Consider the following 288358-nt stretch of genomic DNA (forward strand, 5'->3'; position numbering starts at 1 on the left):
ATCGATTGTTGCGCGGTATGCTCGATAATCCTGTTAATTATGAAGAGCATTGGTTTGTATGTTCCTGATAATTACGTTAGACAGTTTCAGCATAGATTGTTTCATATTCTGATATACAGGACCAACTTGTCGATGATTATGCCTGTTCGAAGGGCTACCGCTATGCTGAACAACATCGTTCTGGATATTAATATGTTCCATGTATCCAAAGGGATTTTCCGGAGCAGGATTCTCCTAGTACTTTGACATGATGTACAAAATGATGTACAAAATAATGTACAAAATGTACGTATTAAATGTATGTTTGTAATGTATATGTTAAATCAGGTTTTGGTCCCGTGGCTAGTGTCTCGGACTCACGGACCAAAGGCCCGTCGTTCGAATCCCACTCTACCCCAACTTGATTCCATTTTCTAATAGTGAGTTATTTACAACTCGTTGAAAATGGCCCTCAAAATTAAATATTTGGGTAAATCATAAGAACGCAAATATTTCTTTTAAAAAAAAAAAAAAAAAAAATGAATTGAATTAAATTGAATTTAAATATATTAAATAAGGGAAAACAAAAGTCTAGGCATTTACAGGGGCTATGACTTGAGCCGGCCTAACGTGTGGGTGTTCGATGTCTTTATTTAGATTTGAGGCGGTTAACACGTGTACAGCACATATTTTTCTGTCCCAGGACTCGACAACTGTCCACGTGTAAACAGCAATTTGTAGTACAGGACATTGTTCCGAGACATGCCACGGAGATACAAAGTTAGGCTAGCTTCGCGGAACAATAATTACCCCCACTACTACACATGGCCCCATTGTTCTCATGTAAACGTGCACGGACAGGACCTCATAACATTAGAGATTTGCATGACGCGTGCTTATCGCTTCTCGTATTTTTTCTACCAATATCGACGTGGATGTGGACGATGTGGATGTCTAAACATAGTCAGAATGGTAAATGTTAGACAGTGTGTAAAGTGGTCACTTAAAGCAGCCAATGATAGGTCATAAGCCCACCTAGACTTCCATATTCCCTTCTCAAAAATGTTTTTCCCTCTGTGTTGAAATAAATTTAAATAGTATGTTCTTTAACAATTCCAGTTTCCAATGTTTTGTGAATTCTCATTTGTGAGCTCATTACAAATGCCTTCATGCATTTTTGCAGCGCTCACGTGTGAACTGCGGCCTAAGTTTGGTATTATCAAGACAATATCGTCATATTTATTGTAATGTCCGCGCGAAGACGATGATTTGGGTAAAACAATTATATTAACTGTCGCAAATTTTGTTGAAAAAAATTTAGTGAGTCATAAGAATTAATTAGTATTACAGTTCAGTTGAATTCCCATAAATATAATATTTACACTTCCAATCAGTTATGTATGTGTTAAATACATTATGTTAATTTACTGTTGTATTTTTTTTATTTAAAAAAAAGTAATTATTTATTTTATAATTACAATTATTATGTTAAACTTATAAAACGCCATTTTCTATCATCAAAATAATATCATTGATGTCATTAAAATTATAAAAACGCTTTTTTCGTGTTGCATAGCAAACGTATATTTAAAACCCATGCATGAAGAGTAGCCTTTGTTTTTAAAATGCAGGCATATAATAAGGCTTGAAAATGAAAATCATTCATGAATTAATAAAATAATTATTATTTGATTGCTCAATGCATTAAATAATCAAATTGTACGGTGCGAGTTGTTTATTTTATTGTCATGAAATAAAATATTCAACAATAGCGTATTAGAGATGTACTAAATATGGGATAGCTCTTATCGTAAAATTTAATTATCAAATTATATATATATCCATATTTATAAAATGTTCGTATATGTGTTTTCGATATACTGAATAACTACAGAACCGATTTGCGTGCGGTTTTCAGTGAAATGTAGATCTTTGCCCTAAGCATCTTTATAGATATTTAAATCTTCAATGTATTAAATTGAAAAAAAGTAAGAAGTGTTAATGTGTTTTTATCCGTTGTTACGCTTTGGCCCTTGCGTATGAAGATGCTCAGAAGATCACCCAGATGGCATGAATAGCCACTAAACAAAAATCAATTATCAAACCAAATAAATTTTTTTCACTTTTAAATGGGTAAATACAAAATACAAACTCATCCTAGACAATGGAGGGGTTGTTTAATCAACAAAGATAAGATAAATAAATTAATATAAATTTGAAGGTGAATCCTGGACGAAGTTCAAATCGACCTCAAGCAGAAAATACCCATAAATTTATATTCAATAAATGACAGAGGTAATAGGACATCATTGAAATAGATAATTAAATAAAAATTACCCATTTGTAAATGAAAAATAATTAAACAAATAAATCAAATCAATTCAATATTATATGGCCGAGTTTTAAGAACATTTAAGAGAAGGTAATATAGAATTACCTTCTCTTAAATGTTCTTCATCTCTGTTGTAAAATGTAAACATAAACAGCTCCCCAGGGAGTTGAATCAAGTCCTTGTCTACAAAAATTAGGAAAAACTCAAAATATTGTTGATACCTGGTCCATGAATAAGTATAGAAATTGAAAAAATAATATTTTCAGGCGTTGCCTAGTATGTGGGTGAAATAATTCAATTAGATGAATCTCACCCGCGTAAATAAAGGTTTCAGCTCTTTAACTTCATAAACATCAACAAATGAAAGAATTGAAGGAATAAAGATGTTCAAATATAGGCAGAATAGTGAATGTTACACAGTGTGTAAAGCGGCCTTTTAAACCAGCCATTGACAGGTAGATGTAGATGTTGCCCTGTAGATGCCTAGACTTCTATATTACCTTCTCTTAAATGTTCTTCATATCTGTTGTATATGTCAATGAAATAAAAGATTTTGTTCAGTCAATTGCATTTATATATAAAAAAGGTCTGAAAAATACATTTCCATCATAACCACAAAATAAAAGCATGTTTTAAAAATAAAATTTCAATAATAATAGTTTTAAATATTACATTCTCAGCAAATTTTCATGAATAATGCAACTACATGACATTTAATCGGATTGTGGTCCTGTGGCTAGTGTCTCTCGGATTCACGGACCAAAGGTCTGTGGTTCGAATCCCAATCTACCCCAACTCGATTTCCATTTTCTAATAGTGAGTTATTTACAACTCGTTAAAAATGGCCCTCAAAATGAAATATTTGGGTAAATCATAAGAACGCAAATATTTCCTTTTAAAAAATAATAACAATTACCACAAGAAGGAATTACTCGCAATAGATAGAAAAACAATACCAACAAGACTAATTCATCTCAAATAAATATAACCTACCTTCAGTTCTCTGACCTGTTTAAAAATATAAAAAAATTACCTTGAAATATCAAAATTCCATTGAATACTTTCAATTATATTAATTAGTTCAATAATGATTTGACCTATTGAAAATATCTTATTATTGGATCTAAAAAATATACTCTAGCTTTTTTTAATCAAGACTAAGACTACAAAATCATAAATGACGAGTTTATCAAATAAATGCTTATATAACATTAGAATCTCTACATAATTTTGAATTAATTTAAATTGAAAAAAAAAAGTAAATTCAGTATGAACAGTGAACAATAAAACACATGGTTGAAGATGGATGACTATCGTCCCTCGGTGATACTTTTTTATGGGGAATTCGTCCTGAATTCCTTCTCCAGATTTTAAAGTAAAAACATCTTAGAGATCTCTTTGCAACGTCATGGAGTGACCATGCTTTCAACTTCTCGAGCTTGGAATCAATTCATATTGAACGCTTCCAAACTTGTCATGCGCGTCATGTGACAATATCGACAGTCAGACAGACAGAAAGAGAGATCTAATAAAAAAGATTCAAAATTAGATAGAAAAAAATGATTTCGGATATCGCGCTATTACGAATAAAGATTAATACTTACGTCATATATCAGACGTCCCCTAGATCGGACCACATGTTTTTCTATCTTCTTGAACACTCAACCATGTGCCGGATAATTTCTTTTCGCTTCTATGCGCGTGATAGGCACCGGAAACCTCTTCAAAGTAATTTCGAGTTGCCACAATTCGAAATCGACAATTCCGGTATTCGGAAACAAAATTTAAAGTGTTGTCAGTAGCGGGGTTTATTGAACTGTAGTTTCTACGCGTCTGATTTGACTAGTTACACAATTAGGGTTGCGTTCGACGAAAATGCATATAGGTATAAAAAATATAAAAATAGTTTGTTTTTAATGTTTACAAACAACATTAGTTTTTTATGAATTCCAATCACATTTTTACCTCAAATTCCTAATGATTTTTTTATATATTTATTAATATGATTATTTTTTATTTATAAATCATATAACAAAAAGTATTTTACAAGTATAATACGTTGCGTTAAATTACATTTCCAAGAGCTACAACAACTCAATTCAGGACATAAATAATATTAACATTTAGAAAATAACGCATTTTGAGAACAACAAAGAAACAAAGAAAGTTAAGCACCTTTATAACTAAATATACTACAACAATATTAACTATTAAAATCTTTTTTTACACAAGCAGAATGAAAATATTTAAAAAAAACGCTTTTAAGGATAAAAAAAAGTAGTGAATCTACTAAGGGAGATAATTAACATCACATGCCATGCAGATGATGCTACCATAGTGATGATGAGAACATATCTATCTCAGTTAGTAAACATCTGGATGCCTTATAATACAATCAAGAAATGTCGTATAATACAATCAACACATGATTATTGCAAACATAATTTGGACATACAAAACGTGTGTCAGACTAAATCATGGTGTATACAACAAAGGCGAGAATAGATAGAGATAAAATAAGAAATACGAAAAACTATGTAGAAAAACTAAATAGAAAACCCATATTATTAAAACCATGTTATTTATTTGTACGTATTTATTTCGTTTAACGGGATTTTTCTAATATTAAAATAATATTGACTGATATTTATTACATTTTTGAAAATCGCATTCCTGAATACAGTACACCCCTGTTTGTGTGAAGAGCAAAGTTTAACATTTTCACACACATATAACAAAACATGTTTTTTTTTCATTTAACTTTTATTTTACATTTAGATTTAAATATTGGTTATATCTGCATCAAAATTATAAAGAAAACCGAAATCAAACCTTAGTTTTTTAGACGTTTATTAAGACAATATTTTAAAAAGTAAATGATGAAATAATGTCTTAATTATAAACTTTTATGTCTCAAAAAAATTATAAATCTATATAGAACCTTGTTTCCCCAACGCGGAGATAAGTTTTTTTAAATTTGTTATAGTATTCATGTAGCAATCATTTATGTCAATAAAATAACACGGAAGACTTTAAAAAAAAGAAAAAAGTACATGTACCTTATAATTTTATAAATGTCTGTTGGCTTTCCAATTAAAAAAAATGGAAACAAAAGACAGTTTTCATTAAAGTAAAATTTATTAATTAATTAGTAGGTATGAACAGTGCATAGATATTTTAGGCGCTCTGACAATTTTGCGATTCACAAAACCATTCATCTTGTGATGACGTGACTACTGACAAATATCAGTAATACAATTTTACGATCAGCAATCAACATCAGGTTCCTAAAACAACGTTAATCATATACCTTATTGAAAATCAGTGTTTCCAAAAAAGAAAAACAAGCGTAATGTGAAACAAATAAGACCGAGGATAATTGACGTGACAATAGTGACAATAAATACGCGTTGATCGTTAACAGTATCAAAGGCATGAGATATCTGTTTTAGGACGTTTCTCAAAAACACAAAAGAATGATAGGTTACGTAGTGCGTCACGGGGGTATATTATGTGATATAAAACAGGAGAGGTCTGAGGAGGGCGCCATCTTTCAGAATACCTCAAGAATGTATTCAAGATAATGAGCTGCGGATCATATGTTGACCTTTAAAGAGCAGCACAAAACAAACTCAAATGGCAGGGTTTTGCAGGAAATTAATCCAAAGGATTAAAACCAGAGAGATAGATAAGCAGAAGATGTGCGCGGCCATTTTTGTACGTGCGCAGATCTTGTTTTTGATATTTGTTAAAAACTAGGACGTGTTTTATTTTTTCAGAATTTACCCAAATATTTCACCCAATTTGTGTATTACACGACTAAGTATTTATTGGATCAAGTCTCGCAAAATACTGTCTCCTATTTTCTGACCCATGTTATACAAAACTAAGTTCCAAAAACTTCGAAACCGGTTGACGCAGGTATAACTGGAAATTAAGCGGTTGTACACATTCATACACAAATGATATATTTTATATTTTTTTAAACTTAATATATGCAAACCTTATCTCCCAATTAAAATACAGCTGTTATTTTCAATTAATTAGGTTTTTAATGTATGTTTTTCATATATATTTATGGTTATTATCGTAAAAAAATTTAACCAACTCTTCTTTTACATGTCTATTTTTTCTGGCAGAAAGATGCTGCTTTTAGCAATAAGACCGCCAAATTACTTTTTCATTGTAGTTGAAATTTTAAATAAATAGATAAAGAAAATATCATTTAACAAAGTGTCAATTGTTTTTTTTTATATTCAAAATATTTATTTGCAATAATTATATTTTTTTATTTCCAGGAGTGTAGTCATGTTTATTGGAGACGGGATGAGTCTTTCAACCGTCACAGCGGCTAGAGAGCTGAGAAGACAGAGAAACAGCATAAGGAAGGAAAATGAAAAGGACAGAGATAGAGATATTGATGGACTTATTTGGGATCATTTTCCTGCGGCGGGATTAGCACAGGTAACATTTTTGAAATAATATACTGTATTTACTAGTAGATCATTTTTTATTTTTCTTAGAAGTTTCTTTTTTGTATATTTTATCACACTATTATCTTGTTAAAATTTCTGGTAAAAATCTCCTTGCTTTCTTTTGTATAATAATTATTTACTCAATAAAAGAAAATAATGAAAATAAAAAATTAATATATAAAAAATAAAAAACTGTAAATTTGCCAATTTTCTTTATTTTTAATTTTTATTTTATTAAAAGTTTTATATTTTAAATCTATTATATGTAAATCCACAAACATTTTTAATGTTTTGGGAAATTGAGTGCACATTTTTTTTTATTAGTCAATTTGAACTAATGCATTTTTTCAAAACGTTGAATCAAAAAATCATCATTGAGGGAGAAAACCGGTCGCTGTAACAACACCTTAATGAACTATTGCAGTGTTCGTAAAAAATTGGTTACTGGGTTTAGGTAAAGAAAAATCGGAAAAATTACTTTTAAAAAGTTCTCAATCAATAAATGGTATTAATTTATATTGTACCATTGGAGAATGAATTAATTAGTATTGTTATTGTTTGTATTGTTTGTATTGTTTATTTTGCATAAAAATGTTTTCCTTAAAACAAGTTGTACCTAGTTAGGCAGACTAGGCATGATCCAGAGAAATCTTTCACCTAAGTGTGTAAGTAGTAGATAAATAAATTGTTATTTTTGTTAATAAACCATAACTATTATTTTTATTATGATTGTTAATATTAAACTTATTTCGTAAATATTTTTTTTTTCAGAAAAAAAAACATTTTTTTTTTTTTTAATTTTTACCTGAGAGTAGCCATTGAATTAAAAAACACTCGTCCGGTATTTAAGTTCTCTTTTACACACATGATTGTATTTTTAACTGCCCGGACACAGAAAGTTTTACAATTTAAAACACGGTTATTACTATTAAAAGTTTAGTATTGATAAAACATGAAACTTTTTAATATCGACGAAAAAAACTGTATTCATTTATAAAGTTCCGCTTTGACCAATTAAACTCTCGTAGAAACTTGGTAGAAAATTATAATTTCATCGGTTAAACTTTTGATTATATAATGTATTACTAACATAATCCTACCTAACTTTGTTGAACTTCATCTAAAACTTGTTCTATAGAGCTGACTGACAAATTAATGGTAATAATTGAGAAAATATTTGATATTTGTGAATTTTAAGTACCCTTTGTTAACAGTACTCCAACACTATATTAGAAAAGTCACTTGAAGAAACTAATTTAAATATTAAACGGGAAAAATTTGAATGGTCTCAAAATTGAACATTTTCTATTAAATCAACAAAAATGCGGAATTCCTTAAACTTTAACATGCTTTTTCAAAAAACTTTTTCGAGTCTGTATAGTAGCCTGTGCCTCGATTATGAACGCTATCTTCACCTGAATATATCGAGAAGGTATACTTAACTTTGTAGATACTATCTGTATCTTACCTCGGTATGTTCTACCTACTTGTCATATCGACATCATATAATCGAAACAAGCCAATGGAATGACCGCAAACAATTAGTCCACGTTCCTTACGTCATTAACTTTTAAAATAGTTCTCAATAACATTTAAAAAAAGCTCCTGTAGAAAAAAGTGCTCACTTCAAAGCGATTTTAATCACTAATAAATCCTAATTCAAACAAAAAATGCTCTCTTTAACTTAAATTTTGTAAGACTTTTGGAAATCATCTGGATAGTACGCTTAACGATCGTCTGTATGTGTCTACCAATTGACTACAAAGCCGGCTCCTTTAACGTCTCGATACATACACTCGAAAAGAAAATAAAACAGATGGAAAAAATATGATAAATAAATATTTTTTTAGAGTGGTAACTTTTTAACGCCTAGATACTCTTATTTGTTAATAGGACAGAACCAAGTGACATTATTTTCACATCTACGCGTTCGTTTTATTAAAGTGACAGTTATGTCGGAATTTAATTCGACTACAAAACTTACTTATTTCTATCTCATATTTTTAATAGGGTCTTAAGAAAAAAAGTTCCAAACTCAAAACGATTAAAATTTTAATAAATCATTACTAAAGCAAAAGTTGCTCGGTAGAACAAAATAAGATTGATATTAGTAGATAAACGTATCGAGGGGTTCTAGACCCGTCGGTATAAAACGATGTACTTACATCAAAACTTGATGGTGGGGGTATTGGTACTATACCTTTGTAGTCGGTCGGGAGACTTTTATCTTCAGCTATGACGTCATACTGAAGCTATGTCGTTTCAGAGCGTAGATATGTGTACCGTGACGTACGCTTCCCCTTAATTAATATCGTTGTACCAACCCAAAACTGGAAGCCGGGGGATTGTTAGTATATCTTTATAATCGCTAGAGGGAATTTATCTTTAACTATATCGTCTAGGTGAAGGTATGACGTCTTTATCTTCCCATCACATGGCGGCCTCCGTGGTGTAGTGGTCAAGACGCTTGACTCACAGACGGAAGGTTCCGGGTTCGATTCCCGGTGAGAACACAAAAATTAAATGTGATTTTTCTCAAGCCTGGGTGTTCTGTGATGTAATTCACCGCTGTAATTGGGCCTCCTGGCCTGTTGTGGTGCAAAAATAAAAATAAAATTAAATAAAATAATCAAGGCCATGAGGTTAGGAAATGATTGCCTTATAATCACTGTTTTTTTTCATATTATCGAAACTATGTATGTCTTTCCTGGTGGCCTAATTAGATTACATATCTTTCTCTCAAATAAATATTTTATTAAGAATGTTCGTCTCTAGGACATCGATATTTTGTCATTTTCAGAGATCCTGACTGAGAATATTTTTAATTTAACTTTATATAATGCACTTTTTTTTTGAAAAAGAAATGTTCGCGTTTTTATTTATTTATTATGGTTTGCCTTAACGGAATGTTATATATTTATTTTAACAAATTTTGACGTTAAAAATTAAAAAAATAACGTTTTCTTTTTATTAACATATTACAAAAGAGATGAAGAACATTTAAGGGAAGGTAATTTAGAAGTCCAGGCATCTACAGGGCTTATGACCTGTCAATGGCATAAATTAAGGTTTCAGCTCTTTAACTTCACAAACATCAACAGATGAAAGAATTGAAGGAATATAGATGTTCAAATATAGGCAGAATGGTAAATGTTACACAGTGTGTAAAGTGGCCGCTTAAACCAGCCATTGACAGGTCATAACCCCTGTAGATGCCTGGACTTCTATATTGCCTTCTCTTAAATGTTCTTCATCTCTGTTGTAATATGTTAATATAAACAGCTCTCCAGGGAGTTGAATCCAGTCCTTGTATACGAAAATTTGAACAAACTCAAAATTGTTTTCTTTTTAGTAAAATAAATACAAGAAAATATTTTATACTGCAATGAAAAGACGTTTCTGGCTTAAAACGCCCTTTTTATTTTATTATTAAGTCTTTCTTTCTTAGTGTTAATTTGCCAATAGATTCTACTCAACTCAATAAAATAAATGTTACAGGCCATTTAAGTAACGCCGACCTAATAATCAATTAACTTCGAAACTACCAGCAGATGCGCCCATCTAAAATTTAATTGAATCCAAGTAGGTACATTCATTTCAGATGTTTTTAAAAACAGAATAGAAGAAAAAATAATTCAATTACCTATCTTTTACAAAAACAAGTATTTTAATTGTATAATTATATAAATCAAAACAGCCTTTTATATTTAGTAATCTTCAAAACTTTTTGGAGTTAAGTCTAACTTGTTATTGGAAATAATAGGGTTGTGGTTATTTTAGTAAGATAATAAAGGAACCAAAAAATGCGAATTATTAGTATCTAGTATATTTAGTATCTTAACATATTACAACAGAGATGGAGAACATTTAAGAGAAGGTTATATATAAGTCTAGGCATCTACAGGGCTTATGACCTGTAAGTGGCCACTTTACACACTGTGTAACCATTCTGCCCATATTTCAACATCTATATTTCTTCAATTCTTTCATCTGTTGATGTTTGTGAAGTTAAACAGCTGAAACCTTTATTTATGCGGGTGAGATTCATCTAATTGAATTGTTTCACCTACATACTAGGCAAGGCTTAAAAATGTTATTTTTTCAATTTCTATACTTCTTCATGGACCAGGTAATTTATCAACAATATTTTGAGTTTGTCCAAATTTTTGTAGACAAGGACTGGATTCAACTCCCTGGGGAGCTGTTTATATTAACATATTACAACATAGATGAAGAACATTTAAGATAAGGTAATATATAAGTCTAGGCATCTATAGGGCTTATGACCTGTCAATGGCTGGTTTAAGTGGCCAATTTACACAATATGTAACATTCACCATTCTGCCCATATTCAAAAATCTATATTTCTTCAATTCTTTCATCTGTTGATGTTTGTGAAGTTAAACAGCTGAAACCTTTATTTATGCGGGTGAGATTCATCTAATTGAATTATTTCACCTACATACTAGGCAACGCCTGAAAATGTATCTGATAAAACTGAAAGTGGTATGGAAAATCTAGAATAAGAAAGCAAAATGATGGGGTCCTACAAGATGGACTGACCAAATAAAAGAACAAACTTATTCCTCATTTTTCATTCCCCTTGGCCTTAGTTAGAGAGGATTTCATGTACCTAGTTCATGGCATTTCTTAAGACCGCAACTGTCAGCATTGAGCAAGACGTTATTTTTATTAGATGGTGATTAAACTCGAATCGAGCCATAGCCTCCTTCAACTCCACGTGTCCTCAGCTTCCGTCTTCCAATTTACAACTAGTAGAAGCTGTGCTGCAAGTTTTTTTCGTCACCCTCTTGCTTCATTATAGGTCTTTCAAAAGTTCTTCTATCAAGACTTTAATGAAAAAGAAACGCCTAAAATATTACATTCTCAATTCAACTGGCCCGTTCCTGTGATGTAACTGGCGTTACAAATTGTGCTCAATCAATTTTTATATCGGCAATTACCATTATCACTCACATCTTTTGTTTGTAACCTTCAAACAAATCTTCACGCTTTAGAAAAAAAACATCACGTTTTTAAGTTTTAAGAATCGGATTGTGGTCCCCTGGCTAGTGTCTTGGACTCACGGCTCAAAGGTGTGTGGCTCTAATCCCACGATTTCACAACTTAATTCCCATTTTCTAATGGTGAGTTAATATGCTTTCATAAGAAATAAGGACACATCTACCATTTTTTTCGAAAAAAAATTTAATAATAAAATAAGTAATAAGATTTTCAAGCTTTGCCTAGTATGTAGGTGAATTAATTCAATTACATGAATCTCATCCGCATAAATAAAAGTTTTAGCTCTTCAACTTCACAAGCATTAACATATAAAATAATTGACTAATATAGATGTTTAAATCTAAATATTCTGGAATCAAACTAAAGATATGAACTCTTTTTTTCTATGATTTATTTTGTTGCCCTTTAATAATACGGAATATTTTTGTGTTTTTTTGAAAAAAAAATATTTCCTTTTTTAATTACTATTAAAAAAATACCATTTTACCTTTTACAGAATATTTTATTTTTTCTTTCTCATGTTACACAAAAATATTATAACTATTATTTATTATAGGAGCAAAAATTCATTGACATTTTCTTGTATACCCACGAACAGGCCATGCCTTTGCGGGATTTTTTGTTTACTATTTTTAACATTAATATGTATTTCATCGCTATGTAATTATGCTTTATTTTTTCAATACTCTGTTTTATCACTTATGTTTATTGTAAAAAAACAAAAAAAAAAAATATTGGTGGAATAGTGAATGTTACAAAGCGTCTAAAATGGCCACTTAAATCAGCCAATGACATGTCATAAGCCCTTTAGATGCCTAGACTTCTATGGTACCTTTTCTAAAATGTTCTTCGCCTCTCTTGTAATATGTTGATATTAACAGCTCTTCAGGGAGTTGATTCCAGTCCTTGTCTACAAAAAGTTGGACAAACTCAAAATATCATTTCAACCAGCTTTTACCTTCCTCTGTTACTTTTTTTATGTCTCACGTCCATACACAAACTCGGTTGTGCTTCAAATATCTTCGTGATTCAAACACATTTTTTAGTAATCCATATGTCTGATTTATGGAAAAGCGATTTTACTCCATAAGTTAGTTTTGACCCCAAGAAAAGTAGTTGGCACCATGCATTTATATGTAAGGTGATTCGGCATGGCATTCAATCAAAACTTTAGAAAACTTCAAATTTAACATATATTATCAATAATTAAACATACAATTTTCACTTACTTTTAAATAATTCCGATTTTTTAATATAATTAATTGGGATTTAAATATTTAACAGGTAATTAATATTTTAACGGAGATTTGTAGTCAATATTTTTTATTTAATTATATATTATCATTTGATTTATTTTTATACCATTAATATAAAAATTTAATAAGTTATGTCAGTAAACATATATGTATTTGTATATAACCACTTACCGATTACTACCTGCTGCTTTAAGCTTACACCGGTGCAAAAACTATACGCTATAATAGGAATCGCTCCACCTAACATCAGGAGAAATGTGGTAGCGGGCACCGAGAGACACAAACGGGTCCGCGGCCCTAAATACCTCCTTTATGACCATCGAATGGCTATCCGAAGCTGGGACCAAAAAAGAGTTTCCTCAAAGTCACAACTGACTTCGAGACCTCTGCAGAAAAACGCATAGAGGATTTTTGGAGAGTGGAATTCGGCGATAAGCTCTGGATAACGCCATCCAAAAGCACCAACACCGCCCACAGTTTGGATATCCTTACGTAAAAAGCTCTCATGGGCACTTGCAACGCCGGACGCTTGCAACTTCAGGTGCCAGGTCTATCAACACAGAAACGCAACACGTCTCCAACGACTGAAAAACTAAATTCAAACTCTTTCCGCCCAGCATTAATTTCGTTTGTCTTCGAAATAACTTTGTTAATTTCTTAAAACATGTAACGTTATTAAGAATCAATTATCACGTTTAGGTTTAGCCAGTATTGTTTGGTATTCATTTCATTTTATTTTATTTCAGAATAACACTCCAGATAAATATTTCAGTTGAAGTCTTTCATCAAAAAACCTTAATATTTAATACATCCTACCTTATGACAAGACTTCGCCAAGCCGAAATTCTATATAATTATTATTTTAAACAAAAACAGATTCTCTACACCCTCAACAGACTAAGGGTATGGGTGACTAAGTGCGAATACAATCAACAGAGGTGGGGTTTCCTGAAGGGAGATGACATGAACTGCGATTGTGGAGAGGTGCAGGATGAGCTTCATCTGCTGTGGTGTCTACAAATTCAGCTGACTAATGAAGATCGATTATTCTTTGTCTACTTGAACAGAGTAGATTTAATTAAATATTTCGGCATTTATATAGATGGGAATTTAAAATGGACTCATCAAATCGAATATATTAAAAATAAATTGTCAGAGCAATTTTCCTTTTTTAAAACTATAAGAAATATAATTAGCCTAAAAGAACTTGTAAAAATATATTACGCAATAACTCAATCCGTTTTGGAATAAAGAAAAATTGGATAGGGATGTGCTGATCAAACAAATAATAATTGCACAAAAAGCTTTAATAAAAATTATCTTAAGAGTCCCAATCAGAACTAACTCCGTTGGTATATTTGAAAATCTTGATGTTAAATCTATAAAACAACTTTATGTAAAATCTCTGTTACTATACGCACATTAACATTATTCTTTATCTTCCGTTACAAATACAAGAGTTACTAGATACTCCATCCCGATGCTGCAAAAAAAAATTAAAAAATACAACCTCCGGTCAAAGAGAATTGGTTGAAGTGTTTAATTTACTTATATTATCCATAAGGACAATTAATAAGAACTCACAATAGAAATTTGCTTTTAAGAAATGGATAGTGGAGATGAGTTGCACACGGATCGATGAGTGGATCAAGCCATATAGGTAAAATATGTGTACTGTAAATGAAATTTGGTCTATTAGTCTATATTAATTGGTTATGTTTTTTATGATTATTTTATTTTATGTTGTTCATTATGTTAATGATTATTAGGTTAGTTAGATTAAATATGGTTTATTATTATTATTATTATTATTATGTTTACTTTGTTAAATAACTAATATAAGGCATGTTTAACATTTTTTTAATGTTTTTCTCGGCACGAGACACCCCCCAGTGAGGGAACATTATTCTGTATAAAAAAAAGAATCCAAACAATGTTAAATTATAATTAAATAAACTGGTTTTGGAGTGGACCTTCATTATAGTAGTTGCACAAACATATATAAGGTCTATAGACAGAGTAATGTGGCGTTTTATCCTCTATGCCTACCCTTCTTAGGAAGTAGCAAGATGGTTTGTTTGTATGAAATCGATATATTTTGTTTTTCCATGTTTTGTCCGTGCCATTCGAAAAGAAATCGTAGTGGCTATTTGAAAATGTATTAATACAAAAAAAACTACGTTTAAAATAATATTAAAGCTTTTGACTTGTAATTGGCTCGTTAAAATGATTTATTTTATCATAGAAACAACAGATATTAAATTAAGCGTTCAATATTTTGCCTATAGGTAAGAGCGAATAAGAAATTAGAAATTTGCAAAATGTTTATTGAATTTATGTTAAATTTTAATCCTATGATTATAAAGTGGAATAAATCAGATCTGTCAAGTTTAAATATTTTGTTAGCTTATCAAATGTTAGTTCGATAAATATAGAACTGGCCTATTGAGAATAAACTTAAAGTTCCAGTGGATTCTTAAGAACAGACTGGTACTCAATTTTGTAATTCAAAATTTTTAAAAAGTATTTATATTCACTAAAATCATTTTATTTTGATGGACGGCTATATTAATGGCTAAAAGTGACAGGTTTTTCATTCGAAAATTTTCGTCAAAATTTTCATTACAATTTTTATGTAAAAATTTTGAGACTTACAAATACTTTGTTAACCATTTTATTCGTTTAAATAACTGACTTGTTTTGGCAACAATACAATTACCTCTTCAGGATAAATATACATATGTTTTGTGATTTTGAGTATTTTTCAATTAAAATCTTAAATTTACATCCACTATCTATAAAAACAATAAGTAACGAGAAAATGTTCAAAAAGGCTGCAAAAAATGGATGGTGGAGCTAGGTAGAAGTAAAATGGATTGTCTCATTCGCCCGAACCAATATTGAATCAACTGCTCCACAAGTGTATAGCTTATGTTAGGTTTTTGTTCTTTCATTGTGCGTTTTGTAATATAAATGATATAGATGTACATAAATTAGTTATAAACGTAAATATGTAGTGTTTAAAACTGTCTGAAAATTTTGTTAATTATTTTTATTTTTTAAGCTAGTCTTCTTTGTTTATTCTCAAATGTAAAAATATTCAAAGTATAAATAAAGTTTTAAAGTAAATATATTGTTAAGTGTCTTCGGCACGGGTCACCCCAGTGAGGTCACATATTTTTTATTATTAATTATAGTTTGTACGACAAAACATATGAATAAATAAATTAATAAAAAAATAAATATATTTTTACTATATTAGGGGTTCTTGTGATTAACCGAAAAATGTCCGTTTTGGGGACCATTTTCAACAGATTAGGAAATTCAGTGGTTTTTCAAAAAAAAAAAAGTTTTCAATAGACTTTAAACTAAGTCAATTTTTTTTTTTACAATTTTTATGTATCGTTATATCAGCGCTACGATTTTTTAAAGTTTTGTATGTATGGGAGCAAAGTATGGACTTGGAAAAATAGGGATGAAAGTAGGCTGAATGCTGTCGAAGTGCGATCTCTCAGGCGAATGTGTGGTAAAACTATGTACGATAGATGCACGAATGTTGAGATCAGTACATTATGTAAGGCTGAGACATGCATTATCGACACAATTAAGAAAGGAGCTCTGCGCTGGTTTGGACATGTAGAACGAATGGACAGCGAGAGAACGGCTAAGAATGTTTACAATGTTAATGTTGATGGATGCAGAAATAGAGGAAGATCGAGAAAGACATGGCATGACCAAATCTAACAAATACTTAAAGATGAACATGTCAAAAGTCGGAACAATCGGCGCGCGTGCATGAGAAGATGTATGAATGTAGAGGAAGCGAGATCTGTATGCAAAGATAGAGTGTTGTGGCGTTCTATCCTCTCTGCCTACCCTTACGAGGAAACCGCGTGATGGTTTGTTGTTGTTGTTGTTGTTATCTTTTGCCGACTTTAGCAAATAATCTCATAGGAATACATAAATGTTAATCAACAATATTTGTTATGGAATTATTTACAACAATGTGATGTTATCTCAAACCACCCCCAGTTAATATTATCTGAACCGCCTAAGTATTTCTAAAATCCGTCGAAATCAGAACAAGCGTTTCTTTCATGACGTTCCGTTTGGCATGGAAATTAATAGCATCGCGTAAACAACTCTCTCGAATTACTGCCGCCAATTGCTTCAATGATGTTCTTCATTATTCATGCCTAATTACTCATATTACTTTTTCTCATACCTCCCTAAAACTTGCTGAAAATTTGACTGTTCTTTTCACACAATTACAAATAAGATTAACAGCCTTACTTTAAATGTTATATGTTATATGTTATTACAAGGCCACGACTCTGGGCAGATTGCCCGGTGCGTTCACGCAAGTAACATCGTGTAAACCATCAGATTTGTCCTTTTTGGGAAACCAATGACATCTTATTATTCTTCATCCTCTCTATAGATCTTGTGGATGTGTATCTGCCACCGTTTCTTCTTGGAACGCTGACTGCCAGCTATCGCACCACCTCTCCGAGGGTCTGGCTAGGAGTCTTTTTTCTTCACGGTTTCCTTAAAGTACGATACGTGGAAGTCTGTCGTTCGCCGTTATGTTGACGTGTTCATTCCAGTAGCGCATTTGTTGGTTCCCCATCTTACAATGTCTTCTGCTGCGTCTACTGCGGTAAGCCGCACGTGCTCTACATATCAATGTTTTTCATGTGGTCTCGCAGCGTTTTTCCGGTTATGGATTGAATAGTTTGCATCTCAGAACTTCTAAACAATTCAGCTTTGGAAATATCATGAAGCAAGCCCATGCCTCCATTTCGTGAGTAACTATCACTCTAACACATGTTTTTGTTAACACACCAATGAAATATTATAGTTCAAAAGACACGTTACAAGCGCGTAGAAGATGTCGTTTTAATTCGAAGGGGATCGCTTTCATTTCCGCCATTCCCTAAAAGACCTTCATCGTAATAGGATGTCACATTAAACCCTTTGTATATATAACTGCAAAGACTATGCTTATCCCTTGGTTAAGGTTCATAAACCAATATCAAGTATAATATTGCGGAAACCGCACAATCATCCGAGTGAACAACTTTTCAAATCCCTAGAAGTCCTTGATTTGAGACACGTCTATATGACAACAGTTATACTTAATATACACAAATTTAGGAAGAAAAAGAGGAAGATTGTAAGTCATGCGCACTCAACCTGTAGTACAGCAAGAAACGATTTACTGATTCCAATAACAAGGCAGTATTCCAAAAATTATTTTAATATATCGGACCTTAACTATGTATATAACCTGATACCGTATGTTGTTTAAAAATCTGAAAAACCTATTTCATTGAAATTATGTGTTGGTTCACAGACATTGGAAGTAAGGAATCAGAAAATTTCTTGAAAATATAATACAATTCAATTGAATCATTAATTTTTATTTTAGCATATTTGCCGCAACAAATCAGTTTCTTAAAAAGGGCATTTGTCCTTGGATGTATCGATTGCAACATAAGGCTAACTAATATTTCTAACATGCAGAACTGTTCATATATCAATCGATTTTATTTAATTTTTTGGGTGAATTTTATTTATTTTGTTCATTATTTTAATTCTATTATTATATTTATTCTATGTATTCTATTTATTATATTAATTCTATTTATTATATTTATTCTATTAATTTTATTTATTATTTTTATTATAATAACCGTATTTATTCTATTTATTCTAGTTATTCTATTTATTTCATTTATCATAGTTATCTTATTGATCTTATTTTTTTTTTTTATTATTTTTTTTAAATTTATTTTCTTTATGTTACATTTAATTCAGACACAAATCCCAACTCCATGGAACCAAAGGCCTGTGTTGAGTTGGGACGAATCATATGTAAAACACGTTGACAATCAATTTTGAGCTTACTCCTAGCACAAACAATTTATCAGAGTGTTTTTGTGCCATTTTGTCTAATATTTATTCACACTCTTTATCAAAATACAATTCCATGTTCACTTTGCCCAGCTAACAAGGGTACATACCCCGTTCCAAGCTAGGCAATTACATTTTAATATATTATAATAGTTAACAGATTAATATAGAGTACAGACAAACAAAACATAAACTTATTCGGATACACATTTTGATTCATATACATACAGACATACATATATATACACACATATATATAAATATACACATATATACACATGTACATACACATGCACGTATATACACCCATGCGCATGCACATACATACATTCATAAAAACAAAGACAAGTTATTTATGCGAAACTTCATGGTTGTCATCTATAAATATTTTTTTTTTAAATTATTCCTTATTTTTTATATTTTATTTTTGACATCCAGTAAGGTTCTCCAATCCGTGGCATGCATCATTTTTTCTGACTCCCTACGACCAATGTCATGAAAGAGTGAGGTCAACACCTTCCGTAACTTTTTTTTTTTTTTTAAAAGAAATATTTGCGTTCTTATGATTTACCCAAATATTTAATTTTGAGGGCCATTCTCAACGAGTTGTAAATAACGCACTATTAGAAAATGGAATCAAGTTGGGGTAGAGTAGGATTCGAACGACGGACCTTTGGTCCGTGAGTCCGAGACACTAGCCACGGGACCACAACCCGATATAAACACTCTTGACAACACTCCCGTCTTTCCTCGATTCTGGCAAAAGGTTATGGACCTTTTTGCCTACGCAATAGTGTTGTCTCGATGCCAGAACAGTGTTGACCCCTTCACTTAGTATCAGATCCCTATTAGAGTATCTTGTATGGAATGCATGTCTAAATAAATAAATAAATTACTAAGTTTAAATTGCTGTAATATAAAATATGCAACCATTCATATTTTTTTTGTTTAATAAACTAAAAAAATATGTTCTCACACGGACGATTGCATTTAATCGTAATTTATTTACTCTTTTTTTCGAATTATTGAGGGCAATGCAATATTTATTATGTCCCTCAATCTAAATATACCTGGCAAATGAATACGTGATGGGCTTTGTCGATACATTTTTATCTTTCCCATCAATGGTGAGTTTTTGGATCCCTTCAATGTTGAAATATGCGTTTAAAAAACTCCATTAAAGACCGCGCCATTGATGTCAATTAAAGTTCGCAACTCGTTTCCAGTTTCGGAATCGATAGCTCATTGCAATTACTTTTCGAACTCTGAATTGGAGACTTGAATTGTGGAAAAACTTTGTGTTTTTATCAGGGAGATATAATATTCTGAACGAATCTTCTCATTATTCATGAATATTGGAGGAAACGAATCTAACAGCGGCCATCTTTAATGTTCTTTCAGTATAAACTTCACCCTAGTTAATTATATAAATTCATAGGATGCTTTTAACCCATACCAGACGTCGGCGTCAGCCTCGGTACGTTTTTCAATAATGATTTAGTTTTTTGGACTGAAATACTAAATTATTTTTTAAACCAATTCAACATTTTGTTATTTCGTCCAAATGTTTGTAGACGGAGACTGGATTTTATCTCCTAGGGAGTTTTCTAGATAAACTTATGATCTTTAGTTGGCAGGTTAAAGTAGCCATATCACACACTGTGTTCTATTCACTATTTTGCTTTTGTATGAATATCATTAGGATTTTATTTATTGATTTATTATTTACGATGTATTAACACGGCAAAAGTTTATTTTAAACGAAACTCAAATCATAGCGAAATGTGGAGAAATGTTTTCATGTATAAATTTTAAAAATATATTTTTTTAATACGTCGCTCTAAAAACGACATGTTTGGCAATGATAGTTGTGACGTCAAGATTTGTGACAAGTTTCTAAACAAATTTGAATTGTCGGGAACTAATAAACATGAATCGTGACGTATTAGGGGCGTGGTCAATGGAATGACCGTTTTTGCGGAAATTCAAAATTACAAATTTGAAAATATTTTTTATGCTAATTATAATTAGCAAAAGAAAAATGTTTTTACTGGACATTTTTTAGACCTTTATTACATTAAAAATGTAGAAAAACTTATATATCCCTATTATCAACTTTGTTAAAAACTTTGAAATGCAAGTGGACTTTTTTTTTCAGTAAAAGATTAGATTAGAAAACTTGGCGAAAATAATTTCAAAATTGACAAAAATTGACTTGGCATGTTGAAACATGCAATTGCATTGGCAAGTTGAAACATGCTGCCTCAAAAGAATTTTTGAAAATATTTTACAGTATGCAATTGCGATGAAAATAAAAATGTTTTTTTTTTTTTTGGTTTTGTTTGATAGTCTAACAGTCTAAATAACAAATAAAAACAAAAAAACACCGAATTTCCTTAGTTTACATGAATTATCAGATGTAATATAAAATGTAGCATTATTTTTCGTGGAAAATTTGGAACCCATGAAAAGTAAGCCGAGCTTTAATTTTGACCAAAAGCATAAGGCCGAGCAATTCCTTAAGGAATAATGACCAATGTTGTGTATATAAGGCAGTTTCCGTAAACCGTTTTGTAAAGATTTGAAAGATATTTTTTTTTTATCGTTCGTACCACGAGGGAGTTTGGTTTTCAGAGATCGGTTGAAATTATCTCCCTCTAAAGTAGTCACATAATACGAAACTGCTTAATTTTCCAATAAAATATGCCTGATAAAAACGAAAACTAATTTCAGCTATTTTTTATTGGCCAGGCCATTAACGATACACTCCATTGAGATGAAAATAAACTTACAGTAACGAACAGAAAAAGCACGCTCTTACAAGTAGAATTAAACATTATAACTATAATTAAGATAGTTATCAACATTAATGTAAAGATTTTATAGTACCTAGAAGTTTTTCAGAAACCAGGGGTAAGAGAAAAAGCTCCATCGATCGAGGGCATTCAAAAGCTGTAAAATCGTTTGCAGCTTAGATATTTTCCGTTTTCTTTCTATAAGCTCCCAGGTTTTAGTTCAAACAATATCAATTCTTGTTAGTAAACATACGTATATAACCATTTACCGACTTTTGATGTCTACCGGTTTCGAGACCTACCCTCCCCCAGGACCCTCACTACACTAACATACAAATACTAAAATCCACTTTCACGTTTACCGTCAGAATAGTACGCATAATATTTAAGAAAAAATACATAAATTACATGCCGAATTAAAGACAATGCAAACACTACCATGTCGGTGCAATTACACTACATTGTCTTTGGGTGAGGTTAGTTTTTGCAGCAGGGGTTACATAATTTTCAGCAAGAGCACATCTCGCGAATATATTTTGCTAAGTTCTTTGTTCACTAGTCTTAATTATGTGAAACAGTCAAAGAGCTGACTTTACAAAAAACTGCTTGGCACACAATACGTATTGTTCTGCAAAAAGATGAGAAGTTGGGTACAGAAGATGACGATGGTTCATTATTTTCAAAACGTATTTTTTACACCACAGTTAAAGCTTCTATTCTGATTTTAGAAGCTCCTACCCAGCTTAACATTTCATATGTAAATGTGGTGATAAAAATATGTTTATTTATATTAAATGATTTGCAGTGTAGTGACATTGGCAACTCAATTATTGTTGCACATTTTAAAATGTGGCTGTACCTCGTTTAATGCGTAGTTCATGAAGAACGCACGAGGATATTGTTGCAACACTATAGACGTCACACGCGACGTCGCGCGTCAGATCCGAGCGACGGACAAAAGAGAAGCGTTTTGGCTGTGTTCGGTGACACACGTTCTTTAGACAAAAACATGATTACATTTTAATTATTACGATTTCATACTGTTTCTTAACTGCTATATTTTACGTTTTACAAATTAGATTCTCTGAGTTATTTTTTAGTATTTTTTTTCCTTATTACATAAAGTTTAGTTAAGTTTATATATTGTATCTTTAGTATTAAAAAAAGATAGTAAAACTGTAAGTACAGTTTTTTACTCTATTTGTGCATTACACATACCATGTTAGTCTGAAAATTTATCCAAAAAGAGCGTGAAGTGAAAAACGTTCTTACGAGACGATTTTTACGGAACAATATCAACGCGGATAAATATTGAGCAATTTATGTGTAACCTACTAGGCAGTCGACCTTACCCGACGTTTAGTAGTTAACAAACAACAACTATAATATCTTTTTTTTCTATTTGAACTCCGAGGAGTCAACATCGCGCATGACTTTCGCAGCCCGACAACAACCCGTTGCATGTAGCAGAAGTATCATTTTAAGGAATAAAAGGAGATCAAAATAATACAACCTGTTTTCATTTTGAAGAAAATAACAACTTTAGAGTAATAATGCGCTACAGCCGTAGAGACGCTATTTCATTATATTACATAAAACTTAATCGTTGCAAATTTGTTATTTGGTTTTTGGTTTAACAACGGATGTGTACCGGACAGTTTTGTCGCTGTGCTTGTGATTCTCGACCCAAGTACCTATGGCCCATTATTTAGCTCTAAAATATAGCTCACTTCTTTATCCTAGAATGATTTCTTCTCACCACGGTTGTGTTTCGTATTCACGATCACAATTCAAAACCTGATATTAAATGTCAAAATATTTACGTTTCGCGACGTATAATCTTGGTGCACAGTCACATTTTTAAATTTGACCTGTGTAAATATGGAAAATATTCCAAAACTGCTATTTTTATTTATTTATTTATAATTTTTTGGTTGATGACAGTGATCAGGAACGCACGCGCGTAACATGACTGGCGTATTCATGATTTTCAATTTATTTTGTTATACCAGGGCTAAATTTTATGTTTGTTTGCATAAATTATGGAAGAAAAAAATTAAATAGTATGTCTCCATATTTTTCTTTTTTTTTAATGTGTGAACTTTAGAATATTCCGTCATTTACTAGTGGTAATACGATGTTACATCATCGCGCGCAAAGGAATTATTTACCACAGTCTTTCAAGAGTTAAAGCGTGTAATTATAATCTGACGTATGAGAGATATTCCTCACCTTCCTTTTTAGCTATGTCCGTACTAACTGCAATTTTATTTCACAGACCTATAACCTGAACGCTCAGACAGGAGAGTCATCCGCTTGCGCCACTGCCCTGCTGTGCGGGGTTAAGGCCAATTACGAGACTCTCGGGTTGGATGGACGAGCGACCTTCGATAACTGCTCCTCGTCACTGGGAGCCAAAGTCTCTTCTATCCTGGAGTGGGCACAAGAAGCAGGTAATTAACTTAATTAATTTTACAAGTTGTTGTTTTTTTCATAGAAAGATAATCATCACCATTTATTTCCACATTTAACCGTGAAAAGGACTGTTTATTTGAACACCAACCGACGGTAAGTTGAGCAGTCTTACATTTTAAGTATCGGTCCAGACATTATGAAATGTTCCATATAATTACACAAAATTCAAATTAATCAATAAACGTAAATATTTTTTTTTTTATACCTAACTCCGACACCTTTCATATAAGTCACAAAAATATTAATTTCATAATCAATCAAACAACACTGCTTGATTCAAAGTTATTCATTAACTAATTCAATTTCACCTTAACGCTTTTAACACGCTGTCTGAATAAACTCCCGTCAGTCACTATGTGGTAACCTGAGGCTAGTAAATGACTGCTTGATATGAACAATGTTTGAGTACGTCCAAATGCTTGCGAACTGGCTGGATTTCCTCCCTAGGGATTTGTTCAAATTAAAATTTATTTCAACGGAGAGGAAAAACGTTTTTGAGAAGGAAATATGGAAGTCTAGGCATTTACAGGACTTATGACCTGTCATTGGCTGGTTTAAGTGGCCAATTTATACACTGTGTAACATTAACCATTCTGCCTATGTTTGAACATCCACATTTCCTCAACTCTTCCATCTGTTGACTTCCATATTCCCTTCTCAAAAACGTTTTTCCTCTCTGTTGAAATAAATTAAGACTGCTTGATAATCATTGTCTCAAGCACCTACCTAACACTAGCAAAATAAGTGCTACAAAAAATAAAGAAAAAATATTTGTGGGTCCACAAATGCGATCATCAATGCATGATAAAAAGTTTGAAGAAGTATTTATTGCACTGGAGAATGCAACTTGGCAAGCATCAAAAATCATATTTGAATTTGAGAGAAAAAATACTATCAGAATCACATTTTTTTCTTTCTGTGACCTTTTTTAAATATTTTTTTGTTGACCAGTGATTTTTTTATTTATTTTAGAAACGAAACGATAATCCGCCTGAATAAAAAAATCATATGGTAAATCTATTTACTTCAATATAAAGATAAAAATTACACACTTTTAGAGGATTAATTAAATGTCACAGACATATAACTCGTTTATTTAATCAAATCTAAGACTTTCCTATGTCAAACACGGTGATACTTTCGGAAATGATTAACAGAGTCTTATTCCAAGAACAGTCCCACAGACGAGGGTCAAAGCACGTGTTCACGATAAATATATTACGGGGTTGTGATTGGATTGTCTTAATCCAACTTCGGGACGAATGACAGGACATTTCCCCAAAATAAATAAAAACTGTAGCCTTTTCATTATTTCGAAAGGTTTTTCTTTTCTAGATACAACAGAAATTAAGATCGTAGTAAAATTGTTGTTTTTATTCTTGTGAAGAATACTTTTTTTTAATGCAAAAATTTCCATTTCGAGGCCATTTTCAACGAGCTGTTAATGACTCACTACTAGAAAACGGGAATAAAGTTGGGGTAGAGTATAGTTTGAAACTGAATTAATGTGAGAATCCGCAACACTAGCCACATTGTAATGCTTGTTAAATAGCACCAGGCAAGTGTTCTTAATTCCACTATTGATATTAATTTATTTATTTAACACTTTATATACATATACAATTGGCAACATATAAGGGCTTGCATATTGTTTTAAGAAAATGTCTTCCTACCTACCCAAACCGTTCAGTTTGAGTAATGTACAACAACGTGGACATATTTTATAATTTTATATAAAAATGAAAACAAAAAATTACATTATACTATGAAGAGAGGAGACGTTATGAAATGGAAAGAAAAGGGTGAAAGGAACAATTCAAACATTTAGATGGTGATATATTTATCTTAATTTAAATGTAAATAAAGATTTCTCTTATAATAGTGGGTAGATTATTCGACAATCTAGCAGCTACTACTGTGAAAGAGGATGCAAGAACATTAAAGCCGTGAAAGAGTATTAAAAGGGTGCTCTCGTTACTAGAACAAAGAGATAGTTCATGTTCTGATAGAGGTTGGAAGAGCTCTCTCAAATGAGCAGGTGAGGTGGGAATATTCCAAATATTGTGAAAAAGTGATAAAAATGGATGATTCTTCTGTGCCTGATACTGAGAGCCAGTGTAGTAGCGTGCGGTATTTTGTTATGTGGTCAAACTTGCAACGATAAAATATATAACGTATAAAAACATTCTGCAATCGTTTTAACTTATCAAGCAGTTTAGAATATTAGCATCTGAGTAACAGACATCTGCATAATCAAGGAGTGGGAGAAGTAAGCTCTGGACTGATGTTTGCTTAACATTGATTGGCAAGAAATTTTGCGCTCTTTAAAATGAGTGCAAACTGCCATCAGGTTTACGTCTAACTTCGTTAACCTGATCGTGCAATTCTAAATGCTTATTTATGTTAATACCGTAGTTTTTTGACAAAAGTCGTGAAAGGAATTTCTGTGCCATTTATTTTGAAAGGGAGAGTGTAGGAACATCCACTTTAGAGTACATTTTATTACAACCAACAAGTACAATTTTGGGTTTCTGTTGGATTTATGAGAAGTCCATTACTTCTTGTTTATGTGAAGATATGCTTGAGTGCATGCGACGTTACTTTGTGAGCTTGATCAATATTGTTGGGTTTAAAATTAATATAAAATTGCATATCATTGGCAAAATGTTACTACATTATCTCTGTTTAAATCACGTCTGAAGAAACATCTTCTTTCTCTTTCTTAATCTCTCCTCTTTTCTTTTTTCCCCTCTCTTCCTTTTTCTTGTTGGGTAATAGTTGTGATTTAAGGTTTTTATAAACAAATACGTTTATTTATATTTTTATATATATCTTTAGCTTTTTAATCTTTATTTTCTATTGAATATGTTCTGTAACTTGATCTATAAAAATAAAACTATTATTTCATTGGTTGGTTGGAAAAATTGCCATTTGGCAATAAGCCCGCTAACGTACAAATAATATAATGTAAAAAAAGTTAAACAAATAAATAATAAATGGTTCGAACAGGGGAGGTTTTAGATTATTGGATTGATAAAAAGGGAAAATAAAAGTAAAGTAAGTCTCTTACAATATCTATCAGGTAAAAATCTATGTCAGGCACTTTTGTCAGCGATGCTTGAGGTTGCGGGTTCAATTTGTGGGACGGTGAATGAAAAATATTATTTGTTAAATACGTGATTTAAGTTAACTATATTCAACTATTGTATTAATTCTAATATTTTAACATTTCACTTTCCACACCCAATATTGCTTAGGACACTGCATTTATAAACAAAACGCAGTGTATTTTGATAATCTGTTACATGATGGTAAGATGATCAGTCTAACGTTTCAGGTGTCAGATCAGCACAATGAATACATCTAGTTTCAGCAACCTTTGAAATACATATTTCACGTTCACTCTGCTAGAAATCAAACGCAAGACCTCAAAAATGGTAGACAAATACGTCAAACACTACACAATTAGTCGGACTACTTTCCACTCGATTTCTTTTAGTTTTATTTAGTTTAGACCTAAGAACAGCCATCGAGTCGAAAACACTACTCTAGGGTTCCTTATTTTATTTTAAGAACATAATTGTATTCTTTATCCACCTGGGCACAGATAATACAATATTGAGCTGTAAAACTACATTTACGGGCTCTTTTTCACACTTACGGGCTTCCACGGTCTTAGAAAACCATAGATGACGATCTTTCGGCTTTGTTCTCCGGATCTAAGGGACGCAGGATTGACGTGGGAGAAGACGTGAGCTCTGGCTGGCGATAGGATCTTCTGGAGGCGTCGGGTGATGTCCACACGCTCCACTTATGAGCGGATGTGGAAAAGAAGAAGAAGAAAACCGTTGTATTCCAATAAATACGTTACAATAAAACACACATTATTTCCAACTTAACACCATTTGCGCTCTTATTTGCTAAATGCTAGATTTAAAAAATATATATTTCAATAATAAGCATGCCGATCGCTAAAATTGCCGTTTTCACCCGGCCTTAATATAGAAAGAGTGCTTTTGAATTCCATTGGTCCAATAAAAGACGACTTAAGATATTTTATTAAAATTTTATTCAAATCGTGGCAGTTATTGAACATGCATAAAAATTTAAATAAAACCATAACCAAAATATGAAAAATAACCTCTAATAAAAGTAACTGTCTTTTGATTGTAATCTGTCTTTTAGTGCCAATAAACATTTAACTTTATGGAATACTTGGCTCTTGAAATATATTTACACGTGAATCTCAATTCCCCATAGTACTTAGAATATTACATTTTTCCTGTGAAAAATCATTCATGAGCCCTAGGGGGGTTGTAAAATCATCTATTTCACCCCTCACTTATTGGAAATAAATTCAAAGGTACCTATTCATGGGTTGCCAAATGCTTTTTTGTAGATTATCTGATATTCATTTAAGTTCTATTGAATACACATATCTGTATTCTTCATTCGACAGATACGGAATTACGTAATAATTTTATTTATATATTTCTTTATTTACTTTACATAAACGGCATAAATTGCCTTTAACATATATTGAACATAAATTGCAATACTATAACAATAGTAACAAGTAGGTAAATACACATTAACAACCAAAAATATTAACAAAATAAATACATAAATATGAAAATACAAAAGAAGGAAAAACATTTTTAAATATAAAGAAAAGTTTAAGAATAATATTGCGAGAGAAAAAGAGAAATCAGACTCGTTTTATAACTATCAAGTCATGAATCAAATATATCAGCCTTGTCCTCATACTGATTGCCATATCTATGGAGCCTAGGGATAGGCGAGTGCATGTGATAGTTGGTTCTAGAACTTGCAGAACAAAAAGGAGATCTGTGGCGGGTATGTCAACCAGGTACACGGAAACACACCAACTCCAGCAAATCTGGACAGTCAATTAATGAATTGATCACCTTAAAAAGTAATATTAGGTCAGTTAGGATTCTTCTATCAGAAAGTCTTAAAAGATTTGCTGAAGACAACAATTGATTATAATTAAATAAAGCTGCTGGAATATGAAGTATTGAAAAAGAAACTAAATTATATCATATTAGTTTATAACAACGGAGATAGAGAACATTTCAGAGGAGAGAATATTGACATCTAGGCATTAACTCTTCTTTTTTTCTTTAAAAAGCTTGCTTCTTTTTGGTCACATGCATAGAGAATGATTAGGAAACATCAAAGTAGAGTTGAAAATCTCCTAACACGAAAATATCAATTTGCAAAAAATGACTTTTGGTAGCAATAAATGCCGACCGACGACATTTTTTATTTTTAAAAATTGGCAAAGTTAGTTTTATTATGACGTATGGAGAACTTTATGGACAATGTACTAAATAATAAATATAATGTAAAAATAAACAAGAGCAACATAACTGTGGCCCGTAATGAGCGGTAAATAAATGTAGTAATGTAAGAAGCAACTCTGAAAAACGCCAAAGAATGTGTGTACTTTGGAAGCAGGATCACCTGCCAAGCAAAATTTGTGATCAACAAAACATCAAAAATTTTTGAGTCAAACAACATAAACCTAAAATTCCGCAAGCAACTTGCACAAATACATTTGTTGAATGGAGCATATTGATGTTTAGTTGTGAAACATGGTTCCTTTTTGAAAAATATAAAAAAGACTCGAGGCTTTTGACATGTGGTGTTACAGAAGAATACTAAAAGTTTTGTGGAGAGCCCACATCACTAATGACAAGATTCTCAGTAGAGTCAAATAAGGAAGGAAACCAATCAAAACCAACTCAGATAGGCGGACAGAATGAATCTGCTACATTATGCGTCAAGAGGGTCTCCTGCCTGGTCAATACAACACACTGTGTCAATTTCTTCAAGAAATCAATAATTCAAAAAAAGGGCAACGTCGAGCGACACATGTACAGTTGTCATACGTCAAATATATATCATTTAAGAAAAATGGGCCTTAGGAAATCTTCTTCAAAATACTATTTTCCAAACAGACAATCTTCAAATAATATTTGTATCCTGCAAGCTTACTTAAAGATGAAATAACAGCAAATGGATTTTAAGAATTTTATAACTGTAAACGTATCTGTATTAATAAGTAAGCTGAAGTAGTCTACTAGATTCTTGGTTCACTGGGAATGAGCTGAGTGCCAGCTGCACGATCAATGTTTAAAATCAGGTTTGGAGGAACACATAAACGTTGATGGTTATTTAAAATGAATAATTTGTTTTCATTCTCTCATAAATATTACTCCAATAAAATATTATTATCGATAGTAAAATAGAATGGTTAGCTGCGCACAGAGATGAAGGAGCATATGAAGCGAGTGAGGCTGAGCCTCACTAAAAAATCATTGGTATTCACCAGTACTTAATATGTATTTTAGTTTGCATTAAATCAACACATTTAGGAGATAAAAAACTAGCAACTAATATAAAAATGCTCAAAGATGCCTACAAACATTGTCCGTACTGTGTTATTTACTGTAGGTACCTACTTAACATTTACGCATATTATACTTATCCTTAAAATCTGAGCTTCACTAGAAATTTGGTATCAAAGACGCCACTGGCTGCGCATAATCTCTTATATGGACGATTCGCCTCTGCTTTCGACGATTCGTCTACAAATATTACAACGTCTGAAATATTTTGCTTTATCCGTAATATTAATTTGGTCCAATAAAAAAAATGTGAAATGCATTTGAACATCACTGGGGTGAATAGAGGTAAATTCTTAAAATCCCATCAGACAACGACACTCGGCATTGTGTAGGATGATAATAAATATGTTAAAAAAATAAGAACACGAAAAACTTATTTTGTAGAAGTAGTATTCATTTTATCCCAGTAAAATATTCCACGAAAGAGCGGCGTTTGATTGCATTCCTGGAGGATTTACTCGTTAGTATAAGTTGTTTGCACAGAACTTTTCGTTCATTTTATTTTCTTTACGTGTATTTTTCTTTATTTCCTTAATGAAGGTATCAGGAAAATTCCATTGTAAAAATGATACGTCTGATATAACTTCTCTTTTGTAAATTATTAATAATATATATAAATATACATATATTTATATATTTATATTAACAATGACAAAGGAATGAGTTGTTGGTTTCCCAACCAAGTTGAAGGAATAATTAAGGAATTTTAGAAGGATCTGAACGCTTGTCATCTTTGATTGAAAAATCTCCAGATCGAATTTTTTTTGACCAAACCATTTTAAGGAAATAAAAAGGTAAAATACACCAAAAATATTTGTTTTAGTACTCCGTATTCAAATTGGCAAAATTGTTTAAAAAAAACAATTACACGTAAAATACAGCACTTAATTACATTTAAAGTAATGTCAAAACGTAAATGTAAAAAAAAAATCGTGAAAATTTTCTGTTTTCTATTTAAGAAAACCAAAATTACTTCGTTGTCAGCCCAATAATTAAATAAATGATAATATAACACCTACAATGATAATTTTTTTCTTTAAATAAAACATTTATCTCACACAAAATTTTTCTTTTCATAATAATTCTTAGCTCGGGGCATGTTTCTGTTAAATAAATAAATTAACAAATATTTTGCAACCTGAATAAGCATAAAAGTGATTGTTGTTAAGGCTGTGTTACAAAAATATGTTTTTAACATCAAAGTAAACAATTATTAATACACAACTTTTTTTAATACATTAATTATTTTCAACATTACACTGCTTCAATTTCGGTGTCCATTTTTTTTCACACTACAGGCCAGGAGGCCCAATTAAAATGGTAAATTACATCCTAGAGCACCCAGGCATGAGAAAAATCACATTTAATTTTTGTGTTCTTATCGGGAATCGAACCCTGAACCTTCCGTGCGTGAGTCAAGCGTCTTGACTTTAACACCACGGAGGCCGCCAATAATAATTGAAGTGTGGTCTTATGTAAAAACTTCAAGAATTTCAAAGCGAAAATGGCATTGTAATAACGAATCCTATCACCATTTTTCAATCACAAACATTCAAGCAACTGTCATTTGTGGTAGGCAAATATGTTCTATTTATATAGTTCTAGCTTTACTCGGGATCTATTTAATTGGGTTTTATACCGAAAATTGTAAAATTTTACTTGAACATAGCACGATTGGCTTTAAAATAGCATTTTAAATTATGTGTCGTTACTACTTACCGTCAGAGATAATGTAGAACTATAACTAATTACCGTTTAATTTTAAATATTAATTTTTAATCTTAGATTATCTACATCTGATTTAATATAATTTACTATAGAGATTATGGAGAAACCATATAAGACTATATTTTAGACACCATAGAATTAAGAATATTCCAGAAACCGCATACGAGCATCAAACAGAAGGCGACTAAACTACTCTTAAAATAGTAGTTTTACGTTTTTACCCATTAGTTTCTTTGTAGACGTCGCTCAGTACGCAACTCACGATTTGAATTCAATTATGCCATGTTGTGTCGTTTCAAAGTGTAGAAATACTGCTAGAATCTTGAGAAAACGGGATGGCATCACATTTCATGTGTAATTAGCAAATACATGTGTAAGTAGCAAATGCATTATTTAAAAATTTAATTATTTTTTAATCTTTCAGATTGTCAAAAAAAAAACAAAATGGACATTTTGTTAGTGTTGCTAAGAAAATTTGTTCACTAACCGTTTCTAAATCCGAAACTTTAAAATTTAATCCTTAAATTCTTATTTTAATCACTAAAGTATAATCAAATAGAGATGACGCTTCAAATAACGTGAATTTTAAATCGTGTTCTAAAAACTATCGAACAACATTTCGTTGATTTTAAGTAATTTTGTCAATGTATTAAATCGGCTCTTGTCTACAAAAATGTGTTTGTTCCCTAAATGTTACTGAAGTTATGCAGCTGGTTTTGCTCTGTAGAATACCGAATAATGGCGGCCGGAAGTTACGTAATAGTTATTCGCTGAAATTAGACTAATTATCAAGTTTCCGGTTCAGATAATCGACGTTTCCTTTGAATGTACCTGAACCGACTCTCAACACTCCAGAAGTAGCAAGAAGATCATAATGTGTTTAGTTATAGTTACTATAGCCGGGTCACTATTCAATATCTGGTCTACATACATAAGTTGATAATATATTGCCTTCTTGCGATATTACAATGCGTGATAATGTTAGCAACTTTGTTAAATACTGTTATAGAATTTAGATATGCTGGAACTCATATGCATGGGCTGAAGGGTGGCCTGAAGAAACATGCGCAGTCATGATGTTTATAGATTTAAGTTAAATATGTCAAGTTCTAGATATTTACAGTATGCACCTGTGTGTCTTATCAAAATATCTTAATTTACGCCCAATCATTGGCAAAACTTAACGACAGAAGAAACATTTTAGACCTTTTAAATTTATTCAAAATTATACGTAAACTCAATGTGGGATTACCCTGAACTATTATCTCTCATCAACTTCAGGGTGCCTGGAAGAATGACTAGACAAGTGCTACCGTTTTGTAGCAACAATTCACGTACAGTGTATACTTGTAATGCCGTATTAAACAGACTTCATGAACTCGGCAATAGTTAATCCCACGTATCTGATATATTTAGTGTAGGGTATTGTTCCCATAGAACAAACCTTTTGAACTTTTTCAAAGATGGTGAATGGTAATTATATTTATTTATTAATGCATTTCATAATATATACAGTTTTTCGTTCACTTTGCCCAGCTGTATGAAACAGCACTTATGATTTTCTTGTTGCATTACTGTAGAATGTTTTATTATTTAAAATTTCTACTGAATATGCTGTTTAGGTTTATTTTTTTTATATTAATCTTGGGTATAAGGAAAATTATGTTTTTAAAAAATATTAAGCCAAATATGTGAGTATTATAAATGTTTGGAAAATGCAGATTTGCCGTTTATGTTAATAAAATAAATAAATAAATAAAACGTATTTAAAATGTTGGGCAAAGCTGAAGAAACGCGAGCAGTCAGTATGATATGGAAAAGAAAGATTCGAAGTTCTCGCACAATTTTAAGAAACAAGCGTTGTCAGTCGCTTATCAGACGGATCTCAACAGTGGTTGTTGGAAAATGCGTATTGCTGTAATTCTGTTCGTGAGTTACACATTATCTGTGACTCAGCTGAAGGGCAAAATAATTACTTTACCATATTCAAATTCTGCTATTAATATTGTTCATACTGTCCATGCACCAAAAACTAACTCTAAACCCAAAATATTTTTTTTGGAGCGTGACTTAGTTTAAAATTACATTGATTTCGAAGGTTTCTTCCGCGTATAAAGCATACTAGAACGTTTATTTCCCCTACAATATGGTTTGTTTTTATATTAATATGTATAATACTTTGGTTTGCTAATAATTTTAATCACTTTTTATTTAGAGTAATTAAAAAATGTTAATTAATTACAAATATGCAAAAAAAACAATAAGCACTTCATTCATCGATAAAGTTTAAAACGGTTTTGAAACTAAAAAAAAGTTTTTCTTGAAATATTGGTTTCATGACTGCGCATGTTTCTTCCGCCAACCCTTCATATGAAAGCATACATGGGCAATAAAACAATAAAATAAAATAACTGGAACAATATTTTCAAGCTGTAATCACATAAAAAGTAAGGAAATCATACGATTAGGCTTCTTTTCTTTCCCTTCGCGGATGGAGGTTGGAAGTCATCACAGCAATTCTTACTTTAACGAATTACAACAGGTGTAAAGAGTACCTTAAATAAGGGAAGTCTAGGCATTCACAAGGTTTGTGACTTGTCGTTGGCTGGTTTAAGTGGCCACTTTACACACTGTGTAACATTCACCATTTCGCCTTAGTTTAAACATGCGTATTTATTCAATTATTCCATTTGTTGATTTAAATTTAATGTACATATATACCTAGTTTTTAAAACTGTGAATATTTTTAAATCATCTCTGTTTATTAAGTTAGTCTTCTTTTTTTATTCTTTAATGTAAAAACATTTATAAAAAAGTATATTGTTAAGTGTCCTCGGCACGGGTAACCCCAGTGAGGTCACATGATTTTTATCATTATTTTTTTTTTTTTTTTAACTTTTTGTACATATTGTTATTTGTACATTGGCGGGCTTATTGCCAAACGGCAATTTCATCCAACCAACCAATATAATAAAAGTTTTATTTTTATAATTCAAGTTACAGAACATATTTAATAGTAAAAAAAATGTTAAAAAGCTGAAGATATATAAAAATAGAAATAATCGTAATAAATTACCTTAAATCAAAACTATTACTCGAAAGAAAAAAAGGAAAAAGGAAAGGAGGAGAGATTAAGGAAGAGAAAGGAGATGTTTCTTCAGACGTGATTTAAACAGAGATAATGTAGTAACATTTTTGATGGTGGATGGGAAATGATTCCACAGTCGAGCCGCATGAACACTATATGGGTTAGAGAAGAAAGAGGAATTGTATAATGTTCTGTCATTCACAAGCTATACACATATTTCTTGTTTTGCAGCTTCGATTCGCAAATAACAATCAAAGCTAATTTATATAACAATGGCCAACAGTTCGAACCCAACCGACCGGTAATCCGTCAAAGAAAACTGAATACAACTGACCTGGGCAATCCCGAAGTCCTGGTCTGCATCCAATTCGTCTTCCTGGTCACTTCCTAGGAGATGGATTAACTGTTGACTCTTCTTTTGAATTGAATTTGAATTTTTACACCTTCGCGATTATTTCGAAGAAAGGAGATTACAAAACTCAGTGGCGTGCCCAATATGGCGAAATTTGCAACACAATTTTTTTTTACTGTATTTCCACCCGTGTGCAGTGACGGAAGACCAGGCGAGCCATCTATAGACGCCCATTAAAACTACGTATTTGATTAACTAATCAAATACGTTGTCTTTTTCGGTTGACTTCATATTTTCTCAACAGATGTCACTGCCGTGACGAATTCGAACCGATGGCCATTACAGGAATTGTGGATGGGTATTAAGAGAGTGCCTTGAGAATAAGAATGAAGAGGTTAACCATGAACTGATTAGCGTTGGAATTTTTCACGAAATCATATAGGAGCGTTATGACTATGAAGAACATTGAACAGAAGTAAGAGGGAGTGATAGTCTTTCCGCTGTCTTATTTTGAGCCATTTCAGTTGCCTACAATAACCAGAAATGTTTTCATATTTTCTAAGACCAAAAATGTACCTTATGCATGTATTCTGAAGTCGTTTAAGTCTATCTAGTTGCTCACAGCTTTAATTAGTCATGGAAACATCAGCGTAATCTAGAATGGGTGGTAGTAATGCTTGTACAAGGGTGTATTTAGTATTAATGGGTAAGAATTTTTGCAACCTTCTAAGTGAGTGTAGACTGAAAAATATTTTGGGGCTTAATTCATTAGTATGAGCTCGCCAGCAGATATGTTCATCCATTTGTTCTCCTAGATTTTTTACGGATTTTCTGTTTTGAATATTTGTACCATTGACATTAAGAGAATTAAGTGAAGGTATGTCTAGCTTACTAAGCAATCTTTGACTACCCGCAAACATAATTTGTGTTTTAAATGGGTTTTTTAGTAAACCATACTCTTTTGTCCATGTTGACATGCAATTTAGTGTATTAGACATCGATTAAATTGCTTCGCTGGTGTTCAGGTCTCCAATGAAGATATAATTGTAAATCATCTGCAAAGAGATGATATGAACAATTGAGACAATCTGCAATCGGATTTATAAATAGGGAAAATAGTAATGGTGATAAAACTCCACCTTGAGGTACTCCAGCGGCAATATCAACCCATTCCGATTGATGATCTGGTATTTTGACGCACTGTTGTCTAGCTTGTAAATACGATCCGAACCATTTTATATCGGTTGTGTCATATTCAGTGTTTTAGACTTAGCCAACAAAAGATCGAAATCCACAGAGTTGAAAAGAAAGCTCAAAGTTAATTATAGTTTGTAAGAGTAAAATATGAATATATATATAAATTTTTAAAAAATACCTTCAAATTGTATGTTTTCTAGAGTGTATCTTTGCTGAATTACCTTATAAAATAAAATAAATAAATAACATTTCAAACACCTTCTTAGCAGAAAAACGTATGTCTTATATTTCTTCAGTTCTACTGACATATTTTATTTACGTTTTTTTTCCTTTGAAGTCAAGATACGCTCTAAAGCGGCCAAGTAGTACTGGGTTGTTTGGTTGCAAAAAATATCTCCAGTCACTAAGGACATAGTCTCAAGTACGTAACAGCGACATTCAGTGTGATGTTAACTTGAATTTTTATTTGTTTTAGATGTGTGTTTTGTTTTTTGAACCGCAGCATGCCAAGAGGCCCAATTAAAATAGCAATAGACATGTCATATCTTGTAAATTTCTAGACATTTATCTTACATATTTTCTTTAAAACATTATCATTATCACGGGAATGGATTTCTGCGATCAAATGTGGGCTAACTGGTAAATGATTAATACGTATTTATAAATGTAAAATGTAATAATGTATAAAGTATCAATGATGTGTATAAACTTAATATATATGTATGTATATGGATGTATAAAATATAATATAAATATGTATGTGCGAAAAGATATGTATATATGTGTGTGAATGTGGTTATGAATGCATTACAAGTACCCCGACTCAACGTGGATTTTCTAGCGAGTCGGAGCAAGTTCACAGACATGGGTCGTTCCTGATTGTGTCGCTATAAACTGTGTCTCTGTCCTTAACTGTAGTATGTTTAGTGTAATTAATAAATAAATAAAAATAATAAATTATATCGTCAGCATTTAGCTTACTTTCAACCTTGTTTTTGCAATTCTATACACAACGTTCAATACTAATATTTACTTGTAAATTGATAATTTTACCTCAAAACCCGATTTCTAGTAAAAATCTCAGGATTTCAAAAGAAAATACAAATAAGATACTCACATATCAAACGCAAGTATTTATGTGAAAGTTCGTGTTTCTAATTTATGTAAAGCGGGTTCTCAAGAACAAGCATCATCTAGCATGAAGAACGAGCCTTGGTTAAATCTGTGAAATCATCGTCATTCCTTTTCCACACCTAACTGTGCATAGGGCTCTTCATTACTGCACTCTCTGCAGCGTATCTTGATCATTTTTGTTACATAAAGGTAAGATGATCAGTCTTACGCTTAAGGTGCCAGTCCAGGGATTATAAAGTATTCTAGTGTGAAAGCATCCTTTTCAATAAATATTTCAAAAAACCATGTCGGGAATCGAAATCAAAACCTCTTGAATAGTAGGCATTCGCGCTGACTATTACACCCCGCGGCGGACGCGAAATATAATAAATATTATTTAAATATTTGTAGTTGTGGGTGAGGAAATGTGGATGTTCAAAAGTAGGTAGAATGGTGAATGTTACACAGTGTGTAAAGTGGCCACTTAAACCAGTCAATGACACGTCATAAACTCTATAAATTCCTAGACTCCCATATTCCCTTCTCAATAATGTTTTCCTTCTCTTTTGCAACAAATTTAATTTATAAATGTATTTATTTAACACTTTATATATTTTATATACTTATAAATGCAGGCGTTTTAATTTAAAGCAATTTCTTTCGACCTATCCAAACCGTTCAGTTTGAGAAAAAAATAAGAAATGTATAGTGTATAAATACAGAATCTTCTAATTTATTACAAAATTAAAAATAACTATCAATTAAAAATCAACGCTTTACTATGAAGAGTGAAAGAAAGGGGGGGAATTAAAAAATGAGGAAGGAATAACTAAAATATTTAGATACGATAGTGATATTTTAATATAATTCAAATGTAAATAAAGAAAAAGTGTCTCTGACATTAGTGGGTAGATTATTCCACAATCGAGCAGCTACTTTTGCGAAAAAGAAAGCAATTAAATAAGAGCGATGAAAGGATATTAAAAAGGTTCTCTCGTTACTAGTATGAAGAGATAGTCCATGTTGTGATAGAGGTTGGAAGAGCTCACTCAGATAAATAGGTGAATTGGGATTATGTAAAATATTTTGAAGAAGTCATGTAACATGCGTACGGTATTCGGTTATTTATTTATTTACTAGCATATAACAGTCGGCGATAGCAGACTTGGTTCTTCGGGCCAACTTTTGCTGGATATTTATTCACTATCGCAACTAAATTGAATGTTTACTTAAAATCTCTACAAATACGTATACTACCATATTTTTTTTAAACAGGTACGATCGGTGAAGAAAATTCACTTGACTTCACCGGTGAAATTATTCCCAAACTTACCATACGTTTTAATTCCACCTCAACTTTATATTTTAATGCAAATGGCACTGGTCTTACATTAGCGCAAAGGATGTTGGATTATTTACTGCTATAATATTGACTTTATATTTATTAAATCTGCCCAACTTATCAGAAAAGACTTCCGGAAATTCCCAAAACAATTTTTTTCCATCTTATTCTTGTCGCCAGTTGTTATACCCTAAGGTGGTATATGAAGATCAGTAATAAGACTTTATGGAGTCAACGGTGGTTTATTTTAAATACTTATTATACTGTGGTTAGAGAGCGACTATTTACTAGGAGAGACAAATCTAGAATGACTTGCAAAGTTTTGTGAATGTGTGGTAGGGTGGGCCAATATTTATTTTTTTTGAATTTCGAAATGAAAGGGGTCTAAAAAGTTGCCTTTTGGATTAATCGGAATGCAAAACATATAAAAAAAAATCAACCAGAGCTTGAAGTTTTCGAAAAAGTCGATTTTTTGGAGTAACCCGGCTGTCGTTTCGTATTTAAGTAAGAAAATCATCCCAATTAAATTTTCTCATGTGCATTAAACCTAATTAAATAAGCGCCTAAGGGCGTGAGTTGCAGTTTAATTTCTAATAAATGAGTAACATTGTTTAAATAAGCCATTCAATATTAGCCAGGCGCTCAACGGAATCAGTTTCGCGGAGTGTAAACTTTTTGCATTTCGGTAGTTTTAAAGCGTGTTCCAATTTGTAATGTAATTAAGTTATTTATTAGCTAGCAAAAAATAATTTTATCAATATAGATAAATTAACAAAATGTTCAAACAGGGATAAACTTTAAACCTAGGAGGGCCAAAAGTAGTATGGTATATTTTTTCAAATAACTTTTACGTTCAATGTGATCTAAAATCAACTTTTTGACCCCTTTCACTTTGATGTCTAAAAAATTAAAAATTCATACATCATCGGCCCACTCTAATGTGTGGGTAGGCAGACGACTGTAGATATATTATTGTCACCAATAATATACCTTTTTTCCTTACAATCATGAACATAATAAGAAATATAAACTAAAATAATCATAAAAAACATAACCAATTTATATATCCCTATAGATATAGGTCAAATTCCTATCCGCCAATTAAGTGGATTGATGGGACGGCCTTAACAAATAACGAATAGTGGGTTCGTAAATTATTTTTTTTTAAATTATTTCATTTATCAATTGGCAGGTAAAACAAATAAAATAGTACAACATAAGGCGGACTAATCTCAACTCAATTTCTTTTAGAAAAATTTTTACCCGCGAGTAGAAACTAAATAAATAAAACCAAAAAAAAAAAAAAAACATCCACCCACCTTAATTTTACTGGACGGACTTGACTGGCGCAATACGTGTGAAACAGGCCCGTAAATGACAGACTTAATCAATCGTTTTAGGACTAGTAATATTATAGATTATAGGGCAGAAGTGACTCTTACTATATAAAATAAACATAATAGTGAGTTTAGTTATACAAAAATAAAAAACAATATCAAAACATGCATCTATAAAAAGACTAATAAAAACAAAAATAAAAATATTAAAAACATATAAGTATGCCAGCATGCAAAATATATGACAATGTCAGTATCTTATGTAGCCGAATTTGCGAAGACTTAAGATTAAACGTATGCAGATATTCTGCAATCGTTCCAACTTATTAAGCAGTTCAGAATTAGCATCTGGGTAAAATACGAGTACATCTGCATCAACAAAGACTGGGAGAAGTAAGCTCTGGACTAATGTTTGCTTAACATTAATTGGCAAGAAATTCTGCAATCTTTTGAGTGACTGCGAACTTTAATTAAGTTAACGACAAACTTTGTTAGATCTTGCCATCCTAAATGCTCATGTATGATTATACCTACGCTTTTGACGAAAGTCATAGATGGAATTTCTGTGGCATTTATTTTTACTCATAAAAGACTGTGGTAAATAATCCCTTTGCACACGGTAATATAACATCGTGTTATCACTAGTAAAATACGGAATATTCTAAAGTTCAGATATTTGAAAAAAAAAACATGAAGACATACTGTTTTATAATCAGAATCTTATGCAAATTTTGAAGGTTAAAGATCTTGGCATCACTTCTGTGAGTTTCCTGGCATTTCATGATCAGATCGAAACAGTTTGTAGTAGTTCATTGAAGATGTTAGTATTACTACCTACTTACTCACTACCAGGGTTTTTGGTAGTACACGAGCACTGAGAATTCTTGCGAAGTAGACTCGAGAGTGGCTCGATGATTTGGGGACCGTGTGAGTTGAATTACTCTATTAGGGTGGAGAGGGTTCAGAAGGAATTTCTTCGGTTTCTCTACATGAGGGAGTGCGGATATTATCCATGGCTTTATCCCACTGAGTTCCTCCAGGGTATGCTCGGTTACAGCAGTTTAAAGACGAGAAGGAATGTGTATTTAACTACGCACTTCTTTCGATTTTTGCGCAGTATTATAGACAACCCTGAAATTATGCGGAGCATTAACTTTCATGTTCCGGATAGTTATCTTAGACAGCGTCAGCATAGACTGTTTCACATTCCAATATGCAGGACCAACCTACCAATGGTTATGTCTGTTGGAAGGGCTATCTCTATGTTGAAAAATATTACTTTGGATATGGACATTTTTCACGTTTCTGAGGGAGTTTTTGGTTACAAGATTCTCTTACTTTTTTTGACATATTATTATCTGGATATTATAAATACTTATGTGTTATTTTTAAAAATACCTTATTTTACCTTATTATTTTTATGGTTTATTTATGTATGAATAAAGATATTCTATTTTGTAATGTACATATATATGAATAAATAAAATCGAGATAATTCCTTTTCCATAATTTATGCAAACAAACATATAATTTTGCCTGTTATAGCAGAATTAAAAATCATAAATACACCGCTCACATCACGCGCGTGCTTCTCCCATCACTGTCATTCACCCACTAAAGACTTAATCTGTTTTACACAACACCCACCACAGAACAGCGTCTCTGTCTTCTTTGTTATGAGTTCTATCTTAGTGCTCTCTCTTATGCAGATTGATGCTGAAGAAGCGTACATTTTTTCTTCGCATAGCAAGGATTAATATTTTTTGTATCAACATTCAGCAAAGTTAAACAAATTTTACTTTGCAAAACCGGTGTTAAAATGTCCATTAGAAGATTAAAAAAAATACGAGTTCATCATTTTAAAAAATGAGAGAGATATCATCGATATAAGTTTTGTGTCCTATGTCGACTAGTGTGATATCACAGCCACACAAGAGTTAAGAAGTAGGAGCGTGAAAACATCCACTTAAGAGTGCATTTTTTACTACCATTACGGTTTTTTGTTGGAATTATGAGAGTACATTTCATTTGTAAACTCCATCAATGCTACGGGTTAAAACTAAATATTTAATTGCATATAATCGACATATAATTGTCACGAACACAAAATAGAGCTAAAGACTCATCTTGCCTCCGAAATGATTTGAAGAATTTATGGCATTGGTCTGTAACTAACAAATTACCTTTTAGCATACCAAAATGCGGCGTTACCACGTATATTCGCTCTAAGGAAACATCTCTATTTCTTTATAACATAAATAATGTAGTCATACCACGCAATTACCGAATTAAAGATCTTGTTATTATTTTCGCTGTCCATTCGCTCTTCATGTCCAAACCAACGCAGCACCCCTTTATTGATTTTGTCAATAATGCATGTCTCAGCCTTACACACTTCACGGATCTCGACATTTGTGCACCTATCATACATCGTTTTACCACATATTCACCTGAGGGATCGCATTTCGACAGCATTCAACCTACTTTCATCATCATTTTTCCGATTCCATACTTCGCTCTCATACATAAAAGTTGGCACTAGAACTCCGCTGTGCTAGTTTAGCCTCCTGCGATAAAAATTTGTTTGCCAAAGTAGATTTTAGTGCACCGCACCGTTCACCCTGTTCCCGGCACTCACCCTCCTTTCAATATCTTTCTAGGCCTTTCCGTCCCTAGTAAAAATACTTCCCAGGTACACAAATTCTTTAACCTGATTCAGAATATCTCCGTTCACGCTGATCTCACATTAAGTTATATTTTTATCCCTTTTAAAAACCATCACTTTCAATTTATCAACATTCATAAGCAAATCTCTTTTCTTGCATACATCGTAGACTTTTGTTACCAAGAATTGAAGGTCTTCTTTGCTGCTAGCAAGAAGCACGGCATCATCAGCATACAGAAGACAGTTAACAGTTATACCACTCATTTTTGGTCCCATTCTTAAATCTTTCAGTTCTTTCATACAGTTATCGATGAATATGTTGAACAACCATGGTGACATTACACATCCTTGTTTGACTCCTTTCGGAATATTAAACCACGATGTGAATGTCCCATTCACCTTCACACATGCTGTGTTGTCCTTATACAGTGACGCAATACCCCTTGTCAGTCACTCCATACTTCGATAAAACCTTCCACAATTTCTCTCTGTCAACTCTTTCAAATGCCTTTTGCAAATGTAACACGTGATTATATAACCATGCGTTGTATCCCGGTCCCGTGTTTTCACGTGGTTCACCAGCTGTCTAAAAAAGTGTATTTTATTGACATCTAGTTTCTTTTATTAGTACTTTTTTGCTGCTGGTAAACCACGTGAAAACACGGGACCGGGACACAACGCATGGTTATTAAAATCACGTGTTTACACGGCTCTCGGATACAAAACACAAAAAAAGGAGTGAGGCCCTGTATATGTACGAACATTGCAATGCGCAATGTGGCTCTCCATGAAGGCCAATGTTGGCAAAACCGTCATACAAAAATTACTTATTTGATCATTTTAAATAAATTTTAGAAGTTTCAATTGATTTAACTTAGTATTCTCATATTTATGACACTTTTAAGAACCTCTTCACAAAGCATGAAATTTCACAAAAATGGGCAGGGCACAGGGTAAATTCTGTGTATTCGGCCGGTACTCAAAGTGTTAAGTCCCATTTTACTAGTGTTGTGGATAAATCTAATAAAATGCTTGGTTTTGTATTTCGAAAATCTAGATATTTCAATAATACAACCGTAATTCACACATTGTATTATACACAAGTCCACAGCACATTTGAATATTGTTCCATAATTTGCAACCCTTCTGAATCAAACCACATCCTTGAAATAGAGAAGGTTTAAAAGCAATTTTTACGTAACGTTCTAAAATATAAAATAATCATCCATACTCGTACCTATAATTATTTTTTTGAGGGATGCTGGATTACAACACCCTCTAATCTCGTCGTCAATTTTTTTATGAAAAACATTTCTATGAGCTGATTTCTGTTTTACCGATTTCTAAATGAACTGAAAGAGATCAGTTTGGATGTTCCCAAAAATTATACTAGAGCAAGATCTTATCCACTGTTTTACACACCCAAAAGCCATACAAATGCAAGTCAGATATCACCCATTCATAGGACTTTACGCATGCTGAATACGGCTTCTGCGAAAAACATGGATTTATTTTTATGTATATTTCGGCAGTTTAGCAGCTATCTGCTTTTTCTTATCAAGTTCTAACTTAAAATTACAGTCTGCATTAAGTAATGGGTCAAACAGCCCCTATAGTAATGCAGACTACAATTTGTCAAATAAATAAACAAATATTGTACGTATGTTAGTAAACATTAGTATTTGAATACTCTCCGACTTTTTATGACTACCGGTTTCGAGACGTACCCGTCTCTGAGTCCAGACACTCACAGCACCAACATGCAAATGCTTAAATACACCATATCACATTTACCGTCACCGTAGAATACTTAGTTTTTACGAAAAAATACAAAAATTACATGCATAGTTAAAAGGATTCAAACAAAACACCTCCCCTACAAATCCTTCGACATATCGATAAATATTATTGATCTAATTTTAGTGCATGTTCTGATATGGTGGTGTTTGCATTCCCTTTAACTCTGCTTGAAATTTATGATTTTTTTTGTAAATAACATTTATACTATGGGGACGGTTAAGATGATGGTGTAAAAACTTATAATATTGGAAATCAAACACTGATTTGAGTCTACTGAATACTTTATTTTATTTTTACATTTTTATATTTTTTATATTTGTAAAAATAGAATAAAAGGTTCAGTTGACTCATCAGTGTTTGATTTCTAATATAATAAGTTTAAATATAGAGTTCTAAAAAAAGACATTAAATCAATCAATTAAGTGATGGTGTTCTTTAGTATTTGCATGTTGGTGTAGTGTGTGCCCTGACGAAGAGACGGGTTTCTCTCAAAAACAGTAAACATACAAAGTCGGTAAATGTTTTTTTACTTATATTTACTAACATCATTTAAAATGTTTGACCACGCAGTTAATGATTTTTACATAAAAATACAATATTGTACGTTTTTATCGTAGAAGATTATTTGTTTTAATTTTATGTAAAATTCGAAATTCCATTCTATAAATTCTTTTGATGGCAATAAAATAACCATAGAATTAAGAATAGTCCAGAAGGAGCGTAGAATAATATTTGAATACATCGGATTGTGTCCAAAATCCCCCCACTTTGCCCCACTTTTGCCGCGCGCATGCTTGAAGTAGCCGCGTAATGTTGCCAGATCGCGAAAAATATAATAATCACACAATTGTCAATATTTTTTTTTAAAAAAAAGCAATTTATTGATTTCTCTAAAATTTTATTGTTCACAAAGAAATATTGATTGACTCAACAGAGTAGATAAGTAAAGGGTCATTTTATAAAAGTATTTTGATTAATGAATTTTGAACTTAATGTGGATATTTTCATGTCATGTTAATTAATATTTGATGTTTTAAAGATAATGTCGGTCAAATGTCCACCACGCGTTGTTTAATCCGAGAGGTTTAATTTTTATTAGTTCTCTCATTACATGAGAAAAGTAGCGTCATTAAATAGACTACCCTGGCAACACTTACAAAATCATCATTTTGTTTTCTTCGATTATCCGACAGATGGAAAAATAATTAAATTTTCAAGTAATGCATTTGCTACTTACACATGCATTTGCTACTTACACATGAAATGTGATCCCATCTTGTTTCTTTTTGATCTTAGCAGTAATTCTTCACTTTAAAACAACACAACATGGCATAGTTGAATTCAAATCGGGAGTTGCATACTGAGCGACGTCTACAAAGAAACTAATGTGTTAAGACGTAAAACTACTATTTTAAGATTAGTTTAGTCACCTTCTGTTTGATGAGCGTATGCGGTTTCTGGACCATTCTTAATTCTATAAAAAATAACTTTTAAAGAGCGAACTCAAAAATGAATATTTTATTCTAGTCTTCAAGTCTTTGGTGATATTTCACATTGCTTATGTACTCTACTATATTTAACAATAATTTTAATAATGTCTTAATTTTGCAATTATTTAAAGTTTACAAAAATTATTTCACGCACCCTAATTTTTCAAGACAGGATTAATCCCTTTACACACACCCACACTGTCACTTTCACACCCTAAAATAAACCCTCGTACAAAGATTCTGACCTTCATCCACCCACCCTTTCTCTCTCACCCACATACACAAATTCTTATTCCATACCTAAAATAAAAAAATAAAATAATATAAAACTTACAAAAATAATTTTCACTAACAAACTTAAATGTTTTACAATAGGTATTTTACAACAGAAATAAGACCAATTGGTATTCATATTTGTTTATTTGTATTTACTGTAATAATCCCTATTTATTTACAGTATTTCTTCTTTGTGATTTATTTTCATTCAATTTATTGTATAATTCCTACCCCTCATACTGTTATTACTAACCCTTTATAGAATACCTAGAACAAATTTGTTTATAAATATACAATAAAAATCACTGTATTTATTTCCTAATATTTCGTAATAATAATAAACCTTATGTCTCAAGAGTATCGCAAATACGTTGAGTGGTGGATCAGTTTTCCCCTATGCTTCAAAAGCCAAGGTTTATTTTCCCTTTGAAGAACTCATTATATAAGAATTATTGTAATATAACAACTTTGTTTTTAACCACTTTATTTTTCGATTGACCCATTTCAAACTTACACAAGCTTTTTCTTTATCAAGGTATAATTGACGAACGAATCTTATTCTGTTTTATTTTAACGGTGTCTACTTAATATTAAATTTACAGCGAACTGTAAAAGATTTTAATTCCATCACTACCTTCAAAGTGCTATTTACTGCCTTGGTTAGAAGTAATTTAGAATTCAATTCAACAATTTGGTCACCTTATTACAATGATCATATTTTAAAGTTTGAAAGAGTACAACGTAAATTCCTTAGATTCATCAATTACAAACTTAATATACCTACTGAAAATATTGATTACGATAATTTATTATGTACACTAAATATGTCAACTCTTTGTAAAAGAAGAATTATAAATGATTTATTAAATTTATATAAAATAGCAAATGGCGTATTGGACGTCCCAGAATTTACTAGTGGTATCAGCTTAAAAGTACCTGTTCGAAATACTTGGCAGCTAACGTTATTTTTTTAATCTCCTGGCAGTCATAATTATTATTACAATTCACCAATACCTAGACTACATCAGCTAGGTAACGAGTATGGTGAAGTTGATATATTTCGTCTGTCTTTATATAAATATAGGTTAAGTATTCAAAAAGTTATAAATTAATTTGTATAAAATTTCTTAATATTGTTCTTTATTAACTTTTTTTTTTTCATGTATCTCTATAATAATAATTATTATTATTATGTATAACTTATATAGCGCCATTTTCGTAACAAAATACCTCAAGGGCGCTTTACATAGTGATTCTTTTAAATTTGTAATTTAATTAAAATAATTTATTTTGTTGTCACATGCTACGGATTTATTCAAATGATTTAGAGAACAAGTGGGTTTTAAGTTTTTTCCGAAACATCACTTCACTTTCACAGCCTCGCAACTCTGCTGGGAGAGCATTCCATGCCATAGGGCCTGCGACCGCAAATGCGCGTTCACTAAATTTAGTGCGCTGTTTGCGTAGAGGTAAAATAACTTTTCCTCTCGCCGTAGACGTAGCTGATCTAAGCGTTAGACGCCTGTCAGCTAGTTCATCTGGAATGCATAGTTCCTTTAGATAATCTTATATGTATGTGTGTATGAACTTGTATAAACTTATATGTATGTGTGTATGTTTTCATATTTTTCTATGTACCCTATATCTATGTTTGTAAATATCCTTATTTTTACTTATTATTGTATCTTTTAGTTTTTCTTATGTTATCTTTAATTTTAACTTAATTTACATACTTATTTACATAATAAACATGTGGAACTTATAAATCATGTTTTTTGTGATGTTGTTGTAAATATATGTGGTAAAGTGAAGGTGATTCTATTTTTAAAACTAGACAGAAGCGGACTTAAGGAAATATTCTTATTATCGTTATTTTTTTGTTTTTAAATTATTTTTCGCTTTTTTAATGTCTTAGATTTATGTTTAAGTTGTATTATTTCAATATTTTATTTTCAACATTAAAAACTTTTAATATACTGTCTACTTAAAAATAATAATTCTTTTATATCAGATGGATGGAATTTAAAAAAATTAAATTGTTTGGGCACTTTAGGTGTTTTTTTACTCTAATATTAAAGTTTCTATTTGTTTTTATAATGTAGATTGAATCGCAATTGTTACAATTTGAATGGTAAATGCCAAATTTATAAAATAAACACTTTGAGTACCGGCCGAATACACATAGAATTTACCCTGTGCCCGGCCCATTTTTGTGAAATTTTATGTTTTGTGAAGGGTTTCTTTAAAGTGTCATAATTATGAGAATACTAGGTTTAATCAATTGAAACGTCTCATATATATTTGAAATAATTAAATAAGTCATTTTTGTATGATGGTTTTGCCAACATTGGCCTTTATGGAGAGCCACATTGCGCATTGCAATGTTCGTACATATACAGGGCTTCACTCCTTTTTTTGTGTTTTGTATCCGAGAGCCGTGTAAACACGTGATTATAATAACCATGCGTTGTGTCCCGGTCCCGTATTTTCACTAGGTTTACCAGCAGCAAAAAAATACGAATAAAAGTCACTAAATGTCAATTAAATGCACTTTTTTAGACAGCCGGTAATCCACGTGAAAACACGGGACCGGGACACAATGCATGGTTATATAATCACGTGTTTACACGGCTCCGGGATACAAAGTGTTAAGAGATGTTGTCATTGTGATTTTAAAAAAATGTTATTTTATTATTTGTTGGGTAAAATGCAGGTAAAATGTTTCTTTTTCTTCTTCCTCAGCCTTATTCTCTCCACTGCTGGATAAAGGCCTCTTCCAAACGTCTCCATTCCTTCCTATTACCCGCTTTCATCATCCACGTTTTACCGGCAATAGAGGCAATGCCGACAACCCATCTTTTCTGTGGCCTTCCAACACTTAGATTGTTTGCCTATGGTCTTCACTTTATTATTCTGGATGTCCACCTGCCATCATTTTGTCCCGCCAAGTGTCCTGCCCACTGCCATTTCAATTTCGCTGCACGATCCATGATATTCACAACTTCGGTTTGGTGCCTTATTTATTCATTTATTACTCTGTCTCTTAGACATACACCGAGCATATATATGTATAATGTTTGCTAGAAGAAAATAAGATAATTGGATATAAAAAAAATCATTTGTAAAAATAATCCGCCTCCATTGTTGTGGTGGGTCAGCTTCATTTATTGTGGGAGTAGATTATAAATATAAATTTACAAATTTACGTTTTTGTTTTTGATTTTAATATTAGTCAATGAAATTCTCATTATATCCATTTTTATGAGCAATCTGTTATTTTTTTTTAAGTTTCTTTTTTTAAATTAGTATCAAGTAGTGGAGCATTAATTAACTTATGTATCATATAACGAAATTTGGAATGTCTATCGGCAATTAGATGAATAATTGTGTCAGTATAATATATGTTGGTTTACGGTAGATACTAAATTCGTTTTTTTTAAATAAATTTTAATTTAAATTGTTTAGAACATGATTAAAAGGTTTATATTGATTTATTTGGTTTTCTAATTTATTTCTTAGTAAATTTTATGTCTCTATGCAATGAATTTAGGAAGTTAAGGAATGTCCGAAGTTCTCGGTCTGTCCGGGTTTACCAATGGGTCAGGCTTATAGTTTATTGTTTGCTGACATACTTAAGAACGAGTTAGAGAACCAAATATTTTCAAGTTGTTTACTACTTCTGAAACGTATCGTATTATGGAGACACTACGTAGACGACATTTTTTGCCTTTTTACAGGGATGGATAACATAATATTAAAATAAATGATATTAAAAGAGATTGTATAAGGCGGGAGGCGTTGCTGTGATTTCGACATGTAAAACGAATGGACCCAGAAGCAATGGCTCTAATTTGACTTTTAATGTTAATTTATTTAATTTAATCATATTGCAATTTAGCTTGGAAAGGTGCTCTTGTTCAATCCTTGGACCAGTGGAAATGGCACAAACATGGATCATGAAGATCATTCTTAAAAAACCTTCGAGGTTTCCAACGGAAGATCTATTCGCTGAGTTAAAGATATTGGATGTCAGACAATTGTTTGTGACGTGCTTTCTACTTAAATTTGATGGTAAATTAAGTGAGGTCAAAAGAACCCACCAAAATAAAAACACTCGTTCAGCAACACAAATTATCTGTATTATCCCATTTATATCAACCGCTTTTTGTAAAAAGAAATATAATGTAATTGCGTCCAAAATATTTAATGATTTTATGCCAAATATAAATTACTCAAAATGAAAAACAAATTTTAAAATAAAAAACTACTTATAGAAATATATTTTTTTTAAATAAATGTATTTTAATAAACACGTTACTTTTTATAATTGGTACATATATTTGTGTAAAACATTACTTTATTTTGGTTTTTCATTATTTATTTTACTTTATTATTAATGTTTAAGTAAGATGTATTTTTGGCACATATATATACTTTATATTTGTAAAATAACGATTATTAATTTTCTACATTTGATTAGCCGGGCATTCATAATAAAGAAGTTTTTTTTTGGTATTGTTAATTGAGTAAAGAATTATTTATACTTTAAAAGATAAAAAATCTCCATCTTAGAACAGGCTGAGCCATGTGAGATAAAGACTATCCTAAACAAAGCATCCCTGTTGTAATGTGTTAATCTTAATGACTCCCGGGGGGGTGAAATCCAGTCTTTTGTCTACAAACACTTGAACAAACTCAAATATTGTAAGAGAACACTTCGTTTTCATTTTCTATTCACAAGTTTCATAAAGATTCCTTGTTATTCAATACGTATACTTATTTTACGCAATAAATAAATAAAATAAAATAAAAATAATAATTAAAATGAATATTTATATATTTTTTTTAAATTAATGAATTTTTTTTTTGTGTATGAGCGTCACTACAAATCCATTATTTCAAAGGTAATCTTTCATATTCAGTTCAGTTTAAATCATGTACGGTCGTTTGAACTGAAAAATCGAGCCTTAAGAAACGCTATCTCAAACCTTTTCCATTCTTCGAGCGGATTTTTCTATATTTGTGACGTGTCAACGGAGATATAGAAGTGAAATATGCTTAGACATGAATATCAATAATGTGTTATATTATATATTAGTGCGTAAGTTACGATATTCGCAGTGGATTTGCTTGTGGGAAAATCAATAAACGAAAGGAAATCTGACAAACAGTTTATTCGCCATTTCACTTCCGCGTTTGTGGATTTGGTTCGAATAAAATATTGAGTTATTTTGTATTTTATTAGGTTATTCAAAAAAGATACAAAAAAAAAAAAAAATTATAAATATTCGTTGATAGAATTGAAGGATGATTTTTTAAACTTTCGCCAGTAAAAAAACATCATTTGGAGAAAAACAGTTTTTTCTGTTGTGTCCATTTTTTAAAATATGACGCGTCAAGGCAATTTTAGATTCGAGTTATGTAATTAAATTTATTTATTACTCGTTAGCAATTTACCATAAAGACAATGCTTATAAAAATAAAGGAAAGAGGGCAGTTTGAGAAAAAAAGTGAAATTGTAAAGCTTTTTTGAATCGGACGAGATACGCAAATTCTTGCTGGTCATGCACCTTATAATTGTGATAACAATGTCATTCTTACTTTGGAATTCATGATTTTTAACTTAGAACTTCTTTTTTTTATAACTCCTCATCGATGGACGTTGGAAATCATCGCTGCAATTCTTTATTTTTGACAGCTGCCCCTAACAATGATTAAATACCGCAATGGGACCAGTCACGCAAGTTTTTAAGCTAAAAGATGCACCTTCTACCTGCACTTCATCTTTCTTTGATCCTTTTCTGTAGAATGACTCGTAAAATTTTATTTTCCTCTAAAAACATGCCCAAAGTACTCAATTTTTCTTTTTTGCGTGGTCTTTAGTACCTCTTTATCTTTTTGTATCCATCGGAGAGCGTCATTATTTTGGACTCTGTCCACCAAGGGAGATTTTTAGTATCCTCCTCTAGCACCACATTTCAAAGGCTTCAATATTTTTTGAAGTGATTTGAATGAGCGTCTACGTTTCAACACCGTAAAAAAGTACTGAGAAGACGTAACATCGTATAATGCGCATTTGGAGGTCTAGATAAAAGTATTTTCTGTAAAGGTCACGCATCCTAAAAAAAAAGAGTCTCGCTCATCTTTATTCCAACTTTGAACTCTTATGAGTGATCTCACGTACCATTCAGCCAACGTCCTAAATATAAACTTTGTTGAATTTGCTCAATAACCTGTGCTCCAATTTTTATAGCATCCGGGAAAGCGACTTTTTCCGAATAACCGTTTATTTGGTCGTGAAATTTTTCATTTTTAACCCTATTTTAAAATGTTCTTCCAAATAAGGATTTTAGTGGCATTTTGAGTAAAAAAATAAAATTGATAAACTTTTTAAGGTTTTTATATATCGAACTTAGTGACAGTAAACAAAATTTCTTACTTACTTTTAAATTTATATTTTTTTAACTAATGTTAGTCTTATTCCAAATCGGTCCCTCAACGCTGAAGATCGTGATCACCATAACACTTCTGATTAGTCTGTTCCACTCCAGTCTGTCCTCAGCCCGACGAACTGACTCATCAAATTTTAGCCCAGTAGCCACCTTTATTTGGCCAGTCCATCTATATGGGATTCTACCCCGGCTTCAATTTGGCCAGACATTATCATGTATACAGCGGAACTACGCAAGCAGCATGGAATAAATTAAGGGTCACGTATAATAATTCATACAGACAATTATTTGGATTGCCTAGGTATTCAGTGCCTCTGAAATGTTTACAGCTGGACGAATAAACACCTTCGCTGCCCTACTTCGCCAAAGAGCCTGGAGCCTATGGGAACGCCTGAAAAGCTCTAATAACTAAATTTTCCAAGCCACTGCAGGGTGGATCCATTCACCGTTGTTCGAGCGATGGCGGGATATGCTAAGACCACCATAAGTGCAGCAAATATAAAAATTTATTTTATATTTATGTTTATTGTTACTTTATTTATTTGTTTTATTTTATTTTATTTTATTTATTTGGATAACCAACAGCTATAATTATCTTATATATATATAAAAAAAGACAAATAACAAATAAGCCAATTACAGGTTTTCACAGGAAAAAATGCTACGAATTATTTCGAAAGCAAACGCCGTACGTCATTAAGATTATTTGCAAATTAATCTATGTTAAATGATTTATTTATGACATTAAAATTATTAAAAGTTTGCCATAAATATGAATTCTGCCTATAATAAGATGAAACAAGAAGTATGTGAAGAAGAGGGTTATTTCTTAAAACTTTGAAAGGAACATTGATAAAAAGTTTTCAAAGTAGTTCAGGACAGTCAATTGAACCAGAGGCAATTTTAAGTAAATAAATTAAATTCGCTATTTCACGACGTTTTTGCAGAGGCAATAGGTGATGTTTTTTACATATATGAATATACTGGTCGGATTTAAAATCAAGTTTCAACCGGAAACACATGAATTATACGAATTTTTAAAAAATAATTTCAATGCGTGATATCTGCACATTGTACATAGGATTCCATATTTGTGATGCATATTCTAAGTTGCTTCGCACTAATGTACAGTAAGGATTTTAAGTGTATTTGCCATAGTGAACGACGTAGAGCAACGCATAACAAAGCCAAGCGCACGCGATGACTTATGTTATATTTATGTTTATATTTATGTTCATGGTTATGTTTAGAATTATGTTCATGTTTATATGGTAGAATTGGCTCTGCAGTTTGTTGCCATTTTACTGGAATAAAATAAAATAAAATAAATAAAAAAATACATATTATTACAAAAAAAATAATAACGTATCAAACGTACCTAAGTTTATGAGGCTAGCAACATTATTGAAAGTGTAAGCATGTATATTATTAAAGAATACTAAAAAAAAAATTTTTGCATAAACGTAAATTTCAGTAAAAATCTGGACAACACGCTTAATAGTACTATATATGTATAAATCTATGCAATGTTTCGCAGCTGTCTCCTGCAATGGTCTCGTCTTTTAGACTAAACCCAAGCTTGTACGCTTCTGCTGAAAATGGCTTTCGTTTTGGCAAACTTATTAAAAAAAAGAAAAAAAAAATTTTATGTGAAAAGAATAAATAATATATTCATACAAGACATTGAACACTCCTGGGGCACAAGCGATAAATTTATCTGAGCGAGAGTCGTACGTGTTTCAGGTATTAAATAATTCAAATTACAGGAAAACTTCTCACTAGCATTCTGCTGGGATCTGCTCTTGTAATCACATGACCAGAAATGTGTCAATGACTCTTTAAAAAAAAATTGTCCTTTATTCAGTACAATTACACGCAGAGTAATAGGAGGAGTAAAGGGATACAATCACCACCGCGTCTGCACATGGACTAAAACTAACCACAACCATCGGTGGCTTCAGCCAGACGCCAGAATTTGATCCAGGATACGGCCCCACCCAATGTAGGGAGTACCGCTTTACCCACCGTAAAACTACTGGAAGTTTTACTCAATTCTGGCCTTTTTCTTGACGCTCAAACTAGTAGAACGATAAATACATGCTTCTACCAGCTGAGACAAATTAAATGCATACGCAAAAATTACAATGGATGCCGTTCGTCAATTATCAAATGCGTTTGTAGTGTCTAGAGTCGATTATTGTAATGGTATCTATGCAGGTCTACCAATGAACAAAATGACTCGCCTACAATCTGTGTTGAATGCTACAGCAATATTCATTTTCGAAATCTCTAAGTTCAGTTATATCACTCCACTACTTCGGGAATTACATTGGCTACGTTTTCCACAGAGGGTCGAATACAAACGCTGTTGCCTTATGTATAAATCACTGCACAACTCTGCTCCGGAATATCTAAGGGAACAATGCATTCCAGATGAACTAGCTGACAGGCGTCTCACGCTTAAATCAGCTACGTCTATTTCATAAATTTGCGGTCGCGGGCCCTATGGCATGGAATGCTCTCCTAGCAAAGGTGCGAGGCTTTGAAAGTGAAGTGATGTCTCGGAAAAAACTTAAAACCCACTTGTTCTTTAAATCATTTGAATAAATCCGTAGCATGTGACAACAAAATAAATTATTTTAATTAAATTACAAATTTAAAAGAATCACTATGTAAAGCGCCCTTGAGGTATTTTGTTACGAAAATGGCGCTATATAAGTTATCCATAATAATAAAAATAACAAGGCCTGAGATGTATAGTTTATTTTATTACTTGAAAATGTAAGGCAGTGAAAGTTTTATCTTTATTAAAAATATATATAATAAATACAAAGAAATAAATTTACAATATTTTAAAACGCTATTATAACCGGTTTAAAACAAAACTCATATTCAAATAATAGACGTAAAGCGTACGATAAATAAAAACATAAATATAAGCTATATAAATAAAGATAATATTTTTTAATTAGTTTTGCAAAATGAGACATGTATCAACAATGTTTTGAGAATGTCCAAATTTTCGCAGACAGGCCGCATTTCCTCCCTAGGGAGTTGTTCAAATCTAAATTTGTTGCAACAGAGGGAAAACATTTTTGAGAAAGGAATATGGAAGTTGAGGCATTAACATGGCTTAGGACATTCACCGTTTTGCCAATATTTAAATATTCAAATTCACAGAGCTGAAACCTTTATCATGTAGGTTAAATTCAACAGGCTAAACTAATACACCTACTAAACAACACCTAAAAACACATTTCCAATTTTTATACTTCATCTTTTACCAGGAAATTAATTCAACAATGTTTTAAGTATGTCTGAATGTTTGCAGACAGGCTAGATTTCCTTGCTAAAGAGTTGTTAATGTTTAATCCCTGGTCTACACGTTTTTGTGTCTTTATGAAGAAAAATTAATTATGCGTACACGAAGCCAAAACTATTCTCCTATCTTCTTCAGAGATACAATAATATTTTATTTACGAGTCAATTAAGAGAAAATATAAGGGCATAGGTAGATATATAAACAGGTTAAGAAACTGTTATTGTAAAGATCAAGGAATATTTGACAAAAACTACTAGGGAATTTATTCCACTGGAAATTATCTTCCAATTTGAAGATTACAATTTTTTTATTTAAAATTTTAATACGTGTATATTGAATTTTCAACGTTTGATTTTATTTGGGAATTTTGATTTGCGTTACTTATTTTCTCAAGAAAAAATTGATTTTCCAGTGATATTATATATTGTTTCTGATGAAACCACGAAAAAAACATAATAAAGTTTATTCACAATAAAAATTCTTTCAATATCTTTAAATTTATTTATTTATTTTATTTATTTATTCATTCAAAATTACAACATTTAATATTTATGAACTTATTAAGGCCTATTAGGCTATGCCCGTGTCAAGCCACAATAAATAACAATAAAAATACATAATAAAATTAATTAGATCAAATTATAATGACATAGAATCACAATCTAGAAAAAAAGGTAAATGTAATAAATAATCAAATTCCAAAGAATACAATGCAAAAACGATATTCAGAAATAATTTTTAAAATGTAAATTATACAAATTAAGAATCACACATAATCAAATATACAAAATAGTGGTATCATTAAAATCAACAAAATAATAGTAAAATATAGTAGTATAAAAAAAAATATCACAAAATAAGAGCATGATTTAAATCAACAGAAAGAGAATATAAATATATATATAAGCATAATTGAAATGATAATTGAGTTATGTTTTCTAGAAATTCACTCAATTATAGTAAGAAATATAAGGAATAGGAGCATGTATCATATGCCAAATAATAGTACGTACTAAATTAAATTATACAAAATACTGATTCAATAATTATTCTTGTCTTGTACTCAATCTAAGGTCATAATAAAAATTATATCTTGGTGTAATAAGAACCTAGAAAACATCAACAGCACTAGGAAAATCTTACGGTATAAATGCTTTTTTTTTCAAAAACTCATTCATCATTATCATTCCCACTATGCACCTAATGGTGCAAAGGGCACTGCATTGGTACACGGATCGCAGTTTTGTGTACCAATTTTGCCTGTATTTGAACATCCATATCTCTTCAATTCTTCTATTTGTTGAATTTTGTGAAGAAAATGTGAAGATCTGAAACATTTATTGTTTATTTATTTATTTATTTACTTAAGTTAGTTAATATTACATTGTATATTCACTAATATATTTACAATTATAACAAATACTTATGAAATATTTCTTACATAACTACATTATTACAATAAACATAACATTTTTTTTTTAAATCCGTAAGTTTTCTTTCATTCTTCATACTTTCAGGCATCTCATCATACAGTTTTAACCCTTTATACATTAAGCTATTTTGTGATTTTGTTTTTTTCTTAAGTGGTAGTCTTATCCTATTTCTATTTCTTGTCCTATGTTTATGTACATTTCTATTTAATATAATTTCACTTATAAAATACTTTGGCATGAGATTATTAAACACTTTATATATAAATACAAATACATTATACAATAGTCTTTTTTTTATTCCTATCCAGTTCAATTGTTTTCTCATTTTTTCAACACTATTATATTTGCTTTTTTTCAGTATAATTCTCATTGCTCTATTTTGTAGTATTTCAAACTTGTTTATGTCTCCCTCGTTAGCTAAATATAATATAGTAGAGCAATAGTCCCAATGAGGGGCAATTATTGTTTTGTATATAAGTTCTGCACTCTTTTTATTTATTTTTTTTCGAATTCTTCCTAGGAAGAAAATCTTTTTTGAAATTTTCTTATGTATATATTCAAAGTGTGATGTTAAATTTAATCTGGAGTCAAGAATAATTCCTAAGTATTTCATTTCATCAACCATTTCAATAATATTGTTGTGAAGATACATTTTTTTAACATTTTTTTTTGCACCACAACAGGCCAGGAGGCCCAATTATAGTGGTGAATTACATCACAGAACACCTAGGCTTGAGAAAAATCAAATTATTTTTTTGCGTTCTTTCCGTGAATCGAACCCGGAATCTTCCGTGTGTGAGTAAAGCATCTTGACCACTACACCACGGAGGATATTCATCTGACTGAATTATTCACATACTAAGCAACGCCTGAAAACAATTTTCAATTTTTTAAACATTATTTTGAACCAGTTGGTTTTGTTACAATATTTGAGATTTACAAATATTTGCAGACAAAAAACTGGATTGGAACAACCTCTGGAGTCATTAAGATGAACATATTACAACAGGGGTGGAGAACACTTCAATGAAGGGCCACTTAAACCAACCAACTACAGGTCATAAGCCCTGTGAATGCCTAGACTTCCGTATTCCATTATTTAAGGTTTTCTTCATCCCTGTTGTAATTTGTTAATCTTAATGACTCCGAGGTGGTGAAATCTAGTCTTTTGTTTGCAAACATTTGCACAAACTTAAGTATTGTAATAAACAAAAGAGTTTGAATTGAAAAATGTTTTATTTGAATTAATGTAAAAATCTGTATCGGTTTCTAAACAAATTTCAATTAAAAAAAAAATGGAAATTTTCTACAAACAAAATGAGCGATTAAAAAGTTTTTTCTAATTTTTTGTATGGACGTGGCCATTTTTTACAGCCTTAAACGTGTTTGGCAATTTTTCTTGTCTAAAAACTTAAGAATGTTTATGGCTTAACGATAAATCAAAGTTTTTCTTTCTAAAGTTGTGGTACCTCAGGCGTTGAGTAAGATTCCCATTTATTGACAACCTTCGAGATAGTTTGACACGTTGCCAAACCCGTATGCGAGTTCTTCAAACACAAGCAACCACTCTTACAAACACCGTGATATACACAGAATAGTACACATACATATGTTGTCATTGAATAAAAACTACAAAAGAAAAGAGACAACGCAGTTTGAATGAAGTGTTCATTGTACTATACGACATTTCTTAGGAATCCAGATGTTTACTAACTGAGATGGATATTTTCTCATCATCACTATGGCAGCATCATCTGCATGGCATATGATGTTAATGACCTTATCTCCTTTAGTAGATTCACTATTTTTTTTATTCTTAAAAACGTTTTTTTATGTATATTTATTTTGCTTGTGTAGAAAAGGTTTTTGACGTATATATTGTTGTTGTATATTTAGTTATAAAGGTTCTAAACTTGCTTTGTTGTTCTCAATATTTGTTGTTTTCTAAATGCTAATATTATTTATGTCTCGAATTGAGTTGTTGTCACCCCTGGGATTGTAATTCAACGTAATATACTTGTAAAATACTTTGTGTTATATGATTTATAAATAATAAAATAAAAAAATTAAATTAAAAAAAGTCGATTTTTATACCATTTATTATTTATTTATTTATATATTAGCCCAATGGGCGTTTTTAAGGACATATTCATACAAAGAAAATAATTTTAAAGGAAAGTAGAAAGACACAATGGTATATAGTAGATTTGGTAGGAGTGGAAGCGGAAGAAAGGTGTTTGTAATTTAATATGATTCAGTAATCGTTTAAAAGAAGACAACTTATTATCAAAGAACTCAAGACTAGTATGTTTGTTGGCAGACCTAAGAATTCTGGGCCTAGAAGAATAAAAACCATAGTTAGTTTTATGGTTATAGGTATGAAAGAGTAAGTTTTGTCTGAGGTTTTTAGTTGGAATATTGAATTTAATTAAGCTGAGTAGTTCAAGCGCATCAAAAAGTGAGTTAAGGATTCCAAATAGGACTAGAAGTTTGAACTTATTTCGACGGTCTTGAAGAGAATATATATATTTAAGCAAATTCAAGTATATTGGTTTCTGGATAAGCCCAACCTCCAGCCTATCTTTCTTCAAAATATATTGAACTGATTTAATGTGTTTGATGTGAACATCATTAAATGGAGACCAGATAACAGATAAATATTCTAGGTTTGGGCAAACTAGCACACAAAAGAGAGTTTTAAGGGTATTGGTATCATAATAACAATATAATATTAAGCTTATACAAAAGCCATTTAAGTAAATCACCTTAAGGGCGCTTTCAAATTGTATACATAAACGTACATTCTAACTAAGCTTACATTACATGTTATATTTTCCAATTTTTAAATTGAGGGTATTATAAATGAAAAAAGTGAAATTTCTGTTGATATCTGAACTGATTAGGAAACTAATGTTTGGACAGCGCCGAATGTCGACAAATTTTTCTCTACCTGAATCTAATGCGTATGTTAAGAAAATTTTCTTGGACATGTATTTTCCGTAATATATAGCAGTCAAATCAGGACTCCCAAGTCAGGTTTGCGTCTCGTAATTCTGACATGAACTTCCAACGAACAGTCAGCAGTGGACGTCCAGGACATCGAGAACCTGATGCCTTGCATAGTAGGCAAGCGTGGTTAAAGCTCTCCGGAGGCATCCGTAGTACATGGCCAAGCCAACCGTATCGCCTCCGCTTGATGGCAGTTGTCACCGGAGTTTGCTGCGTCCGTTCTCCTATTACTTTATTCCGCACAAAGTCAAAAAGTCATCAGAAAGCTTTAGCTTAAACTCAAAAATCAAGTTTTCAGTAGCATCAAAAATATTTTTAAATTTGTAATTTTGAATTCCCGCAAAAACAGTCATTGCATTGCCCACGCTTTTAATACATCACGATTCATGTTTATTTTCAATTTTCAAATGAAACCATTTGAATGTTTGTAGAACATCGTCATGAATCTTGACGTCACAACTTTCAATGCCAAATATGTCGCGTTTTTCTAGTGACACATTTTTTATATTTTCTTTTTTGAAGTAATATATGAAAACATTTCTCCACCAAATTGATTTTGAAAATACAATTATTTATTCTTGATCCATTTCATATATTTTTATCGGTATTTGCAGTACGTGATATATTCCTATTGCCACTGACCTCACGCACGCGTGTTGTCCCTGTGAATTTTTATCATTTTGTTCGTCCTTCTACAATAATATAACAATACGCCTTGATATAAAAGATTTTTTTTTTTCGCAAATTCGCTCATAACGCACGTCTTCGTATATTCATTTTCTCAGCAATGACGATCGTGACATTGTTTTTTTGGTTTCGTGGTCACATTGTTTTTCTCCCTAAAAGCCTTCAAAAAATTTTTTTGGAGATATTTTTTTTTGATTTTTTTTTATTAATTAATCCCTTTTTATTAGTAAATCTTTAATTTCTCCGCCTAGCATCCTTTCCGCAAACTCGTACCTTCCCCCATACAACAAAAATAGAGATTAAAAACGTATTCGTGTTCGTGGCCAACAAAGCGATATGCACCGGATGCGGACAAGGGAAGTGGCTGGGTAGGGAAGGAGTAGGGGTTTGCGGAAGGGATGCTAGTCCGAGAAATTAAAAATATCCTCTTTTTTCAGATTATATTGAAAAAAAAAATTATTTCAATAAAAATTATTAAGATTTAAAAAAAAGTTTACGTTAAGAATTTTTTTCTGAAGTTTCGCGATCTTATTTAATTTATTTTTTTATCTCAGAGGGTTCTTAAATATGTGTATACACATGCATGTTGTGTATGGATATGTGTGTTTACATGTATAAACATTATGAAACCATGATGCATTTTTTTTCATAAATTCGTGCTCTCATGTTAAACTAGCAATGTCAAAGTGGGCTATGCCCAAGTGGGTTATGCCTATGCGGGCTATGCCAATGTGGGATTGTTTTTTCTTTTCATTTTGCTGTATTAAAATTCGTATGTACTGTAAATCTATGTAATTATAAAAGAAAAAGCTTATTAAAAAAAAAACTGACAAAAAAAGTCTTCTTATTTTCTCAAATTGAACGGTTTGGGGAGGGATAATATGCGGACTCGTTGTATGATGGTCAGCGCGTTTGCTTACTATTCAAGAGGTCTCGGGTTCGATTCCTGACATGGTTGATATGACATATTTATTGAAAAGAGTGCTTTCACACTAGAACATTTCATTATCCCTGTACTGGTACCTGAGGCGTAAGACTGAGCATCTTACCTTCTTAAAACAGAATTGATCAAGTTACGCTGCGATTGGTGTACCGATGCAGTGCCCTGTGCACCACTAGGTGCGTAAAGGGAATAATGATGATTATATGCTCATCCTTATTTGTATGTAGATAATTTTTTGGCAAAATATTTTTTTGCGGGCTACGTAGGGTATTGGTAAAAACGGTTGACTCATACACGGAAGGTTCCGGGCTCATTTTGTGGTGAAAACACAAAAATAAAACGTAGTTTTGCTCAAGCCTGGGAATACTACGCTTTAATTTACCACTGTAATTAGGCCTCCTGGTATGTTGTGATGAAAAAAAAAGGAAAATTTTACGAAATATCGTATATGAAGGGTTAACTCATCCTTTGAATTTTGTGACATGTACCTCTTTTCAAGTGCTATATAAATATTTTTAAGTACTCGGTGCGCTAAAAATGTTTCTTTTTCATTCACAAATAATTGTTTGCGTGTCATTCCGAAAAACGTCACTTCAATTATTTTTTGTTCAATGAAATAACCTTACACCTCCGTCGATTCGGCAGTGTAGGTTTGGAATTCTCAAGTAGGTAACGAATAACAAACGTACGTTCAAAGTGAATGCTTTTTTATGACTTAAATCCCATAAAACACTAGTTTTTTTCCCTTTCTCTTCCCTTCCGTGTGATCTAGATAAAATTGATTGAAATAAAGAGAACGACTTTCAAACTGCTATCCTTACTTATTTACGCAGGAAATAAAACCATTTTGAAATTACATACGTTTTACGTTTGTTTATTTTACATATTTCAAACTTGAAAACTTATCACCGGAAACATTCTACCACCCCCGTATTTGAGAAATATTCAACAAAAAAACAAAAAGTCAAGATTTATTTAACAATTCATGTAGTTGGAACAGAAGAGGTCTTGATTCAGAATAACGGATTTTTCTTGGTTGTACTAAACGTTTTTTTAAAATTTTTGTTAATTATTTTCAAATAAATACATATTTATTACAGCAATTTACAATGAATTATTAATACAACAAATTATTTAAGTAGTAAAAGTAAAAATAAATGTTTTTTTATTTTTGCTGGTGGTTCATCTAAACTGCCTAACTCGGGATAGCTTCCCCGTTCTAAGGCAGTAAATTTTTTAAAAATATTTAAAAATAATTACAGTTTTATTATAATGTGTGTTTTTTCAGTCTTAAAAATAAATAATAATAAACAATGAAAACATAAATAACACCAAAATCTCAATATCTTAAGTCCTAAGTCATTAATAGTAAAATGAGAAATCAGCTTACGTCCTTCTACATCGGAAAACAATTTCTCTGACTCCCTCCAACCAAAATAGATTAAAAATGCAGTCAGCATTTTCCTCAGCCTGGCAATCCCACCACATTTTCATAAATCTGGGATAAGGTTATATATTTTGGTGCCTATTTAATGTTGCTGCTTTAGAGCCAAAAAAATATTAACTCTTCTCTGTAGAATCAGATCCTTATTGGAGTGTCTAGTATTATGAACATGACAAACCGTTTCGTATTTTTCCCTTCTGAGATGCGCAATCGCTACTGACCTCAATATATCCTGTTGACGAATATCCAGCACTTGAAATTCTTTGAAGAGCGAATTTCTCGGGTATCGGTATGATTTTGTTAATATAACTCTTATCACTGATTTTTGAGCTATAGCTGCTGAAGCCATAGTCGTTTTAGTGCAGATTCCCCATCCAATCAGACCATATGTCAGTATTGAATTTACCGGTCCATAAAACAATTGTTGTAGTTCTTTTATCATTAGATAATTTATTCTAAATAAGTTTCAATTCGTATTTCAGTTTTTTGAGATTGTGCCGGGTTTGCAAGTAATACCCCCAAATACAAACAACGAATGTCTTGAACAAGTTCCGTCTGATATTTTTTTTATTCTTAACATCAAAACAAATTATCGGAAACATTCTATCAACCCTCGTAAATGTGAAACATTTAACACGAATTTTAATAGTCTAGATATATTTAACAGTCCATATAAAAGTTACAAAAGAGGACTTATATGTTTGATTTAGAATAACAGACAATAGACGTTCCGTTTTTTTATGGTCATTATTTCTCGTAATCAAATTAAATGCAAATTTTCCCCCTACTTTCCTTCATTCATCTTCCACCACTCATCAATTTTATTTTTCCTATTCCCACTATTTTCTTATTTTGTTCATGTTTCATTTATTTTTTTCTTTAATTTAAATAAACTGTTTTCTTATTAGTTATATAGTTCAAACCGTTGGTCGTCAGTTTATTTTAGTATAATTAAGTAAACACATGTTATCGGATAGCAGGCCGTACTATTTTTATGAATTTATTTTGTAGTTTCAATTTATAATAACTTAACCAGCTTGTATTCTAAATAAATAAATTAGTTGTGTATCTGAAAAACATGCTTTTAAGACATGAAAGGCATTTTAAAATGGAACCTTGTGCCCGTCAGAATACGCTAAAGTAAAAAAAACATGGCTACCCGGAAACCGGAAATCCACGGTAACGCTATAATTGATTGGTTATTGTTAACATATGTTCCCGTAACCCAGTGACGTTTCAAAGAAATGAACTTAAATCAGTTTTTGTTTCATACATTTTCGAGGAATTTTGCCGTACAATTAAATGCTCTAATTTTTTGGAGAAATTAATTTTTATATCATATTTCCCGTATTACAAAACTTCATCATTCTTTCCAAATGTTTTACTTTCAACTAGATTTACGTCTCGTCAAATGATAAAAAAGTATTAGGTAGCCAATTGCTTCATAAAAAGAAGTAAAAAAAGCCCCAGCTTAAAAATTTTGAATCAAAAAAGAAAAGAAAAAAATTCAGTATAAATATTATTCGGATAAAATGTTACAAATAAAAAGCCCCTATGATCGTATGTACAGATTTTGGCATTTCGAAAGAAATTTTCTTTTGAGTATATGTCTAAAGACTTTGTTGCAAAAACGTTGGTTACGAACCAAGCACCATATAAAAGGTTCTTCTAAATTTGCATTTTAATAAGGAAAAGATATACAATTTTCTGGAATATTTCATACACATTATCATACTATAATATAAAAACTTGTGAAAAAAAGGTGACCTTTTGAAAAGAAAAGGGTTGTGTTGATTTGATTTTATATTGTTGAAAACGGTATTGTATCTTTAAATGAAAATGATTTAAAGAAAATTTATTGAAATTAAAATAAAACTAAGATTAGATTAAGATATTAAAATCAATTTACATTGCATAAGTTCAATCTAGTACGAAATCATTGGTGGTGCTTTTGAAACAAATATTTTACCGGTAGATACAATAAAAAAAATTATCTTAAAAGTTATACTTAAACAAACCATCTACTTTACACACTGGCCAAATGGTCAAGAAATTCAGGGTTCTAGATTCAAAACAGTTATTTAAAAATATGTGTTTTGCTCAAATCCATAAAGATCATGTTTCTACGTCACAAAATGTAAATACGAAATTTAGAACAATTTTATATAGTTATGCGGAAAACAGCCAGTCCACAAACTTGAGAAAATTATATATTAGTGTTATCAATTGCAGTAAGGTGAATTCAATGTTCTGCTTAAAACAGCCAAGCCGCTTTTATACGAAAAACCGTTATAATCACCTTCTGAAAACATAAGTATTGATCACAAAAATGACATTTGTCAATTTACATAAAACACCCACGGAGCTAAAAAAAATCTTATGGTTGATATGCTGATGGGAAGATTAATGCGTCCAGAAATGTTATCTTATTAAATTGAATTGAATAAATCTGTAGGTGTATTAATTTTACAAATATTTGTAAAACAAAATATGTTGCTGGAATAAACCTGCAATCCGTGATCTGTGAATTTTTCCTTTTGAAAAATGGATTGTATTTATTTAAAATTAAACAACATACATAACATGCTATTTTTTCAGATATTTTAAAGGAAAATATCGTTTATGAGTGTAAAAATGATCATCTGAATTTCATTCCATTCGGATAAATTTTATTGAGCAGATATTTTAACAATGATCCTTGTTACGTTTTACCGTATTTTTAAACTTAAAAGATTTATTGTAATACATGTTGAAATTTATATTGAACCAATCGTGTAAACATTTTTACTAATGGCCTATTTAGGTTTATATTTTTTTGTTTTTATTACCAATGTTGATGCTAACTTCAATAATTTGTGAGTGATGTAATATCTAAGAATCGACTTTCTTCATTCAAGTCTCATAACGCCCAGAAAATATTTTTTATTTACAGCTTGTTCTTTTATAACAAATTTCACGTGTAAAACACCACAGTAATAAATTAATACATCGATAAATAAATATTATTATCGATTTCGATCAACTAAGATTTCGTTAGACGTTTGATATTTGTTTAGTTTATTTTGTTACTAAAATGGTTACCGAAACTAGTTAGTAAAAAAAAAGTGAGTGTATCAAAAAACAAAGTATGAGTTTTATTTCTCTAAATTTAAATTAAAACAAATAACGTTGTATTTGAAACTGCTCATACACACGCAGTTTGTTCATAATTGTAGGGAAAAATTATGCATGGTTAAAAAATAAATAATAAAATAGGCTGAAAAAAAAATAACCAATTTAAAGTAGAGATTTAAAATTATGTAAAAAAAATGTAAATAAAAAATATAACAATGTTAATATTATAATAAGTAGGTACGTAAAGTTGAATTGAGTTGTGGTCCCGCGGCTAGTGTCGCGGACTCACAGATAAAGGTCCAAGGTTCACACCTCGCTCTACCACACCCTAATTCGCATTTCCTAATAATGAGTTATTTACAACTCGGAAAAAATGACACACAAAATTGAAACAGTTTTTTCACTATAAAAACTGATTGAAAACGTAAAATGTAAATATTACATTAAAGAAAATTCATGAACAAAAAATAACAAATATAAAATAGGACCTACTTACCCTTTATAATATTTATATAACTACACATTTGCCAGCGTTGATTTTACAGCCCTATAGATGTATTAATAACCTTTAAATTGACTCACATTGCGTTCTGTATATTGCGTTATTTAATTAATCACGAAACATCATTTAATATTATTGAATTGAGAGGTTGAAATATCACAATATGATATTTAAACGGTGTGGTGTTTTATTACAAATTAGATAAAAATATTACAAAAAATACTAAAATTTGGTCATTTTTAAAACATGTTTTGACGTTTCAACGAACTATTTATTTATTAGCTTTAAGGCAGTTTATTACACAACGAATTTGTAAGCGAGAAATTGGGACTCTTTCTCCCTCATGCACATCGTTTCCATAAAACTGAGAGAGACAGTTCTAAACCGAATAATTTTAGCCGTCGGACAATTTTGCCCCAAGCTTTAGACGATGAATTTTAACATACGAAAATTTATCCGATTTACGTTAATAATATTCCTATCCGCCAATTTCGTTGGTTTATTCAACATAGCACGGCACCATAAAATTACATAGGGTGGATTAATCGATAATTATTTTTTTTAAATTATTTCATTTGTCAATGGACAGGTAAATACACAAAACAGTTCACCAGGAGGCCGACTAATCTCATTCGATTTCTGTTAGTAAGATTTTCTTTCACTTGCGAGTAGAAACTAAATAAATAAAACCAAAAAAGAAAATAATAAATAAGTATTCACCGCCCCTAATTTTAGCGGATTGAGTGAATTGGCACGATAAGTGTGAAACGGGCCTGTACATGACGGATACCATCAATCATTTTTAGAATTGGGTTTTCAAAATCAACATGGATATTGTGGAGAAATATTTTATTATACTTAACTTTAAAAAAGAAATATGAAATAAACATGTCCTTAGAAAAACGCGACATGTTTGGCATTTCAACTTTCAACTAGAATCATTAAAATTTATCCATAAATTGGCCACTAATGTAATTGTAGACGAAGAACTAAAACTAGTAAAAAATTGTAGTCAACATGGACATAATACGAGAATATCAGACAAATACCATATACAACTTTCTAAAACAAGACAAGGACAATCAAGACTTATGAACCAGGGACTGAAATTATACAATAAACTACCAGACAAAACTAAACAAAAGACTCAGACAAACTTTACAAAAGATGTAAAAAATATTATTTTGAACAACAGAGTATAAATGAAAAATGTATGTATTATTTTATGTAATATGAATCTAACAATCCGTAAGGGTTTATAAATAAATTTTCAAATAAAAAAAATAAAAAAAATTAAAAATAATTGTCACGTCAAGATTCGTGACGATGCTCTATAAAATTTGAAATGGTTACAAACAAAGTTCAAAATTAACATAAATTGTTACGTATTGCACTAGTGCACTGACCGTTTTCGCAGGAATTAAAAAATAATTTTTATGCTACTCATAAGAAGTAAATTTTTTTTTTTACTTGACAATATTTCAAAGATCCTTATAACTTCAAATTGCCAAGAAAAAAAATGTGATATTTCTCTATTACTGTGCTAAGTGCGCCGTTTATTTTGTTGCCCGCATTTACTTTTCTTTCAGCGTATTTTTCTACTCTTTCGCTTCTTGAAAACATTTTTCCCTGATACACAAATTCTTTAAGTTGTTTAAGACATTCATTGTTTACATTTATTATCTAATCAGGAACCTCACTTCTCCTTTTAAATACCATAACTTCTGACCAGGGGCAAATCACTCAAAAACGTCATTTTGCAAATCTTACCAATATGTTATAATAACATAATGTTTCCTAGTAACTTTGTTTATAGGATAATAAATAAATAATTGCTATTTATAATAAATCACCACCACCGTTGAAATCTTCCTGCAAAAAAATAAATCTATGAAGTACGTCCAACACCCAGCCCGTTCTTAGTGAACGATGAACATGCTGATTACCTCAGCTTATTACTCCATTAGAAAAATTCCCTTTATTTTACATCTTTACTTATTCAGGCTTGCATATTACAAATACTATTTTAAGATTCTCTATTTGGAAATTAATATTTCAAACATACTTGCCGAAGAACTATTTTTTTTGATAGGATACCGTTGCCATATAATTTATCACATAGGACATGTGGCGTTCGAAGTAACCATTGTTCGCGTTGTTAATTTTTTTCAAATCGGCCAGCAGTGCTCAGTGTTGAAATTAAAATCATAATCGAAATATCTACTAAATGTCTCATTGTGGTATTTTTTAATAAACTTATGTACATGCATTGAATCAAAATGGCGTAGAATAAAGCTACGTATATCGCGTGGTTGATAATAATTTTTGTTTGACTTGATTTTTACAGAAGCACAGAAAAAGTAGTCATTCATAGTTACAAAACTTGTATATTCTGTACGCATATGTAGGTAAAAATTTATGACCATTTTTTGTAGATTGCCTATAAAATAAATCACGGCTTGCCACTGCTTTTGATTTACTTTCGTTCATCACAATGTTGCTCTTCAGGCAAACGTCATACGTTTTGGAGACTTTGTTGCAAAATATTCTTCGTTGCTTGCTTAAAAAAATTGCACCATCAGAATAAAACAAACAGCATACTGCAAGCATTTCCATTTTTGCTCCAATACTCATACGATAGAGTTATCTTTCATACAGTTGTCCATGTATGAATTTAAAAAAAACATGGTGACGTCAATTCTACGCCCACCTATCTTATTGATCTTGGAGTGATCCTAGATAATAAACTAACTTTTCTGGAACACTTTGATAATATAGTAAACAGATCCTTAAAAATTTTAGGCTTTATTAATAGAACTACGTCTGATTTCCAAAGTATGCTTACACTTAAAACACTTTATTGCTCTTTAGTTCGCCCTATTCTTGAATATGCATCTGTAATCTGGTCCCCTCATTATGCTGTTCATATCAAGCGCCTTGAATCAGTTCAACATCGTTTTATAAGAAAAATTGCATGGAAGATGGGATTGGAAAGAGGAGACTATTCATATTCTGATATGGAGAGGTTTTTAAGCATATCAAGTCTTGAAAAACGCAGATGCATTGCAGATATAATCTGCATGTATAAAATTATGAACTGTCTCATTGATGCCCCTGAAATTTTGCAAAAGATTCTTTTTAACGTTCCCACCCGTAGACTAAGAAATAATGAAATGCTTTTCCTCGGTCACTACAGGACCAATTATGGTGCACAGTCGCCTTTGCCCAGAATGATCAGGCGGGTGAACGATCATCAAGATCTTGATTATTATGGTGTAAGGATGTCTTTCTTTACAAATCAGCTAAAGAATCTGTATAGTTAGCCTATGCTTTTTACTTAATCTAAAAAATCTATCATCTGTCTTTGCTGCTTATTTCTGTTCCTTATATTTTTTTATTCCTTTGTAAAAATTTCTTTTAATTGTAATGTTTATAATGGACTTTGTCCGTAAATAAATAAATAAATAAATAAATAAATAAATTTGGAAAAAAGAAGGACACAACTTTTGTTGACACTTAATATCTCTGCTATATCGGTCACCTTTGTGCGGTGTCCTAATAATAAAAAAATAAAAAATAAAAACATTCCTGTTTCACGCCTTTTGAGAATTACGATGTGAATGCCCTTTTAACTCTTTACATGCTGAATTTTCCTCATAGACATGATGACACTGCTCGTTTGAATGTAATAATTACTTAATATTTTCCCAACAAGCCCCATAATTTTAATCTTAAAATTTACCGTACGATTTTTGCAAATCAACAAATCCGCAAAACAGTAGCTTATGATAGTTAGTTAACGGAACGTAGTTATGCAGAAACAAGCCATTCCGCAATTTAGAAAAAATAGATTTTGCGGTTATCACGTTCAAAAAGGTAAACTCTATGTTCTGTTAAAAACAACCAAGCCATTTTCATACAAAAAACTGTAAATTCCATGACGTCAAAATGTCATGAAAACGAATGTCGTCTCATACATTCTGAGTTTGTATGCGGTTCCATTACTGGTCGTTTTCTGCAAAATGCATATTTAAGAACAAATAAGTTATAAAGCTAGAATTAAAAAAAAACATCAAAATTTCTTCAAAACATACTTAAATTATTTTTTAAGTTATTAAAAAAAATTAATTAATTCATTCTTCACGATGACATAAGTACACTAATGCAAACATAAAATAATGTTTACATATTACAACAGAGATAAAAAACATTTATGGAAGATAATTTAGAAGCCTAGGCTTCTACAGGGCTTACGACCTGTCATTGGGTGATTTAAGTGGCCACTTTACACAATGTGTAACATTTTCTTAACTTCTATATTACATTCTCTAAAATTATCTTCATCTCTGTTGTAATTTGTCAATATTAACAGCTCCCCTGGGAGTTGAATCCCGTCCATGTCCACGAAAATTTGGACAAACTCAAAATATGGTTGATAAATTAATATGATCAATACATAATGCCCTAACACACATCAGAGTTTTACAAGGGCTGGCTGTTTTCAGCAAAATGCACATTTTAGGTTGTGTGGTCAGCCAGACCATAAAAATCATTAAATCTTGTCAAATACGTGACTAAATTCTTTTTCATATTACAAAAAAGACAAATGCATGCATTATTTATTGGTCGCGCCAATATTATATAACTATATATTCTTATTTATAATTTTATACATATATTATATGTGAATCGTTTCTGTAGGTATGACTGCGAATGAAATGTTATAGAATATTATATTTTTGTATCTTTTATAATAAAATAAAATAAAATATTATGCGCGAAATAGATTTTTTTCAAGGTGATGGTTAATCCGGCTCAAAGAACCAAAAAGTATGGAGAGGCCATGTGGCCTTGCGGAGCTGTGCGGTGAGAGGAATTAAGGAGACGGGTTTGGATCCCAGTAGAAAGTTAATTGAATCTCCTACCTTTCGAATCTATCTTGATGCTTTGACTGGAGGCTGTAGATGGCTCTGGGACATTTCATATATCACTTAATTCGTTGGTTTTGCGAAATGCGGTGATTGCGGCGGTGGTGATCAAGGCTACTCGGTGGTCAATTTTTAACTTAACTAATACCGGGTGGTGAGGGACATGAGTGCGGTTGAGAATATTTTGTTAAATGTGGGTAACATAAAATATATAAAATAATAAGTAAAAATATACAAACAAACCATCGCGCCATTTCCCCGTAAGGTAGGCAGAGAGGATAGAACGCCACAACACTCTATCTTTGCATACATATCTCGCTTCCTCTACATTCATACATCTTCTCATGCACGCGCGCCGATTATTCCGACTTTTGACATGTCCATCTTTAAGTATTTTTTGGATTTGGTCATGCCATATCTTTCTCGGTCTTTCTCTATTTCTGCATCCATCAACATTCGCATTCTATCGTACATAGTTTTACCACACATTCGCCTGGGAGATCGCATTTTGACAGCATTCAGCCTACTTTCATCCCTGTTTTTCCAAGTCCATACATCGCTCTCATACATCAGGGACGGGAAGTAAAAATACATAAGTATATAATATCGGCGCAACCATTCATCGGTGATTTTCACAAAAATAACGCTATATTAATTATCCAAACATTATTATTATAATTATTATTATTGCCGAAGTAAAAAACATTCTAACTGTTGTGTAGATTCGATTACACACCTGTTTCACGAAAGTGCTATTACCTCAGTTTAACTTTTCTGTGGCTGGCTGTTTTCTGCATAACTACGTTTAGTTGTAGTTCAGTGTTATAATTTCTAGACTAATGTTTTCCCTTCACAAAAATGTTCTCAAGTTTTGTTGTAATATGTTCATTAAATATATTGTTACCTTTGAGAAAAGCAATGTCCGTAAACTTTCAAGATGTGAATTCTAGATTTGTATCCTTTGTTTCATCTTGTTTTCCCTTGTCAAAGTAGTTCATCAATCAGAATACAAGCCGAGACATAGAACATTGTTAGATCCTACGTAGGTAACCAGCATATTTTAATATTCTGTCTTAGTCCAAAATTATTTTTTATAATTTCATGTTTTTTCTGTGTCCAAACCGATGAAAAACTGTCGTTCTGTGTGAAAAATGCAAATAAATTATAGTTTGTACAAACAATATAGTTTTAATACAAACTAATACCACTTTCAGACAAAATAATTCTGAGTAATATTCAAATAAAATCTTTAACCTACTTCCACTATCTATTAAAAAAATAGGAACGAGATAATGTTTAAAAAACCTATAAAAAATGGATAGTGGAGCTAGGTGAAAGTAAAATGGATTGTTTCATTCGCCCAAACCAATATTGAATCAACTGCTCCACAATTGTTAAGCTTGTGTTATATTTTGGTTTTTTCATTGTGCATTTCATAATATAAACAATGTAAATAAACATAAATGAATTATGAACATAAATACAAAGTGTTTAAAACTGTCTCAACATTTTGTTAATTATCTCTCATTATGAAGTTAGCCTTCTTTGTTTCATTCTCAAATATAAAAATGCTAAAAAAAAGTTTATTGTTAAGTGTTCTCGGCACGGGTCACCCTAGTGAGGTCACATTATTTCATTATTATTTATAGGTTATAATGGAAAAAATATGAAAAAATAAATAAATTTAAATCAACTCCATTTAATCATTTCAAAGATGTGAGCGGTAATTTATATTTGTTAGATTTATTGGTTTCTATGTTTTCTTTGTGTTAGAACTATAAAAGCGTGAATACCTTTTTTTTTAAAAAAACATAATGTGACGTCAGGGGACTATGGAATTCGAAACAGGGCCACTGGGTTTCATAGGATAGAATAGTTTGAAACTTGAATTGACTACTACTACTACTACCATCACGCCATTTCCCCGTAGGGGTAGGCAGAGAGAATGGACCGCCACACACGTCTTTCCTGGCATACAATTCTAGCTTCTTCCATATTCATACATCTTGTCATACATGCCCTTCGGTTCGGTCTGCTTTTGACATGACCAGACTTAAGATTTTGGGTTTATCTGATCATGCACATTCCATCATTACTGGGACAAGTAAAATTCAATATTCCGACTCGTAGATTGAGAAACAATGAAGTACTGTTCATCGATCAGCATAGAACAAACTATAGCCTAAATTCTCCAATGACCCGCCTTTGTCGTATTGTTAACTCAAGACAGGATCTGGACTTTTTTGGTTTAAATTTACAACGATTTACACGAGCACTAAATAAATAGTCCAGATCTTGTCTCGATGTCCCTTATGTTTGTCTATGCTTCTTTCTTTTTTTAAAAATGTTTTAAACTATTCTTTTATTGTAATATTTAAACCTTATAAATTGTATACATGGACAATGTCCGTTAATAAATAAATAAATAAATAAATAAATAAATAAATAAATAAATAAATAAATAAATAAATAAATAAATAAATAAATAAATAAATAAATAAATAAATAAATAAATAAATAAATAAATAAATAAATAAATAAATAAATAAATAAATAAATAAATAAATAAATAAATAAATAAATAAATAAATAAATAAATAAATAAATAAATAAATAAATAAATAAATAAATAAATAAATAAATAAATAAATAAATAAATAAATAAATAAATAAATAAATAAATAAATAAATAAATAAATAAATAAATAAATAAATAAATAAATAAATAAATAAATAAATACATAAATTAATTAATTAATTAATTAATTAATAAATTAATAAATGCACGTCTTCCTTGGTCGTCCTCGTCTCACGTCACCGTTTATTTTCGCCATATATACTTGTTTTACCATTTTTTCACCGTTTATTCATTCTACGTGACCAAACCATCTCAGAGACCCTTTCTTAATCTTATCAATCAACCAACTTGAATTGGAATATAAACAAATCCGAAAAAACCATGATGATGATTTTTCGTCATATTTAAGAAAACAGTGACAAAAAAAACCCATAAAATTTATAGGAATCATCATAATAATTTTTTTTCTGCACCCTGTGGTGCACAACACAGGAGTCTTATTTAAAGAATTGTTCTCATCATCATCATGCTTGTTTCGGATTCGTGTATATTCCGATTCAAGTTTGAAACCATCCTATCCCAAGAAATTCGGTGGCCCTTGTTTTGATTTCCATAGTCCTCTGACGTCACATTCGACGTCACATTCCTAGCGGCGAGTCAAGAAAGCAACAGTACTTCATGTTATACTTTGTAAGGAACAACACGAAAATTTATATTTCAAAATTGATCGAAAAGAACGAAAGTGCTTAGACATAATCAGGAGTGGACGTCCAGGACGTCGAGAACCTTATGCATTGTAAAGTAAACAAACGTGATTAAGGCTTTCAGAAGACATCCGTAGTACGCGGGCATGCCAACCGCATCGCCTCCTATTTATGTTAGTTGTCACCGGAGTTGGCGGCGTCCATTTTCCTATTACTTTATTCCTTGCTATGTCAAACCACCGCACACGCAAGATTCTTTTGAGACATCTATTCTCGAAACTCTGTTTTGGGCCATAGTGAGAAGGATGATTCGCGTCCGTAGAGGAGAATAAGTGCAATACAGGCGTTATATCGGCGGCATTTGATTTTCGCTGAATAAACATCCGATCTCCAGATAGTATTCATACTGTTAAATGAAGCGCTTGCTATTTCTAGCCGCATCCCAATTATTTTTAAGAATTTTTTTCGTAACATATACTCCCAGTTATTTGAAACTCTTGACCGTTCCGATGACTTGGTTTGGTAGAGTCGGGGGATTTTGGGGATTAAGACATGAAGTGTTACACAATACATGCGTTTTCGCCATATTGATATTTTAACCCATGTATGCGGAGTTCCTATTTAGGCTATCGACAGCGGCCTGAAGACTCCTGACTAAATCTTCAATAATAACCGCATCATCGGCATTCTTTATTTACAATACGAGAGAGAAATAAGTCAATTATAAAGAATATTTAAGATGCCTAGACTTTTATATTTCCTTTTCTTAATTTTTTTTCATCTCTGTTGTAATATGTTAATATAAACAGCTCCCCAGGGAGTTGAATTCAGTTCTTGTCTACGGAAATTTGGACAAACTCAAAATATTGTTGAAAAATCCAAATGGTCCATGAAGAAGTATAGAAATTTCAGTGGCCACTTTACACACTGTGCAACATTCACTTAAACAAGCCGATGACAGGTCATAAGCCCTGTAAATGCCTAAACTTCCATATTCCATTCTCAAAAATGTTCCCTCTCTGTTGTTATAAATTTAAATATGAATAACTCCCTGGGGAGGAAATCCAGCCAGTCTGCAAGCATTTGAACATACTCAAACATTGTTGAATTACTACCTGGTAAAAGAAGAAGTACAATTTTTGGATAATTGTTTCCAGGCGTTGCCTAGTGAGTGATTTGGTTCAACTGGATAAGTCTCAACCACGTGATGAAGGTTTCAGCTCTTTTGCTTCACAAAGGTCAACAGATTGAAAAGTTGAGGATGTGTGGATGTTGAAACATGGTTAGAGTGGTGAATGTTTCACAGTGTGTAAAATGGCCACTTTAACCAGCCAATGACAGGTCATAAGCCCTGTAAATGCTTATACTTCCATATTCCCTTCTCAAAAGTGTTTTCCCTCTCTGCTGAAATATATATATTTTTTTAAATGTATGTATAATTGAATAGAAAAATACCACTATGTACTTTCATTTACTAACGTAATAGGAAAATGGCGCATACTAAGAATACCGATAAAAATATATGAAATCGATTAAGAATAATGAATTGTATTTTAAAAATCAATATGGATATTGTGGAAAAAAAATTTCATACATAAATGTGAAAAAGAAATTCATTAAAAATATGTTTGTAGAAAAACGCAACGTGTTTGGCCTTGGTTGTTGAGACGTCAAGAAGTTTTTGCGGGAATTCAATATTACAAATTTAATAACAAGTATTTTTTATCCTACTAATAATTAGCAAAAATTTTTTTTTACTGGACAGTATTTTTACTTTTTAAATGTTTAAAAAAAGTTATATTTCCCTATTGGACCTACTGGTACGTACATTAAGATTGATGTATGGAAAAACCCCAAAGCGGTGTTTACAAATAAACCCTTTGGCAAAAATAATAAGTAACTAATAAAATTGGGGTTAAACTAAGGGTACCGACAATGATAAGAATTATACACGTGCGTTCTGGTAAATTTTGAAAGCTTAAGCAAATTCCATGCAACCCCCCCACGGGTAAATACTTGGGTTTTCGCACTTATTAACAGAGGTCAATAAAACACGACTCCGTACGAATAAGTAAATCCCAAAATTCTTTCAAGGGACCGGACTTAATCCTACCCCATCATAAAAGGTAAAACTCCCGTCTCCGGAACGTGAGAAACTAAGCCCGGATTATCGGCGTACAGAAAAATGCATAGGGTACTAACGCGCTCGACATATATTCCGGTCGTTTCTATATGATGGCAAGATGATCCTTCCAACGCTTCGGTTCGGTCTAGGGACTAGCGTAAATAAAATGCATGTACTCTTACCACTTACATAAATTAATTACTGCTCTTCCGGTATCGGGAATCGAACCCGTATCTCATCTCGTAAATGACACAGCGGGCCGACCACTAGTAATTATTATTTTATATAATATCGTAAATATATAATTTATAAACTCATATATAATTATTAATTAGTTCCTAGTTCATTGTTAACAAAAATGCTTCTCAATTCATCCAATGTAAAATAATTTTTCTGCCTTACATAACATTCAGTTCAGTGACATTGCTTTGTTTTATCTGATATTATGATTCCATTTATGCTGACGTCAATTAATCATATTTTATCGAGATTCTGTATTTTACTGTTTAAAATGTGTATACACAAATATAATAATATTGTTAATATTATTGTCAATATAATTGTTAGAACTTACAATTATTATTTAGTTAACATCGATGTTATTTTTATAAATATTTTTCAAACTCGTTTGTTATATAATTAATTTGTTCAAATCATAAAAATATTAAAATAAAATTGTAATTAAGTACTTAGGATATTGTAAGTTATAATACCATGTCTTGATTATTTTAATGTTGTTAGTAGTAAAATTATAAAGTTAAGATTATAGATTAAGAAGATGATATAGAGTTTTAATATTATATAATTGAAATTAAACTTAGTAGAATTATGAAATCTCGTTCTGGAACCGACAACACTGCTGAAATGTGGGCGTCACCTTTACCAATAGGGTGGTACCTACCCTGGATCTTACATCCCTTATTGGCAGATCCAGACGAGCGCCACGCTGAAAGGCGTGGCCATAAAAAACATATATAATCTGTACACGCCGCCGAAGGAGACACTTGGCATCAAGCACTCAGCCGTTCGGCTTGCTCTCAGTCTCCGGACTTCCCTGGCCAGTCTGCCAGGACGAAATACGTGGCCGTCTGCCGCCACGTCTAAGTCATCTCGCCTACCAGCCGCGTAGAACTCAACACTGCCGCCGACGCAGTTCAGCACCCTCAAGTCAGAGGACGTGCCAATCTTAAGCCAAGAGCTTCCGCCTACCAGCAGCGTAGGACTCAATACTGCCACCGACGCAGTTCAGCATCCTCAAGTCAGAGGACGTGCCAATCAAGCCAGCAGCGCTCGCCCACCACCAGCGTCGGCCTCACCACTGCCACCTTCGCAGCCTAGCACCCCCGCCGTGCTAACCCTCAAGTCAGAAGACGCCACGTTTCCTCGAGAAGCCATCCAACCTCAGATCTCCGTCCGGATCTCAGCAGCCTCCAGATTGTGCAACACCCACTCTCCGCTGGTGCCCTAGCTGCTCGAGAACCCGAAGGGTCATTCCCTACGTCTTCGTCTTTGGGTAAATTTAAGTTAATTATTAAGTTGTAATATTAAGATTAAAGCTAATAAGTAGGTTAAATACTTTTTTGTACAATTCGTATGTTTTTTTAAAAATTATATTATACATGCAAATTTTTAAAGTAATTATTGTCTTCATTCAATCCTTCCTCTCAACGTTATAGTATATTGCAATCACCAAATACAATGATAAATGGAAATAATATTTAATTAAATAAACTCAACAGAAAATCCCATATTTCTATTGTGTTAAGTGGCGCCCAACACGGATCTACTTAGTACGAAAAGAACATTTAAATGGAATCCTCAAGCGCAGAACGCATTAGAACAAATCAAGAGAGTTTTTGCACAACCACTTCACCTGTCACGTCCTGATTTTACGAAGAAATTTATTCTCCAAACGGATGCGTCGAATCTTGGGTTAGGAGCGGTTTTATATCAACAAGATGAGACTGCAAATAAAAAAATTATATCATATGCGAGTGCGAGATTAAATAAGGCCGAACAACGTTATCATTCGAATGAACAAGAGGCTTTAGCAGCGGTATGGGGAATAAAACGATATAGAACGTACCTCGAAGGAAAACGGTTCACCTTACGGACAGATAACAAAGCTCTTACATGGTTACATTCTATGAAAGAGCGACACGCGAAAATTTCACGGTGGGCGCTATTGCTTCAGGAGTTTAATTTTGATATCGAACATTGTGCAGGCAGAGATAATGAACTTCCGGATATGCTCTCACGAAATCCAGAAAATGTTCCGGTCGGAGACGCACCATATAATAATGATAGAACTATGTACCCCCAAGCCTTACCGAGAGAGATTCGCGGAGTCGCTATGCCACTGATAGGTATAGAGAGTCAGGAGAGAAACGTCGGTCCGTCTGCGCCTCCAAATGAACAAAATAATACCGAAGTATCGGATCAATTAGCGTCACTACCTGAGGAAGTTAAGAGAGAACAACAAACCGATACTGAAGTGCAGTTGCGTATAAGAAAAATACTCGAGTTGGGAAATCGCGAACGGGCAAGTCGAGGAAGGGAGCAATACTTGAGTGCACATGAAATTAGAAATGACGTTTTATGGAAACGGACCCAAGACGGATTAGTAATTTTCGTTCCAAAGAAACTAGTACCGAAGGTGATTCATACCTATCATAATGACGTAATTGCATGCCACCCTGGCATTCAAGAGACGATGCGCGCGATAAAAAGGACTTACTTCTGGCCAAAGATGGAAGGAGACATCCGCGAGCACATACAAAATTGCATGATTTGTGCAATAACCAGAGCCTTACCGTCCCGACCTGCAGCTTCTCTGGGTAGTCATAAGCCGCAGAACCCATGGGAATGGATATCTATAGATTTGATGGGACCGTACCCTACATCTACACGTGGAAAGCGCGTATTATTAGTAATAACCGACATGTACACACGATGGGTAGAGGCGATACCTCTTTCCACGGCTAAGTCCCAGCTTATCGTTCGCGCGTTAGAAACAGAAATATTTCCTAGGTATGGTTATCCTGCTGCGATACTCACGGATAACGGATTACAGTTTAAGCATAGAAACTGGGTGCAGGCCATCGATCGTTGGCAAACGTCCCATTGGACAACTCCCACTCATCACCCACGAGCTAACCCCGTTGAGCGGCGTAATCAAGAAATAAAGAAATGTATGCGAATACATCTACACGGAAAGGCACATAAAGAATGGGATTTGCAAATACCGCTCATCATGGGAGCTCTTCGCGGTCGACGAAGCGACGCTACTGGGGAAACGCCCAGCAAGGCTCTATTGGGTTTTGAATTACGACGGCCGGGAGAATGGAGAGCAGGACTTCCAGTAGACACGACGCGCAATAACAGTAACTTTGATAGGTCATCAATGGACAATGCAATACGAATAAGGCAACGAGAATATCAGGAACGATATGCCCCCGAGGAAAATCGCGACCCCGTTACTTATAACCGAGGGCAGAAGGTCATGGTTCGAGAATATCCGCTCTCAAATCGTCAAAGAGGATTCCACGCGGGGTTTGCAGATAAATGGGCTGGTCCATTTACCGTTTTGATGCAAATCGGGACACGCGCAACGTTTTGGGTAGATAAGCGAGGAAAACCCGTAAAAATTCATGCGGACGATCTTCGTCCAGCACCCCTGAACGCAGAAGTACAGTTACCTGTTATTCGGAACGCCTCTAGGCAAGCTAATCCTACATTTTAAAAATATATCATTGCGTATTGTTAAGCTTGTTTTACAATTATTAATATAAACATCGGTGGAAGATAAATAGAAACGCGCCTAGTAGTAGTCACAAATATACATTTTTTTTGCCAATTCGGAATGGGGGGATTTGATGTATGGAAAAACCCCAAAGCGGTGTTTACAAATAAACCCTTTGGCAAAAATAATAAGTAACTAATAAAATTGGGGTTAAACTAAGGGTACCGACAATGATAAGAATTATACACGTGCGTTCTGGTAAATTTTGAAAGCTTAAGCAAATTCCATGCAACCCCCCCACGGGTAAATACTTGGGTTTTCGCACTTATTAACAGAGGTCAATAAAACACGACTCCGTACGAATAAGTAAATCCCAAAATTCTTTCAAGGGACCGGACTTAATCCTACCCCATCATAAAAGGTAAAACTCCCGTCTCCGGAACGTGAGAAACTAAGCCCGGATTATCGGCGTACAGAAAAATGCATAGGGTACTAACGCGCTCGACATATATTCCGGTCGTTTCTATATGATGGCAAGATGATCCTTCCAACGCTTCGGTTCGGTCTAGGGACTAGCGTAAATAAAATGCATGTACTCTTACCACTTACATAAATTAATTACTGCTCTTCCGGTATCGGGAATCGAACCCGTATCTCATCTCGTAAATGACACAGCGGGCCGACCACTAGTAATTATTATTTTATATAATATCGTAAATATATAATTTATAAACTCATATATAATTATTAATTAGTTCCTAGTTCATTGTTAACAAAAATGCTTCTCAATTCATCCAATGTAAAATAATTTTTCTGCCTTACATAACATTCAGTTCAGTGACATTGCTTTGTTTTATCTGATATTATGATTCCATTTATGCTGACGTCAATTAATCATATTTTATCGAGATTCTGTATTTTACTGTTTAAAATGTGTATACACAAATATAATAATATTGTTAATATTATTGTCAATATAATTGTTAGAACTTACAATTATTATTTAGTTAACATCGATGTTATTTTTATAAATATTTTTCAAACTCGTTTGTTATATAATTAATTTGTTCAAATCATAAAAATATTAAAATAAAATTGTAATTAAGTACTTAGGATATTGTAAGTTATAATACCATGTCTTGATTATTTTAATGTTGTTAGTAGTAAAATTATAAAGTTAAGATTATAGATTAAGAAGATGATATAGAGTTTTAATATTATATAATTGAAATTAAACTTAGTAGAATTATGAAATCTCGTTCTGGAACCGACAACACTGCTGAAATGTGGGCGTCACCTTTACCAATAGGGTGGTACCTACCCTGGATCTTACATCCCTTATTGGCAGATCCAGACGAGCGCCACGCTGAAAGGCGTGGCCATAAAAAACATATATAATCTGTACACGCCGCCGAAGGAGACACTTGGCATCAAGCACTCAGCCGTTCGGCTTGCTCTCAGTCTCCGGACTTCCCTGGCCAGTCTGCCAGGACGAAATACGTGGCCGTCTGCCGCCACGTCTAAGTCATCTCGCCTACCAGCCGCGTAGAACTCAACACTGCCGCCGACGCAGTTCAGCACCCTCAAGTCAGAGGACGTGCCAATCTTAAGCCAAGAGCTTCCGCCTACCAGCAGCGTAGGACTCAATACTGCCACCGACGCAGTTCAGCATCCTCAAGTCAGAGGACGTGCCAATCAAGCCAGCAGCGCTCGCCCACCACCAGCGTCGGCCTCACCACTGCCACCTTCGCAGCCTAGCACCCCCGCCGTGCTAACCCTCAAGTCAGAAGACGCCACGTTTCCTCGAGAAGCCATCCAACCTCAGATCTCCGTCCGGATCTCAGCAGCCTCCAGATTGTGCAACACCCACTCTCCGCTGGTGCCCTAGCTGCTCGAGAACCCGAAGGGTCATTCCCTACGTCTTCGTCTTTGGGTAAATTTAAGTTAATTATTAAGTTGTAATATTAAGATTAAAGCTAATAAGTAGGTTAAATACTTTTTTGTACAATTCGTATGTTTTTTTAAAAATTATATTATACATGCAAATTTTTAAAGTAATTATTGTCTTCATTCAATCCTTCCTCTCAACGTTATAGTATATTGCAATCACCAAATACAATGATAAATGGAAATAATATTTAATTAAATAAACTCAACAGAAAATCCCATATTTCTATTGTGTTAAGATTAATAACAGAAACGACTATTTTCTTACTACGATACTTTTAAAACAAAAAAAAACTAATAAATTATCTTCATTGTTCAAGGAGATATTTTTTTTACTGTACATTTATTATGAAAATTGCTACACGAAAGACACTTAAAAAGATGTCTGTTTTTTAGTGTTATAATCAATTAAGTGAGACTTTCTTAAGAACGATTAATTATTTAATCTTCAGTCATTAGAAAACGTTCCTGGAATTTACATTTTCGTTTCCAAACCACTTTGCAATTTTAATTACAGTCCCAGAAAAAGAAATTGAAATATTTCAGAATTTTCAAGGAATCCCGTATTGTTTCTTCAAAAATTCTTCCATCATCAAAAGAAATAAGTTTAAAAAATGTCTTTCTTCATACTTTCGCATAAATTTGTAACATTTTTTGTGCCGTAATTAAGCCAAATATTATTTTAATGTTCCCTTTCCTTTTAAATTGTGTTTCTCATTTCAATAATATACGAAGATTTTAGCTCCAAAAAATTAAGTGACTTTTGAATTATCTGTTTTTATTCCTTAATTGTAAAATCGCGATTAAAAATGTACGTGCAGATTATAAAATAATAATTATTAAATAATTTCTATTCGTGGGTCTCGTACATTGTTATCTTGGATACTCAAACTAACGGACGGTAAAGAGGAAGCTGATAAATTAGGGAGGCTGTGAGCTGAGTTAACCCCTATTCGCCCTACTGGGGGTTGCTCAAACGTGCTCCTCGTAATGAACTTAAGTTGTGGGCCTAAAAGTAAAAAAATGAAATGGATCAACCTTAAAAAAATCAAAACACACAATAATTTCCATAGTTTTTTTTTTGCATGAAAATATTTTACTGTACAATAATTACAAATTCAAATTTCGGGAAATAAATTGAATTTATGTAAATATTTTAGTCACGGGATGTTTGAATATATCCAGAATTGTGAATGTTGCACAGTGTGTAAAGGGGCCACGTTAACCCGCCACTGACCGATCATTAGTCTTGTAAATGCCAAAATTTTTATATACCCTTTTAAAAAATGTTTCTCCTCTCTGTTGCATCTAATGTAGACTAAATTTACTATAATTTTAATTTTAATTTAAGAAAAACAACAGCAATACAAAAAAATATACACAACATTATAAAAAAAACATAAAATAAAGCCAAATCAGTTTTCCACATAAATACAATTATAAAAATCCAGTTCAGTTAAATAGAAGTGCATGTGTGCGAGTTTTTTTTTGTGTGAGGATGCGTGTGTAAAAAAGTGGAGTGTGGTTTTGGTAGGTATGTGAATATGTGTGTGATTGTATATGGGTGTGAGGGTAGGTTTAAGGACAGGGTAAGTGTGTATTTGATATGAGTGAATAGAAACAATTTAAAATTATAATGTAAAAATATTTTTTTTTTTTTTATAACGAAACATATTTTTTTTCAAATAATAGTTTTTTAATTTTGGTTTTATAAGTGAGTTGACTGTAGTTAAATATGTCTGTTATTGAAAAATTAATTATAATTACGCGTCAAGCAAATCAGAGGAGAGTTCTGTGCATAGTTGGTGCGAATTGTGGGTACATGGAAAAGAGATAGATTCGTGTGACAGGTGCGGTAGCCAGGTACGTTAAGGGCCAACTCAGAAACCAGAACAGGACTATCAAGACGTACATTAAGAATGTCATGTGAAATCCCCATATCTAATGACAAACGACGATCCTCAAGACTAAGTATATTATGTTTATGACAAGAAGTTTTATAGTTAAGGTCCGTAAATCTGGATCTCCAATTGAGACGTCTCAAAAATGTTTTCTGAATATTTTCAAGCCTTATCTTGTGTATGAAATACTGGGGAGACCACACAGAGGAGGCATATTCAAGGAGACTACGAACGTAAGCGAAATAAATTAATTTGATACTACCAATATCATTAAAAACTTGGCAAGTGCGGATAACAAAACCTAAGTTTCTGTGTGCCGGTTCACTATATTTTCGATGTGGTTTTCATACGGAAGTTTTTTATCTAGAATCACACCAAGATCACGAACACTTTCAACTCGTTGAAGGTTATCACTTTTTTCTGAATTGCTGTATATTATTTATGTAACATTTATATTGTGGATTACATAAAACTGATGCATAATATGACCCTTTAACTAGGCGTTAAGATCATATAATTTTCACCGTGTCGCAGTCGGCATTTTTTAAAATATGTTTAAATTGTTCGACATTTACATTAAAATTCCTTGCATTTTTAAAACTTATTCACTTTTTTATTCATATTAGCGTTTAATGTTAGTTTGGAGTCGAGGGTAATTAGGAAATTACAATCCTCTCCCTATCTGCTATGACACTGATGTTAATGCCAGTGGCCACATTGCCTAGGGCTCGCGGGGCCAAAGAGACCATTCATGGACGCTAGGGAGTAGGACTATTGGTAGTGTTGCTGATGGAGTGCAACTGCGACATTACACGGCATTTTATATGTACATATTTTCCACCAAAATATGCACCACCGCGGCCCTACCAAAATTTGAACCCCATAAATATATAAATAAATCGTTTATACGTATTTATTATTTATTTACATGTGCATGTGTGCGAGTTTTTGTGTGAGAGGAAGGGTGGGTAAGGGAGTGGAGTGTTGTCTTAATAGATACGTGAATATGTCTGTGAGCGTGCGTTTGTGGAAAGGGAGAGTATGTGTTTGATACGAGTGAATATACACATCTTAAATTTATAATGTAAAAACAAATTATTTTAAAGAAACAGAATTTTGCAAGAATAATTGTTTGTTAATTCTTATTTTTAATATGGATTTACTTAATTTAAATATGTCTTTGCCATTAAAAAATACATTACAATTACGCGCTAAGCGAATCGAAAGCACAGTTTGTGCAAACTGTTGATATATGGAAAAAAAATGGTTCGTGTGACAGGTGCAGTAGCCAGCCATATATAACAAAATGTAAGTTGTTGTAATAAATATGTAAATCTTCTTCTTTTTCAGCCTTATTCTCTATTATATCCTACTGCTGGATGGCAGCCTCTTCCAAACGTCCCCATTCCTTCCTATCACCCGCTTTCATCATCCACGTTTTACCGGCAATAGAGGCAATGTCGTCGACCCATCTTTTCTGTGGCCTTCCAACACTTCTTTTGTTTGCCCATGGTCTCCACTTTATTATTCTGGGTGTCCACCTGCCCTCATTTTGTCTCGCCAAGTGTCCTGCCCACTGCCATTTTAATTTCGCTGCACGATCCATGATATCCACAACTCCGGTTCGGTGCTTTATTTCTTTATTTCTTTCTCTGTCTCTTAGACATACACCGATCATCTGTTTTTTTTATGGGTCGTTGCGTGCATTTTAACTTCTGACTAGTTTTTTGTGTTACAGACATGGTTTCTTGTCCGTATATGCATGGTCCGTATATACCGGTAATATGCACGATTCATATACTTGTCTTTTTAAGCATAAAGAGACTTCTTTATTTTCAAAAATATATTTTAGTTTGCCGAAATCAGCCTAACTTAGTCCAATTCTTCTTGGTAACTCCGCTGTCTAATTATCTTTACCAAATTTGACATTGTGTTCTAGATATATGTTTTCTAGTATATGTAAATAAGTTACAATAAATAAATAAAAAAAAATAAATAATTAAATAATTAAAAAAAACTTTTAAGGCTTCGATTGATTCATAAGAGATAGATATATATTTACGAGTTTATAATTTTCAGGCTAGTAAATAAATGTCAATTTACTATCTCAGTGTAGTTAGATAACACTAAAAATATCTCTTTAAATGTCCCAAGACATTTCGCTGATTGCTCGGCTATGTTTGACTTGGCTGTTTGTAGGCAGAGGGTTTTAATTAATTTTAATTTCACGAAACAATAAAGGTACAATGGTTTTCTTTTGTGCCAATATTGCCGAATTGTTTTCTCTGCGGTCTATAATAAACTTCCAAAGGAAAGTTTCTTTTGAAATTGTAGATTGATTGACAATTGTTCTAATTTAGAAACCAATTAAGTTTGTGCGGAAAAGTATAGTCAGTATAGAATTTCATTTTCAAAGGGAATACTTATCTGTTATAAGTAACAAAGAAAATCTATCAATTTAAATCGGCAGATATTGATCCTTTAATTTCATTTAATTTGTCTGGAAAATCGATGGGAGATAATTGTTGATATTCCTAATATCGATATTTGAAATTCTATCAAAGGCACAATAAAAATTGTCGATAAAAATTGATTTCCAATATTAATTTTGGTCTCATAACGATTTATCCTTTACATCATTTTTCATTTCCGAATATTATATATTATAAATAAATTGATACGTTTAAAAATACTGTAGACCTGAGTCTAACTAAACCATGCATGCATTTATGTTGTTTTCAATTCTCATTTTTACCTGTTGCTGGAATATTAACTTTTCTAGTAAATTGGATTAGAATATTTTGAAGCAAATATTTTTTTTAATCCAATGCACGAAAAAAATTACATGTTGTCGTTGAAATTTACTGGAGTTTACTTTTCAGTCAAATGGGCTGAAACAGTAAGCTTTTAACAGTTTAATGGAATGAAATATTATCTTTTTAAGTGAAATTTACATACTTGAATATATAAAAAAAATGGTTTTTTTACAAAGAATAGGACCGTTATATCTTTATATATTTGGATAATTAATAAAGCGCCATTTTTGTGAAAAATCATCTCAATGGGGCTTTACAATATCCCAACACGTCTTGCAGCTACATAGCGCATTGACGGTTGGGATTCAAGTTCCTCGTTCAAAATTATAATTTAATTCAGTAACAGATAACAGAAAAGACCCAGATTTCATCATGTCTTGTTGCTACAGATCGCATGGACGGTATGAAGCCTAGCCCCCATTTACATTATTTAAAATTAAATTTTGGTTTTTCTGATTATTTTTCAAAATTGTTTACAAATAAGATTTCGATTACAACAAATCCTGCAGCTACAGAGCGCAAAGACAACTGGAATTATAAACCGTATTTATTAACTCTTAAAAGACTGTGGTAAATAATCCCTTTGCGCGCGGTGATGTAACATCGTGTTACCACTAGTAAAAGACAGAATACTCAGACTAGTTCAGACATTAAAAAAAAAATTAAAAACATGGAGACATACTGTTTGATAATTGTTCTTCCATCATTTATGCGAATAAACATAGAATAAAGCCCTGTTTTAGTAAAATAATTTAAAATCACAAAGACTCTGCTCGTGTTACGCGCGTGCGTCCCCCATTTTTGTCATCAACCGACTGAAGACTGAATCTGTTTTAGACAACACCGGCCGTAGAATAGAGTCTCTGTCTTCCTTGTTTTGACTTCTATCTTCCTGCTCTCTATAAAAAACACACATTAGCAGAGTAGTAAGTTAGTCAAGTGTGCATAATAAAAAGTAAACAATAAAGAACTAAATGAATAAAGCACTGTTTTCACATATAATGTCCACTGTTCAGTAAAATGGACTGGAATATTCACAACCTTTTTTTTTTCTTCCAGGAAAATGGACTGGTATAGTAACAACTACCAGAATCACCCACGCTACTCCCGCAGCTTTATACGCTCATGCTGCTTCCAGATACTGGGAAGACGACAGCAAGATCCCTCCTGCCAGCAGGAAAACGTGCAAGGATATAGCCCTGCAGCTTGTGGATGGACATCCAGGAAAGAACATCAACGTAAGTTTATAATATTTAAATCGTTTTTGCAACGGAGAAAAAAAACATTTTTGAGAAGGAAATACAGGTAAACGTCGTTTTACGTCGGGGTTTCGTTCCGAGAGACACCGGCGTAAAAAAAGCTGCGTAAAATTAACACAAATATAATAGAAGATAAAAGGTTAGGTTCCGTGTCGAAATTCTAAGAACAATCTAACATGTTTATTCGCATATATATTTAAAATAAATTACAAGTGTATATAATAAATACACTTTAAATTCGTTTACAAAATAAATAATAATCTTTTGATATAAATAATTCTTTTTTTTTATAATAAATACTTGCTACCAATTTGTTTAAAATAATTTAAATTTTCACCCTTTTTTTAAAAAAGCATCCAATTTCATTTGCTTCTTAAACTACAAATATTTTTTTAATTTTAATAATAATAATTTAAAATCGGGTTGTGGTCCTGTGGCTAGTGTCTCGGACCCACGGACCAAAGGTCCGTGGTTCGAATCCCACTCTACCCCAACTCGATTCCATTTTCTAATAGTGAGTTTCTAACAACTCGTTAAAAATGGCCCTCAAAATTAAATATTTGGGTAAATCATAAGAACGCAAATATTTCTTTTTCTTTAAAAAAAAAAAAAATAAAACAAAAAATATAATCATACCTTTTTATTTTTCTTATCAACAAAACAAAAACTTACTTGAAAATAATATCACACACACAACAGGCTGCTTGTGTACACAGTAATAGAATAAAAAACGTGCAAAAGTGCATCTGCTATTAGAATCGCGGCGCCTACTGTCGTCTGGTGTCGGCCGAACCGGGGAATCCCACGCCGGTACCATTCGTCGTAGTTGTAAAAAGCAAGAACTTTGTTATTGTTCATAAAAATAAAGTCTTTTTATCATGTGAGTATATTACGAGTTACGATATTCGGACGAGAAACTATGTATGTGACAGAGAAAAGTAGGCAAAAACTAAAATGCACCCAACGATCCAAACAAAGATAGATGCTTGGGGTATGTATGTCTAGGAGACAGAATGAGAAATAAGACGCCGAACCAGAGACAAAGATTTAATGGATCGTACAGAAAAATTATAATGGCAGTAGGCAGGCACGAGACTAAATGATGACAGGTAGACACCCAGAATAAAAAAGTGGCGACCATGGCCAAACAAAAGAGGTGTTGCAAGGCCTCAAAGAAGATGGCACGACGACATTTTACTCTGTGGCCAGTAGAACATGGACGAAAAAAGCGATGCATTTTGTTTTCATACATAACTTCAAAAAATAAATTATAAAAAAATATGTCTTGATAACTGTGTAGTCAAAATTCGTGAAAATGTTTTATTTGAATTTAAACGGTCGCAATGTTCAAAATTTAACCAAATCATGACGTATAAGAACGTGGCCAATGCAATAAACCGTTTTTGCGTGAATTAAACATTATGATTTGAAAAATATATTGAATGCTACTAATTAGTTCATTTTTTTTTGTTTTACTTGATCGTATATTAAAGATTCTTATTAAGTTAAAGATATAAAAATTTGTGACATTTCCGTATTTTCATCGGAAATTAAACCTTCACTGTTAAAAAAACATTAAAAAAATTTATAACCATTTAATTTTCAACTATATTTTGAGTATGTCCAAATATTTGTAGACATCATACAGGTTTCAGCTCTTTTACTTCACAAAAGTCAACAGATGGAAGAGTTGAGGAAATTTGTAGGTATGTTTAAACATGAATGTTACACAGTGTGTAAAGTGGCCACTTAGACCAGCCAATAACAAGTCATAAGTTCGGTAAATGCTTATACTTCCATATTTCTAATGAGAAAATGTTTTCCTTCTGCATTTTAACAAATCTAGACCATTTTATTTTTGTTTTGGAATTATTGTTTTCCCCTAAAATACTTTTTTAAGTATTTATAGTATTGGTTCATTAAGAAAATACCTTGTTATTTTACTACTATCATTACTCTGTTTGTCTTTCCGTCAATTTCGAGAAAGTTTCTTGGGCGTACATGTGGATTTAACCAAATAAAATAAAATAACAAGACTAATTAGGAGACCTAATAAAAAATGAAGAGAACGGACACCGTACAAAGGTGACCGATATAGCAGAGATATTAAGTGTCAACAAAAGTTGTGTCCATCTTTTTTCCAAATTGTACAATAAGCACCAAAAGTAAAACAAATTAGCAAAGGTCGGGCATTAAAAATGTCTCTTAAATATACCGATGTCAAAATTGAATTTTCAAATTGAACTTAACACAGTAAAAACAGTTGCTATTAATAATAGTTACGATCCAAATATAAAAGATAATATTTTAAATAAAAAACAAATTATTCAAAATCAATGCCTGTTTTTAAACAACAGGAATTCAAATATTAATAAACGGTGGAGAATATTTTTATACATCAACAATTATTCAAATAAAATTTTAAAAGATTTACTGGATGACATTAAACCAGCATTTTACACAACCAATAATATAGGAAGTTTACTTAAAAACACTTAACAAAGAACTGATAAATCAGATCGATCAGGCATTTACAAGTTGATGTGCCATGACTGCAAGTCATTTTATACAGGAAAAACATCACGTATTTTTAAAACTCGAGTTAAAGAACATATGAGATGTCTTAAAAACAATATTTTTTCTGAGTTTGCTGACCATATCCAAACAAATAGTCACTCATTCAACTTTGAAGATGGCATCGAAATTCTACATACAAACAAAAAAGGATATGCATTTGATTTTTTTGAAATATTGGAGATTAGAAAGGCTGTAAATAAAATTTTTAATATGATTAATAATCAAATAAATCTTAGGAATAGTCCCATTTTATATATGTTCCCTCTCCCAAACCCCCTCTCTTCTCTACCCCCGTAACCACGCCCACTTGTTTTTCACTGTGAAAAATTTATATATGTTATGTGAGTTTGTAATAAACCCTGAAAAAGGCATAGTATTGCCGAAACAAGTTGGTTGTCAAATTATTAAAAATATAATTGGTAAATAAAAACAAAGTGATTTTATTTCAATTTAACATACTTAAATTTTTTTCTCTATGAGATATTGTGTTTGCTTTTAAGTTACATTTCTATGTTCCATTTGAACCAAGGTACGCGTATTGTTATCCCAACCATGTTTTTTTGTTGACATTACATCGTATTCACTGCACTTTGTGGTTACCTACCGTACTCGTATTATATGGGACTTGTTGCACATTATTCATTCAAGGTGTATCAATAAAATATAAAATAAAATGCTATTTTTCTCAGAATAAGGTTTTAAATTTACAATTTAAAAAATACAATTCTAACATTACTAGACTAAAATATTTTCAAAAAGGTATCAAAAGCAGGTATACACTCTTTTTTTTAGTAATCAAACTTCCTACCCTTTTTAATATAAATACAAGTCTTAAATTATTGTTTTTTTTTATACTAACGCACCCACACACATGTATCCTTTCATTTACACATACACACATGCACATACACACACATGCATATAAACGTCACACAAATACAATTACATAAACCGTTTTCTTATATATTCTTAGATTTACACTGGATTTTTTTTATTGGCTCTAGTATTGTTAATATATTTCTACCTTTTTTTATGTAATAGCTGTAAAAGTTTCTAATAAATTATTATTTTCTCTGATTACAAGCCTTTGAACTAGGATGTCAAGTAGACAATAGAAAGCATTTTCGACAGATCTTTTTGTTCAGCTAAAGCTGCGATCGATATTTGCGTAGTATATGGTGAAGATGCTTTAAATTATTGACAAGTTTATTTGTATTTTTTTTTGTTTCGTCCAATTGTTCTCTTTATTTGGATAAAAAACGGATAGAAAAATTTATTGAACAGGACACAACAAAAAGAAACAGTGTGAATTGGGTTGTGGTCCCGCGGATAGTGTCTCGGACTCACGGCTCAAGGTCCGTTTTTCGAATCCCATTCTACGCCAAACTTATTCCCATTTTTTAATATTGAATAATTAACTCGTTAAAAATGGCCCTCAAAATTAAATATTTTTGTGAATCATAAAAACGCAAAATTAAAAAAAAAAAAACAGTATTTTCAAATTACAACAGGGATGGAGAACATTTAAGAAAAGGGGATATGGAAGTCTAGATATTTGCGAGCCTTGTCATTGGCTAGTGGCTAAACTGAGTGAGTTTTATATCACCCGTCGATGGGAGGAGTGCTCTCCCGAAACTAAAGTTGTGTTCTTGTAAAATAATAAAATTGTGTAACACTGATAACAAAGTTTTATTTTTATAATAATTTAGCTCCAAATAACCTTCAAAAACCTAATCCTACACATCTTTTTCTCTCAAATAAATGGTTAATATATTTCTATTAGTGTACTCAATTTTATATCATTGTCAGAAATCCTGATGAACGAAATATTTCATTTAAAATTATCTAATATTCTTAAATATGAAATACCTATTTTTTATGCGTTAAAGTAAACTTGAATATAACAAACAATTTTGTTGTAATATTTGTGTTAGATGCTGAGACGGACGGGTTAAAAATACGAATTGTGGCTTTCTGCACTATTAAATCTTTTGTTTACAAACTTTCGTTTTAAATCGTGATTTAATGAAAAACTGTGAGGGGTTTTATCTTTAAAAAATGATGTTTTATACCTTTTCTACTTCAAGCGAGCACTCACGTTAAAACAGTTGTCTGCATGATTTATGATCCTAAAAACTTTCGTGAATTATTACGCAAATTTTTAGTAAAGCTTTTATTTACGAACCTCGAGTTTGCGAGGAAAATGCACTTGGTGTTACATGTCTAGCACATGCTTGTTTAAAAAATGAAATTAAACTCATGTTTTACGTAATCATAAGTAAATTGAGTCCTTTATTTATTTAAACACACAATACAGTACTTCAGCCGATTACGAAGTACAAAAATAAATTAATTAGTTAACAACAAAAACATGATAATTATAGATAAAAGCGCAATTAATTTATTTATTTGTGTTTAATATTATGCACTTAGTGCTATCTTTTATTTTTATTTATTAAGGTAAAACAACAATTGTTATATAAGAATACAAAATATAAAAAATAGTATATGCACCCAGTTAAAGTTTTTCTCGAATATAATGAGAGAACATGTTACACAGTAAAGAGAAAAATAATACATTATAAAAGACTTGAGAAAAAAAAGAGCCCTTGAGAAAGTTGAGGGATGGGGGATTCGAATCTCCCCCTTCAGTCCGGCTAGATTAAAAATGCATTTAGCCAACAAAGTGGGTAGGCACCGGATGCGGAGTATTGAAGCAACTGGGTAGGATAGGGTAGAAGTTTATGGAAGGGATGCTAGTCCGAGATATTAAGGATTGCCTCCATTTTCAATTTACATATTTTTTAATTAAATTATTACGATTATTTTTCGAAAGTTTAGTATGAGCAATATTCCTCGGAAGTTTTACGATGTGGCTCTGAAATAACGTGTTTAATAGTAATTTAATTTAATTGTAATTGTCTGACGGCCCATTGTACAAAATATTACGGGGTAAAAAAACCATAAATATTTTTTAAAAATTGAAGCATTTTGTGGTAACTATTAATCTTATTTTTATTGATTTATTCACAGAGATCACGCCACTCACCAGATAGCAAATGAACGCTCAAATTTAACTTGTTTTTCTGGTTCGCGGAATTTGGCGTTGCTATGCGTTATCTTTAGTTACTTTGCCAATGAACCCCAATACAAATTAATGAAATAACTTATCTTGTACTAGAATCCTTCCCACCTTAATGGTGGATATGGTGAGGTGGTCAGCGCATTTGCCTGCCTGTGAGGGGTCTCGGGTTTTATTCCTTACTTGTTTGACATGAAATATTTATTTAAAACGAGGCTCACACAGAGACATGCATATTTTATAGGCCCAAAAATGTTTAACTATTTTTTTTACTGTTAACATTTCCTAGACCTAGGGCTTTGCCCCCCGCAATTTTTCGCCCCGCATCCACGTCGAAATTTCCCACCACAATTGTTTTTTTTTCATTTTTTTTTCTAAATTTACATAAGTTTATATTTTTTTTGCTTCGTTTATTCAATTTCTTATGATTTTTCTATCTTGAATATTAAAACAGATAATTTATCCTTAAGATTTTGAAATTTTATTTTGATTAGGTCATTAGGTATTTATGATATGTTTTCAGATATATTCTCATTACATACCCTTTGACATGCGCCGTTCTTCAGGGCGATCTCAGTATTATCCTTGAACTGTTTTTATTGGCTATATTACACGGTTCGGAGAAAAGTAAACAAAAAATTAGCCCTAGATCTGAATGGAATTCAAAGCAAGACACATTTTGGGTAGATACGAGATATAAGACATTTTTACGAAAAAAAAATTAAGCAAGTACAGAAATCTGTAATCAATTTTAACTTTTTAAAACAAACAAACCATCACGGCGCCAAAATGTTCCCGTAAAATTATGCAGAAAGGATAGAACGCCATGTAATTTTATCTCTACATTTACACGTCTTATGCTCGTGACGAAAGTATTCTAATTTTTGACATGTCTTATCTTCAAGTATTTGTCGGGTTTGACCACGCCATGTCTTTCTTGGTCTTTCTTAATTTCTGCATCCACTCACACGAGAAATAGTATCATACATGGTCAATATAGTAGAGGCAATCGGTAAAAAAAATCAATTTAGGGAACAAAATGCCGAACACTCTATTGCCGACTAGTGTCAACAAGCCGGTTTCTCCTGAAGAGTTTTAAGTGGTTGCCTCTTCACATGAGCAAATGCTGAGAAGTTTCTGATTGGCCCATATTAGAGTATCTCCCCTGATGCCAACAGTTTAGATAAATTTATAGAAATTTCTTTGCAGAAAAATCGATTTTTGATATATATAACTTGTTTATTGAAAGCAAATAAAGCAACTCCCGCATAAAAAAAATAAAATTTTCATCCAATAACATTTGCATCATTAATATTTTTAGGCATTCTTTTGCTGTTCATTTGCTCCACATGTCCTAGCCAACACAGAACTGTTTTTTTTTATTTTGGTGCTTTCCTTCCCTTTTCAGAAGATCTGAAGCACTTGATGTGAGTGAAATTCATCAGGCTAAATTATTTTATAGGTGAAAAGTATTTTTTTAATTACACACATTGTCTAATAGAATAGGCTAGGCAATGCCTGAAAATACTTTATAACTAAATTTGGCAATAAATTTTATCCTTACAACTTCGTTACTTTAAATACTGATTTTCACATTATTAAAATAATACAATTTTGAATATTTAATCATTATTGATTATTTTAACTGGCTAATGATTAATCAAAGGCCCAGAATTTCACACTCCTTTATCAAAAAAATCTTAGTTTTTTGCAAATAATGTTTTTTTTAGTTTTAATGATGCAGAATTGCGTTTAGTTTTAGTATTTTTAGTAACATCTTATGCAAGAGACTTTGGTTTTGATTCCCGACAGAGAATATTTTATAATTCCTATACTGGCACGTGAAGCATGAACAAATTATCTTACCTTCTTGTAACAAAAAATTATCAAGCGCTTTGATTCGTGTACCAATGCAGTGTCCTGTGCATCACTTGGTGCAAAAAGGGAATTATGATGATGATGATAAAGTCTTTAAAGACTTTTTGGTGGGACACAGTTTCGTAAAACAGGTTTATTTTACCGATTTACATATTACATGAACTAATTCATCTATACCTTTTAACGGTCGTTAAAAGTTTTGTCTTAGTTTTCAGTTTTAGGAAGATATTTTTTCACTTCTTTTTTTAAAATTAAAGATCTATCATGTTATTAATGGTTTGCTGAAGATCATTGATAGCGTTAAAATGACGCAATTAAATGATCGCTCTCTGAAGTAAATTGTAATTCGGGGAACGATCATGGAACTCTAAGTTTTTAATCTATATAGTGTTCTTAGTGATGGAAACTATTTTTTTACATTTTGAATCAACAAAATGATTTAAAATCAATATGTAATCACTCAATTGTTTTACAGGCAGGACATCGCCGAATGAAATGAAACTCTTGTGAAACAGAAATTGTAACACGAGTCTAATTACGATACAAGACTTCATAAATCTGTCTCATTCATTTAATTGATGAAGTTATTTTCATATGATCTTCAAATGGACAAATTTACGTCAGATTTAAAAAGTAAATTGTGGAATTTAATACAGAAAATGTTTATCCTTACTATGCGAAGAATAATAACCTTAATAAAATGGATGCGAATATTTCAATAAATCTGTTTTATTTATTATATAAATAAAAGACGAGTGATACTTTAATCCACAAATTTGGAATATCCAGTGTCCAGTTTTATTGCTTTCGCGACATCTTTGAGACTGGTATCTTTATTAAGGAGTTCAATGTATTTATACAAAACAGAAGTAAGGATTGATAATAAAAAAATATATGAAAGTAAATTAAATAAAGTTATTTTTATCTTAAGGAACATTATCAATTTTTTTTTTCGGATTAACTAATGAGTTGATATAATGCTATTTTAATGAATTTAAGTATTTTATTTTATTTTTAGTGTTCCATCCTTCGTGAGTGTGATTTTTGTAAACTATGATTTCTGAAAAACAAAGGGTAAAAAGTCATTAGTAAAAATATATTACAATGGGTAAAGTGGATTAAATGGATTAAAGTATCACTAGTCTTTTATTTATATAATAAATTACAATGAACTTCCATCAAGAATTTTTACTTACAAACTTAAATCTGTTTTATTGTTTTAAAAAGAGCACGAAAATATAACTTATAATAAGGAAGACAGAGACGCTTTTCTGTGGCCGATGATTGTCTGAAAAAGATAAAACAAAATAATAAATTCATTCCATCAGTCTATTATTAGTAGTGAAAAGGAGTGCACACTAGTTATATGATCGGCTTATTTATGATACTTAATTTATTATGATATCTTCTTCAGCTTTATTCTCTATACTTCTGTATTAAGGCCTCTTCCAAACGTCTCCATTCCTTCCTTTCACCTGCTTTCATCTTCCATGTTTCACCTGCTATCGAGGCAATACCATTGACCCATTCTTAAATTTTAAATGATTTTTTTTATAAATTGCGGAAATTTTTTTTTTTAACTGTATGCCTTTTTTTTTTTTTTCTCGTGTCATAACTTCAGAATATTTAGTCTTTTGCTTAGTTACACGATGTTACATCACCGCGTGTAAAGGAATTTTATAGCACAGACTTTTAAGAGTTAAAATTTACTCATTTGTTTTGCCTCACGGATTATGCCATTCGGTACGATTCCCCTCAACAGTCTCTCCTGAAGATCATAAATTTTACCAAGATTAGACTGGAATTTGAGACTCCAAACACGCACTCCGTACGATATAAACTCAATGATCCAACGTATTCGTCTTTCCATATTAAGAAAGGTTTTTTTTTAATAAATGATCTTCTAAACAAAGTATTCACTTATTTACATGAAGACGTCACGCCGTTGGTAAAGGTAGCCAGAGAGACTTCGAAAATTTGATTATCCTGCCTTTTCTAGCTCTCAAATTGTTTTCAGATAACTTTTGTCACGTGAAAGTTAGTTTCATCTGAAAAACTTCCATGAAAATCGGTCTCCAAAATAAGGGTTTTCGAGGGCAAGGTTATACAAAAGTACTTACAAACTTTCCAATGGCCAATTCAAAGTTTCGAACAAGAAACCCTAAAGTAGACCTAATTATTTTGTCAATGTTTGAGATAACATGTTCTCTGGCAATTTATGATCCGTGTTTTCAAGAACATTATTGTTAATTTAATTATGTTAGAAACGCATTAGCTGCGCATGAACATGTTAAGAAGATGCGCTGCCTAACCTTTCTTCATACAAACTTTTTCCCGTATTTTCTTCTTGGAAAAAAGGACTAAAGCAGGGGTCGGTAGAAGTAGGTCTTTGCATTGACGTTTGCGGCTCTTCAGACATAAACTCCGATTTCATTTCATATCAATTAAAGTTGGATAATTGATATGGCGTCATTTTTGTGAAAATCTAATAAATAAATACTTTCTTGGTGACAAACCATTAAGTAGGGTTAACATTATTAAGGATCTCGGGGTTTATTTTGACACAAAATCAAATTTTAAACATCATATAGATTACATTACTCGTTAGTCGCTTAAGCTACTGGGGTTCCTTAAGAGAGTAACCAAACCCTTAAAAAAAACCGGAAACTGTTATATGTCTATATATGAGTTTGATTCGCAGTAATCTTGAGTACGCCTCATGCGTTCGGAGTCCGCAATATCAAAATCATATAAATTCAATAGAATCTGTTCAAAAAAAGTTCTTAAAGTACCTTTTGTATAGGTTTCAAATTTCTAACCCACGTTCAAATTCAAATTACGAGCAACTTTTAACTCTTTTTCATTTTAATCTTTTGATAAAACGCCGCGTTGTTTTCGATATAAAATTTCTGTATAAAATATTAAGCTACAGAGTAGATACTAACCTTCTAAATAAAATACAAATAAATGCGGGATTGGGAACACTCAGACATTGGGAAATATTTAAAGTGCCTTTGTTTTCAAATAATGCTACATACCACACACCTATGGCCCGCATGTGTCGGAAATATAATATATACTGTCGAAACAATATAATTGTCATTTTTCATGATACTCTCTCAGTTTTTGCGAATAATCTCTCAGGAATAAATCTTATTCAATAAGTACACAAGTATAACTTTTTTTTATTGCATTGTATCCTGTATAAAAAAAAATACTAAAAAATATGAATTACAACTTAATATTTTATTTTATTTTATTTTATTTTTTCAAGAATTAACGGTACAAGTACCTTTTACATTACATACATACATAAGTATTTACAGTGGAGTATATACAGTAACAACTTTTTCAATGCTTACTTAGAAAGAAAATAATTAAAATATTGATTCCACACTAAAATGTTTTACAAGTAATTGTTTATAAGCTGGAAATTTCAATAAAAATATGTCACCTAAATCCGCATGTTTATTACCCATTTAATATATAAATCTATTTTGTGTAATTCTATAATTGATGCATGTAAAATTGTATCGATTAATGCTTTCAAATTGTATGTTTTCTAGTCTTTGTTGAATTACCTAATAAAAAAAATAAAAACAAAAATATAAAAAAATATCTCAGCACGTCTCACAGCTACAGAGCGGATGGACGATTGAGATTCTTGTTCCTCGTTTCCAAATATGATTAATTTCAATTGTAACAGATGAAAGATATATTAAAACACGTCTTGCAGCTACAAAGCGCATGAGCGGTAAGTAATCTAGCCCTTATTTACATTTTGTTTTTATTTGACAATGAAGTTTATGTTCAAATCATACATAAAAATAAAATAAATTGAATTAAAATAGGTCATTTTTAAAATAGGAAATAGATTATAACAAGTCTTGCAGCTACTGAGCGTAAAGACTGCTGAAATTTTAGACACCATTTACAAAAAATTGAGTGTTTTATTGTTGATAGCATTTAGATGTTGAAGCAAGATAATGAATCGTCTTGCAGCTTCAAAGCGCATGGACGAGTGAAATTCTAGCAACTTAAAATTATTTAAATCAGAGACTTTGTTTCAATTTATGAAAGTATTGGATATTATTTTTATTTTTTTAAAGAGTCATTGACACTTTTCTGGTCATGTGGCTACAAGAGTAGATCCCAGCAAAATGCTCATACGAGGTTTTCCTGTTATTTGAATTATGTAATACCAAAAACACGCACGACTTTCGCTCAGAGAAATTTCTTTTTTGTGGCCCAAGAGTGTTTAATGTTTTGGGTGAACATATTTAGATATGCAAAACGAAAGCCATTTTCAGAAGAAGTGTACAAGCGTGGATTTTGTCTAAAAAAGAGAATGCAGGAGTCTGCTGTTCATATTTAGTACTATTACGCGTGTTGTCCAGATGTTTATTGAAGTTTATGTTTTAGTAATGTTTTTTATTTTTACTCTTCTTTATTCATGTATCCCCTTTCTATTTTGTTTTATCCCAACTCAACACGGGACTCTTGATCTCATAGAATTAGGGATAAGTATTTTTTTTATATTTTTATATTTTTTTATATTATTTATTATCTTAAAAAATATAATAACAATAACTTCAAAATGAAGTAAATGTTTAATTTCTCGGTCAAGCATCCCATCTGCAAACTCCTACCCCCCCCCCCCCCCCTACAAAAAAAAAGAGATAAAAACGTGTTTGACCAACGAACCGATACACACCAGACACGGACAAGGAAAGCGGCTGGGTAGGAGAGGGGTAGCTGTTTGTGGAGGGACTGTTAGTCCGAGAAAATTTCCTCTATTTTAAAGTAATAAAAAAACACATTAAAAATTAAGTTTTGGAAAAAAAAAATAGGATTTTATTTTAAAGCTTACTATGAGGAATGTTTTTTTAAAGTTTCGCAATCGGGCCCTGAAAAACCGTGAATATATTTTTCAAACCCGGAAGAAAAAGCCTTTTTACATTTTTTCAATATCAAATATAAAAGAAAGTCAATATCACATTTTTTGCACATCCGTCGTTGTTTTCTAGTCCCGACGATATGTATTTACATTTTTTACATTTTTTTTTTTTTTTTTGCACCACAACAGGCCAGGAGGCCTAATTACAGTTGTGAATTACATCACAGAGCACCCAGGCTTGAGAAAAATCACATTTTAATTTTCGCGTTCTCACCGGGAATCGAACCCGGAACCTTCCGTGCGTGAGTCAAGCGTCTTGACCACTACACCACGGAGGCCGCCTATATGCGGCTTTCTGGCACCTTTGTTATCCTGTTTCCTTGACAATTTGGTTCTTTTTATTTGACAAACTGCCGAGTCTTGTTACCCACTAAAGATGGTATTATGTTCCATATTTGGCGTGTTCCTATCATGTATTTTCTTTTGTTGATAAATAGTATTTTACAAGAACTTAGACCATCCAAAAACCCTTAAAAGCACCTGGTTTAATCTGCCGTCTTCGGATGAACGGTAAACAAACATGATAACAAATTACAACAGACACAGAGAAGATTTTAAAGAATGGAATATGAAAGTCTAGGGCTTATGACCTGTCATTGGCTGTCTAAAAACATTTGGACAAACCCAAAATATTATAGTAAAACCAACTGGTCTATGAAGAAGTTTTAAAAATTGGAAAAATTTTTTCAGGCGTTGCTAAGTATGTAAAACGATTCGATCAGATGAATCTCTTTACAACAGTGAATGATTTCGGCTTACTAAAATCAACAAATGGAAGGATTGAAGATATATCATTGGCGGCCTCCGTGGTGTAGTGGTCAAGACGCTTGACTCACGCACGGAAGGTTCCGGGTTCGATTCCCGGTGAGAAAACAAAAATTAAAAAATGTGTTTTTTCTCAAGCCTGGTTGTTCTGTAATATAATTCACCACTGTAATTAGGCCTCCTGGCCTGTTGTGGTGCAAAAAAAACGAAAAAAAACGAAATGAAAAAAATCAATATTCAAACATAGGCAAAACGGTGAATTTTTTGGCCACTTAAACCACTAATGACGAGTCATAGTCTACAAAAAGTCCTTCCAGTCTTGTGTCTACAAAAAATTGGACAAACTCACATATTGTAATAAAACCAATTGGTCCAAGAAGAAGTTTAGAAAATTGGAAAATTGTTTTCGGGCGTTGCCTAGTATGTGAAATAATTTAGTCAAATGAATATCTTCACAACAATGAAGGTTTTAGCTCTTTAACTACACTAAAATCAACAAATTAAAGAATTTGAGAAATATTGATGTTCAAACATAGTAAAATGGTGAATGTTACACAGTGTGTAAAGTGGCCACTTAAACCAGCCATTGACAGGTCATAAGCCCTGTAGATCACTAGACTTCCATATTCCCTTCTTTAAGGTATTCTCCATCCCTGTTGTAATTTGTTTATGTTAATATTAAATTAATATAAAACAACTTTGTTTTAAACTACTTATTTTTTCTACCGACCGGTTTCAAAGCTCTTAATCAAGGCATAATTAACTAATTAATTCTATCCTATTTTATTTTAACAGTGATTACTTAATATTACGTCGACACATATGGAACTAATAACTCAAGCTCTTTTGACTTCATCACAACCATCATTCCCTTCTCGCACACAATGGTGCAAAGGACACTGCATTGGTACACCAATCACAGCGTATCTTGATCATTTTTGTTACATGAAGGTAAGATGATCACTCTTACGCTTCGGGTACCAGTCCAGGGACTATGAAATATTCTTGTGTGAAAACACAACTCCTAATCGGTAGTCAGATGGCAGAAAGGACTATCTGTATTTTTTTCTATGTTTTTGTTTTCAAAAAATTTAATTAATATTTCAGTATATACACGCAGCAAAAAAACAAAAAAATCAACGTCATTTAGAATGATAATTTATTATTGAAAAGCAACACTAAAATATTTTAGTTTATGGATTAAAGTCTTGAAATCGAGACGTATTTCAGCTCTCCTGAACATTTTTGAAAATTAAAGATGGTCCCTTCTGCCATCTGACTGCCGAAATAAGCATTCCTATCAACCATGTTGGGAATCGAACCCGAAGAAATCTTGCATGGCAGGCAAACGCTCTGACCATTACACCACGAGAACGACGATAGTAATTTATTTTTACTCATAAGCTCTATAATATTTAATCCACTCCTTTGTAATTTTAACGATCATATTCATTTTACTTCACACATCCCATCTTTACAAGAACAACATGACAAAAAAAATACTTTTTAGCTCCATATGTGTCGATGTAATATTTTGTCATCACTGTTAAAATACATTTGAATGGAACTCATTAGTTAAGTATACCTCTACATTAATGACGTTAGTTTACATTTTTACTTTTACAAAAATACTTATTTATTATTTTTCGCAATAAATCAGTTGCTAAGAACAGGCAAGGCCCGTGTGGGATCAAATAAATCCGTACAAATATTTTGCAATACCACAACTCTTTGTCTGACCTATTTTCGCCATAACATAATAACAAACTACTTTGTAAACTTGTGTACATGTTTGTGATTATGGAATAAATAAATAAATTAGGCTTTGATAAGAAAGCTTGCGTAGCTTCGAAACCAGTAGTTAATAAAATCGTCGGAATCGTAGAACAACAGCGGATGTGCGATAAATGCGGCATTGATTTTATTTAACATTTCGTATGAAGCTTTTTCTTCCAAGTTTAAAAACAAACATTTGTAAATAATAACCCAAGTATTAAATGGTATACTTTTGTATTTATAAAATTGTGATATAAAGCGTCTAAGCCCATGCGTTATACGTGTTTTGTTTTATGTACAAATATTTTATTTATGCAAAAAAATCAAAATAAATAACCATAAAATTAGTGTTTTAAATTAATGAATAAAATTTGTTGTCACTATATATAATACAATACAATATATTGTACAAAATTATTCAAGTCATTAAACAAGACATTATATTTCGTAAGTTGTATTTTTCGTATGTAATCCAGCTATGAATGATGGTTCAAATTTCTCGCCAACTATTTCAAACTGTGTTTCTCGGTCGAAGGGATGAAGAAAAACATGATAAATAGAGCTATTTATCAAAGTGGGATTAGTCCAAACTTGCAGCAAGAAATATTATTGCAAGTTCCCCTATTTTATGGTTGTTTTTATTACTTTTGAACAGAAATTATCTACCACACCATTTTCTTTTACTTCCTGTTTCGCTAAACTGAAAGATACGACAAAAAAGGGTGGGAAAACAAGCCATAAGCCCTGTAATTGCCTAGTCTCTCTTATTCTCTTTGTTTGTTCAGCTCATTACCTTTTAGGTTTTGTACACTGATAACAGAAGAAATGTAGTGGACTGTAAAGAAATTTGTATTCAGATTTTAATATTTCCGTTTGTTTCTTTTATGAACCACCTCTTAATTCACAATTGCACTGAAACCCGATTTTGTGTAGATATTGATAGAATGTATGTTTACGCAGTTAATGAAACACTAATTGAGGGTTATATAAGCAAACCTTTAAATCTTCACTTACTGAGATATTTGCGAAAAACTTTCAAAAAATAATTGTAAGATTTCTAATTATGCTTCACTTACTCAATGGAGAATGCTTAGTTTGCGGTGTCAAGTAGCATAATTGAAATTCGTTTTTGCAAGATTTAGAATTCGTTTTGAATTACGCTTTTATTAAGGCAGAAATGTTTTTATGTTTAGTTTGTTTTGGAATCGATAACTAATTTTCCGTTTTTGGTAAAGATTTAAAAGTTTGCTTCTAATACCCTACTTTGTCAGAAACTATGCAAAAAAGGGTATATGAAAAAGACTTTGTAGCGTAGTATTTGACATTATGTGACATGCTTATAGGATCGTAGGACATCAACAATTTGAATTAGGAAAGATGTAGGTAGAATAGAAATATTTATAGTCTTATATGAGTTGCAAGTATAAAAAAATTACATTTGGTAATTAATGAAATATATTTCATCACTTTTTTAATGTGGTTATTTACCTAGGGGGTGAAATCATGTCTTTGCCTGGGAAAATTAAGACAAACTCAAAATATTGTTTATTTTTATTTGTGCTTTATAAAATTAAATTTAAGTATTCAGACTTACTGGAATATGATAATTTCTTCCAGCCTGCAAAAAATATATTTTTAAACAATTATCTTTTAAATTCCTCAATTTGTTGATTTCTATGAAGAAAAACAGGAATAACAAATAATTATTAAGATATTACAACAGAAATGAAGAACATTTTAGAGAAGGTAATATAGAAGTCTAGGTATCTACAGGGCTAATGACCTGTCATTGGCTGATTTTAAATGTTCTTCATCTTGTCTTCTTATATTTCACTTAAAGATTCTTTTCATCGTTTCTTTGAATCCCTTAAAATAAATATGTGTATATTTATGTTTTTCCTTTTTTTTTTAAAAATGTTATTACTTTTTAATTTTATTTTTACATCTGAGCATGTTTTTCATTCTTTATTTCAATTCTTAATTTTTAATTACTCTTACAAATTTTCTTCATTTTTAATATTATTTCCATTTGTAAATACTCACTACAAACTTTTAAATATATTTTTTTCACTTAAATTTTAATTTTTAAACAACTTTCATTTAAGTTTTTTCTTTTTCCTTCTCTTTTTTATACTTACATAATTAACCTAACTTATAATTGCTTTATAATATGGAAACTTCACTGGTCCATTAGAATTAAGTCTAATTGTGTAAAATATTAAACTTTGTAACTGTACTGTATGTTTCTTAAATAAAAAAAATTAAAAAAATCTCCGTTGTAATGTGTTAATATTAACAGCTTCCTAGGGAGTTGGTCCAGCCCTTTTATTCAAAAGTTTGAACAAACTCAAAATATTGTTGATGAATCCACCTAGTACATGAAGAAGTATTAAAATTAAAAAATTAAAATTTCAGGCGTTGTTCATTATAATAATCTCCTCAACGAACTAAAAACTATTAAAAATAATATATCAATAAATAAATTTAAAGTTAATCTTAAGAAAATTTTTGAACACGTGTAAAAACTACTTTGAATTTAATAAGTATGAAGGTATTATTGTTTTATGTTTTTCTTTATATACCCTTTATTTTTATTATGTTTTTGATGTAATCGTATATTTAAAATTATATAAACTCTTTTAAATAAACAGCTACAACAGTGTAAGTCACTCTCCACGCACAAGAGTTTGTCTCTTTTTTTGGAGAGTTACAGTGGTAACATTTACTAGATGTATAAAGTAGATCTGTATAGAATTTTTTAAAAAACATGTACCTTTTTTAAAATTTAATAATTTAAAAAAAAAATAATTTAGGCAGAAAAAAACAGAATTTACAGTTTGTAAAGTGTCCACCTAAACTAGCTAATGACAAGTCATAAGCCATGTACATACCTAGACTTCTATATTACCTGCCCTAAGATGTTCTTCATCTCTGTTGTAATATGTTAATATTAACAGCTTCCTAGGGAGTTTAGTATAGTTCGTTAGTTCGTATAATTTTTTAAACCTACTTGAAAAAACAAATATTTATAACCATTGTTGAACCCACATAATGGTGCCTAGGGTCCTGCATTATTCAATTAATTGCAGTGTATCTCGATCATCGGTTACAAGAAAGTAAAAAGATCAGTTTTACGTTTCAAGTACCAGTCTCAAGACAGTGAAATATTCCAGTGTTAAACTACCATTAAAATAAGTATTTCACATCATTTTTCCCCAGAATCGAACCCAGTACCTCAAACTACGTTTTTAGCTGAGAGCTATCAAGTTTAAAACACTTGTCCAAGAAATCTTTTTCTATTACAAACACACACATTACTGTTTTGTTTCTTCGTCAGTCCAGACACAGAACAAACCGGAAAATATGCAAATAAAAAATATAGTAAAGAAGTCTTTGATACTTGTTGTCATTATTTGTTCAGCAAAATAAAGAAGAACCGAAAATATTGTAGACTAAAAGGCATTGTTAATTTCACTTTTCTTAAATTTGATACAGCAAGCTTACATCTTTTTCTGTATGGTGATTTATAGCAAACAACTAATATATTAAAAAAAGATGCCTTACTAATGAGCTCCAAAGGGTTCATATGACTACAACATCATTAACTTAACAATGCTGTAAAATGAATCTAACCCTAATGAGATGAGATTTTATGCATGAAATGTTAGCCTGTTAGAGCTGTATATTAAATAACAAAATACGCTCTGCTACACCTGTACGGTAATGGAAAAAATATATAAAAGCCATGTCAGAAATGAAGTGGTAAGTAATAAGAATGAGTCACTGACATCAGATATTTAAAAAAAATATAATATGCTGAAATCAACACGGTTTTCAAGATGGAAAAAAACCGGAAAACCTTAGTAAATTTAATAAATTATATACAAACAAACACGGATGCTGTAATTCCAATTGAAGGAGTAATCTTAGATTTTAAAAAAGCCTTTGATATGATACTTTTCAGACCATGGTTTCAAAATTAAATTTAATTGCAGTAATATTTCAACAGTATGAACTTTTGAAGTCAAATATACTTACTGTTAGAGGTATAATTGAGTATTTAATTTTAATAGAAATCTTAGGTATTTCAACGTAATAACTATGATATTGCATCGTCATATATTCCCATTGCAACCGGTGAGTGCGCCTACCACGTGACCTTCTTCGTGATTTCTCTTCGTCGCCACTTGGGGGCACTGCAGGCATAATAACTAGGACCACGTGATCCTAGCGTTCACAGCGCTACAAAATGCCCTTAATATGACATAATCGAAAAAATTACAAAGAAAAACAGTTGATTTATTAGTACCACATGAATAAATTCTGAGTACACTGTTAGATATTATTTATTTTTTATTTTTTTCATTCATAAATTTCATAAAAAGTACAAGTTTTTGTTAAATTCTAAACATAACTACTTTTACACGTCTAGTCAATTTTATCACTGTAATTCTCCAAAAAAAAAACTAACTCAATGACAGGTCTTAAGCCCTGTAAATGCCATGACTTCCATATTCCCTTATTTAAGGTATTCTCCATCCCTGCTGTAATTTGTTATTTAAATTTAACTCAACGTTTTCGACTACAATCTTTCGTATTTATTTTTTAATTAGCCACTTATGTAATTGTAGACAAAGAACTAAAAATATAAAAAAATGTTTTCAACACGAATAAAATAAGAGAATACCAGAACAATATCCCATGCAATATTCTAAAACAAGACAAGGATAGTTGAGATTTATAAACCAAGGATTGAAATTATACCATAAACTACCAGATGAAACTATACAAAAGACTCTTTTCCAAAATTGGTTGAAAATATTATTATTAGTAACAGTAGAACATGAATTAAAAAAAAAGAAAACTTATTTGATTGAACGAATTTAATCCGATGGTTAGTTAATAAATTTCAAATAAAAAAAATCACCGCATAGCCACCCTAAAATGGCAATAGGCAGGCGACGTTGCCTGCAGATTGGGTAAAAGAATGTCAAAAAGCCCGATGACATGGAGAACAAAAAATAGTCAAGGGCTGTAACAACTTAGGTGGAAAGATGACCTAGACCGGCATGTCGGTGTAACCTGGATGCTTATTGCATATGACAGGGCGACATGAAGGAGAACGAAGGAGGCTTTCGCCTAGTAGTGGACAAAAAAGACTAAGAAGAAAAAAAAATCAGAAACAGGTCGGAAATCCACTACATATTTTTTGTTAAACCTAGCTCACCGACCTTATATTCGAGTTACTTTATTGTAATAACCTAATTAAGTCACCCATACAGATAAAAACGATTCTTCAATCATTGACAACGAAATTAGCTACAAATTACAGCAATACAATGGATCGTAGGTACTTGGGTTTAGAATTGCAAGCGCAAATCGAAACCGTTCATAACACGTTTGTTTTTTAACTAAAAACCAAACTAAACCAAACCAAAGAATTTAAACGCTTTTGTCATATGCAATAGAGCTTAAAAGCTTCCGCAGAATATTATTACTCTGAGCGAGTAATAATTTAACTAACCTTCGTCTTTCGGACTACGAAACAAAACGTTTGTATTTATTTAATCATTTTTTTTATTACAAGTTACCTTTCATTAGCCAATCTCAATTTTTGGGTTATTTTATATTTAAATAACTTTGAAATCAACCTACATACAAGTACTACACATACATTAGCCGCTATTTGCTTTCCATTCATTAACTTCACCCTTATATTTATAGTCTGCATTGCGCGATGGTTTAAACAACCCATGCGGAGTAAAATTGTCTAATTAATAAATAAACTGAAACAGCGTATTTGCGACAAATGGCTCTTTTGAAGCCATTGCAGAAGGGTTTTGTCATGCGGCTTTTTTGACAGAGCAATATCAGCAAATTTTACGCAAAGTTATTGACGGTCATTATTACGTAAATTAATACATTTAAAAAATAAATGATGTCAATTTTGGGTGAAGTAAAGAAATACAAAACTTCGATAAAAAAGGGACAATGACGCGATATATCCCAATACAATAAGCGTACGTCTGCTATCAATGCGTGCGGGTGACTAACTTTACTATTTAGGAAGGTACTAAAAGTGAGCGAGGGTGCAGACGGGAGAAACTTATCGAAACAGCAAAAGCGCGGGGGGCTCGTAGTCTATTATCCGAATAGTTAGGTTAAATATCATAGTGTTTTTATTATAATTTTTATTTAACAAACTTACCAATGACAAGTCGTTAGCTTGGTAAATGCCTGAATTTCCATATATCCTTTTCTAAAATATTCTTCGTCTCATTTGTAACATTAAAAACACAACTGACTGAAAATATCAGAACCCTTAAAATTATCTTCAGTTCCCTAGCTCACCCGCACTAAGAGTATTCCTCTGCTATCTGGTCTCCGTATTATGATGTTCACATCAAGAATATTGAATCAGTTCAACATCGACTTTTGAGGAATATAGGATGGAGGTTGAGCTTATCTAGAGGTCAATATACGCATAATGAGTTGGAAACTAGCTTGAATAGACCTTCGAAATAAATCAGACCTTCTAGTCCTATTTAAAATTCTCAACTCACTCTTTGATGCGCCTGAACTACTGAGCTCAATCAAATTAAATATCCCAACTAGAAACCTCGGAAAAAAACTCACTCTTACAAAACGATAACCATAGAACTAACGGTTTTCATTTCCTTGTGCCCAGAATTCTTAGGTCTGCCAACAAACATACCAGTCTTGATTTCTTTGATAACAAGTTGTCTTCTTTAAAACGATCACTGAATCTAATTTAATTATAAACACCTCTCTTCCGCTTCCACTTACATCAAGTCCACTATATACTATTGTGTTTTTCTTCTTTCCTTTATAATAACTTTATATTTATAAATATGTCCTTAAAATGCCCATTGGGCGTTTATATAAATAAATTAATTAATAAAACCTATTTATATAATTTTGAATTAATTCATTAATCCAAAACTCCTAATACTTTTATCAGATCAAATAACAAGAAGATACCAAAATTATATCATCTGATAATATCTTTCCTGTTTACTATTACTTATTGATAAATACAATGTTTTGATACTTTTCATCAATTTTTTCTTTGATCGAATAAGAAAGCTGTCCTATGGTTAAACCTTCTGGGACATTATTTGGACGTTTTTTTGTTCCTATACGGATTTTTTCCTTTTCCATTTTTCTTTATTATATTCCAAGAATAAATGTTATGCCTCAGAATTTGTTATATCTTTTGTGGTCTTAAATACGACATCCATTGTGGAAATCCTTCTCTCACTTTTACAAAAAGCTTCTATATTGTAACAAATTCTCGCTCTATCCTTTCGTTCATTTATTATTTAAGCGAAATAGCAAATGAACGATTTGATACGAGATAAAATTCAATGTAATTTAGTTAGTTATTTTTGGAAAAAAAATATAAAATAACCCCCAAAACATAATTGTAATGATAGCAAAAAAGCGAAAATAAATAATTTGATTAGACTACCTCGCTCTAAAGCAACATGAACCCAAAATCTTGTTAAACTCATTCAGTTTTATTTTCTTTTGAATATTGAAATTAGTCACAAATTTGCAACCTCCGTGGTGTAGTCGTTAAGACACTTGACTTAAGCACGGAAGTTTTGGGGAATACAAAAATATAATTATATTTTTCTCAAGCCTGAGTGTTTTGTATTGTAATTCACCACTGTAATAAGCCTCCTGGCCATTATATTATTTTGAAATAAATAAAAAATCATATTTTTATTATAAAAATAATAGTTTAGTGCTCTACTATTTTTTACTTCTACGTATCTGAGCTAATTGTGCATAAAGCCTTGCATATTTACACTAATGATGGCGCATTTTAATTTATACATGTAATATGAAAATCATTTAGTAAAAATATTATTTTAACAATACTGCCTTTATAAACAAAAATTTGTTGGTCTCGTGGTGTAATAGTCAGCGCGTTCGCCTGCCATGCAAGAGATCTAGGGTTCGATTCCTGTAATGGTTGATATGAAATATTTAATTAAAAGGTGTTTTCACACGTGTTTGCTTATGATGGTAGAATACAAGAAACAATTAGGAAAATCTGCTGATAATTTAATGTTAATAATTTATACAGTTATCATAATTATACAGGCAGGGCGAGAAAGGTGCGCTTTGGATGCAGTTCAGAAACTATGAAATAAAAATTTGCTCAATCACAATCTCCACTTTAAACTTCGTTATTTGAAAAAAATATATTGCCATTTATATACCAAAAATATAAATAACGTAACCTTACAGAGGAAATATGAAAATAATGCGTACTTCCTATAATAAACATGAAATTTTATAGTTAAAAATCATAAAGCATTATTTTGAAATTATTGTTTTGCTTGGTAATCTCTAAACATATTTTTTATTAATCTTGTTTTCATAAAACATAATATTATCGTTACAAAACATTTTGTTTTAATTATAGAATTAAGGAAACCCACGTAACGAATTTATTATAGTAAAAATGATGTTGTCAAAAATATTTTCTTTCAACCATAAAATATTACGCTTTTACTTAAAACGACTATTTTTGGATAATAATTCATTGTTTTCGTAAGTATTTTTCTTGTTTCGCTAGACGATTTGTAAAATCGTCTAGGTTTTGTTAGTTTAACAACGTTTTTACGACGAAAAACATTATCTTAATCACTCACAATAAATTCATAATAAAATAACTTCCTTTTATTTTTTATGTTTCCAATAATAATTATTTCCGGGTCCAGACCGATAAAAAACACAGTTATAAAACTGATTGTAAAACATATAAATGTGAAATAAAAACATAATGGTAAACGAGTGTTTTCGGCTCGATAGCTGCTCTCAAGTAAAAATCTGGAATAAAGAATTTGAGTAGAGATAAGTCCTCGTTATATAGTAGTTTGCGCATTCGCCTACTATTTTTGGGACCTGGGTTCAATTACTGCTAAAGAGAAACAAGAATGAGGTAGAGCTATGACGCCAAAGTTATGATGTTCATATCTTATCCAATTAAATCGCAGCCATGGACTATGGTACTGCTGAGACCTGCTAACAACTGAACCGACAGTCCAGTTGTTAGCTTTGCTCGGCAAGCAAGGCAGAAGCAAGAGAAATGTCCCAGAATTTGGCTGATTAAAAAAAACATATATATTGTACAAATTTTAATCCTTTCCTCTTTCCTTGGTTCCTTTTTATTTCTACTTTCCAAACTCATTATCTGATTCCACATTTCTCTTCATTTAATACATATAACATAAAGTGTTTTTTTTTTTAATTAAAGTTAACATGTGCGAAACTTATCTTCAAATTAAAAGAAGAGTTGTTATTTTTAATTAATTTGTTTTTTTATGTATGTTTCTTTTTTAAATAATTGTGGGTTTTTAGTACAAATTTGAGACCAACTCTTCTTTTTTTTCACGAGTCTGTTTTTTGGTTGGATGGAAAATATTGCTTTTAGAAATTAATCTGCTAAAGTTCTTATTTTTGTACTTAAAGATTTAAATAGAAACAGAAAGCCTATTTCACAGCTTTTTATTATAGGCTTTGTAGATAGCTCCACATATTTGTAGCTCAGTATTTGACAAGGAAGATTCATTCACAATTTATCACTTCTTCTGAATATTTTGAATAATCCCATTTCACTTGTTTATCTGAGACAGGTCATCTAACTTCTATCACAACATGGACAATCTCTTCGTACAAATACAGGAATTACTATCCTAATATTTGAGTTGTTCCTTTCTTCTTATTCTTTCTTTCTTTTGCACTCTCTTCTCTTTTTTTCATAGTAAAGTATACATTTTAAGTTATTTTTTTGTTTGAAATTTTTGTATATTGTAATAAGATTCTGCATAATTACCTAGAATATGTCCACGTAGTTGTAATTTTCTCAAACTAAACGGTTTGGGTAGTTAGGAAGAAGTTGCTTGAAGGGAGCAAACCCGTCCTCATATGTAAGCGAAGTATATAAATATGTTTATAAAGTGTTAAATGATCCAAAATAAACAACTAATCTACTGGAACCTACTCACAGAGGAACACAAAATCTTAAGTGGTGAGAACATTATTGTTCTAAAGCTTACATAGTCTAATATTCCTTTATAAAGCAAACAAATGTACTACCAAACTAATTTTCTTGTTATTTGTTTCAATCTTTATTATTTCGTTGACACTCATCATAAGAAATACTTTTCTTAAACTGCAGATTTATAACCAGTATTATTTTAAAAATAAATATTAAAGTTCTTGCGGTTAACTAGTTTGTCAAATTTGGGGACCATTTTCAAAGGAGAGATAGCAACGAATTTTTAAGATCTAAGAACATTGCCATTGTAATTTTTTTTTTTTTTTTGCAAAATAAAAAAAAACGTGATAATACCCTATGCCGCGCCGTAAGAATTTTTAAAATAAATGACAATGGAAGACAAAAAATGTCAATTTCTCCATACTTGTTTCCGTGCCAGTATAGTCTGACAATTGGAGAAATTACCAAACAATTTTGTCTACCAGTCGCCATAGCAAAAATAGACTGCAATTATATGACAACACTGTTTGTATTGCCATGTATTGTCTTAATAATTATTATAAGATCTAAGGCGTATTACCTCTCTCTCGAGGGATGTTATACAAGTATATTAACATAATCCCGTTTACGTAGGAGAAGCATAACATAGTTTATTTGCTTAAACTTAGATGCTGGGGTTAGTAGAAATGAAATTTGCCCTCTAGCAAGTTTTATGTTCTAATTTACGTATAAATTTAGTACCCTAAGCCACTTTGGCTCGGATTTCAAACTTCACAGTGCATTTATATTTGACTATGCTTTTATGTAATTTACTCTGAGACGGTATTTTCAAAACGTTTAACGTATTTTTTTATATATTTTTTATTTATTTATTTTTTTCTGGTTTTTTAACAATAAACATAAGTGATAAAACTGAGTATTTAAAAAAAACATTATTACATAGCAATGAAATACATATTAATAGTAAAAATAGTTTTAAAAAAATCCTACAAAAGCATGGCCTGTTTGTGGGTATACAAGAAAATGTTAATGAATTTTTGCTCCTATAATAAATAATACAGTTATAAAACTTTTGTGTATATAAAAACTTTTTTAATATAATTTTGTCTCATTTTCAAAATATTCAACAAGATCAAGATCTAATGATCAAATCCTACAATATACGCATACAATAGAAGAAGGTAGAAGTAAACTGGATTGTCTTATTTGCCCAAACCAATATTGAATCAATTGCTCTACAAGTGTATAGCTTATGTTAGGTTTTTGTTCTTTCATTGTGCGTTTTGCAATATAAATAATATAGATATACAAAAATTTATTTAAAACATAAATATGTAGTGTTTAAAACTGTATGAAAATTTTATTACTGATTTATGTTTATTAAGTTCGTCTTTTTTGTTTATTCTCAAATGTAAATTTTGTTTAAAAAGTTTATTGTTAATTGTCCTCGGCATGGGTAACCCCAGTGAGGTCACATTATTGTTATTATTAATTATAGTTTGCGAGACAAAAAATATTAACAAAATAAACAAATTAAATTATGTCCCTACTCTTTTTTTAATATTTTTATTTTTCTCAAATATCGATTACAAATTATTAGTTGTTCTATGGGCACTTGCGACTTAATGTGCTAGGCCTGCCAACGCAGCAACGCAACCCAATACTTATCGAATATCTTTCCTAAGTGCTGGTTTCGGTTGTTTCGACACGACATTGTTAACGATTTTAAATAAATATAAATATTTTATTTTTTTTATATTTAAAAAAACGTATAATACATATAGTACACATTATTATACTCCCAGGAGTTAATTTTTAAATAAAATACTTTGTAAATTTACCACACAAGAGTTTAATACATTAGACTAGTTTAGGGTAATCAGTATTACCCATCTTCAATCTGGAAATATAAATGTAATCCCAGGAGTTATTAAAAAAAAAACTCATTTGGGACCGAACATATAAAAAAAACATTAAAATGACAATACATAAAGTTAATACATCCTAAATAGTAAGAACACATAAATAAAAAAACACAGTACTTTACACCATCTTTATAAATGACATTAATAACTTTCACTATCAAAAATATTTAAGTAATATTTTTTAATTGCGACACTTCTGGATTTTCTTTTCGACTTTTCATGTTTAAGCTCATTTTTTCCAGAGACCTTTTGCCAAACTTCGGTGAGCGAAACTTAGACACAAGAAGATTACCTGAGTAACGCGTATTGTAATTGTTACCAAATGTGTATTTTAAATTTGTGTGAGCAAAAAAGTTAACGATATTCAAAAAAGTATTGGATATGTCATGCAATGGCATCACCTTAAAATGATTTTTTTGTCTGACGGTAGATATCCTTGACATGGGAATCCCATTTCAGTAAAATAATGTTTTTAAAAGCCATTTATTTATTTTAATCTTCAAGTACAAAGAATATGCTCTTTGTCAGACTAATTGCTAAAAGCAATATCATCCAGACAACCAATAAACATATTGGCCAAAAGAAGAGTTTGTCAAAAATGTCATATATTTCAAAGGACACATGCATGAAAAAAAAACTGAATTAATTTAAAAATACTGCTGTTTTTTAATGGAGAGATAAGACTTGCACATATTAACTTCAATAAGAGTAAATTTTATACGTTTTATAGGATCAGGGGTGTGAAATTGGATAATGAGTTTGGAAGGAGAAAGCAAGGGGAACCAAGGAAAGAAAAGGAATAATAAATGTGTATTTAAAAAAAACAATAAAATACAGGTCAGGATTTTATGAATGTATAGTAATGTTTCAGGCGTTTCTTGAAGGTGGCTAGAGAAGGCGCATTTTTTGTATGAAGAAGTAGTTCATTCTTAAGACTAGCACATTGAACAGAAAAAAATAGCTGAAAAATGATGTGCTATTTCAAGAAATGAAAAATTTTCTCTCCTGAGAAGAGCAAAACAAAATACCATGATCAGAAAGGTAAATGAAATTCTCAGCAATATATTTTGGAACGCAAGGGTTGTTAATAATATTATAAAAAAGTAAGGGAGATTTACTTTCAATATTTAAAGTTAAAAAAATAAATATCATGGTTAGGTTCAGCCTAATATAAATTCATATATAATGGTTGGGTTCAGCCAGTATTGTCGGCATACATTTTATTGTATTTTTTCTTTGTTATGGTCAATTAAGTTAATAATAAATTCCACATCAATATGCTCGTAAAGCCGTTAATTTATTAACGCCCATTCACGTACAACAAAACTTTAGGGTGAGTTGAAATTACATATAATCATTATTTACACAAAAATATTTTGATTACAATATTAATATGCTTTATACTACCGTTTATTATTATGACTTCTGAAATATCCTTTCTTAAGTTTTTGTTGGGGCATTTAATGCAAAAAGACGGCATAAGATTGGCGGCCTCTGTGGTGTAGTGGTCAAGACGCTTGACTCACACACGAGAGATTCCGGGTTCGATTCCCGGTGAGAACACAAAAATTTTATGTGATTTTTCTTAAACCTGGGTGTTATGTGATGTAATTTACCTCTGTAATTAGGCCCCCTGGCACTAGCAAAAAAAACAATAATAATAATGACAGTAAAAAAATAACAATAATAACCGGCAAAATGATTGACGATGCGAATGTTGATGGATGTAGAAAACGAAAAAGACGTAAAAAGACATGGAATGACAAAATCCTTCAAAAACTTTATGTCAACAGTCGGAATAATCAACACGCGGGATGATAAAATGGACGAATATAAAGAAAGTGAGGTCACTACGCAAATACACAGTGATATTGTATTCTTTCCTCTGCATACTCCTGCGGAAAAACGACCTTATGGTTTGCTAGTTTGTTTGTTTGTAAAAATAGTTTATCGAATTCTTGTTTCGCTGTTATACACGAGTTAAAGAAAATGACCCAATAATTACGAAAAGCTACCATTTTCTCGGGTTTTCCAGCCATTATAAAAATAAATCATAAACCAACATCTCCATATTTTTCGGTCCAATTAAACTATGGAAATGTAATTGGTAGCGTGGCTAAAATTATTTCGTAATATTTAAGGAAATGTGGTATTTTCATTGTATTTCCGCTACCAAATTACACTTTCGCGTGTATAAATAATAGTTATGAATTTTTTTCATATTTTCTACCTAAAAGAGCACTGAAATCATTAAAAGTAAAAAAAATACTTCGATGCTTTTCGAATAGTTTTCAAGATATCATTATTTTTTTATTGATAAGAATTTAAAATTTTTATTTATTTTTTACATACGGAAGTTACTGTCGTTGACTTTCCTTATACAAATTTAAAAAGCCATTATACGTACCATTTTAAGAAGTTCTTTTCTCTCATGAGATGAGAATATTATTTGTTAAGCTTAAAGTTGTATACGAGTATTAAGCACAATAAGGACACGAAAGCTAAATTGAAAATAAAATTATTCGTGTGTAATATTTTTTGTAAATAAGGCTGATTTTTTTTTCTCTCCTTCGTAAGTCATTTAGATTTAATCATCATTTATCAATCAAGCATTATTTTACTCTATATTGATTGTAACAAATACCAATACAATAAAATTAAGATCTTTTTAACAAAATCGTTTACAAAACAAAAAATAACTTATCTTATTTTTTGTTTTGTACATTGTGACATTCAATCCATATAATCTTCACATTCGTTTGAAAATACCCTAACAAGGCGAAATAATTGTCAAGAAGTTTTAATTTTCATATTTGTAAAAATATAATAAAGTGTTCAGTAGACTCAAATCAGTGTTTGATTTCTAATATTATAAGTTTGAATGTTGTTTATTAAAAACAAAAATAAAATTGCAGATATACTTCAACAAAAAGATAACAATTTACATTTGTCAACATTTAAAAACAAATTATTAAAGATACCCTAGTTATTTAATATATTCAAATTTACATTTTAAGTTTCATATGTTTTTTCCTAGTAGATCTTTATGTTGTCACCTGAAGTAAAAATTCTACATCAATAAAACATTCAAAAATATCATTAATAAAAACTAGTTATAATGCTGGCCCTAGATGGCATCCCTGTGGCTAGCACAAGATGTAAATAATTTTATTTTAATGAATAACTCTCTGTTTGACAAAAAGCTTGCAAACCATTTATGCAATGGGTCGTTGATACCTAGAGAATGAAGGTTTTTGAGTAGAATTTTATGAGATATTTTATGAAAAGCTTTTGTGAAATTAGTATAATATATGCTATCAACTGTGTGTTTTTTTTAAACTTTAAAAAACATGATCCTGGTAAAGTAACAGGTAAGTTGCAATTGTTTTTTCATTTCATTTCATTTTTTTGCACCACAACAGGCCAGGATGCCTAAACTTAACAAACCCATTTTGCTTTTAGTCTTTTAATTTTAGAATCTCTGGGTTTATTTGGTCCAATACGATGAATTCAAATAATTTGGGAAGTACTGACTGTATAAAAATTGGGCGACGGTTTTTAATATTAGATTCATTTCCTTTTTTCAAGATTGGGGTAATGTAACTGGATTTCCAGCGAAAAAAAAAATTCTAGAGGTAAGCAGATGGTTGAAAAATTTAGTGAGTGGTCCAGCTATTACGTCAGCAATTTTTCGTACAAATTTTGGAAAAATGTTATCAGGCCCAGCGGATTTATTAATGTCCAGAGAAAGTATTTCAGTTTTGCAAGGTGCTTATGTTACGAAACAGTTGGATAAATGCGTAGTGTTTTTAAATTGGTATGGGGGTATGTTTTTTTCAGGTATATTTAAGTCGTAAACCTCTCTTAAAAAGTCAACAAAAATATTTATAATTTTCTCCGTACTGCAGACAATTTGACAATCTAAATATATTTGCGGTGGATATATATTACTGTAATGTTTTTACTGTTTTAAGACCAAATAAGAAAAAAATACCATGACTTCTTTATTCTTTTCCCTTAAATATTGTTCATCTCTGTTGTTATATATATATACCATTTCGAATCCATCAATCAATCTTTAGTTTTATTAAATGTACAGAAAGGGAAATATTTGACTGTAAATTGGGCGAAGCGAATGCTTGGTGAAATTTCTATCCCTGAGTAATATAAGCTTACAAACTAGAATTTGTATCAAAGTGGTACATAAAAGTATGTATCAGTTCGTTTTGCATGAAAACGAGCTTTTACAGTGTAAATAAGATTTGGCAAACAATGATTTGCCTGCTTGCATAACTCAGAAATTTTTAATTCGCCATAAAATTGAGTGTCTGCATGTTTTTAAATAATGAATAATTAGTTATATGTGTATTTATTTTAGATATTTTTATTTAATAATTAATGAATAGATACATCATCGTTACTCAATTATCGCACAAATTGCTGCATAGGGTACTGCACTGCTACACCAATCGCAGCGAACCTTGATCATTTTTGTTACATTAAGGTAAGATGATCAGTCTTACGCTTCAGGTACCAGTTCAGGGACTATATTTTAGTGTAGAAACACTCTTTTAAATAAATATTTCATTACAATCATTTCGGGAATTAATCTCGAGACTTCTTGCATGGTACGCAAACGCGCTGACCATTACACCACGAGTTCAACCCATTACACCATGAGGCCTACAAAAATAAATACTTATAATAGATAATATTACAAAAATAGATACATATTACAAAAAATAACGTATTACTTAATCTTTGAAGCCATCATTCCTATGTTGAGTTAGGATACAACAAAACAGACAGTGGAAGCATGCATATCATTTAAGAATACTTCAGATGAATATACCACAATATTTTTAGGATGTCAAAATGTGTGTAGCAAGATGAAGATGAGATGAACATATTAAAACAGTGAAGAAAAACATTTTGAGTCTGGACATTAACAGGGGTTATAACTTTTGTTATTAAGATAAGTATTATTATTCTAGAAAAGATTGATTGCTTCTGTTCTCTGTACGGGTCGGTTTTGCTCGCTCGTAAAAATTTTGCTTGACGGCTTTATAGTGTACTGGTTCGTGTGTTCACTTGAAGTGATTAGAAATCAAATTAATAAATAGTACACAGAGTAAAATGCTTCGTGTGCGAGTTGAAAATATGTGATACTTGTTTATATATAGGATAAAATTTTGGTTTAACGTTTCACATGTCGGCCGCTAGATGGCAATATGTTGGATGGAAAAAGTTTCTGGGCTACTTAGGCCTCTTGGCCTGTTGTGGTGTAATTAAAAAATATGCAATGATAAAAACAGAAGGGGAAATAAAAGTAGCTTTATGAAAAAAAATAAAAAAGTGAGTATTTGGTTTGTGGTGTAATTTAAAAATGATAATAATAATAACAGACAGGCAGAAAAAGTAGCTTTAATCACATTTAATTGTTGTGTTCTCACTAGGAAACGAACCCAAAACTTTTTATGAGTGAGTCAAGCATCTTAACCACTACACCATGGAAGTCACTAAAATATTAACTTAATTATAATTGTGTAGTTTTTTAGTGGTAATTCTGAGTTACGGAATATTATTATACTTTTAAAAAAAAAAAAATATTTTTGTTATGATTCACTTAAACTATTTATTTATTAGAAAATGAGAACCAAGGTGTGGTCGAGCGAAATGTGAGGTTCAAACCCTCTGATCCTTGGTTTTGCGACACTTGACACGGGACCACACTCTGGTTCATTATTATATTTAGATTGCTCTAACAGAAAAAAAATAATTGTGAGGACCAAAAGGGTGAAATTTCACAATGCCCGAGATTTTAATTCATTAACTGAGGCCCGGAGGGCCAATTTTCCTAACTAACCTTATCTATTCTCTCAATAAAACGCGAACAGGTGTCGAAAATGCTTAATTTTTTCAACTCATTCTGTTTTGTAGACATGTATTTTTTCTTTTGCATGTAACGCAAAAGCAAACTCAACATCTCAAATCTAGAGCAAAAAATTTTTTTCCGAATGATGTATTCGTTCAATATTTACATTTTTAATATACCCACGCACAAGCCATGCCTATGTGAGATTTTCTAGTTATAATAAAAAAGTGATATATTGTGTAATAAAAAAAATAACAAATGTAAACAAAAAAACTGTATGTAAATATTTTTTTATTTTTGGTTTACTGTTTCAAATTTGAAATAAACGGACACAACTTTTGTTCACACCTAATAAAAGTTATTTTTAAATTAGGTACCAATAAAACATTTTTTTCAAATTTTCAAACTTTATAATATATAATAAGATACGCCAAATGTAGGTTCAATGAAAAATTTCATCCTGACACATTTAGGAATAATAAATTTAAAATACTGTTTTTTAATAAGCCACGAGAATGAATTTTTGTACAGATTCTTTGAACTTTGAATTGAGATTTATAATTAGAAACCCATTTATAATTCTTGCGTTTGTGATTCTGGGTAAACGTATTTCTGAATTTTACGTAAGTGAAATATTTTATTTGGGAGATGTGAAAACAATCTATTTAAGGAAAATATGAAACGTTATTGAAACCCGTTATTTTATTTGTTTGTAATTTATATTAATAATTATTATATCATTATCAACCTTCTGGATATAAATACGAGTAATAAAGCAAATAGGAGAAGGAGTGTCGAAAATATGTATTCATTCATTCATGTTGCCAAATATTTATATTTCTAAAGGTATTTGAAATTATTTTTCGTCCAAAAATGTATTCATGGTATTGTCCGTTCTGTGCTTTAAACGAAAAAAACGGAAACACTTTATCCAAAACTCACTAAATGACCAAATTTAAGAAAACGACTTAAAAATGGAGTTGTGTATTGTCATTTTTTTGGCTTTATTTCATAATGAATAAAAAATAATAAAAACAATGTCACCTTACTGCGGGTTACCCGTGCGGATAACAGTAAACAATACACTTTTACAAGACTTAATATACAGAGAGAAATAACAAAAAATTAAAACAGGTTTAATCTCTACGTACTTCTGTTAATATTTCATTTCTGTATACCTGTATTATTTATATTTTAAAACACACAATATAAAAACAAAAATATAACAAAAACTATACGTTTGTGAAACAGATGGTTTAAATTGGTTTGGGCGAATGAAACATTCAATTTTACTTCTACTCACATTCACTATCAATTTTTTTATGGCCTTTTTATACATTTTTTTATAGCCAGTGAAAGTAGATTATAAATTATCTACTAGTAAAATCCACTTTTTTCTTTTGAAAAACAAATATTGGCGTTCTTATGATTTACTAAAATATTTAATTTTGTGGGCCATTTTACACGATTTGTCAATAACTCACTATAAGAAAATGGTAATCAAGTTGCGATTAAATGGGATTCAAACCACGGACCTTTAATTCGTGAGTCTGAGACGCTAGCCACGGGACCACAACCCGATATGAATCGGGGAAGACCCTATCACGACGGAACTTAACCCTACGAGGTTTCATTTCAAAGTAAGGATGTGTGGGAGTCATAGTCCATTGATCGATGACACACAGATGAGCAATAATTTCACCTGAAATATTGAGCAAAGACGATAAGATGAAACTCAGCGTTTTCTATTAGATACAATAAATTTTATTCTGCAATACTAACAGTATTGCACACAAAACGTCCGTCTACATAAAAGCAGCGACCTGTCGTACATTCTCTTCATTCCTGCCATGAAGACATGAAGAATGAAGGATCGCGGTCTATAAAGAGACCATCGGGCAAGGTTACGCCCAGTCAGCCCATCCAAGTCAGCTTCATCTAATCGATCAGCAAATCTGTTTCAGCATGTAGTCCAAGTGTCGTCAGTTCAACTCCTCATCACCGTTACTATCGTGCTCCTGTGCAAAGTACAGTTTATTTATACGCCATGTAATAAATCTTCTTCTGTTAATCTTTTTTAAAAATGTAACTCAATTAGACAAGTCTAGTGTACAAATAGTTTTCTCTACTGTTTTTGTTATTTCAATTCTGTCATGAGAAAGAACTACAATATTCAACATAAGCCCTGTAGTTCAATCACAGATGTTTATCAAGTCGATAAAAAGTCGTTAAACAACTTGACTGATCACAGTGGAACTGGATTAGTGTATCATAGTCACGTGGTAAAACGTCAAAGTCGAACATTTTCGTATGGTTTGCGCGTGTTTTAGTTTGTCTGTTTGTCATTTGTTTTTCACATTGTAAGGTTTACTTTATAAAATAACTTAATTAAAACGACATTGATTTAAATTACGACAGAGTTAAGCTTGTTAGTTTTGTCATGATAATTCATTTACATAAAATATAAAAGAATCGAATCCAGAACATCAAGGGTTGTATGCAAACGCGTCAACAACTACATATTGAGATGGACTTATCTCAACTGGATTTTTTTATTCAGGATTTGTACCTAAGAGCAGCCATCTAGTCGAAAACACAAGTCAAGCATTCTGGTTTGGTGCCACACACATAAATATATTCATCCGCGCACACACAGAGATCAGCTTAATATATTATCTCCGCAGGATAATCATGTATTGTCACAGGAAGCAAAGGCTGCAATATTTCTTGTCTTAGAAAGTCAAAACACTATGCCCGTAAGATAATTTATTTATACTGAAATTCATATGTTTAACTATTGTGTGGTTAAGAGTCTACATGGAATACAATACTTGACATAACTATCTTATTTTTTTAAAAGATTAAAAATTGCCATTTTTTGTAATTTTCAAATGGACACTTCTCATTTGTAAAAATATTCAGGATTTTAAAATAAAATATATTAATTCTTGCTATGCGAAGAATAAATATATGTATGAAAGTTATACAACAATTAATCCGTTTAACTGTGTAAAAAAGAGCACGAGGATATAAATTATAATAAGAAAGACAAAGACGCTGCGGTGTTTGTTCCACACGTGACATGCATAAGACAAGGAAAACATTAGTTGTTTTTTTCTTTCGTTCAAACTAGTCAGTTATTGACAGTGCGCAGGAACGCACGCTAGTTGAATGACCGTCATAATTACAATTTTAAATCAATTTTGCGATAACAGGCCAAAATTATGTGATTATATTTATAAATTGTGGAATGGAAATTATAAAACAGTTTGTGTCTATGTTTTTTATTCAAACGTCTGTATGAGAGTATTCCATCGTTTGCTAAATGTTACACGACGCCGACGTTACACGCCGTATTTAAATGATTTTTTTTGCACAACTGTTCAAAACTGAGTTTAAAACTGTTCGTTTTTTAATGACATCAAAAACATATATAGCATAACAATCAGCACGGAAACAAAACATTAAGTAGAATTATAATCTGTTTGTTTAAACTTTAGTTTCTGGAAGTAGAAATTTACATTAAGCTCACATCAAAATGATTTACAAGAAAAGTTCAATTTATTTTGATTGATTAGAAATTATCGTGTTAAGCTGTCTGACCATTACATTTAGCCCTTAAATGCATCGTGACATAAACTTTCATCATATCAAATATTGAGGTAGAGGTATTTTTAAAAATCGTAAAAAATATACATTTTTTTAAAAGATTTTTTTAATCAACAACAAACAACCTCTTATATTTTCAATCAGCGTATGCCAAAATGTTTGTAAACATTCTCAATTTTCTCCCTTGAGAGATAATAAGATTTAAATATGTTCCTACAGAGAGGGAAAACATTTTTGAGAAGGTTATTTGGACGTCTAGGCATTTATATACCTCATTACAACATCTACTCATTCTTTTTTTGCACAACAACAATCCAGAAAGCCCAATTTTAGTGGTGAATTACAGCACAGAACACCCAATCTTGAGAAAAACACATTGAATTTTTGTTTTCTCGCCTTGCGGGCGTGAGTCTAGCGTATAGACCACTACACTGCGGAGGCCGCCAAGGCCACTAAAATTACAAGGCTTATGACCTGTACTCCCAGGGGAAAAAAATCAGTCGGTCTACAAACATTGGGACATACTTAAAACATTGCTGATTAAACCAACTGGTATAAGAAGTATAAACATTAAAAAAAACATTCAAGACTCTAGGTTTTTTGGCAAAGTAGGGCAGCGAAGGTGTTTCCCCGTCTAGCTGTAAACATTTCAGAAGCACTGCAGTAACTAAACAGTCCAAATAATTGCTGGTATATATTGTTATTGTTGATCCTCATTCCACGTTTTTGGCTTATAACTATTACATAGTACCGCTGCATACTGCAACGGTGAGCTCGTGGAGGATCGATGAATAAATAAAAAATTGCATTCTCAAACCTGCGATCCTGCATTCACAAAACCTATCGCCATCGGATAGGCTACAACGCTAGCGCATGACAGAAATCTTTTGACTCGAAGTTTATAAAATACAGAAATATATCAGAGACAAAATATTTGGAATGAAAACACCCTTTTTAAAGTATAATAATTTTATTAATCGTCTGTCCAACACCGTTTTCTAAGAAAAGTGGCATGGTTGCTCGGATTACAAAGGGGTAATTATTCTTATTTTGAAATAGAGCAATCTCTAAATCTGTCTTCATTGGAGAGACGTAGAACTGAGATGGACCTTATATGCATTTTCAAAATACTTAATGCTTTAAGTGATGTCCCATCTCTGTTGCAATCAATTTCTTTTCATGTTTCCAACCGTGTCACTAGAAGCGAAAATCTACTATTTATAAAATCTTCTAAGAGCAACTTTGGTTTTTATGCCCCAATGTCCAGAATGTGTAGATTAGTCAATTCATCACACGACTTGTAATTTTTTGGGATAGATCTTCCGGCTTTTCATAGATCTCTTCGGGACTAAACATTGTGGGATGAAGTTGGATTGGCATGGTTTAGCTCAAAGTTTAAAGTCTCTGGTTTTTTTTAATATATTGTACACTATTATTGTTTTGCCCTTGTTTGTCTTTGCTAAATAGTTTTATGTTCTTTTTGTTAAGTTTCTTGCATTTATGTTTCTTCAAGTAACTGTTGTAATTGGCTTAGGCCGTATATATATATATATAATAAATAAATAAATATGTAAAAATAAAAGTAAAAGAAACCAAGGGAGTCTATAAATTTCAACCAAAAATAAATGCGATATGTAGAAGCACTGGATCTGCATAAAGAAAAGTCTTTTAAAGCACTACCATTTAAGGAAACCCCTTTTTGAAGACAGCTCATGCGATTGTACTGCTCGATTTACATTCTGTCGCACAAAAAAGCATCCGTAGATGCGTTCGTTACAGAAAAAATCACAAAGATTTATTGTAATATTATCTGTGATGGCTAATAAACGTAATCCGTCAAAATACGTAAAAAAATACAAACGGTTTTTTCATGTAAAGATCTCCTTTTACGCAATTGATTGCCTTCGTGAAATATATGTAAATTTAAAAAAACAACTTGTTTTCTAAAAGATTAAAAGCATTTTGATAACCCAGTTCCGTGATCTGAGTTTAATATCTTCATGCTTGAGTCAACACGATTATATTATAATTTTCGTCAGCCACGTATAATGTTCATAAATCATTTCTGTAGGAAAAACTTTTCAATTTAATATATTTTAAACAAAAAATGAAGGATCATGCAGAGTAAAAATAAATGTAGCACGCAAATTAGTAAAATGAGCAAAATCTTTCATTATAAGGTTGTTTTATATAATTTACATTTGAAATACTAGCATTGTGATTATTCATTAAATTCAAAATAAAAACAGAACAAAAATATGTTTCTTTTTTAAGTGATACCGTGTGTGTTGGATTTGTTCCGACGTTTCGGCCACCATTGCAGGAGATCATCTTCACCATCTTCAGGATAAACTTGTTTCGTAAAGAATGAATGTGACGCCAAATACAGCAATAAATATATAATTAGATAGAGTACGAAGATATAACTCGTAACAAGATAGACAGAGACGCTGTTCTGTGGCCGGTGTTTGTAAGAAAATAGATTCAGTCAATTATTGACAGTGATGGGGACGCACCCATGATGTAAAATGACCACCATATTTATGATTTTAAATTTATTTTTCTATAACTTTAATCTTAATCTTATTCTATATTTTATAAATTATGGAAAAAAAAATGTTGAATAGTATGTCTCCATATTTTATTTCAAATGTCTGCACTTTAGAATATTCCGTCTTTTGTTTGTGGTAACACGATGTTACATCACCGCGCGCTGATGAATTTTTGCCACATTTTTTTAAGAGTTAATATTATATATTACAACATTTTGGGTTTGAAAAATGTTTGTGGACAAAATACTGGGTTTAACCCCCATTAAAATTAACATTGAAATTAGAGAGTCATTAAAATTAATAGATTACAACAAGAATGAAGGATCAGAATGTAATATAGTAGTCAAGGCATTTACAGGGTTTATGACCTGTCATTGGATGATTTAAGTAGCCTTTTTATATATTATATAATATTTATAATTTTGCCTATGTTTAAACATCCATATTTTTTCAATTCTTCAAACTTTTGATTTTATTTAAGTAAAAGAGCTGAAACCTTTATTGGTTGTGAAAAAAATCATCTGATCGAATTATTTCCCATACTAGACGCCTTAAAACGATTTCCCAATTTTAAACTGACGACAATTGCGTATTAGACCAGTTTGTTTTATAATAACATTTTAAGAAACGTAGTTACTTAAACTAGCCAATGATCAGATACACTAAATATATCAGATACGTGGGAATAACTATTGCCGAGTTCATGAAGTCTGTTTAATACGGCATATGTTTTAACTGTTGCGTTTTTGTTGCAGGTTCTTCTCGGGGGTGGTAGAAGGCACTGGCTACCAACCGTGACGAAGGATCCCGAGGATCCGTCGTCAGAAGGAAGAAGGCTGGATGGCAGAAACCTGATAGAGGATTGGCTGAGGGATAAGAAGAGGAGGAAATTGAGGGCGGAGTATGTGTGGAACGGAGAACAGATGCAAGCCGTGGACACCGATAAAACAGACTATCTATTAGGTGAGAAATATTACGTACATACTGACTTTTGTTTTAAAGAAAACTTCATTCAGAATGTTATAACTTTTATTCATTTGGTAAAAATCATGTGGTTTAAATTAGTAAGGGTAGTAAAAAAAATAAAAACAAAAATTCTCGCCATTTTCTGTCTCGTGAATAATCAAAAACTTGTGACGTTTTTAAGTACTGTGTCCGCTAGTTTTCACAAAATTCCAAATCTCGCAACTCGACGTATCGTGTAATAATATTAATCTTTTGCTGATTTGTAAAGCGCTTTTAGGGCGCTTTCCAATTTTATACGTACGCTTACATTCTTACTAAGCGAAAGTTACATATCATATTTTCTGATTTGAAATTGAGGGTTTGATCTGAAATGACTGCATTTGTCGATGATTTGCAAATGTGAAGGTAATTAGTTCCAGGCAGAGGGGCCGGCAACGGCGAAAACAATCTCCGAACCTAGTGTTTGGGCAGCGTCAGATTTCAACAAGTTTTCCTCTGCCTGAATCAAATGCTGATCTAAGAGTAGATTTTCTTTGACATGTATTTTCCCTAATACAAAGGTCCGATAGGTATCTTGCAGCCATTTCATGAAGGAATTTGAATACTGTCCAGTAAAATTTGTATTTAATTCTCTCTGGGCTTTTTAATTATTGCAAACCTGGATGATCTTGTGAGATGTGAGAATAGTTTTTTACTCCCACAATTAGCCTAACTGCTCCATTTAAAACAAATTATTAGCATAGTCTTTTAAGTGTTGTTGGATATGAACTTTTTCTTTTAAATTATTAATAAATTTAGTTGATAGTCCACAAATTATTGGAAACATTTCATATCGAGTCCTTTTTTGAAAGATCTGTCATGACGTACTATCGAGATTTCACACACAAACAGTAATTTTATGAAAAATGGTACGCTTTGAAAAATACAGACTGCATACAATGACAGTTTCAGTAACATCAATTTTTACACTGTAATTTTTAATAAGGTTTAGAAAGTAGGTTTAACGTTTTTTTTAAGAATCAAACCTCTTACTAAGCTCTCTTCTATACCCCTTTCAATTTAAATACACGTTCTGAATTTTATGTTTTTTTTATACTTAAGCACCCATACACATGCACTCTCACACATTTATTCATAGACTTACATACATTCACATTCATATTCACACACATGAATACAAATGTCGCACACCTACAATTATGTAAAGTCTTTTCTTCTATATTATGTATTACTAGATTTACAGTAAATCTTTTAAATTGGCTCTATTATTGTCAATATATTTCTACTTGTTTTTTTATGTAATAGTTGTACAAACCCCAAATTAAATAAAAGGCACTTGAGAATCCTATATTTAATTTTTTAATGTATAATATTAATGGTGATACCGTGTATGTTGAATTTGATCCAACGTTTCGGCTACCATTGCAGGAGCCATCTTCAGGGAAAATTGTGTGTTTTATAGAGAAATGTATGTGTTTATGTACTAGTAATTTGTACCGTGTCACAGTCAACAGTAGGCACATTTCTAGTTTTGTAGGAAAGAATAATTATGTTTATGTACTAGTAATTTGTACCGTGTCGCAGCCGGCAGTAGGCACATTTCTATTCGTTTTTGTCATATGTAGTGCTGGGAACCATGTTGAATTTATTTTAAGCCCGTCGTCTTTGTTTATATTATTTGGATGTATGTGTATTTCAATTGCCTCTTTTTTATGTAATATTTTATTTTCATATACCGAATAAGTATGTCAAGTTTTTAGTTAAAATAAAAGCCTCGACAAGCACAAGATGGAAATGAAAACTTTGTACGTAATATTTTGTCATAAGTTACGACATATTGTAAAACAAGCTACGTCATCAGATTTCACCAGCTTTTCGTCAGCTTTCTCCCTCTTCCTTTTATTTTGATTTCCATAAATCCACCCAAAACCTTTTCTCGTGAGCAAATAAAAATAACTTCTACCAGACCCTGACTGATAAACTTACACGGTGTCTATGTACACGATGGCATGAAACTGAAATCTTGTGGGAAATTGTTTCAATGAAAGCTCTTGTTAAAAGTTTATTTTGCTTTATTGTATGAATAATAAAAGAGGTGATAATTAAATTAAATATTTTGGAATAACCAGTGATCATAATGCTTTAAAATTAATTGTAATTAAAGTATATAAACTCTTGTATTTACCATATGGGCACTTGCAACACTGTACACATGAAACTCATGGTGACAGGTCTGCCAACGCAGAAGCGCAACATGGCGCCAACGACGGAGAGACTTAATTCAGACCTTCTCCGACCACGGCGTTGCTACTTCAAATATTTTAAGTAAAATTGTTCCTTATTCCATGGCTAATTATTTCATTAAAATTTATTAGGTTGTTAATAAAACTCCAGACAAAATACGTAAATTAAAATCATTTATTTAATAAACGCCACCTTGCAACAAAACGTTTGTCAATTAACAGTTCTAAACAATTTTCATAACCACACGAAACAGATTCCACTGCAACTCTATAACTCTTTGTTGTGGAGTGAATGGGAAGATTGGCGGCCTCCGTGGTCAAGACGCTTGACTCGCGCACGGAAGGTTCCGGGTTGGATTCCCGGTGAGAACACAAAAAAATAAAATGTGATTTTTTTCAAGCCTGGTTGTTCTGTAATGTAATTCACCAATGTAATTTGGCCTCCTGGCCTGTTGTGGTGCAAAAAAAAATTAAAAATGAAAGATATATGGTAGAAAGGGTATGGGGCATAAGAATTTCATGGCCCAGAAATTATGTACAATGATTTGGAATACCAGATGCATCAATGCTCATCAGGATGGACCAAGATAGCCTAGAATTGTCTACAATTAAGAGGAGTTTCAAAAAATGGTGACTAACTTCTTTTAAGAGCGGGATGAGAGGAGCACTTTGCAAAAATGTTTTTGTAGTCTTAAACAATTAACTTTAATTTGTACTATACGATTTTGTATTCCTTTCTTTACTGTTTTGGTTTAAATACATTTAATTTTTAATTATAAATACCAGTACCAAAACTCTCACAGAAACGATGAAATCGTGAGTTGTTATTCCAAAATTTGATGACATAAGTATCACTCGTCTTTCATTTTTATACTAACTTGTAAGAAAAGTTGAACAGTGTTTGCACAGGGTTTTTTTATTTATATAATGTCCGACATTCAGTGCCTTTTTCCTAAAAAATATATCAGTATTATGTGTATCAAATTCTTTAAATATACACATATACACATATATATTTCAATTTTCATATAAAAAAACAAAATACATATAAAAATGTGTATATTGATTACATAAGATTGTTGTGAAAATACTAGAAAGAATAAAGGATATTCTTTAATTTAAGACAATAAACTGAGTACTTAGTGAGGGTGAGTATTATACACGGGAGTGAAAGGGTGTGAATATGCGAGGGTGAGTATGTTTGTGACAATGTGTATTAAACTATAAGTATACTTGTTGAATAATGGTTTTAAATTATTATTATCAATTTTATTTTCATTTCTTTAAACCCTTATAAGGAAACCAACCAATCTTATTTGACAAGAACTTAACATCACTCAAATGAGTTTTTTGTGTGGCTCCGACTTAACAGGGATTTATTTATCAAGTCAGGACATAAATGTCATGTTTAACTGTAACATATTTCCAACAATTTTTTAGACACAATTGTTTTTTTTTCTCCAATGGAAATTTTAAGTTTTTCACTAATAGTTTTATGGTACCGTGTAGCATTTTTCTGCTTAGTTTTTTTGTAAAACCTTGAGCTTTCAGACGTCGGCTTTCAAGTAAGTGATCTTACATACATTTTTCATGTTACTAGATCTAAATAATCTAGTCAAGGTACACAATATGTATGAATGTTTGGTAGCACATCTGCTCTAGGATTATCGATGAATTTCTGTACCTCAAAGCTGAAAGGCTGGAAGTCGCATGTTTGTAAAATTGAGTTATAAATGTCATTTCGTTCATTTATTCAGATGCTATTATTGCTAAAAAAATTGGGGTCCTCCGGTATATCACTACTAAAAAATCTTGTTTCTAAACACCAGTAGTGCAGTAAAAATACTCTTACTTTCAACACAACTCAACGGTTTGCTGGTATTAAAGCAGAGGATACCGAATAAATTCCACAACTTTTATAACGAAAAATTTTGCACAAAATTTAATCTCATTGTCAAAATCAACTATACTCAATACAAGCTTTGCTGGACAGTATTCAAATCCCTTCATGAAATGGCTCCAAAATACCTATCGGACCTTTGCATAAGGGAAAATACATGTCGAAGAAAATCTACTCTTAGGTCAGCATTTGACTCAGGAAGAGGAAAACTTATCAAAATCCGGCGCTCCCCAAACACTAGATTTGGAGATCGTACTTTTGCCGCCGCCGGCCCCTCTGCCTGGAACCAATTGCCTTCAAACTTACGAATCATCGACAGTCCCAGTCAGTTCAGATCCCAACTTAAATCCCACTTTAGACTATCATACCCTCAATTTTAAATCTGGAAATATAATATATCACTTTAGTTAATAAGAATGTAAGTTTAGGTATACAATTGTAAAGCGCCCTTGAGATGATTTTTTACGAAAATGGCGCTTTATAAATCAGAAAATTATTATTATTATTATTATTAACCACTATGTAATTTCTTTTGCGTGCAGTCAATTTCATTATTTTATTTTGCTTTTTTTCACATACAGTTTACTTTCAATTACTGTTTTACTGCTATTAATATCATTCCACTTAATTTATTTTTACCTGTTATTTTCATAAAAAATAAATTTTCTAATTCATGGTACGTAATTTAATGGTTTTGTTTCGAGAAAATTGTATAAATACATTGTTTTTCATTCAATATTCTACATGACTTTATACTAAAGTTCGAGAAGGAATTAGGGCGTGGGTCGGGCGGTTAAAACATTAACGTTCCATAGTTATTTGATAGTCCATAATACTTTAAATGTTTGTTTCTTAAATATTCTTATCAAAAACCTATAAATCTAAAAAAACAGCAATAAATTATGATTTTACTTCGAGAGATACATTGAAACAGTTTTACAACTTCAAACCGCTCTCCTGAACAATTTACCAAATGTGACTTCCAGCATTTCAGCTTTAAGGTACAGTACATTCTGACAATTCTTCTTTAAAAATATAATCCACCGGGACAGTTTTCATGGGATTTTTTAAGAAGAAATACAAAAATCCAGGCAGGACCTGTCATTGACTTTTACATGGAAATTTTAAGGTTTTTTTTACAATTTAAAATTAGTAACGGTAAATGAAAAATTGACGATTAAAAAACAAAAATTGTACTTTATCATCATTATAATTTCCTTTCCGCATCTAATGATGCATTAGGCACTGCATTAGTATACCAATCACTGTGAATCTTGAACATTTTGTTCCATTTATATAAATATTTCACCTTAACCACATCGGGAATCGAACCCGAGACCTCATGCATGACAAGCAAACGCGCTGACCACTACATTACGAGGCCGACGAGAAGTTTTGCTTAGAAGAATTAAAAATATTTTTAAATTTGTAATTTTTCGTGTGTCGGCGTCGTGGTGTAATGGTCAGCGCGTTTGCCTACCATACAAGAGGTCTAGGGTTTGATTTCCGACATGGTTGATATGAAATATTTATTTGAAAGGATGTTTTCAGACCAGAATATTTCATAGTTCACGGACTGGTACATGAAGCGTATTCTGATCATTTTACCTTTATGTAACAAAAATGATCAAGATACACAGCTATTGGTGTACCAATGCAGTGCACAATGGATCATTAGGTGCGGAAGGGGAATGATGATTATGATGAAATTTAAATTCCATTTAAAATGGTTCATAGCATTGGCCACGCCCCTGATACGTCACGATTTGGTTAAATTTTGAACTTTGTTTGTGACCGCTTAAATTTAAATAGACAGGCGCCGTGGCGCAGTTGGATAGACAGCTAACTGTGAAACTGGCATTGCGGGTTTGATTCCCGCTAGTTGCAAGAAAATAATAAAGAAATATATTTTCCTCAATTGGTCTGGGTGTTGTGGTGTATTTTTTATAACCTTCTTCCATGTCTCCTCTTTCTTACCTAAGGACAAATCTCAAAATAGAAGCTTAGCGGGTTAATCTTTAAAATAAAATAAAAAGTTTCGTGATTTTAGACTGCACGAAAATCAACAGATAATGAATTGAAAAAATATGTATGTTATAATGCACAGAGTGTAAAATGACCTTTTAAATTATTCAAGGGCATTAAATGTTATAAAATATTTATATATAACCACTTACTGACTTTTCTATGTATACCGGTTTCGGGCCATACCCGTCTTTTCATCAGGACACCAATACAACCAACATGCAAAACCCACTATACACCTTCGCCATAGTTGTTTCACAAAAATATAAAACCAACACGACATTCATTTTAATAATCACATGCTTTGATAAGGATAAACATGTACTGATTGGTTTATGAAGATATCATATTTTATGTTGTGGGAGAGATAGTTGAAAAAAGAGAGAAAGTGGATGAAGGGAGGGGCCTGAGTTTAATAGGTTTAGGGTGACCATACAATGGAACAACGTTTAATGGGCTATTTTGAAAAGAAAATATTAACACAATCAGACGGGTACGTCTCCAAACCGGTAGACATTGAAAAGTCGGTAAGTGCCTTAAGATACAAATATTTAATCACATTTAGTTATTTTTCACGTATCACGTGTAGATATTTGACAACGAAGCTAATGCTCTAAATTTTAATAACAGTTTATCAGCCCGGTTAGTGGCTGTAGTTCCGTATTATATTTTTTTAATTTCTCAATCTCTGTTGTAATATGTTTATTAAATAACTTAATTTTTGCGAGCCTGAAGTGAGTATAAGGTATACCTCAGCTAAAATCTCAATGATTGTCATAATAGTTTTTTAAATAAAACTGCTTCATAACTTAAAAAGGAAAGACCATATTAGTGAACTAATTCAATGTATTAGAAAATGTAAATATTTATTCATAAGATTAAGGTATACTTTAAAAAAAATTAAAGTAAGGTATCGTTGTATGGAGTGGGGTGGTGCATATGCCAATAAATTGAACCCTTTTTAAATATTACAAGGATTAATTTTTAAAGTAATTTGAAAGAAACCCTTAACATCAAACACGGAAAGTCTATTTAAATTAATTAAAGTTCATACAGTAGACACTATTTATAAAATAAATTCCGGTATACAAATTTATAAAGAAAAAAAATAAGTGAATTTGAGAAAAATAAGTCACTCGGAAATCAAAATAATATTAAAATGCCTAAATTCACGAATTTCACGACATCGCACCGCTCTCCATGACACGTTGAACACCACTAATCCAATGTCTCCCCACCCGTTGGCGTGGCGGTACAGTGGAGAGTTTGGAGGAAAAATGCATGTTAAACGCAAAGCACGAAATCCGTACTTTTGTGGTCACGGATAGAAAAAAAGGACAAAAAATAGCAAAAAGCACATGTGTCAACTGGCCGAAAATTAAAAAAAAAAGAAATCTGTAGAGCAATAAATAATTGTAATGTTTGCTGTTTGCAAGGGAGGAAAGCAAATACAAATGTTAACTTATTTGACTGCATACAAATATTTAAATACTTTTTATTCATTTTTAACATTACAGACTAGCTTTATGAAATGATGAATGAAAAAGGTATTGAAAAAATATGCTACTTTTCGGACCCAAGATACGTCCTTTGACCCGGAATGGTTCAAAACTCCCTATAGGGTAATATCCAGTTATTGTCTACAAAAATTATGTTAACCTTTAATATTGTTAATGATGAATATAATTAAAAATCAGGCTAGATAACGTTTACGGAGTTTGTCAGATTGTCAACCTGTTTCGGAAAAAAATATGAAGAGCGGACGCAAAATAATTTCGAGTGAATTGTCTCAGTGTCTGTACGAATTTGGGATTATAACCTTGGCTGCACAAACATTAGGTACCATTAATTTTGAAAGGCTTTTTGGAACGATCGGACAATGTTTGTAAGCTGTGTTTCACTTTGTTTTGCGCCAGTTTTCATTTTGTAAAGGGTTTCTCGTAATTGGATGTAAATATTTACGAAACTCTCTCATTAAAAAATAAAGATATGTTCAACATGTTTGAAATGTTTTGACTAATGACAAATTAAAATTAATTTTGTTAATTAAATTCAAATGAATACAACCAAACTCCAGGATTTTTTAGAGAATTTAAATAAATAATGTAACATACATCATATTCGTTTTTTTTTTTATTATTTTAAAAGCATGCTAAGGTTATGTAATCATTTTATAATCTCAAATTCTGTCATGGGACATTATTACTGGGACAAGTGAAATTCTATATTTAGACTCGTGGGTTGAGAAACAATGAAATACTGTGTATAGATCAGCATAGAACAAACTATGGCGTTTATTCTCTAATTGCCCGCTTTTGTCGCATTGTTTACTCAAGACAAGATGTGGACTTTTTTGGTTTAAGTTGACAACGAACTGATCGCTTGATAATCACTGTCCTTTTTTATTTTGTTGAAATTATATTTTAGTCTTACTTAGTGATGTAATTAGAATATATTTATTTCTCTAAAATTGATGTTTTAACTATATATCTCAGGGTACTGATTTGTCATTTTCGGAGATCCTGGCGGACAAAGTATTTGGCGGCTTCCGTGGTGTAGTGGTCAAGACGCTTGACACACATACGGAACGAATCAAATGTGATTTTTTGGATGTCTGTGATGTAATTCACCACTGTAATTGGGCTTCCTGGCCTGTTATGGTGCAAAAAAAGCAAAAAATTTAAAATGATCATATTTACCTAAATTTGTGAAATATTATAATTTAGTTATTTTATAATGAAATTTAGTGTTAAAGATTACATGAAGATTGGATATTTTGATGTTAACCCGCCCGTTCCTGTGATGTAACTGGCATTGCAAATTGCACTTAATTAATTAATATCTTAGCCATTTTAATGCATAAAAGAACATTTTTTTTTAATCTGTAAGTAAACCTTAACCCATAAGAAAAAGATGTATCACATATTTAGGTGTATTGTTTTTTTTTTATTTATGATTATGTTCATAAAGATCTCCAAAAGTGACAAAATATCGAGTACCCTCTGACAAATATATAAAACATTAATTAAAAATAACGAAATGTAATCTAATTAGATCATTAAGCAAGACACATATAATTTTAGTAAGATGAAATGAAAGTCGTTGTCAAGCGATCATTTCCTTAACTCAGGTTACCTAAGGTTAACCTAATGTGACCTCAGGTTACCACACAGTGACTCGAGGGATTTTTTTCACGTACAATGTTGAATGTGAAATAATTTACCCTTTGTTGGCAAAACGTGATTAATCCATTATTCGTAATTAAATCATCAACTTTATTGCTAAACATTTTGTTAAAGGTAAGAAAATAAATTTATGTAACCACTGACTTTTTCATAACTACTGGTTTCGATGTGAACCCGCTTCTTTGTCAGAAAACGGATTGCACTGGTAACACTTTGTAAACATACAGTTGACATACATATGCATAAGGGGGGTCGTATTGCCTTAAACCCACAAACCTTTAAATTTGAGAAACTCAGTGGTCTATGAACACATTGTTGGTATATTATAATTTATAATATTTTTACCATAGAACAATATATTAATAACCATATTTATTTTTTAAGAAATCAAAATTGTCTACATATCTACACTATACTATGAAGAGAGGAGGGGGTAAAGAGGGGAGGAAAAAGGAAGGAGAAAATAAAAATTACAATACTAAGGAACAAACGTTTCATACGTGATTTGAATGTTTATAAAGGAAGGGCGTCAATGACATAAGTAGTTTATTCCATAATAAAGCAGCTACTATTGTAAAAGGGGAGGCAAAAAAAGAGCAGTAAATTGAAAGATTTCTTTCGTTAAAACAATGAAGAGTTAGCCCGTGCTGTGAGAGAGGTTGGAAGAGCTCTCTCAGACGAAGTGGGATTATTTAAAATATTGTGGAGAAGTGGTACAGTGTAAATGTTTTTTATATGTCTGGTACTGAGCCAGTGTAGTTGCGTGCGATATCGGGTTATGTGGTCGAATTTGCGAAGATCAAAGATATAACGGCCACGGATTGGAGAACCTTACTGGATGTCAAAAATAAAATATAAAAAATAAGGAATAATTAAAAAAAAATATATTTATAGATGACAACTATGAAGTTTCGCATAAATAAATTGTCTTTGTTTTTATGAATGTATGTATGTGTATGCGCATGGGTGTATGTACGTGTGTGTGTATGTACATGTGTATATATGTGTATATTTATATATACATGTGTGTATATGTGTGTATGTCTGTATGTATATGAATCAAAATGTGTATCCGAATAAGTGTATATTTTGTTTGTCTGTGCTCTATATTAATTTGTTAAATATTATAATACATAAAAATGTAATTGCCTAGCTTGGAACGGGGTATGTACCCTTGTTAGCTGGGCAAAGTGAATATGGAATTGTATTTTGATAAAGAGTGTGAATAAATAAATAAATAAAATAAATAACGGATACAAACTACAAAATTGTTAATAACGTAATTGTTAGCCCCGAAATTGTTAGAGGCATTTCATATCGAGTCCCTGTCCGTAGAACTCGTCAATCTGTACTCTTCGACATTCCTAACTCAATGACTAATTATTTAAAAAATAACACTCTTCGAAGAATACAGATAACCTGTAATGACAATTTTAGTGACATCGACATATTACATTGTAAATACCATATTTTTATCAGATCTTTTAAAGACATTTTAAATTTATCTCCTGCTTGACTTTTAACTTTTAATTTGATTTTTAATTTTATCTTTCAATTTTAACTTCTTGATTTTAATTCTTAACATTTACTTTTAATTTTAACTTTTAATTTAAACTTTTAACTTTTACTTTTGATTTTAATTTTAACTTTTGATTTAAACTCTTAATTTATACTTATTCATATATTCATCTACTACCTGCATCTAATAAATTATTGTTGGTTGTGAATTTTTACAAATAAATATAAATGTTCATGGAAGCAGAAAGAGAAGGAGGAAAGTAGAGTGGGAGCTATACAATGTCTTCTTCTTTTTATGTACTTTTTATTTTATGTTTTTATTTTTACGTTTTTAGAATTTAATTATTTTTCCCCTCTCTTCTTGCATTTATAATAAATTAGTGTGAAATCTGTAATAAGTCTTACTTTTTTTAATTGTTTTTTTGTACCTTGTTTTATATAAAGACTGCATGATTTAAACTTATAATTAGAAATCAAACACTGAATTGAGTCTACTGAACACTTTGTTTTATTTTTACAAATATAAACGTATAAAAATAAAAACTTCGTGACAATTGTTTCGCCTTATTAGGGCATTTTCAAACGAATGTGAAGATTATTTGGATTGAATGTCATTATATAGTTATATAATTCAAGGTACTTAAGTAGAAAATAAAAATTATCTTATAATTGAGGGAAAAACCAATGGTTAAGGGCGAGGCTATGTGTTTAATAGGTAATGGGGAATTTGGGTATTTATATTTGAATTTCGGGAAAAATATAACAAAGTAAGTATTTATCGACATACACGTATTTATTTATTTATTGTGGATAACTTATATAGCGCCATTTTCGTAATAAAATACCTCAAGGGCACTTTACATGGTGATTTTATTGTTAAGTTAATTTAATTGAAGCTTTTAAATTTGTAATTTAATTAAAATAATTTATTTTGTTGTCACGTGCTACGGATTTATTCAAATGATTTAGAGAACAAGTGGGTTTTAAGTTTTTTCCGAAACATCACTTCACTTTCACAGCCTCGCACCTCTGCTGGGAGAGCATTCCATGCCATAGGGCCTGCGACCGCAAATGCGCGCTCACCAAATTTAGTGCGCTGTTTGCGTAGAGGTATAATAACTTTTCCTCTCGCCGTAGACGTAGCTGATCTAAGCGTGAGACGCCTGTCAGCTAGTTCATCTGGAATGCATAGTTCCCTTAGATATTCCGGAGCCGAGTTGTGCAGTGACTTATACATAAGCCAACATAGTTTGTATTCGACCCTCTGTGGAAAACGTAGCCAGTGTAGTTCCCGAAGTAGTGGAGTGATATGACTGAACTTAGAGATTCCGAAAATAAGTCTCGCTGCGGCTTTCAATACAGATTGTAGGCGAGTCATTTTGTTCATTGATAGACCTGCATAGATACCATTACAATAATCGACTCTAGACACTACAAACGCATTTATTGATTGACGGGCGGCATCAACCGGCAAATTTTTGCGTATGCATTTAATTTGTCTCAGCTGGTAGAAGCATGAACTTATCGTTCTACTAATTTGAGCGTCAAGAGATAGGTCAGAATTGAGTAAAACTCCCAGTAGTTTAACGGTGGGTAAAACGGCACTCCCTACATTGGGTAGAGCCGTATCCTGGATCAAATTCTGTCGTCTGGCTGAAGCCACCCACAGTTATTGTGAGATAATTAATGAGGAAATTTATATAAACATAAATGTATTATTATACAATATTTCAATTTTTAAGAATTTCTTATCATGTATGATTTCCTATGAATATGATTTTTCCTATACTGTATGATTTCCTTAATAAACAAATAAACATTTAGATATAACGTATACAAACAGAGTTCAAAAGGCTTTTGGCTGGTTCAATGATCTTGCGCAAAAAAATAGCCAACTGTAAGGATGACCTGTATGGTATCCTTGCTTAGACGTGATGATGGTATCCTTGCTTAAGCTAGGGTTTCCTAGGACAGCGGTGCCCGTATTTTAACGGCCGTAGTGAACGGTGATGCGGTAGACAGCCGTCGTAACGTCGACTAGAGAGTGGTTTCCTAGGGAAACGGTGTTAAATGGTGTTGATAACACCGTTGTCCTAGGAAACCACACTCTAGTCACCGTTACGACGGTTATCCACCGCATCACTGTTCACTACGGCCGTTAAAATACGGTGTACTGTACAAGTAACAGTTTGGACTGTATTCCACAATCCTGTAGCAAGGGGTAGGTGTTGGCCGTCGTCGCTCTCGGGGTCGTAAATCCCGAAAGTTATGTAGTCTCGAAATTCCTCTCAAGTCCGGTGTCACTGCGTAGGTCGGTGGAAGATACTGGTTCGTAGTCCTGGGGTGAAGCGATGGTCAAGTCCAAGGTGTAGATCCAGTAGTAGAGCGGGAGGTCGGGCGGGGTGACGAAATGAAACGATCAGACTAACTTGATGTCTCGAGGCGAACTCAATATTTATTGTTGTAAATGTACACATTATATAGGGCGTGTTGCGGGCTCCCGCTACCTGCGTCCGAACCGGCGTTAGGCCAATACGGGAGTGGGGGGGGAAATACCGCTCCCACTATACCCGGCCGGCGCGCCTCCCCAAAGTGCATATAGGGAGGTGCCGGCGCTCGGCCCGGTCACTTCGCTGGGAGCCGCCGCACGCGCCACATCAATTACAAAATGCCTTTTTTAAGGCAGTCCTTAGTCTTTATACAAATACAAATATGCATGTTAGGGCAATAACGCGTCAAACGTCTAGATTCAGGCCCTTTTTAGGGCCTGTAACACAAATTCCTGCTCTATAGTACCCCGGTATCGCTAAAGTCAGACCCGAAAGTGGAATATTCATCCTTTATTGTGGGTCCAACATTTAGCCTACAGATACCGGGGGCCCTAACTATATTATTGCATTTCATTCTCATATTTAACCGTCCGTTACACTCCCCCCGATGCCACGCTGTTCGGCTGCGGGGGCATCTTCTTCTCTGGACGGTCCTCTAGCAGTAGTGGGATAAGCCGGATCGCTGGTCGGGCATATTCTCCGGCCGCCGTCTGAACTCGTGCGGTCCGCACCTGTCCATCGGCAGCCAGTCGTGTCTCCATGATCCTCCCTCTTGTCCACTGGTTGCGGGGTGATGATGGGTCGGCGATCACTACAAAATCGCCGACTTTTAATGGCTCCGATCTATCGAGCCACTTTTTCCTCTGTGCTAGTGTAGGCAGAAACTTGCCCAGCCAGCGTCGCCAAAATTTGTCGGCTAGTTGCTGAGCTATCCGCCACTGCTTTCTCAGGCAGATATTCTCCGTTTCTTTGGGGTAGAAGGCGAGATGTGTGCGTGCCCCGGCCGAACCAATTAGGAAGTGGTTCGGAGTCAATGGGGTTTCATCTGCGGGGTCCACCGCCACATGGCTAAGGGGACGGCTGTTTACCGAGAATTCGGCCTCGGCGAACGCCGTCAACAGGGTCTCCTCTCGTGGAGATTGTTCTTTGAGGATAGCGACTAGGGAGGTTTTAACTGATCTCACTAGTCGCTCCCACGCGCCACCCATATGCGGTGAGGATGGCGGTATATACTTCCATTCTACGCCTTTATTTGCAAGTTCTATTTGGAATGCGGCGTCATTATGGAGATCGGCAATTGATTCTCGCATTTCTCTGTCGGCGCCGTGAAAATTTGTTCCGTTATCGGAATGTATCACCCTCGGTTGGCCTCTTCTAGCGGTCATCCGTCTGATGGCTTGGATGGCCGCGTCACTTGTCAGGGATGATGCTAACTCGAGGTGTATGGCTCTGGTCGTCATACAGGTGAATAAGACACCGTATCGCTTCTCCCGGCGTCGCCCTATCGTAACATATAGGGGGCCAAAGTAGTCCAACCCACAGTGGGTGAATGGTCGTTGGTAGCTGGCCACTCGCGCCTCCGGTATCTGGCCCATTTGCGGTGTGCCGGCTCGTCCTCGCCGAACTCGGCAGATGGCGCATCTGTGACTTATATTTCTCAGCGTCCCTCGTAACTTGAGCACGTAGAAGTTACGTCTCACGTCACATAACACTCTCTCCGTCCCCGGATGCCCGGCTCGCCTGTGGTACTCCTCCAGGAGCAGGCGGGTATATCTATGGGCGCCATCCAATATTATAGGCGCCCTCAGTCCTTCTGATGTATCTGTGTTCCTCAAGCGTGTTCCCATTCGCACGGCACTCTTGTCGTCTATGTGCGGCGTCAGCCCGTATAGGCGGCTCCGCGTAGGGAGTCGCTCCCCCCGTCTCAGGGTAGGTATATCGCCGCCGAAAGCGTCCGCTTGCGACTGACGGACCCAATGGAGCTCAGCATTTTCTAGCTCCCCGGCCGTCAGTTCGCCAACTTCGCGGGCGCCGTCTCTTCGGCGGCTTTTTCTCACGAAGCGCAGTACCCACGCCGTTGTCCTTATCAAGCGATTCCACGACGAGAATCGCTGTGGCGCGGGTAGCGCCTCGCTGGTGGTTATCGCCAGTACCACTCGCTCTGCTTTCTTCTCCAGCATCGCATCGTCCGGAGTGGGCGTCATCTTCTTTTCTCGAGGCCATGATTCTTCTCCTTGCCGGAGGTAGTCTGGCCCCTGGAACCATACTCCTTCGAGGGACAGGTCAAGCGGGCGGCCATCTCTCGTACCGATGTCGGCGGGGTTGAGTTTTGTCGGCACCCACTTCCAGTCCGCGGCGTCGGTGAGTTCGTCTATCTCACCTAGCCGATTGGCCACGAACGTTGAGTAGGCGCGCGGCTCCGACCGGATCCAGCACAGGACCGTTGTGGAGTCAGTCCAGTACACCACCTTTTCTATGGCGCACTGGGTTTCTCTCCTGATGGTGGCCGCCAGTCTGGCCGCCATGAGTGCGCCCTGTAGCTCAAGGCGCGGTATTAACATCACCTTTAACGGCGTCACTTTGCATTTACTGCTGATAAAGGTGGTCTTCTTGCCCTCGGTCGTGTTCTCCACGTAGTAAGCTACTGCGCAGATCGCCACTTCCGAGGCGTCGCTGAATAGATGTAGTTCTCGGCGGTTCCGCCGACTTACTATGGCGCATCTGGGGATGGCGCAATTTAAATTTTCTAACTGTGCGATCCAATTTTGCCATCTAGTCTTATGATCTTCTCTTATCGTTTCGTCCCATCCGGTTTGAGCCCTCCATACATCCTGTAGGAGCATCTTAGAGCGGATGACGAGACATCCCAGGAATCCGACCGGGTCAAAAACTCGCATCACTGCACTCAACAGCTCCCTTTTAGTGGCCCAACTGTCGCTACCCTGGCCGAGTGGGTCGTCGAATTGATAAATAAACTCATCTGTGGCAGGTCTCCAAGTCACTCCCAGGACTCGTCCTGTGAATTCATTTGTAGCGCCGGCCGTCTCGTGCGCTTCCGTTAGGTATATCGGCGTGGCCGGCGCGGCGCGCGCTTCAGGCGGCACCGAACTGAGCACTTCACTCTTGTTGCTAGCCCAGTTCGTCAGTGTAAACCCGCCTCGACGTAGGACTTCGGATACCTCCCGGACCATTTTCTCCGCAGCGCCGGCATCGTCCATGGCGTCCAAATAATCATCCATATAAAATTTGGATTTGCATGCCGCCGCTGCCTCCGGGAACTCGTTCTGACTCTGTTCGGCCACTGTATTTCGCACATACTGCGCAGAACTTGGTGAGCACGCGGCTCCAAAAGTCATTGACGTCATCTTGTAGGTTTTCGGCATCGACTCCGGATTATCTCGCCAGAGATAAAGTTGAGCGAGTTGATCTTGTTTTGTGATTTTTATTTGTAAAAACATTTCACTTATGTCCGCCGCAAGCGCTATATGTCCCTCCCGGAATCGAAACATATTTCCCAATAGCGATGATAATAGGTCCGGTCCGGCCATTAACTTGTCGTTGAGAGAGACGCCTCTATACTTGCTTGCGGCGTCGAAGACTACCCGTATTTTGGCGGGTTTCTTCGGATTAATGACCGCAAAATGTGGCAGGTACCACCTCTTTGGTACGTTATTTAATTCACTTTCACATACCTCGGATGCATATCCCTTTTGTAAGTATCCGTTCATTTTCTCATGATTTTCTTTCCACTCCTTCCAGGCGGCAGCTGTTGCCTATTGTTGGGCAACCACGTATCTCCGTCTTTCCACAAGAGTCCAGTCTCCCAATGTCCATCCTGAAGAGGTTTTGTCGTGGCTTGCATGATCGCGTATGCGCGCGTTATCTGTCTGTCAACGCGCGTGGCACTCGTTACTCCCAACGAGTCGATTGTGAAGTTATTTTTTACAAGACTTGCTAAATTAACGCAGCACTTGGTTTGCTGCGCACTATCACTGTCAGTCGGGCTCGTGGGTAGCTCCGACACGATACGCTCGTTCTGTCCGCGGCACTCGTGATTTACTTCGGTGGTTACAAACGGCCTTACTGGCCCGTTACACTCGCGATTCACTTTCGCAATTGTAAGCGGCATTACTAGCGAGCTATACTCGCTATTCACTTCGGCGGTTGTGAGTGGCATTACTAGCCCATTACGCGCGCGATTCACTGCCGCGGTTATGGGCGGCATTACAAGCCCGCTACACTCGCGATTCACTACCGTAGAGCACTTTGATTTACTCGTAGTCGCGAGCGTAATGTTGTTTTGCGCCAGTGCGCTGCCGTTGACTCTACCGTGAGTCACCCAGCCTAACAAGGTTCTTGAACGGATTTCATCACCGTTCGTTATCACTTCCCGCGACACTATTACGCCAGCGTTGTCTTGCCCGATGATCATTTGTGGCTTGACAATTGTCGAACCGTTCGCGGTTCCACTGCGTGCACACGGCGCTTGTGGAAGGTTCAATTCTCGCACTGTGTTCGCTCCGATGCGATATGAAATGTCACTATTTCCTTTTATGTTCACTTGCACTCGGCGCGTGTCTATTGTTGCACTATTTCCACCGATTCCGCGGATCGAGATCACATCACTGCGTCCGCGGGCTCCCACTTTGTTCGCGACTTCATTGTCTATCAACGTGATAGTGGAACCTTCGTCCAGCATTGCGTTCACTGTTACGCGTCCCCGTGGTCCGCTTATTTCCACTTCGATCACTTTTAATAGAACTTTCGAGTCACTATTCGGTCCGCTCATTACCCCGACGAACTGATTCCCGTCGGGCACTATTGCGGTTTAACTAACGCTGTCGGCGCTATTCACTCGCGGCTCGCTGTGTAATTACTTGTGATGGTTTGCTGTACACGTACCCACGTTGCACTTAGCGGTGCTTCGGCACTGGTTTGCTCGGTGTCCGTCACTCAGGCACCGATAACACAATTTTCTATTTCGCACAAAGTCTCGTCGCATCAATAACGACATCTTCGCAAACTCGTTACATGCACTTAACTTATGACCGCTACGGCCGCACTTCGCGCACTTTGAGTCTGTTGTTGGCCGTGATTCCGTCGCCGCGAACACTGTTTCTTTTCCACGCGCCGGTAACTTCGTCTTTTCAAAGGCGCAGGCGTCCTTGGCGTTGTCCGCGAAAACCATGATCCAGTCCACGAAGTCGCGAAGTGTTGCCTTCTTGTTAGCTCCTTTTCGCGACATCACCCAGAGTTGCCGCGTGAAAAACGGGAGTCGAAGCACCATCTCGTTCAGCAGTTCGTCCGAATGCAGGTGTTCTTTGCGCCTCTTTTCCAACGTGAGGCACATGTTCCGTACGGCAATCGCGAACTCCACTAAATCGTCCATGGTGCTTTCTGCCGTCAGTCGCGGTGATTTTCGCAGCTTGTCCAACTGCGTGCTCATGATGACGTCCGGGCGGTCGTAGTGCGTCTCGAGGGTGCTCATGATCTTATGAACATCCTTTGATTCCACTAGTAGTCCCTCCACTAGCGCCCGGGCGGGCCCTTTGAGTGCCTTCTTCAGCCTGAGAAGGTTTTCCGGGTCCGTCAGTTGGCACAGCTCTGAAGACTCCCAGAATTGGTCGCAGAATGCCGGCAAATGCACGGGGCTGCCGCTGAAGTCCTGTAGCTCCCTGGCGTTCCCCTGTCGAGCGAGCATGGCGCCGATGCGTGTTTCCTCTTCCTGGGTTTGTCCTTGATTCCCTCCTTGCTTTGCCAGCAAGGCCTCGAGTGCCAGCGTGAAACGGTCGGCTGGTTCGGCGTTGGTGTGCTCCTCGACCCATCTCTCTGTGTTGCGGCGCGCCGTTTCCTTCGGCCTCGCCTCTTGATTGTCCTCCTCAGAGAAAGGCTCGTTCCTCTTGGGGTAGACAGGATCAATGACTAGCGCGTCCCGGTCCTGGGGCGCGCTCGATGTAGCTTCCTTCTCCGCCTGGGCCAGAGCGGTCCGCGCTCCGAGTTGCGCGGTGTCTGGCTGAGCGGCTGGCTTGCAGGTAGTTCCCAAAAGCGACATCAATTGCTTGATTTGCTTCTCGTAGTGTCTTCTCTCCCGACGCCTCTCAGATCTCTCGTTCTGCAGCGTCTCGTCAGTCGCAGTCGGCGAGGGGGTTGCTTCTTCCTGAAGAGTGATGTCACCTTCCGAATCGGAATCTCCATCCGATACGGGCTTGGTGGGCTGCTCCTCGGCGTTCTTTCCAGAGCGTAGTGAGGCGGGCATCGTAGATTCGTCTCGGCTGAAGACTCAAAGTAGATGGCAGCTGAAGATCACAATCCGGCGAGTCGAAGGACCAGAAACTGTACTGTACAAGTAACAGTTTGGACTGTATTCCACAATCCTGTAGCAAGGGGTAGGTGTTGGCCGTGTCTCGCTGCCGTCGTCGCTCTCGGGGTCGTAAATCCCGAAAGTTATGTAGTCTCGAAATTCCTCTCAAGTCCGGTGTCACTGCGTAGGTCGGTGGAAGATACTGGTTCGTAGTCCTGGGGTGAAGCGATGGTCAAGTCCAAGGTGTAGATCCAGTAGTAGAGCGGGAGGTCGGGCGGGGTGACGAAATGAAACGATCAGACTAACTTGATGTCTCGAGGCGAACTCAATATTTATTGTTGTAAATGTACACATTATATAGGGCGTGTTGCGGGCTCCCGCTACCTGCGTCCGAACCGGCGTTAGGCCAATACGGGAGTGGGGGGGGAAATACCGCTCCCACTATACCCGGCCGGCGCGCCTCCCCCAAAGTGCATATAGGGAGGTGCCGGCGCTCGGCCCGGTCACTTCGCTGGGAGCCGCCGCACGCGCCACATCAATTACAAAATGCCTTTTTTAAGGCAGTCCTTAGTCTTTATACAAATACAAATATGCATGTTAGGGCAATAACGCGTCAAACGTCTAGATTCAGGCCCTTTTTAGGGCCTGTAACACAAATTCCTGCTCTATAGTACCCCGGTATCGCTAAAGTCAGACCCGAAAGTGGAATATTCATCCTTTATTGTGGGTCCAACATTTAGCCTACAGATACCGGGGGCCCTAACTATATTATTGCATTTCATTCTCATATTTAACCGTCCGTTACATACGGGCACCGCTGTCCTAGGAAACCCTAGCTTTAGATTATCCTTAATGTACCTCACCGCAATTTGCGTACAAATGCTGTAGGTAATTTGAGAAACAACATCAGATTCTTATTCTCTCTACTAAGAATCCTCAGAACAGCTAACAAAATCTCGCCAAACAGTACTGTCGATGTGCTCCTACAGCAAAGGCAAGCATTCAAGAAGCGAACGGTTTTATCACTCCTGACTTATGAGACACTTGTTATGTCTGCTTAGATCATGCCATGACTATACCGATTGCACGATTAAATAGATTGTAAGATTTTTAAGGTTAAATAATTATATTATATTTCATCAATGCCAATCTATTAGGGTTCTCATAAACATGTTGATTGGCTTAAGAAAAACTACACACAAACATGCGAATCCCACTATACACCTTCACCATAGTAGTGGTTGCACAAAAATATAAAAACTACTTAGTCATATGACACATACTGTTAGTAGAAAACATTATAATGCACGTTAGTTGCACATATTTTTTATCAGTGGAGTATATGAAAAACATTTAAAACGGTATAAAGAACTCATATAAATCAATCAATTAAAAATAGTTGTTATTTATTTATAAATTCATACGAATGCATATAAATTACATTTTTTTTTTAACTCCCTTTCCGCACCTAATGGTGCATAGGGCACTGCATCGGTACACCAATCACAGAATATATTAATCGTTTTTGTTACCCGAAGGTAAGCTGATCAGTCTTGCACTTCCGATTTTTTAACTTCTTCTTAAACTAGTTAGTTAAATCAACTTTGTAAATTGGTTCAGCCGGATTAATCTCACCCACATACTAATTTTCTTGGCTCATTTACTTCACAAAACTGGACAGATGGAAGAGTTGAAGAAATGTGGATATCCAAACATGAGGAGAATTGTGAATGTTACTCAGTGTGTAAAATAGTCATTTGAACCAGTTTATGATAGGTCATAAGCCCTGTGAATGCCAAGACTTCCATGTTGCAAATTTAGATCCAAATAACTCTTTAGGGAGGAAATTCAGCCCGTCTACAAACATTTAGACATACTTGAAACATAGAAAAATTATATCGGCTTACTAATTTGTGGGTTGGATGGTTTCTGCATAACATGGTCAGATTGAACGTAGTTATGCAGAAAGCAGCCAGTCCACAATTTTGAAAATTTGCAACAGTTGTGTAGATTCGATTATTTTCTATTTTCACAAATGCGCTATTATCTCAGCTTCACTTTTCTATGCCTGGTTCCTTTTTGCATAACTACGTTCAATTAATGCCTATAAAAATATCAAGATCCCAACAGAGTACCCTTTTTAGACGTAAGATATTTGAAGTATAATAAATTTCCCGAAAATTTAGTGCAAGAGGCTTTTAAGCTCGTCTTTTGTGCCAAAAAACTCCACTCAAAGCAATATTATTACAGAGTCTATTGTTGTCTCAGAAATAAAATGTCAAGCTTTTGTAATAAACTGTTTGCCATATGTTCTTTTAATCTAGAAAAATGCTGAGATTGCAAAATTTAGAAAAATCATGGGCGAACAATTGAAAAATGTGCCACGTCTAAGTTTATACATCGAAATATTTTTGACAGCAAAGTTGGAAATAGTTTGAAATGTTGATGAATACAAATTTATTCCAAGATTCAGCGCCTTCAGTTGTTTTATATATACATATATATAAATATATATATATAAATATGTATATGTATATAACGTTTTTGAGAGTGTAGAGTCAAAGTTAGGCGATGAGAAAAAACGTTTCAATGCCCATTTGAACTGTCATAAGAATATAAAATATTGGTAATACAGATTGTTTTTAATAGTGGAATCCGAAACGTCGGCAAACAGAAATAAACAATTGAATGTATATTTGAATTGTTGTGAGCCGTAAGCATCTAAGATATTAGTGATGGGGAACGTTTTTGGCAATGGAATCCGAATCGTCGGCAAAGAAAAGAAACATCTCAGTTTTCATTTGAACTGCCATAAAAATCTAAGATATTAGTGAAAGAAATTGTTTTTGGGAATGTAATCCTGAATACCAGCAATGAGGAAAAATAGCTTTGTTGGTTATGGACAAAGTTTTTGAGAGTTAAATCCAAAACGTCGGCAACGAAAAAATCACCTCAGTTTTCATTTGAACTGCATGAAAATCTAAGATATTAGAAAAGAAGAACGTTTTTGAGAATGCAATCATGGCGAATTGACCGTCTCCAATCAGTTTAATCCCAGTCAGTGAAGAATTTACTTGCCTCTTTTCTCAATCCAATGAAGTGCATATTATGTTCTTCTGGATTACCTTCTTTCAGCATAAAAATGCCAAGGTTACCAGATTATAGAGAGCTCGGCAAAATCTAAAATAAAAAAAAGTGAGATATTAATTAAAACTTTTTCAGAATACAATTTTTTACAATAATTTTAACATTGTCAGTTATAAATACAGCTTAATTTGTAAGACTTGACTTTTAAATTATCAGCTTTGTTACAAACATGGTAACCTCTACTTGAGTATTGCAAAGTTGCTCATGTGAAAAATTAAATTTATAATTTCACTAATGTTTCTTGACATAATCATTTTTATGTCATCACTGCTTACGTATAAAATTTTTACTGATTACAATAAAAAAATAAAGTTTTAAAAAAAAGTTGTTGAGTTAAGTTTTGTATCAGTTTTTTGTGATTTGCTCAAAATAAAGAAAGATGAATTTTGCCAGGTTTGCAAGTAGTACCCTCACTTATGTCCTCAGATGCGGTGAGTGGTAAGTGGTAGGAACGCTATTTTTAATGGCTGGGGGAGTATATACTGTGCTTTTATTTAAATATAATTTTTTTATCGATCTTATTTTATGCTGACGAGACTTACACATTCCTTTCAGTGAACGATTCTCGTCTCTGTTTCAATATACCAAAGAAGTTATAAAATCTTGCTAATTTCAAACAAACAAATTTCATACAAAAAAGGATTGACGTCCTTTGTAAAATGACGGATTCATTTTTTGTCACAAAGGACACAGATGCTTCTTACTTACAAAGCGATATAATTATTTTTCTTTTGCATTGTTTTTGTATCGGAATATTATTTGATACGAAAAAGAGGGAAGAATTCGGAGATGACGAAAAGAAATGTTTTGTATTTATAAAGTGTGTTTCGTATTTCAAATGGATACACGCCATTATTTGTTAAATGACAAGATAAAACTTATGTTCACTTAATAGGAAGATAAATCCATACTTCTATTAGTCAAGACCAAACAATCTATGATGCTTATCAATTATTAATTATTTTCGATATTGGTAGCACTCACTTTGTGGTTCATTGTTATATTTGAGAGGTATAAATATAATAACTTTGTTTTATGAACCAATTTTTATTCACACAACCAAAAAGTTTCAGCAATTACGCGTTGCCTTCTTCAGGGTTGTATAATAACTAAACATTCATTTGTAAAAGAAAGAAGAAGTAAACAGATTAGTAGGTATCGATAAGAGTAGAGGAGGAAGTAATTGTGTTTATGGTCGGGTAGGGGTAGGAGCGAGGGAGGGGTTGATTTTGTTTAGGGTAGGGTTAGACTTTAAAGGAAAAATATTTAAAATAGGGCCTTGACTTAAGTTTAACTGATTATTGATTTATTATTTTTATTATTAATTGTAATGTTTCAAATCGAAATATTACATCAAAATAAAAAAAACTCATCAATTAATAATTTATTTATTTTGTAAGGTAAACAGTGTGTTCACAAGTATTGCCAATTTCTTTGTATATTAGTGTAAGACACTCATGCACACACCAAAAAAATTGTTTTCACTTAATACAATAATTTAAATTATGTTCAATATAATAAATGTTAAAGAAACAAAATGAAATATTATGTATATAACAATAAAGTTAAATATCTGCTTCTCTCAACATTTCTATAATTTTTTACCTAAATTTACATACATTGTCACAAAAAAATATCAGCCTAGGTAAATCTCATGTTATATTGGTCGTATATTCTAGGTATTGTAGATTGTTTAAAATAGTTTGTTGGCGCGTTTTCAGTGTAAAACAGAAGATTCTGTCTTGTCGTTCTAGATGGCACATGGAATGGAAGTTTTTCAAATAGGTTAGGAGAATCAATGTTATTTTTTAATAATTTGAATAAAAATAACGGTTCTAACATTTTTCTTCGATTTCTAAGAGAGTTTATTTCGTGGTATTGCATACTTTCAGCATGATTAGAGAAGTTAATGTTTAACCGGTAGTCGACCTGCTTAAAAAAAATTGTTGGACCCTTGCTAGTCTATTAATACTTACATTATAGTAAGGTGGCCAAATAGGAGCACAGTTTTCTAGCTGGGGACGAACAAATGTTTTGTAGAGTTTTTCCTATGTCTCTGCAAGTTAAAATGGTTTTGATACTCGCATAATAAGTCCGACCATTTTATATGTTTTTTTCAGGACTGATTCAATATGAATATTTAACATTAGTTTCGTATCAATAATAACACCTAAGTCGTGAATTTGACTATCTGTTATAGAGATCGGGGAATTGTTGAAAGAGTAAAGATACTCGTAGTTGATTATCGTTTGTTTTCGCGAAATACAAAATGAATGACATTTACTAATATTTAATTCCATCAAATTTTGATTACACCACTGAAAAAGTCTGTCGAGATCTTCTTGCATTTTTGCACAGTCAGCGTGAGATTCAATGAAGGCATAAATTCAATTAAATGATTTGTAAATTCTTGAAATAAAAAAAGGCGCACACTTTAGAAAAATACATGTTAAAATTAAGCTTTAACATGAACTGGAAAAAATGTCCACAAAGACTACTGCGTCTGAGCGTAGTTTAAAGTCTTATCCTACCTTAAACACAATTCAAAACCTTATTCCAAAACACGCATTTTATTTTCAAATTGAATTGATGCACGTGGAATAAATAATGTGCAACGAGTCCCATATAATACGAGTACGGTAGGTAACCAAAAAAAGAAGTGAATACGATGTAATGTCAACAATAAAACATGCTAGGTATGATAATACGCGTACGTTGGTTTAAATGAACATAACAATACATGTCATTTGCACCTACATAACATATATTTTAATAAAAATAACATATAACTTTTATGTAAATTATTCGAATGATGAAAATCAGGTGTCACAAACAGTTGGCCCGCAGTACGGGGATTCATAATTATGTTTAAAGATCTTCTTATTATAAAACTGACATTTACGTAAGAATACAGAGAAATGGAGAGAATAAAGTGGGCAAAGACAATTCATTAATAAGGGCTTTTTTTTTTTTTTTATTTAATCGCATAATTATACATTTTAACAATTAAAAAAAAAAAAAAATCACATGTTATATTTTTACTAAAACTAAGATCCCACCAAGCCACTTTTTGTAGCTTGTTGGTGAAGATTATATTTATACTGACTTAATAATATTATTTACATATATAAAAACAATAAATAACAGATAAAAATTAACAGCCGGAAAGATCAGAATAAACACGTTTATACAAATAAAAATAAATATATATTTTTTTAAATACAAGAAAATATATGAAAAATTAAAATATTTACACCTAAGCTACAATTCATATATAAACTCTTGATTACCTAGGGCTGTTTTGATAAATTGAATATTTTTTGTAAATATATAAATATATATATGTGGTTAAATTTCCTGTTAAAGTATCCATAATACGGTTATTTGAAGTGTTTTTTTTGTAAAATTTGTTCTGCATTTAGATATGTGAAAAAGCTGTATATTACGCGTTTGTCCCTGTGGTACTTTGAGACAAATGCAGGTAAATAATTCAAGGTTAATCTATTTGATCAGAAATGATATTGGTGAGTAGCAGGCGTGGTTCGTCTATCAGCGAGAGTTTGAATGAAATGAAAAGTGTTTTTTTGGCGGACATCTTTGAAATCGAAACGTAGCCCACGGTTCAGTTTTTAATTTTTAAAAAAAAATTACAAAAATAGTTTTTCTTCCTCTACCGCGGGATTTTTAGCTATAAGAGAAAGTTTATTTTCCTTCAATTACAGTTTCGCATCACCAGTAGCTCAATCACAAATAACTATCGACGTGCTAATAAGCAACGTGATAACAATTTCTCACCATGGTTGCTTATCGTATTCGTGATCACAATAGAACATCCGTGAACACCAAATTTTAAATGTCAAAATATTTACGTTTCACGATGTGTAATCCTGCTGCACAATCACAAATTTGAATTTCACAGGTGTATATATGAAAAATATTCCGAAATTGCTATTTTTATTTTATTTATTTATTATTTATCACGCTATATATTGCGTTAAGCCGGCAGTTGGCAAGTCAAATGTAAAGAAAAGCAGACGCCATAGTAATTGTTATTAAATTTTCACGTTTTTGAATTAGATACGACTTACTATTTTGAAAATGCAATAAATTGTATTATTTTTTTATAATAAACGCCAACTTTTCGATAATAAACTGTATTTATTTACGAGAAAAAAAAACAAGCCGACACGAGCGTTGATTAATAGATTACACACGCGTTGACTTATGACTGCGATAACTTAAGCATGTTAATTTTTGTTCATTGTGTTGGCTCAAATGCTAAACATGTTTTTAAGCACATCAATAGTTATTTGTGATTGAGCTACAGCACGCTTTGCCACAATAACTCGCAATCAGCTAAATTATCCATAAACTAACCATTTAATGGTTATGTCAAAGAGGAATCTAAAAGTATCAATAGTTTATATTGTGTTAATGAATAAAGCGTAATTTATTTTGTTTCCAGGTCTATTTGAGTACTCCCACATGGGTTTCGCGGCTGATAGGGAAGCTGGTCCTCAAGCCGATCCAACATTGGAAGACATGACAGTGACAGCACTGAACATCTTGGAGAAGAGCCCAAAAGGCTTTTTCCTGATGGTCGAAGGTAAAAAAAAATATTTTTATTGAACTGTAAAAATTAACATTATTTAAACTCTTTTCTCTTATCAAAAATTATCTCTACCGTTTATTTATTTTTATGTTATTTTATTTTATTTGGAAAACTAACAGTTCTACATACATTTTAACAAAACAACAGATTTATTGTTTCGACCTATACCTATTGGTTGCGCAAGTGGTTGGTGGGATTAAGTGGTTTGTGACTGGATGGACCACCAGTGGATAAAGGTCCACCTACCCTACCCATCCTGTGATCTCCCAACGTTCACTGTTATTCTCCTCGTCTCTTTGGCCATGGGTAGCCACGGTTCCTGTGGAAACAATTTTCCATATCCATAGCAACCAACATCGATAATTACACATTTTTTTGCTTCTTGATGATTTCTGCCAACTACCGCATGTTTTAATTGTATCTGCCCGCATTTGCTCGTCCTATAATCATCTGCCCGCATCTGAACATTTTTACATCATTTGACTGCCGCTCCGTAACATTCATCATTCTATTTTGCAAATAACTATAGTGAAAGTGCCGTGTTCACCAAAAAGGAAAAACTACCCAAAAGCCAGGACTTGGAGATAACATCCGGATTCCTGTCCCAGATTCCCTTTCCTATCTTCCTAAAGGTAGGATTATTGTCTGCTATAGTTTGTTTGGCCGCTTACTGTTCTTTTCCGCATTTTCCATCTCTTATTTCCCCGCAAATTTTAACACAGTTCAACGGATTCAGTCAAATAATATCCACACAAAATTAAAATCGCCACCCCACCTTTTTTGGGTCGTCTTCTGTTGTAATGGTCAAAGCGTTTGTCCACCATGCAAATGTTTTCAGGTTCTTTTCTCGTCATGGTTGATCTGAAATGTTTATTTCAAAGGGTGTTTTTACACTCAAATATGTCATAGTCCCTAGACTGGTACCTGAAACGTAAGACTGATCGTCTTACTTTCATGTAACAAAAAAAATTATCAAGATACGATGCGATTGGTGTACCGTTGCAGTGCCCAACGCCTCATTAGGTGCGTAAAAGGAATTATTTATTTATTTGGAAAAAAACAACATTTTTTACATATAATGCATATAGAAAATAAGTGTACATTGTAACTAAAATAGAAAAAACCATCAATAATAATTTTTCATGGCTATATTAGTTATTAATCAAGTGTTCTCATTAAAATAACCCAGTAATAGAATAAAATTAATTTAAAAGTAGAAAAATGTGAGTAATTCAGAAACTGCACATAAAATATGTAAATATAATAAATAATAACAAAAAAGTTGAAAAAATTAAATTGTAATAGGTAAATAAAAATAAAATACATGTATATGAAAAATAAGTGTTTTTAAATATATGTTTTTTTAAATAAGAAAATTCCAAAAATTAAACAAATATTGAAGAGAGTACAAAACATAAACATGAATGAACAGTTTTAATGACATACTCATTTAATATGCCTTTAAGTTAACTTTTATATTTAGTATGGGAAAAATTAAAAATGTCTGCGTGACCGGAGAGAACGGTATTGTAATAATGACATGCTCTATAGAAAAAATCATTATTTCTTGAATTTGTCCTGGGTATCAGCAAATTGAATGTAGTGTGGAGTCTTGTCCTGTTAGGCACAAGATATTCTAAACAACTTGTAAGTTTGGGGCAATCTATGAAATTGTTCACAAGTTTAAATAGGAATTGGAATATAAAGTTTTTTTTTGAAGCACTAACTTTGGGGTTATTCAATATAATAAAATAAATAAAACAACTTTGTTTTTAACTACTAATTTTTATTTTTCACCGACCGGTTTCAAAGCAAACAAGCTTCTTTGTCAAAGTTTACGTAACTAATGAATTGATTCCTTTTTATTTTATTTCTATCATGTTCACTAAAAACTACACGTAGACCAAATAAATCAAGTGGTTTTTTCTTACACGGGTGGTAATCTGATATCATTATTTTTGAAGTAAGCCAGGAGAGGACTAAAAGAAATATTGTTTATTTGGTTATTAATTATTGTTTTCTCATTATGAGTCACTTATTTAATTTCTAAGATTTCTAAGTTGTCTAATTTTAATATTTTATTTTCAACATGAAGTACTTTTAATCCGGTGTCTTTATTGAAGTTATGATTATTTTTGAACTCGGTCGGTGAAAAATAAAAATAAGTGGTTAAAAACAAAGTTGTTTTATTTATTTTATTAAATAGGAATACTTGATCTGCAATCACTCTTTTGTACTTCAGTGCTTGAATTGCATAAGAAGTACAATCAAATTTGTATTTTATTAAATTAATATTTTTTTCTGTATCCTTTCTAGGTTGTTAATATATATATATTATATTGGGTATTCCATATAATAGAAGCATACTTTAACTGATCTCTCACATTTGTGTTGTAAAGCAGTGTAAATGTTTAAATAACTTTGAAGTCATTAGACATTCGCATTATGTATGGCTTAATAATATGAATATCGAACACAAATTTGGAATCTAAAACTATTCCTAAGTCTCTTATGACGTATTTTCTAGAATATGATGATACTATGATAACTATTAATTTTCCTATGTAATTTTTATTGTTAAATCTTATGGCTTGACACGAGCATACCCAAAAAAGCCTTAATAAGTTCAATAATATTTAAACTAGTGTAATTTCGAATGAATAAAAATATTTTTTCTTGTTTGTGCATGTGGTGTTCACATATAATTGACGAACAATATTTTATCAAAAAAATTGTAAAAATTATAAAATAAATAAAACCACTTTGTTTTTAGCCGCTAATTTTTATTTTTCACCTTAACCTTTCTTTCACATTTCATTAGTTACGTGAACCTTGACTAAAAGGCTGGTTTGCTTTGAAACCGGTCAGTGAAAAATAAAAATTAGTGGTTTAAAACAAAGTTGTTTTATTTATTTTATTTTAATGAATAATCACAAAGTTAGTGCTTCAAATATAAACTTAATAAAAAACAAATTGTGATTATAATACGAAAATCATATTTATGTATTGTTTATTTGTTGTGAACCATAGTAGATAAAATAAATCTGTTTATAAGAAAGTCTTAAACGTAACATTTTGAAACAATATTTGGTTTTATCTATTCTATATAGTGGGCACAATCGTGAAAAATAAAAATCATGGTCCTTTTTTTTAAAAAGTGAATCCCGAATTCGTTAATTTTTGAGACGACCATTTAAGAATTTGTAAATTTTCGCCTTAAGAATAATAAAACAATAATCCTTCTGTATTTTGCTGGGTTTAAGAAAAAAATAAAGACAGAATGATGCTCATTTATTCCATAAATATAACTTAATTTTCATGAAAATATTCATAACTCAATTTCAACAAAAACGAGATACGCGTTTTTGAACGATTGACGACAAAATATACTGGCAGGCCTAAAACGTATAAAATTCGATTTTAATCCTTTTAGATCCAAGGCACAGAAATATCTCCAAGTTCAGATTTTGTCGGCAAATAATAATAAATCCTATTTCACGAATTTTATTTGAAAATCAAACATTGAAAGTCATTTTAAAATATTATTTATTTATTTTACATAAACGGTACAAATTGCCTTTAACATATATTGAACATAAATATGAAGAAAAAAAATACATAAATAAAAACATAACAAAAAATTTTACAATTGCATAACTATAACAATAGTAACAAGTAGGAAAAATACACATAAGCAACCAAAAATATTAAAGAAATAAACACATAAATATGAAAAACAAAAAAAAAAACATTTTTAAATATAAAGAAAAGTTTAAGAATAATATTGCGAGAGAAAAAAAGTAATCAGACTCGTTTTATAACTTTCAAGTCCAGAACCAAATATATCAGCCTTGTCCTCATACTGATTGCCATATGGAGCCTAGGGATAGGCGAGTGCATGTGATAGTTGGTTCTAGAACTTGCAGAACAAAAAAGAGATCTGTGGCGGGTATGTCGACCAGGTACACGGAAACACACCAACTCCAGCAAATCTGGACAGTCAAAAAAATAAAAATAATTTAAGAGGTAAATTTATTATAGTAATAAAAATACATTATCTCAAAAATTATTTATTCAAAATAGGAGAAATACGAACAATAAATATTATTATTGTTGCACTGAACAAAGCGTTGGTCCTTAATTGCACATGTGCAACGGTAAAAGGTAAAAATGGTTAACATATAATTTTAAATATGAAATTAAAATATGAGACCTTCCGATTTTAAAGTTTATTTACTTTTTCTTACTTATAGTTCATGCTTACGGGAATTAAATTACTGAGATAGCAATTTGCCCCGGATAAGCAGATAACATGTGTACTGAAAGAAATCGTACTAAAAACTGGACTTGCTGTATTATTTGCATGCGACAGATATGCCAGATGACCCTGCACGGCCGCTGACTGAAAGAATAATTATATTATCGAGTCGGTTTTTTGATTGATTAATGTATAGGATTCCCAGTATATCTCATTACCTTTTAAGATTTTTTTCTAGTCTGTCAGTATTCTATAATCTGTTTTTTTTTTAAACTGATATAAGAGAAATCGAATTATTTTAATAATAATGATGCCGGTTTTGAAGATGACACGATAGTGATGAAAACAGTCTCTAGTTGAAGTAGATTTAAATTTTACTCGTCAGTTATTTTTAAAAGAAATTATTTGTCAATATTTTTGCTATTTATTTAAGGTAAAATGTTTATTACGATTCCATTACTTGTTAACATTGTTATAATACATTATATTATTTACCTAACCTGAGAAACGTATTTATTTTGTAATATTGTTTTATCTTAGAGACTTTTAAAGTAAAGTAATACAAATATTATTTATTTTCAACAAAGGTTTTATTTGAAGTACAGGATTTCAATTTCTGTAAAATAAATATAAAGATCTTAGTCATAACCCTTCGTTCATGTTTATGAAAAAATATTTATTCGCTATTAATTTAACGCTTTGTTTAACAAAATAAAACTTGATTCGATCGAGGATATAGTTTGTTTCAAATTACTTTTATTCTTGTATTCCATCGTAAAAAAAAAACTCTGTGTATGCCAAAATGTATATTAATTTTCATTTATATTGAAATAATCGCGATGAAAGATGGAAAATTAGGGTTGCAGATTTGTAAATACCCACTGTTTTACCCATAAGGGATGTTTCAGAATCCATTCGAGGTGATACCTGATGCGTTTTTCTTATCCAGAAAAAACCGAAACATACTTAAATCTTTTATAAGACCGGACCGGTAAAAAATGTGTAGCCGTGATACAACAACAAAAACAAGCATGTTAATGTTGCGTGATGTAAGCAAGCGATACTCAGGAGTTATTTTGTGACGTTGTGAAACTGAACAGTGCAAATTGAATAACAAGCGCCTGAGTGACTCCAAAACATCCCGAACGGAGATACGTATTTCCGAACGATACCGTAGCATCCCAAATGCTAAGACGTATTTTTGAGTGATACTGAAGCATCCTTAATGTTTAACACGTTTTGATTATTTTTTATGCGCCCGGGGGGCTTTCACATGAAACACAAAATTAAAATTCAAGCGTTTTATCATATAACTTGATAGTATATAGGTACTCATCTAATAATATTTTTTATTTTAAGTAGAGCATAAAGTTTATATATATATATATATATATATATATATATGTTAAGATAAAGTACTACATCAATATAAGAAAAATTATAAAAGTTAATTCAAAAAATTCATGTTTACATTGAAGATAATAGTAGATTTTTCATAGACCTAGTGCTTAAAACTTAGCACTGAGCAAGATGACTATTTATTTATTTACATACATAAGTTTATTGTACATTATTTGAGACAATAAGTCCCAACTCGGGAATGAATCGGATTGTGGTCCTATGGCTAGTGTCTCGGACTCACGGACCAATGGTCCGTGGTTCGAATCCCAATCTACTCCAATTTTATTTCCATTTTCTAATAGTGAGTTATTTACAACTCGTTGAAAATGGCCCTAAAAATTAAGTATTTGAGATAATCATAAGAACGCAAATATTTATTTTTTACAAATATAAAAAATATAAAAACAAAAATTTCGTGACAATTGTTTCGCCTTGTAAGGGTATTTTAAAACGAATGTGAAGATTATATGGATTAAATGTCCTTATATTGTTATATAATTCTTGAATCCAGTACCTTGGTACTGAAGTAGAAAATAAAAATAATCTTATAAACTATAGCATGTTTGACAACAATTATCTAAAGTTATAAAACTATAAAGCTTCATTAATTATCTCACAAAACATACATGTATGACAATAAATACTTGGTTATATTTTTTCCGAAATTCAAATATAAATACCTAAATTCTCCATTATCTATTAAACACTTAGCCTTGCCCTTAACCATTGGTTTTTCCCTCAATTATGATTAATGTACATACTATAGTTCATAATATTATTTTTATTTTCTACTTGAGTACCTTGAATAATATAACTTCATAAGGACATTCAATCCATCTAATCTTCACATTCATTTGAAAATGCCCTACAAAAGAGAAACAGTTGTCGCGAAATGTTTGTTTATATATGTGTTAAAATAAAAATAAAATAAAATGTTCAGTAGACTTAAATCAGTGATTGATTTCTAAAATTATAAGTTTAAAATTAATAAGTGATATAATTGCAGAGGTATTAAACATATAATGTTTTTTTTATATAAATTTAGTAAATTTGTTAAAATCTTGCATATCAACTCAAAACAGGGCTTTCGGTCTGACTGAGTTAAAGATACGTTACTATTATTTAATGGCATTTATTGTTTTTTTAGATATAAATAAAATAACTTTGTTTTATGAACCACTTATTATTGACACAACCAGACATTTACCCTCTCCACTATCTTTATCGACTCCCACTTATTTGATAACTGATTATTTTACATATTATCTATGTTTAGTTATTTTATGATCCTGAAGAAGGCAACGTGTAGTTTCCAAACTGGTCAGTTGTGTCAATAAAAAGTGGTTCATAAAATAATGTTGTTTTATTTATATCTCAAAAATATAAGAATGATCCACAAAGTTAGTGCTTATAATTATTATTCTTAGTGGTGGGGATCAGTGCTGCGCAAGCTTCTGACGTCACTGCGACCTGTGAAGATGTATTGTGACGGGTTCCCGTGGATAGTTCTCCCCCTCCAAGCCCAGGTCTATAAAGAGCCTGGCGACTGTGTGGAGGGTACAGTCCAGGCAAGAGTTTACGTTTTGATAAATCTCCCCCTCCAAGCCCAGATCTGTGAAATAAAGGTCTATTAGGTAGGGGGCAAGCTTTTTAACATCCTCAGGTTTAACCAGCAGTCCCCTGAAAATAAGGCTCCTTTTATGATGTAAAGCATCACTTTCACATAAACTGTGTATAGGTGTTTCCTCATCTGCACTGCAGAACCTACATCTAGAAGTTTCGGAAAGGTTTTTTCTAGCAAGGTGTTTGTTAAATCTGCAATGCTCTGCAAGGGCTCTAGTGATAACCCTCACTTTAAAATTTAGTGATACAAATATCCAAAATATCATATATTGTCGCTTAGCTAACAATCCAATATTTTAAGTGCACCCATCATTTTTGTGTTTCCCAGGTGGAAGGATAGACCACGCTCATCACTTCAACAACCCCTACAGAGCCCTAGACGAGACTCTTCAGCTGGAGACTGCTGTCAGGGCCGCTGTCACGAGGGCTGATCTCATCTTGGTAACAGCTGACCACGGTCATGTTATGACAGTTGGTGGACACGGAGCACCGAGAGAACATCCAATACTTGGTAAGAGCCAATTCTTATGATTAACGGGGTTTCTGATTGTATACCTTAATTTTTGAGGATTTTAATATTTTTTTTTAAAGTTAGCTAACTCAAGTTTTTTTAATTATTACAAAAATATCCAAATAAACAAACCAACTGCGTGATACCTGAGAGAGAATAGTTTATTTCACACATATCATCAATCTTAACGGCACGGTAAAATTATGGTGGATTGACATTTATTAGATTTGTTTGTGCTTATGTATTTAAATTTGATAATATTTATACATGTCGTTTTTTTTTATAAAACTTCATAGTTTATAAATTTAATAAAAATGTCAATAAAAACGCTTTGGTTGATTCGGTTAAAAAAAAGAAATGAAAGCGTTCTTATAATTTACCCAAATATTTCAATTTCGGTTACTATTTTCAACGACTGATAAATCACTCACTTTTAGAAATTGGAAATCAAATTGGGGTAGGGTGGGGTTCAAACCTCGGACCTCTGACCCGCGAGTCCGTAACACTAGTCATGGAACCACAACCCGATTCAAATAATATAGTAAAACTTAACATAAGAGATTTTAGTGATAATTTTATCAAAATCATTATTTCCATTTAGCGAGTACTCTTGGGTAAAAAATCTGCAAAAAAATCGACTGGAGATTAGTCGGTCTCATAGTGTACTTGTTATTGCGTTTGCCAGACATAAAATAACTAAAACAATAAATATCGATCTTGCGTATTGTATTTTATCACGTTGTGTTGATTTTGCCGTGGTGTGAAATGGGCCAATCATGCGATATCACGCAGTGGGCTCGTGGTTTGACCGTGAACAACGCAACGGTCAGTTTTTAGGTGAAACAATTTTCTTGGATACATTTTTTTCATCTAATTTGTCACGTAAAAGTATCACAGTTCCATTATGTTCACACTTAGCTCCTCAAATTTAATTTGCTGTTTCCCCTGAGGGTAGTTATTTCTTGTTGTTAATTTTCAAATTTAAATTGACCTGTGTTTTTTAGAACTCTTGTAGATAATCAAATTAAAACAAGATAGTCAATGGTTGAATTCTTGCAAGAGATGTTTCTTAGAATTCTGTTTTTTAAATGATATTATTAGTAGTGATTTAGTTCAGCCGGATGAATCTCACCCACGTGATAAAGGTTTCAGCTCTTTTACTTCACAAAAGTCAACAGATGGAAGAGTTGAGGAAATGTGGATGTTCAAACTTGGGCAGAATGGTGAATGTTACACAGTGTGTAAAGTGGCCACTTAAACCAGCCAATGACAGGTCATAAGCCCTGTTAATGCCTAGACTTCCATATTCCCTTCTCAAAAATTTTTCCCTCTCTGTTGAAATAAATTTAGATATTATTAGTATTTATTTCAGAAATCAACAGTTCTACATACATATTTTTCGTAAACAAACAGATATAGTGTATAAACTCAGAACTAATAACAGATTTCCACATAGTATACAAAGTTAGTAAAGAAAATATATTACATATCAAATAAATAAATACAATTTATACATATAAAAATGTTATTTTCATGTACTTAATAATCAAAGATTTTTGAAATATTCATTTTAAGAACATTAAGTAACTGTAAATTGGGCGGGATAAGGACAAAAATGCTTGAAGAGAGGATAGGGAGGGGAGGGGAGATGTACATTTTTATTATTATAATGTCTACTAAGTTACATAATACATTTTACAGACAGAGTGATGTTTGTGTAATCTTTATTTTTAAATGACATGTTCAAAGTTTAGAGCACTTATTTAGTGCAATTACCGAATGTTGTTTACTTGTGCAAAATTGTAAGCAGCCAATTTGACTTGAGTGAATATTTGCAAACTATTAATGTTAATGTACCTACTCACAAGATTTCAGAACGCTCCCTCGGGCGGCTTTTCTCGTTTGGCAACGAGTAATTTTTTCGTGTATGTGTGCACCCCCGAGAAGACTTTCAGAATTATTTTCTTCTAGGACTCGACATTGTCCATGTGTTGACAGCAATTTTTAGGACAAACCAATTAACGTATTTTAAACTATAAGCGTTGTTATTTCATTGAAATTTTCAGTTTGGAGTGTCCTGTTTTCCCAATGTTGAATTTTTAAACAACAACATATGATTATTATGCTTGACTCACAGACGAAAGGTTCCGGGTTCGATTCCCGGTGAGAACTCAAAAATTAAATATGATTTTTCTCAAGCCTGGGTGTTCTGCGATGTAATTCACCACTGTAATTGGGCCTCCTGGCCTGTTGTGGTGCAAAAAAAAATATAATGAAATAAAATATAATATCATTATGGAGAAATATCACATCTTACGAATACCAATTAAAATACATTAAATGGATTTAAAATGTTCAATTTTATTTTCAAAATCAATTTGGATATTGTGGAGAAATGTTTTCATACATAAATGTAAAAAAATAAATTTAATAAAAAAACGTTCGTAGAAAAACGTGACGTGTTTGGCCTTGACGTTAAGATTTGTGATAATTTTCTTAACAAAATTCAATGGCTAGTTACAAATACGAAGGAATTACCGTTTTTGCGGGAATTCAAAATAACAAATTTTAAAATAATAAAATTAGAAGAAAAAAAATGACCGTATAGTATTTTATAGACTTTGATTACTTTGAAAATGTTTTCAAAAAACGTGGTATATCCCTATTGAAATGTATTTATTTTATTAATCAATTTCATTCAGTTCATTCAATTCATTCAATTTGTAATACTAAATGACCTTCATACAGGATTCTCAATCTTTGCAAGAATTTGTCAAATTTATACTTTTTTACCATCTCTGTTAAAAGCCTGGAATTGTTTTATTTCATGTTTTGTCCTACAACAGGCCAAGAGTTTTAATCACAGTGGCGAATGGTAGCACAGAATACCCAGACATGAGAAAAATCACAATTAATTTTCGTGTTCAAATCGTTAATCGAACCCGGAATCTTACGTGTGTGAGTCAAGTGTCTTAGCCATTACACCACAAAGACTTTGTCTTAAAGATTGACATCTCAAACAAGCGTTTAAAATTATTTTAAAAAATATTTTATTACTATATATCACACCTTTAGGACGAAAACGATTCTTCTCAAAAAATCAATTTTTTGGGAAATTGCAAAAGTAGATTGTAAATTGTGAAAGCTTCGTATTCTTTCGTCGATTGTTTTGTATTTTTTTTAATTAAGCCCTCAATTTTAAGTTTAAAATTATTCATATCTATTATGAAAAAAAAACGTCATAAAAATAAATCATTATATGTTGAAACAAGACACTTATTTAATGAGTCATTTTTAAAGTGATAATTTAAATAATTAAACGACATTAACTTAAATAAGTCACTCAGATTATCAGTTTGTCGGAACGAAACATTAACGATGCTTAATGTTTCGTTTAACTATTCAAAAAAAAAGTAAACATGCCATTTGTATTAGGATTAAATCGACTCAACCGGCTTTCGGTCACTATATGTTTGTCTGCGTTACGTCCATCACACAGCAATTTGAACAAAAACTATTTGCTTCCGTACTGACACAGAATCTCAATTATCTGAGTAATGTAGGACCGATGTTACGGTTTTGTCCTATTCCCACCGGAATGTTACATTTTTTAAATGCAGAAAGATGGATAATGTTCATTGAAGTCGTTTTACGATCTTAAATCATTTTAAACTTTTTTTGAGTTAGGTCGTTTTCATCCTAAAGGTGCGATATTATCTTCCAAAACGAAAATCACTTAAGAGCAATTTTTGTTTCAGGTACTGACTCAAAGCTATCAGACCTTGATAATCTGCCTTACACTTCCATACTGTATGGAAGTGGCCCAGGGTACGGAGCCAGACCTTCACTGGAGCCTGACGAACCTCACAGTGATAGAGACAGAGTGCATGCTGCTGCAGCTCCCAAGCAATGGGCTACTCATGGAGCAGAAGATGTACCAGTTTATGCTATGGGTAAATATTTATTTCATACAAAACCATTTTTTAGTGTTTATTTTTAAATGTTTAAGAATAAGTTTTTGGTATTAGTTTGCAAAAATCACTTCATGATCGATCATATAGTATCGTCATTTTGCACCTAAGATAAACCTGGTATAAAGTTACGCCTAGGCATAGTGAAAAAATAAGAGTAGAAATACCGTCCTTAATATGCAGGGTTTGTTTGTAAAGCCTCTATAAGAAGGATAGTAGTCCAATCCTTATTCTACTACTATGCAGTTGAGCACAGGCGTAACTTTATACCAGATGTATATGTATGGCCCTTTGTATTGCCTGGATTAATGAATTAAACTTTTTTTAAGTTTTAAAGATCGTTGACATAAAGATAATTTTATCAAATAATTTAAAGCATAATAAACTTCATTTAGACAGTCCTATACTATTATTTATTCTTTTTTAAATAATACAGCATAGAACGAGGCAAACTATTGCTTTCTTTGTTGATTTGCCCAGTTCAAATTACGCTAAGTACTCTCTTTTTTCACGGCTTCACTATAATGTTCTGCCATCAAACAAACATGTAAATAAGTTGATTTATAAAATTAAATCAATTTTATCTTGATTGAAAATAAAACATACACTTTTTAAGCATTTCTATTCCGAACTGAAATTTTTAGGTTTTTTATTTAAATTCAGAAATTTTTATTAAAAGAAACAAAATATATATACTAGCGGACCCGACAGACGTTGTCCTGCCCAAACGTTAGCCTGCCTGCTATTATCTTGGAAAAATACTTTTCATCTAGTTACTTGTTTGGGATTAATTCCATAACTAAAAATTGTTAATATTAAACAAATATTGAATTTAAGTAGGTACTTGTTTATGGTTGAATTTCAAAACATAAAATATTTTTTTTTTTTTAAATATGGCATTCTTTTTACAAACGTCAAACTCCGGTCATCTCACCAATAAAGGGGTGTAAAAATGTAGGAAGACGATTTATTTAAAATGTATTGAATTAAATAATATTTTAGTATTACCAAAAATCTAATAAAAAGAGATACATGGGTAGAAATTATAAGGAGTTTAAAGCAAGGGTTTCCTAGGACAGCGTTGACCGTATTTTAACGGCCGTAGTGAACGGTGATGCGGTGGACAGCCGTCGTTACGGTGACTAGAAAGTGGTTTCTTAGGAAAACAGTGTTGTTAAATGTTATCATGCACGCACGCCGATTATTTCTACTTTTGATATGTCCTCCTCAAGTATTGGATGGACTTGCTCGTGCCATGTATTTCTCGGCCTTCCTCGTTTTCTGCATCCATCAACATTCGCATCGTAGATCTTTTTAGCCGTTCTTTCGTTGTCCATTCGCTCTACATGTCCAAACCAACGCCGCACCCCTTTCTTGATTCTGTCGATAATGCATATCTCAGCCTTACACAGTTCACGGATCTCGACATTTGTGCACCTATCATAAATCGTTTTGCCACATATTCGCATTGAGGGATCGCATTTCAACAGCATTCAACCTACTTTCATCATCATTTTTTCAATTCCATACTTCACTAGAACTCCGTTGTGAACTGCTAGTTTAGCCTCCTGCGATAAACATTTGTTTGCCAAAGTAGATTTCAGTGCACCGTTCACCCTGTTCTCGGCACTCAACCTCCATTCAATATCTTTCTCAGTCTTTCCATCCCTAGTAAACATACTTCCCAGATACACAAATTCTTCTAGCTGATTCAGAATATCTCCGTTCACACTGATCTCACATTTAGTTATATTTTCATCCCTCTCAAAAACCATAGCTTTCGATTTATCAACATTCATAAGAAAATCGCTTTTATAAGTAATTACATGTCATATTAATGACAAAAATATTTGATTTTATTAAAATAAACTAAAAATGTCTGTCTTTCCATTCCTTTCTATATTTTAGGAAGTAAAATTTAATTTAAAAAACACAAATGATTCCATTTTCACTTGACAGCTCGCTTAAAAGTCGCTAGAATTGATTTGTCGCTAAAAAAAGTCATTTTCAATGTCTAAATGTCGCTTAATCAAGCGACAAAGTCACTAAATTGGCAGCTTTGGTGGACGGTTGACCTGCGACTCAAGCTCTTCTCTCTTCCACAAGATTAATGAGGCAAAGAAATCTTTGTATTCCCGTCAAATTTTTTGTTTGGATGTGTGATAAACAAAACTCACTTACACTCTGACAAATATGACGTCATTGAGTAATACGTATACACAAACTAGAAGCTCTCAAAAACATCGCTTCAGTTGGCTTAATATTTACGTGTGTCATCCCGCGTATTCAAAAATTAACCTTATGCAATAGCAGTAAAGATGTATTTAGCATGTTTGAAAAACTGTAATTACGTTTTTCGTGTTATTTTATCTTATCTTCGTTATTTTCAAGCAAAATTCAACCGTATCGTTAATTGAAATAATGGTGTTTTTACTAACGATGTTTTTAATTGATATAGTGCAAGTATAAATACATATTAGGTACTGGGAAATAGCAATGATTTCTTAGTGAGGTTCTGCCTCACTTGTTTCACAGGGTTCTCCGCCTTTGGTATTATACTAACCAGTATGTAAAATATTGAGTAAATATTAAAAATGTAAAAAAGGACCTGCGTAAAGCAGCGCCTGATACCTCGCAAGCGATCCGTCACTTTAAATGTTTGACACGAAAGAAGAAGTTTAGAAACGACGCGTTTGCGGATGCGTATTCACCATAGAAAATATCAAAGATTGGTCGTATGATTATTGTTTGTGACGGCAAGCAAAAAATAACCATTTAAATATATAGTTGGATAATTTATATAGCGACATTTTTGTGAAAATAACCTTAATGGCGCTAAGGGCGTAAGTTCCTATAAACCGCTTTTCAAGCAATTTGTCGTCGGAGGCTCAAACGAAAATTCAAGATTTTACTAAAAAAGCTATAGAAAATGGGTTCAAAATCGAAAAGTTGCAAATTATACAATAGTTAAAAAATAACAGTAATACAATTGTTAAAAAATGCGGAGTACTGTCTTTGGGGCTTATTACCCTAATTTAAAGGAAATACGTGATGATAAATTATCGCCTGTTGCTTCAAATTGCTTAATGTTTATCTTTTGTTGTTTAGCGTATGGAAAAAATTGGGGATTTAAATATTTGCGGTTTTTTTTCTGCGATTGCCATTAAATGTTTTTGACCATTTTACTTATAAAAACACAATGTTATGTATTTTGTTTTTACGAGTAGGCATATTTCTTAATCTTTGTTTTTTGGTCCATCATCCCCAACTGCTTTTATATTCATACAGGCCTTTTTAAATATTTTCCAATCTTCTATGTTTTAGTCTTTCTTGCCAATTTTTTTCCTGCGACTAGGATACGAGTAATACCATCAGATCATTTTTACTGGAGCCTTCCAACTGCTCTTTTATTATTCCACGGTCTCCACTTTAGAACTCTGGGTGCCAATCTCTCCAATCCCTGTTTCGCAATAAAATCTCCCTATTGCCATTTCAATTTACAAATTTGGTATATTATATCTTTTAGTTTCAAAGCTGCAGAACAGTGTTTATTTGGTGTTTTCGTAACATATTACAATTAATTACTAAGTCTAAAGACTTTTCGGTTGGACACAATTTTTTTAGACATGTTTATTTTACAAACAAACAAACTCTAAATTCGGGCAAAAAAAAATCACGTTTCTGGGCCTCAAAATATTCAATATGTTACCCAAACATTGCCAAACCATGACCTTGATTAAATTTAATAAATTTGTAAAAAAAATGTTACTATGTTTAGGTCGAAAAAAATCGGAAAATTTACTCAAAATACATTCTTAAATAATAAATTTATTTTGTAAAACTGTATTGTTAATTAACTAGTAGGTAGTAATGTAAATGTTTATTTTTGCATAAAAATGTCTGCCTTAAAACAGGTTGTACCTAGTTAGGCAGACTAGACATGATCCAGATAAATCTATTACCTAAGTGTGTATGTATTATATCTAATCTACTTTATCAAGTAGTTGTTATTTTTGTCAATAAACAATTATTATTATAATATTACATTGTTATTTTTTATAGCCTTTTAACAGTAACTATAAAGTATAAAATCGGATTAAAACCGGAAAAAGGATTTTCCATATTTATGATAGTTTGTGGGAGATCATTGAACAAGTTGAGAAACAACGCAATTTAATGCTCGATCTTTGAAGCAATTTGTAATTCAGAGAACGACTAAGGAACCCTTAGTTTTTAATCTAGGATTGTAAGTGAGGATTTTTTTATGTTCCGGATCAAAAAAGTGATCTACAATCAATTTATATTCACAAAGAAGTTTTATTGGCAAAACATTACAGAATTAAAAATGTACACTTTTGCCTTTATGTTTTGTTTTAAAGATTATGCTTTTCGGTATAATATTTTTCAACATTCTCACCTAAATATGAATGTGAGACCCGAAACACACCTTCCGTAAGATATTTTTTATTTTATTTATTTATTTAACTTTTTGTACATAATGTAATTTGTACATTGGCGGGCTTATTGCCAAATGGCAATTTCTTCCAACCAACCAATAAAATAAAAGTTTTATTTTTATAATTCATGTCACAGAACATATTCAATAGAAAAAAAAAAGATTAAAAAGTTAAAAATGTATAAAAATACAAATAAACGTATTTGTTTATAAATTACCTTAACTCAAAACTATTACTCAACGGGAAAAAGGAAAAAAGAAGAAAGAGGAAAAAGGAAAGGAGGAGAGATTAAGGAAGAGAAAGGAGATTTTTCTTCAGACGTGATTTAAACAGAGATAATGTAGTGACATCTTTGATGGTGGATGGGAGATGATTCAACAGTCGAGCTACATAGACACTATATGAGTTAGAAAGGAAAGAGGAATTGTGTATGGGTATTAAGAGAGTGCCTTGAGAATGAGAACGAAGAGGTATCAATTCAATAAGGAAGGTTCATATGTATCTTAACGTTTTGAAAGGTAACGTGTTTTTAATTTCGTAAATGACTTTAAGTTAGTACCTTAATCTGTCGCAGACGTCATCAATATGAACACCTCAACTAAATTAATGACCATCAATTAATACTAAATAATTATTAGTTTAGCCTGGTGCGGCGTCTGATTCTTTCGTTTCTAATCAGACTTATGCCAAACATTTGCCATTCAATAGATATTTGTGTACATTTCAGTTTGAATATGGTATTGGCAGTAAATGTCATTGCTTTTAGACTTAGATTATCACAGGGAGGAGGCATGCCTCAAGGACTTTTATGTTTTGTGAAAGACAAAAATAAAAACATGCAGAGAGGGAAATGATTTTCGTTTACGTATTTTAATGTTTCTTTTATAGATAATTTATTTATTATTTATGCATATGTAAAGATAACTAATTAATTTGTGCATTGTAAATGTCCCAACTCCACGAGGGATGAAAGTCCCATTAAGATGGATACGGAAAGTTTAGCAAACTTCCTCTCAAACCACGAGCATCTTACTCCATTAGAGAGAGTAAAGTGACTGTGTGATAATAAGTGTACCTACGTGCTCGTATAATATATTTGTAAAGGAAACGTATTACAATAAATAAACATTTCCTTCCATTTAAATTTTACAAAGTTCCGCGTTGTCGATAAAGCAGTGCTTCGCGGTTAGATGATAAAACAGAAAAAAACAAGATAAGTCAGATTTTCACATGGCTGAAGTAAATAAAAAATTTGATCGTTGGAATACATCATTTTAGCAAATTGGAAGGAGATTAAATTTATTTTATAAGTCAAAAAATTAAAAGGAATTAATATCTGTACTTTAAAGCTGAAATGCTGGAAGTCACGTTAATTTGGTAAATTGTTCAGGAGATCGAGTTGAAGTTGTAGAACTGTTTAAAATGTATCTCTCAAAATAAAAACACCATTCATCGCTGCTTTTTTGGATAAAAATATTTATCAGAAAAACATTTCAAATATATACTATCAAATAACTATAAGAATGTTTTTTGTTCTAACCGTCCAGCCCACGATCTAATTTATCATTGAACCATAGAATTAAGAATAGTCCAGGAACCGCATACGCACATCAAACAGAAGGCGAGTCAACTACTCATAAATGGGTTTACGTTTTGATCCATTAGTTTCTTTATAGACGTCGCTCAGTACGCAACTCCTGATTTGAATTCAACTATGCCGTGTTGTGTCCTTTTAAAGTTTAAAAATACTGCTAGGATCTTAAAGAAATATCTTAAGGAAACAAGATGCAATCACATTTAATGTGTAATTATCAAATAAATGTGTTTGTCATAAATGCATTACTTAAAAATTGAATTATTCTTCCATCTGTCAGATTGTTGAAGATACAAAATGGAAATTTTGTTAGTGTCGGCAGGGTAGTAAATTTTTTTAACCTTTTTTGCTCATATAATAAGATAAATAATGAAAATTAAACCACGGATTTAGCAACGCTGTGTTGGACATTTGACCAACATTATCTCTAGAACATAAATATTATTTAACATGATATAAAAATATCTGTTTTATGTAAAATAAAATGTGTTTTATATTTTAAGTTCAATGTTCATTTGTTCAATTATTCTTATTAAATGACCCTTTACTTATCTACTCTGTTGTGTCAATCAATGTTTCCGAGTGCCCAATAAAATTTTAGAAAAATGATCAAATTGTTTTTTTTATGTTATGGTTATATTTTTTATTATCTGGGAATATTATTCGGTGACTTCAAGTATGGCGCTGGTTCTTGAAGAATAATATGAAATCAGGCTATAAAAATTATTTTTAATTGTGTGACAAAGAGAAAGTCATTGTATTTAGCAAGTTAAGGGAAAGATATGAGAAAAGTGCGCTTATTAAATAAGTAAGTCATTAAAACGTGTAACCAAGGATTTGCAACTGGCGACTGTAGTTTAATATGTTGTTTGCGCAGAAATTTTAATGTATAACGGAAAGTTATTAAAGAAACACTTGTTCTATTTTTTAATGAATTTTAACCATACTAAGGTGGTTCAGAAAATATGTTTTTTTAATTTATTTTTTTTAAATGGGAGTTGCTTTATTATTTACCTTGCTTATAATATACAAGGTTTATATTTCAAAAAGTGGATTTTTCTGCAATTAAATATCTTAAAATTGATCTAAACTATTGGGATCAGGAGGGATATATTAATGTGGGCTAATCAATAACTTCTTAGCATTTGCTCACGTGGAGAGGAAACCACTTAAAACTCTTCAGGAGAAGCCGGCCTGTTGGCAGTAGTCAACAGGCCTTCCGTTCCACTAGAGGAGTGTTCGGAAAATATGTTCAGAAAATATGTTACTTTAAAAACAGGGAGGTTCAAAATAATATAATATAGTTTCAATTAATTTCGTATTTATTTATATCGTTTTACAGACACTAGAGAATATTTAGAAATTATATCATCGGTCGTTTTTTTTCAATTGAAGAATTTTAATGTTAATGAATGAAGTTCGAATATATCTGTTTTGTTTATATTGAAGAACTTTAATGTTAATGAATGAAGTTCAAATATATCTGTTTTGTTTTTATTGAAGAATTTTCATGTTAATGAATGAAGTTCGAATATATCTATTTTGTTTTTATTGAAGATTTATCCCGTTAATGAATGAAGTTTGAATATATCTGTTTTATTTTTATTGAAGAACTTTCATGTTGATGAATGAAGTTTGAATATATCTGTTTTGTTTTTATTGAAGAACTTTCGTGTTAATGAATGAAGTTCGAATATACCTGTTTTGTTTTGATATTATTGATTTACTACCTCGCTAGATGTGACTCGGGGTAGAATTTTACTCCATTTTTATTACCGTTTTGTTTTCAGGTTTCTTGAAATTGAATATTCCGATAGTGATGTATCACGTCTCATCCTTTGCAGGTCCCCTGGCGACCACCCTGATCTCGGGCACCTTCGAACAGAGCTATATTCCCCACGCGGTGGCCTACATAGCTTGCCTAGGAGAGCAAGCTTTCCGGTGTGAGGAACACCTGAACTATACTCAACCGCAGGTAAGACATAGCTCTCTACTAGTACAACTATTGTCCCGTAGGAACCCAATATATTACATTCGTGGTTACGTTTTACATGTTTATTTTGTATGGTTTTTGTAGATATTTCTTGATTAAAGTCCACAGAAATGGCATTTTGGTATGAGGCTGTCAATTTTTGCCATGTTATTAGAAAGAGCGCTTATTTTTTTTAAATGTTGTTCAGTAATGAGTATTTCCCGTGTAAAATTAAATATTTTTTTGGGATCCCAGTAACCTGTATCAATTTCCGGTCCTCCAACTATCGCTGTGTAAAAAAAGGGGGATCCAATGGCGACGCGCGACGTTGCATAGTTATTCTGTTGCAATATTTATTATGTTTCCACACAGACTTTATTTTAAAAGAGAAGAAGAATTGAAAAAAAAATCAGTATGAAAGTGACTTACTTACTACGAAAGTATTTACCTACTTAGCATTCAATAAAACAAGTAAACTTTTGACCTTAAACTAAATTGATTCCAGTTACTGAAAGACAAGAATTTATGGAATATTGCTTTGATGACTTCATTTAGTTGATCGTAATTTGCTAATTTCTACGTTATGGTTGTTTTTACGAACGTTTCGATTAATAAAAACCTAGAAAATTGACATAATCTCTGGTCGAAATGTCAAATTATACTCTTTTTTTCTATGGTCAAAACGTTCGGGGGCTTTAAAGCGTAAACCGGAAATACTACACGTAGATATAAGGAGTGACGTCATTATTTACGATTTTAAAATGAATACTATCTTTAACATTTTTTTATTTATTTTTGCGTGCGTTTTTGAGATATTTCATCCTACTCCAAAATATTTAAATATTCACGTGTACACGAAAACATTTAAAAAATTTACTTCCGGGTTGGGCTGGAATTCCTCATTCTCTTTTAAATTTATTACAAAATTTCCAATATTATTTTAGTATAAACGACACGTTTAATATTTTTTGGCAAAAATTTTGAAATTTTATTAAAGGTATTGTTTACATAAATAATCCTCGATTTACAAATATTATGTTTATTATTGTCGATATTTACAGGAGGATATTAAAAATCATACAACCGGTAGACATAAGAAGTTGGTAAATGGTTAAATACTGATATTTACAAAAACCAATTAAATTGATTAACCACAAATTAAATGCTTTGAACATAAAAAATAAATTGATTCCTTTTATCGTCCCACCATACTGCCAATTTATTTTCAAATAATGATGTTCATTGTTGATTTTTATTTTTTTATATGTGATAAAAAAAAAGTATCCCATTAACCTTCTCCGGCTATCCCTATGCAAAAAAAAACAATCTCTTGCTCCCCTGATATGTGAAGGAAAAAAGAACCAACTAATTTTAACATTTATAATATTGGTTTGGATTGCATATACCTACATGCATATTTACGAGGGTTGTATTTATTGCAATCGCAGCTCTGTGATTGCAGTTTCGCGTATGCACGATGGCTATCCTGACCTATTTACTTACTTGCTTTTGTATTATTATTATAATTTTTATTTTTTAAATATATATTTTAAAGTGATGCCTAGTAGAAGAAGACCCGCGCTTAGGCAGACTAACATGTATGTTTAATTATATATCTCCATATTCATAGACACACACGTGTGCACACTTATAAACATTCATACACATACACACATGCATATATACATACATACACACATATACATGCATACATATATACACATACATATACATACACACCCTTACATACAGACCCTTACATACACACACATACATATATATATTTAAATTTTATCCTTATTGTCATTGTATTATAGTATTATAATCGTCCTGGATAATATTAATTTCAATATAGCTTAACTTGCAATGTAGTTGATTGAGCTTTCAGTTTCTTTTCTTTCTAAATTAATAAGCCACTGGGTTATTTTTTTTGTATAATAGTTACATCGTGTTGGATAAATAAAATATGTTTAACCTTATTTTAAATTCAAGGAGCCATAAAGCTAAAAAAATCTCTGTCCGAAAGAAGTTCTTGTCCGCGGCACAATGTTTTTTATGACGTCACAATACAAGTTCATATATTGTGTGATGTTAAGACGTGGTCAATTTAATTAATGTGATGGTTAATCATTATTGTTTAAGCGTACAACTGTCTCACGTTCAAAACATTAAATTTTTAAAAAAGAGTTAACGCCATTATAAGTAAGCTGATTTTTTTGTACGCTTTGTGGTGCTTGTTTGAAATGACGAATAAAATTGAAAATCTCACCGCTTGTTAGATAAGGTATGTAATTATGATCTCGAATTCTAAGAACATTAAGCCAGTTCACATTCATAAATAAATATATGGGGTGTATGGAAAATATATGATACTTGATTCATTGGTAAGGAGAAGGGTGAGAGAGATTAATTGAGGTAGTGATAAGGTGCATGGCGACGAACGAAATAGGAATCCATCTTCAATTAATGATGTACTAGTTCATCAAAAATGATCATTTTAATATCACAACGTGCATTAAATTGTCTTACCCATTTAATTACCACTAAACACAGATATATAAAATCCATTAAAATCACTTACCTTATCTTATCTCTGAAGTAGCGGAATTTTTCATTTTATTTGGCATTTCAAACAAGCACCATAAAGCGGATACAACTTTCAGCTAATAGCATCAACTTTTTCTCAAAAAGACAGGGCTAGAATCATGCATGCGCAAAACTGCGATTGCAAGATATACAAAAGGGACTTACTTTCTGGATAAATCTCGTATTATATGAATAAGAGTATCACATGGTTAGGTTAGTCTCCATCTAAAATGGCTCAGCCTGTTTTAAGATGGAGATTAACTGTGTTTTCAATAAAACGTATCTACAATATTTTGAGTTTGTCCAAATTTTTGTAGACAAGGACTGGATTCAACCCCCTGGGGAGCTGTTTATATAAACAAATTACAACAGAGATGAAGAAAATTGAAGAGAAGGTAATATAGAAGTCCAGGCATCTACAGGGCTTATGATCTGTCAATGGCTAGTTTATGTGGCCACTTTACACACTGTGTAACATTCACCATTCTGCCTATATTTGAACATCTATATTCCTTCAATTCTTTCATCTGTTGATGTTTGTGAAGTTAAAGAGCTGAAACCTTTATTTATGCGTGTGAGATTCATCTAATTGAATTATTTCCCCTACATACTAGGCAACGCCTGAAAATATTATTTTTTCAATTTCTATACTTCTGTTGTAATATGTTAAAACGTATCTAGTTCTATGCCAAGATTGAAAACTAACATTATTTGAAAAACCAAAACTTCATCATTATAAATAAATAACAACTAGATACACATAAATTAAAGATAATCATGAATAAATAATTGTAATATAACACGTCATCATAAATAGGTGCGAAAGTTTTCACAATCACTGTTATCAATATGTTTCTTATTTGGGTGATAACGTGTGTGTTAGATTTGTTCTGACGTTTCGGTCAACATTGCTGTAATTCACCAGTAATTACACTGCACAAATAATAAAAGAGGCTATTGAAATACACAGACACCCAAATAACATAAACCAAGACGACGGGCTTAAATTAAACTCAACATGGTTTCCAGCACTGCATACTACAAAAAAGAATAGAAATGTGCCTACTGCTGACGAAACTACGAAACATTGCAAGTGCGAATAAAGGGGTTAATTCACACACAGTACCTATCCGTATGAATTCATTCATTACAATATATAACTAAGACTTTCTCAGGAATTGAACCGGGAACTCGAGCATCGTAGGACAAACGCGCCAACCACCCACAGCACTCTTTATTGATTTTATTTTGTTTGCATTTTTTTTTTCATTTAATTTTATTTTATTTCTTCACAAAAACGCCTTAAAAACATGGATTTTAATTGCCTCTAAAAACGTTTTGAGAATGAAATAATTCAATTGTGAGAAAAACTGATCTAAAGTTTAGGAGCGTTTGAAAGTAACCTTTCAATTTTTTTCCTTACATAATTGATAATTTGGTAAGAAGACCAAAGAGATTAGTAATTCGCTCGTGGACTTATTATAAGAACTTTCACTAATTGCTAAAAGCCTTAAACCTTAAACCAATCTAATGTTAACCTAATACCTCTTTATTTCTTAAAGCACCCTCGTAGCCGTTTTTCATTATATATTTTAGGTTTGAGTATCATAATATAACTTCCCAAATATTTTATTCGCATAAAATAATTAAATTATTTTATCTACCAACCGTTTGCAGAACATAACTTGACCTTCGTCATGGCTTAAAATAATACATAATATTGTAATTCACGGACATATATAAATTAGAAATAAAAATATTCGATATAAGTTATATCAAAATTTAATAACTGTACACACAAATAATACATTTCAGTGACTTTATTAACCATAATAAACTTTTCAACCCCTATATATTTGTTAACATTATTTATGCATTTAGATTTTTTTCAGGATTCTGAAAGCTTTTTCATAACTGGTCCCTTGCGAACTAGTTGCGAATTTTCCTTCAAAACCATTTTTTTAAACTTTTTTAAATTTTCCTTTCTCGTCTCGCGTCTCGTCCAGCAAAAGGAATAGGACTGTTTTATTACAAAACTTTTTTAACATTCCCTCATTTCTTTCACTTCATTTCTATACGCTTCTTCTTCTTTCTATGCAAATAAGAGACAGTTTTCCGTACCCGCTAAAACCGACCATGACTAAGAAAAGAACGTAGTTATGCATAAAGCAGCCAGCCATAGAAAAGCGAAATTAAGAAAACGGCACTTTTGTAAAAATAGTGAATAATCATATCGACACAACAATTTTTATTGCTTTGACAAATTATAAATAGTAGATTCTGACAATATTGTGTTTGTCCAAATTTTTATGGACAAGGACTGGATTTAACTCCCTGAAGAACTGTTAATATTTCAACAGAGATGGAGAACATTTTAGAGAAGAGGGTTTATTAGAGGGCTTATTACCTGTCATTGGCTGGTTGAAGTGGCCACTTCACACACTGTGTAACATTCACCATTCTGCCTCTATTCCTTCAATTCTTTCATATCTGGATGTTTGTGAAGTTAAAGAGCTGAAACTTTTATTTATGCGGGTAAGATACATCTCATTGAATTATTTCACCTTCATGCTAGGCAACTTAACTTCAACTTAATTTTAACTTCGCAAACATCAACTGATAAAAAAATTGAAGGAATAAAGATGTTTAAATATGGGTAAAATGGTAAATGGTTACTGTTAAGTGGCCACTTATTTTTTTTTTTCTTTTTTTTTCTTTTATTTCATTGGACAACCAAGAGACATTTACACATTTATAAGAATCAATTTTACCATAAATACATATCATAAAGTCCAATTAGAGGCTTCCACGTAATATTGTCACTGTAAATGTTGTCACATAAAAATTATACATACCATAAAATAACTAATACAAAACTTATAATATTACTAGAAATCAGCCAATCAGCCAATGACAGGTCATACGCCTTGTAGATGCCTAGACCTATATATTACCTTCTCTAAAATGTTATCAATCTCTGTTGTAATATATTAATAATTAATACATTCGGTTTTAATCAAATAAAAATATATTTTATTATGTATTTGATCAGTTTTGATGATTTTTAATGTCTGGTTGACCACACAATCTAAGATGTGCATTTTGCAGATAACAGCCAGCCCTGGTTAAACTTTAATGTTTGTTGTGTCATTATGTATTGAAAATATTATTTTTAAATCATATAAAGGTACTAAACTTTAAAAAATGACTTAATTAATTTTTTAGTCACTTTAAAAAGAATAAATTATGTGTTAAAATAATAACGGTGATTTTAAAAGTCTTATACCTGTATGCAGAGACAAAACTTAAGGTGAGGAAAGTACATTCTAATCTCAAATGCGGAAAATAACCCGAAGGTGAAGACAATAGAATGTACTTTCCTCACCTTAAGGTTTGTCTCTGCATACGGGTATTAATGACCACACAACTTAAAATACCCATTTACATTTTGCAAGAAACAGCCAGATCGAATATTGAATACCTCAGTCAAACTTTTTTTAAGAAAAGGTGCTTTTTTTTGTTTTTTTTATTTCAATAATATAATTATACATTTTTACAAGATATTTTATTTTGTTTTTAAACACAAAAACAAAAAAATTGACAAAAGGGATGAGGTGACATTCTGTATTACAACTTTTTTTTTTACTAGTGTTTTTAAATATATGCATTTTTAAAGTTAAAATACTTATGTTTTCATCCACATTAATTTGTTAAGGAAAATAAGAGTGTTGGAGGCATTCGTGGTTTGGACAAACTCAAAATATTGTTGTTATTATAAATACTTTATAAAATGATGTCTAATTAAATCTAACATTGAAAGAATATCCTTTTTTTTCCATACTTATAGGAATTGAATTATTGCTAATAATTAAGAATACTAAATCATGTGACAACTCTTTAATGTTACGTCATTAAAGGCATACAGTAAGAAAAGATTCTTCCTCTAGAAAACTTTTTTTTTAGCCGATAACTAATTAATTTATTTGGTGTGATAAATTACATTGATAATATAAAGAGATTATTATTTATTTGGTTAACGAATTTAAACTGTATTTGCTAAATACATTTATAATTTATTTTGAATATCTATTAAGGATATGTATTGAATAAACATGTAAAATTATTCTTTGAATGTTGACACGGAACCTTACCATAGATTTATGTTTATTTATTTATGACAAAATACAATGTTTTAAAACTTTACATATTTTACTTGTACGAAATATTCCTAATCAGCAAAAGTGTTGGTATGAAGGGACATTATATACAATAACACAATAGTTTAAATAAAAAGTCGATAAAATAACATGACATATCACTCGTCACACGGGCTGTAAGAACTGTTTTATTTAGGTGTTTTTTAAGTACGTATATGTTTTGTATATTTTTTAGGTCATTAGAAAGTGAAAAGTAAAAAATATTACTGTATACAAAAAACTGTTTCTTTTTCTGTTGGTTTTAGATTGTTCGCAAGTTAAATTATTCGATGCTCTTGTATTTATTTATGTATGTTAAAGTTAAAATTAAATTTAATATTTGTCTTTATTTTATTATTTTTCATCTAAAAAATCAATTTATTTTTTCTGTGTAGATTTATTCCTCCAGAGAGCATTTTTGTTATTTTATATAGATCTGTGGTTCTAAAGTATCTATTTAAATTAAATGTTACTTTAAGTCTTTTATTTATTGTTCTTTGTATTGATTCTTGCATCTGTTTACTACATGGCGACCATATTAGTAATCCATATACGAAGTGTGGAAGTGTAAAAGCGTTGTATATCATTAATTTTGTACTTTTATCAAAGACTTCTGTTCTTCTCATTATTCCAATACTTGGACCTAGTTTTTCAATAACTGATTTGATATGTTTTGTCCACGCTAATTTTTTCTCCACTTCTAAACCCAAGTACTTTACATTTTTTGTTTGTTTAATTTGCTCATCTTTAATTTTTACGTTTACTTTTATGGGTCATTTATTTTTTTGTTTTATTATCATATTTTTAGTCTTATTTGTATTTATTGTTAATGAATTATTATCTAACTAGTACATAAACTTATTCAGATCCTCATTGATGTTGTTTTGCATTTGGGTTTCATTATCACCGCTACATATCAATAGAGTATCATCTGCACATACATTTGATACATTTGAATGTCTAAGGTTATCAATATACAATAAATACAATAGGGGGCCTAATATTGACCCCTGAGGGACCCCTATAGTTATCGGTATTTTATCACTCATATAATAAAGATACGTTGTCATTGCCTTTCTTCCCTTTATAAAGCTTTCTATTAGCTTTCAGGAATTTCCTCTGAAACCCAATCTCAATAGCGAGCATAATAGAGTGTCATGATTGACAATACTATCCTTAATTACGTTATTTGACTTCCGTATTTTGGAACACGTGTGAACATAGGTGCATACTACAAGATGAATATAAATATTGAATCAGTTCAACATCAGTTTTTTAGAAAGATAGACTGGAGGTTGGGCTTATCCAGAGACCAAAATACATTTAATGAGTTAGAAACCAGCTTATATATATCTTCTTTTCAAGACCGTTGAAATAAATCTGACCTTCTAGTCCAATTTAAAATTCTCAACTCACTCTTTGGTGCGCCTGAACTACTGAGATCAATAAAATTAAATATACCAACTTGAAATCTCAGACAAAACTTACTTTTTTATACCAATAACCTTAGAACTAACTATTGTTTCATTTCATTTTTATTGTTTTCATGCCCAAAATTTAAAGCTCTGTCAACAAACATACCAGTCTTGATTTCTTTGACAATAAGTTCTCTTTTTTTAAACGATCATTGAATTAAATTCAATTATAAACACCTCTCTCCCACTTTTAATCCCACCAAGTCTATATATACCTGTTATTGTATCTTTTTACATTCCTTTATAGTAATTTTCTATGCATAAATATGTCCGTTGGGAGCATAAATAAATAAATGAGCAAATACAAAAATAATTGAATAAGTTGACTTATGTTGTTGTTCTCCCGGCCCATAGATATGATAATTGAGCTTACTGCAATCCATAATGCCAATATCTCATTTTTTCAAAATTGTGGACTAGCTATTTTCTGCATAACTGCATTCAAATGTCCTTTTTTTAAAACGTATTTAGTGATAAACTTAAGCATTAAAGAAAAACTTAGAATATTTTAGGTATACATGGAAAGAAAATAAATAGCGAAAAGTGGTACAAGCCAAAATGGGAAAAGTTAAAGACATTTATTTCCAACGAATTGCACCTTGGGAAGTATTTTTCTAAGGAAAACTGTTTTTTCTACGTGTTTTATCAAGAAAATTTTCTATGTAAGTTTTCCATTACGAACAAACGAATTATCAAACCTTCTAACATTTGAACAAGTCTTCACGAACAAACAAAATAGCAATGAATTTAGACAGTTTTTTTTTCTTTCTTTGAATATTCTGTCTTCTTTCATTAAATGACCAGATATATTGAGTTTTTCTACTGACATTTCTTGGTGGAACTACATTTTAATTTTAATAATAAAAATACTTTATAGTTTTATTCCACTTTTATTTATAATTAAAAGAGGATTTCGTCGTGACCGAAATCGTCAGACGTCGTCAGACGATGTCGATCACAACGAAACCCGGTCACCGGTAAAAAAAAATATAAAATAATTATAAATAAAAGTGGAATAAAACTTTAAAGTATTTTTATTATTAAAATTAAAATGACTAGATGTTTTACATCGTTGTAATTATTTAAAAACACTTCGATTTTTTTATTTTTTATAAGTTGTTTTTTATATTTTTTGTGTTACATTAGTCAAAACTTAGCAGTTTATGAATGTAAAAATATTCACATGACGAAATTTGTTTTAAGGATGTTAAAATAATATATATTTATATATGTTACCCAGTAAAAAAACTGAAGATGGCTTAAATCTGTAAATGAGACTTCATAAGCCCTTTAAATGCCTAGACTTCAAATTATCTATTTTTTTTAAATCTGTTGCTAAGGCCCCGATTACAATATATGAAAAATGAAATTTTTTTTTTAGAAAAACATATTTATTTAAATGTCTCGTAAAAATGAAAAGTAATTATTACATTAATAATATTTGGAATCATAAAAAATATTTCTTATTTTTTTTATTTTTTAATTATTTATTTCTTTATTTATTATTTTACTTACGGTTTCACTAACCGTTTACATAATTATAAAATCAGTGACAAAAAAATTAACAACAAATATCAAAAAAGAACAAGAACATTAAAAAAAAGTATACAATAGTAAACTGTATTTTTATAAAAGAAAATAAATATTACATGCGTAACAAATATAAATATTTACTTTATTATATTTAAAAATGTTAAATTCAAGAAAATTGCAGTTTTTTTTAAAAGGACTAAGAAAAGAAAAAAGGAATTAAAAGAAGGGTCAAAAAGTTTAAATCGTGGTATATATAAATATTAATACTCAACAATAATAAATTTTCCAAATAATTTTAAATACAAAAGTAAAGAGTTAAAACAAAATTAAAGGAAAAAGCATTTTATGAATTTTCAATTTATTCTTTAACATATTACAACAGAGATGAAGAACATTTAAGAGAAGGTAATATAAAAGTCTAGGCATCTACAGGGCTTATGACCTGTCAATGGCTGGTTTAAGTGGACACTTTACACACTGTGTAACATTCACCATTCTGCGCATATTTGAACATCTATATTATTTTAATGTTTTTATCTGTTGATGTTTGTAAAGTTGAAAAACTGAAACCTTTATGTATGCAGGTGAGATTCATCTAATTGAATTATTTCACCTACATACTGGGCAACGCCTGAAAATGTTATTTTTTAATTTCTATACTTCTTAATGGACCAGGTGGATTTATCAACAATATTTTGAGTTGGTCCAAATTTTTGTAGACAAGGACTGGATTCAACTCCCTGGGGAGCTATTTATTTTAACATACAATAATAATAGAGATGAAGAACATTTAAGAGAAGGTTATATAGAAGTCTACAAAAATTTGGACAAACTCAAAATATTTTTGGTATTTATTCTTTTTCAAATCACGGAACTTGATCATCAGCGGCATGGTATAAAATAAATCTAAATCATCACTCTTTTGATTTGTAAGTCGCTTCATGCGAATAATTGGCCAATTTATTGAATGGTACTAATTGCAAGTACCGTAATATTGACTGCACATATTAGCACATATATTGGTGTGAAGGGAATAAAAGTGCAATTTTTAAACGTCAATTTTATGCAGAAAAAATGAAAATTATGGAATAAAAAAACTACGTCCAAAACATACATATGTTTAAATGAACATCTCCACATTATTAAAAGTGGAAAATAACAATAATGTTAAGAAACATATTTTATTTGATAAAAATAAAATGTTAATGAAAAAGAGAAAAAGGTATTGCTAATAAAGTATTAACAATATTACATTATTAAACGATTATTCAAACAAACACTTACTTTTAGATTTTATTATTCCTTTAATTAATTAATCAAATCAATCGATCAATCAATTAATGATTAAGATATTACAACAGAGATGAAGAACATTTAAGAGAAGGTTATATAGAAGTCTAGGCATCTGCAGGGCTTATGATTTGTCAATGGCGGGTTTAAGTGGCCACTTTACACACTGTGTAACATTCACCATTCTGCCCATGTTTGAACATCCACATTTCCTCAACTCTTCCATCTGTTGACCTTTGTGAAGTAAAAGAGCTGAAACCTTTATCACGTAGGTGAGATTCATCCGGCTGAACCAAATCACCAACTAGGCAACGCCTGTTTGACAGGTCATAAGCCCTGTAGATGCCTATACTTCTATATTACCTTTTATTAAATGTTCTTCATCTCTGTTGTAATATGTTAATATAAACAGCTCCCCAAGGAGTCGAATCCAGTCCTTGTCTACAAAAATTTTGACAAATTCAAAATATTGTTGAATGATTAAGACTTTTCATATACTCACAGGTGGAGAAAGCAATAGTAATGTCATTATGATTAATATAAGTAGCAAATTATCAATAATTTCAACACAAATGGTAGGTCACCAAATAAAAGTAGTTTAAAAAATAATTTTAGAGAATATTAAAATGCAGATACATATGCATTGCAAACACTTTTTTTTATTATTTTCTTTCTTTTATTTTTATTTTTTATTATTTACTCACATATTTTAGTTTTCAGACCGTTTCTCAAAAGCCGTGAACAACTTGTAATGAAAAAATGGAAATCGAGTTGTGGAAGAGTGGTTATTGAACCTGTGACCTTTAGTCCGTGAGTTCGCAATGCTACCACGGGACCACAACCCTTAAATAAATACATTTTTTTAAAATAAGTTTTACACAAAACCTCGTTTTGTAAATTGACCTTTAATTTTATTGTACAAACTTGTTTATATTTTTACTAAAGTTCGAAGTATCGTCCTCGATAAACTGTTATTGGATATTTCAAATAATACATTTGATATAAATATTCAGTTTTTCAAACAGCAAATTCAATTTTCCTTAATTAATTGACAATTGATTTCCAATTATAATGGAAGCTCAGTTCAAAATAATTAAATATTTTTACAGTTATTTATTTATTATGACACAGTAATTATTAGGTAACAAATTATCAGTCAGCATCGTGGTGAAGTGGTTAACGTGTTAGCCTACTATAGAGGTTTCGGTTTCCATTTCCTACATGGTTGGCATGAAATATTTATCTTAAAAGGTGTTTTTACACCAAAATTTTTCCCTGGACTAAGCGTAAGATTGATCATCTTACCTTCACGTGGCGAAAATGATCAAGATACGCTGCAATTAGTATACCAATGCAGTACCCTATGCACTTTTACCAAATCTTGGTAGGGTGACGTGAAATATTGATTAAAAATCATTTTATTATATTATTCCTGACTGGCACCTGAAGCGTAAGACTGATCACCTTACCTTCATGGAAAAGATGCTCAAATTAAGCTGCATTTGGTTGACTAATGCAGTGCCTTATGTATCACTGGTTCCGAATAGGGGGATGATGACGTTATTTTTGATTAATTAAGTAAACATTAATGTTTTATTTTTCTGTTTGATTTTAGGTATCTTCATGTCCTGATGCGGCTAATGGAAACCTCCCGGTAGGAGCATCCGTTTCTCATGACCCCCTTCCTCCGGGAGTTGTCCAGGTAGCCTCGAGCGTTATGGCGGACGATTCTGACAGAAGAAACCTTTCATCATCAGCTCCATATCATCCGAATGTTATTGTCAAGTCACTTGTGACACTTGTTCAGATAATTGTGTACTTATATTGCAGTTAAAATGATTAATACAATATATGAACTATGGTCATGTAGGTGTGAGGTGTTTTTTCCAAATTTAAAAATGAACAATAAACTCTAAAACAAATAATAAAGGTTACTTCATTTTAAAGAAAATTTTCTGGTGTCCAAGATATTGTTATTGATTTAACTTTACAGATATTATTTTATTTGATCAAAAGCCTTCAAAATATAATGTCTAGTTAACGAAAATGAGCACTTTTGACGCCTGTTTCTATTCGCGTTATTTTACATTCAAAGATCATTAAATATTAACAAATCACAACAGGGATGGATAATACCTTAAATAATAGAATATGGAAGTCAAGGCATTTACAGGGCTTATGATCTGTCATTGGCTCGTTTAAGTGGCCAGTTTACTCACTGTGTAACATTCACCATTTTGCCTGTTTGAACATCCATATTTCTTCAATTGTTCGATTTGTTGATTTTAGTGAAGTGAAAGAGCTGAAACTTTAGATGTTGTGAAGAGATTCATCTGACTGAATTATTTCACATACTAGGCAACGCCTGAAAACAATTTTTTAATTTTTAACTTCTTCTTGGACCAGTTGGTTCTTTACAATATTTGAGTTAGTTTAAATGTTCGTAGACAAAAGACTGGATTTCACCCATTCGGGAAACATTAACTCCCGAGGGGGTAAAATCCAGTCTTTTGTCTACGAACATTTGGACAAACTCAAATATTGTAATCATTAAATATAATATTACTACATTACTGTTTAACGTTTTTTTGTTAATTGAATTTTTATGTTATGTTTGTCAGTAGTTTATTATGTAAGGACTAAAAGTTGCTTCGAGAATGTAAACAAACCTTGGAAAAATCTAATTTTTATTTAAATGTGTAAAATTGGTTGCTTTTTCAATTTTTTTAAGCGACCGATTACGAGCATTTGAAGGAAAAAAGTTATTCTTTCACACTAACATTTTTTTATACCACAGGTATTTAAAAATGTGAATGCACATTCGTGTTTAAACCTAAACAAATGAATTATTTTTAAAAAAGTAAAAAAATGTATGTTTTGTGTGTAGACAGTGTGTACATATAAAGCACTGAACTATCTATAATAATAGAATTAATTAAAATAATTTTTTTTTATAATTACGTACATGTAAATATACAAATACAACTGTGATAAAATACATATTTAATGTAAAATAAATTGAAGTTATTTTGTATCTAAAATAATATTTGAAGTCTATCATGACAAAAACGAGATTTTTAAATTAATCTATTGTAAAAAAATCTATTACCAAATTCAGTATATTTAGTATGGCTACAGTGTAAGCATTCTCTTCTCATACCCAAAAACTTTTTTTTAAAACCAAAGGCCTACGTATTGGATCACTCGTACGAAAAAAACAAATATTTGTCTATAATCAGGTAAATTTATTTCTTTGTTTCAATTTCATAAACCGCAATTTTTATTGAATTTTATTCTGGTACTTTCATTATCCTTTTTATTGTTTGTAAAAAAACATTATTGATTTGTAAAGCTACATTGGAAAAAAAGTTATTACAGTTTTTTAATTAATTTTATTGAACGACAGTTTTTTTCATTGTTCAATTTTTCACTAATTTACTTATTTAAAAAATTAACAGAAAAAAATGTGTAAGAATTGTGTTAAAATATTGAAATTAAATTATTTTGTGATTTTTACTCATTAAGGGAAATTATTGTGTATTTTAAGTATGTACTGTTTAAATTTACTAATCCATAATATATAAAGAAAAATTAATCATACTTGCATTTTAATTTATAAAGATCAAGATAATATTTTCAAAGGTTCGATTTACTCGTATTTGATTTGACAAGAAAAATCACGTAAAATTTTATACGTTACACAAAGCTTTGTAGTTAGAACAATGTTATCTTAAGCTCTGGTTATCTTCAAAGTAAAGCATCGTTCCACGAGAACTTAGTCACATAATTTACAGAAGACGATAATTTTGCGTAAAGAAAATTCTGTAACGATATTTTTGCATAATTAGGATTTGGAAAAAGGTAGTTTCAGCGTGAAAAAATGATAAAAAATCTAATAAAATTTATGTAATTTTATGTTTCATTTAAAAAAGAGAAAAAAATAAGTTTCTTAAAGCTAAGATCTAGTATTTTTGTTAAATAAAATTTAAATGAATTATTAATCAATATATAAAACCATGAGCTAGAACATTATTTATAAGTGCAATGTAATTTGATTAATTGGTATTATGTATTGTTACAATAATGTATTTTTTATTTATCGTCCCAAATGTGTCAAGTTTTTTTTTAAGCCGGGTGTGTTATATGTTTTATAAATAAATACATGTAAATTAATATTTAAAGCATTGATCAACATTTTACTAAATGTTATTTAATATTTGTATATAACCGCTTACCGACTTTTCTATGGCTAGCGGTTTCGAGATGTACCCGTTTCTTTGTCAGGACACCAATTAAACCAACATGCAAAACTCACTACACACCTTCACCATAGTTGTTGCAAAGAAATATAAAACCAACACTACATGCATTAAAATAAGCACATGCGCTGATTAGGACAACTGTGTACTGATTAGATAATGAAAATATTTTTTTATGTTTGCTCACATTAGGAAAGTTTCAAAAAATAATGTTCCTTAGATCAATGATCAAACAACCTTTCAATATAGCCCGTTGAACTATGTTGCATTGTAATAGTCATCCTAATCCTATTAAACTCAAGCCCCTCCCTCTACCCCTTCCCCTTTTTTTCAACTGCAAGGTATATTCAGAAAGTAAGAGTACTGTTTGGCTCTTGTGCTGTGAGATTTTTTTTCCAAAAGTTGCCAAAACTAATTGGTAGTGGGGGTTTCCTGAACACAACGAGTACCGGCGAATCTCGGTAGTACCAAAACTTGCCTCGTAGTATTTGTTTCTGTGAAAAATGTCAAAAAGAAATCCGGCCAAGCGCGAGGTGCGCGCTGTCATAAGATTACTTCTCGCGAAAGGAAAAACTCCGACTGAAAATTTCGAACGTATTTATTTATTTATTAATTTTGATCATTAACGTCTAAAAGGCATTTATAAAAAATAAACATAAAATACATGCTAACATACTAAATAATAAACACAGAATATACAGAAAAAAAGTGTGAAATTAGTTAGAAAAGGTATAATTAAAAGTTTTACAAAGTAAAAAAAAACAATTATAACAAAGGTATGCAAGAAAAAACAGTAAACATTTAACAAAAAATGCAAAGATTTAAGCTTATAAAATAAATTCTGTAAAGCAAACACAGTAAATAAAGTGTAACGGTAAACAAGAAAGACAAATTTTAGTTAAATAAATAACAAACAAGCATTTAAAATCGCGAAAGAAAAAGAAATAAAAATATGTATACATAAATTCCGTATTTGCCAATACTAAACTGCAATTTGATTTAATAGTTAAAAATAAAAAACAAGTGTAAGTTAGTAAAAATAAACAAGTATTTTTTTTAATTCCTGGAATTGAATTGTCAATAATAGTTTGACGAGCAGCTACAAATAAACTTAATATTGTGGACTTATAAGATAATAAAGAATTGGACAGAATGTCTGCAGCCGTTCCATAAGTGTTACCAAACTTATGCAGTCTCGGTATCAATGAATGGTATTAAAGTGATTTCGTGAGTTTGATGAAGGAAGAACGAATATTCATGACAAGCAAAGGAGTGGAAGACCTTCAATTGGGACCGATGCATTGGTGCAATCGTCGAAACTGTTTTTGAAGACCACCGATTGACAGTAGATGAAATTTCAAATTGTGATCAATGTGGGTCCCAAAACAACTGACTGAGCAGCACAAATTGAATCGGGTCTCTAGCGCTCGCGAGTTCTTTGAGCAATTTGAATCGGAAGGTGACGCGCGTTTGAACTCGTTTCATTGGGACATTTTGAACCACCCTGCATACTCCCCCGCCTTTAGATTTTCATCTTTTTACCTTCCTGAAGACTAAGATGGGTGGAAAAAAAGTTCTAACTGATGAGGAGGTGAACCAAGAGATCTTGAAGTGGACGGAGATGGCGGGAGAGTTATGTGAGAAGGGCATCCAAAATCTTGAGCTAAGACTCAACCTGCATAGAACGGGAAGGCCCGTTCTATGCAGGGAAATCCCGTTTCGTCTGCTTTAAGGTCTGTGAGATTGTTAGGACGATTAAGGTCTTTGCATAGGATTGTTTCTACTGTTGGTATTAGAAAAATGGTTTTTGCGAGGAATTCAGTACTATGAAGAAAAGTAATTTCGCCTGAGTTCGATAGGGATCGTGTTAGGATCTGTGTTAGGATTTTGCCGGTAGTGTCTTGATGATTTGATGTTCCACTGTGATTTGTTATAGATCTGTTGATTGAGTGCATGTTGTATAGGGCAAATTATTCTAATGTTTCCTATATGTATTTGGGTTTCGTGTCGTTTGATTGATTTGTTTGTATTACTACGTTCTTCTTCCTTTCCGATGCGGGATCTGGAGCGTGCGGCCGCGGTCTCAATTTGGAACTAACACTGTATTCCTCCACTGTAATACTGGGAAATTAGAAAGGGGTGATTGTGCTGACCATGTGTATTTGATTGATCACAAACTGACAAAACTGCAGTGAGGGGTACAATGAAAGTTTTAAAAGTTTATTTGTTTTGTTATTTTCGCGGTTTGATTGTAAAGAAATATTAAATTTTCGCTTAATTAGTTTAAAAAAAAAAAAAAAAATTGATATTGATATGCGAAACTGAAGAAAGGCTCAAGTCTTTATGAACAGTTTCGGGAAAGGGGTGGATGCTTTCATTGTAAATGAAAGAATTGAAGAAATATGGATGTTCAAACATGGGCAAAATGGCGAATGTTACACAGTGTGTAAAGTGGCCACTTAAACCAGCCAATGACAGGTCATAAGCCCTATAAATGCCTAGACCTCCATATTCCCTTATTTAAGGTATTCTCCATCCCTGTTGTAATTTGTTAATCAGTGCATGTTTGTCCTAATCATGTGCTTATTAAAATGCATGTCGTGTTGGTTTTATATTTTTGTGCAAGGTGTTGAGTGGGTTTATAGTATTTTTGTGAAGGTGTATAGTGGATTTTGCATGTTGGTAAATTGGTGTCCTGATGAAAAGACGTGTACGTCTCGAAACCGGTAGATATAGAAAAGTCAGTAAGTGGCAAATAATAATAATAATTATAATAATCATGGTTTATTAACAAAAAATTACAACTTCTTTACATACATACTTAGGTAATAGATTACTTTGGATTATGTCTAGTCTGCCTAACAAGGTACAATATACAAATATATACAAATATTCAATAATTCTTAGTAAATAAACGTCTCTTTGTTATTTTTTGTAAAAACGTTTTTGTTTGTTATTAATTTACCAAATGTCGTTATATGAAGGTAATGGTGTAAATTTTAAATCATGTGTAAAGTTAGTAAATGTATTTTAATACAAAACCCATACACTTGCTAATTTGGAGTCCATTGTAGGTGATTATTGTAATAAAATATATTTTATAAATAAAATGAATACATACTGGTATAAAATGAATGTTAGTTAAAGTTAACTTCGTAATTATTGCATAAGTATTCATATTATTAATAATTAATCAATTGTATTTATTATCAGTTGAATTACAAAAGTCATTATTTACATGTATTTGTAATCAAGTTAATTAATAGTTAATGCGTAAGTTGGTGTACATTATTTAATCATGTAAATATTATTGTTAATAAAGATTTTTCTGATGAATAAAGTATTACTTTTGATTAATTTAACCTGTAATTGCTTGAGGTGGTCGTACCAAGAGATAATTAGACGTATCAGCAAAAACGCTAACGTCGTTAAACGCCATATTTTTCTTGGGAAACATTTCCATCAAAAAATACTGAAAGAAATCAGATTGCATGTTCCCAATAACTGCAGTAGAGTGAATCTCATGCACTGTTTTACCCACCTAGAAGCCGTGAAAATGCAAGCCAGAATAGGGAAATAAAACATACTGCAAAATCCCCATAAAAATATATGCAATGTATTGAGAATAATTATTTTTTTCAAAATCGCGGATGGAAGAACAAAAAGAGAAATCGACTGCCGGATACACCAAGCAAGGCTTGCGTTTAACAAAAAATCAAAGATTTTTGAGTCAAATAATATCAATCTAAAACTCCGCAAACAACTTGTCAAGACATATGTATGGAGCATATTGATGAACGGTTGTGAGACATGGTGCCTTACCAAAAGATATAAAAAAGACTAGAGGCCTTCGAGATGTGGTGCTACAGAAACAAATTGGGAATTTGCTGGAGAGACCACATCACTAATGACATGGTTCTCAACAGAATCGAAGAAGGTAGGCACCTAATCAAAACCATCTCAGAAAGGCGAGCCCGATGGATCGGCCACATAATAATTTCATATTCTCCCTAATAATCTCCTCTTTCTGAGATCGGTTGAATGTTTGTTTTATAGTCCCTCTTTTCTGCGATTTCTTGAATATATATTTTCAATTTTCATTGTCCGCTAAAAGATATTTTTTCCATTTTCAACAGAATCGAAGAAGGTAGGCACCTAATCAAAACCATCTCAGAAAGGCGAGCCCGATGGATCGGCCACATAATGCGCCATAAGGGTCTCCCGCACGACATCATAGAGGGCGCCCCCGACGGGAATATTTGGAGCAAGTGTGCGAAGATTTCAACTGCGCCTCATATGTCAAGCTGAAGAGGGCTGCAGAAAATAGAGACCAATGGAGATGCAGGACTTTGCTGCAAACCAATCCCCAGGATTGAGACTGCAAAGAAAGGATATAAATTTTAAAAAGTTCAAAATTCAAAATACGTCTCTAGAAAAACGCGACACTCTTGGCCTTGATAGTTGTGACGTCAAGATTCGTGATAATATTCTAAGCATATTTGAATATCCAGGAACAAATAAACGTGAATTATGACGTATTAGGGGCGTGGCCAATGGAATGACCGTTTTTGCGGGAATTAAAAATTAGAAATTTAAAAATATTTTTCATGATATTAAATTATTATAATTATATGTACAAATATTTTTTTCATGGACTTTTATTAATTTAATATATTTTTTTAAAGTGATATTTCCCTATTATATAACAATCTGAAAGATGGTAAAATAATCGGATTCTCATATTTGAGATATTATTATATTACTTGAGAATTCGTTTCTTACACATTGTAAAGAGCCAAGTTAGTTATAGGTTGAAATTAATTATTTGGTCCCAGTTGGGCGACATTCTTAAGGTAGGTTATCACAAACTACTAAGCAAATTTTTAATATACAGAAGAATAATGAAGATAACCAAATAAAGTACCTACAGACAACTTACCCTTCACCAGTTTCGCTCAATCGGCAAGAACATGAGAATTCTCCAAAAGAATAAGATTATGTTCTATTCTTCTTCTTCTTATGGTTCCTCTCCCCGATGGAGGTTGGATTCTTACGATCATCATTGCGATTCTTACTTTATTGGCAGCTGCCCTGAACAAGGACTAAGTGCTACAATGGAACCAGTCGTGCAAGTTCTTAAGCCAAGAGATGCACCTTCTACCTGCACTGCGTCTCCATGTTCTATAAATATTTTTTTTTTGAACGGCATTAAAAACGTTATATATAGAATACCTTGCTGTAAAATGGATCAAATATGACTTAGAGATCTAGATTCTATGAAATAAACAACTCGTTAGTGAAATACAAAATTTTAATAAAAGAATCAATTCTCCACAAATGTAACGAGATTAGTTAATATAAAAAAGCAGAATTCTGCCTAGTTGATATGAAAAAATGGTTAACAATAAATGTATCTAAGAAGTAAATATTCGTAACAATAATATTAACAACTGAAATAGATTCCTGATTGTTTTCTTCTCGCCGTAATATGAAATAATGTTGATTTTACCAAATAAAATCTGCAGATGGAATTCGATATCCGACGTCTTCGGTTGATATATTTTAACTCATGGTTGGCTCAGTTAATGATTTCCCAGAAGATTGTTTGTTGACATCTTAATTCAGTTAATGATCGTCTGCTTTATTGCATTTGTTAATTTGTGTTTCATGATCTTAAAGAAAACTTTAAAATCTGACACCGACTTTTCCAGGTATTTACGAATAAACTTCGTAATAATTAGTGATCCATTCAAATCATGGAGTGAATATTTTTATCATCGGACAAAGAGATAAAAGGTGGAATAAATAAATGGAAAAAGATAGAAAAAAAGGAACCTGTATAAAATAAAATCTCATTAGAATATGATATGTCTCTATACAAGAATTGCGCTAGTAAATTAAAAACAAATAGGTTTACGTTACGTTGAACGTTTTTTTTCTTGAAGGACTACATTTTTGAAATATGCGGTCGCCTGCCCTTTGAGTCCTTCCGCGACAGCTGGACTGTTCGTCCCGAGTTTTCAAATGAAAAATAATTTATTTCTAGCGCACGGATATCGCATAGATGAGTTACTACCGCGGCCGTCAGATGGCGCTAAATTAGGCAACATAGAACTTTATTCCAGTGCTAAAATGCTTTCAAAAACGGGGTACGTTGAACTTGTTTTTTACAACGTTACAACACGAAATATGATCCTACTGTTTTTTTTTTTTATCCCAGCAGTATTTGACAATAGCCAATGACAAAACACGGCATACTTGAATTCAAACCGGCGGCGGCGGTTGCGTAATAAGTGAGGTCTACAGAGTAACCAATGGCAAAAACGTAAAACTACTCATTTGGGAGTAGTGTAACCGGATTCAATTTGATGCGCGTATGTGGTTTCTGGACTATTCTAATTCTACGGCTCAGATTTTAAACTTCTCTACAAAATGGTCCACATTTTATCAATTTATTTATTTATTTATTGTGGATAACTTATATAGCGCCATTTTCGTAATAAAATACCTCAAGGGCGCTTTACATTATGATTCTATTGTTAAGTTAATTTAATTGAAGCTTTTAAATTTGTAATTTAATTAAAATAATTTATTTTGTTGTCACGTGCTACGGATTTATTCAAATGATTTAGAGAACAAGTGGGTTTTAAGTTTTTTCCGAAACATCACTTCACTTTCACAGCCTCGCACCTCTGCTGGGAGAGCATTCCATGCCATAGGGCCTGCGACCGCAAATGCGCGCTCACCAAATTTAGTGCGCTGTTTGCGTAGAGGTATAATAACTTTTCCTCTCGCCGTAGACGTAGCTGATCTAAGCGTGAGACGCCTGTCAGCTAGTTCATCTGGAATGCATAGTTCCCTTAGATATTCCGGAGCCGAGTTGTGCAGTGACTTATACATAAGCCAACAGAGTTTGTATTCGACCCTCTGTGGAAAACGTAGCCAGTGTAGTCAGGTATTTTAGTAAATATTAGGTTTTGCAATTCGGAAACCTTGGTATATATTGTTATTCTGGATGTGTTATTTTAGATTTTTAAGATCATATTTTTGAAGCTATTATGATAGATTATTAACCTCATTTAGAAAAAAAAAACATTTTTTAAATTTCTTTATTTTGATTTCCATGCATTTATTTTTTTATTTTTTTTATTTATTCATATTTTATTCTTACAAACTATAAACAACAATAAAAATGCCGTGCTGAGGGCACTTGACAATGTGCTTTTATGAAATGTTTTTACATTTAAGAATAAACAAAGAAGACTAACTTAATAAACAGAGATAATTAACAAAATATTCAGACTGTTTTAATAACTAGGTATATAATATGTACATCTATATTATTTATATTATAAAAGAAAATAACAAAAACCTAACAGCTCTACACTTGTGTAGCAGTTGATTCAATATTGGTTTGAGCAATTGAGACAATCCATTTTACTTCTACCTATCTACACTATCCATTTTTCTGTAGCCTTTTTAAACATTTGTCGTATATCTAAAATATCTATTATTATAATACTCTCGTATTATAATAATTCATTTTAGATATTTCCTAAAGTTTCAGATTAGAAAGTTACTTGAGTCTTAATATTTGTTTATCTGCCTAATCCTAGGCAATTTCTTATTTAGTGGGGTCTTATTTGCTTTCGATTGAGCTAAACAGTGAACACAAGGGCAAATATCAGATATAGTCTTCTCTTTTGTTTTAATTTGTATTTCATCCTAGCTTCTGGTTGGTTTGTGATTATTCTCATTGTGGTTGCACCAAATTTGTATTATAAGCATTTCATATTCTCCCTAATAATCTCCTCTTTCTGAGATCGGTTGAATGTTTGTTTTATAGTCCCTCTTTTCTGCGATTTCTTGAATATATATTTTCAATTTTCATTGTCCGCTAAAAGATATTTTTTCCATTTTCAGGGAACAATTTTGTATTTATGGGTTATTATTATTATTATTTTATTTTTAAAGTTTTATTCATTTTATCAAATCAGTTAAATACATAATTGTATTTTTTTTGTTCAAATAATGTAGGGATGTGGGATATTAATGATATCAATCTGTAATTGCATAATTCAGATTTGTTTTCCCGATTTGAAAATAACAATTTGAAGGTAACATATACGACATCTTACAAATATTAGGAAATATACCAGTTGAAATAACAAAAATATTGGTTTGGCAAGAGTAGAGCTGCAATTTTTTAACATTATTTCTGGATTACCATCAGTTCCGATGGTTTTCTTACTGGTTAGTTTATTCATATAATGTGATATTTCAGTTAGTGATATTTTACATGTATTTAAGCCAACTGTATGTATGTAACTAAATGAGGAGATAAAGCATGAGAATTTTTCGTCAAAATAAACATACAAAAAGTAAGGTATTAAAAGGTTCGTCATATCAGCACTATTGGTTGCATGCACATCATGATGAAATATACTAAAAGGAAAATCATGAACACTACGTTTTTGAGCAACAAATTCCCAAAACTTTTTTGGATTGTCCCTCAGCATCTGTTTTGTAACATCTACAAAAGTCCTGTGGCACTTTTTACTTTCAGTTTTTGCTATTTCTCTAAATTGAGAAAACTTTTGATAAAACACAAGATTGCCAGTTAATTTGTATAATTTATGATTTTTCTATTTTAAATACTGACTAAACCATTTAGGAAATTTTGGATGAACAAATGTACATTATATGTACAAACATTTTTATTTTCAAAAGAAAGACAATATTAATTCTGTCAGGAAGCTTTTATTTATTTAATCCTTGAATTTTCCGTAATTCATTTCTTGCCGAATATTTTGTGGTAAATTTTTGATAAGTTTCAGTCCTTTATAATAATAATGATGTTTGGCTATATAGTTATATACTTTTAATATTGTTTAAATATAGTTTTAATATACGCAAATGCATTTGTTTGACATTTGGCTAGCTTAAAATGGAAGTAATGTGGAAAAAAAACGCCATACTTTAAATGTGTTTGCCAAACAAATACCCGACGTCGAAAATTTCGACAAAAACAACTTGAAAAATCGTATTGATTACATATACAAAAAACAAATCAAGTGTGGGATGCAATGTACCCGTTTAAAACCAAAAATGGTCGGTAAATATTCTGATTGGTTAAATGTGATAGAATAATGCGACCTTTTGGGATCTACGCAACGTACAGAAGGAGTCCAGGAGCAGCTACAAGAGACGCCGTTTTCAAATGATCGACACAGGAAGAATTTCCCGGACTGTAGCAAACGATCAAACCGTAGAAAGTACTCCGATCAATATAATACATCTTTTTCACATGTCAGTACTGACAAAGTAGTACCTCTCACTGTAAAATCAAAGTGAAATAAACATCAGTATTTACTAATAAAAAAAATTGTGCATTTCAAAAGAGCTGCTTCCATCTTACCAGAATGTATTAAATGCAAAAAAGCGGTGCTATCCATCGGATAAAATAATCACATATATAGTTTTAATTCTCTGTAGAGCGAAGCATCCTGTTTTTAACCTTCCCGTAATACGGTCCGATGGGAGGCTCTCTTTATGCACCTGGAGCATTCAACACTTTCCGTAGATATCCTCCACTCTTAAAACATTCAATTCCTTGAACATGTTTTTTGTATGCAGCTGTAAAAATCTTATTAATCTGTACCTTTAAGGTTAAATCACAGGAGTTACATTAAACGAAGTATTTAGAATACAAGAACGGAATTAGATAATTTCAACCTATAAAGAACTTATAATGTAAAATAATGTTTTTTTTCTCACTAAAATAAAAACCAAATTAATTTTCGATTTCTTCGTCTTCTTTTATTTTTTTTAGGCTTTTTCCACCGTGCTACCTGGGTGTTCTAGACATTGTCGTGATTTTTTCGTTTTGTTTTTTAACACAACATATATTGTAACGAGTCAATTTCGACGCGCAGATACTTTAATTTCCACGGCTGTGAACTTTTTACACACTGCCGGCACGCGAGTTAAAAATTTTGAGAGTGGCAACTCTGTGTGATTTGTAAAGAACTTCCGGGTACACAAAACGCACGACATAAAACCGTGACGGGCAGGATTCACGCGAGGAAATAAAAGAACAAAGATGTAATACCTAATTTAATGGACGTCCCTTACCAAGACGTTCAAAATACCCACATACTATGTGAAATTTTCACATTCCTTACCCCCAAATCCTTTTATCATTAATTTTATAAAGTAAGTGATAAAGCACCGTTTGAATCATGTGAGCGCACGCTACTGAATATTGTCGATCTGTACAGTAAAATTGTCACCGATCTGTACGGTAAATTTGAAGAGTCTTGAGATATATTTACTCTAATTCACATGATGATGGGACGAGATATCTTAAATAATTTACTCGGTAAGCTGGAGAAAGCATGCTGAATGAAATCTCCCCGTGGCAAATCATTACTTAATCTATCTGGAACCACGTGTTTCTTCAAGATCTAAGTAGACGTCGATCGCTTTTTTCTTTCAACCTGAAGAAATGCTGTTTTTTATTTTTGTTTTGTAATTTAAATTTAAAAATGCAAAATTATGTAGAAATTCTTATGCTGGAGTAATTATTTATATTTCGTCATACATGATTGTGTAGTATTCATCTGAATTGAGAAACGCTAGGACATATTTTCTAGTTACAATAATGCATATTTGTACTAGTCAAATCATTATTGTTGGTAATTAATATAATTTATAAACATTCTTGGAAATTGTAATATTCGAAGGTATACTTTATATTTCGAAACAATCGACATAATTGCGTGTAGACAATAATATTTTTTAACATGAACTCGTCTGGTTGAGTTTCATATAATTTTTTACTAAAATCTGTTTTAAAACATTTATTTTTGTCAAAATTGTGCCGTACTATAGTGTCCTAAATACAAATTTACTAAGCTGATATTTGAAAATGTTCAATACTGTTGATTAATTTTATTTTGAAAACGAATGTTAGTCTTTATGAAAATGTCGAAAATGAATGTTAGATCATTTTTATTATTAAAACGCAATCGTTAACAAAACAATATTTAATTCATTGAGTCGAAGGAAGTGTGAAATTCCGTAGTATTGATTTTTTTTGTAGGGTGTTATCACGTAATATTCTGAAGATTTTATCTTATATTTTACACATATTTATTTATTTATTTATTTATTCATATTTTTCGCTTACAAACTATAAATTAATAATAAAAATAATGTGACCTCACTGGGGTTTCCCGTGCCGAGGATACTTAACAATTTAGTTTTTTTTATTACATTTGAGAATAAACAAAGAAGACTCACTTAAAAAACAAACATAATTAACAAATATTCCGACAGTTTTAAAAACAAGGTATTTATATACATCTATATTATTTATATTACAAAACACACAATGAAAACAACAAAAACCTAACATAAGCCATACAGTTGTGGAGCAGTTGATTCAGCATTGGTATGGGCAAATGAGACAATCCATTTTACTTCTACCTAGCTCCACTATCCATTTTTTTATAGCCTTTTTAAACATTTTCTCATTACTTATTGCTTTAATAGATAGTGGAAGTAGGTTATAGATTTTAATTGAATAATACTCAAAATCCCTTTGTCTGAAAGTGGTATTAGTTTGTATTTGTTTAAGTTGTTTATGTGTTGAGGATCTAGTGATTATATTATATGGTTTATTTGAATTGCCCTCTCCTAGGAGGCATACCTTAATTTACCTTACCTATTAACTGAGGTTTCATATCTCTTAATTGAGCTAGTTCGTGAATGCATTTGCAATGAAAGTCTTTAGTTTGAAAATATTTAATTTATTTGATTCATCTTTCATTTCCAAATAGGTAATATGTATTAATTTATTTATATATTTTAAGGATGTCCCTTATATCGAACATCGGGAAATTTATAAGAATATGTTCCACAGTCTGCTCAGTGATGGCATCACATGGGCAGCAACTATCGTCTCGCAGCCTAAAGCGATGCAGATATTCCCTCATGCGATGATGGGTTGAAAAAACAGCACTTGAACTACATGCTGGAGCTGAGTGACGTTGTCGAGCTGGATTGACTGACTGAACTGAACTTGTTGGGCTGACTAACTGGCGTTGCCACTCCCTGTAGTCTCTTAATAGGTGATGGTCCTTTGTAGTTCATTTTTTTATGGTAGAGACGATGCAAATGAACTGCAGAACAATGCTCCCGATTTATGTGCAAAACTGTTAAGAGTTGTATTTTAATGTTGTATTGAATTCTATAGAAAATGATGACGTTGCTTTCTTCGGTCATGCCACTATTTCAAGAAAATCGTTTTAGCACGCGTGAGTCATCGACAATGTACTATAAACCCTACAGGTTCACCAATTGCAGCGTATCTTTATGAGTTTTTTGATACACTAAGTTAAGAATATCAGTCTTACGCTTCAGGTGCCAGTCCAGGTACCATAAAATATTCCGGTGCAAAAACAAAATTTTCAATGTTTCAAGTCTACCATGTCGGAAATCAAACCCAAGACCTCTTGCATAGTAGGCAAACAAATTATACTACTTTATTTTCAAAAAACAGTATTTTAAATTTGTCCTAATGCTTGTAGACAAAAGACTGGATTTCACCCCCTTGGGAGTCATTAAGATTAACAAATTACAACAGAGATAGATAATATTTTAGAGAAGGGAATATGGAAGTCCTGGCATGACAGAGCTTATGACCTGTCATTACTGGTAATTACATTTATCTCAAAACGGAGTAAATCTTTTATTTCTCGAACTAGCATCCCTTCCGCAAACCCCTATGCTACAAAAAAATTGAGATAAAAACGTATTTGACCAACGCCAACGAAGCGATGCGCACCAGACGCGGACAAGGGAAGTGGCTGGGTAGGAGAGGGTTGAGGCTTTGTGGAGGGTCTGCTAGTCCGAGAAATTAAGGATTTACTCCATTTTGAGATTACATTTTTTTAAACTTTTTTTAATTCGTTTTTAAAAAATATTTATTAGGATTTTTTTTCAAGCTTACCATAAGGAATATTCCACTGAAGTTTCGCGGTTTTGCCCTAAAAAGCCGTGTATAACCTTTATTTTTTTTTTCTACTTTTGGTGGTTATTTTTGAATACAAGAAAAACGGACAAAACTAATGTTGACACCTAATACACCACCGTTTATTAGCTAGAGTAAATTCTCGACTGAAATATTTGGATGATTAATGTCAAAACAAATTAAAAATAGTTGAAGGCAATGCTTCCGTTAATCCTTGGGATTTATTAGCGAATCAAGAAAGGATTTATTTATCACTTTGACAAGACAACAGTCCTTAACTACTTTTGGCGAACTTTCTTTAATTGCCAAGTAAACAAAACAAGTTGATCTAAGGGTGGTTTTTGGAAGAGTTTAAATAGAATTAACAAAATACGAAAACTTCTAAACTTTCAACCCTCATTTTGTATATAGGAGTGATTTTCAAGCTGTGGGTCGCAAAGCTTAAGATAAAATTAAAAAGCAAGCTTTTTAGGTCATACATTATTCTATGTCCGCTCCTTAGATGGAGCATATGGTGTTCATGAAGATCCTCCAGGCATCTCTGTCAGCGGCCAACTCCTGTGCATCTTTCCAAGTCAGCTTTGCGTCTCGTAGTTCTGACATAAACTGCCGACGAACAGTCAGAAGTGTACGTCCAGGATGTCGAGAACCTGATGCCTTGTAAAGTCGGCAATCGTGGTAGACGTTCTTTTAAGGCATCCGCAGTGCATGTTTAAGCCAAACGTATTGTATCCGCTTGATGAAAGTTGTCACTGGAGTTTGCTGCATCCGTTCTCTTATAAATTCATTTTGCGCAAAGTCAAACTACCACGCACTCAATATTCTATTCTCAAAACTCAGTATTTTGCTGTTTTGGGCCCTAGTGAGGTGCCACAATTCGCATCCATAGAGGAGAATAGGTGTTATGCAGGCCTTAGCAGTGATTGGAACTTTTTAAATCAAAATTTAAATGTAGACGATATAATTGCACAATTTTATCATATCCTTGATACTGCCATTGAGTCATCTGTGCCTAAAACTACATTCATAGCAAGTCATTTTCCTAAATGGTTTAGTAAAAAACTTATTGAAGTTATACTACATAAAAAGATTGCTCATAGTAATTTTAAAAGGTCTCGAGACATTAAAGATTATGAAGAATTTTCGAAATTGAGAATTTTGTCTAAGCAGCTTTCTAAAACCTGTTATCAAGACTGTGTAAGTAAATTTGAAGTCGAGGCTGCATCTAAGCCGCAACATATTTTTAAATTTTCCAAGATTCTTAACAGTAGGGAATCTGGAATTCCGTCCACAGTGTATTACAAACGCAAAATGGCAGACACACCACAGGAAGTTGCCAATTTATTTGCTGATTACTTTAGCAGTGTTTATAGTTCTACTTCTAATTCTAGGTTACACAGTATTGATAATACAGATTTAATTGATTTTAACGACTGTGTATTTACTGATTCTGATGTAAAAAAGGGGATTTGTGCCTTAGATCCAAAAAAAAGCGCTGGGCCAGACAATATCCCTACACTTCTTCTTATACAATGTTGTCCCTCTTTAACTGGTCCACTTACAAAAATTTTTAACTTGTCCTTGAAAACTGGAAACTTTCCCAAGAAATGGAAGATCTCATACTTAACCCCCATTTATAAAAAAGGAGATAAAACTGACGTCTCCAATTACCGACCCATTTGTATTCAGTCAGCCATTCCAAAGTTACTGGAATCTGTTTTGCTAACTAAGTTCACCAATGAAATTAGTAAAGTTATCACTCCGTTACAACATGGTTTCATAACTGGTAGATCAACTCTTACAAACCTTATGTTGCATCAGAATCGGTTGATCACATCAATGGAGAGACGTCATCAGACTGATACAATTTATACTGACTTTAGTAAAGCGTTCGACAAGGTTTCTCATACAATTTTAATACACAAACTTAGTTCACTGGGAATTACTGGTAATATCTTGGAATGGTTTAAAAGCTACCTGTCATCAAGGAAAATCTTAGTAAAAGTATTCGGTTATAACTCGTATCAGTTTGAGGCATCTAGTGGGGTACCCCAAGGCTCCCACCTGGGACCAGTACTGTTTTCTTTGTTTGTTAATGACATTGTGTCGATATTTGAGAAAGTAGACATTCTTCTCTTTGCCGACGATCTTAAAATTTCAAAAACTGTTACCTCTGATACCGATTGTGGAGTTCTTCAGTCTAATTTGGTAAGGCTGTACAACTGGTGCCAGAAAAATGAACTTTATTTAAATGTCGACAAGTGTTGTGTAATATCATTTACAAGAAGTAAAAAACCCATAATATTCGATTACAACATTAATAATATCAATCTGGGAAGAGTTACACAAATAAAGGATTTGGGGATAGTTTTTGACGAAAAATTGACATTTATTCCTCACATTGATACCATCACTAATAAGGCAATGAAATGTCTCGGATATTTGCAGCGAACTGTAAAGGATTTTAATTCCATCACTACCCTCAAAGTGCTATTTACTGCCTTGGTTAGAAGTAATTTAGAATTCAATTCAACAATTTGGTCACCTTATTACAATGTTCATATTTTAAAGTTAGAAAGAGTACAACGTAAATTCCTTAGATTCATCAATTACAAACTTAATATACCCGCTGAAAATATTGATTATGATAATTTATTATGTACACTAAATATGTCAACTCTATGTAAAAGAAGAATTATAAATGACTTATTAAATTTATATAAAATAGCGAATGGCGTATTGGACGTCCCGGAATTAACTAGTGTTATCAGCTTGAAAGTACCTCTTCGAAATACTCGGCAGCTAACGTTATTTTTTGAATCTCCTGGCAGTCACAATTATTATTACAATTCACCAATACCTAGACTACACCGGTTAGGTAACGAGTATGGTGAAGTTGATATATTTTGTCTGTCTTTATATAAATATAGGTTAAGTATTCAAAAGGTTATAAATTAATTTATGTAAAATTTCTTAATATTTTTCTTTATTTACTATTTCTTTTTCTCATGTATCTCTTTAATAATGTATAAACTTATATGTATGTATATGTATGCGTGTATGTTTTCATATGTAAATTTTAAAAATATTTTTCTATGTACCATATACCTATGTTGGTACATTTCCTGATTTTTACCTATTATTGTATCTTTTAGCTTTTCTTATGTTATCTTTTATTTTTACCAAACTTACATACTTATGTTTCACTGCTGCACTTAAATGTAATTTCTAAAATATGTAAAAGCCCATTGGGCGTGTAAATCAATAAATAAATAAATAAATTATATAGGCAGCATTTGGTTTTCACTGAGTAAATATCCGATCTCCAGACAGCCTCCATACTGTTGAAAATGGCGCCTGGTATTCTTAGCCGTACTCCTGGTACTTTTTAACGCTTTGTAACCCGGAGCCGTGTAAACACGTGATTATATAACCACGCGTTGTGTCCCGGTCCCGTGTTTTTACGTGGTTTACCAGCGGTTTATAAAAGTGCATTTTACTGACATTTAGTGACTTTTATTAGCACTTTCTTGTTGCTGGTAAACTACGTAAAACACGGGACCGGGACACATCGCGTGGTTATTATAATCACGTGTTTACACAGCTCCGGGATGCAAAGCACAAAAAAGGAGTGACACCCTGTAAATCTGAGAACATTGCAATGTGGCTCTCCATAAAGGCCAATGTTGGCAAACTATCATAAAAAAATGACTTATTTAATTATTTTTAATAAATACAAAAAGTTTAATTGATTCAACCCAGTATTTTCATATTTATGACACTTTAAGAAACCCTTCACAAAGCATGAAATTTCACATAAATGGGCCGGGCACAGGGTTAATTCTATGTGTATTCGGCCGGTGCTCAGCCGGTGCAAAGCTGCCATTTTCCGTTACATATACTCTCAGGTATTTGAAACTCTTGACTCTTTCGATGAGTTGGTTTGACAGAGTGGGGGGATTTTGGGCATCCAGGCATGAAGTGTAACACAGTACATGGGTTTTCGCAATATTGATTTAAGGTCATACGCTACACTTAAAATATAATAATTTTAGTATGAAGACTACGTTTGTTTCGAATCGTTGATCTATTTTTGAGACGTAAATAAACAAACTAATTTCTACAGGGGTAGGCGCTCAAAGAATTACTAACTTGACGCTGCTGTAGCAACCAAACGGTTATTTATTTATTTATTTATTTATTAACGGACATTGTCCATGAATACAATTGATAAGGTTTAAATATTACAGTAAAAGAATAGTTAAAAACATTTTTAAAAAAGAAAGAAGCATTGACAAACATAAGGGACATCGAGACAAGATCTTGACTATTTATTTAGTGCTCGTTTAAATCGTTGTAAACTTAAACCAAAAAAGTCCAGATCTTGTCTTGAGTTAACAATACGACAAAGACGGGTCATTGGAGAATTTGGGCCATAGTTTGATGGTGAGTTTATGTTTTGACACGTGTCAGTTATATTGTTAATAATTTAACCAAAGCATATCGTTTAACGTCACAGTCAAAAAATGTTATGAAAATGGAATTCAAACTCAATACCGTTATTTATCGGTATTTGGTTAAAAAATCCCAACCACCCATTATTTATGAGTTACGACATTTATATGTGAACAAAATATTTGTGTATCGGACCATTTCACGTTACAATGATGCTGGTAGCTTAAAAAACGCCATGAAGGTGGACATCCAAAAACAGCCACATCGACAGAAATGGTTCGAAAGATGAAGGCCAGAATTCAACGCAATCCAAGACAAAAATCAGTTCAATTGGTGAAAAATCTCAATGTGTCTGCTCGGAGCAGGGGGCGCATATAAAAAAATGGTTTTGGTTAAAACCCTACAAAATACAAAATAAGATTTAACGCCCACACAAAAAGCTGTTCGCCTAGCAAGAGCAACGGTATTAAAACACTTGGACGTTGGTGGCGAGCTAGAAAATTTAATATTTTCTGATGAAATGATTTTTACGGCTCAGCAATATGTAAACAAACAATATGCATATAAAAAGACAAATTAGACCAGAAAATTGCTCTGCAAAAGTAAGCGCCTGCATCAGTGATGGTTTGGGCCGCGGTAACTGCCACAGGACGCTCACTGGAATTATAATTAGTTCATTCTAAAACGGAGCTACTTTAGATACGACACGGAAGGGCTACACATCTTACTGCTAGTTGTTTGCTGATCTCGGCATCTATCTCGCGTTTGATATATTAATCAAAAAAAAAAATTGGAGTCAGTGGAAAAAAAACGTCGATGTCCAAAACACGGTCATACGACTAGAATGATAAAATAAGGTCCTGGGTCTAAATTGGTTGCAACAACACCAGCCAATGACAGGGTGTAACTTACTTCCACTGTCCATTAAAATAATTAGGAACGAGAAAATGTTCAAAAAGGCTATAAAAAAATTATAGTTGAGCTAGGTAGAAGAAAAATTAATTGTCTCATTCGCTCGAACCAATATTAAATCACATGCTCCACAAACGTAAAGTTTTTGTTTTGTTTTTGTTCTTGTATTGTGCATTTTATAATGTAAATAAAAATGGTTGTTATTAATGAATTATAAAAATGTAAAGTGTTTAAAACTGTTAAAACATTTTGTTATTTTTCTGTATATTTTTTTTTATATTCTCACATGCAAAAAAAGAAGACAAAATACATTTTTAAGTGTCCTCGGCACGGGTAACCTCAGTGAGTTCACATTATTTTTATAATTAATTATTTTTTATAATGTGAAAAAAAAATATTGTTAAATAAATAAGCCTGAAGATGCCAAGACTTCTATTTTCCCTTCTCAAAAATATTTTCCCTCAACCTTGCAACAAATTTAGATCTTAATAACTCCCTAAGGAGAAAATCCAGACTATCAAAAACATCAGGATGTACTCCAAACAATGTTAAGGTCTTAGGGTTCGTTCGTAGATTAGTTTAGCTCTTAAAAAAAATCGCGTATTCGAAAAAAATAAAAAACACTGGTAAAAGGACTCAAAATTTTCGTCTTGTAATTGACTGACTCCTTAAAGTTAGTTTTATACTCGTGTAACAAATTTATTTTGTTTATGTCTTTGGTATTAAATATATTTTTTTCAATTCAAAACTGAGACGTGGGCTCAAAAAGTGGTTAAGAAGAAACAAATATTATCATTAATGTGTTTACATAAATCAGTATTTCACCATTTACCCGACTCTTTATTTCTACCGTTTTTTAAACGTACAAGTTTCTTTGTCAGGACACTCACAACACTAAAATGCAAATACTAAAATACACTTTCATCTTTACCATCCCCGTAGTGAACATAGTATTTAAATTAAAATACATGCAGAGTTTAATAGGATGCAATCACCACCATATCTTAACACGCATTTATTGTATGTAAAAATTGTGTATTTTAGTATTTGCATGTTGGTGGCGTGAGTGTCTTGAAGAAAAGATGGTTACAAAACCTGTAAATATAAAAATTCGGTCAGTTGTAAAATATTAATTCAAATGTTTGACCAAAAAGTTAAAGCTTTGATCATAAACAAATATAATATTTCATCATCACCATCATAATTACCTTTCTGCATCTAATGGTGCATAGGGTACTAACTGCATAAACACATAAATTGCGGGGTATCTTAGGTAACTTCTGTGCTCATTTACGAAAAAACGTTTGCTGAACCAGCTTATCGCAGGCAATTCAACGTTCGTGAATATTAACAATTTTTAGTTTTGGAATTCAATCATTAACAAGTTATTAGGTACCTACTGATCAATGACATGTCGTTTTCCTTTTATTCAAACAGTTTTTGCACACTTTCACGACACAATCAGGCATTAAACTCTTTATTTATTTTGATTTTGAATTTAATGTCAAGCTCACGCCAAAACACGGCTGGCGAATAAATACCCGTAAGGTTTGTTACATAATGGCAAGTTGATCAGTCAAACACTTAATGGAAATAAACATACATGCTTAAAAAACCTTAGCAAAATTTATATCAAAATAATCATTTAAGTAACGATAGACGGTAGTAATTTGTTAGAACTGTGAACATGGCGTCGCGGGTTTGATTCCCGGGAGTTGCAAGAAAGAACTTTTCTTCATTAGTCTGGGTATTGCGGTTTTTAAAACTTCCGTTCGAATCCCTTCTTTTTGGCCTGCTTACGTTATATCTTTTTTTCATGTAACTGGTAAAGAATATTAGCAAAAATAAATTGAAATTATTTGGCAATACTCTCGCAAAAGAGTATGAAAGCTTATTTTATCTGGAATTTATACATCAAAAATGCATAAATATAAAGTTTTATTGTTTCCTAATATATCTTTGGTAAGCTTCTTTGAGATCAGCATTTTTGTGCAACCTTAAGCACAAAGGTAATAAAAATAGAGAATCGCAAGTCCGTTTACCGACCAGATTTAGCCATTTTTCAGTTTTATTAGACAGGATGATCTCGTACTAGTAGATGGAAATACGCCACCAACCATCCACAAGAATTTTATAATAAAAATGAAGAAATCAAATTCGAATGAAAATAAAATCGACGAAAAATTTGGAAAGCCATTAAGCGTGATACTTTGTATTTTATTTTCTTACAATTTTTATTCATTTTTTGAATTTTTTTTATTTAAAACCTCAGGTACAAAAGCAATATCTTCCCGCCGACCCTTTTTCAAATAATGGTGAAATGCGATTTCTGGCAAAACAATGTAAGAAAAGCAATGACACATTTAAAAAGACACGTTACAAGCGCCTTCATTATTTTCTCTGTGTCTAGGCGGATAAATTAAAGTTAATTATAATCAGAACCCAAAATGAGTGCTTTTGACTTGATAAAACTATTTTGAGGTAAAAAATTTGAAAAAAGTTATTTGAAGATCAGCGGCAAACGTTGATTTTGTTTACAGGTAAGCTACGAAAAATGATAATAAATGTGTATTTACATACGTGGCTCAGAATATATAATAAATGTATAAATTGCTATTTTTTCTATGGTTTCGCGTTTTTTTAAGCCAATCAACAGGCTTAAGTTAGCCCTAATATATTGGCATTAATAAGTTATACTTAATCTTAACATTCTTAAAATCTACTTAAATTTACAAAAGATATATGGCACAATCTAGTATCGTTTAGTGAGATTTCGTTCACTGTTCTGAGGATGCTTAGCAGAGGGGAAAGGAATCCGATGTTAGTTTTATAATTTCTCACAGCAAAGACAGGATTGGTACGCAAGTTACGGTGAGGTACATTAAGGATTATCTGAGCAATGATATCATTGGCATCTATGCAGTTAGATATTAATTTGTGCAAGAATATCAAACCAGCCATGTTATACAACAACATCTTTCATCTATGGTTCAACTTTATTGACGATTTTTATTAACTTCGCGATATACGATTACTATTTATTTATTTTATTTATTTATACTTTTACACTATTTGTGTTATTTTTTTTTATACAGAATAATGTTCCCTCACTGGGGTCACGTAACGAAAGAAACATTTGACAAACTGTGAAACATGCCTTAAATTAGTTATTTAACTAAGTTGACATAATAATTATAATAAAACCTTATTAATCTAATTCACCTAATAAATAATATAAACTAAAATAATCATAAAAAACATAACCAATTTAGATAGACCAATAGACCAAATTTCATAAACCGTACACACATTTTACCTATTTGGCTTGATCCACTCATCGAGCCGTGTGCAACCCACCTCCAGTATCCATTTCTTAATAGCAATGTATGTATATAAGATTATAAGCTTAGAGCATACCCTGTCTGCGTAATCTATAAGTATAAAAGCACTTCAATTAATGGTATGAATCAAAAACGTATAAAACAGCAATAACCATTTGACACTTTGAACAGAAAATAATTTATATATATGTTGAAAACATGAACTTTGTGGGCAAGTATTTGAACTAATGTTAATAAATATTAGTATATAACCACTGAACGACTTTTTTAGTCTAGTAAGTGTCCTTTTATCTAAAAATGATTTTGAAACTGAACTTGATACCATTAAACAAACTGCTTTCAATAACGGTTGGATATACCGTCAAATTAATTTATACCCTTTTAAATAGAAAACTACAACAAAAATCAGTAATTAAATTCTTTTATCCTCCTATAAATGCTAATAAAAATAAAGACAATAACCACTAGTAAATGGAGGAGAATTTTATATGTAAATAAAACCTCAACTAAACTCACTCAGTTCAACAGATACGGTATCACCTAAAAAAGAAACAAAGTGTGTATTTATGTTCATATATATGTATGTGAAGGTGTATACATGCATATATATGTATGTGTGCATGTACGGGTATATATATATATATATAGATATAGATATAGATATAGATAAAGATATAGATATAGATAAAGATATAGATATAGATATAGATATAGATATAGATATAGATATAGATATAGATATAGATATAGATATAGATATAGATATAGATATAGATATAGATATAGATATAGATATAGATATAGATATAGATATAGATATAGATATAGATATAGATATAGATATAGATATAGATATAGATATAGATATAGATATAGATATAGATATAGATATAGATATAGATATAGATATAGATATATAGATATAGATATCGATATAGATATAGATATAGATATAGATATAGATATAGATATAGATATAGATATAGATATAGATATAGATATAGATATAGATATAGATATAGATATAGATATAGATATATAGATATAGATATCGATATAGATATAGATATAGATATAGATATAGATATAGATATAGATATAGATATAGATATAGATATAGATATAGATATAGATATAGATATAGATATAGATATATAGATATAGATATAGATATAGATATAGATATAGATATAGATATAGATATAGATATAGATATAGATATAGATATAGATATAGATATAGATATAGATATAGATATAGATATAGATATAGATATAGATATAGATATAGATATAGATATAGATATAGATATAGATATAGATATAGATATAGATATAGATATAGATATAGATATAGATATAGATATAGATATAGATATAGATATAGATATAGATATAGATATAGATATAGATATAGATATAGATTAAGCAATATCATTTACTTATTTTTTGCTTTTTTTACATTTTACTAAATATTATTTGAAAACATAAATTACATGTACTTTTTTTTCACTCCTTATATTTATGTTAGTTTCATTATTATTCAACTATGTAGTGTTATCATATGTTTTAATGTTAAGGTTCTTTACCTACAAGACATATTAATTGACTTGGTGAGTCCTGTAAAAAAAAAATTTAAAAATAGTTAAAAAAAATAATAGAAATATAAAATTGAATGTAAATAATAAATAAAAATAAATATAAAAATTTAAAATACCTGCCAACAAATATCAAACCAGCATTAAACACTAATAATAATATTGGAAAATTACTAATAAATTGTAAAAATAAAAGTGATATATTTTACAACTCGGGAGTTTATCAACTCGAATGCAGTTTGTGCCCGTCTTTTTTAATTAAAAGTTAACCAATCGGGTAACCCCAACTTTACCCCCCCCTGCCTTTAAACTCTCTACCAATTCTTCGTTATAATATTAAAACTTTTCTTATTAAGCTTAGTGCATGTTTAGACACTGGAGTTTGCATCTCTATAAATCTGCATGTGATTTATGTATTTTTGGAAATGCTATATATATACTACGGTGATGGTAAAGGTGGGCGTGTATTTAAGTATTTGCATATTGGTACAGTGAGTGTCCTGACAAAAATACGGCTAAGTCTTGAAACCGGTAGACTAAAAAAGTCGTTAAGTGGTTAAATACTAATATTTACTAACATTAGAAAAGAAATTATGAAGAGCAAAGTGATGAACCATGATCAGAAAGGTAATGAAATTTTCAGCACTGTATTTTGGTGCTCAAGAGTTCTGTATATTGTTTTATTTTAAGAAAAAAATTCATGTTTATGCCTTTTCAAAAATAAACCCACTTGAATTTAGAGCAAAAAAATTATACATTAAATTATTATTTAGTAAAGGGCAGGGTCCTGTCAACTGATATGCGTGGTGTCTTATCTTTTTTTTAAACATTAGGTTAGGTTAATATTTTTTGTTTTTCGAACTTTGAAATGAAAGGGGTCTTAAAATTTTCCTTTAGGGTTACTCACAATGCACAAAATATTTTTTTTAAATATTTGATACTACTTTTGGACCTTAACCAGAGCTTCGAAAAGGTCATTTTTTGCGATAAACCAGCCGTCATTTCGTATTTAAGAAAACCAGTTCAATCAAATTTTTAAATGTGCATTAAACTTTATTAATAAATTTAATAGTATCTTAGGGTGTGAGTCACACTTTGTATTGTAATAAATGAATGGCATTGTTTTAATGAGCTATTGTTTTCGGCGCACCAGGCGCACAACGGAAACAGTTCAACGGAGTGTAGACTTGTTGCATTTCGGTAGTTTTAAAACGTGTTTGAATTTGTAATGTGATTAAGTTATATCTTTATTAACAAAAAAATAGTTATATCAATTGGCGGCGTCCGTAGTGTAGTGGTCAAGATGCTTGACTCACGCACGGAAGGTTCCGGGTTCAATTCCCGGTGGAAACACAAAAATTTTAAATGTGATTTTTCTCAAGCCTGGGTGTTCTGTGATGTAATTCACCACTGTAATTGGGTCTCCTGTAGCTAAATCACAAATAACTATCGACGTGCTAATAAGCGATGGGATAACAATTTCTCACCATGGTTGTTTATCGTATTCGCGATCACAATGGAACATCCGTGAACACCTAATATTAAATGTCAAAATATTTACGTTTCGCGACATATAATCCCACTGCGCAATCACATATTTAAATTTCACCGGTGTAAATATGGAAAATATAAAAAAAATGCTATTTTTATTTATTTATTTATTATTTATCATGCTATTTATTGCATTGAGCCGGCGGTTGGCAAGCCAAATGTCAAGAAAAGCAGCCGCCATAGTAATTGTAATTTAATTTGATCTTTTTTGTATTAAATACTCTTTACCATTTTGCAAATACAATATATTGTATAGTAAACGCCGATTTTTCGCCAATGAACTGTATTTATTTACGAGGAAAATAAAAAACAAACCGACACGAGCGTTGACTTAGAGATTACACACGCGTTGACTTATGACTGCGATAACTTAAGCATGTTCATTATTGTTCATTGTGATCGCTCAAATGCTTAGCATGTTTTTAAGCACGTCGATAGTTATTTGTGATTGAACTACTGGCCTGTTGTGGTGCAATAAAAATAAAATATAATGATAGTTTAAAAAATGTTAAGCTTCAAACCTCGGTTTAGGGCTAAAAGTAGTATGGAATATTTTTTTAAATATTTTTTACGTTCAATGTGATCCAAAATGCAACATTTTAAACCTTTTACTTTGATGTCTAAAAAAAAAAAACTTCATATATCATCGGCTCACTCTGGTATACATGTTTACTGTTACATGGATGTTGTAAACACATCTAAATATGAGAAGTATGTTCACGTACCCTATACGTACCAATACCACCTACCAATATTATAGTAGAACTAAGTCAGAAAACAAAAACATATTTTTGAAGAACGTAATATATTAACAGCTTACGGCACATTGGAAAAGTTAACGAATTTTCGATTCGACCCAGTCGATTTTCAATATTTCTCTCATTTCTCTTTTTCGAAACAAAATCGGATAGAACCAAAAGAAAATAATTAATATGTTGCTCATTTTTCTTCAAACCCCGTGAATACTAATCAACATTTGGATGAACCAAAGTTCCTCATCAAGAATTTTCCTTTTGTATTGTGAAAAGAAAATTTGGAATAAAATTTATTTTTCTCCGCTGAAACCTTAAAATGTTTAGGGAAATTCATTACGAAGGTGTTTTCCCGCAGGAATAAGACACAAATTAAATATTTCCTCAGGACAAAACGAACCACATTTCAGTGCGGTTTTCCTTTCCCTCGATTGATTTATTTTCCGTGAATTTTATGTTCGTGTTTTTTGGTTAAATTGATAAAAAAAAAATACTCAATTAATTTGAAGATGGTGGCGAGATCTCAATTCTAATAAATCAATTTTGATTTCATTTCTGTATTCATAATTGTAATAAAGATTAATGTACTTTTTTGACTGTTTATTTGGTATATCAAACAATTAATTAAGAATTACGGATTACAAAAAAGGTGGAGAGCACTTAGGACAAGGAAATATGAAAGTCAAGGTATTTGGATGACTTATTTATTTATTTAAAACTTCAACTGCAAATAATAAATACTTTTGCGGACTTATTATTTAAGCAAAAAAAAGATTGGTCATAAAGAAAAAAATGGTCAAAATTTTGTTCCATAAAAAATATCAATAAATACATAAAATATATAAAAACAATAATCAAATAAAAATCATGGCGGTTTTTTAATTGGGAGATAGGGCTCGCACATTGTAACTTTAATAAAATTTTAAAAAGTACATTAAGTTACTTATGACCTATCAGGGGTTGAAATGCAAACTATTTCTTCAAATATTTAGACGAACTCAAAATATTGTTAATTTATTGCTGAGCTGAGCTTTTCGTAATCAGCTTTGGCACATTTATGCTGAAAGAAGGTAATCCAGAAGTACATAATTTGTACTTTATTGGATTGAGAAAAAGAGGAAAGCGAATTTTTCACTGACTGGACATTTTTTAATAAAACCTTTAAATTCATTTGTTAAAGGACCTATAACAGAGCCACGGATAGTAGTGAGAAGCTCTTTTTGGTATTCATTGAGATGAGAAAGGCGGCGAGACCACATAATGAGTTCCGAAGATTGATTTGGATAGCTGCAGCAACACGTAGGGGAATCAACAAAATTAAAAACAAATAATAAGGGATATAGGGTAAGATGAAGAACATCATCATTACTTTTCCGCACCCAATGGTGCATAGGGTACTGCAATTGCACAGTTCATTTTTGTTGCCTTAAGGCAAGATGATCAGTCTTACGCTTCAGGTACCAGTCCAGGGACTATGAAATATTCTAGTGTAAAAACACTCTTTTAAATAAATATTTAATATCAACCACGTCGAGAATCAAACCCGAGACCTCTTGCATAGTAGGTAAACGCGCTGACCATTACTCCACTAGGCCGTAAAACAATGTGACAAAAAAGGTTGATTCTCTTTTTTCAATGGTATATAAAGTTTGAATCAAAGTAATAAATAATGCAAGAAAATAACGCGTTAAGCGATATAAAAAAAATGAATGAAACATCAATATATAAAAAGCGGAAATAAGTATGTAATAATACTAATAATTTATCAGCAATACTTTGAGTTCATCCAAATTTTTGTAGATAAGGACTGGATTCAACACCCCGGCAAGCTTTTAATATTAACATATTACGAAAGAGATGAAGAACATCTTAGAGAATGTAATATAGATATCTAGGCATCTACAGGGCTTATGACCTGCCGTCGGCTGGTTTAAGTGGCCATTTTCTACTCTGTGTAACATTCACCATTTGAAATTAAACTTGAACCTGTTCAATTAACTATCTGGTAAAAGAAGTATAAAAATTGGAAAATTGTTTTCAGGCGTTGCCTAGTAGGTGAATTGATGTAGCCGGATGTATCTCACCCACACGTTAAGTGTTTCAGCTCTTTTACTTCACAAAAGTCAACAGATGGAGGGGTTGAGGAAATGTGGACGTTCAAACAAATGTTTAGACAGAATTGTGAATGCTACACAGTGTGTGAAGTGGCCATTTAAACCAGCCAACGACCGGTCATAAAGCCTGTAAATGCCTAGACTTCCATATTACCTTCCCTTAAATGATTTTTCTCTGTTGCAATAAATTAATCTACTAGTGTTTATTTTTGTGTAAAGAATTTATTCCCACTATTATTTACCGTTTCTAACCTATTCTAATTCTGTTTTGGTACTTAGTTATCAAAAGTTAAATTGCACACATTGATAATACTTTTTGAAATATTTTGTATATTTATCTCATTTAAGAACTTTGATTTGCATCTAATTCTCTAGTGTTAATGGGATCTAGAATTTCAACCGTCTATGTGCTTAGTAGCTGCAAGACTTGTTTTTATCTTACCCTTATTTTGAAATACGAGTTTTAAAAAACATATTTTTATGTCATTCATTGTCAAATTAAAACATAATGTCAATGGGAGCTAGATTTCTTAACGTCCATGCGCTTTGTAGCTGCAAGACGTGCTGTAATCTAGCTCCTACCTGTTTCAATATAATTAGATCATAATTTGATCTAAGGAACTGAAATCCTAATCGTTCATGTGCTTTGTAGCTGCAAGGTGTGCGGAGATATTTATTTACTGTATAGCGTCCTTGGGCCAAAAATGACGCACATTAAATTATCCAATAATAAATTAGAACCTATTTTTACTCACAGTGTTTTGATTTGTCCAATTTTTTGTTGACAAAGACTGGAGTTTAACCCCTAGAGAGTAATTACTTCTTACATTTCGTGGGGTAATTACTACAACTTGGTGACTTCGAGATCAGCATTTTTGAGTTACCCACTAAAATACATATTTCGTGGGCATACAAGAGAAATTGACCAAGTGACAAAATCAATAATGTTCACTGGAGCCATTTTAGTATTTTTTTAGTGTTCAATTGCTTCTCAAAGATCAGATTTTTCAAGTAGGTGGTTGGTAATTTTACATTATATGTACGGTACTTTTAACTTTAATGTAAAGTATAAACGTATTTAAAAAAACATAACTTTAATCTAAAAAAACAAAAAAAACTTAGTAATTTTACCTGTAAAATTTGACCTGAAATTTTGTAGATAATCATTTTTGTTTCGTGAATTGAGGGATGTAGTATTTTATTTTATAACTATAAACTATGTTTTTTTTTTTTTTTATTTCAGTAATCCATTTGTTTATACTAATGAAGGTTAAATAAACACAGATATTCAAAATAAATGAAAAATAACCAATGATTAAGAAGTGTTACGTAATAATCTAAAGAATCAATTTTATTAATGAACTTTTTATAAAAAAAAACCGTATCTGTCAAATACAAAACGTAAACTAACTTACTAACTACTGACTCTTACTAACTCTTTACTGGTGACATCACCTACAAGTAAAATTGACTAACTGTTACGAATACTTAGTAATTTTTTTGGATCTTAAATTTACTAATAAAAGTGACTATGTGTGTTGGTCAGTTTTACTTTTCAAAAATCTGTGAGCTTCCATCAAATAGTCACATATTTTACAAATTAAATCTTATTTGGAGTGTCGAATCGACTTGGCATTTTTACCAGTCAAGCATTATGCTAATACGATGTAAAAAGTAAATAATCTCAATTTCGCCATTCTTCCAAATGGTCACTTTTACTTGTATAACCACGATTTATATCTTCCTCCAAGAATACTACACTTACGACCTGCCTGGTTAAAGTGGTCCCATTACAAGTTTACAAACAATTATACGTAGCAGTTATTTCTCCTATCGTGATTAGTAATCAGCATTAGGCTTTAAAAGCCAGTCTAGGGACAAAGAAATATTTTAGTGAAAACCGAATAAGTTTTTTTTAAAAATTTTTAATATTTTTATTTTATTTTATTTCATTTTATTTTACTCTATTTTATTTCATTTTATTTTATTATTTTTTTTATTTTTTTTTTTATTTCTTTTTATTTTATCTTTTTTAATTTTATTTCTTTTTATTTTATCTTATTTCATTTTATTTTATTTTATTTTCTTTTAGGTAAATTTATTTCCTTTTTTTTCTTTCATTTTATTTTATCTTATTTTATTTAATAATCTTTTGAAAAGTATTATTTGCGTTTTTTTTGTTAACATTTTGATACGAAATGTCAGGTAAAGGAAAAAAAATTTAAAGGAAAAAAATGGCGATAATTGTTACGTCTAATAATATTTTTAGTTAACATTCTTGTTTTTCCAAGTATTTTTTATACTTGTTTATGGTATATTATTAACTATAGCTGTTTTAATTTTTTTTTAGTCTGACTTTCATAACATTCATAATATTTAAAAAACGAAATATGCAAAACAACATGAAATAGAGTACTTTAAATCAAACAACCGTGTCATTTAGTAGTTCAGGAAATGGAGGGGAAATTTCGTTTTACAGTTAATTTTACCACATTTAAACCTCTGAACCATGATAAATATTTTAATTTAACCAACTGGTTCATGAAAAAACATTGAAATTGTTAAAAAGTTTTCATGAGTTGCTAAGTAAGTGAAATCATTCAGCCAGATAAATCTCACCCTTATCAATAAAGATGTCACTGTCAATTTCACAAAAAGGAGAGGATAGAACGCCATAACACTCTATCTTGGCATACAGACCTCGCTTCCTCTACATTCATACATCTTCTCATGCACGCACGCCGATTATTCCTACTTTTGACATGTCCATCTTCAAGTATTTGATGGACTTGATCGTGCCATGTTTTTCTCGGTCTTCCTCGTTTTCTGCATCCATCAACATTTGCATCGTAGATCCTTTTAGCCGTTCTTTCGCTGTCCATTCGCTCTACATGTCCAAACCAACGCAGCACCCCTTTCTTGATTCTGTCAATAATGCATGTCTCAGCCTGTTGAAGAATGTCAGAAATATGGCAAATAGGCAAATAAAACAGTGTTTGAAATAGCCACTAAAAAAAGAATGACAGCCAAACGCTCTGTAAATGCATAAATTTCCATATATTTATTCAAATTAAATATTCTGTTTGAAATACGGTAACTTCTCGCAAAATCCTGTCTCATTTTTTACAATAAATAATGAAATATCCAGTTATAGTACAAAATAACCATTATTTTATCCACTACCAATGGAAATAGTGTGTAAGGCACTACACCGACAATACTCGTATGTTTTTTTTTCGCTTTCGGTCCCAGTCCTGAAACGAGACAAACGTTGGCAAGTTTAAAACCGAAGTACAAAAAAAACTTTTTTTTTATAAAATGGAATTAGTTCGGATTAATGATGATATTATATTTAGATTGCATATTGAGCTTTTGATTTAATTTCTATTCTAATTTTGATTAATATTTACAAATTCATATACAATCATGTTTTTCAGAACGATTCTCTTAAAATATTTTTTTTTAGTAATCCACCAGTTTAAAAATGTTGGTTGCGATGAAACCCGACTGGTGAACAATTTGAAATTTAAAGACGTTGAAGCATAGAAATAACTTTTACAGTTCATTCCTTTATTCGCACCCATTGATACATAAAGCACTGCATGACTATGATATGCTTTAGTGTAGAAGCAGTTGTGGTCCTACGGTTAGTGTCACAAACTCAAAGATCCGAGGTGCGGACCCCGCTTTACGACCACTCGATCCCCATTTTTTAATAGTGAATTATAACCACAATAACCAAAAAAAGACAAAACTTATTTAATTAGCGTGATTAAGATACAAATCAACCAATGTGAATAAACAAAAAAACTATTGACGTTATACAAGATTCAATGAATAAACTTTTATCATTTTGCTAGAGGGAAAGCCAAAAAGTTTTCATTTTATCAAGGAGATAAAGTTACGTTATTTAAAACGAAAATAGGGGTGATTTTTTTCAGAACTCATATATAAATCAAACAAGTTTCAAAAATCGTGAGTCTCGGTTCGGATTCCTGACAAAATCAACATGAAATATTGCTTTTACGACGTGAAACAGCGGCATCCATCGACAAGCCTCTCATAATATTACAAATTATTGCTAAGGATCACATTACAGTGTCATTTGTTCCAGTGCATGAAAAAGCAGAATATAAGACAATTCTATATAAAAGAATCATTGACACATTTCTCATTAAAAAAAAGGAGACTCAACTGACTCAACAAAACGTTCGAACGAGGTTTAAGAACCTCTATATCTCTCTTAAAAGTCTCCAGGGAGAATGTAAATAATGTGATTACGGACAGCTCCATGACTTTTGTTCAGAGGTTACTCTCCTGTGTCGCACCGAGAGTGTTTTATATTTTGGAAAATCATATCGCGGGTATACTGGCAAAAAACGTTAACTTGACTTAATGATGCAGTTTTGTAAAGTTTTTAACGCCTTACAAAATAGAAAAATACACTAAGTCGTAATAAATTTCATATATCTGTAGTTTTCAAAATAATTTTATGGTCAAGTCGTATATTCAGGCCTAAAGCTTTAAATAACTTAATATTTACTAAATATAAAATTAAGAAACGGAAAAATTAAAAACATGTTTTTAAATGAGCACCAAACATCTTAATATATTTAAAAACGATATAAAAGAGTAAAATTATAACAAAATTTAAATGCTTGATTTCTCAAAGCAGGGATTTGAGAGTTGAAGCTTTTTGCCAGTATACCTACGATATTAAGCTCTCAAAGATTGAATCTATTTTCAAAAGAGGGGTTCAGGGGTGCATTTTTCTTGGGGTGAGGGATTTGAGTTGAAGACTCTTTGATGATTTTTCAGTTATTTGAATTGGTTGTTTAGTATTTCTGAAGCTTTTGACATTTTCTGTCTTTTTTTTATTTCAATGTGCTATGTTTTATTTTCAAATGAAGTTTTTGTTTTCGTTATAAATTACAGTATTTTGTGAATTAAAGGAGTAAAAGTAATTTTTGTCATTTTTTACGTATAGCAACACTCATATGTCAATTTGACAGTTGTTAATGGCCATTTTTTTTACTTACAGTTCATTAATCCTTTTGGAGCTCATATTAATGTGTGTAGGTGTACTATCTCTTGTTTTTTTTTTTACATTTACTCAATAAAATACTTATTTTATAAACTGCTTGCATGTGTTTTTGAGTTGGTTTAAATCATTTTAAAACATTTTAAATCTTAAAGGAATATACATCAACAACTCAGAAGGAGATTGCAAATGAACGTTTTGTAAGTCAGAAAGCAGTCAGCAAGATTATTAAGCAGAAAAGAGAAACAGGGTCAGCTGAAGCAAAGAAAATTGAGAAGTGTGAAAAAAACCGGAAAACTAGTGTACAAGATGAAATATCTTCAATCAGAAATAGTAAGTTGAACCCAAGAAAAGCAAGTTCCGAACGTTAACGAGATTTGGCAGCCACTGGGGTTATGACACATGACTCAACAGTACGAAGAAGACTCATTGAATCTAGAAGAAAAGCAATTCGACTACAGAAGAAATAACTACTGACGGCACGCGTGTTGAAGCAAAGGCTCGTTTGGACTAGAAAATATACCAAATAGACTGTAGAAGACAGGAGAAAGGTAATGTTTTAAGATGAGACCCACTTTCTTGTGCAGGAATATTGCTCAAAATTTGATAGTAAAACTGGTTACGAAAAACTTACTGTAGCTCAAATTGACCAAACGGTGAAATATTCTGTGACGAATAAGTTTTGGGGCTGCTTTTTGTTTATGGAAAACCGGATTTTTTTACGAATAGAAGGAGTGATAAAAATCCTAAAGATTAAAGCTCTATTAGAGCAGCACTTGAATCCAGAACTGAGTAAATGTTGTCCTAATGGTGAGGCTGTATTTCAACAGGACTCAGCTCTTTGTCACGTATCGAAGTTTATGTTTAAGTATTTCAATGATAAAAAGATAATTCTTGTAGACTGGCCTAAAAATTCACATAATTCACCAAATTGTGGATGATTTGTAAATCTAGGACACAAAAATTGGACTGCAACACCAAGGTGGTTACCTACTGTATTGTATAGGACTCGTCGCACATTATTCATTCGATGTGTATCAGTTAAATTTAAAAAATAAAATGCTTTTTTTTTCAGAATACTGTTTTGAAATTTAACATACTTAAAAAAATAAAATAAAACAATTTATATCATTTCGTCATTTGAATTTTAACAAAAAGGTTTCTAACTTTTTACTAAGCTCTTTATTGTACTATTTTTAATACAATTTACAAGTTTTAAGCAAATATATTATTTTCATACTTACGCACCCATACACACGCACCCTCTCCCTCTTTCATTCCCACACGCACATGTATCCTCTCCCTCATTCATTCACGCATACACACATTCACATACACATGAATACAAACGTCACACAAATACAATTACTAAACTTCTTTTCTTATATATTATGTGTCATTATATTAACAGTGGATTTTTTTAATTGGCTTTAGTATTGTTAAGATTTTTCTAATTATTTTGTTTATGTAATAGCTGTAAAAATCCCAAATAAAATAAAATAAATAAATAAATAAATAAGGGTGATATAAGCTGTTATTCAGGTGTGGTTTCGAGATTACAAAATAATACGAAATTGCCGATGTTTAATTGATTCCATGCCAAAATATGTTCAGGCTGTTATAAAATCCAAAGGAAAACATACATCCTATTAAGTAAAAAAATGTTTTATGATTGAATGTCATCTGTAACTCGAAATAATTGTAAAAAACATATTTTATGATTACAATGAATTTTATTCTATTAACTCGCATAATACTGTACTATTTTTATGGTGTATTGTTGAAATATATTATTTCTCTTGTATTTCAACAAAAGATGCAAGGCGGTAAAATTACTTCGGTAATTTGCGGTAATTTTCGGTAAAAAAATAATATGACGAACTAATTTTTATTTTTAAAGATATAATAAATACAAGAAACCTTATTTAAGAAAACATTATATGACTGCAAAAACCAAAATAGATCCATCGAGTGGTTGTCGAGATTTATTATAAATACGGGATGTTCAAAGTTCATTTTTTTTACTAATACCTACCATATTTATGTTAGACCAGTTATTTGTATTCAAATTAATAAATAATAAAATTAATTATTCTAACCTACTTGAAAGACTTCCATTCCGTATGCCATCTAGACTGACAAGACGAAATCTTCTGTTTTACATAAAAAATGCGTCAACAAACTATTCTAAACAATCAACAATACCTAGAATATGCAACTGTGCTCTGTGCATTGTTGTAAGACAATGCAAAAAGACAGCCGAACAAATAAATGCAGATCAAACTCCTCACAAAATATACGCCATTAACCAGTGTCGCTCAACCAGTAAAGATGAGAATCTCTCCAAAATGAGGACAATAATTATGTCCGACCTTCCCACCAGATGTGTTTCAAGATTTTGAGAGATTAAAGATAAAAATAGGATTCAAAATTTAAATAGTTTCAGAGCCTCAATAATCACTGTGTATTGCTAATTAAAACACGTAGACCAGGTGATTGCAAAATAACAAAGGCATCTCTTGAAATAACAATTTTATTTTTGCATGCAAAAAATATTATACTGTTTTATGCGTTTACCTAGCTTAATAAACAATCTAAAAGACCAAATTGTCAAATGATTTATAAAATTAAATTAAAATGGTAGTAAATATTAAATATTTTATTCTTGACACCAATAATCCAGGTTAAATTATTTTAAAACCTTCTTTGTATACATTCAATTTTTTTTCGTATTTAATAGCCAGAGATATGGAAGGTTCCAGTTTTCAAAAGTACTTCCGGCTAAAATCTTTGGGCAAGCCTTCGCTGTTCGCGTCGTTCCTCTAAAGAATACTTTGACCCATTTTTATTGTTGTAGAATCAAACTCGGATTCAATAATTTAGATTTTATATGTAGAAATTGACGTAAATTGTCAGGATTTAGACAAATGTAACGAAAATCCATTATAAAGTTGGTAATAAACCATATATTATAAATATATTAAAAATAAAATATGATGGCAAATTGAAATAACAATACGATTACAAATTCAATTATATAGTACTTACATGCCGTAAAACCATGCTTCCTCGATAATAAAAAAATTACATCCTAGATTTTGTCACGTTATACGTTTCTTCTACTCCTCACGGCCGATCTTTTCGTTTCAAGCAATCAAAGAAACCTGGTATTGCCAGGCAAGAATGTTAACATAGCAAAATATCATTTAGACTCGCGCTTAATCATGCGCTACTTAAATGGGGTAGGATGAAATATAGTCGTTACAACACACTGTTTTCTTAATAATATATATATATGTATATATATATATATATATATATATATATATATATATATATATATTTTAATATTGCGATTTGTATTTGGCAAATAAAATGTAAGTTAAAAAAACATGTGTGCAACAGATAAGTTAGCTCTTAAAATGTTTTTATTTTTTTAGGTGTACGTATATTGTTAGAAATGTTAATAATTCGTATATATTTTAATAATTATTGGATTTAAGTTTATATAAGGTTATTCATATATAATGTTTGTACTTTTTTTAGACTTAATAAAAACAAACAACAAATATATTTACAAAACTAAAATATTGATTGTGAAATTTAAAAAGAACTGTAAGTTTTAATTGATGAAGTAAATAAATACAAAAATCATAAAATTAAAGAAAAAACGTTGTTAGCGCTTTCTATAGACGTAATTATAAAGAATAAATTAAAATAATGTTATCTAAAACATTTTAGTTTGTAAGTGAAAATTCTTGATGGAAGTTCATTGTAATTTATTATATAAATAAAAGACGAGTGATACTTTAATCCACAAATTTGGAATATCCAAATTTAGAATGGCAATAAAAATAAAATACTTAAACTTAATAAAATAGCATGATATCCACTCATTAGTTAACCCAAAAAAATTTGAAAATAATCCTTAAGATAAAAATATTTTTATTTCATTTACTTTCATATAATTTTGGTAATCTATCCTGACCTCTGTTTTGTATAAATACATTGAACTCGTTAATAAAGATACCAGTCTCAAAGATGTCGCGAAAGCGATGAAACTGGTCACCGGATATTCCAAATTTGTGGATTACTTTTCTTTTATTTATATAATAAAAATGATGGGTAATAAAAAGCTGTTTTCCAATTGAATATATTATAAAATTTACGTTTTATGACATGCACGCGGTGTTCTTTTGGCCAAAAACTTTTCGGCCACCCTAATAAATTTGTGATCCCATCATGAACGGTTACAGCGCATTTTTCAAAGTTCGCCATTTGCGTTAAGACTAAGTTGTATAATTAAAAGTTGATCGTGCGCCAGGGTTCTTTACCTCGGAGATAGCTAAGAAATCACGACAGCATTAAAATCACATCTGGCAACACTCCAAACCATAAACTAAAATAATTTCCTTAGATTTTAGCCAAGTTTCTAGGTGTTAAAATTGTTTATGATTATGAATAAAATTTAATGGAACCCCCTCAACATTGTGAAGATTAAACTTGGTAACAATTGCATTGTTTGTATCCTTGTTCCTTGTTAACATTACTCATTATAAATACAGTCTTTATGACTATATTAGTGCGTGTCCGCGCGGGAGAAGAATACAGATTTTAGGTTTATTTAGTGTTTTGAATTTGGTAAGTAAATAATTCTATTTTTATATTTCTTTTTAATATATGTGACGCGTTTCGTCTTGTTAGGACATTTTCAAACTTTCATTTTTAAATTATTATTTTATTTAATTGTCAAATACACATGAATAAAAATAATAAGTATCCAAGTATCCATCTCAATTCAAACCTCATATTTTTACAAGAACCCATGACAAAGAGATTTAATTTATCATTTCTACTTGTTGGATTTATATTTAGTAAATACTGTAAAAATAAAATAGGATAAGATTAATAACTCAAATATACCTTGATAAGGAGAAGCTTGTGTAGCTTTAAAACTGGTCAGTAGGAAAAATAAGGCGTTAAAAACAATATTGTTTTATATATATTTTTTTTTTAACGAATATTTTCAAAGTTTGTGCTTCAAATTAAAATTTTATACTACTACACAAACTAATTTATATACAATACAATAATAGTATTATGCATTTTTTTTGCATTCATCCATTATTTTTATAAATATATAATTCTTCTGTACGTATGATGTCACTGAACTCTCTTTAAACGGCTCACAGATTTACGTGCGGTTTCAGTGAAATGTAGATCTTTGCACTGCGCGTGTTCGTAGATATTAAAATTTTCAATCGAATCTGTAAAAAAAACTTAGAAACATAAATATTTTTTTCATCAACCTACCAGGTTGCATTTGACCGAGAATGAATGTACAAAAAATGTAAGGATGTTGTTTTTTTTGTTTTTAAAAAAAGGAATGTTTTTGTATGTTTACAAATAACATTCCCTTTTTATGGGTCCCAATCAGATTCTTTCCTTACTTTCCTTATAATTTCTTCCCATTTATTTATTTTTACTGGATTTTTGGTAACACTAAAATAATATTAACTGACATTTAATACATTTTTGAAAATCTGAATATGTGCACCCCAGTTAGTGAGAAGAGACGAGTTCGACATTTGCAAAAAAAATCTGCATCTGAAAATTAATAATTTTTAGTTTTGGAATTCAATCATAAACAAGTACTTAGGTACCTGCTTATCAATAAAAAGTATTTTTCCAAGGGTAAGGCAAGCCAACGTTCTGGCAGGACAACGTCTGTCGGTCGGCTAATTATATAATATACTTATATATATAGTTACGTGTGTGAAATATAGCTATTTGACCACGAAGCGGATTTCCTTTTTTAAGTTGTAATTTGTAAGTTATTATTTTTTTTTTTAATTAAAAATTTTCATTGATAATTCCTTACTGGTTACATACATTAAACAAAATTTTTTTACTTTTAAAATTCACATTCTACTTTTAATAATTTCAGTCCATGTTTTTTTAGTCTTGATTGTCCTATTCTCGTTTTAGAAGGTTGTGTATGATATTTTTCTGATATTCTCGTATATTGTTCATGTTTACTACAGTTTTTTCAAGTTTTAATTCTTGTGTACAATTACATCAGTGGCTAATTTATGAATAAATTTTAAGGATTCTAGTTTAACAGTTCAGTTACATTTAATTGTTTAGTTTGTTTAAAAAGTTCTTTAGTTGCTGTTAGATAGGGTAGGTCATATACTAACTTTAATATTTTGCTGTTTTTGTAGTTTGTTTATGTCATTTTGATTTTTGTTACCCATAGTAGTTGCGTACAACATATTTTAGTTTTTACATAGGCTTCATAATTTTTATTTTTTTTATTTTTTGGAACAAAGTTTTTGATTTAAAAAATATGCTATCGATGAAACTTTTTACATGTTCAGTATATTTTATATAAACGAAATCAAAAAAGTTTAAACGTTGACTGCAAAGTTGCAAATTGCTAAGCTTTTTTATAAAATTAAACCCAGAATTCAATTAAAATCAGTCGTATAAAAGTCCTTTGATACAAAAGTCACGTTTTTAAAAAGGGAGGTCTAAATTAAAGAGATTCGGTAAACGCAACCCTTATCCAATCCCCTTTAATTATGTAATTAAAGTAAGTATATTTTATCATTTATACATTTATTTTGTTTAATTTGGTGTATTTAACGTCGGGCTTTGAAAATATTATATCGCTACATTTAATACCTATGTATCAAAAAATTTAATTTTGAATATATAAATTTTATTCAACTGAAAAAACCCTTAAAAGTACAATTAAATTACAAACAGTATCCAATTATCCAGAAAAATGAGTTCAAGAGATTATCGAGATACGCAGAAATCCGGATAATTGGCTTTAACATTAAATTCAGCCAATGGTTTAACATTAAATTCAGCCAAAATTGCAAAATTAGCTTAAAAATCACTTTCTTATTGCTTCTGAAATAAAAAGGCGAATTGAAATTAAAATTAACTTGAACATATCCAAAAAAGTTCATTGCTTTGACAAAGAAACTCGTTTGCGACTGGTCAAGGTTTTTTACTAACCATGTTGCCTATGTTTGAACATATAAAGTTTTTCAATTCTTCCATCTGTTAATTTTAGTGAAGTTAAAGAGCTAAAACCTTTTATGTTGTGAAGAGATTCATCTGATTAAATAATTGAGTCTTTTGTCTACAAACATCCGTACAGTTTTTTTTCTACAATCATTTGGACAAATTCAAAATATTGTAATAAAACCAACTGGTCCAAGAAAAATTTTAAAAATTAAAAAAATGATTCTAGGCATTGCCTAATATGTGAAATTATCAAACATATTATCACAACAGAAATGAAGAATATTTAAGAGAAGGTAACATAGAAGTCTAGGCATCTACAGGGTTTATGACCTGTCATTGGCTGTTTTAAGTTACCATTCTGCCCATATATGAACATCTATATTCCTTAAATTATTTCATTTGTTGATGTTTGTGAAGTTAAAGAGCTGAGACCTTTATTTATGCGCGTGAGATTCATATAATTTAGTTATTTCACCTACATACTAGGCAACGCCTAAAAATTTTTTTTTTAATTTCTATACTTCTTCATATTATTAAATCAGACGAATATCTTCACAGCAAAAAATATTCAGCTCTTCTTCTAAAGCTCAGCTAACTTCACTAAAATCGACAGATGGAAGAATTGAAGAAATACGAATGTTCAAACATAGGCAAAATAGTCAAGGTTATACAGTGAGTGAAGTGGTGACTAAAACAAGCCAACAACAGGTCATAAGCCCCGTAAATGCCCTGACTTTCATATTCCGTTTTCCAAAACCTTATCCAACCCAGTTGTAATTTGTTTATTGAAATGACTACCTAGGGGTGGAATCTAGTATTTTGCCTACAAACCCAAAATATTGTATTTTTAATATCTGTATCTATAACCAATACCTTTCAAACCCAATTCGGTATCCCTGGCTTTAGGGGTTGATTGAAAAAAAATTTTTGCGTCTTTTTCACTACCCATCCTTTGTTTGTACTCCACCAACTAAAGGATACAAACAACACATTTACATATTCTGTTGTTGCACATTATTATCCTGTTTCGTATGAATCCTCATTCCGATCCACAATACGAAATAAACGCAACTTTATGGTGCCCGGGGAATTTGAATAAAGTTGAACATAGAGAAACCCGGGAATGTCTCGTAAAAACCGCGGCACCTACTACATTATAAATATTATTGTACTTGATAGTAAACTACTTGAGAGTTAACTTACATTTAACAAACATATGGAAAATACTGTAGAAAAAGCTTACAAAATGTTAGGGTTTGTCATACGATCAACTCAACCTTTCACAAGAACTGACGCATTAAGAAAACTTTTTTTTTCATATGTACGTAGTGTCCTCGAGTTTGGTTCGCCGATTTAGAATCCTTAATATAATACGTACAAAAATCGTATTGAACATATTCAAAATTATTTTCTTAGACAATTATATTTCAAAAATAATGTTTCATTCTCAAGTAGGACTGAGTCAGCTAATTTTCAAAAGGTTCAAAATCTCGCAGCTCGACGTACCATGTTGGATATAAGCTTTCTATACAAAATTGTTAATAACGTAATTGATAGCCCAGAAATTGTTAGAGGCATTTCATATTGAGTCCCAGTCCGTAGAACTCGTCAATCTGTACTCTTCGACATTCTTAACTCAATGACTAATTATTTAAAAAATAGCACTCTACGAAGAATACAGATTACCTACAATGACAGTTTTAGTGACATCGACATACTACATTGTAAATACCATATTTTTATCAGATCACTTAAAGACATTTTAAATTTATCTCCTGCTTGACTTTTAACTTTCAATTTGATTTTTAATTTTATCTTTCAATTTTAACTTTTAAATTTTAATTCTTAATTTTAACTTTTAATTTAAACTTTTTACTTAATTTTAATTTAAACTTTTCGTTTAAATTTTAACTTTTACTTTTAATTTAAAACATTTGATTTCAACTCTTAATTTATACTTACTTAAATCTACTACCTGCATCGAATAATTTATTGTTGGTTGTGATTTTTTACAATTAAATTGAAATGTTCATGGAAGCAGAGAGAGAGGGAGGAAAGTAGAGTAGCTTTACAATGTCTTCTCCTTTTTATGAACTTTTTATGTAATATTTTTATTTTTACTTTTTTAGAATTAAATTATTTTTCCCCTCTCCTCCTGCATTCATTAGTGTGAAATCTGTAATTGGTCTTAATTTTTTAATTATTCTTTTTTACCTTGTTTTATATAAAGACTGTATGATTTCATTAATAAATAAATAAATTATTGATGTACATTTTAATTTAATGATTTTTATTTTTGGTTTTCTTTAACTCTTAAAAGACTGTGATAAATAATTCCTTTGCACGCGAAGATGTAACATCGTGTTACCACAAGCAAAAGACGATATATTTTTAAGTTCAGATATGGAGACAAAAAAAAAACACGGAGACATACTGTTCAACAATTATTTTTTATGAAATTTGTTATGTTATGGCAAAAAAAAACTATTAATACTTCGTTCATCTCACGCGCGTGCGTGCGTGAATCTCCCATCACTGTCAATAACCGACAGAATCTCTTTTCTCACAAACACTGGACATAGAACAAGGTCTCTGTCTTTTTTGTTATGAGTTCTATTTTCGAGCTCTCTCTTGTACATATTTATCGCTGTATTGGCGTCACATCTATTCTTCGTGTAGCATGGATAATTATTTTTTGTATACAAATTTTACATCGTGTTACCACTAGCAAAAGACGATATATACTTACGTTCAGACATTAAAAAAAAAAGTGGAAACGTACTGTTCAATAATTATTTTTCCAAAATTTATAAAAATAAATTTAAAATTTAGCCCTGTTATAGCAAAAAAACCTAAATACGCCGGTCATGTAACGTGCGTGCGTGCGTGCATCTGCCATCACTGTCAATAACCGACTGAATCTCTTTTCTTACAAACACCGGCCATAGAACAGGGTCTGTCTTTTTTGTTATGAGTTCTATTTTCGAACTCTCTCTTTTACATATGTATGGCTGTATTGGCATCACATTTATTATTCGCGTAGCAAGGTTATTTTCTTTGTATTCAAATCCAGAATAGCTAAACAAATTTTACATCGTGATGTAACATCGTGTTACCACAAGCAAAATAAGATATATTCTTTAGTTTAGACATAAGAAGAAAAAAAACATTGAGACATACTGTTTAATAATTATTTTTCTATAATTTTTAAAAAATAATTATGTAATTTAGCCCTGTTATAGCAAAAAAATATAAATACGCCAGTCATATTACTTGCGTGCGTGCATCTCCCATTACTTTCGATTACCAACTGAATCTCTTTTTTCACAAACACCGGCCACAGAACAGGGTCTCTGTCTTTTTCATTATGAGTTATATTTCTGAATTCTCCCTTCTTCATATTTATGACTGTTTTGGCGTCACATTCATTCTTCGCGTGGCAAGGAAAAATATTTTTTGTATCGAAATCCAGAAGAGCTATACAAATTTTACTTTCTAAATCCGATGTTAAAATGTCAACTTGAAGATTACAAAAAATACAACTTCATTATTTAAACAAATAAGATAGATATATCAAGTCTTGTATCGTATGTAGACAAGTGTGACATTACAGCCACACAAGAGTTAAAAATATGCATGCTTTCACTTTCCGTTCTGTTGTATCCCAACTCAACACAAGGCTTTTGGGCTCATGAAGGTAACGTTATTATTTTTTTTAATGTATATATTAGTTTGAATAAAAATACATATATATATCAGCAAAAATTGGATGACTAGTAAAATAATAAATTAATTGATACGGGTAGGTACTGTGTGTCAATTTACCTCACTCACTTGAAATGTTTCCGGACCTGCTATTTCTGAATTCAGGTAAGGCAACGTAACCTGCCGGTTTCCTTCTTTTTGAGAAATTTTCTGGTAATGGAGTTACAATAATTTTAACATATGATCTAAAAATCCGTCAAAACGTGCTTAAACGCGTAAGTTTAAATAAATAATTATATTCGTAGAAATTTTTTTTATCCAGGATTTTAATTTTCTATCGTAGGGTAAATATCTTTTTAGCGCTTTTTCCCCAGTCTTAGGACTCATTCCTCTGACAACCTTGTTAGTATCGATTTACCACATTTTATATTTGATTTTCGGGAGACTGCCCTCAAAATACAAAATTATCACCTAAAATTTTCATGGGTTGAATAATAATGAAGTTTGTCGGATTGTAACGCCGTCATTTTGAGGTTACATGACGCGCATGACATCGGTCAGCATGCCCCACAAATGCCCTCATCGCTAAATGACGAAGCATTGACGCGACTATCCAAGGATTCTGATGAAAACTATTAGCTCCGAATATACTCAGAATGAAGGATGAGCAAGGTGAGTCATTGGATGAACGAGTCTTCTCAAATCCTCGACACAGCAAACTTTCTTGCCCTTTGAAACCAAATTCAAGCCCATTATTTAAATAACTGTTATCATTCAGAGATATAAATTGTAGTCAAAAAATTATTTTACAAAAGTCAGTTCAATCTTCTATAAACGAAACGCAGGTAAATGGTAACATTTTTATTGTTAAGGTAGTATATTTCATGAAACTGAAAGTATCAGTATTTATAAATTTATATTGCGCAATTCATTAGTATCTTTTAATCTAAATTCTTCATCTGTTAACTTTATAATAATTTATGCTGTAATTTGAACTTTTCTGTAGAAGGGCTTTCATCTCATAAAATAACGAATGTTGGTTTGTATTGGATTTAAAATCCAAAGGCCTTATTCGTATGGAAGTCTTATCCTAGATTAAAAGTTTAGAAATTTTCTTTTGACTTTAGAAATCATCATATTGAATTTTTTACATTATCCTGATGGCCATGCAATTTTGCATTAATCATTTATCATTAATCATCTAAGATAACTTCACAGGTTTTTTGTTGAATATTATTTTAGTAATTCTAGTATTTTATTATTGTTATAAAAAATATTTTTTAGTATGTGGTGTGACAATTTACACTTATATGTTTTTAAATTTGTATAAACCACTTTAATTTAGAGTTAGACTACGACCGGTTTCCAGGTTACTACCTCATTGTCAGGAATTAAACTAACTTATAATTACTCGCGTTGCTATTAATATTGTATGAAACAGACAGAAAAATGAAAAGAAGAGAGAGAAAGAAGATAAAATAAATCATAAAGGGATTTTTTTTTTCAAAAGAGGATTCGATTATTTATTATTTGAAGTTTTTGATAAATGGCTTTACTTATTTCTAATCGTTCTAAATTGTCTAAACCAAAACTATTTTTATTAACGTGCAAAATTTTTACACCCGTTTCTCGATTTAAATTATGGTTTTTGGATATAAGATGATTTGCGAATTCTGCGAAATTATTATTATATTATATATTTTATATGTTCTTTGATTCTAACTCGAGCAATTTAAACAATTTTATTTATTAATTCCTGAATGATTTTATTTATCATCCTTATCTTTACAATTTGATAATATTTTATCTTTATTATTATAAGTATAAAATGCTGGCCTAATACTGTTAGGTAAAATTTGAGCGACATTATTAGAAAATGAATTAATTTATAAAATTCTGCGCTAAATCTTATTATTGTGAAAAATATTTTGGGAACTTGATAAGTATTTTTTCGTATAATTTATTTTATTTTATTTTTCATTTTTCTGTCTCTTTCATGCAATATTTTATAGTTTAAATAGCAACGCGAGTAATTATAAGTTAGTTTAATTCCTGACGATGAGGTAGTAACCTCAAAACCGGTCGAAGTATAACTCTTAATTTAAGTGGTTGTTACAAATTCATAAACATATAAGTGATTCTAGTATTTATTTGCCTTATCCTAGGCAGACTCTCTTTTAGTGGGGTGTTATTTGCTTTTGGTTGAGCTAGACCAGGATCACAGGGGCAAATATCAGCTATAAGGATTGTCTTTTACATTTATTGTATTTTACCTTACTTTCCAGCCATACGAACTTGATATTTATTTATTTATTTTCCTTTAGTCCCTCTTTTTTTCTGATTTCTTGAAAATTTATTTTTTGTGTTGTCCGCTAATGGACAATTTTTATAATAACTTCATATTTTTTATCTTGGACAAGTTTGGTATTTATGGGTTATAGTTGGAAAGGAAATATTTTATAAACGTTTGATTTTTGCCCGGCTAGCAATTCATACTATGATGGTGATCCTATATAAGAGCAAAAAACCGTTTTAGATGGAGAGAGACTGTCCACAGACGAGCCATACCTGGAGTCAGGCGTAATCACTATCCTCAGACATGATGCACATGTGGAAAGAGAGGTGATCCTATGAGCAAAGGCTAGCACACCTATGTGTTACAATATATTTATAAATATATCAGTGATTTACATGTAACATTCAAAAGTATTAGGCGTTGCATTGCCTAATATAAGGGTGATGCTATTTATTTGTTGCATTATATACAATCATTAGTATGTAACATTGACCATTCTGCCTATTTTCAAACGTTCATTCTCCTTATTTTTTTCCTTCAATAATTATCACTGTTTTACAAATATATTTATCTTTAAGTGTATTCTTCATTCCACTCAGATACATGTAAATTTATGTTATTTATTATCAGTTAGACTCGTGTTCGAGTACTAAATATCATGATAGTAAAAATGCAAAGATCTGTGTTAGAACGGGAACTGAACGTCAGACCTCTGATCCGAAGTTCACAATCTTACCACGGAACTACAACCCTATTAATTACATGAATTAATCAAATCATTGATTAATTATCTTTCTTAACAGAATGTTAGTGCTTATATCAAACATATTTCAATCTACATTTGTTTGCGTAATACAATGTATTCTTTGTAATCTAAATCTTAATTAAGGTAAATTTATCGAGTACCTTAAATTATTTATTGAGGCTGTCGATCGGCTGGAGAAGTTAACATACAGATCTATAGAATGCTAAGATTAATGGCTTCGGGGAAGGCTTTGATATTATTCAAATATACCTAACAAAACCTCATACCCCATAACGTAATCAACTTTAAGAAAATTCTGAATTATGGTAATTAATCTCACACATTATATTTTTTTCTATTTTTAGCTTAACTAATATGAAATACAGGTTTTTTGGCACGTTTTTGATACAATAACTAATGGTATGATCATTAAAATAGAAAAATATAATATTATTGAATATGTAATGCTTTTCAAATAAAGTTATTATTAATGTAGGTTAAGTGTGAAACAATCAAAGCAATACATAGAACCCGCTGACGTGTTGTATGCTTAAAACTCTTTATCAAAAACTTTTTATTTTTATTTAAAAAATAAAATTCCCAAAAAAATTTTTAAAAAAAAACAAAAAAACAAATCGATTGAAAAAAGAAGACATAGTGGATTGGTTTAAAAAACATATTGTTTGTTTAAAAGTGAGTGGTCGAAAAACCGCGGCTCCCATAGCGGATTTTTTCCTTTTTCATTTATTTATTTACAATATTTTTAGTTTGTCCAATTTTTCGTAGGCAAGAACTGGATTCATCTCCCTGGAGGGCTGATAATATTTACATATTATAACAGAGATGAATAACATTTTAGAGAAAGTAATATAGAAGTATCTACAGGGGTTGTGAGATGTCATTGGCTGGTTTAAGTGGCCACTTTACACACTGTGTAGCATTCACCATTCTGCCCATATTTAAACATCTATATTCCGTCAGTTCTTTCATCCAAAGCTGACATTACCAAGTAAATTCAAGTTCGTTCTTCAAATTAAATGTCGATTGGGTCATTTTTATTGTAAAATCTGGTTTTGTTTAATGTTAGTTTTTTTATTTAAAACTGACTCCTGACATGTTTCTTATAGATAAGTTTGGAAAATTTAATCGTTGTTCTTCTGATCTTTGGCTTTTTTAACTAATGAGTTAGCTAACCACTGGCTGAACATATTACAACAGAGATCCATTGACCATTTTACACACGGCTTCAAATTCACTATTCTGGCTATGTTTAAACATCCACGTTTCCTCAAGCATTTAACCTAATGACTTTTGAGAAGCAAAAACAACGAAACTTTTATTGAAAAGGCCAATTAATCCATCCAAAAGCTGGTTTCTGTTGCAACAAATTTGAATATTTATAACTTCCTAGGGACTGAAGTCCAACTTGTCAAAAACATTTAAAAATATCTAAAACATGTTTTTGTTTCCCTGAAATACAAAATCGGACAATTCTGAACGAAAATATACACTTACCAGACAAGACAACATGACTAGTGACTAGACTTTTTAATATTTCTAAATGTGTGGGTATTAGAAGCCAAACTTAGAAATCTCCACCATAGACGGAAACATAGTTATTGATGCCAAAATAAACTGTACATAAAAACATGCCTGCCTAAATTATAGCGTAAATCAAAACCGTCTCTAAATCTTGCAAAAACGGATTAAAATTATACTGCTCGACACGGCTAACTTAGCATTATTCATTGAGTTGGTGAAGCATAATTAGACATCTCACTTTTTTTTTTCAAAGGTTTTCGCAAATGTCTTAGTAACTCCTTCAATGGAGATTCCTAAGTTTGCTTTTAATACTCTCAAATAACCCAATATTTTATTTTTAAATTATTATTATTATTATTATTGAGTAGGGTTTGAACCTCGGACCTCTGATTGGTGCGTCCGCGACTCTTCTACAAAACCACAACCCAGTTGTAACTAGTGATGGTAACTCGAACCATATTTATTTACAGCGTTTAGTTTAAGAACAATATCTACGTTGATTTATGGCAATATCATATTTCATCCGTTGTATGTATTTGATAAAGTGGGATTTAAACTCGGGTATTGTGGTGAATAGTTTCAAAACCAGCCAAAGACGGGCAAAATTTACTTCTGAGGGGTTTCCAGGGGTTTAGGTTTTTAATGTTTTCGTTGAACAAACCACTTGTTAAATAAAGCTTTACTTGTAATGACAAAAAGAAATGCTGAACTAATGAACTATATATTATTACATTACCACTTCGTTCCGAAACGTTCCCGTCTCTTCATCAGGACATTCCCTACACTAACACGCATATACTAAAATACACGGTTTCTCATTTAATAAGATATATATACAAAAATCAAAATGTTACCTGTGTCGATATTCGCTAATAAGCGGAATGGGGAATGTTGTAAAACGTAAAGTGGCCACTTAACCCAGCCAATGACAGGTCACAAGCCCTGTTAACGCTCGAATATCGATAATCCTGAATTTGAAAAAATTCTACCTCATCTCTGTAGGGATATTAATAAAAAAAATAATAAAAAAAACTAAAATACACATTCAACTTTCACATCACCGTAGTATTCATAGTATTTACGAAAAAACACATTAATTATATGCCGATTTCTAGGAGATTCAAACACCACCACGTCCAAACATGCACTTAAAAATCATTCACGGTGACCCGTCACAATACACCTTCACAGGTTGCAGTGACGTCAGGAGCTTGCATAGTGCTGACCTCCACTTTTAAAAATAATAATAAAAATTAGCAACTTTTTGTGGCTTGTTGGTGGAGATTTTTCCTAATAAATAAGAGACAAACATTAAATGTACAATTATAATTGCTAAAAAGATCATTAGAATCCGTAAATATACATACATAAAAAACTGTAATAAAATTTCTTTGTATAGCGTACAGTGTGGTTAAATGTTTAACTACCTTTATAAATGAGTTAGTGCCAGTCGGTTCACCATGTAAACACACAATTTGTATTTAAATTAACACGCCCATTTGAAAATTTTATTTGAAAACTTTATACTACTCACACATAAAATTTAATCAAATAATATTTTTTGGGCATATTTTGGTATAACCCGTGTCAAAAAAAGTAATATTGTTGAAGATATAACAAATAAATAAAATGTATAATTATATTCAACTATTTGAAAAAAAAACATTAAAGAAACTGAAAATATCAGCTTTTTTTTATTGAACTAATCAGACAATTTTTTTTCTGCTTTGTTGTTTTAATAATAAAGCGGTTTGCACTCAAACAACGCTTGCAAATCACGAAAATTTCTGTTTTAAATTTCTCGATTCGTAAAACCATGAATTTACTGCGTAACAAGTTTGACGATAGAATTATTTCCAGAAATGGTCCGGCCAATTAGCCTCTATGATTCTGTGATTAGACGCGTTGGATTAATTTATATTTGGCTACGTTAAGTCTACAATATATGAAAACCATGAAATAAACTTACAAAGCATTGGAAACTAATGTAACACGTACCATTTCAAATATAAAACCAGTTTTGTTGGAAAATGTGGCCAAAAATTAGACTAACAGATTCCGCTCCGCAATTGCTTGTCATTGAGGATATTTTCAATATTGTTAAATCTCGTTTTTGTATTTAAAATTTGTGTCACCCTTAAAAAAAAACTCGTTTTATTAATCAAAATGTATTAAACAATAAATAATTTGTAAAATTACTATTTGTATTACTTTTACAAATTTTATTCATTTTTTTTACTTTAATTTTAATTTTTAAACAACTTCTATTTATGTTTATTTTCCTTCTCTTTTTTTTACTTAAATTAATAACCTTACATATAATAAAAACTTCACTGGTCTATTAGAGTTAAGTCTTACTGTGTAAAATATAAAACTATGTAACTGTACTGTATGTTTCCCAAATAAAAGAAAATAAAAAATAAGCAGAATAATTGAAAAAAAATAATCATTGATTATTTTAAACATTACAACGGAAATGTTTTGTTCTGCTAATGTTTGTAAAATTAAAGAGCTAAAATCTTTACTTATGCGGGTGAGATTCATATAGTTGAATTTTTTCACCTACATATTAGGCATCGCCTTAAATTTTTTTTTTTTAATTTCTGTACTTTTTTATGGACCAGGTGGATTTATCTACAATATTTTGAGTTTGTGCAAATGACAAGAACTCAAAATTTTTTGATCAAGTCAATATTTTAACTGAATCATGATTTTCTGCGTCCGGTAGGAGAAAAAATTAAGTTCGTTATTTAAAAACTTTATTTACTATGGCGTCTTTCATGTTAAATTTTGTAAAATTAAATTAAAGAGAGGCGCATACTCGTTAGCCGCCTCAATAAGGTGGAGAGCAAAACAATGGCAGTAAGCAGGACACATAGCCAGGCAAAATGATGACAGGTGGACACGAAGAATAATAAAGTGGAGACCATGAGCAAACAAAACAGGTATTGGAAGGCCACACAAAGATTGGCAGACACATTGCCCTAATTGCAGGAAGAGCCGTTTGGAAGAGGCCTATATCTAGCAGTGAAGTGAACAAAACTGAAGAAAAAGAAGAAGCTTGCCAAGTGTAGTGATTGGCGCATAAGTTTACTAGTCAAGCATGCTTGAGGTCCAGGATTCAATTTCTGGCAGGGTAGACGTGAGCAAGTAGAAGAATTTGTGTATCTGGGAAACATGTTTTCAAGAGATGGAAGAGTAGAAAAAGATGTTGAAAGGAGAGTGAATGCGGGCAACAAAATGAACGGAGCACTAAGCACAGTAATTTCTAATAAAAATATGTCAATCGAAGGTAAACTGGCAGTGCACAACGGAGTTTTAGTCCCAACACTTATGTATGGAAGTGAAACATGGAACTGGCAGAGGAAGAATGAAAGCCGAGTAAACGCGGTTGAAACGCGATCTCTTAAACGAATGTGCGGGAAATCAATGTATGACAGGGTTACGAATGATGAAATCAGGCGAGAGTGTAAATCTGAGACAAGTATAATTAATAAGATTAAGAAAGGGTCTCTGAGATGGTTTGGTCTCGTGGAACGAATGGACGACGAAAGAATGGTAAAACAAGTATATATGGTGAAAATGAACGGCAACGTTAGACGAGGACGACCAAGGAAGACGTGGCATGATCAGATAAACCAAAGTCTTAAGTCTGGTCATGCCAAAAGCAGACAGAACCGAAGGGCATGTATGACAAGATGTATGAATGTGGAAGAGGCTAGGATTGTATGCCAGGATAGACGTGTTTGGCGGTCCATTCTCTCTTCCTACCCCTACGGGGTAATGGCGTGATGGTAGTAGTAGTAGTAGTAGTAGACGTGAATTATCAGCTTTAATTAAAGATAATGCTGCACTGGAACATTTTGTTGTTACAAGATTGGCACCTAAAGCGTCAGACTGATCATCGTGCGCAGACAAAATATTCTCGTTTGTATAAAAATTAATACATTTTTTGTTGGTTTTGAAATTGCCAACCAAAAAGATATTGTTTTATCCGTAAAAATACTGTTCGGTAGAAAGAGCCTTAAAGCGGATTTTTTCTAAGGAAAATATATAATGAAAAGCTTTTGCAATCAAAAGAAACAACTTAGAATAAACCTTTAAAAATATCTAAACCTTAAAGGTTTCTTAACATAATAAAATATCTAAAGATAATAAGATTATCATGGGATTTCATGTATTAAGTTTAATGATACAATTGAAAAGGCGTTTTTTTTTTGTAAGACAAGCTTTCTCTTTGAAATCTTAAAAAATATCAACGGAATTAAAATTTAATTGATTATTTCATCATCATCACGTTCTTGTCCACTCCCTTGAGTGCACAGGGCTCTGCATTGGTAGGTGCCTATCTGGGGACATCAAAATTCAAAAGAATTTATTTCACCACAACAACATTTCAAATATACTTACCTACATCTACTGCCTGCATCGAATAATTAATTAATGGTTGTTTTTTTTTTACAATTAAATTGAAATGTTCATGGAAGCAGAGAGAGAGGGAGGAAAGTAGAGTAGCTTTACAATGTCTTCTCCTTTTTATGAACTTTTTAATAATTTTTTTATTTTAACATTTTTGGAATTAAATTATTTTTCCCCTCTCCTCCTGCATTCATAATAAATTAGTGTGAAATCTGTAATCGGTCATACTTTTTTTAATTGTTCTTTTGTACCTTGTTTTATGTAAAGACTGTTTAATTTCATTAATGAATAAATAAATAACAGCTAATTTTATTTATTTATTCATTTAAATCTTAAAGTAGGGCACACATATTATACATATTGTTATGTGTGTTCTAATAATAACATTGCAAATATATTTAATTTATAAATTGTTTATCACATATGTCTTGACCATTATTTTAAATTTTGATTTGTTTTTTTCTTGATAAATATTTTTTTCCATTTCGTAATACTTTTTAATTGCTTTGAATAAAATTGAATTTTGTGACTTTGCCTTTTTCCTAAATGGAAGTCTAATTTTGTTCTTTTTTCTAGTATTGTGATCGTGTTCATGCTGGTTCCGATCAATTTTTTTCCAAAATTCTGTTTTTTTATTAGAGTTTATAATTTTATGAACAAATATCATTGTATTGTAAAATATTCTTTGTTTATATGTTAATAATTTCATTTCATTTACCATCGACTTTACCCTCGTATATCTGTTTTTTTCCAAAATGATTCTAAAGGCTTTATTTTGTAATACAGTTAGTTTATCTATGTTTTCTTTGTTTGATAAAAATAAAATGCTACTACAGTAGTTAACGTGTGGTTCAATAATTGCTTTGTAAATAGTTTTGCAAGAGTCCTTATCAATAAATCTTCTGATCCTTCCCAAAATTGATATTTTTTTTTGCAATCTTATTTATTTCTATCTTAGCGTTTAGATGAAATGTAAGTTTTGAATCCAACATTACACCTTAATATTTAATTTCAGTGATTTCATTAAGTTTTTCATTTTCTATTACAATAGGCGTTATAATATAAAATATCAAACCAGGAACCCTTGAGCAATGGTTCGACACCATAAAGGTATAATACTCTCTGATAGCAAGAGTATTTGCGTATTTGCCTCTTAAACATACCATCGTTTCAGTGATGAAAAAGATGTCTATCTCCAAAGTGAATATGTTCAGCTGCCTGACTGCTCTTCCAATCGGCATAACCAGAGGCAGGTGGGTTTTGGAAGCCGGAAAGTAAAACAGTCTGAGATAACCACCAGAAACATAAAAATTTCTAAAATGGATGATTTCTAGATATAAATAAATGGGTCAGTGTGAACCCATCCTTCAAAATTTCAAACTGTTGTAGAATACATTGTAATATATATATTTTATAGCGGACCCGACAGACGTTGCCCTGCCCGAACGTTGGCTTGCCTGCTATTTATTACCTTGGAAAAAGACTTTTCATGGATAAATAAGTACCTAGGTACTTGTTTGTGATTAAATTACAAAATAAAATTAAGTAGGTACCTGGTTACTTGTTTATGGTTGAATTCCAAAACATAAAATAAATAGTTTTTCAAATATTGCATTCTTTTTGCAAACGTCAAACTCCAGTCTTTCCACCAACAGAGGGGTGTACTTATATTGGAATACGATTTTTAGAAATGTTTTGAATTTAATATAATTTTAGTACTATTAAAAATCCAGTAAAAATAAAGAAACGGGTAGACATTTTAAGAAATTTAAGGAAAAAATCTGATTTAAATCCATAAAAAACAAAATGCTGTTTGTAAACATTCAAAAACAAACTTTTTTTTTACACAAAAAAACAAAATCTTTTCGTTTTTTGTAAATGCATTCTCCTCAAATGTAACCCTAGTAGATCGATTAATAAAATATGTATGCTCCTTACTTCTTTTTTACATAAATGATTGAAAAAATATAAATCTACGAACACGCACAGCGCAAAGATCTATATTTCTCTGAAAACCGCACGTAAATCGGTTAAGCCGTTTAGGAGGAGTTCAGTGACATCACACGTACAGAAGAATTATATATGTAAAGAAAACATAAAATGCTGAAGTGTAGCACCACCATTCTAATTAATATTTTGTGTTTACCTTCCCAAGAATCGAACCCGGAAACTCAAGCCTGGCAAGCGAACGCGCCAACTACAACATTATGAGGCGGACTTATCTTCACTCGCTTTTCTTATTTGGGATTTTTGATTAAGAGCAGCCATGATTGTTTTGTAAGTAAGACGTATCTTCACTTAATCTTCTTAATGTCAATGGTACCAATATTCGGAAATCTGTTAGAAACCTAGGAGTACTAATGAATGAATATCTAGGCTGGCGAGGTCATACTAATGAATTAAGCAGCAAAATATTTTTGCAATCTTCTAAGTGAGTGTAGACTAAATATAGCAAAATATATTCAGTCTACACTTACTTAGAAGATTGCGAAAATTCTTACCCATTCATACTAAATGCACTCTGGTACAAGCATAACTACTACATATTATAGATTACGCTGATGTTTCCATGACTAATTTAAGCTGTGAGCAACTCTATAAACTTGAATGCTTTTAGAATACATGCATAAGGTATATTTTTGGTATATGGTGATCCCATCCTTATCATATCACTATGCCTAGCCGTAACTATGTACAAAGTTTATTTGTAAGACTCTTGATAAAACTTTAGTATTGTATTTAAAGTGTTATTTTTTGTTGGTTGGAATCAGTTTTGGCAAAATTTAAATTCAAACAAAGGAACTCCATATAAAAATATTTAAAATTGCATTCGTCCCTCTCCCTGGTAGCATACTTATAAATTGTCAAAAAGAATCGTCTCCAATATTATCAGACTGAGGATTGGCCACTATATTGTGAATTAACATTTGTTTAAATGATTTTGATAGATAGTGGACAGTCCTCGGTGTGAGTGTGGGCTTGACGAGGAATGCATAGACCACCCGTTATTCGGATGCCCCATTCAGGATGCATATCCTTTGTATTGGAAACTAGACCTTCCCCTTCCACTAAATTCATCCCATATCCTGTCAATATTATCCCCAGAAGTGGTTTTCCACTTATCTTAATTTATTGTTCTAAATGATGTAATTTTTTTAATATAAAATAGTATTTTATTCAATGTAAATAATATATAATTGACCAGTATATTCATATATGTAAAAAACATCACCTATTGCCTCTGCAAAAACGTCGTGAAATAGCGGATATAATTTATTTACTTAAAATTGCCTCTGGTTCAATTGACTGTCCTGAACTACTTTGCAAACTTTCTATCAATGTTCCTTCCAAAGTTTTAAGAAATAACCCTCTTCTTCACATACCTCTTGTTTCATCTAATTATAGGCAAAATTCATATTTATGGCGAACTCTTAATAATTTCAATGTAATAAATAAATCATTTAACATAGATTTATTTGCAAATAATCTTAATGACGTACGGCGTTTGCTTTCGAAATAACTCGTAGTAATTTTTTTTTCTTTTAAATTTACATTTAATTACTATTCATTTTATGTTCGAGAATCTTTTTTAACTTACTGTGATGCTACTTGTGAAAACCTGTAATTGGCTTATTTGTTATTTGTTTTGTTATATAAATATGAGATAATTATAGCTGTTGGTTATCCAAATAAATAAAATTAAAATAAATAAATAAATAAATATGGCACAAATCATCCTTGTAAGGATGGGTTGCCTTAACATAAAAAAAATAAAAAAATGCTAACAATTTAACAAAATTATAAATCATAATATATGAGGCATACCTACACGTATGCCGATTAGCCATATAACTAATTGAAATAATTTATTAATTCGTTATTTAATAGTCCGTAAAATAAATGTACAATATTTTATGGTGAGAATGAAAGTATAAATCACTCGAGCCAGGGTTTTAACGACCATTAGGGGTTACATTGAAATTATTATTCACAAAGAGCATTAAAGTCAAAAGCGTTGGCCGTTTTTCGGAGTTTACTGCCCGACCGGACCGTAACAGTTAATATTCAGAAATATCTATCGGCAGCCTATTTTGGTATTGAGCGTTAAATACCGTCGAAAATAGTAGCTCGCCATAGTTTTTGGTTAGCTCACCAAAAAAGAAAAAGAAGGTAAATAATAATAACTAACCCGCCAGTTCCAGTTATGTATTATTATAACCTGCGCACGTCGGAAATTGCACTTATTTATTTATTTATTAACGAACTAAGCCCACTCAAAAAATGGCAATCACAAATCTTTATAATTCACACAGGCACAATATAATAAAATTAAAATAACGAAAATTAAAACTAGGACAAAAAAATTAAAAATAATTACTACATCAAGACAAGATCTGTGCCTCGATTATGAACGCTTTTTTTATATGGGAGTTGCTTTATTATTTACCTTGCTTATAATATACAAGGTTTATATTTCAAAAAGTGGATTTTTCTGAAATAAAATATCTTAAAATTTATATAAGCTATTGGGATCAGGAGAGATATATTAATGTGGGCTAATCAGGAACTTCTCAGCATTTGCTCACGTGGAGAGGAAACTACTTAAAACTCCTCAGGAGAAGCCGGCCTGTTGGCAGTAGTCAACAGGCCTTCCGTTCCACTAGAGGAGTGTTCGGCATTTTGTTTCCTACTTTGGTTTATTTTATATTTATCATATTTATCGCTTTATTGATCATGTATGATACTACCTCTCGTGTGAGTTCTTTACTACCTATCACCGATGGGATGTCGCAAAGATCTTCACCCAGGTTGTCTTTGAAAGCTGAAAAAGGGGCAATGCATCAACAGGTGAGGGACATCTTGAGGAGTTTCATCGTCGCATGGGCAGCTGTCGATCTCTGAGAGCTTGAAGCAATGGATTATGAACGCTATGTTTATCTGTATTTATCAAGACGGTATACTTAACTTCTGTACTATCTGTATTTTACCTCGGTATGTTCTACCTACTTGTCATATCGACATCATATTATGATCGAAACAAGCCAAATCCAAATGTTCATAGACAAAAAACTTCACTTAAATCAACAAATGGAAGAACTGAAGAAGTATGTTCAAACATAGGCAAAATGGTGAATGTTACACAGTGTGTAAAGTGGCCACTTAAACCAGCCAATGACAGGTCATAAGCCCTGTAAATGCTTTGACTTCCATATTCCTTTATTTAAGGTATTCTCCATCCCTGTTGTGATTTGTTAATATATTAAGGCGTGTGATTTTATATTTTATAGTGAGTTTTTTAATGATTTTCTTTTAAGGCTGAACTTGACGATAAAATATTATTTACGTTCAAAGCATTAACTTTATGATCATACATTTTAAATAATGTTAGTAAATATTATAAAACCACTTACCGACTTTTTTAGTCTTCTGGTTTTGAAACGTACCCATCTTGTCGGCAAGTGTTTTTTTTAAATTTAAAAAAAAAATCCAAATTTGTGTATGACAAGATACGGTGGCGTTCGCATCTCTATAAATCTGCATGTGATTTATGTATTTTTAGAAATACTGTATATATACTACCGTGCTGGTGAAGGTGGAGGTGTATTTTAGTATTTGCATGTTGGTGTAGTGAGTGTCCTGACAAAGAAACGGGTACGTCTTGAAATCAGTAGACCAAAAAAGTCGGTATGTGGTTATATACTGACATTTACTAACATTAGTTAAAAAATTTTATCCATCAGGATTTTTGAAAATGACAAAATATAAAGTACCCTGAGACAAAAAGTGAAACAGATGTGTTATCTAATTAAATCATTAAGCAAGACACAAATATAGTTTTAGTAATATGAAAAGTAGTTAGACCGTTTGATATGTTTCACAGAGTAAAAAAATTCCCATACCTGTCTCCTTTTCTTTCGCCAATCCTGTCCCTTTTGCACCTTGATGATGTTCCGAAAAGTATTTAATTGATTATTTTATCACCTGGAGTCAGTGTTCGCTTGAAACTCAACAGAAATACACGTTAATAGCCAAATCGATTTCGGTAGGTATAAACGCATCGCTTAAAAATGAAATATAATTAATAATAAAACTCAAACTAAATTTCTGTGATAAGGAAGATACCACCAGTGTGCAGTTTTCCGCTGTTTTCAGGGGATCAAAAATCTTCAAAAGGTCAGTCTATTTCAATCCAATCCTAATCATTCCATTTTGCGCTGTGACATTGCAAATTTTATATACCTAATATTAAAACCTTTTATGAGCAGATTTCCGAAGATATTTTATTTTTCTATTTGGCCTACTAGAGTATTCTATTTGTGTCTTATCGCGTAAGCGCGTGGATAATTTTTTTGTATGACGTAATTAATACTAACATTTTCATGTACTTGTATTTAAGTTTTGAAACTTTTAAGATGTACTTTTTCCTTGTCATTATTTTTAGGCTATTGTGTCATGAATAAAAAAAATGTGTATTGTATTTTTAACATTATAAGAGTAGGTAAAACGGGGCGCTATTAGAAAAATATATTTGGGTATGACTTTATTTCTTCGAACAATGCAACTCGTATGTAAAGCTCTTAAATTTTTAGATTTGCTGCGTAATATTTCTTATAAAAGAAAAAGAACTTTGTCATGTTTGGAATTACGTAGTTTTGTTTCAGACGAATTTATTATTTACTATGGCGTCTTCACGCCGGCCATTTGTTTATAATAAAAACTAATTGTTCCCCCTTATAAGAGGGGAACCCGGGCTAATTGAGGGCAGACTGTAGTCAGAATTAAGAGACAGTGGAACATTTCAGTTTGATCAGTGGAGTGTGTACTAACGCCGTTCCTCCGCGGGGGTAGGCGGAGGGGATAGAACGCCGTATTACTTTGTTTTTGTATACGGACCTCACTTTTTCTATTTTTATACGCCTTTTCTTAGCAAGTTGACATCTACGCCCTGTTTTGATAGTGTTATACTTCTAAATAAGTGGAAAATAAAGAAAATTCAAATTAAAAGTGTTTTTTACTCTTTAATTTACGAGATTGCCATGTTCCAGTACCATTAATACGATACACCTACTGTCGGGAACCAGCTTACGCTTCGCCAAAAAGGGAAATCGCAGTCCCATCCAAACATTCATTTTGGAGAAAGAGATGTTATCTTATTAATGTAAGTCAATATTAGGTATTTAACCACTTATCGACTTTTTATGTCTACCTGTTTCGAGACGTGCCCGTCTTTTTGTCGGGACACTCACTACACCAATATGCAAATACTTAAATACACTTTTACCTTTAAAATAACCGTAGTATATATAGTATTTACAAAAAAATATGAAAATTACATTCAGAATTAAAGGGGATGCAAACACTACCATGTCCGAACGTGCACTAAAATTAGGTAAATAATAAATAACAATATGTCGCAGAATGTGTAGGGTGAGGGGGGGGGTAAGGAAGAAAAGGGGCTAAACGGTTGAACGTTACACGATTGGTTAACTTTTAAATAAAAAAGTGGGCCATATTAAAAAAAATTGTTGTTATTTATTCATGGAATATTCTTTTTTAAAGGTTTTTTAATTTAAAGTACCTCTTTATGGTTTAATTTATGTTGTTTTTTTATTATTTTAATGTAAAGTTTTAACTTCTATAGCCTTATTGAAATCATGGTTTGAATTTATAAGATGATTTGCAAACTCGGAAAAAATATTATTTTTCAAAAATCTCATGTGTTCTTTAATGCCAATATTAAAGCGACGATGTAAACTTATTATATCCTCAACCAAAACACACATTAAATTTTAGTAAGATGAAAAAGAGACTGTCCGGCGATCATTTCCTAACCTCGGGTTTCCAAAGGTTCTAAGTTAACCTTAGGTTACCAGACTGCGACTCGAGGGAGTTTTATTATTTCTTCAATATTTTTGACGTCACGAATTGTCGTTGGCAAGTTGTGCTACCATTTAAAAGTAGTACCCCGTGGCTGTTAAATTATAAAAATCATCAAATAAAAATGGCTATCCGTGAACCGGATATGTAGCACAATACATATCAATGCTATTATCGATTGAGTGATTCACAAAAAAAAGTATTTTAAAGATAATTATTTTTTCCATACATTTTGGACAAACTTCGCCGTATAATAAAATACTCGAATTTTTATCGCGAGTTCAATATTTTTTACTTCCGATTTTCTTTAGCAATAATCATTCTCGTTGTAACTTGGCTAACAATTGTTTTCGTGAGAATTCCAAATTCAAATTTGTTTGTCTTTTATTTAACCAAATTCAAATATATTTTTTCTTCAACCATTAAGCCATGCGTTTTATATGCGACCCCTGTACTGTTTTGCTAAAGCTTAAAGCCGTATCTGCTTAATTGCAAATTTAACGTGCTAGTCGAATGTTTTTTCTTCTTAATTTCTTTTTTTTCCTCATATTTGAGAAGCACAAATGACTTTTTGGCTAAGTAAACATGTGAGACTATCAAATATCTATTTTTATTTAAAAATACAAAAGTATTATTTATCAGTTACTACTTTTAGGCTCAGCAAAAAACTGTAGGCTGGCCATTTAGAGGTATAATAATATTTTTTAAATAGCAATTGTTTATAAACAAAAAGTCTTTTCCAAAATGAGATATTTTATACTTTTACAGAAACGTTTTTCTCAGTTTTTAATTTTTTAAACAAATAAATATTTTAAGTCTGTCCAAATGTTTGTGGACAAAAAACTGCATTTTACTCCCTTAGGAGTCATTATGTTTATCTCTCTAACTTCACTAAAATCAACAGATGGAAGAATTTAAGAAATATGGATGTTCAAACAGGCAAAATGGTGAATTTATACAGCATTTATAATGGCCACTTAATACAGCCAACGACAGGTCACAAGCCCTGTAAATGCCTAGACCTCTTTATCCCATCTCAAAAATGTTATATCTCTCTATCTGTTGTGTAGAGCCCACAATACATAACAAACATTGACACAATTGAAAATGTTCAACAAAATTTTTAAAAATACCTAGACTATAAAGACAATAAAACGCTTTGCACTTACAGCCAATCTGCTAAACAAAATAGATTTTTACCCTTGAAAATAGACGCACTATATCTAAACTATGCTACTTATATAAATTATTGAATAACAAAGTAGACTCTTTTAACCTACTCTCCAAACTTAATCTTAATGACCCCTTTCACGTGACAAGAAATAAATATTTATTCCATCAGCCAGTCTGTAGCACTAACTATGCACAGCACTCTTTACTGTATCGTTCTTGCTCAAAATATGAGTGTATTTTTTTTTCATCTATTGATATATATAACATGCCCCTTTATTTATTAAAAATAAATAAGGACTCATTCTTTTTTGCTGCAGTACGCTCCCACTTGCTTTTTAATGATGCTCACGTTTGCACACACCTGAACACTTACTCCTACACAAATACACACAAACACATTTCTACACTTACTCCCATACAAATACACACAAACACACCCTTTTGTTGTATCATAATTTAATATCTATGATTTTTATTTAGAAAATCGCTTGTTTGTATTTAAACCCTATTTTTTTGATGTTATTATAATATTGTTGTCAACTGTTTGTTTCTGTATAGTAAATAAATAGATAACTTTTTTTTATATCGATTATGATTTTTTTCTCAGATTAATGATGATTTTCTTTCTGATATGTAAATAAATTACAAACGAGAGAAAAATTGGTTAAATATATACAAAAAATATATGAAATTTTCTACAAATAAAATGCTTTTTGACTTTTCTCTGTTTCATCTTACATAGTTGATACAAATCATAGCTTTGAACTTATCAAATCTTCTGACAAATTCAAAATATTTCGGATTATGGTTATATGTACGATTCAGATGAATAAGTTCCTTTTGAGGAAAATGGCTTTTCTTGTGACCTTTTTATAGGTTGGGTTCTCAAAATCCTAAGTGTTTGTTAGCCATTAACAATAAAATATTTATATTCTATAATACGGTATTTTCACAAACCGGGAATAAAATTGAAAACGAATTGAATATTTAAGGCGGATTCGATTCAAATAATACAAGTATCAATGTGTATGGCTTTCATTTACAATGTTCGGGTTTAAAATCGAGTCCATACAAAAAGGCAAGCAGCTTACGTCACGCCTCTTTGACGTCACACGTAACACATTCCTGGCAAGAATGGCGCGGTAACGTTATACGTGCCGGTAATGTTATTGTTTTCAATTAATTAAAAATATAAAAAAATTTAAACCATAGCAGAAAATTCATTCTATGTTAAATGAATTATTCCGTTACTATGGTTATTTTTGCTTATTTAAAAAACCTGAAAAGATATAATCGATCAATCGAATAAGCAATCGCAAAAATAACTTATTCGCGATCGCGGAGAGAATATCATAGGCACATGCATACCCAATGACAGTTCAGTTGGCCGGGACAATTTTGGTACCCGCAATAGGCATTGCAACATCTTAATCAGCGACCAGTGAGTGGCAAATAAATTCGAACGCCTTAACCTAGTCTATACAAACTATGCATTACGCACACAGGTTAATGTGGCGTAACCAGTAATTTACATATATATATGAATAAATAAAATTGAAAATTGAAATTTCGATAGCATTCCATCTACTTTCATCATAATTTTTCTGATTTCATACTTTGCTTCTATACATTAGGTTCGGCACCAGAGCTTCATTGTGAACTGCTAGTTTTGTCTTTTAAGCAAGGGCGAATTCATAGAGTTTGCCATTGAAGTTCCCATGACCCGTTGCAGCTGGATTACGTTGTGACTCATGTTAAGGTACTGAAACTCCATTCTGATATGAATGCTTGAGAAAAAAACTATGAGTCCATCTCCCTGTGGGCGCTGAGTCTCACCTAATTTTTGATCCTGACTGCGTGTGCGGGTTGGGCATGCAGACAGCTGGACACATCTTATAAATTTGTCTTATTCTCGACGTGGAAAGAGAAACAATGCTTGATGGCTTGACGGAGGAAATGAAACCGACACGGAATTTTAGTAAACTTGCAAAATTTGCTAGCGCATGGGTAGAAAAATGAGATTCCCTTCGGAGAATCTAAATCCGCATTGTTTTTTTTTTAAATATGTACTTTTTTTTTTCTCTAACGGGATTTTGAAAAGGATGATCTTCATGGCCGCAATGCAAAACCGAACTCAAGTCATGTGTTGTCTATTTCCGTAAAGGGGAAGAGGGTTTATCTACTAATACATCAACGAGTAGGACTGGCAAGCGTGTTTTAGTCGGGGGTCGGGATGTGTTGTGCTGCTCCTTTGCCACCGTGGTGGGTTATTGGGGACACTGTCTTGGATAGGATTGGGTTTTCATATTGTGTGTGGTTAATAAGGTTGGTTCTTAGGTTGGTTGATAGGTCGGTTGATAGATTAGTTGATAGGTCTTGACTAGGATGCTAGATTTTGAATAGGTTGATGCTAGGTTTTCGTCTTAAATAGGGTGGTGCTAGGAATGGAGCAAATTTATGTTCAATGATTTTCTTTTTTTGGGCCTTATCGGTTTGAATTATTTGGCTGGTGGAGATGTGGTAACGGTTATGGTTCTCCCGAGTGGACTTGTTTCTTCTGGTTATAACATAACCCATCGCCGTAAGAATTTGGAAAATTTGATTGAGGGTGACAAACAAATTGACGGTATATACTTGACTTGTTGCTTTGACGGCAATCGGGGCATTGAGAGAAGTAGGTGTAAATTCAAAAATTAAAAAAACGCGAATCTTTGTAAACAAAGATTTTTTGAAAAAATAAACATATTTACCGTTTATTACAGCTAAAAAACAAGATATTGTTTTTGCAATGTGCTGATCTGAATAGAGGCCACCAGACCTTCAAAACAGATTCGGGTAAGTGGGTGGGGGGGCTTTTAATGCTAGTTTTGTCTCCTGCAACAAACATTTGTTTGCCTAGGAAGAAGATTCTAGTGCACCGTTCATCATTTAATAAATCAATACTAGGTATCTCATATATACGAATATCACAGCAGAATAATCTCTTTAATAGATGTGTTCAGTGGATAGTTCATAATTCAATTAAACATATCAGTCGTTGTGAACTAGATACTTGAAAATCGACCATTATTTGCAAAATGTATTATGTATCAACACTGTTCTGGCATCGAAGCAATACTTTTACGTTGGCAAAAATAATTGTTTGCCAGTGCAAAAAAAACAATACAATAAAATTAGTAATCTTATTTTTCCACTTTGTGTCTACACATTGCCTACTTATTAACACCAACTCAATGTTTTTTTACAGTTTACAAAAATAGAATTAAGAATAGTCCAGAAACCGCCTACGTACATCAAACAGAAGGCGACTAAACTACTCATAAATGAGAAGGTTTACGTTTTGACCCATTATTCCAAGATTCTTTTACTTTTTTAACATATTATTCTCTGGATAATATGTAAACTTATATGTTTTTTTTTATGCACTTAGTTTTACCTAATTATTTTAATTATTTCCATACGTTTAGATTAAGGTTTTTACATTTTTTATTTTGTACATATTTACGAATAAATAAAATAAAATAAATAAAATTGAAAACGGGGCTTATGACCAGTCATTGGCTGGTTGAAGTGGCCATTCTACACACTGAATAACATTCACCATTTTGGTTTTGTTTGAACATCCTTATTTCCTCAACTCTTCCATCTGTTGACTTGTGTGAAGTAAAAGAGCCGAAACCTTTATCATGTGGGTGAGATTCATCCGGCTGAACCAATTCACCTACTAGGCAATGCCTGAAAACAATTTTCCAATTTTTTTATACTTTTTTTTTACCAAGTAGTTAATTCAACAATGTTTTGAGTATGTCCAAATGCTTGCAGACTGGCTAGACTTTCTAGACTCCCATATTCCCGTTCTTGAAAATTTTTTCCCTCTCTGTTGCAACAAATTTAAGTATGAAAAACTCCCTAGGGAGAAAATCCAGCCGGTCTGGAAGCATTTGGACATACTCAAAACACTGTTGTACAATAGTTTTTTATAAGTCTTTGTTGATACTGTAGTAATTTCAGTGTCGTTTTTTATAGGTGAAGGTATAAAGCAGATGATCGAAATATGCATTTCGTGTATTTATGCAATGCCGTATGCACCACTGGATACAGGTAGATATATAATAATAATAATAAAATTTTTACTATGATATATGCCCACATATTTTTTACAAGAATTTCTCTTTTAGTCATATTTATTTATTTTATTATTTAAATGCCTTTTAGGCTTTTACATGTTTTACATATATAAATATATATGTTTATGACAAACATGTACTTTACACAAAAGAAGCAAAAGAAAGATTTTAAGAAGAATAATAAAAATAAAAAATATGAAGAAAAATCATGATTCCATCTTAGTATAAAATAAATGTGCAGTGGAGAGAACAGAAGTGAATTTTTTCGTCTCAGTTATATTTAAAGAATCTTAAAATTAAAAGAAGTTGGAAATTTTTTTTAAAAAGTCAAGAAAAAGTTAACAATTTAAATCAACATAGTGTTATTTAGGTATATCTTTTTGAAGATAGTAAATTGATACACTGCTTTTTAAATTGAAAAGTGTTTTATTAAATATACCTATATCATTTGTGTATTCATTTGCAAACGCATGAATTCTCCTTATTGGCGAGTTTGCACTGTAGTTTGTTATATATACATTTATATATTTAGTTTGTTATTAATACATGTACTGAATCATTTTTATATATGGAATCGTTAAATTGGCTTGGTGATTCTTCAATCTATTTATCATTTATTAAAACTCTTTTCTGTTAAGCTGTATATTTTTTCTTGAAATAAAATTAATTAAATTTAATTCTTAAAAATAATTCAAATACATTACGTTTTATGAAATGTATCTTTCCCGTAGTTTTTAATAAGCTTTCGTCACCCCACAGTTCTACTCATACGTCATTTCATTAAGAGCTTTTGCAAAGTAAAACCTTTTACGTCGGTTTAGCTAGTATGAAAGCCTCACTAATGGAACATTATTAACAAGGCATTACTTATCCATGGTCAAATTGCCGCCATTTTCACTTGGAATAAGCAATTTTAAATTTGCTATTTCAGAAATATTTCTGGGGGAACAAGCTAAAATCGTTAAGCCAACTTATTTTAGAAATCTTTCGAAACTCTTTATTCACTCTTTGTTTTCCGAGCTCTTGCACGTTTAACGGTAGAAAGCTATATATCATAGTGATAAAATAAAGATTTAAAACTTCATATTTTAAAGATAATTTAAATATCATAAATAATAAAGTTCTCGTTAGAACCGGTTTCCCTAGCTGGAGGACTCATAAATTAATTTTGAATAAAAAATCTTTCGTATGATATTACACCTAAAAAATATTTTTGAAGCGTATTCAGTAAATATAGATTAACAAAAATAACATTATGTGAATTTAAATATAAAAATATCGTATTACATTGAAATGTGATTTTTATTTTCTACGAAACAATAATAGATATTAAAAATGCATTGTATTGATTTATTTGGTGTTTATTTTGTTGATCTCCATATTTAAACTTATAATATAAGAAATAAAACACCGATTTGAGTCTACAGACCATTTTATTTTTTTTTAAGATAATAAAAACAAAAAAACCCTCACAATTGTTTCGCCTTGTTAGGGTATTTTCAAACGAATGCGAAGATTATATGGATTGAATGTCCTCATATAGTTATTTCAAGTTAATTAAGTAAAAAAAAAAAAAAAAACTTATGAACTATAGCATGTACATTAATTATAATTGTGGGAAAAACCAATAGTTAAATGCAATGCTAAGTGTTTAACAGGAAATGGGGAATTTAGTATTTATATTTGAATTTCGGAAAAATTTATAACGAAGCAAGTACTTATTTTATTTACATTTTTTCCATTTTAAACTATAATTAAAAATAAAAATTGTGTTACCTCACAAGAGTTTCCGAGGACACTAAACATACTTTTTAAAAATATTTTTATATTTGAGAATAAACAGAGATAATTAACAAAATGTTCAGACAGTTTTAAACACTAAGTATTTATGTTTATAATTAATTTATGTACATCTTTATTATTTATATTACAAAACGCACAATGAAAAAACAAAAACATAACATAAGCCATACATTTGTGGAGCAGTTGATTGAAAATTGGTTCGAGCGAATGAGACAATCCATTTTACTTCTACCTAGCTGCATTAGCCATTTTATATAGCCTTTTTGAACATTTTCTAGTTTTTTGTTGCTAAGGACGGTGCTAACAGCGTCATGTCGTCAGTGTATGATATAGCGTTCACAATTTTCAAACCTATTGAGCATTCTACATGTAATATTTAGAGTTTTTATGTAACGTATCGACGTACGAGTTAAATAAACTCGGAGACGCTTTAACCCCCTGTTTTAATCCTAAGTGCGCTTTTAATTTTAGAGGAGATTGCCAAGTCACATTTTACTTTATAAATGAGATTGTCATTCCATATTCTGACCATATTGTCACTTTAGTTCATTTTTGTCCAACATACCATTTTTAAGGAAATTGAGTTCAGTCTACAAGAGTTCTGAGAAAGTCTGTATTTATAAAATTCCAATTTAAAAGAAGTTAGATTACAAATCTTGCAGCTACTGAGCGCATGGACGGTTAGAACTTTAGACCATATTTACTTAACTTGGATATTTGATAGTTGATAACATTTACCTATTGATTTTTTAATTGAATCGGCATTCACTACGTAGCACTACATTATAAATTATTATGAAAATGAAACTTTGTTATTAGTGTTACACAATTTTATTATATTACAAGAACACTATTTATTTATTTGACACATTTTATATACATATACAATAAATATACATATAAGGGCGGGCATATTGCCTTAAGACAATTTCTTCCTACCTACCCAAACCGTTCAGTTTGAGAAAATTATAAATACATGGACATATTGAATCTTACAATTTTATACAAAAATTAAAAGCAAAAATTAACAAAAATAAATATATAAATTTTAAAAAAATAACACTCCTCCCATCGACGGGTGATATAAAAACATTTTATATCACCTTTAAATTAAGACTATTTTGTAAATATATATATTTTTTTTAATATCACCAAACATACGACATTTGAAAGAAAAGTTTCTGATCTACAAGATGTTGTATTTGCTTTTACGATCCATTCATAATTTTATTTAATTATAAGCCTTTAAAATGGAATGTCAAGTAGACGAAAGTGAGTGTTTTCAACTCCCCCTTCAGTGTGCGTTTAATTGAGTGATTTATCACCTTTAGGTGCCCAATTTACTACCGTATTTTTCAAACCATAAGACGTACATTTTACTCCGAAAATTCAACCAAAAATTGGGGTGCGTCTAGTCCGATGCGTCTTATCGTCCACAAAATATGATAATTTCCTGTAAAATTATAAGAAGAATACATTATTAATTACTTTGTTGTTGTGTTTGTTTTCTTCATTTGGAAAAAAATGGACACAACTTAAGTTAACATCATAATCGTTCCCTTTCTACACCTAACGGTACATAGGGCACTGCATTGGTTCACCGATCGTAGCGTATCTTGATCATTTTTGTTACATGAAGGTAAGATGATCAGACTTACGCTTCAGGTACCAGTCCAGAGACTTTTAAATATTCTAGTGTGAAAACACATTTTTAAATAAATATTTAATGTGTACCGCGTCGGGAATCGAACCCGAGACCGTATAGCAGGCAAACGCGCTGACCACTACACCACGAGCCGGACTTAATTAAACACTTATTTTTAATATTATGCTTGTTTTGTTTTTTTTCGTGTAAATTCCTTTTTTTATTGTGTGTTATTCTGCATTGCTATGGTTTTTTGTAATTATTAGTCTACCCTCGTTTCGTTTTTATTTTTTGTTTAATCATTTGTTAGTAAATATTTTACTTATTGAATTTTTGAATAAAATAAAACTGGGTCACTCGGGGGTCTAAAAGATAGGGATGACGTGATTGACTCAGTCTATACATCCTACTTCTTCTTATTAATCTGCATAGAGTTTGTATTTCCAAGAGATAATTTAGTTAGCTTTCCCATATGCGCAGCTGACAGAGTCCCCTAGCCATTGAGATATTAATACATAGACATGATCTGAGACCTCAAAAATGATGACACTTAACTCATGCCCGAACGTTTAGTCGACCGCCAGCTAGGCGTGACGTTTAAAATCGAAACGAAAATGCCTAATTGTTTCATGAAAACGTCTAAAAACCTATCAGATAAACATTGTAACATTTATTTAAATAATATTTAAACAGTACTACGACAAACTCAAGAAGAAATATACGGCAAATTGAGAGAGTTAATGCAAAACCGCCACTGCGCATGATCACTGTTTCTGGGAAGACCATCTAAACCAGCAGCAAAAATACTATTTCTTTCAATCGTCAATTAAGGATCTTGGCATTACTTTAGATAGTTAATTCTCCTATCATGAACACATTGATAATATTGTAAACAAATCTCTCAAACTTCTCGGTTTTATCAATAGAATGACGACGGACTTCAAAAATATAATTAACATCAAAACTCTTTATTGCTTACTAGTTCGACCCCATCTAGAATACGCTTCTCCTATTTGGTCTCCATTCTACAGGACTAATATTGACCATATCGAGTCTGTCCAACACCGTTTTCTAAGAAAAGTGGCATGGTTGCTCGGATTGCAAAGGGGTGATTATTACTATTTTACAATGATTAATACTATTGCAACTATTTATTAGTACATATTTTTTTGTGAGAGATTGACAAAGCTTAAAACAATTCATATTTAAGCAACTATTTGCAGATGATGCACTAGTTTACATATCAAGAGATAGTTATGAAACATTGTAAATAATATTAAGTACGATTAAAAAAATATATCAAAATGGTTAAAAGTAAATAAATTACTGTTCTTTCATTCTTTTTTTTATGTTTTGTAATAATTACTCTACTTAGACACACTTTCACCGTGCGCATATGTTAAGTCGCCGAGTAATGTTGCTTGATGGGAAAAAAATAATCATAACACAAATGTAAGGTAAAAAAAAGGCGATCTGTTAATTTCTCTAAAATTTTATTGTGCACGCGGAAACATTGATTGACACAACATATTCGATAAGTAAATGGTCATTTAATAGGAGTAATGTCGTTCAAATGTCCCCCACGGCGTTGTTTAATCTGAGGTCTAATTTTAATGAATCATTTCATTAGATGAGCAAAGTAGGGTAAAAAAATTTACTACCCTGACAACACCAACGAAATTTCCATTTTGTTTCTTCGACAATCTGACAGATGGAAAAATAATTCATTTTTTAAGTAATGCATTTGTTACATACACATTCATTTGCAAATTACAGATGAAATGTGATTACATCCTGTTTCTTTAAGATCCTAGAAGTATTTCTAAACTTTAAGGGGACACAACACGGCATAGTTTTATTCAAATCAGGAGTTGCGTACTGAGCGACGTCTACAAAGAAACTAATTGGTCAAAACGTAAACCTACTCATTTATGAGTAGTTGAGTCGCCTTCTGTTTGATGTGCATATGTGGTTTCTGGACTATTCTTAATTCTCTGCTCACAGCACTAGAAAAATCTTACGGTTCTTTAAAAATCATTAAAACTGGTCAAATATTATAAAAGATTCTTATTTGAAATACAAAAAAAAATAATGTCTTCATTGTTTATCATCAGTTGAAGTCAAAAACATTTCAACTGTTTTGTAGATTTAATTATTTGCTCTTTTCACAAAAGTGCTATTATATCAGTTTCATTTTTCTATAGCTGGCTGCTTTCTGTAAAACTGCGTTCAATTCAGATTGATACATCTTTACTGAATTAGTTTAATGAATATTTAGTGTTAGTACTGTAAAAGTAGTATGTATCTCCTAATTTCGATTAAAAGAAGTCCAATAAATATTCATTTGTCGCTGTGTTTGTCTACTCAGCTTTGTTTCGAGTTGTTATTAAGTCATTAGGACTTACAACTAGATTTTTATTTAGATTGGCAAAAGTATATATTTTCGTTAGAAAAGTAATCAATTATCAAATGTCATTTGTTATTATTATTTATTGATGCATGTTATATTGCCTATTGTATATTACAAGTTTTCTTTGTACTGGCTGTCTTAAGTCTACCATGGTCTTCGTTTTATCTATGGAAATTTTTATATTAAATCGTCAGAGATGTGTGGAATTTCTAGAATAATCTTTGGATATCATATTTGGAGTCTGTTATTAGGACAGCATCATTAAATGAGACACACAACAGAGCAAGAAATAATTCACTTTTAGTTCTTGGGTGTTGAGATATCCAGCAGCAGCGTCCTCTTTGAAGTCATAATAGAACAAACAATGCTGCTGTTGTGTCTAAATTCTTAACTCGCCATGGCTGTGAAGTCACACTAGTCGACATACGATACAAGACTGGATATATCTCTCTTATTTTTTTACATGATGAATCCGTATTTTTTGTAATCTTCAAACGGATATTTCCACACCGGATTTTAGAAATTAAAACGTGTTTGACTATGCTGGATTTTAAAACTAAAAATATTTAACCTTGCTACCCGAAGAATGATGTCCGCAAATGCAGCGATACATCAGTATAGAGGGCATGAAGATAGTACACATAACAATTATTAATATTAATAAGTTTTTTTCTTCGTTTCCCCATTAAGGTTTAAAAAAAAAAAACGTGTTATTTTTTTATAATCGTTGATCAATAAGTCCACCTCTATTCACGACACACTCTCGCATGCACCCAATACTCACACACCCATACACATATACACATACCCTCACACACCCTAAATATATATACTCACCCTCGCTCACGTGTACAACAATAATAAAACGGATACACTAAATAAGAGTACGCATTGTTGTTTTTTATTTATGTTATTTTATTGTGACTATTATTACTATAATTTATTGATATACATTTAAAAAAACTTATTACTACTACGAGTCTTTATTAATAATCTAGTAAAATTATATTCGATTGTATAAATTGCATCTATCCTTAATTAAATTTTATTAAAAATTATCTTTTATAAATTCTAATAAACTCTAATAACATATAATGAAAACTAAATTTTAGTCTATATATAATTTTTTTATGACTATTGGTGTTCACATATAATTGGTGAAAGATGTTTTGTGTTATTATTTTTTATTTTATAACTTGTATTTATATTGTGACATCTTTTACTGTTTGTGAACTGAAAATAAATAAATAAAATAAAAAATAAAAACGAGGAAGATAGAGACGCTGTTCTAAAACCGCCGCGCCATAGCCGGTGTTGTGTGAAACAAATTCAGTCGGTTGTTGACAGTGGTAGGGGACGTACGCGTGAATTATGAGCGGCGAATTTATGATTTTTTTGCTATAACAAGGCTTTTTTTTAACAGTGTTATAAATAATAGAAAAGGAATTATTGAACAGTATGTCTCCATTTTATTTTTCAAATGTCTGAGCTTTTGAATATTTCGTATTTTGCTTGTGGTAACACAATGTTACATCACCGCGCACAAAAGGATTATTTACCACAGTCTTTTAAGAGTTAAGAAATGTTGTATGGAGAAACAAACATATGCTGAAGGCGAGCAAAGTACGGGTTTATAAAACCTGCTTTAGACTTATTGTGATATATGGTATTAAAACAAGGGCCGACGCCACTGGAACAAATAGCCTTCTAAGAATGAGTGAAATGAAAACTCTCCGACCCAAGAAACTCCGAAATAAGAAGCAAGGCAACGTCGAAGATGTTGTGCGTTGAGGAAGATCAAAAAGACGTTTCTGGAGAGAACAGATTCAGAAAGAGTGGTGATTATAGTGGCAGGAGCAATACCAGTTGGCAGCAGACTCCCTGGAAGACCACCAAAAAGATGGCGGGACGGTTGGACTTCCGCATCCCAGAAACAGGCTCCGAACAATAATAGGACGCTGTCCTCTTGCACTAGAAAGCAGAAGAAGAAGCATGTTATATGCAAATGCATATTATAATCCGAGGAGTTATTTTAACTCGATCCGTGCAAACAAAAGATACAAAAACGAGAATATTTTTGTAAAATATTTTCTTCGTGAATTTTTTTGTAAAATATTTTCTTCGTGAATTTTTTTGTGGTAAATTAAAGAAATAATGTAAATTGGGGTTACATTTTTTACGTAGCTGCACGACGAGTTGAGATATTTATTGTACAGCGCCCTTGAGGTTTTTTCCACAAAAATAACGCTACATAAATTATCGTTTTTTTAAGTATGTTGAAATCTTTGTAGACAGGCTGGATTTTTTCCCTAGGGAGCTATTATTAATATTATTAAGAATTATTTGCGTAGCGCTTTTTTCGTAATTTAATACCTCAAGGACGCTTTACAAAGTGATTGTACAAAGAAATTAATTTAATTTAAACTTTTTGATTTGTAATTTAAGAAAAACAATGTACTTTGTCGTCACATGCTAAGGATTTATTCAAATGATTTAGAGAAAAAGTGGGTTTTAAGTTTTTTCCGAAACATCACTTCTTTACTCTTAAAATTTTGCACCGGAGTTATTAAGATCTTAAAGATAAAGTATTAAGCTCTATTACTTCCAAAAAGTCAACATATAGAAGAGTTGTAAAAATGTTCATGTTTAAGTGTAGGTAGATTGGTGAATGTTACACAGTGTGAAAAGTGGCCACTTGCCAACTGCTAATGACTGTTCATAAAACTTGTTAATGCCTAGACATCCATATTCAATTGACAAAAATATTTTCTCTCTCTGTTGCAACAAATTTAGATCTATTTAAATTAACTCGCTTTGTTGTGTTTTTTTTCGCCTTTGCCTACCATGGAAGAGGTCTCGGGTGCGATTCTTGACAAGATTGAGAATAAATATTTATTAAGAAAGGTGTTTTTACACTAGAATATTTCATAGTCCCTTGACTGGCGCGTGAAGCCTAAGACTGATCATATTACCTTCATATAAGAGAAATGATTAAGAAACGCTGCGATTGCCCACTGCATTATTAGGTGCGGACAGGGAATGATGATGATAATTATGATAATTATCTTATTTGAAATACGAGCCGACTATCTATTTGTAATTTCATTTTTTTTGCGTATTTACATACAAAATACGCGAGATAAAGTGTTTTCTATGGCCGCGAGAGCAATTCAGAATAGCACTGCTGGACAACATGTCTATTTATTTTAATACGCCAGCGTCTTTTTCATTTTTTGTCATTTAATTAAATGAATAATACATTTTTAAAAATCGGGTTAAAAGCCTTAGATAATACGTTTCAATTTTTAAAACAATCAAATTCAAATTTTCAAACAATTTTCAACGGCCAATCAAATTGCTTACAGCTTGATACTAACCACATTCTGTAACATACTCATATACTCATTGAATAAAAAAAACTAACGTCCAGAAAAATAAGAAAATTCAAATGATTAATTAAATATAATAATAAATTAAATGCCTCTGTAATTAATTTTATTCACTTTAATTGAAAGTTTTTAAATCAGACACTAACTTTTTAATAATCGATGGAATAATGAATGTAATAGGCCCACTGAATTCGGAGAAAAACTAACTTCTTCAAAATGTATAAATTCATGGGTATAAAAGTCTGTACCTACGAAATTCGTAGAACCATGGAGAAGGGAGAGAGGAATAGCTAAGGATTTCCCAAAATCTGGGAATCGTTCTTTCTCCCTAGGATCAAAAGACCACGGATTTAGAAATTCGAACTAAATAAAAAGACAGTTCAAATAATTCATTCATACAACTCATTCATTCATTCGTTTTTTGATTCGATCATCCATTTATTTGTATATTCATTAAATTACTAGTTCATTCAAATAAATCACAGCATTCTGATTTTATTTCGAATGAATTTGGTAATCGAATGCTTTTGAATATTTTCATTAGAATGAGTTATCTTTACTAAATTATCGATATGAAATCAATCAATTGATATTAATGAGTCATGACCCCTACAAATATAAACCACATGTTGACCTTAAAAGCAACAGAGCTGATACTTTTCCTACTTCCCCTAAACCCTTAACGGACTATCTCTTCGTTCTAGTAACGAGAGAACACTTTTAATACCCAGTCATCGCTCTAATTTTCTTGCCTCCTCTTTCACAGTAGTAGCCGCTTGATTGTGAAATAATCTACCCACTAATGTTAGAGATGCCTCTTCTATATTTATATTAAAGTCAAGATTAAAATGTCACTATCTAAATATAAACAGAAGTAAGGATAGAGAATCCAAAATTATATGAGAGTATTACAAAATTTGAGTTTGTCTAAATGTTTGTAGAGAAAATACTGGATTTTACCCCCTCGGAAATCATTTAGATTAACAAGTTACAACAGGGATGAAAAATACCTTTTAGAAGGTTATATGGAAATCTAGGCATTTACAGGGCTTAATACCTGTCATTGGCTAGATTAAATGGCCACTTTACTCACTGTGTAACATTCACCATTCTGCCCATATTTGAACATCTTTATTCCTCCAATTCTTTTATCTGTTGATGTTTTTGAAGTTGAAGAGCCGAAACCTTTATTGTTGTGAAAAGATTCATCTGACTAAATTATTTTACATACTAAGCAACGCTTCAATGTATCTACTAAACAAGCGAAAGTCATTAAACCAAATTTGAGCCACCTTGCCACATTAAAAACCGTTCAGATATAAGAAAATGCATCTAAAAGAAAAAAGTACAAAAGGAATTTATTTAAAAGACTCAAAAGAATTGTGCCGTATTGATACAACTTCCAAAACACAAACATCTGAGTTTTCCTTAGTTTCCAAACTTTAGAATTGTGATTTCTGAAAATTGTATTTTTTGGGTTGGTGACTTTTTTATACGTTTATAACGTGTCAAATTAATATTTTAAAAAAGCCTTCTAATTTCAAGTAAATAATATTGATAAATAATCTAATGCAATTGGTGTCCTTTTCAAACCGGTAGTTGTTGCAATCCTGTTAATGCCTTAACTTCCATATTTCCTGCTTTATAATGTTATCCATCTCTGATGTTATATTTTAGATTAGATTTATTTATTTATGATAAAATACATCATTTTAAACTTTTCATATTACATTACATTACATATTATATTTGTATGAAATATTCCCAACCAGCAAAAGTGCTGGGATGAGGGGATATAATATATTATGACACTATAGTTTTAATAAAAAATCGATGAAAAAACATCACATATCACTCGCCACACGGGCTGTAAGAACTATTTTATTTAGGTGTTTTTTAAGTACAAAAATGTTTTGTATATATTTTACGTCATTAGAAAGTGAATTGAAGAAATGTGTTGCTGTATTCACAAAACAGCTTCTTTTTCTGTTAATCCTAGATTGTTCACAAGTTAAATTGTTAGACGCTCTTGTATTTGCTGTATTGTTTCTGTATTCACAAAACAGCTTCTTTTTCTGTTAGTCCTAGATTGTTCACAAGTTAAATTGTTAGACGCTCTTGTATTTGCTGTATTGTTGCTGTATTCACAAAACAGCTTCTTTTTCTGTTAGTCCTAGATTGTTCACAAGTTAAATTGTTAGACGCTCTTGTATTTGCTGTATTCACAAAACAGCTTCTTTTTCTGTTAGTCCTAGATTGTTCACTAGGTAAATTGTTAGACGCCCTTGTATTTATTTTACGTATGTATATTGTAGTTAAAATTTAATTATATTTTTAACTCATTTACAATAAATTTGACATACTTAAAATATCAGTGATTTAATATATCGTGGCCTCAACTTGTAAAACTCGTAAGTCTACAAGTGGTCAAAAGTAGTATTTTGACGTTTTCTGTGAGGACTTCAAATGATCTATATATTTAAACATATAACAACAAAGATGGAGAACATTTTAGAGAAATAAATATAAAAGTCTTGGCATCTTTAGGGCTTACGATCTGTCATTGACTTGTTTAATTGGCCACTTTACACACTGTGTAACAATCAGCATTCTGCTCATATTTAAAAATCTATATTCCTTCAATCGTCCTGTCAGCCTCGCGGTATAATGGTCAGTGCGTTTGCCTACCATGCAAGAGTCTCGGGTCTGATTCCCGACATACTTCACATGAAATATTTATTTTAAAAAGCGGATTGTACATTAAATTATATTATAGTCCCCAGAACTGGCATCTGATACGTAAGACTGATCATCTTACCTTCACGAAACAAAAAATACGCTGCGATTAGTGTACCAATGCAGTGTCTTATGCATCATTAGGTGCAGAAAGGGAATAATGATGATGACATTCCTCCAAGTCTTTCATCAGTTAATGTTTGTGAAGTTGAGCTGAAACTTTAATTAGTGCGAGTGAGATTCATCCGATTGAATTATTTCATCTACATACCGGGCAACGACTGAAAATATTTTTAGATTTTTGTACTTTTAGGAGCAGGTGAATATATCAACAATGTTTCAAACAACTAGCCAATGACAGGTCATATACCATGTAGATGCCCAGACTAATATTTTTCTTCATCTTAAATGTTCTACATCTCAGTTGTAATATGTTAATATTAACGGCTCCGTAGGGCGTTGAATCCTGTACTTGTCTAGAAAAATTTGTACAAACATTTCTGATCAATTTTTGTATAAAGCTTGTTTATTTGTACAGCGTTCCCAAATCTAAAGTGACGTACATTAAAAAAAACTTCCTAACCATTCGCTACTGAAGTAAAAACCGTTTTTTCCCCTCCGTGAACAAAAGTATTTTTGGTACTTGCGAGTTTCACAAGGTGGTTGGACGATATTTTATTTATTTATTTATTAACGGTTCCATGAACCTTTTAGAAATTGACGATAAAACCAGTGAAAAAAAATAAATTTAAAATATTACATATATATAGAAAAATTTACAAATAATAAAAAAAATGTTATATCTGTAACAAACATGAATATTTATCTTTTCAAAGAAAGGTAAATTTATGAAAGAATCAGTTTTAAAAAAGAGGAAGAGAATAAAAAAAGTACTTAAAAAAGAAAGTTAAATAGTCAGCATCATGGTATATTTATATAAATATTATTAATGTAGGATTGGGTTGCTGAGCCTTGGTCGGAGTTCCTACCTCAGTTAGAAATTGACAGAAAAGACACGAGGTTACTGTTTGATGCGTATTTATTACATGGCGAAGAAGATACAGCACTTGGTTGTGTAGCGCGGGCGTAGCGGCGATGATGGGTTGTAGAGACTGCACTTTAACTACATACTGGAACTGAGTGACGTGAACTTGTTGGGCTGACTGACTTGAACTGCTGACTAACGTTGGCTGCCTCCTGTGGTCTCTTGGTTGACCATATTCCTCTTTAGTTCATTTCTTCATGGTAGAGACGATGTGAATGTACTGCAGAGCGACGATTCCGTCTTTTTGCGCAATATTGCTAGAGTTGCAATTTAAGTTGTATTGGATTCGATAGAAAATGATGACATTGCATCATCAATCATTAGTCTACTTCAGGTGAACTAATTTAACACGTGTGTGTCATTGACCATAGACTATAGACCCTACAGTACTAAACAATAATCAATTTAAAAAATATAAAATTATAGTAAAGAGTTAAAAACAAAAGTAAAGACCTAATCATTCCTTGAATTTTCAATTATTAATTCTTTTTTAAAACACAGAACTTGATCATCAGCGGCATGGTATAAAATAAATCTAAATCATCACTGTATCGATTTGTATGTCGCTGTATGCAAATAATTTTTGAATTCAATGATTTTAATTATACACGTCTTACTGTCTTTTTTAGAACATAAATATTGCAGTGTAATATTTTTAACAATTTTTTTTTATTCAATGGTTGACCGAGTACTGTACTGTACTTCAGTGTGGATGGGTAAATGTACCATATTTAAAGTTTCATACTGAAAATCGCAAATTGAGCTCAAATTGACAAAGTGTGGCAATTGAAATTTTGGCGCACTCGTTACAATAATACAATCAACGTATCGAATTCGAATTAAGAACGAAACGGATGGCCGTTTTGGCGGCAATTTATATGGCCAATGATGGAACCAATATAAAGCCTACTTACACTGTTGGATAAAAGATAAATTATTTACTAAATTAAATATTTGTATATGAGACATTGTTTAAATTTATGAAGGTTCTGGATATGAAACTTTTTTTTTATTTGTGATGTTTTGAGGAAATCACAGCAGAATGCTTGTTCGAGGTTGTCTTGTAATTTAAATTATTTACTGCAAAATCTATGTATGACATAGAATTAAGAATAGTCCAGAAGGAGCGTAGAATTATATTTAAATACATCGGACTGTGTCCAATAATTCCCCCACTATACCCTCCTTTTTTGTCTAAGGGAAGAGACCATTTCAAGAGACTGCTACGAGACATTGGAAAGATTAATATACAGTACTATTAACCGTGTTGTGCGTGTGTTTATTAAAGTTCATGTTTGTGAAATAATTCAAATTTGTAGTATTCTTCTCTTGGCCAAATGATACTTTTTTTAGTATTACTTATCTTTATATGATTAAAAAAAAATTTTAAAAAAAAACCTCTTACCGCCTTCTTTAAGTATACCGGTTTTGAGACGTCCCGCTTAACCATAGTTATAATATAAATATTAAATCAACATGCCGATTTGAAACCACGTGCTTTTAATAGGCAACCCTTACATACGCTGATAAGGTTATGAGAATGTTTGATGTTGATGAAGAAATATTTTTTAAAAGGGGAGGGGATAAAGGGAGGGCATTAAGGGAGGGCGTGAGTTTAGTTGGTTTAGAATTACCATTACAGTGGAACATCGTATAATGGGCCATACTGAAAAGTTGTTTGATTATTGATAAAAGGAACATTTTGTTCCTTCCCATTGTGAAATATGTATAATTTGTAAACATTATTAAAATGCGTATGTTATAAGTATTTACATATGTTTATACGATGTCATGTCGAATAAATTTTTTTAATAATTGAATACCAATTTTAATTTTTTATATTGTTAATTTTATTTAAATTCATATTTTTGCTATTTTTTTTATTTTATTGTGAATATTATTGCTTTTATTATTGCTATACATAAAAAAAATGTATCATCATAACGAAACTGTTTTAATTTATGAATATTCTAGTGAAATTCTATTCGATGGTATAAATTACATATATTGTAAATTAAATTTTATATAAATGAATCTTATATAAATTTTAATAAACTGCTTTAATAACAAATAATGGAAATAACATTTTGGTTTATTTACAATTTGTATGTTTTGTGACTATTGGTGTTCACATATAATTGGTGGAAGATGTTAGTGTTATTATTTTTATTTTTTTTAAATTGTATTTATATTGTGATATTTTTTACAGTTGGTGAACTGAAAATAAACAAAATGTCCATATGATTTATTTTTAATCCTTTAATTTTTTTAAGTAAGATTTTGACTACTGTATCTCTATTAAAGTCATGATTTAACTTGATTATGTGATTTGCGATTTCGGAGAAGTTGTTATCGTGAAGACACTTTATGCGTTCTTTAACAAGAATATTAAAATTTCTTGATGTTCTTCCAATGTAAACTGAAGGGCAAATAATATTTTCTTACTCGCGGTAAAAAATGATAATTTCATTTGTACGGCAAATTTTTTCGAAAATGAATAAAAAAAAACTGATTTCTTAACTTCAAAATTAAGAAACTTTTAAAAATCATGGCGCCGATAATGCGATGCGATACATACTATTTTTATGGCTTAGTTTGATAGTTCATTAAACAAATATGTTTTAAATGTTTTTTAATCCTCATAACACAAAAGCGTTTCAAAACAATTTTCTATAATGATTTTTTTTACCGCACAGAATGTTGCATAGGGCACTGCATCCAAACATCAAATACAGCACATTTTGGTCATATGTTACGTAAAGGCAGCTTTACACTGCAATTTTCAAATTTCAATTTTTCAATCAGTCTAACGCCTTAGGTACTACTACAAACTATCTTTCTTATTTACATCGGACAATTGATTTAAGAATGTTTTAAAATTAATGGCCTTAATTTTCCAATGACCCGTTTTTGTCGTATTGTTAACTCAAAACAAGATCTGGACTTTTTTGGTTTAAGTTTACAACGATTTAAACGAGCACTAAATAAATAGTCCAGATCTTGTCTTGATGTCCCTTATGTTTGTCAATGCTTCTTTTTTTTAATGTTTGAAACCATTATTTTATTGTTATATTTAAACCCTATAAATTGTTTACATAGACAATGTCCGTTCATAAATAAATAAAAAAAATATATGATCATTGTATTAAAAATGTCTTTATCATGACCTTATTTGTTGGCTAAAGGGGAACAAAAATATTTTTTTCACAAATAAAAAATAAACCATCATTTTTTCATTGGAAGCACTAACTTTGTGATTATTCATTATAATAAATTAAATAAAACAATTTTGTTTTTAACCACTATTTTTTTTCCATCCACTGGTTTCGAAGCAAACAAGCTTCTTTGTCAAGTCAAGGTTTACGTAATAAAACAATTATTCCCTATTTTATTTTATCTATGTTCACTAAATACTACACGTGAAGCTAAAAAAAATGCTTGATTTATTCGCTTCACGTAGTATTAAGTAAACACGGATAAAACAAAATAGTCAATAATTTATTAAAGACGTAAACCCTGACGAAGAATCTTGTATTGCTTTGAAACCGGTCGGTGGGAAAAAAAATGGTTAAAAACAAAGTTGTTTTATTTCAGAACATCATCATTTAAGATTCGTGAAATTAAGATTCTATATAACACACAGAACTGTATTATTTATCAACCCGAATACAAATATAAGTACATTAATAATTTTCATTACTCAAATCTTTTCTTGATTCAGTTTCTTTCTTGAACACTTAATTTCCTTATTTTTTCATATTTGCTTTGGTTTCCGTAAGACAATTTCGTAATATAATATCAGTCTACATTTTCCCTCCGAGAAAGAAAGCAAATATTTCCCTCTTTCGTAATAATAATTCTTCCCTCTTATATGTAAGATTGAATAAACACAGACTTGGGATTAATATCATCTACTCTTCAAAGCTAAATGACTAATTTTCTAAGTTAGTTAAACTGTGACATTTGGTATACGAAATTCGTTTGAGGCCGAATTAAAACAAATACATTTTTTTTGTCTCGTGAGATAAAACTGAAATAATACCTGAATTAAAAAATAAGCATTTGAGTTCACATAATTAATTCTGGGGGTTAAGAAACACGATCTCACTTTTCTTCATACAAACGTATTTCCATATTTCCTTGATTATGGCACCAAAGCAATGTTTTTTTAACACGTAATCGATATCTGTGTTCCTCCGGTTTTTTTTTTTTAATAAATAGTTTATTATGGGAACTAAGACCTTCCAAAAATCCTTAAGGGTGCCCAAGTTTATCTTCCGTCCAAAAAATATGGTATACAAATATGATTACTGTTTTTTTTTTTTTTAAATACTGACACAGAGTTTTTTTTCTCTCTTTTAAAAAAAAACGTCAAAATCGGTTCACTTTTGAGGTGCAGAAAACAAGACAGCAAAACGTCGATTATGTCAATTTTATTTAGGCAAAAATAGTAAAAAGTGCAATGATCTATTTTGCATAATATAGGGGTGCATTTGCGGGGAAGTGATAAAAAAATAATATTTAAATATTTATTCGTCAAATTTCTTAGCCCCGCCTTTCTTATAAATGCTGGGCCATGTTTAAGTGGCTTATGACAAAAATTAATTTTTTTAAATTATTTATATATATGGGCATTTTTATAGACAAAATTATACATAGAAAGTTATTATAAAAAAATATAAAAAATCAATGGTTTAAAGTAGAATTTGTGGGAGTGGAGGTGGGAGAAAGGTGTTGTTATAATTGAATTTGATTCAGTGATCGTTTGAAAGAAAACAACTTGTTATCAAAAAAATCAAGACTGGTATGTTTGTTGGCAGATCTAAGAATTCTGAGCATAGGGGAATAAAAACCATGGTTAGTTCTATGGTTATCGGTATGCAAGAGTAAGTTTGGTCTGAGGTTTTTAGTTGGGATATTTAATTTAATTGAGCTCAGTAGTTCCGGCGCATCAAAGAGTGAGTTGAGAATTTTTAATAGGACTATAAGGTCGGATTTATTTCGACGGTCTTGAAGATAAGATATATTTAAGGTAGTTTCTAACTCATTTTACAAATATAGGTCTTTGGATATAATTATGAATTATTATGAAAATAAAACTTTGCTATTAGTGTTACACAATTTTATTATTTTACAAGTATACTAAACATTTATAATGAAGTGTAACGAAGTGAATGCCGATTCAATTTTTAATAAATAAATAATAATAATTACAATTGTTCCAAAGAAAGGACTGTTTGTTTCCGTAGTAATTTATCTTTTAACATTAAATTATTTATGTACTACTGACGTTTGTAAATTATTTTTTTAAGATATATTTTTTAAGATTTTTGAAGTATGTTAAATTAAAAATAAATTCATCAAGAGATCGTTTGAATCATTATCAATTGCTTTGTTTTAATCTGTTCGATTTATACAAAATCGAAATTTATATTTGAGACTATCTCTTGATGTTGCTGAAATGGTTAATCTTTATGATTCAATCGGAAACACGAGAAACCATAAACTATTTTCTCCTTCAACCAATTTAACTATCTGGATTTAAAACTCCAATACATCAAATACAAAACCTCGGCAATGAATTTGCTGACCATATCGATATCTAGGCCTTAGTTATGAACACTATCTTCATCTGTATATATCGAGACGGTAAACTTAACTTCTGTACCATCTGTGTCTTCCTCCGACAAGTAAGTAGGGCATATTTTTTGGTATGCTCTACTTATTTGTCATCTCGACATCATATGATTGAAATGAACCAATGAATGACCGCAAAAATTACTCCACGTTCCTTACTTCATTAACATTCAAAATAGTAATATTTTATATTTTAAAAAGGCTTATGTGATAGAAAGTGCCAACTTGCGATTAAAAACTCCAATGAATCCCAATTCAAGCAAAAAATGCTTACTTGAACTTGATTTTTAAAAAACTTTTGACACTTGCCAAGACGATAAGCTTAACGATCGTCTGTATTTATCTACCAAGCGACTACAAAGCCGGTTCTTTTTACATCTCGATACGTACACTCCAAAAGATAAAAAAACAGACGGTCAAAATATATACATAATATTTTTTTAATAATTTGATAAGTGGCAACTTTTTTACGCCTAGATATAATTAAAGGGCAGAATCTGGCGACATTATTTTTTGCATCAAGCCACTCGTTTTGAAAACTGACAGTAATGTCAGAATTTAATTCAACTTTAAAATTTACTGATTTCTTTTTTATATTTTGAATAGGTTTTTAAAAAAAAGTGCCAAACTCGAAACGATAAAAAATTAAAGTAAATCGTAATCAAAATAAAAATTGCTCTGTAGAAAAAAACTTTTGACACTTATAATGCGTAGATAAACATATCGAGGGGTTCTAGACCTGTCGGTTTAAACCGGTGCACTTACATCAAAACTTAATGGGGGAGGGATATTGGTAGTGTAACTTATTAGTCGGTCGGGAGACTTTTATCTTTAACTATGACGGCATACTGAAGTTATGTCATTTCAGTGGGCAGATGGCCACTTTATACACTGTGTAACGTTCACCAGTCTTTGTCCAAAATCGTATGATTTCCTTATTTTTCGTGCGTTCTAATAGACTATTTACATGAGCCCTAGCTAATTTGAACAAATCATCTAACATAATTAGGCTGTAGTCTATTAGAACGCACGAAAAATAAGGAAATCATACGATTTTGGACAAAGACTGGTGAACGTTACACAGTGTATAAAGTGGCCATCTGCCCACTGAAATGACATAACTTCAGTATGCCGTCATAGTTAAAGATGTATAGATGTACTTTCCACCTGTTTTGATGAAATTAAACGAAGTTTAACGTAATGTATCTACAGCAAGTTGTAAATAATATTATGCATTTGTCGAATGTGCAATTTTTTTTTAATAACATTTACAATTTTTATTTCAAGTAAGTGCTTTTTAATGAGTATGAGTTCGCGTATGGCGGCGTTAATTAAAATTTAAAATATTTAATATATTTCCGATTATTTTTTGTTTAAAGAAGAATACATGATTTCTTATTATTTAGGTTCCTTAGACTAGAGGTGGTAAATAAAAGACGAGTGATACTTTAATCTGCAAATTTGGAATATCCAGTGACCGGTTTCACCCGTAACCGAATATCGCACGCAGCTACACTGGCTCAGTAACAGGCATAGAAGAAACATTCACATTCTATCACTTCTTCACAATATTTAAAATAATCTCACTTTGCCTGTTTTTCTGAGAGAGCTCTTCCAACCTTTATCACAACACGGACTATCTCTTCGTTCTAGTGACGAGAGAACCCTTTTCATACCCTTTCATCGCTCTAGTTTTCTTGCCTCCTCTTTCACAGTAGTAGCTGCTCGATTGTGGAATAATGTACCCACTAATGTTAGAGACGCCTCTTCTTTATTTACATTTAAGTCAAGATTAAAATGTCACTATCTAAATATTTAAGTTGTTCTTTAATTCTTCTTCTTTCCTTTCCATCCCCTTTCTTCTTTTCATAGTATAGTGTTAATTTTTTATCTATGTTTATTTTCTTAATCTTTGTTTTTAATTTTGTATGAAATTGTAAGATTCAATATGTCCATGTACTTGTAATTTTCTCAAACTGAACGGTTTGGGTAGGTAGGAAGAAATTGCCTTAAGGCAATATGCCCGCCCTTATATGTATTCAAACTGCATATGTATATAAAGTGTTAAAATAAATAAATAAATAATTTATTTATTTATTTTTTTATTTTATTTTATTTATTTCGAATAAAAACAGATGTACAGGTTAAATGAATATTTTTTTGAAAATATATATATAAAATGTATACATAGTAGGGCCTGCCATCTAATTATATGTATTCACTAAATAATACTGTAATAAAGCGACGACGGCTTGAAGTTTAAACTATATAAATAATAAATATACTATATATTAAAATAAGATAAATATGGACAAAACAAAGAGATAGAGGAAAGGAAAAGAAGGAAATTGATAAGGAGTGGTAAAGGATGATTGAAGGAAAGTGAGAGTGGAAAATTACATTTGATTTAATGATTAAACGAATTATGAATGAAGAGCATGAATCAAGCCTATTAATTCTCTTCTGTAAATATTGTATGGAGTGTTAAATATATCCAGACTATTAAATTTTTTGTTAAATGTTTCACATATACGAGGGATTGTAGAATGTTTCCGATGATTAGTTTTAAATTTACGAATATAGAAAATATCAGAGAGTCTAGTTGGCCTGGAGGGGACACGGTAAGCAAGTAGATTAATGAGTTCCGGGGAATCGAATTTATTATTGACAATTTTATAAAGCAGGATCTGATCAAACATATCTCTTCTGTGTGCTAATGAAACAAGGTTATAAAATTTTAATGAAGCTAAATAATGCAAATGAAATTTGTATTCTAGTTTTTTCAGGATTTTTTTTAATAAATGGCTTTAGCGACATCTTCGAGACTAGTATCTTTATTAAGAAATTCAATGTGTTTATGCAAAACAGAAGTAAGGATAGAGAATCCAAAATTATATGAGAGTATTACAAAATTTTAGTTTGTCCAAATGTTTGTAGACAAAATAATGGATTTAACCCCCTCGGAAATCATTTAGATTAACAAGTTACAACAGGGGTGAAAAATACCTTAAAGAAGGTTATGTGGAAATCTAGGCATTTACAGGGCTTAAGACCTGTCATTGGCTAGTTTAAATCGGCACTTTACACACTGTGTAACATTCACCATTCTGCCTATATTTAAACATCTTTATTCCTTCAATTCTTTTATCTGTTGATGTTTTTGAAGTTAAAGAGCCGAAACCTTTATTGTTGTGAAAAGATTCATCTGACTAAATTATTTTACATACTAAGCAACGCTTTAACGTATCTACTAAACAAGCGAAAGTCATTAAACCAAATTTAAGCCACCTTGCCACATTAAAAACCGTTCAGATATAAGAAAATGGATCTAAAAGAAAAAAGTACAAATGGAATTTATTAAAAAGACTCAAAAAATTGTGCCGTATTGATACAACTTCCAAAACACAAACATCTGAGTTTTCCTTAGTCTCCAAACTTTAGAATTGCGATTTCCGAAAATTGTATTTTTTGGGTTGGTGACTTTTTTCTGGATGGCGGCGATATGTATTTTCAAGTAATGACTATTTTTAACCAGGCAAAACCTATTGTATACTTCCCAACGAATTTTCAGGTTTGGAGTTTGTGGGAAGCACTTAAATTATTGGATCCATGTCATGATCCAATTTTCTGGCTAGCATTACATACTTCTCTCCTCCTTCAACCAATCCTGACAAGTAGCGAAAGAGAGATGTGCATAACCAGTTTTATATTTAATTTTTTATTTACTTGTTATGAAATACTGTTTATGATACCCGTAAAAAAAACTATTCATTCAATAGTTTTGTGTGATGATGACAACCAAAAACGAATGATTAATATAAAAAAATACAAACATTAGACAACAGAGATGAAGAACAGTTTGGAGAAGGGAATATAGAAGTCTAGTCATCCACTGGGCTTATGACCTGTCATTGGTTGGTTAAACCTGCCAAAGGTTGTGTCTGTTGGAAGGGCTATCACTATGTTGCTCAATAATGTAGTAATACCGTATTAAACAGACTTCATAAACTCGGCAATAGTTATCCCCGCATATCTGATATATTTAGTGTAGGGTATTGTTCCTATAGAACAAACCTTTTGAATTTTTTTCAAAGATGGTGAATGGTAATTATATTTATTTATTCGTGCATTTCGTAATATATACAGTTTTTTGTTCACTTTGCCCAGCTGTATGAAATAGTGCTTATGATTTTCTTGTTGTATTACTTGAGAATGTTTTATTATTTAATTGTGTTTTTTACATTTATTCTTGAATTATGCTGTATAATTTTAAGGTTAATTTTTGAAATATAAATCTTGTATAATTTTTAAGTTAATTTTTTTTTTTAAATCTTGGGTATAAGGAAAGTTATGTTTTAAAAAAAAAATAATAAGCCAAATATGTTGGTATAATAAATTTTTGTAAAAGGCAGATTTGCCGTTTATGTTAATAAAATAAATAAATAATACTTTAGACATTGACATTTTTCACGTCTCTAAGGCAGTTTTTCGTTACAAGATTCTCTTACTTTTTTAACATATTATTCTCTGGATATTATATATGCCTACGTGTTTTTTTTCATATAAACATAAAACGCCCGTTAGGCTTTTATAATACTAATTTTCGTATTTGTAATTCATAATTAAGTTTACAAACAATAATAGGTTCCAGTTATTTAACGGTTTAAAAAGTAAGCCAATAAAAACATTTTCAATATGATACAATAGAAGTTATTTAAAAGTACGCAATCAACTTTTTACAAAGTTTAACTTTATATCTTAAAGATAAAACTGAAAGCAAAGAAATTAAAAATGCACGCACATAATGCACGCACAAATATAGAAATATTATTTCATCAATAAAATAATTTAGTAGTAAAAGAGTGACTAATTTAAGCATTGTTTTTAATTTCTTATTATATTGTACTTGACGTCATATTTTTATTTGATGAACGCAGGCGAAGTATTAAGTATATAAAAAAGATCACTAACTTTTTTTTTTTATATATACCTAATTTCACCCTTTTATTTCAATTATCTCTACGTATATAAATGAAGATATTCTATTTTGTAATGTCCATTTATTTGAATAAATGAATTGAATTAAATTAAAAGTCGCCACTTTACACAACGTGTAACATACATTCTCCTTATATTTGAACATCTGTATTCCTTCAATTCTTTCATCTGCTGATGTTTGTGAAATAAAAGAGCTGAAACCCTTTATAATGTTGGTGAGATTCCTTTAATTGAATTATTTCCCATACGTACAAGGCAACGCGTGAAAACATTTTTTAATTAATAATCTGCTGATGTTTGTGAAATTAAAGATATAAAATCCCTTATTGATGTGGGTGAGATTCCCCTCATTTCATTATTTTATTTTATACTCATCATCGGATCAGGTGGATTTATCAACAATGTTTTGAGTTGGTCCAAATTTTTGTAGACAAGAAATGGATTCAACCCCATTGGGACGTGTTAATATTAACATATTACATCAGAGATGTAAAACATATTAGAGAAGGCAATCCAAAATCTGGGCATCTACAGCACCTACGACCTGAAAATGGCTGGTTGAAGTGGACACTTTACACACTGTGTAACATTCGCCATTCTGCCTTTATTTGAACACCTTAATTGCTCTAAAATGTTCTCCATCTCTGTTGTAAAATGTTTATATAAAAAGCTTCCTAGGGGGTTGAATCCAGCTCTTGCTTATAAAAAATTGGAAGTTGTATTTATAATACGTTCTTGTTTCTAGGAGGAACTTTATTTTAATTTTTCACGGTGAAAAAAGGCAGTTCCAGAATCATTAGGTTTACTAAGATTAGACAAGGGAGATTTTTTTTTTTTTTTACAAATTTTCACAAAGACTACAGCATCTGAGCGTGGGCCATTCCTTTTTTAACTATCAAAAAGTTTATAGCCCATATATATGCTATGAAATAACCATGAAAATAAAAGAAAAGAAAAATAAAGGAAAAAACAAATAACATATGCTGATATTACGAAAATATTATTTATTTGCAGTTTGTATTTATTTTTAATTTTAATTAACTTGATAAAAAAATAGTCCCAAAAATATAATTTGTCATTAATGTTTTGAATATGTATAAATGTCTGTAGACAGGCTGGATTTCCTCACTTGGGAGTTATTTAGATCTAAATTTGTTGTAATAGGAGAAAAAACATTTTGAGAAGGGAATATGGAAGTTTAGGTATTAACCAGGCTTATGATCTGTCGTTGCTTGGTCGACATAGCCACTTTACACTTCGTGTAATATTCACCAGTTTGCCTATGTTTGAACATCCACATTTCTCTAGCTCTTCCATCTATTGACTTTATGTTTATTAAACTAACTGGTATAAAAGTTATTATCAAGCGTATCCTAGTGGGTGAAATGGTTCAGCTGGATGGATGAATCTCACCCACATAAAAAAGGTTCCAGCTCTTTTACTCACAAAACAGAAGTCAATAATGTTTTTTTTAGCATTACATAAGTATCGATTACAGAATAATCGGTTGTTAAAATATTAGATGTTTTCAACCGATTTTTGCCACCACTATCATCAACCTGTTTTTCTTCACGTGTAATAAACATACAGTATGCAAACCCTTAAGTTATTTCAAAAAATGATTGATGTTAGAAAAAAGGATTTATTATCTGAAATTTTTTGATGGTTTCAATCTATGGAAATCTTTGCTTTGTCATTCGACCAATATAAAAAGGGACGAAAAATTCTCCAACACATTAAAAACATAAAATGTTACGTTCGCGTAGACCATATATTATTTTTTTTAAATCTAAAATGGCCAACGCGTTTGCCTTCCATGCTAGAGGTTAAGGAATCAATTTATGATATAGAAAACCCACCTATACGCCTCCATGAAAAATTTCAACTCTCATTAGTTCAGGGTTTCCCTCTTCGTTCTCACTCTCAAAACACCCTCTTAATACCCATTCACAATGCGTCTTTCTTCTCTATTTCATATATTGTCCATTTGGCTCGTCTGTAAAATCATTTTTCATCCACTTGTAAATATTTTACTGCAGTATCTCTGTTTAAATCACGTCTAAAGAAACATTTGTTTTCTCTTTTTTAATCTCTCCTCCTTTCCTTCTTCCTGTTTATTCCTTTTTCCCATTGAGAAGTAGTATTGATTTGAGTTAATTTATGTACAAAATTGCTTTTTTTTATTTTCGTATAAATTTGTAAATTGAACTATTATTTTTTTGGTTGGTTGGAAAAACTTGCCATTTGGCAATAAACCCGCCAACCTACAATTGTCATTATTTACGAAAATTTTAATAAATATCTATTTTTAAATTTGAAATACAAATTTTCTTATGATTCATTATAATTACATAAATATTATAATTATAGTAGATAAAATAATTAAAATAAATAAAATAGGTGGACGGGGGACACGCAGGTGATGTTGAATGTGTATTTATTACATAACGAATAAATATACGGAACTTTATTATTAAGCACAAGAGTATCTGCGTTGAGGAGTTGAACTGACTTCACTAAGACTACATGCTGGAATTGAGTGACTGCATTGAGCTGACTTGGTTGTGTTGACACTTTGAGCTGACTAGCTAGGGCTGACTCAGTGTTACCACGCCATATGGTCTCTTAAAGGCCATGTTGCTTTATTATTTGTGTCTCTACTGTGTTAATGTACAGCAGGATGTTGCTCGTATGTAGACGGACATTTTATGCGTGCGATAATGTTAGTCTTGCTGAATATAATGTATTGCATTCAATATAAAATGATGACTGGCTTCATGGGTCGTTGCTCTATGTTTCAGGTGATAGGTGTCATCGATCAATGTACTATGATCCCACATGTAATTTGTTATTTTAATTATAATAATGTTTCAGGTTTTAGGTCATATTTACCAAAAACTTATGTCTATCCCTCTTGTCTTGATTCAAATGAATCACCATCGAATATAATATACTTATGTCAGCATATTTTCCAATCCTTGAAACATTACTGAAACGAACTTTTTAGTATGGTTTTAATTGTTCCAGCGGTTTGGTTTTTATCTACTCTATGGTTGTGAAACGTCGTTCTTTCTTCATTTTTCAATTTTAAAAAAATATAGAAGGACAAGTCTAGAGAATAAGTAGATGGAGCATCAAGGCGATCTGCATTTTTGTTAAAAAGTAAAGAACAAGCTGCGAGGCGAGAACAAACCGGCAAATGTCCGTTATTTTTGCCGTAGAATAATTATTAAAATTCGCCGATCACACCAAAATGCGTCTTGGGGGAGAATGTCAATGAAACGGACGTCTCATGAAACGGAAAATCGCAGTTATTCATATTTTTATTTCTTGTCTCATGACTGTACTTAGAACCATATGACCACGGAAGTAAGTTGGTTATGCGCCTGCTATTGTGTACTTAGTAAGATGTTTGTGAATTTTTAGTCTGATAAGTATTTTTTTGTTGCACTTTACTTTACTTTACAAACTAAATATAAATATACAGAAATTAACAATCTAGTTACTCACAGGAGAGGGAGGATCTAAAATTAGAGAATATAACGGAATTATTGTGAGTATTGATAAGGGACTTTCAAAATATTAAAATTAAATTGTTTTGGGGATGTCTTGATTTTCTAATCTATTTATTTTTTTCTTGTTAATTTTTCCATAAATATATTATTTTCATAGATATAAAATTACAAAAATACACTTTAGAAAAATACATCTTAAAATTAAGCTATAACATAAATTAACATATTACAACAAAGATGTAGAACATTTAGGAGAAGGTAATTTGAGAAGTCTAAGCATCCACAGGGCTCATGACCTGTCAATGACTGGTTTAAGTGGCCACTTTACACACTGAGTAACATTCACCATTCTGCCCATATTTGAATATCTAAATTCCTTTTTTTCTTTCATCTGTTGATGTTTGTGAAGTTAAAGAGCTGAAACCTTTATAAACAGCTCCCCAGAGAGTTGAATCCAGTCGTTGTCAACAAAAATTTTGACAAACTCAAAATATTGTTGCACTTTACTTTTATTTTATTGGGTCAACAAACAGTATGTACCTACATAAATATTGACAATTTCTTTGTGTATTAATGTAGGACACTTATGCACACACCAAAAAATGGTTTACATTTAAAATAACAATTTAAATTTTGGCATATATAACAAATGTAAAAGAAAAGAAATGAAAAAATGTATAAAGTTGAATTTCTGTTTCTCTCAAAAGTTCTATGATTTTTTACGTAAATTTACGTATATTGTCACAAAAAATATCACCCTCCGTAAATCTATTGTTACATTGGTCGCACATCCTAGGTATTGTAGATTGTTTCGTAGTAGGTTGGGAGAATCAATTTTATTTTTTTTAATTTATATAAAAATAGCCGGTCTAACATTTTTCTTCGATTTTTAAAAGAGCTTATTCCATCGTACTGCATACTTTTAGCATGGTTAGAGAAGTTAATTTTTAGCCGATAGTATTAGGTTACAAACTAATCATTGTTAATTTTGATTCTATTTTTAAAAAAAATCAAATGTCGGTACCTAAATGTACGTTAAATAGTATTGGATGCTCGATTCCTTCGACCTCGAGACTGTAAATATGACCTGCCCTCTCGCGATACGCGTGTTCGAAAAAAACAGGGAACGTTTGTTTTTTGTAAACTATTCGACGTTATGTTTTTAAGTAGCAATCCTGGAATAATGAAAGATGTAAGGACTTACGGTTTCCTCCCTTTGGCACTGGTCCAGAAAAACACCGTTTTCGTTTGCACAAATCACTTTTTACTTTACGTGTATGGTTCTGATGATTCGGATCAATGTTACCCTCGCGGTACGATTTTCGTTGTGTGTTCGCGCGTTGCTTTCTTGACTCGCCGTCAGGGGGAGAGGTACATTGGAATTCAAAACAAGGACCACCGGAATCAAAGGACGGAATGGCTTGACACTTGAATAAAAAGATAAAGAATCTGAAACATATAGATAATTATTTTTATTTCTTGTGAAAAGTAATTAAGACATTCGAATTTACTTAAGATTTTTGATAGTTAAATGAAACGGTCACCAACAAGAACGATGAGATGGACGTTAGATTCACTTTTTTTTTTCGGTGCATTTCAAAATGCATTTTTATTTAACAGGGAATATTTAACAAAATATAATATTTTTCAGTTTAAATTATTACTGACCATGAGTTCTAAACAAAAAAGGATAAGACTGACGAACACAGTAATTGAAAAAAGTTCTGGAAAAAAATCGTCAATTAGAGCTATTGCAAAGGCTTCAAAATATCGAAAATACGTTTCCCTTATGTTTGAAACAGAAAGGGGTTTTCGCAAAATCAAGAAAAGGTTTTAGCAAATTATTTTAAAACCACGTTGAACATATGCTACGGTTTAACGACTGCAAAAAATAGCTGATCTGAAAGTAAAACGAGACTGGGTGCAGAACAAATTTGCATGTACAGTAAAACTTCAATTATCCAGATTAATGAGTGCCAGACGTTTTTCGGATATGCGGAAATCTGGATAATTTGATTAACCATTAAATTACTGCAAAGAAAAAACTTTAAAAAAAAAAACGCAACAATTTTCTTCAAGATAACTTTTTCATTGTTCTTGAAATAATACAGCAAATTGGAATCACATTAAAAATTTACGCCAGAGCCCTTTTTAATCGTTGTTATAACATCTCCTTGGTTTTATTTTTTTATGACTGAAGTCCGGATAAAGTGAGTTCTGCTGTATAAAAAATAGGTTGCTGAGACGATAAGGTTTAGGGCCTTTGCACAGGACACGCACGTCAACGCTTTGTAACTGAGGATGTTATTCCTTATATATTGTCCGGTGTTCATTTTACTTCCGAATGAGATTTTGAGTTCGTAAATTAATTCCATGTGTCTCAGCAATTTTTAACATCCGCTCGTATCAGCAGTTTATTAAAGCAATGTCTCTACTCAACCGTATCTCTTCGGATATCGACCTCTTTCATATTAGTGAAAAATCGTTCAGAGAGGATAGCATCCTTTTTTTTTAATTGCTGGGTATTTTTATTTTACTAGGTATATTTAAGTTTATCGTATATATAAATTTCAGAATTAATTATTTTGTGTTTTGCATGCTTTGAAATATTTTTGTAGGGTTCACAAAAATTTAAAAGGAAAAAAAATTGATGAATAGTCAATTTAATGTTTTGATAATAAATTATTTACATGCAGAAAATTTATGATTGTCCTCAATAAGTAGTGCTGACACTGATAATGATTTCCGAGTGAATCCTTCAGTTAGGTAGTGAAAAAAAGATTATTTTATTTTATTTTTAATTCGTCAAACCTACAGATGAATCTCTACGTTCAATTTTGATAGACAATCAGTCTTCATATATGTTTTATGTCATTAGTTTCTAAAATATGTTGAAAAATTTATAAATTACATTTACAGTTTGTTTGTAATTTTTTTTTTTAATTTTCAACGAAAAACATTATTATTTAATTAATACTTTCCATTCTAGTAAGTATTGTCTCCATTTCACTGTACCGCGTGTCAGTTTCATGAATGCGGTCTCAACATTTGTTTCATGAACATTTTTTGAAAATAAACAAACTGTAAGA

General features: G+C 31.7%; 1 protein-coding gene across 1 annotated transcript; it reads left to right on the forward strand.

Moving 5' to 3' along the window:
* Positions 1 to 6609: 6609 nt before the first annotated feature.
* LOC148282219 (alkaline phosphatase, tissue-nonspecific isozyme-like) lies at positions 6610 to 177147 on the forward strand (the record flags this gene model as incomplete). The annotated part of the gene is made up of 9 exons (XM_088225435.1): positions 6610 to 6775; positions 24057 to 24231; positions 89782 to 89960; positions 129769 to 129976; positions 157094 to 157234; positions 164851 to 165033; positions 168792 to 168986; positions 176900 to 177030; positions 177133 to 177147. Coding segments are annotated over 9 exons (1393 nt in total), but the record flags the coding sequence as incomplete, so codon positions are not given.
* Positions 177148 to 288358: the final 111211 nt, after the last annotated feature.

This window comes from Micrasema longulum, unplaced genomic scaffold (genome assembly GCF_059751315.1).
Source record: "Micrasema longulum isolate JH-2025_06_02 unplaced genomic scaffold, ASM5975131v1 h1tg000360l, whole genome shotgun sequence".
NCBI classification, from domain to species: domain Eukaryota; kingdom Metazoa; phylum Arthropoda; class Insecta; order Trichoptera; family Brachycentridae; genus Micrasema; species Micrasema longulum.